This window comes from Oryctolagus cuniculus, chromosome 5 (genome assembly GCF_051225735.1).
Source record: "Oryctolagus cuniculus isolate XC-2025 breed Fujian yellow rabbit chromosome 5, ASM5122573v1, whole genome shotgun sequence".
NCBI lineage: Eukaryota > Metazoa > Chordata > Mammalia > Lagomorpha > Leporidae > Oryctolagus > Oryctolagus cuniculus.
In genome coordinates this window covers 34,669,898-34,958,255 of record NC_142871.1, presented here as the reverse complement: position 1 = coordinate 34,958,255, position 288,358 = coordinate 34,669,898, and the positions used below count along the sequence as shown (strand labels likewise).

Below are 288,358 nucleotides of genomic sequence, written 5' to 3'. Positions count from 1 at the left end.
GTGTGCAGTCTGGGTAGCTTCTGTAATGGTGATGCCATTATAAGAAGAGGGTTGGAAAATGTTTTTGAGTAGGATTTTAAGTTCTGTGTTAGACATTGTGAAAGTGAGACATCAAAAATTAAATATCTTGCAGGCTATTAGTTACATAAGAGTAGGGACTGGGACTTAAGAGATAAGTAGCACAGTACCTGACTGCTGTACCAAATAAACACAAAAATTGCAAGTGACTCAAACACAATAGAAGTTATTTTTGTTATTATTGTACATGAGCCATGCCAAGGTCAGTCTTCAAAACCAGGAAAAGTCTCTCTTCCAATGATAAGTCAAGAATCTAGTACTTGCCATCTTTTGACTTTGTCTTTCTCACGGGATCATTTATGATTATCTGCGTCCATCCAGGAAAGAGAAAGAGAGTAGAGGAAGCACAGTCATGTCTTTAAAATGTTGGCACAGCCACCATTGTGGCATAGTGGGTAAAGTGGGTAAAGTCTGAGATGCTGGCATCCTATATGGGTGCTGGTTTGAGTACTGGCTGATCCACTCCTATCCAGCTCCCTGCTAATCACCTGAAAAGCAGCAGAAGATGGCCCAAGTACATGCCATCTGCCACGCATGTGGGAGACCAGATGAAGCTCCTGGCTCCTGGTTTCAACCTGGCCATTACAGCCATCTAGAGAGCAAACCAGTGGATGAATCAATCTCTCTCTCTCTCTCTCTCTCTCTCTCTCTAATTCTTTCAAATAAATAAATACATATTTTCAACAAATGTTGGCCCAGAAATGATACACATATCACTTCTCATTTTCCATTCATATGATGATACCTAATTACAAGGGAGGCTGGGAACTGTTATCTACCAAGTGTCCAGGAACAAAAGGGCATGGGTTTTGATGAACCACCAGCAGTCTCCACCAACAGAATCAACTAAACCTCTGGTCTTTATGGGAAAATGTCTGTGAGGACAGAGACCATGCTGGGATTCCCACTGCACTCTCACCTCTTTCTATGCTGTCTAGTAGCTGATAAATCCAAGTATGCAACATTTGTCAAACAAAGGTACAACTGAAGCTACAAGTGTGAAATAAAAAGTAATCTCCAGAAGAGCAACAATTTTAAAGAGGTCAGAAAAAATAATATTTCAACAATAAAAATTATTATTTTTATTGTTTTATTGTTTTTGCTACCCATTTGCAGCATACCTGTTACCTAATCTTCACAAACAACCCTGCAAGATTGTAGATATTCTTAACAACATTTTAAATATAAAACAGATGGTGTATCCAAAATTTACATCACTAAAAACATTCAGAGCCAGCATGTTCCAACGCCCTGTTCCAAGATTTTTCTAGAAAATCGACTTCCATTTAGTGTGGGAAGGATGAGGAAACTTGAGCATTATATTGCACCTTAGAAGGAGAGAGATGTTCTCAGGATACACTGAAGTGCCACAAAGGTAAGTCAGGTGGCTTGGCAGCTTTGGCTTTCTTGAGCTACTTTAGGAAATGAGCAGAGCTGCCTGGGAATCGGGAGCCACCCCATATATAACCAGCAGTGAATGTCAAGCTTTGTTGCTTCATTCAATGAGCCTTCCCAAGAGAGCTCCCAGCTGTTGCTCCCGACCTTAGCTTGGCTGCCGTCTTGCCATAATTCTGGCTTTCCTGTTTCCGAATGAAATTTTTACCATATGATGACCCATTACTTGTCTCCCTTCTGCAGCAACTTCCTCGGCTGATGGCACATAAATGTCACCTGTCCCTCTACAATGAGGAACATGGGTGCCTTATCAATCAAGCTTTTGCACATGCTTCTTGGGTTCACTAGGTGAGAATTGTAGGAACTTTCCTGTAGACCTTATCTTCCAAAAGTCTTTTGAACCTCTTTACTTCTCTCTCTGCTCCCCCAATCTTGTCTCTCTCTCTTTCCCCCTGTCCCTTCCTCCTCTACACCCAGTACTATTATAAACTGTTGCCTAGATAATTTTATTAGTTCCTCATCTGACCTGCCCTCATCTACCTTTATTTTCTCCTCTAATATAACCTCCACAACATGGCAAGTGGTTTTTAAAACCCTTTTAATTTTTATTTTTAATTAATTTATTTGAAAGAGAAAGAAAGACAAAGTGAGAGAGACTATCCCAAGGCCAGTAGCAGAGAACCTGATTTGAATCTCCCAAATGGATTGTAAGGACCCAAGTACCTGAGCCATCACCAGCTGCTTACCAAGGTGCACATTTTCAGGAAGCTGGAATCGGTTGCACTGATAGGAATACAAACCAGGCACGCTGATATGGGATGTGGGTTTCCCAAGTGGCATCTTGTTTGATGTGCTTAAAGTCCTAAATGCCCACCCTACGAGTGCGTTTCTTTATTTTTTAAGATTTATTTATTTTTATTTGAAAGTCAGAGTTACACAGAGAGAGGAGAGGCAGAGAGAGGTCTTCCATCAGATGGTTCACTCCCCAGTTGGCCGCAGCTGCCGGAGCTGCACCAATCCGAAGGAGCCAGGAGCTTCTTCCAGGTCTCCCACATGGGTGCAGGGGCCCAAAGACTTGGGCCATCTTCCACTGCTATCCCAGGCCATAGCAGAGAGCTGGATCAGAACAGGAGCAGCCGGGACTAGAACTGGTGCCCATATGGGATGCCAGCGCTTCAGGCCAGGGTGTTAACCTGCTGTGCCACAGTGCCGGCCCCAAGAGTGAATTTCTTTAATGTGCATGTGGTCTTTCCACTTTTGCCTTTAAAATAATTCAAGAACTTACTTTATATTTCATCTAAAAATCAGAATCTTTAGCAAGGCAAAGGATCCAGAAGGATCCAGACCAAGCCACTTTCTTGCAACACTTCCTCCATCACCTTCTGGGCCTTGACCACACTTCCTGCTTTCCCCAGCCCTCACTCAAGCTGTGATTCTTCTCATCTCAGGACCATCCCATAGGCTGTCCTGGCTTGCTCTCAACCCAGTTGCCTCCAATTCATCTTTCATATTGCAGCTTCTTCGTTACTTCTTCATTGTGTTTTTCTCTATCCAGGTTTCTTGTGCTTTTCTCTCATCACATTGATCTACTCTGTGATGATGCAGTCGTACATATGATTATTAGATTAATGTCTATTTCCTCCACTGTCATATGACTAGTGTTAGTACAACGGCAGCAAACACTCAACAAGTGTTTGTTGAGCAAGTAAATGAATGAGTTTAAAATTTCAGAAAATAGAATTTTTTCCTTAGGAGAAAATCCGTACTATGTGAAATTCTTGGAAAAGAATCTTCAATTTTGAGTCACTTCATATGACTTCTTATTGGCTACTCAATGAGCAATTTTATTTTAAATAATACCATTCTTCGGTTGAAAAGTTAGTACAAAACCCAACAGGAACAATAAAAATTAAACTTTCTAGCATTGGTGAAGTTCTCTTCTGAGTATATAAATTTATACTACCTTGTATTTATTCGTAAAAAGATGATCTTTTAATGTGTTTTTCCGCCCGTCTAGATTTACAATATTTAAAAACCTTTGCTCTTCAACTTTTATTTTTATTTTAAGGATTTTCTATCCAAAAGTTTAGTAAATGAAGGATGTATACAGTTCATGAACATATTTTAAGACTTTTGGGAAACACTCAAAACAAAAGCTATTTTGAGGATTAGGAAATAGCTTGTCTGAATATTGCCAAGTGAATTTGGAATAACCTTTTTGTGGGATGCAAGGAAAAAGAAAGACAAGAACTTCAACATTCTCAGTTCAAGGTTACAAGGGGATGTGGACGAAAAGTGTTTCTCATCCTGTTAACACTTGGACACACAGAACATAAAAACAGTGTCTTCTTTCATTTAAAAAAAAAATTTAATACACACAAGGAAACTTTGGCCTTTTTGCCTTTTAGTTTCTCCAGGAGGGTCCTGCATAGATTTTGTTCCCCTCCCTTTTTTTTTTTTTCCTTCTCCACTTTTTACTGTGTATTTAATGAGCCTTGGACACCTGTGAATCCCTCTGTACACACATAAAAGTGTTGGCAATGGGAGAGAAAGAAGGGGCCTGCAGAGGCCACTTGTCTAGTGGGTAACGTCATTGTAATGCCAGGACTTCCCTCTCAGCTACAAGCTAGAGGAGAAAGGAAAATGCTTCCTTTATTACACATTGAATACAAATACCCGTTTGAAAAATGGGCAAAGATGGATGGCTGCTGGCACAGTCAGACCAAACAGTCAGTCAGGGCAGCAACAAATGCTTGGGCAAGGATGGCGACAGCTCTTAAGAATGAGGAACTTAGTCTGAAGCATCTGAAGCTTACATCCAATGTTTTGCTGTCATTAAGAACTCAGAGCTCCAAGTTTTGCTTATATAAAAATGCTAACTAATGCACAGGAGTTAAAATAAGTATATAAAATAGTAATTTAAAATAAAGTTGAAATGTGTTTGAGGAGTGACTGCATACAAGGAAAAAAAATATATACAATCTGAACCCTTGCCCCAAAGGGAAATTCAAGTTACACCAAACACCCAACAGAACTTCAAAAAGTTCATGGGAAGTAGAATTAAAATATGTTTATTTTATTCCCCCCAAAAAAACTTTTGAAATTCATGCATATGAGAAGTCTTCAAAAATTTCATGAAAAATAAAAAGCAGTGCATAGATAGATGCTGGTGCCCCTACTGGGCAAGTGAGGCACTGCACACTCAGCAGAGTAATGATTTGCCAGGACTAGGGCACAACATTCTAGGTATTTCCTAGAATGACAATGCCAGCCTGGTGCAGTGGGACAGGGTGATTGCAAGAAGAACTGAGAGTGAACAAGAAATATGGAAACTTTTGCTACTGGTAAAAAGAAATTACCTTATAAAGGCAAAGACTCTCAGCCCGTGGCAGTCCAGCTGACCAACTACCTGTTCCCCTCTTCTTTGCCCGAAGTTCCCCTTTAAAAGCACTTTAACAAACCTCCTTCACTAAGAATACATCTCAGTTTTTAGAAAATAACCTTAAAGAACAAATAATACAACTCATTTATTATTATCTAGACCCAGACATGGGGAACACACATTTATTAAATAGGTTGCAAAACGTATATCAATAAGCCACTGAATATAAATATATTGAACCCATACACTATTAAATATGCAAGTCAATACATTTTTCCCATGAACTGCTGATTTTGTAAATATAAAACTAATAGACTAAAGCAAGAGGCTAAAGGAAGGTTAAGTAATATTTTTTAGGAAATTTAATGGAGTTCTCTTGTAACTTACAAAGTATAAACATTATGTGTTGCAACAGAGCCAAGCTATGATAGATCAAAGCTAGTTAAAAACCAGTTACATTCTGAAATTGGCCAAGAAACAATGGAGTTGCAGGCTCCTCTCTCTGGCCTGGCTCAGCCCTGGATGTTGTGACCATTGGGGAGTGAACAAGCAGATGATGGAAGTTTTCTCTCTTTCTGTCTGTCTGCCTTTCAAATAAAATGAAAATAAACAAGTGAATAATTTTTAAAGATTTATTTATTTATTTGAAAGAGCCAGAAAGAAAAAGAGAGAGAGATCTTCCATCCACTGGTTCACTCCCCAATTGGCCACAATGCCGGGCTGGGCCAGGCCAAGGACAGGAGCCAGGGGCTTCCTCTGGGTCTCCGATGTGATTTCAGGAGCCCAAGCACTAGACCATTCTCCACTGCATTTCCCAGGCCATCATCAGGGAGCTGGATTGGAATGGAACAGCCAGGATTCAAGCAGTGCCCACATGGGATGCCAGCATTGCAGATGGCAGTTTTACCTACTATGCCACAATGCCAGCCCCAATAAGTAATGTTTTAAAAAGGATCTCAGCTGCCGCTGTGGTGTAGTGAGCTAAGCCTTCATCCATGGTGTGGGTATCCAGTATGGGCACCAGTTCGTGTGCTGGCTGCTCCTCCTCTTCAGATCCAGCTCTCTGCTATGGCCTGGGCAAACAGCAGAACACAGCCAAGTTCTTGGGCCCCTGCATCTGCTTCGGATGAGCTCGCCTCCAGCTGTTTGGGCCATTTGGGAAGTGAACCAGCAAATGGAAGACCTCTCTCTCTCTCTCTCTAACTCTATCTCTCAAATAAATAAATAAATCTTTAAAAAAAAAAAGTGGGATCTCTTCCATAATTTAGCTTCTTTGGAAGTAGTGGTAGTCTAATCTCCTTTACTTGGTGATGAGGAAATCAAAGCTCAGGCTCCTGAGATCACACAGCTACTTGTAGCAAAGTCAGGGATGGAACTCAGATCAATTTTTTTTTCAGGCCTTTTTAAAATGCCAAAAATCCGGCTCGTCTCTATCCTATGTGCCTTCCAATGAGGTTTTTCTAAAATGTTTCTCTTCTTTGAAAGAAGTCATAATATCCACCACTTGTTCGTACCTGTATAGTATTACCTAATATATATCTGTTTGTACTTTAAGTATTTATTAGTATTTTGATGAGTGAATAATTTTTACCATTAAGAAAATAAATTAGTTAAAAACTTCACTCATTGAGAAGTGAACCTGCTATACTAAATCCACTGAAAGTTTTAGTGAGTTAAAAGTAACAGAGGGGCCAGTGCCATGGTGTAGCTGACTAGGCCTCTGCCTGTGGCACCAGCATCCCATGTGGGCACCAGTTTGTGTCCTGGCTCCTCCTCTTCCAATCAAGCAGTGGAAGATGGCCCAAGTGCTTGGGCTCCTGCACCCATGTGGAAAACCGGAAGAAGGTCCTGAATTGGCTCAGCTCTGGCCATTGGGGCCTTCTGGGGAGTGAACCAGCAGATGGAAGACTGCTGTTTCTGTCTCCCTCTTTCTGTCTAACTCTGCCTCTCAAATAAATAATCAAAATCTTTTTTTAAAAAAGGCAATAGAAATGGTCATTTTTCCACTTGATTATTGTTTATAATCCTTGCCCATATTCCTGCTGAACCAGGGTCTTTTACTTTTTACTTGTTGAACTCTTTGCTTTGTTTAGCATTAAGCCCTTGACTGTAATGTAAACTAAAACTAGGTTATCTCAGAAACTGAAAAAGAAAGAAGAAACAGAGTGAGGGAGAGAGAGAGAGGAAGGAGGAAGGGTGGGGGGGGGAGAAGGGAAGGGAATATCACTATATTCTTAGAAGTGTATCTGTGAACTATATTGAATCTGTTCTGTTTGTATTAATGCCACATTAACCTGAAGAAAAAAAGTATCGGGTGGTTTAAGAAAAAAACAAGAGAAATGTATTTTCCACCCTTGTAATAGTACAGTGCTGGTATTCATGCCAGCAGGTCTCTCTCCTCAACCACGTGTGGCTGCCTCTCCCTCCTCCAAGTGCTTCCTGTGAAACTGCGGCATTGGCTTGGCTGTGGTCCTACACTAAAGCCCAGGAGGGACCAGATTCAGGCAGGCAGCTGACAGCCACAGTCACTCTCTCAAGTCCATTACCTAAGGCTAAAGTTTTAATCAATGGGGAAGAGAGGAAAAATCAGCTAGATAACTGATATTTTCTCCCCTGTAAATCTTCAATTTATCCATTATTTATTGAGGATCTAGTCTGTACTGTGCCACAATAATCAATCCCTGACTTTAAGGGACTTATGTAAATTGAAAGTTGCACAAGTAAGATTTTAAAAACCAAGGCCTACTAAAGTTAAACTGAAATTTACTTTCTGTGTCACCCAGGCACAAAATTTCTTCCTATTTTTTTCAATTTTATCAGTCAATAACATGTATTTCTCGCATATATGCTATTCATAGAACACTTTGTTGGGCATTGCTTTGGATATGCTTTTACACAATTAAAATCTTTGCCTCCTCACCTGAACCAGTTTACTCTGTAACTGGAAATCATATAAGGCAGTACCACTTTAAAATCTGCAGTGCTACTACATGCCTAAGCTAAAATCATTTCCTTGTTATATACTGTAACCCTGATCTCTTTCTTTTTGGTGTTATTGCTGTCTTCTGCTTTGATGGTTTTTATTTAGAAAGTTTCCTTTTCCCCAGCATACCATTTCTGCATCAAACATATCAGGTATATTTGATTGGATCTTTCTCTTCTCTATCACCAGTCTTGCTGTAGACAAAGCAAGAAATGCCACAGTCTTAGTCTAATTACAGCTTAGCCAAATGAGTACATACTGAGCAGTGTCAGTGCAGATCAACAGGCCACCCACAAAGAGAGTGAAAAAGAAGACACTCATTCCTCCCACAGAGAACTGGAAGAGCTTTCGATGGAAACAGGAGATAATTATGTTTTGCCATTGGCAAGTGCAAATAGTGCCTAGCACAGCAACACATATGCCACAATGTTTAATAAATATTACTGAAAGCGTGATAGTAAAAAGAAAAATAATGGTTTGACAGATATATGGCACAGTATCATCCCCCGAGGCTCCCTCCCTATATTCCTGAAGGAGTAATTCCAGGAAGAACTTGGTGGGGAAAAATAGGCAGTCACTTCCAGATACACAACTGGGTTTTCAAACTAAGATTCCAAATATGTTAAATAAAAAGGTTGTGAGACTCTATGTGGATTTCAAACTGTGAAAAACATAATGCCTCTTTTCTACTACCTTCTAACTCCCTAGACGAATTTACACTTAGCAAAATCCCAAGCTGCTATTAGTTTAGATGTTCCCAGCAGGAAGCAAATACGAACTTGCGGATGTGCTACAGATAAGTGATTCTCAAATGGGAGTCTGTAGGAGAATGTGAGACTCTCCACAGAGATAGTGGAGCTAGGAATGTGTAGTTTGGAAAAACGCCCCAATGGGATTCTGCAAACCCAACGCCCATCCTCGTTTAGAACTACTGTGTGAGCTGTTACTTCATGAGCTCAGACTGCTGTCATGAATGTGAGGGGCCAAGACACGTGGTCAGAAACCCTGTGAATGGAAATCATGGCCCCCACAATGCTTTTTTTTCCTTTCTGGGGAATGTACAGAGGAACACGGAGGTATCAAAAGAGTAGTCAGTAACAGGAAAAGTGCTTTTCAAGTCAGACAAGTGGGGTGAGAATAACGATTCTTAACTTTATTAGGAGTTGAATGTAGCTGAAATTAACAGAGACCTGGAGAATTGTGATTTAAACACAAGAAAGATTTTGTTCTGCCAAGAAAACTGAAGGTCAGTATTCCAGACTGACACAATGGCTTCAGCAACTTAGGTGTCTTCAAGCTCTTGTTTGTCAATCCTGATTCTAGTAGCTGCTTCCTCTCACTATCTAGCATGGCTGCTGGCACCAAACATGACATTCAAATTCCAGGAATCTAGAAAAAAAATTTTAAAAGGACAAAGCGCATTTTCTCAACCCCATGTCTCTCCTTGTCTATCATTTCCCTGCTCCATTCTACAGGAAGTCACTCCTTGAAACCGTTATCTACGCTTTCTGATTCATTCGTCTACCATTCTTCTTGAACTCATTTCATTCAGACTTTACTCTACATCACTAAACCCCAAGCCCAATTCTCAGTCTTGTTCTCATTGACTTACCAGTTTCACCTGACAGAGGAACCTCCTTGAGATACTTTGTTCATTCAGCTTCCAGGACAAAACACTCTCCTAACCTTTCTCTTAATCTGCATATTGACGCCCAGCTGCTGGAATGCTACAGAGCTCAGTTCCTGAGCCTCATAGGTATCTACTTATCGCTTTGGTCATTCTTTCCAATGGCAGGATGATAACTCTCAATCATGTCCTTAACCTGGATCTCTTCCTTGGACTCTGGTCCTTTAGATCCAACCAGCTACCTAATAGCTCCAGCAAGCATCTCAGATCTCACAGACTTAAACTGAACTCATGATTTCTCCATACCGGTACTCAACCTCATCTTCTAGTAAACATCTCCATCTCAGTTAATGCCAACCATATCTGTATTAGTCAGGCTAAGCTGAATTATGCTCAGTAATAAATATCTGAATATTGGGTTAGCTTCCAATAACAAAGGATTATTTCTCTCTAGACAGAGATATATTATCCTTTCACAGAAAGGACCCCTACATTGAGAGAAACCAAAGGATTCGGTAAACAGTAAAACAGGCTATCACACTCATTCTCCACTTTCTCTAGCCAAAATTCTTTTTTCCTCTCTTATTCTCAAATCCAGTTCGTCAGTAGACCAGACCACTTCTCAATCCTATTGCCCTGATCCAAATCCCATGAATAGGTTCCTAAGTGATTTCCTTGCTATTATTCTTGTTCTCTTAGTCTGTGCTCCAGTCCAAAACCACGACTCAGATCCTGCCCCACTGCTCAAAACTCTGAAACTAGTTTCCCTGTCAGTTAAAGGACAAAATCTTTTTAACATCACTGTACAATCTGTGGCCCTCTCATCCATCACCAGTCTAACTGCATTGCCCTCTACATCTCCGGCTGCCTTCTTACAGGCTCATTAGCTGCCTTGCTGCTTTGAAACCTACCAAGTACATTCCAGCCTTAGGACCTCTGCAACTGTACTTTTTTCTGCCTAGGATTCACTCCTCCAGCCTTAGGACCTCTGCACCTGTACTTTCTTCTGCCTAGGATTCACTCCTCCTGGATAGGCACATGCTCACTCCCTCGTCTTCACCAGATGTTTATGAAAATGTCACCTTTTCCATGAGTCTTGACCTGTTAACCTATTTAAAATTTTAACAGCTGCACCTCATTCTGACACCCTGTCTCCTTCTTGCTTACTTGTTTCCATAACACTCATACCTATGAAATTTGCTAGTGCCTTTTTCTTTACAATCTCTCTCAGTTCACTAGATGAATACTCCTTGGCTGCATGGATTTTTATGCCTATTTTATTCATTATTGTATCCATCACATAAAGAACAATACCTGAATCAATCAACACTCAATAACCATTTATTTAATGAATAAATTAATAAATGACACTTTTGAAAGCTTAAGGAACTCAAACATAGAAAGATGTAACTTAAAGATACAGAGAGAAAACATGGTAAGTAAGCATTAATAAGTATTGTACATTCCCAGAAACTCAAGAAGATCGCTGAGTTATTAGAGGGAACAAAAAGAATCTAATTGGGAAAAGTATATTAGTAATAAAAATCTTATTTATAAAACTTGGATGTTAATAATAAAGGCAAAACTACAAGGTTTTCTATTTGATTTATTATAAATTCCTGAATTTAAATCCAAATTTGAAATGCATACATTTTGATTATTTTTCTCTAATAAAGGAAAAAATTGATAGATCATTTCATAAACAGCTTTATCACTTTTGGTGGAAAATCAAAATTCACTTTATCCCTGACTACAGAGTAAAAGGAAAGCATTTGGGCCAGGCTAATTACCTGTGTCCTAGCCTGATATTGGCAGTTTGTACAGTGCTGTTAAAAAGATTTTGTCCTTTGACTAACAGGCAAACTAGTTTGAGAGTTTTAGGCAGCATGACAGGATTTGACTCGTGTTTCTCAACCTTAGCACCATAACATCTGGGGCTGAGTGATCTTCGTTTTAGGAGGATGCCCTTTGCACTATAGGATGTTGAGTAGCTTCCTGGCCTCATCTCCAGACAAAGCCAAACATCTCTGGGGTGGATGGGTGGGACATGACCCCAAGTTCAGAACATGGCCTTGGACTATGACTGTCTATAAAGTCAGCACTCTCATAGGTCTTCAAGTTGTGACTCATGAAATGCACCATGAGATTATTGTAGGAAAACAATACCAAAACAGGCAAGCAGATCCTATGTGTATGATTTAGAGAAATAATTAAACAGCTTCCTTTGGTTAAGAATGAAGGGGAAAAAAAAACACTTCAAATTTTTTCCCCTAGAATTTCTTTGGTTTTGGCAAGGTAAAAAGGTGTTACCTGGAAAACACAAGTTCTTACTAAGGAATATTGGTTATTAATACCTTACTGACAGTCTGGGAACAGAGGAAAGGTTTTCAACAAGATTTAACATGAAGAACAAAAGAAAACTCCAGAACATGGGCAGAAGCTTTTCGGTGGACTGTCCCATTTATTTAAAGGACAATGTAGGGTCATTGGCCATGATGATAAAGGGAGGTTGAGTCTTAAAAGAAACATCCCAGTTGTCAACAATTTATTTAAGATTAGTTCTGCACAGTAGTCTAAAATGAGAAAAAATAAAACTGAAATGACTGATTAAATACAAGTATAATATGACAGTTTATGACCAATATTAACTATTAATACAGCTTTACTAATATATCAAATTTAAAGGAGTTGACAATTAAATTGTTCAAAATTAATAGAAACTCAGAGGTAAGAATGAATCAATGATCTCAGGGACCTAGGAAAACAATAAATCAAACCAAAACTTAGTAGGTGGAAAGAAATAATTAAAATTAGAGAACTAAATAAAAAATTAAAAAATACAAAAGATCAGTGAAATGAAGAGCTTTTTTGTTTTCAAAAAATAAATAAAATTGATACACCTTTGGCCCAACTAAATAAAAAAAAGAGAATGAAGAATGAACCCACATTAACAAAACCAGTAATGAAAAAGATATGTAACAATGGATACTGTAGAAATAAAAAAAATTCATCAAAGAATTACTACAAACATCTGCATTCCAACAAATTGGAAAATCTAAAAGAAAAGGATAGATTCCTGGAAACATACATTCTACCAAAAGTGATTGATGAAGATATAGAAAACCTAAACAGACCAATAACCAAGTCAGAGATTGAATCAGTAATAAAGATCCTCTTGATAAAGAAAAGACTGAGACCAAATGGCTTAAACTGATGAATTGTATCAGATTTTTAAAGAAGTTCTACTGCAATTCTTCTCAAGCATTTCAAAACGATTGAGAGAATCTTCCCATACTCCTTCTTTTTTAAAAAATATTTATTTTATTTATTTTATTTATTTGAAAGACAGAGTTAGAGAGAAAGGTAGAGACAGAGAGAGAGGTCTTCCATCCACTGGTTCACTCCCCAGATGGCAGCAATGGCCAAGCTGTGCCAATCCGCAGCCAGGAGCAAGGAGTCTCTTCTGGGTCTCCCACATTGGTGCAGAGGCCCAAGGACTTGGGCCGTCTTCTACTGCTTTCCCAGGCCACAGCAGAGGGCTGGATCAGAAGCTGGTACTTTAGGTCAAGGCTTTAATCTGCTACACCACAGTGCCGGCCCCCATATTCCTTCTATGATGCCAGTATCACCTTAATTCAAAAACCAGAAAAAGATATAGCAAAGAAAACTACAGTTCACCACTGATGAACATAGATGCAGAAATTTTGACTAATCAAATCTAACAACACATCAGAAAGATCATTCACTCAGAACAAGTGGGATTTATCCCAGGTGTACAGGGATGGTTCAACATTCGCAAATCAATCAATGTGGTATATCACATTAACAAACTGAAGAATAAAACCATATGATCATCTCAATAGATGCAGAGAAAGCATTTGATAAAATACAGCATCCTTTCATGATTAAAAACGTCAAGCAAATTTGGTGCAGAAGGAACATTCTCAACACAAGCAAGGCAATTCATGACAAACCCACAGTCAGCATCTTATTGAATGGGGAAAAGTTGGAAGCATTTCCACTAAGATCCAGAACCAAACAAAGATGCCCACTCTAACCATTGCTACTCAATATAGATCTGGAAGTTTTAGCCAGAGCCATTAGGCAAGAAAAAGAAATCAAAGGAATACAAATTGGAAAGGAGGAAGTCAGATTATCCCTATTAGCATATGACATTATTCTATTTATAGAGGAGCCAAAAGATCACTAAGAGACCATTGGAACTCATAAAAGAGTTTCATAAAGTGGCAGGATATAAAATCAACACAAAAAAAATCAATAGCCTTTGTTTATGCAGACAGTGCAATGCCCGAGAAAGAACCTCTAAGATCAGTTCCATTCACAAAAGCTACCAAAAAAAAAATAATAAATACCTTGGAATACATTTAACAAAGGAGGTGAAAAAGCTCTATGATGAAAATTACAAAACATTAAAGAAATAAATAGAAAACACAAAGAAAAATAAACTTCCGTGTTCATGGACTGTAAGAATTAATATCATCAAAATGTGCCTGAACTATTAAATACAATTTATAGAATCAATGTGATCTCAATCAAAATATCAAGGCCCTTTTTCTCAGATCTAGGAAAAATAGTTCCAAAACTCACATGGAAACACAAGAGATTCCAAATGACTAAAGCAATCTTAATCAACGAAAAGCTGGAAGCTTAATAATACAAAATTTCAAGACATAGTACATGGCAGTTATAGTCAAAATAGCCTAGTACTGGCACAAAAATAGACCAATGGAGCAGAATAGAAACTCCAGAAATCAATTCATGCATTTACAAGCAACTAATCTTTGACAACAGAGCTAAAATCAATACCTGGAGAAGAGATAGCCTCTTTAACAAATGCTGCTGGGAAAACTGAACTTCCAAGTGCAGAAGTATGAAACAAGACCCCTACCTTATACCTTATATAAAAATCAACTCAAAATGGATCAAAGATATAAATCTATGGCCTGATATCATCAAATTAATAAAGGAAAACATTGAGAAAGTTCATCAAGACACTGGCATGAGCGAAGACTTCTTGGAAAAGATGCCAGAAGCACAGGCAATAAAAGCCAAAATTAACAAATGTTTTAAATCAAACTGAGAAGATTCTTCACTGTAAAGGAAAAACTCAGCAAAGTGAAGAAGTAACCCACAAAATGGGAGAAAATATTTGCAAACTGTACAATGCATAAAGGGTTAACATTCAGAATCTATAAAGAACTCAAAAAACTTAACAACAACAAAACACACAATCCAATTAAGAAATGGGAAGAGGGGCCAGCACCGTGGCTCACTAGGCTAATCCTCCGCCTGCGGCGCCAACACCCCAGGTTCTAGTCCCAGTTGGGGCACAGGGTACTAGTCCCGGTTGCTCCTCTTCCAGTCCAGCTCTCTGCTGTGGCCCGGGAGGGCAGTGGAGGATGGCCCAAGTGCTTGGGCCCCTGTACCCGCATGGGACCCCGGGAGGAGGCACCTGGCTCCTGGCTTCAGATCAACGCAGCGCCAGCCATGGCGGCCATTAGGGGAGTGAACCAAAGGAAGGAAGACCTTTCTCTCTGTCCCTCTCTCACTGTCTGTAACTCTCTCTGTCTCTCTCACTGTCTAACTCTGCCTGTCAAAAAAAATTTTTTAAAAATTAAAAATTTAAAAAAAGAAATGGTCAGAGGACTTGAACAGGCATTTTTCAAGAGAGGAAATTCAAATGGTCAGCAGACACTTGAGGAAATGCTCAGGATCACTAGCCATCAGGGAAATGGAAATCAACAAATAATGAACTCTGGTGAGGATGTAGGGAAAGGTACCATAATACATGATTGGTGAGAATGTAAATTAGTACAGAAATAGACCTAGCATATGACCCAGCCAGAAATGAAATTAGCATATGAAAGAACTATCTGTATCCTCCATGTTTATTGATATTCAATTCACAATAGCTAAGATATGGAATCAACTCAGATGCCCATCAACTGATGACTGGATAAAGAAGATGTGGTACATATACACTATGGAATACTACTCAGCCTTAAAAAAGAATGAAATCCTGTATTTTACAACAAAATGGATGCACCTGGAAACCATTATACTTAGTGAAATAAGTCAGTCCCAAAAACACAAATACCATATGTTTCATCTAATCTGTGATAACTAATAAAGTGTAAAAAATGTAGTGTATATGAGAAAAACTGACATTTTGAAATTTGATTATTTTTACAGCCCTTATCTCTACCAATGAGGAACAGCGTTTTTTCATCTTACTATTTGTTGAATACTTAGTGGAGGGTTAAGCTTATGATTATTAAAAAAAACTGAAAGTATATCATTGTAAAATTTAAAACAGAGAAGAGAGAGGATAGGGTGGGAAGTATTACTATGCTCTTAAATCTGTATATATGAAATTCATGAAATTTTTTCAGCTTCTATAAGTAAAAAAATATTTTTTAAAAAAGGTGATAGATGGAAAACAATGAATTAGTCAATGATGAAGTATCTTCGGGGACCGCTACCATGGCTCACTTGGTAAATCCTCCGCCTGTGGTGCCGGCATCCCGTATGAGTGCCAGGTTCTAGTCCCAGTTGCTCCTCTTCCAGTCCAGCTCTCTGCTGTGGCCTGGGAGGGCAATGGAGGATGGCCCAAGTGCTTGGGTGCCTGCACCTGCCTGGGAGACCAGGAGGAAGCACCTGGCTCCTGGCTTTGGATCGGTGCAGCGCACCAGCCATAGTGGCCAATTGGGGGGTGAACCAACGGAAGGAAGACCTTTCTCTCTGACTCTCTCTCTCTCTCTGCCTAACTCTACCTGTCAAATTTAAAAAAAAAAAAAGTATCTTAGAAATTCTTTAAATGAATTCTTCAAGGTTAAATTTTTTAAAATATCTTCTTAAGCTGTTGATGACTTCAAAAATTCTTTTCTTTTCAGGTAGTTGTTAAATTATCATATTGAATGTTGTAAAAAATAAGTAAGATATGGGATCAGCACTGTGGCATAGTGGGTAAAGCCATCACCTGCAGTGCCAACATCCCATTTGGGTGTTGGTTTGAGTCCTGGATGCTCCACTTCAGATACAGCTCCCTGCTGATAGCCTGGGAAAGCAGAAGATGGCCCATGTGCTCGGGCCCCCACAACCACATGGAGACCTGAAGAAGTCCTGGTTCCTGGCTCCTGATCAGCCCAGCTCCAGCCACTGCAACCATTTGGGGAGTGACCCAGTGGACAGAGACCTCTTTCTCTGTCTCTCCCTCCTCTCTCTGTCAATAGCTCTACCTCTCAAGTAAATAAATAAATCTTAAAAAAAAAAAAAAGTAAGATAGTTGATTATGCCAGAGAGGAATCCTTAAATATGAGCTGAATAACCAGCAATGCTAATTCAACTCTTCTTTCAGAAACACCAAAAAAATCAAGTTTTTAAACAAACATTAAATGCATTTGGTGATATTAAATAAATATAATTTTAATTACTTATAAAGAAAGTATATTATTATATAATTATTCTTATATTCTTTCTCTCCAGTGAAGATATTCTGGCATTGAAATATGTATGGTACAGAAAATCCAAATCCGGCCGCCGCCGCGGCTCACTAGGCTATTCCTCCGCCTAGCGGCGCCGGCACACAGGGTTCTAGTCCCGGTAGGGGTGCCAGATTCTGTCCCGGTTGCCCCTCTTCCAGGCCAGCTCTCTGCTGTGGCCAGGGAGTGCAGTGGAGGATGGCCCAGGTGCTTGGGCCCTGCACCCCATGGGAGACCAGGAAAAGCACCTGGCTCCTGGCTCCTGGCTCCTGCCATTGGATCAGCGCGGTGCGCCGGCCGCAGCGGCCATTGGAGGGTGAACCAACAGCAAAGGAAGACCTTTCTCTCTGTCTCTCTCTCTCACTGTCCACTCTGCCTGTCAAAAAAAGAAAAAAAAAAGAAAATCCAAATCCATTTTTCAGTTATACATAGTAATTGGAGGATCTGGCATAAATAAACTAAATGAGCATATCATTATTCTTTCAGTATTTAAAATAATCAATCTCAACTTCCTCTACCTTTGTACTAGAGCTATATTCATGAAGCAAAATTGATTAATTTGGGTTTCATATTTCTGTCCTCACCCTGAAATAATAAAAACAAATTTCAATGGGACCAAAATTAAGCAGCTAATAAAAATGCATTAAATCCATTGATCTTTGGGCTAGCACTGTAGGCTAAGTCTCCACCTGTGGAGCCGGCATCCCATATGGGCTCACTTTTGAATCCCAGCTGCTCCACTTCTGAACCAGCTCCCTGTCCATGGCCTGGGAAAGCAACAGAAGATGACCCAAGCGCTTGGGACCCTGGACCCACATGGGAGACCTGGAAGAAGCTCCTGGCTCCTGACTTCAGATGGGCCCAGCTCCAGCTGTTGCAACCATTTGTAGAGTGAATCAGTGGATGGAAGATCTTGCTCTCTTCCTCTCTCTTTCTGTAACTCTGCCTTTCAAATAAATAAATAAATCTTAAAAGAAGAAAATCGATTGATCTCTTAGGTCCACAAACTGGATACTGTTCTCTAGAATTAAATACTAGTCACAATTATAAAGTACTTCAAAATACTCTTGGACTGACACCTAAATACAAATTGTCAAACTGAAAGAATTTGCATTTGTCTGTTTTGAGCGCTCCTGAATTATGTGTTTAATGTCTGTCACTTGTGCATGTTTGCATTCTATACTATAAATTAGATTATTGTTTTAAAGCAAAAAAGCAGCTCATCTGTCAGTGAACCAAGGCTTTTTCTGTTTGAGAAGAAAACCATGAAAAACAGCTTCTCAAGTATCCTCTCAACTTGTAGAGCTGATTTTTAAAAATATTTGTATGAATATTAAGAAATAGATCAAAAGCTACCAAACAGCTAACAATGAACATATTTTGAGTGATTTCAAAAGACTCAGTTTTACTTAGTTTTATTTCCAATTGTTTAATCGTTATTCAACTGTACATAACTCTTGGGAAGAAAATGTATCTGAGACTTGAGAGGAGTTTCCTGGTATACTAAAAGAATCATTCCCTTTCTTTTGCTAATTCTCATGCCTAGTTAAGGATCTGATGTTCCTAAGGCCCAAAAGAGTCATCTAGAACTCTGTGCCCAGGGGAATAAGTAGATGTACACATGTAGATGTATATTCTTTTGAATCATAGAAAAAGCTGTTTTTGTTTTAGTTTTGTTGGCACTAATCAATTCCATTGCTTCTCACTAGTGGTTAAAAACTAAAAGCTCTGGAGGAGAGAACACAGACTGGAGAAACCAACACATGCACGACGTAGTACATAAGGATGCTGTGACTAACTGAAAACAATATGAGTTATCCTTAACTGTTTTTTGTTCTTAATACGTATGTAGGCATATGGATAAGAGCACATCAAGAAGTTCATGGAAAATAGAGTTAAAATAGATTTGTTTTGGTGAAAAACGTTTTGAAAATCATGCCTAGTCTTTCATAATATACATTTCCATGAACATTTTTTGAAGATTTCTCCAATGTATGGATTTTCAAACCTGTCTCTAAATTCCTATTCCATGAACTTTTTGAAGTATGCTCATGTGTGTGTATATTTATATATACACACATATATATAAAGTATCTCATATTTTACTCTGAATTACCTAGAATATTTTTCTAGGAAGGATAAATATGCAAATATATAACATATACAAATACATTTTTAAGATAAAAGTAAAAAAAAACTTTGAAATATTCCAGAAGTCCTAGAAATTAAGACTTTAAATGTGAGATTCAAGAACAATAACCCTCCTGGGACCAAAAGAGGTGGGACTTCAGTACGCTAACAATGAAATTCTCTGTTTCAGGAAAAGCTGAATTTTCGTTAGTGCTCTGAATCCTTTTCCATTAGCAATGAAGCCTGTGCATCCCCTTTGCCTTCGCTTCGTGCCCTCAAGTGAGAACTGAGTTATGACTGGAAGAAAATAGCTGCTCCAGGACATAAGCCGGGGCAGGCTGGGGGAGGGCTGCCATTTAGCTTGTAAAGCGCAGCAGCTGTGGCCTGTTTTCACTAATATCTGACATGTTTCCTTGGCCAATGGCCAAATGGAGCTGTACCCAACACTTCTCCCATCCTTCCTGTGCCTCCAGGACCCTTTGTAACTGCTACTTGAGACTCCAGACCACTCCAAATCAATCCCCTCGGTTCCTTCCTCCCCTTAACGTACTGGCATCCCATGCTAATTAATTAACCCAACACCAGCTTAGTCCAGGGCCTTCCCACACTTTGCCCCGTCACACAGCCCCGAAACGTCAGCACATTCCTGACTTCATCACTTGTCAACTCCCTTTCTGTTAAAGACCAGTGTCCCCTTTCTTTGACCTGGCCTCTGATTTGATCTCACTTTAAAGTATCCCACTTCAAGAGACAGTAACAAATGCTGCCTTTTTCCTGTTTGGTTTGTTTACCCATGTTCACCCGCCTATTGTAATTAAAGACCAAAGAACTTAGAAGAGCTGAGGAAGACAGTTTATACATTTGATGTACGGATAAACTCAATACAGGATCTGCAATGAAGCTCACTTTACCTTTTACCCACCGTGTGACCTCTGCTGAGTTTCTGTTGTTCTTGTGAGTCATTCAAATACCTACTGAGCAACCATTACAATGCCACATTCTGTTGTAGATTCTGGTGCTACATTTTCAATAATTAAATAAAAATATCAGTGACACTTCTATCTTAGTGAGGGGAGATGTTATTAATAAGCAGATGGATTTAAAAATACAGACATAGAAGAAAAAACATAAAGCATGAAGAAGGAAGGATAAGAAATGCAAAGATTGGTAGTAGGGGGGAAGGTGTCAACTTGGAATAAAATAATTAGGATTATGCAATGTTTGATCAGACAGGAAGTGGTAGAAAAGTGATTCATAAGGGTGCCTGGGGAGAAGCATTCCTAACAGAGAAAACTAGCAGTGCAAAGGTCCTGAGACATGAGGATCTTCGTTGGAATGTTGGAGACTCAGCAAGCACACAGGCCAAAGAGACAGAGTGGTCAAGCCAGCCTGCCTGCTGAAGTCTCAGTACTGCCATTTGCTAGTAGTGTGACATTAAGCTCATTCTTCAGTCTCCTAAGCCTCAGTGCTCTCACTTTTAAGATAGAATTGATAGTAATCCCTATGTTGCAATGTTGTTATGAACAATAAATCAAGTAATGCATTCAAGATGCTTAGTGTGGTGCCTAGGATGTGGCAATGCCCAGAACAGGCTAACATTGTAACTGCTGGTGAGAACCCAGTAAGATAATGCACACACAGCACTCAGTATGTTGTCAGCAGAGCAAACACATAGGTCATCTGCTATTACTTACTAGGACTACCAGTTACTAACTCGTTGCCTGTTTCGAAATAACTTCGTACATTTAAAATTTTTGTAATATGAGAGTATTTCAAAAAGTTTAAGGAAAATGCACATTATCTTTTAATTCCGTTTCCTGTGAGCATTCGGAATTGCTCCTGTATATCACTTTTTATAATGAATCAGAGTAGCAAAAGTTCACAGAAAATTTCAGATGCCCCAGAAGATTGATTGATGATTAATTTGATGCTACTCTGTTCGAATCTTTCTTTTTTTTTTTTTTTTTTTTTTTTTGACAGGCAGAGTGGACAGTGAGAGAGAGAGAGACAGAGAGAAAGGTCTTCCTTTGCTGTTGGTTCACCCTCCAATGGCCTCTGTTCGAATCTTTCTAATAGGCACTAGAAAGCTGAACAAACTTAGGTGAAAAGGAGAGAGCATATATGCCCTCATTCACACACACACACATGCTTTCTTGTCTTGTATGGATGAACCTTTAAGTCTATATAGATTTTTTTAAAAGAGGAGAGGTTAGTTGAAACAAGTTTCTGTGTGTTGCTGACCCCTGTTGGGTGGAAAAATAAGAATTGTTCTCCTAAGAGAAAAACATGGGAATTATCAGTTCCCTGGTCACAGTCCTGATCTTCAATATACTCTTGGATGCAGGGGCTTCCTGCTTGCTGCTGTAAAAGGACTATTTGGAAGCCTCATACTTTTCACAGCCCTGCTTCATTTTCCAGATGTCATGTGGCTCATACCTCATTTCTTTCCTGTGATTTGGGCCTCCTCAGTTTGAAGTTTAGGATCTCATCGTCCTTTCCCTTGTCCATCATACACACACACACACACACACATACACACACTTCTGAAACAAACACAGGACCCCTGGCATAGGGCTGTTAGGAAGCTCCACACATGTCCTAACCTGATTTTCATATCCCCCTAGCAGGAAGAAAGAGAAAAATTCACATCGAATCCTACAGTAGGACTAGTCCTGATTCTTTCCTCTCCTTAAGGATAAAAGCAGTTAATGTCTTTACTCACATTTTAACGAATAAAAAATCAAGTATTTCCTCTTAAAATCAGGTGGGAAATTATCCTTGTTCTTCTGTCATTTTTTTTAATTCTACTATTCTCAGGCTGGCATTGTGGCACAGTGGATTAAGCTGCTGCTTGCGACACCAGCATCCAATATGGGTGCCTCCTGGAGTCCCAGTTTCTCCAATTCTAATCCAGCTCCCTGCTAATAGACTGGGAAAGCAGCAGAAGATGGAAGATGGTCCAAGTGCTTGGGCCTCTGTCACCCATGTAGGAGACCTGCATGGAGTTCCAGTATCCTGGTGTCAGCCTGGCCCAACCCTAGCCATTGCAGCCATTTAAGGAGTGAACCAGTGGATGGAAGATATTCTGTCTCTCTCTCTCTCTCCCTCTCTCTCTCTCTCTCTCTCTCTGTGTGTGTCTGTCTGTCTGTTTGTCTGTCTCTGTCTCTCCCTCTCTCTCTAAAACTCTGCCTTTCAAATAATATGCTTCAGAACATTGACATGAGCAATTTTTTTTTTAAATCGGATTGAAAAGCACAGAATTCAAAAGCAAGAATAGACAATTAAATTTCTTTTTTTTTTTATTGAGAAGTTTCTGTACTTCAAAAGAAACAGTCAGGAAAGTGAAGAGGCAACCAACAGAATGGGAAAAAATATTTGCAAACTATGCAACAGATAAAGGGTTGATAAGTAGAATCTACAAAGAAATCAAGAAACTCCACAACATCAAAACAAACAACCCACTTAAGAGATGGGCCAAGGACCTCAATAGACATTTTTCAAAAGAGGAAATCCAAATGGCCAACAGACACATGAAAAAATGTTCAAGATCACTAGCAATCAGGGAAATGCAAATCAAAACCACAATGAGGTTTCACCTCACCCCTGTTAGAATGGCTCACATACAGAAATCTACCAACAACAGATGCTGGCGAGGATGTGGGGAAAAAGGGACACTAACCCACTGTTGGTGGGAATGCAAACTGGTCAAGCCACTATGGAAATCAGTCTGGAGATTCCTCAGAAACCTGAATATAACCCTACCGTTCGACCCAGCCATCCCACTCCTTGGAATTTACCAAAAGGAGTTTAAATTGATAAACAAAAAAGCGGTCTGCACCCTAATGTTTATTGCAGCACAATTCACAATAGCCAAGACCTGGAACCAACCTAAATGCCCATCAATGGTAGACTGGATAAAGAAATTATGGGATATGTATTCTTAGCGGTCTGCACCCTAATGTTTATTGCAGCACAATTCACAATAGCCAAGACCTGGAACCAACCTAAATGCCCATCAACGGTAGACTGGATAAAGAAATTATGGGATATGTATTCTTTAGAATACTATACCGCAGTAAGAAACAACGAAATCCAGTCATTTGCAACAAAATGGAGGAATCTGGAACACATCATGCTGAGTGAAGTAAGCCAGTCCCAAAGGGACAAATACCATATGTTCTCCCTGATCGGTGACAACTGACTGAACACCAAAAAGGAAACCTCCTGAAGTGAAATGGACACTATGAGAAATGGTGACTTGATCAGCATAGCCCTGACTGCTAATGGACAACTTAATACATTATCCCTCTTAGTAGTTTTTTTTGTCTGTTCTACTTAATATGACTGGTTTAATTCTGTAATTAATACACAGTTATTCTTAAGTGTTGAAAATTAACTGAAATGTGATCCCTGTTAAACATAAGAGTGGGAATAAGAGAGGGAAGAGATGTATAATTTGGGGCATGCTCGGGCTGACTTGCCCCAATTGGTAGATTTGGAAACATACCAGGGGATTCCAATTCAATCCCATCAAGGTGGCATGTGCCAATGCCATCTCACTATTCCAAGTGATCAATTTCAGTTCACAATTGATCATAATGAAAGGACTAAGAGTCAAATGGAGCACATAAACAAGTCTAGTATCTGCTAACACTAACCGATAGAATAAATAAAGGGGAGAGTGATCCAACATGGGAAGTGAGATACTCAGCAGACTCATAGAATGGCGGATGTCCTAAATAGCACTCTGGCCTCAGAATCAGCCCTAAAGGCACTCGGATCTGGCTGAAAAGCCCATGAGAGTATTTCAGGCATGGAAAGCCAAGACACTCTGGCAAAAAGATCTCAGTGAGTGAGATCCCAGTGGAAAGAACAGGTCTTCAAAGAGGGAGGTGCCTTTCTCTGAAGGGAGGAGAGAACCTCCACTTTGACTATGACCTTGTCTAAACAAGATAAGAGTCGGAGAACTCAAGGGGCTTCCATAGCCTTGGAAACTCATGACTGGTGCATAGGGAGATTACTGATGCCATAAACAGGAGTGTCAATTTGTAAAGTCAACAACAGGAGTCACTGTGCACTTACTCTTCATGTAGGATCTCTGTCCTTAATGTGCTGTACACTGAGGCTTAATGCTATAACGAGTACTCAAACAGTATATTTTCCTTTGTGTTTCTATGGGGGTGCAAACGATTGAAATCTTTACTTAATGTACACTAAACTGATCTTCTGTAAAAAAAAAAAAAAAGAAAAAAAAAAGAAATTATCAATTCCCAACTTGACTCTCACTGGGATTAAACATGACAATAGGTCTGATCTGATTTCATCATCATTTAAAAAAAATCATCTATTATTTTTCACTTTATGTTTCTGTGTGGGAGCAAACTGTTGAAATCCTTACTTAAGGTATACTAAGCTGATCTTCTGTATATTAAGATAACCGAAAATGAATCTTGATGTGAATGGAAGGGGAGAGGGAGTGGGAAAGGGGAGGGTTGTGGGTGGGAGGGACGGTATGGGGGGGGAAGCCATTGTAACCCATGAGTCGTACTTTGGAAATTTATATTCATTAAATAAAAGATAAAAAAAAATCTAAATAAAATTAAAATTGTGCTATTCTGCATAGGGCCAAGTAACACTTTCTGATGACATAAGCATGAAAGAGATCAAAAAAGCCACACATTGTAGCATTGTGGGTTAAGCCACCACCTGTGACACTGGCCCCATCTGGGCAACTGCTTGAGTCCTGGCTGATCCACTTCCCATCAAGCTCCCTATTGATTGCCTGAGAAAAGCAGCAGAAGATGGCCCAAGTGATTGGGCCCCTGAGACCCACATGGAAGACCAAGATGAAGCTCCTGGCTCCTGGCTTCAGCATGGTTCAGCCCCAATCATTGCAGCCATTTGGGGAGTGAACCAGCAGATAGAAGATTTGCCTCTTCCTCTCTGTAACTGACTTTCAAATTAATTAATTAATTTTCTAAAAAGTAAAATACTGTTCATATATAATTTAAATAAAAATAAGGTTAAACTCTAAATAATGTATTATCTTTCAAACAATACAAAAGTTACATGTGCAATGAAATTAAAACAGCTCCTTGTTAGACTTTCTGATTCTCTATTTTTTATTTTCTTCCTTGTTTGCCATTCACTGTGGTGCCCTTCTTAACTGGTACCTGAAAAGCCAGTCTTTATCTGTTGAGGAATTCAGCCCCAATTTTGCCTAACCAAAGCCAGTGTTCTAGAATGTTCCCTGGCTCACTTTTCCTCTGATAGTGATCAATTGTGCTAAAAATAACTCATGCTACACTCTTTGGCTTTATTTTAATTGGAATCATCAAAAAAGGTAGATGAAAGCAGGGAGAAGTGACAGAGATTTTGTGGACAAAGTTATATAATTAGAATAATAAAATGCAAAAGGTCAAAAGATTGAGTGTATCCTTTTTATGCAGTCTTAGGAAGGGCACAATTAGGAATCTTAGTTTCAGGAATACTTTACTCCTAGACCCATTCTATTTTGTGCATGCAGAAGGCTGACTTTGTCTGCAGGTCCTATTGGAAAATAGAAATGAAAACATAGATGGCAAGAACCTCAGCAATCTTTGTCCTCTTAAGATCCCAGCAAGGAATCCATCTGTGCTTTTGCTCCAAACGTTCCTCCATTATGCAAGGTGGTTAGGAATGAGGTGTGCAGAGGAGGGAAAATGCATCATCTTTAAACTGACTTTGACAGCTTCTCCCTGCCTTCTACATGAAGTACTCTCTTTAGAATAAACATCCAGGTGTTTTTGCTTTTGTCTCCTCTGATTAAGAACTAAGTCTATTCCGGGGCTGGCACTGTGGCACAGCAGGTTAAAGCAGTGGTTAAAGCTCTGGCCTGAAGTGCCGGCAACCCACATGGGTGCCAGTTCTGGTCCCAGCTGCCCCTCTTCTGATCCAGCTCTCTGCTATGGCCTGGGATAGCAGTAGAAGATGGCTCAAGTCCTGGGCCCCTGCACCCATGGGATACCTGGAGGAAGCTTCTGGCTCCTGGCTTCAGATCAGTGCAGCTCCGGCCATTGCAGCCATCTGGGGAGTCGACCAGTGAATGGAAGACCTCCTCTCTCTGTCTCTACCTCTCTCTGTAACTCTTTCAAATAAATAAAATAAATCTTTAAAAAAAAAAAAAAGAACTAAGTCTCTTCCAATTTCATATCTCTCCAGGGGTTGCCTTTTCTATGAGGACTCACTACTTGCTCTTTTTTTAAAAAAGCATTTATATGTATTTATTTGAGAAACAGAAGAGACAGATGGAGAGGAAGAGTTCCCGTTCTCTGCCTCACTCCCCAAATGCCCCAGCCGAGAGCAGAGAACTTAGCCTAGATCTCCCATATGGGTGGCAGGGACTCAATTACTTAAGCCTTCATCTGCCACCCAGAGTGCATATTACTAGGAAGCTGGAAACCAGTTACTCCAACACAGGACAAGGGCATCTCAACTGGCTTCTTAACCACTTTTCCACGAAACTCCCACCTCTGCGTGTTCTATTTGGCTTGGGCCTGGAAGGAGCTGTACTGGATCTATACGTTTATGTTATCCTTGACCCCTTTTACCCTGGTACCACTGACTCAACCCCTGAGGAATCTGGGCTGGAAAGAAGGCACGATCCCCACCACTGGGGCTCCCCTGTAGGCTCTACCCATCCTCAGTCCACTGACCCTGGCTGGCCCACAATCCCCACACCACATGGTGCTGATGAGATCCCAGATACACCTTAGAGACTTTCCCCATGAGCTGAACCTGAAAGACCAGCAAAGCACTCTTGTTATCAGCCTCATTGAGGAGATCTCTGACCAGGAATTTCTATACAGAGAGAGACGGCTGGGACATAGATGTGCAGTTCCCTGGCATCCTTTTGGTGCTCCTTCTGTCTGTTCCCCTCCAATGATGAAAAAGGTAGACGTCCCCCCACCTTGTTGCTGCAACCTAACCTTGACAGATCCTTTCTTCTTAGTAGCTTTGGACTGCCCATTTCTTGGATCCACTAAGATAGGCAAGGGGCAAAAAGAAAAGATTAGCTAGCCAATAAGGGAAACATTTATTGAAAAGTATTTCCAAAATATCAAACTTGTTAGTGTTGGAGTTCTATGAACCTACATGATGGCATCCGTGCCAATAGATCTTCCTCTGCACTGGGCAGAGCATATCTTGAAAGCAGGGCTGCTTTTATATTGCCATGAAATTCTCGAAATACACAGCACACAACCCAGGACTTGACACAGTGTCAACTGATGACTGATAAACAATGAGCTACATTAAGATTTGCATGATAATTTACAGCTTTATTTTCTTTATGTTCTTTTTTTTTTTTTTTGAACATGTAGTCTATTTGTCATTAAAATTTTATTGTGGGTTGGAGTTCTTCATACCTAAAATTTCTGGATCACATCTTAGAATCACATTCATCACCCATGCTACTCAAAACATTATATTGAAGGTTAAAATGCTAAGATATTAACCTGTCTTTGGAAAAATAAAATTTATTGGCAAATGACTTGTAGAAATGCCTACAATGCCTAGATATTCTCACAGCAGATTAAATATTAAAAGTCTTAAGAATTGGCCGGCGCCACGGCTCACTAGGCTAATCCTCTGCCTTGCGGCGCCGGCACACGGGGTTCTAGTCCCGGTAAGGGCACCGGATTCTGTCCCGGTTGCCCCTCTTCCAGGCCAGCTCTCTGCTGTGGCCAGGGAGTGCAGTGGAGGATGGCCCAAATGCTTGGGCCCTGCACCCAATGGGAGACCAGGATAAGTACCTGGCTCCTGCCATCGGATCAGCGCGGTGCGCCGGCCGCAGCGCGCCGGCCGCGGCGGCCATTGGAGGGTGAACCAACGGCAAAAGGAAGACCTTTCTCTCTGTCTCTCTCTCTCACTGTCCACTCTGCCTGTCAAAAAAAAAAAAAAAAAAAAAGTACTAAGAATCCCTTCAGGCTGGCGCTGCGGCTCAATAGGCTAATCTTCCGCCTTGCGCCAGCACACCAGGTTCTAGTCCCGGTCAGGGCACCGGATTCTGTCCCAGTTGCCCCTCTTCCAGGCCAGCTCTCTGCTGTAGCCCAGGAGTGCAGTGGAGGTTGGCCCAAGTCCTTGGGCCCTGCACCTGCACTGGAGACCAGGAGAAGCACCTGGCTCCTGGCTTCGGATCAGCATGGTGTGCCGGCCGCAGCGCGCCGGCTGTGGCTGCCATTGGAGGGTGAACCAACAGCAAAGGAAGAGACACTCTCTCTCTCCCTGTCCACTCTGCCTGTAAAAAAAAAAAAAAAAGAATCCCTTCAGTAAAGAATCAATTTACTTCAGATCAACTGAATAGTCTGTAGTTTATTCTTTTTTTCTTTTTTTAAATTTTATTTAAGTTATACAAGTTTCATATATTTCATATACAGATTTAGGAATATAGTTATACTTCCCACCCTACTCTCCCACCTATTTATGCGCCAAACCTTCTTCCTCCTCCCTCTCCCATTCTCACTCTTAATTTTCACAAAGATCTATTTTCAGTTTACTTAATGATAATAAAGTTAACCCTACAGTAAGTAAAGAGTTCAACAAATAGTATGAAGAAGAAAACACTGTTCCTCAACACTAGAGACAAGGACTATAAACAATCATCAAATCTCAAAATGTCATTTTCACTCCAACACATTACATTGTAGGTACTCTATTAGTTACCTCGGATCAGGGAAAACATGATATGTGACTTTTTGATACTGGCTTATTTCATTAAGTATAATGATTTCCAGTTGTGTTCATCTTGTTGCAAAAGATGGTATTTTATTTGCTTTTACAGCTGAGTAGTACTCTGTAGTGTATATATACCATAATTTCTTTATCTAGATAATATCTTTATCTAGATGTCCCAAATTGTACATCTCCTCCCTCTCTTAGTCCCACTCTTACATTTAACAGGGATCGCTTTTCAGTTAAATTTAAACACCTAAGAATAATTTTGTATTAATTAAAGAGTTCAACCAATAGTATTAAGTAGAACAAAAAAAAATACTAAACGGGATAAAGTATTAAATTTTTCCTTGACAGTCAGGACAAGGGCTGATCAAGTCATTGTTTCTCATAGTGTCCATTTCACTTCAACAGGTTTCCTTTTTGGTGCTTGGTTAGTTGTCACAGATCAAGAAGAACATATGATATTTGTCTCTTTGAGACTGGCTTAATTCACTCAGCATGATGTTTTCCAGATTCCTCCATTTTGTTGCAAATGACTGGATTTCATTTTTTTACTGCTGTATAGTATTCTATAGAGTACATATCCCATAATTTCTTTATCCAGTCACCAAGAAACTATTGGAACTCATAAACGAGTTTGGTAAAATGGCAGGAAATAGAACCAACACAGGAAAAATCTTTATGTTCCTTTATTGAAATTTGTATAATGGGACATACTCAATCGGACTTGTCCCAAATGGTAGAGTTAGATATGCGCCAGGGGATTCCAATTCAATTTCATCAAGGTGGCATGTACCAATGCCATCTCACTAGTCAAAGTGATCAGTTTCAGTTCATAACTGATCATAATGATAGGATTAAGAGTCAAAGGGATCACATAAACAAGACTAGTTTCTACTAATACTAACTGATAGAATGAAAAAGGAGAGAACGATCCAACATGGGAAGTGGGATACACAGCAGACTCATAGAATGGCAGATGTCCTATACAGCACTCTGGCCTCAGAATCAGCCCTTAAGGCATTTGGATCTGGCTAAAAAGCCCATGAGAGTATTTTAGGCATGGAAAGCCAAGACGCTGTGGCAAAGAAAAAAAAAAAAAACCTAAATGAAAGATCTCTGTTGGTGAGATCCCAGCAGAAAGAATGGGCCATCAAGGAAGGAGGTACCTTTCTCTGAAGGGGGAGAGAACTTCCACTTTGAATATGACCTTGTCTAAATAAGATCTGAATTGGCGAACTCAAGAGGCTTCCATAGCCTTGGCAACTCATGACACGAGCCTAGGGTGATTACTGACGCCATAACAAGAGTGTCAATTGTTAAATCAACTCTGGCAAAAAAAAAAAAATGGCCTAAATGAAAGATCTCCGCGAGTGAGATCCCAGTGGAAAGAACAGGTCATCAAAGAAGGAGGTGCCTTTCTCTGAAGGGAGGAGAGAACTTCCACTTTGACTACGACCTTGTCTAAATATGATCAGAGTCGGTGTACTCAAAAGGCTTCCATAGCCTTGGCAACTCATGACAAGAGCCTAGGGTGATTACTGATGCCATAAACAAGAGTGTCAATTTGTTAAGTCAACAACAGGAGTCACTGTGCACTTACTCCTCATGTAGGATCCCTGTCCTTAATGTGCTGTACATTGTGATTTAATGCTATAACCAGTACTCAAACAGTATTTTTCACTTTGTATTTCTATGTGGGTGTAAACTGTTGAAATCTTTACTTAATATATGCTAAACTGATCTTCTGTATATGAAGAGAATTGAAAATGAATCTTGATGTGAATGGAAGGGGAGAGGAAGCGGGAAAGGGGAGGGTTGCCGGTGGGAGGGAAGTTTTGGGGGGCGAAGCCATTGTAATCCATAAGCTGTACTTTGGAAATTTATATTCATTAAATAAAAGTTAAAAAAAACATAAAAAAAAGAAATTTGTATAATGGGAAGTACAGCAAACAAATATTTACTACCCAGCGGAAAACCTTGAAACTGTAATCCCACTTATATGCAAATATGAGTAACATTGAGCTGGATGGTACATCTGACTGCTTCATCATTGCCATCAGGAACAAGGTGAAGTATTTTTAAATTTTTGCAGAGAAATCTGTCAAAATAATTAGCACGTCCTGTCATTTTCCCCCTAAAATATCTAAACCCTTTGTCTCATGGTTTTGGAGATTAGAAATCTGAAATTAAGATATTAGCAGGGCTATGCTCTCTCAAAGTTTTGTGTCCTTACCTCTTTAGGCTTTTGGTGATGGCCAACACCTCAGCATTCTTTGACTTGTTGCTTCACATCTTCTCCCAATTTCACATGGCCTTCTTCCTTCTGTGTCTGTGTTCAAATTTCCCTGGTCTTATATAGACACCAACCCTTGCAACAGGCTCCGCCCTAATCCAGTCTGACCTCATTTTAATTCAATCACAACTGCAAAAACTCCATTTTTTAAAAAGGTCACATTCATATTCCCTCCATGGATTTAGGCAAACACTGTTCAATCCAGTATAACAATCACATTGTAGATTATAAGAACCTACTCTCATTGACAGAATGAATACATAAAAATCCTTCAAGGTGTACCAACAAAATTGATCTCATTAACATATATAGAATGTTTGAATTGATAATAACAGCATGCACAATATTTTTAAGTATACCTAAAACATTTACCAAAAATGTCCATAAAAATTACAAGCAATTCCAAAGGATTGAAAAGCTACACAGTATGTTTTCTGATACTGATAGAATAAAAATAGAGAATAATATCAAAAAGAAGAACAATCAGTCTTCCATTCCTAGGGTTTCACAGACATGGGCTCAACCAACTGCTTTCAGGAAAAAAAAATGCATCTGTACCAAACATATATAGGCTTTTTTCCCTGAGAAATATGGTATAACAAATATTTACATAGTACTCACATTGTATTAGGTATTATAAGTAACCTAGCAATGATTTAAAGTGTTTATGGGGGCACAGGGTCTGCCCATCAGCCTCTGTGCCTGTAAATCAGTCTCGGGGTCCTCAGAGCGATTGTGCAGTGGTGCCAGGCTGTATATTGCAAAGAGTGCTGAAATAGCAGGAGTTCGTTCAGAGACCATTTCTGTGCCCCAAGAAATAAAAGCATCACAGCTGTGGAAAGAGATAGAAACTCAACATCCTGGATTGACTGATGTTAGTAATCAGGTGATATTTGCTGTTCATCAAGAATATGTCGAGCTTGGAGATCAGCTCATCTGGCTCCAGCCAGGAGACAAAATTGCTATTATCCACCCCCCCCCCCCATTGGTGGAGGCTAGTGCATTTAAGCCATGTAGGAAAGATACGGATGATGTTGAAGATAAAGCTAAAGATACAATACAATTCACTGCTGAGAAACTTCCAGTGGATGAGGTCTCACAGTTGGTGATTTCTCTACCCTGTGGTGCAGTGTCCCTATTTGTAGGGACTACAAGAAATAACTTTGAAAGGAAGAAAGTCATTAGCTTAGAATATGAAGCTTATCTACCAATGGCGGAAAACGAGGTCAGAAAAATCTGTAGTGAAATCAGGCAGAAATGGCCAGTCACACACATAGCAGTGTTCCATAGACTTGGCTTAGTTCTGGTGTCAGAAGCAAACATAATCGTTGCTGTGTCCTTAGCCCACAGGGCTGCATCCCTTGAAGCTGTGAGCTATGCCATTGATAATTTAAAAGCCAAGGTGCCCATATGGACAAAGGAAATGTATGAAGAGTCATCCTCAACTTGGAAGAGAAACAAAGAATGGTTTTGGGCAAACAATGATTAATCAGTTATATTTTTTAGAGCTCTCACACTTGGGTAAAGTTTCACCATTGATTCCTGTGTGATTTTGCTCCTCCAGAGATTGATAGCTCATTGAAGCACAGTGTTTTATAACTGTGAGGCAAAAGAGAGAAAAAGATAAATAAGTGCGTATTTAGGATGAAGGATTACCTGGGAGCTAGAGCCAAAGCAAGGACTTTAGGGAAGACAAGCAGTAGTGTAAATGAGAGGGAAAGTGTCCGTGGTAGATGTCTTTCCGTGACTAAGACCAGTTGTGACAGCTTACTCTGAGGTCTGGCACATGCTCACCAACCTCGTCTCAGACATAGCCTCCCCTGCAGCCTCCTGTCCTGATATATATTTTTAGAACTTAATATATTTTTTAAAATAAACTAATTAAGCCCAAAATTTTAAAAGTTTACAAATTTTCCCATTTTTAAAAATTTAGTGATAATACCCAAACTATTTCATATTCTAGAGATTTCTAGTAATTTAGAATCTATAATCTTGACTATAATACTTGTTGCATTTTATGGTTACTAATATTGTATCAATGTACAAATCAGCATGAAATTGTTGTAAAACTTCCATCAACATGTTTTATGTTAAAATATTAGTTGATGTCTAAAATTTGACTTCCAGAAATTGTTTTAAGGAGAGTAATATAAGGAATATTATATGATCATTTATTATTTTCAGGTAGTTTAAAAATAAAGTGCATATGGGCATGGGCATAAGTTATATGCAAACATTGAAACTTTTTTATTTTTAGCATAAAGAAAATTGTACATATTTATGGGATACTGTGTGATGTCTCAGTACACTATATGCAATATTCAATTCAGGGTAAATGTAGCCATCTCCTTAAGTATTTATCTTCTATTTTTGGAGAAAACATTCAAAATCCTCTCTTCTAGCATATTTTTGTTATCTATAGTAACCCTTCTGTAATTTATCAACAGAACTTTCCCCTGCCTTACTATAACTTAGTACCTATTGATCAACCTTTTCTCATCCTTCCCTGTCACAAGTGCTCCTAAACCTCTGGGAACCACCATTCTACTCTCAACTTCTGTGAGATCAAATTATTTTAGACTTCACAGGGGAATGAGATGCAAAGAGAGAGTTCCCATCCCCTGGTTTATTCTCCAAATGCCTGCAATAGCTAGATGGCAAGTCAGATCTTCCTACATAGGTGGCAGAAACCCAATCACTTGAGCCCTAATTGTTGTCTCCCTCATCTGCATCAGCAGGAAGCTGGAGGACTCAGGGGAAGGATCCAGGAATCCAACCCACACACTTGATATGGGATGCAGCAACCTGCTGACACCTTAGCCACCAGGCAAAAAACCTGCCACACTTCCATGGTTTTTATAACAGCCATACCAATTAGAGAGAGATGATATCTCTTTGTGGTTTCTATTTGCATTTCTCTAATGTTTAGTGAAGTTTAACATTTCTTCATGTGCCTGTTGGCCACTTGTATGTCTTCCTCTGAAAAATGTCTATTCAGACCTATTGCCATTTTAATTATTTCTGAATATTTTCTCCCATTCTGTAGGCTATCTCTCCAATCTGTTGAGTATTTCCTTTGCTGGACAGAGGCATTAAGTTTGATGAAATCCCATGTCCATGTTTGCTTTTGTTTCCTGAGCTTTTGGATGTTAGCCACAAGTTCTTTGTCTATTACAATCCTTCAAATTGTTTTCTCTAGGTTTTCTTCTTCTAATAGTTTCATAGTTTCAGGTCTTAGATTTAGGTCTGTAATCCTCTCTGAGTTGATTTTTTTTTGTATATAATAAAAGATAGGTGTGTAGTTTCATTATTCTATATACAGATATTCAGTTTTCCCAGTGCTATTTATTGTAATGATCAGCCTTTATCTAATGCATGCTCTTAGCACCTTTGTTGAAGATCAATTAGCTATGGATACATTGGTTTATTTCTAGGCTCCCTATTCAGTGAATTTTCTACCTTCTGATTTTTTTTTTAATTTTAACAAACTCTTAGTTTAAAGAACTCCCTCTAGCATATCTTGCAAGATAGTTCTGGTGGTGAAAACTGTCTCAGTTTTTTTTTTTTTTTTTTTTTTTGGGGGGGGGGGCAGGCCCTGTGGCATAGCAGTTAAAGCCACTGCCTGCAGTGCCAGCATCCAAAATGGGCATCAGTTCAAGTCCTGGCTGCTCCACTTCCAATCCAGTTCTCTGCTATGGTGTGGGAGAGCAGTAAAAGATGGCCTGAGTCCTTGGGCCCCTGCACCCACTTGGGAGACCCAGAAGATGCTCCTGGCTGATCTTCAGATCGGCACAACTCTGGCCTTTGCAGCCAACTGGGGAGTAAACCAGCGGATGGAGACGGCTCTCCCTCTCTCTCTCTGCCTCTTCGTCTCTCTGTGTAACTCTTTCAAATACATAAATAAATCTTTTAAAAATTGTCTCAGTTTTTGTTTGTCTGGGAATATCTTTATTGCTCCTGCATATTTGTAAAGAATAGTTTTGTTAAGGCATGGTATTCTTGGTTGGCACTTTTTTTTTCATCAGTGCTGTGAAAAAAAACGATTCCACTTTCTCCTAGTCTTAAAATTTCTGCAGCTGGCAAACTGGGATAACTTTATGAGAGCTTGATTAGAATATATCTGGGCATAGACTTGGTTGGTTTGACTCTGGTAACTTCTGAACTTTATCTGGATAGTTGCGTCTTTCTCTAGGTTTGGGAAGTTTTTTATGTTTTTGAATATGCTTTCTACTCTTTGACCTTCTCAAGTCTCCCCTTGAACCCAAATAGCTCAGATATTAGCTTGTTTAATGTTGTCCAGAAGTCCCCACAAGCTCTCTTTATTCATTTTCCTTCTTTTTCATCTCTATGTATCTGTAGACCTTCTTCAAGTTCATTCATTCTTGTTTTATCCACTTGGCTGTGGATGACTTCTATTGTGGTTTTTTTTTTTTTTTTAAGATTTACTTATTTATTTGAAAGGCAGAGATAGAAAGAGAGAGAGAGAGAATCTTCCATCTGCTGGTTCACTCCCCAAATGGCCACAATGGCCAGAGCTGAGCCAATCCAAAGCCAGGAGCCAGGAGCTTCTTCTGGGTCTCCCACATGGGTACAGGGGCCCAAGGACTTGGGCCATTGTCCACGGCTTTCCAGGCCATAGCAGAGAGTTGGATCAAAAGTGAAGCAGCTGGGACTGGGACTGGCACCCATATGGAATGCCGGCACCACAGGCGGCAGCTTTATCCACTACACCACAGCGCCAGCCCCATTCTGCTGTGTTTTTAACTTTGCTTAATGTGCTTTTCACCTTAAGGATCTTTGTAAATTATTTCCACCTGTGTTAAATTTGTTAGTGAATCATTTGTTTTTTCTCTGAATCTAGCTGAGTTTTCTTAAAACTGCTGTGTTAAATTCTGCATCCAAAAATATATGTGTGTGTGTGTATATATATATATATATATATCAGTTTCTATCTGATCAGTTTCCGACATCTTATTTTGTTCATTAGGTGAAGTCATGGGTTCCCTGGTAGTTCTTTTTTTTTTTTTTTTTTTTTTTTTGACAGGCAGAGTAGATAGTGAGAGAGAGAGAGACAGAGAGAAAGGTCTTCCTTTGCCGTTGGTTCACCCTCCAATGGCCGCCACGGCTGCCGCGCTGCGGCCGGCGCACCACGCTGATCCGAAGGCAGGATCCAGGTACTTATCCTGGTCTCCCATGGGGTGCAGGGCCAAGCACTTGGGCCATCCTCCACTGCACTCCCGGGCCACAGCAGAGAGCTGGCCTGGAAGAGGGGCAACCGGGTTCCCTGGTAGTTCTTAATGTTTAATGCACATAGTCTGTGCATTAAAGGATTAGGAATTTTTGCCAGTCCTTATCATCTTTCTTTGTGCCTACCTTCCAGAAAGTCTAAACAGTCTGCTTATTTTCTCTGAGCCTGTAGACACTTCTGCTGTTTCATCTCCAGATGGCTCAGTAAGTTGGGTCCACAACAAATTTGCTATTAGCGTGTTGTCATTATTTCAGCACAAGAGGGAACCTCTGTCTCAAGTCTGCCCTAAATTTAAGGCTATTGTATTGTTCAGAATGCACTACTGGTCTTGTCTGCAAACACTGGCCTGGGGCAATAGGCATTTAGTCCTTATTTGGTGCTGGGTCTCACCATGGCCTCAACAGTACTGAGGTCCAAGGCAAAGTCTTGTACTGGCTTTCTCATGCTACTCCCCAAGTGTGATTGTGGTGTTGCTCCAGTGTCTGTTGAAAGCTGGGGAGAGTTGATAGGGGTAGTCCCTTGGCTCTTTGGCCATAGAGAGTCCAAAGGCTCTGTCTACAGGTATTTGTCTGGAGGCAGAGATTGCAGGGTCTTCTCTAGCACTGAGTTTTACCACAGTGGACCTAGTAATGGGCTTCAAGTCTAATATCTGTTTTTAATTCCTTCTCCATCCTCCTAAGAGGAGGCATGGAAAATCGTTGGTTGTAGCTGGGAAGGGATTACACAGCCAGTCTCTGCTTTCTGCCTTCTCCAATGCTTTTTTTTTGTTGTTTGTTTAAGGAATACAACCTCATGCATTAATTTATACAGATTTGGGAGCATGATGATTCTTCCCCCCACCCACCTCCTTTTCACCCATACTTTTCTTCCTCTTCTCTCTTCTTTTCCCATTCTTATTTTTCACAGAGATCAAATTGTCAGTTAATTTTTATGCTCATAAAATTAACCCTACACTAAATAGAGAGTTCACTGATTATTATGAAGAAAAAAAACAAACAAAATTATTGTTATTTGACAGTCAAGGCAAGGGTTGTTCAAAATCATAGCATCTCAAAGCATCTGTTTTGCTGTGGTAACTAATAGAGTATCTCCAATGCTTTTTAATGTTATTACTATGTTAAACAATGCACTATTCTCTTTCTTGGTTTCCTTAGCCCTTGTTAAGGTGTTTTGATGTGTGGACAGCTGTTCAAATTGGCATCTTTATGAAAAGATAGTCATTGGTGTGTCTTACTTGGCCACCATCTTGCTCATCCCCCTACACCATTTTTTTAAAGATTTTATGTATTTGAAACAGCAACAGAGATAAAGGGAGAGATACAGAGAGGTAGAGAGAGAAAGGAGAGAAAGAGAGAAAGAGAAAGAATCTTCCACCACTGGTTCACCTTGCAATCCACAATGTGTTCTGCAACCAATCCTCTGTAAATACCAAGGAATGACTATATATTAAAACCTAAACACTTAGAAATACTGAACACATTCTAACACATTTCTAACTAATTTGTAAGTATACAGTGAAGTTCCAAATGTCTTTACTGTCCAAAGAAGGGATCAGAAGGAAACATTAAAATACTATGAATTGAATGTTACTGAAGGCATAAGGTATTAATATTTGGGTTCTTTTTCTATACTTCCCTAGAAAATTAACACCTCATGAACATTTGAAGCAAAATAATGATAAAGTGATGATATCATCCAGTTGCCATAGATAAGCTAACTTTAGGTTATCGTTAGGTTTTTAAGTATATATCTACTTCTTTGAAATGCTGATTCCTAAAATCAATATGTTCACCTATGAACAATGGAATTAAACAGCCCCTCAGATAAAAGCAACCAAGATTTCTGAGCTTTCAACTACTTATGGAGATTTTAAAGGAAATTTGTAATGAAGTATTTGTATATGACACAGCATGTGTAGGTACGAAAGTTTGTATATTTTTAATTAAATTACATGTATACCCTATAGCATATGTAGGTATATGCATACCTATCTATGTGCATATATCTATACATATATAACTTGTCACAGAGTTTCCTCATCTGTGAACTACAAACCTCTACTGGAGGCATGATGAGCCTTAATACATATTCAGATTTTTTAATGACATGCACATTTCTCTAGAGAGAGATCTATAGCTTTCATTAGATTCTCAGAGGGCTCCAGGAACCCAAAACTCTCAAATGAATTTTAGAGATAAAACTGTACGTCAATGCTATTTTTTACTCTCTATATTCTTCTGTCTCTAGGGACCCATTAGGGTCTGGGTCTTTTACTGATGCTTTGGATACCCAAGCAGTGAACATTGCAAAACATTGGGAATAATCCTTTTAATGCAAAGAATGAGCAGATGTGATAACATAACCCAGCTCTGTTTGAGACCGTTGACTTGTTTAAAATTAAGTAGCATTACATCTCTGTACAGAAATGGCTTAGAGTAAGCATGGAAACAGCTTTTATGCTGTTTCTGAAGCCAAAAAAATAAAAACGCAACTCTGCACATTTTTTATTTGAAAGCATTCACAAATGACACGCAAGGCATAAACGTTGGCCAAAAGCCATAACTAAGTATTGTGTTAAGAAATGCATATTTTAAGCCAAAAACTATTATTTAGGAATCATTTCTTCATTTACTAATTATTAAAGTAGGATCAAAACCAGGGAAAACATGTTTAAGGCCGTCTACCTTAAGTATTCTTAGGTACTGGCTTGTCCATGACCTAAAAATCCAAATGAAATTGATCAACAGTCTATGTGAACAGTCTTGTAGAACTGAAGAGGAATACACTATTTAGATTAACAAGAAAATAGTGCTAGCGACAGCTTGGTGAGTTGATGAGAACTAAAGTTAATGAAACAAATCTGTACTAGGCAAAGTGATTCTACGCATATGTTCTGAGTGCTTCTGCTTAGATTAATGTTTTCCTGCAAATAAAACTGGTTTAGATCAAATAATGCAGTTATAAAGATAAATCAACAACAGTAAGCAAGGTATTTGGTCCCACAGAGCCAAGATATGAGAGTTATTCTAGAAAAATATTAACAGACCAAAAATACTTTGGAATCTCAACCAGAGCAATATAAAAGTTTTAGCTTGTGTGACAATGGAGAGCAGAACTCCCAAACAATTTAAAGTTGTGATGTCTTCAAGATGTGCCTGCGTTATATAGCATGAGAAAACAAGAAACCTACGTGGCATCCCATTTAAGTCATGCATGTCTTTCTTTTGTCTCTGAGTAAAATGTTCTCAATCGCACACCCATCTTGAAATTTAATTACATCTTGGAAAGGATCTCATGAGTTGTACCTGCATAGGTATCTCTAATAAATCTTGACAGCATGCTTTCAGAAGATGATGATCTGAAAAGTACATCACAACTAAAATGTTCTCCAAACTCAAGGCAAGGTTTAGCAATGCATTCTTCATGCTATGGCAATCAACAGGCTTTGCTTCAGGGTTCCATCAGAGGTATAGTTAATGGGTTAAGAACTGAACAAATGAATATATAAGTGGGATATGTATGAGTCCAAGGAAAAAGGCACTTAGAAGTCACCATCCTCTTCTCTTACTGTCTAAACTTGATATCAGGAAAGCCCAATGGACCAGGGCCCTCATCTCTGCTGCTTCTGTATCCTGACTAGCCTTGTGGCAAATAACTGGCAAGGCCACGTTCTTTAGCCATGTTCCTAGCTTAGTCTGACACTAAGGCCCCCAAGCTGTGGTTTAGGACCATTTGTTTTATATGTTTTTCATTCCCTAGTGGTGACTCTCAAATGACAGAGAAGTTCAAGGAGGAAAACTGAAGCCTTTTGAGAAGTGGTGTTCAGCAGCCTAGTCACCTAGCAACGAAGAATCACTGTCTCACAGTTGCTCTGTCTTGGATCAGGACACAGCAGTTGCAAACTCAAAGGTCTGAAGGGGTCAGGTGGTTCATGTTAGCTCAGTGGTGAATTGACCTGTAACCTTGTGGAAAAAAACGCTAAGTATGGCTTTTCAAGATTTTTCACAATATAAATTAGATATCTGACTTTGTCTGACTGTTAAGGGTAGCTGCTAATTCCAAATTTCTTTTTTTATATAAAGAATCTATTTATTTATTTATTTGAGAGGTAGTTACAGAGAGGGAGAGACAGAGAGAGAGAGAGAGAGGTCTTCCATCCACTGGTTCACCCCAAAATGGCTGCAACAGCTGGAGCTGGGCCGATTTGAAGCCAGAAGCCAGGTGCTTCCTCCCAGTCTCCCATGCGGGTACAGGGGGCCCAAGCACTTGGGCCATCTTCTATTGTTTTCCCAGGATATAGCAGAGAACTGGATCAGAAGAGAAGCAGCCAGGACAGCCTCTGGGGTCTTTTAGAGTTCTAATATAATCATCCTTCTTTCATCCAAATACAGCTAACAGATGAGGGCATGGCTTTTTATCTAACTGCTAACAAAGGTTCAATTGACCCTTGATCTAGGAAGATCCAGTGTAATTTGCTTTGTATGTTCAATTCTACCACACATTGTCCTTGTAATTATAAATGCAGTTAATATTCACTACCGGAAAATTAGTACAAACAGACCAACAAAGGGCAATCTTTCTAAGACATTCATATTCCCACCTTGATATGATCCTTTATAATCTTTTTCTATTTACCTGTCATTTTGAAAAAATAACATCATACTCAATAAATCTTTTGTGACGTGCCTTTTTTACTGAATATATTTGTTCAACAAACGCTGATTATTTAAAAGCGTATAAATACAATTCTTATGATATAAGATTAATTTCAACTTCCTTTATTCAACATAACCACAAATATACTGTTGAGGGTCCAAAAAAGATCTAAAACAATCCTTTCCCAAACAGCTTTCTCCAAATCACCCAGTAATTTAATGATAGAATTAAATTAATCTTAATATTCAAAATATTAAGAAATTACCCTATAATGATAAGCCCTTAAAATCTAAAGGAAAAACAGGTCAACATACACTTATGTTATCATCAAGGATATCATTCAGATATAAGTATAAAATATTGAAGAATGTTATTGTTCATAGTATGAATAAAGAATATATAGACAAGGCGGGAAGGGAAGAAGATCATTGTCCTCAACTCTGAAAATTTTAGAATGTATATGTAATTGGGAATAATATATAATTTATATATTAGGGTACTTCAAAAAGTTCATGGAGAAGCCAGCGTTGTGATGTAATGGGTAAAGCCACCATCTGCAAAGCCAGCATCTATATGGGCACTGACCATTGCAGTTACCTGGGGAGTGAACTAACCAATGGAAGATCTCTTTCTCTTTGTCTCTCCTTCTCTGTCTGTAACTCTAACTTTCAAATACATGAATAAATCTTTTTTTCAATGTCAAGGAAAATGGAATCAAAAGATGTTTATTTTGGTGAAAAAAGTTTTCTAATTAATGCATAATTTTTTAAAGATTTTATTTATTTTTTATTTTTAATAAAGATTTCATTTATTTATTTGAAAATCAGAATTACAGAGAGAGAGGGAGAGACAGAAAGAGAGAGATCTTCCAGCCACTGCTTCACTCATGAAATGTGTGTAATGACTAGGGCTGGGCCAAGCTGAGGGCAGGAGCCAATCTGCAGCTTCATCCAGGACTCTCACATGGGGGCATAGGCTGAAGCACTTGGACCATCTTCTGCTGCTTTCCCAGGCACATTAGCAGGGAGCTGGATTGAAAGTGGAGCAACTGGGACTCAAACTGGTACCCACACAGGATGCCGGTACAACAGACAGCAGCTTAACCTGCTACTCCACAGAGCCGGCCCCATAACTTTTACATAACATACATTTTTCCATGAACTTTTTGAACCCAACCCAATTTCATGGATATTAACATTTTTGATCAAAATAAGCTTGCCTTTTAATTCCATTTTCCCACAAATTTTTTCAACTTAATATTTTTGCCATACAATATTTTTAATTTATATTATAATCAAAGATTTAATAGCTCTTCTAAATAAAGAATTCAACAAATGAAACGTAAAAAGGCTGTCATGGGCTGGTGCCGCAGCTCACTAGGCTAATCCTCCGCCTGCAGCGCCGGCACACCGGGTTCTAGTCCCGGTCGGGGTGCCAGATTCTGTCCCAGTTATTCCTCTTCCAGTCCAGCTCTCTGCTGTGGCCCAGGAATGCAGTGGAGGATGGCCCAAGTCATTGGGCCCTGCACCTGCATGGGAGACCAGGAAAAGCATCTGGCTCCTGGCTTCGGATCAGCTCAGTGTGCCGGCCACAGCACGCCGGCCACAGCGGCCATTGCAGGGTGAACCAACAGTAAAGGAAGACATTTCTCTCTGTCTCACTGTCTACTCTGCCTGTCAAAAAAAAAAAAAAAAGGTTAACATGATCTAGCAGGAATACAGGCAAGAGCTATAAACAATAACTGAAGTACCCTTGTATTAAATATATTAATTATATTAAATATATTAATATAATGTATTATTAATATAATGTATGTTAATATAAAACAGTGTACGTTAATAGCAAAAGTAAAATGTCAGTTAATTTGAACCCTCTCATCTACTACAGCTCTTACTATTTAAATCTAACGTTTTTAACTAATTGATTCAGTAGTGGTACAACGTTTTGTTCACATTTTTCTGGAGGACTATCAGTAGTGAAATAAATGACCAGTAGAGTAATCCATAGCTGAGAAGTAAGAAATCAACATTTTTGGAATATGACATCTTTGTTAAGTCTCTCTGCATTCCCTGGCCTTGTCTGGGCTGGAAATTGACTATGTTAGGGAGGCAAACAGCCACAGGTCTGTGGGGAGTAAAGCAAACATGAGGGAGGGAAAAAAGACAGCAAAATGTTCTTCCTAGGAAAAGCTTTCTCCCCATAAGTAGTCCCAAGTATCAACACAGACTTTACTTTCAAACTTTACTTCCAAACTTCTAAGCTTCTTTTTTAAATCTCTTTTAAATAATTTCTAATCACTTTGCAGAAAAAGACATGTATTAGTTGATGTGATCGGTTCAAATGTCTCTCAGTCGGCTCTCACCTTGGGTGAGCCAGTGTTGAGTTCTATTAGTCTAACAGAAAAAGACATTTTAAAAGTCTACTAAAGATGCTGCATCACTGGTCTTACAGTCATATTCAAAAATTATTAGACCCATCCAAAGTTAATATAACTTTCCATATTTTTATTTGCTCCATGTATACAAGCCACTAATAAACATCCCTGCAAGCATCCTGTTCTCCATTTCTGAAATTAAACAAATCAATTATATCAAATCATCTTGCAATACAGATGCTTCCTTTCCCCAACCAAAATATTCTTATAAAAATTTAACAAGAAAAATTTTAAAACATCTCATCAATGTTGTTTTTACAAAGCAACTCTTGGTTATAAACAATCTTTGAGGTCTCAAGGAGATTTAAGATATTTCAAAGGCTTGGTCTAAACCCTTAAATCCACGTTGCTGGCATATATTTTCTAAAACATAGTATGTTAAGTTTAAGGATTTGAAATGGTTATGTGCTTTGTTATGCTCTGGAAAGGCTCTAAGAAACAGGTATTTGGGGAGAATTTTCCTTTTTACTAATTCTTTTCCAATGGCAAAGAAACAAAAGTCTATGTTCATTGTTTTTCTGTAAATGTATTCAAACATATTAAAAAAATAACCTATTAGGTCTTCCCAGGGCAATACATATTAGCAGATTTTGATCTATGTTTAAAAAAAAAGGAATTCCTCACAACCTCGCGTGCAGATGGCCTTCTTATCAGGAAAGAGGCTGATCTGTCTTCTTTTACTATATCCTATGAGTCAGTGGCAAGAAAAAACAAATAAAGACCATTTTGATAATTATTAGGAGTTTGTGCAAATATTAACTCCAAATATCCTCCTGTTCTGAACCGTTAATAAGTGATAAGTTGTTTTCACTCCGATTCACATCATTTATTAAAGAAAAATTTGCACAATAGTGAATGTTTATTTTAAAATAAAAGGTACAGTATATTTTTTCCTGTAAGTTTTAGGTGATGATGTAGGCTGCATTTACCCTGGCAGGTTTGGGTTATTCAGAATAAAAGATACCACAATATCTGAGGATAGGATTTTTTATTTTACAAGAAGAATTCAATTAGAATAATAAATAATAAATAATTTCTCAACTTTCCACTGTTCTTTCCTAGGAAAAACGAAAAATAAGCAACAATAATTTATTATTTCTAGTTTTAGCACATATTTTGAAATTTTTATGACCAAAAGAAACACAGATCATTCTTCAAGGTTTCATTGCCTTTTCTATAAAACACCATATATCTCTTCCCACTGGTTGGACATACAAGGAAGCTTCACAAGACTTACGGGAAAACAGAATTAAAAAACAATGCAAATTTTCTATGAATGTTTTAAGTCCCCTCTTACGGTCTACAATTTCAAAATTGGAGAATATAAAAGGAAATATTTCCCTATTTTGTTACATTTATTGTGATGTCAATTCTATTTATTCATGCAAAATAGCGGAGGCTTTAAGAATTATGCATTTACCTGCCTATTTGGCCAAGGGGATCCTATAATCTTCCCATCATATGTGCAATAAACCAAAGGTGGAGAGTGTTGAAGAGATGACTATCAAAACAAAACAGTCTCACAGAGAAAATTATTTAGAATTAAACACAATTATATTTATTCTTCCCACTTGATCTTAGCCAAAAGGCTGAGAAGCGATACTTATATTTATTCTTTACACTTTGTTGCATTCTCAAATTTTCCAAAAAGGATTGAATGTGCCTATTTATAAAAAGAAGGAAACTAGAGTCATGATTTCTAAAATCCTGAGGGCATGTCCACCGATTTCCTGGTCCAGCTCTTTCAATATATGTAGACACTTAAAACCCAGGAGAATCGAAACCAAAGATGTGAGGTCTCTCTGCCTTCAAGAGACAGAAATATATAGTTGAGAGCTGGTGATGGTTGCTGCTGAAAGAATACTTACAGTGAAAACTCAGTGTATTCTTTAACCTGTTACAAAATTAATAATTTTAACTTATTTTCTCGCTTTTTGATTTCCTACTGACATTCCTAAACATGAGACAACATTATGAGCACTTAGGTGCCTAATTCTGTTAGTTACTAAAGAATGGTAAGTTAAACTTCTTTGTAGTTCCTTTTATTCTCAGTCAGGTGCACAAACCCACACAGGAACAGAGGTGTGTATCTGAGCACCTGCTAATGACTCAATCACTGGACGTTTTCAGCACTGACATTCTACCTGTGACACGTTAGCTCATGGGGTTACAAATGGGATACTTGCTATAGTGCAAGGTGGGGCTCGGAATACTCAAAGCTCAAATCCTTGTGTGGGAACAAGCTTTCATCACAATTGCTTTGCCTTTCTTAACCTATTTTTCAAGAACCAGCACCCCTTCAAGACATTTATATTTCCAAAAAGTACATTCCCAGTGTGATTTTTTCTTATTTTCCAATTTCTCATCTTCCATTCCCATAATATGAGACTTAACAGCCTATATAGAAAAGTAACCCAAACTGTTTAACTGTTCAGAAAATAATAATGGTAACTAACATTTTTATTGTGCAAGGAGACAAAAGAGAAGAGGATAGGTCTCCTTAGAATAAAATGTAAACTACATTACTGGATTCCAAAGTCAGTGAAAAAAGATTTTCCATCCTTCCTATTAAAGATAACAGATGTCTGGGTTTTATGGAGAACTAATTCCATCACTCATTCTCTCATTTATTCACTTATCGTTATGTCTTTTAAGGTTAACTGGAGGGCCGGCGCCGCGGCTCACTAGGCTAATCCTCTGCCTTGCAGCGCCGGCACACGGGGTTCTAGTCCAGGTCGGGGCACCGGATTCTGTCCCGGTTGCCCCTCTTCCAGGCCAGCTCTCTGCTGTGGCCCAGGAGTGCAGTGGAGGATGGCCCAAGTGCTTGGGCCCTGCACCCCATGGGAGACCAGGCGAAGTACCTGGCTCCTGCCATCAGATCAGCGCGGTGCGCCGGCCACGGCGGCCATTGGAGGGTGAACCAATGGCAAAAGGAAGACCTTTCTCTTTGTCTCTCTCTCTCACTGTCCACTCTGCCTGTCCAAAAAAAAAAAAAAAAAAAAAAAAAGTTAACTGGAATCCAAGAGGCAGTTCGTGGGATGGTTTAGACAATGATTTGTATGCTACTGATATCAATACACCTATAGTAAGATTAATTACCATACCTTAATGTGAGGATACTTTATTATGATGCTATTTGTCCTATAATGTGCAAGTGACCTACAGTTGTAAATCTCCATGTAATTAAAAAGATAAACACATACTGCTACAAGAAGGCCTAAATTTATTTGTATCTATGAAAGTCAAGTCTCATTTCTTTTCCTGCAAAGAAAATTATTAGATAATCACTGCAATTATGAGTCTTTTTTACTGACGTCATAAATAAGAGTGTCAATTGTTAAATCAACAACAGGAGTCACTGTGCACTTACTCCCCATGTAGCATCTCTGTCCTTAATGTATAGTGCTATGTGAATTAACAGCATAACTAGTACTCAAACAGTATTTTATACTTTGTGTTTCTGTGTGGGTACAAACTGTTGAAATCTTTACTTAGTATATACTAAATTGATCTTCTGTATATAAAGATAATTGAAAATGAATCTTGATGTGAATGGGATGGGAGATGGAGTAGGAGGTGGGATGGTTGCAGGTGGGAGGGAGGTTATGGGGGGTGGATTCCGCTATAATCCCAAAGTTGTACTTTGGAAATTTATAAAAAAAAAAATAAAAAAAAATAAAAAAAAAAAAAACAGAATCTTTGTCCTATGACATGGACAAATAGTTCTAACATCTTTCATTGCACCCAAGTACCTTCCTACAATATGCAATATAGAAATGTGCTTTGTCTTGTTTAGCAACATACTCAGAATGAAGTTTTCCAAGAGCAGGCAGATGTTTGCAGTGCAGGATCTCTTTTGAAGTGTCAGATCAGCAAAGGAGGCTCCAGAGCTTTGACCAATATAACATCAATGGTGTATCTTCATCTGAACTCCAAGCTCTAGAAACTGTGCTATCATATTTAAAATCCCATTCTCAGACCACTAACTGTTCCCGATTCCAAGTTCACACCCTGCCTATAAATTTTTAAAAAGAAACTTCAATATAAAGAATATAGCTTGTATCTAGATTTAGATCACAGATGAATTTAATCAAAATGACACATGAGAGAAAGGAAACTGAAAATCCCTGAAGTCCTATTGAATCTCATTTCATTAACTCAAAACCTCACATAGCCCAGTAAAGCCCACATTTTCTTTCAAATGAAATGTAATCCTTGATCTGAAGTTATAATAGGTCAATGAACCAAAAAAAAATGCAATGTATATGAGTGAAATTGCCATCTTGAGATTTCATTACTGTCTATAGGCCTTGTCTATATTCCTGAGGAACAATGGTCTTTCTACATGCTACTTGATGAATTCTTTATTTAGTGGAGGATTAAGCTTGGGATTATAAAGTAAATTGAAAGTATGTCATTGCAAAAATTAAAAGAAAATAAGAAAAGTAATCTGGAAAGTCTAAGGAAAATAGCTTTATGTTCTTAAAGGTGTATATACAACATATACAAAATCTGTTCCCTTTATATAAATAAATTAGTTTAAAAAAAGAATAGTCAATGACATTTTTTGGAGGGACTATGATTTTGATCCTGCTGAACCTGAATAACTAGACCATATATCTTTTAAATTCTCCTTTACAAATTGAAAGAGACCTATTTTATTTCCTATGAAACATTATATATTTTGAGATTCTTGCAACAACGTTGCTGATGAAGGTGGGCATTTGACACAGTAATTAAGGTGCCTCTTGGGATGTCTGCACCTCATATCAGAGTGCCTAGGATCAAGTCTCAACTCCACTTTTGATCTACCTCCCTGCTAGTGTGCACTCTGTAAGGCTGCGGATGATGGTTCAAGTTCCTGGATCTCTGCAACTGATGTGGAGGACCTGGATGGAGTGTCAGGGTCCTAGCTCTGGCTTGGCCCAATCCAACAGGAGTGGAAAGTTGGGATGGGTAGAAAGTCCACAGCAACTATAGTTAATTCCCAATACTTGAATATAACATAATTTGGTAAGCTTTATTAGTTTACCTTTCTGCAAACAAAACGACTTCTTTTGTTTTACAATTTCCTTTCTTCTAACCAGTTCAAATGAAAAGACAATTAATTAACTCTTTACTCCTACAGTGCTTCTTAGCAATAAATTACATTCATCTAGCAGGAACAACAATTTACAATGTGGTAAATAGGCAGAATAATTTGGATTTTTCCTTCAAGGTGAGGAATAAATTTCTGTACTAGCAGAGAACATACAGATCAAGCAGTGCATAACAACGCCTTTACATTAAAAGCAGAATAGAGCACAAAAACTTGTGGATGAATGTTCATTTTAGCATTATTAATAATACTAGTAAGTGAAAACAACACAAATGTCCATCAACTGATGAATGGCTAAAGAAAATCTAGTGTGTCTGTATAATGGAATATTTATTATTCAACCATGAAAAAATTAATAGAATGTTGTTAAATGCTACTGTGTGGTCAACTTGAAAAGCATACACTAAGTGAAAAAAACAAATCACAAAAAAAACTTCCAGAGTAAGCAAATTTATAATGACAAAGTAGATCAGAGGCTGCCTAAGGCTAGGTGGTATGGAGGGGGTGGCAGTGACCACCAACTGGTACGAGGTTTGTGGAGTCAAGGGCATTAATATTCTTAAAGCTAGATTATAGGGATAGCAGCACAATCTTTGAACATTCTAAAATGCCTTGAATAATACACTGCAAATGGGTGAACTGTATGATATGAACATTTTGTCTCTATAAAGTTATATTTTAAAGAGCAGGGAGAAGGTTTAAATAATTATCTGGGGTTAAAATTTTTATTGAATGAGCCAATTTTCTACTTAATTTTCTACACAATTCAAATTCACTACAAAATTATTGTCAGCTCTAAAGTTTTCATAATGGAATTCCTGTGTTTCAAAACTTTTAAAGTTAAAAAAAAAAAACTACTCTCCCTTTAAAAAATCTTAGGCAATTACAAACTTCTTAAAAGATTATATCAGGGGGCGGTGCTGTGGTGCATTGGGTTAATGCCCTAGCCTGAAGCACCGGCATCCCATATGGGTGCCGGTTACAGACCTGGCTGCTCCACTTCCCATCTAGCTCTCTGCTATGGCCTGGGAAAGCAGTAGAAGATGGCCCAAGTCCTTGGGCCCCTGCACCTCGTGGGAGACCTGAAGAGGCTCCTGGCTCCTGGCTTCGGATCAGCACAGTTCCAGCCGTTACAGCCATCTGGGGAGTGAACCATCAGATGGAAAACCTCTCTCTCTCCCTCTCCCTCTCTCCCCCCTCCCCCTGTGTAACTCTGACTTTCAAATATATAAATAAATATTAAAAAAAAAAGATGATGTCAGAAGAGGATAATCATGGAAATTGGCATCAAAGCGTTATTTTTGTCTTAATCTTCAATTCCCCTTCATTTGTTGCTATTTTTCTGTTCTAATGTTTCAATAATACGTCTCAACTTCAACAAAATGAAGGTTGGTTTTCTTGCTCCTCAACATTAACCTGTAGTGAATCATTTCCCCTGAATGTTATCAAAAATGATTGATTTTCAGGATAAGTTAGAGATATCTTAAACAACACCATTATGCTCCATCACTCACCAAAATACTCCAGAGGGAGAAAAAAATTCAGTTGAGTTAACTGACCTTGCACAGTTAACTTTGAATAAACTACATAATGAACAACTTAGAACTCTAACTTGGTAATTCTGAAGAGCTCTCTTGTAGGCCTTCTCATACTCTCTAAAAGGTTCAAGAAGCAGCAATTATCACATTGACCTTTATCTGTAATTTGTAAAGTAGTTTTCATTTTATCCCTGATATTCTTAAAATCATCCTAGCTTTCCTAGAACCTAGAAGATGCTGTCTTTTAGTTAAAATTTCTATATGCTGCTATCTTCTGCCATTTATATTTACCTGGAAAATATATTTAAATATATATGTGTGTATATACATACATATATATGTATATATATATATTTGTGAATTTGAAAGGCAGTGACAAGAGAGAGAATTAGCCGGAAAAAAAGGATAGGGAGGGAGGGGGGGAGGGAGGAGAAAGGGAGATTTTCTATTCACTGGTTCACTCCCCAAATGCCTGCAACAGTCAGCACTGGACCAGGCAATGCCAAGAACCAGGAATTCTATCTGGGTCTCTCATGTACCTGGCAGGAACTCAAATACTCAGACCATCACCTGCTGACTCCCGGGTGCATTAGCAAGAAGCTAGATCAGAAGAGCAGCCATAACTGGATCAGACACTCATAAGGGATGTGGGCATCCCAAGCAGCAGCTTAACCCAGGTGCCACAAGGCCCACCTCAAACCAGAAAAGGTATAAATAAGAAAGAGCCCAAGTAACAAAAATTCTGGGTCATTTTTAGTCCCTCCAAGGCTACAGTCACTGAAATGTGACCATTCTGGAAGAATGATCTTACTAACCTCCAAGTATATCCTAAGGTGATGCAATAGTAGAAAGGAAACAGTGAAATCTCATGGATATGACTGAAATTTGCACCCCACACCAGCTGCACTAATCTGAAGCTGTGGTAGGTGACAGAAATGCTGGAGTAGGGGACTAATACATGTAGACCATCACCCTTTTCTATCAACCAAAATAAGTTCTGCATGTATTGAGAACTTAGAACTTGGTTCAGCAACACATATTGCAGTCCCACACTATCTACTTTGAAAGACAATTGTCAAGGGGGCCAGCCCTGTGGCTTACCAAATAAAGCCGCCACCTGCAGTGCTGGCATCCCCTATGGGCGCCGGTTCATGTCCCAGCTGCTCCACCTCTGATCCAGCTCTGTGCTATGGCCTGGAAAAGCAGTAGAAGACGGCCCAAGTCCTTGGGCCCCTGCACCCTCATGGGAGACCGGGAAGAAGCTCCTGGCTCCTGGCTCCTGGCTTCAGATCAGCGCAGCTCCAGCCGTTGCAGCCAACTGGGGAGTGAACCAGCGAATGGAAGACCTCTCTCTCTCTCTCTCTTTCTCTCTCTCTCGCTGCCTCTCCTTCCCTCTGTGTAACTCTTTCAAATAAATAAATAAATCTTAAAAAAAAAAGAGAGAGAGACTATTTTGGGAGAATTTTCAAATAAAGTCACCCCAAATAATCCATTATTTTCCCCTAGACATTCAAATGTTTGGAAATGAAAACACAACATATACTTTCTTTGCCACATTTTATAAAGTTCAAGAGTTTGGCATAATATCACATCCGCACCAAATAATTTCTAAAGAATAAAATTTGAAAAGGATCAGATATTGGGGGGTGAACCAATGGAAAAGGAAGACCTTTCTCTCTGTCTCTCTCTCACTGTCCACTCTGCCTGTCAAAAAAAAAAAAAATAAGAAGAAGATTAAATGAGAAAATATGAAAGTCAAGAACATTTTAATACTGGATGACTGGCTTTTAGTTTTTTTTTTTTAAAAGATTGTAATAATGTTATCTGTCAAAATAAAATCCACTTGCTACTTTTACAAATTTTTAGGAAGGGAGAGTGTGTTTCTCAGATTTATCAGTTCTTTCCAAATTCTGTCTCTTTTTTTCCCAACATCCTGGACATCTACAATCATATAATATGGATATATTCATGAATACCTTAATGGATAGTTCATCTTACACATGAAATATATACGACATCTGGAAATAATTCCATTGCAAAATCAGTGTTGCCTGCTAAATCTTTGTAGTAGTTTATCGCCAAAATAAAATGAGTGCGACTCATTGCTTTCCACCAATTTTTTTAGCTCAATAATGGTTTTAGAGAGCAACGGATACTTCGAAGTCCACTGCAAATCATTCAAGACCCTTGTACAAAATCTGCCCGTGGACCAATCCTGGGCCTCCAGCTAATTTCACAGGCGTTGCGCACCCGGTGGCGCGGTGGAGGGAAGAACCGAGAGCACCATACCACGTGTAAGATAGCAATCATCAGCTCTATTAGAGAGCGTCCAAATCTTGCAGCCCGCACTCCGGATTCACAATAATTCCCGGTGTTAGTGCTCGCTAGGCGACAAGTTGATGGGCTAGAAGACGGGCGGGAAAGTGACCCTGGAAGCAGAGTTTGATTTTACACCCGCTAGGTATCTGTTACATGTGAATTTCCTCTGGCGCCAGCAGGTATTTTGAGCTGGCAACCAGAGGGATCCCAAAGGGGCAGGATGGGGTGGGGAAGATGGGGCTGTAAGTTGGGGATCAAAGGTTTAAAGATCCCGGAGGAAATCGCTGAGATCCGGATTGATTGGCCAAAACGCTTTAAGTGGCAAGTGGCAGATATTTCTAATTTCAGAGCAGCAGGGGAAGGGAACGGAAAGGTAAGGAGTAAACAAGACCCCAGAGGAGAAATCACACCAGACAGCCCCACAAGGAAAATGAGACTGCGAATATCTCGCTTTTTACCCTGGGGACCTTAGAGCACAGCTGCAGCGGCCGTGCGCAGGGGATGGGCCGCGACAGCTCCCAGCGGCCCCACCTAGCCGCGAGGGGAGGCTGCAGCCCCGGGCCGGCCAAGGGGCGCTGAGGATCGCATCCTCTTCCCCGGAGGTCTCGCAAGCAGAGCCATTAAACCCAGCCTGCCCGCTGAAGCGCACAGTAAAAGTGACTGCGATTTATTTGGATTAGTCACTATAAAGGTCTGGGGAGACAGCTATTTATCCGATGCGGGACCTTGACAAATTGACCAGGCAGTGCGAGAGAGGACAGTGCCTCTGACTCCAGGCGGTGTTGGGGCGGAAGGCAGGATCCTCCCACCTGCTCCCTGGCCCCGGGGGTTCACACCCCCAGCCTGAGGCGCGTCCTCACCTGCGGGGGCGCCGCAGCCGGCCAAGGTGCCTTCTCTGGCCTGGGGCGCCTCCTGGTCTCCTAGGGAGATTTCCGCTCACTCTCCAGCGGGACCTTCTCCCTAGGTTCCGAGAAGGTCACCTAATCTGCTGTCCGGCTCGGCTGCCCTGCAGGTGACCCAGTACCCTGGAGGGTCCACCTGGCTAAAAACCATTTAGTCTGGCAGCATCCGGGTCAAATATCCGAGAGGTCGTTTCGAAGTCATTTTTTTAAGCTCCGACAAGTGGTTTGAACCTGAAATCCAATTCCACTTAATATGGAATGCGACTATAATATATACTGGCTCTTAATTGAAGGTGACTTCCCTTGGTGTCGTGGATTCCGTGTAGAAGCCCTACTCTTACTGCTCACACCCCAAACCTGAAAAGCACGCACCACTACAAAATCCGTTCCTTCTCTGTTTCTGATTTTATAGTTTCCTAGCATTTATTTCTGCCTTACCCTAACAAGTGCTGCATTAAAATCCAAAGAAAAGAAAGCAAAGACATTTGTATAAAACATCTCCCAACAAATACAAATAGGTAAATTTTAACTTACAATGCAATCAAAAGGAAGTATTTTTCCAGGGAGTATATTGCTTTTAATTTGACTTATTGTTGCCTAGCCTTCAAGGCCAATGCTGATTTTCCACGTTACCTCAAGTATGTGGACCCAACTCTGAACTGGAACACAGACTCTTGATAACTAAACCAAATCACTTTGCTCTCAGGATCTGGGACAACACTTTTTGGGCCATCTCTAAAAAGCCAAACATCAAGCACTGAGATTAATTTCTATATTTGTTTGCCTTTATTTTGGTTAAAGACCTAAGGCGAGGAGAGTGTTTTGAATAAAATTCTTTGTTATTCGGTGAGTCATCAGATCCCTTCCATTAAAAATACCAAAGTTCGGTGTGGCCAAAAGGTGAGGGTTTTTAGCCCTTTTCTTGGAGACTATGTGAACGCAAAAATTTTGCGTGGCTATCTATCTTGCTAAAAGTCAGAGGGAGATAAAGAGTAATCTGGCTCTGATTTCTGCTGGAAAGAAAACATTGAAATGACTGCTCATTTATCACTGTATCACCCTCCCCCTCCTCCACACTGGTGTAATTGACAACCTAACACCAAGCTATTTCGTGGTCCTTTAACTGTTGGAAATGAAACTAACCCCACTGAAGGGGGGGGAGGTAATTCTAAATTATCAGCTTCATGATGCAAAGAAAAAAATTTTTAGGAATCGTTATAGGAACCACCAGCAAGAACACTGGATAATCATCTAAATTCTGTGATGACTCATCAGACTTGCCTTATCTGTGGCTGGGTGAATCTGCATATGTAGGTTCCTGACTGAATCAGCTATTCAAGAACTTAGTCAACACACGATTTGTGGCACTGTTCCTAAATCAAGTGCACCAAAAAAAATAAAAATCTAGTCATTTTGGAGACTAAACTGATCAATCACATCATTTTTTTCTAGTCCAGATATCTTAGCCAAATAGACACAGAATTAATAATCATAAAAGAAAAATAGCCTATGTGAATATAATAAAATTCCATCTCAATAGTAATCATTTATGTAGTATTAAAAATAATAGGGTCCTTTTCCAGTAGTCTAATTAATCAAAACTTCTTAAAATGCAATACTCAATGTTAACAAGAATCCAATGAAAGAATCACTTTCAAACAACCACTTGAGAATGTGTGAATTAGAACAAGCTAGGAATATCAAAAATTAAGATTAAAATACTTTAAAATGCATGTGCCTTTTAATTTATTCTATTTTAGGAAATTTGTCAGAAAGAATTAAGGATATGCACAAAGATTTAACTTAAGGAATATCACAGTAACAAAAAAAACTGGAAATAAATATACACAACATAAAAATCATTTTGTATTTCACAATTACGTCATAGGAGAAAATTTGTTGATGTCCAATGAGTTCTACGATATTAGATAAGAAAATGGGTTACTATAAAATAGAATGTAATTTTTTGAAGAATGCATACATAGAAAATACCTGGGAAGATATATATTAAATTGGTATATCACAGATAATGGTGTTATACTGTATTGTTCAAAAGTATTATGCATATATGACTACAAACAATTTTAAAATACAAAAAACTTATATAATAGAAATTAAATTTTTCCTTTCATGTCCTTTATCCATGTTGGTATTTAGTTGTTGGCTTTTTTGTATTATTATTGATTTGGAAAATTCTTGATATATTAAGGGAATGAGCCTTCACCTATCATTTATTTTCAAGTAGATTTTCCTACTTGAAATTTGTCTTTTTACTCTGTTTACATTTAAATGCTTATGTAATCACAATTCTCAATCTTTTATTTCATGGCTTTTAGGTTTTCTGTTCACATCAAAATTCCCCTCCCCTGCACACACACATACACAAATTATGTTTCTTAAAGTTTTGCAGTTTTCTTCTGGTAGTTTATATTTCTAATTTTTAAATTTTAAGAACTTTTAAGAAATTATCTGGGGCTCAAGCAATGTAATTAGGGGTTTAGTTTATTTGTCCTAACACCATCTATTAAGTAATATCTTTTTCTATGGACGTAAATATCACCTATCACATAAAATTCTCACTTTTTCTTGGATTTGTAGTCTTTATATCGTTTGACTATGAATCTGTTTACTGAATTGTAAATACACAATTATTTAATATAAAACCTTAACATAATTTATATATGGCACAATTCCTCCCTTATTATTTGATTGCTTATCTTTGAGTGTTTCTGTTATTGTAAGAATGGATTTATTTAATTTTAAAAATCTTGCATGCATCTTTATTGAGACTGCTTGAAATTAGTTAAGTGGAGAGAATTGACTTCTTCAAAATATTGAGTCTTCAGATCCAACAGCAACTGTGTTTTTATGGCAGTGCTTTCCCCCTCAATACAAAAAAAAATTTTTTTGTTCTTCAATGAGGTTTATATTGCTCAGGAGAAATTTTAGCACACTGATTGCAATTATGAGTTCACACACTTATGAGACCTTGAGCAAGTTATATAAAAACTTTGTACCTACATTTTTTTACATGTAAAACAAAAATAAATAACATCTGCCTCAGAAAGTTATAAGAAGAATTAAATAAGACGCTCCATTCAAAGCATTTTAAACCAAGCCTAACAATATTAAGTGGTCAATAAACATTTCCTATTAGTAGATCTATTTTTCTTAAGTAATTTATCCTTTGTTTCATTATTATTGTAAATGAAACCTTACCTTATTTTTTATTTTCTAGCTAATTAGTACTTGGATTAAGAAAATTGTTGGTTTTATGTATTCACTTACAAATTCTCAACTTTATTTCCTCTTACTTTGTAGCTCTTCAATTGATTCGCTGCGATTATCTAGGTGTATAGTTTTATCACCTGAAAGCAGTTAAAGATTGTCCCTCACCTACACGGACTGTTTAGAAACTCAATTTCTTCATTTGAAGAAATTGGCTAAGACTTCCAGAACCATAGACATGACTATGTGGTTTTTTCTATTGATCTGCTAATATAATGAATATATTAATGGACTCCCTAACAATAAAACATAATGTTTGAATACACTTACATATTTCACATAAGTCTATTTGTATGCTGTTTGATTGTATTACTGATATTTTGGTAAGTTTTTCAATAAAAATTTGCATGAAAATAAGCTAGAGTATTGGAGTATGGTGGGTGGCTACGTACATGTATACACAAATTCAAATTCACAAACATTCTTAAAATTTGGGTTTATACTCAGTTTATAAAATAATTGAGAATTTTTTTCTTTATACCCTCTTAAACTGCTTAAGTAATAACAGAGTTACCCATTCCTTTGGGAGTATAAAACTCCATAATAAAATCATCAAAGCTTACTGCTTTTTTGGTGCAGGGGAAGTAGAACGTCTTAACAAATTTTCAGTTCTCCAAGAACTATAGATTTGTTTCTGTCTCTTCTGGCTTGAGTTTTCTATATTGTATTTTTCCACAAAATCATAAATGTTTTCATGCAGTTGAATAAAGTAAGTGATCTCTTTGAATTATTCTGATTCCCTAGTTATCTGTGATCATTTCCTCTTTCTCGCTTTTAACCTAAAACTTATTTTCACAATTAAAAGTATCTACATTTATATTGCTTAGCTCTCATTTGTTGATCCAATTAATGGAAGCTTAGAAAAATATTTTTTAAAAGGTCTTCTTTTTTTTTAAGATTTATTTACTTATTTAAAAGCCAGTGTTGTGGAGTTAGGGGAGGGTTGGGGTACAAAAGAGATCTTCCACCCACGGGTTCACTCCCCAAATGGCTACAATGTCCAGAGCTGGGCTGATCCAAAACCAGGAGCGAAGGGCTTCTTCTAGATCTCCCACATGGGTGCAGGGGCCCAAGCTCTTGGGCCATCTTCCACTGCTTTCGCAGGCACATAATCAGGGAGCTGCATAGGAAGTAGAGCAGCTGGAACTTGAACCAGTGCCCATATGGGATGCTGGCACGGCAGGCAGTGGTTTCACCCACTACACCACAGCACCAACCCCTAATATGTCTTCTTAATTTCATACGTCACTTAAGACTAAAGAATTTAAGTGAAGGAGCTATGAGTTACACAATGCTTATGAACTAAGCTCTTTGTGGCAGATTTGATATGTAATTATCCCTTTTAATCCTCACAGCAGTAACATCTATCCTTATTTTCCAGAAGTAGAATTCAAAGCCCAAAAGGGTCAAGTAAATTTTCCAGTAAGCAACTAGCAAAGCAAGCAGATTTCAAACCCTGGCAGTCTGACTCCAGGAAATCCTGCACTGTTAAATATTATACTACACTTCCTCACTATCCTGCGTAAGAACGTTATCTAGAGAAGTAACAGCAGGGCACAGTAAGTTTTCATAATATTAAGCCATGAGAAAAGGCACTGGAAACACTACTCCTTTCTGCACTCAGTTCTGTCCCCATAAAACCAATGTGGATGTTTTCTAGGGTCTGAAGGTTTGTGTCCCCTTAGAATTCTTATGTGGGGGCCGGCACTGCGGCTCAATAGGCTAATAATCCTCCGCCTGCGGCGCCGGCGCCCCGGGTTCTAGTCCCAGTCTGGGAGCCGGATTCTGTTCTGGTTGCCCCTCTTCTGGACCAGCTCTCTGCTGTGGCCCAGGAGTGCAGTGGAGGATGGCCCAAGTGCTTGGGTGGGAGACCAGGAGAAGCTCCTGGCTTCGGATCAGCATGGTGCACCAGCTGTAGCACACTGGCCGCGGCGGCCATTGGAGGGTGAACCAACAGCAAAGGAAGACCTTTCTCTCTGTCTGTCTCTCACTGTCCACTCTGCCTGTCAAAAAAAAAAAAAAAATTCTTATGTGGGGACTCTAACCTCCAAAGTAGTAGCAGTAAGAGGTGAGCCTTTTGGAGGCAACTAGGTCATGAGGGCTCTACCTTCCTGGATGGACTCAGTATCTTTCTGAAAGAGCCTGAGGGAGCTTGCTTTTGCTCTTCTGTAAGGTAAGCACACGGAGAAGCCCTGATCTATGAGAATGAGGCCCTTTCCAGACGCCAAGTTCACTGATATCTTGAGCTTGGACTCCTTGGCCTCCAGAACTGTGAGCCATATATACCTATTATATATAAATTATCCAATCTATGGTTTTTTATTACGGCAGCCTGAACAGACTAAGACAGTCTTCAACTTCAATGTGGTGAAATGCAAAAGATTTTAAACAGAGGGCTGACTTAATTAGATTCATTTCCCAAGGATCAGCCAGACTGCAACATGAAAACTGAATAGTGGAGTACGAGACAGTCTGTAGAGAGATCACTTTGTTCTAGGCTAGTACCACATAAAAGAGTGAGGGAAGGTGGTAACTTCAGCACTAATGTTGGCTGGGAAGATGGAAGAAGGGAATGGATTCCAAAGATTTTTAATAAATAGAGTCAGCAGAAATTGGTGATGAATTAGCCATGTGAAAGACAAGACAGAAAAAGATGCAGAGAATCAGACGTGGGCTTCTGGATTCTGGTGTTTACAGTTGATGTTGCTTCAGAGGAATGAACCTTGCCTGCTCTGTGACCATGACCAGACCCCTTGGGATAGGAATATCTCAATTTTAAGGCACATGAAAATATGTACATCATTTTAGGTTAGCATATGTATCTGAGCAATTAAAATATTTGAAAGATACCAAACTATGTCCCTAAAATAGTTTCAGCAAATTTTAAAAAAAAGATCCAAGAATCCATCTCTGAGACAACACCAGTTAATCTAACAACAAAAAAAAGACATTAAAAAGTGTCTCCACTGAGAAGTATTTCTACCACAAAGGAGATAATTAGGAAGCAGGTGAGACAGTGGAGAAACATCAGTCAGAACACCATCAACTTCTCCCTGCACTTGTGCAGAAAAACACTCCAGGGCGAGTTCTAGTTCTGTAAAAGGAACAATACTATCCACTCAGAACTATTATTATGAAGAATGTGATGGTGCATATTGAGCACCCAATTCACATAGTATCCAGAAGAATTTTCCCTTCAAACCTGACGATTGTTAAATTCTCATTTGCTTTCAATAAACAAATAAGTCCTGAGCTTCAACAAGCTAGTCCGTTGCACCTTAGTGAAAACTATTTTACTGACTTTTCACTAAAAATAATACTTATACAAATTAATATTGGTGAAATAAGTTAGTGATCTTGGTAAAACCTAAATATCCAGTGCAGAAGGACATGTTAAAAGGGAGTATATAGGGGACGGCACTGTGGCAAAGTAGGTTAATCCTCCACCTGCAGCGCCGGCATCCCATATGGGCGCTGGTTCTAGTCCTGGCTGCTCCTCTTCCAGTCCAGCTCTCTGCTGTGGCATGGGAAAGCAGTGGAAGATACTTGGGCCCCTGCACTCGCGTGGGAGACCCGGAAGAAGCTCCTGGCTCCTGGCTTTGGATCACTGCAGCTCCGACCATAGCAGCCATTTGGGGGGTGAACCAACAGAAGGAAGACCTTTCTCTCTGTCTCTCCCTCTCACTGTCTGTAACTTCCACCTCTCAAATAAAATGAATAAAATCTTTTAAAAATAAATAAATAAATAAATAGGATTATATAAACCTCAAATTCTGTTAAATGACAAAGGCAATGAAGAATAAATAATTCAAAACCCATAATTTTTAAAATGTCAAGTAGTTCAGTAATAACTTAAAATTTATTTAATCAGAATTCTGACCATCATTTCAATGAAATAAGAAATTTAGTGCATTCAATGTATTAAATGCTTCCAACAATTACAAATGGCCACAATAATTATAAAACTTCCTGCTATAATTACATGGATTACAATGTATTTCTATCTTGAATTGAAATCTGCTTCTTCATCATCCCCATGCTTATTCTCATTTCTAAAACAGTTTTCTAGGTCTGGACAGACAATATTCAAAATGTTGTACAATCAGTACCGTTAACCAGGAAGAACCGGATGCCTGTGGTTACAGAAGCAGGTTCCTGAGCTGTGCTCTCCTCTTCCTGTGCCCCACAGTTGTCCCTGGTGTAAACTCTTCACGAGCTAGATCAGGGGAAACCTAAGGACATGCAAGGAACAGCTGAAGAGGCACTGTCGAGGCTGGGGTATTTACCAACCAAAATAGAAAATGTCTGACTTTACATGGACACAGTCATGCATACCAACCCTTCTTACAATATTTCCAAACTGCCTTCCCAAACCATGCAAGTTCAACCTTTTTTTTAAGATCTATTTAAGTACTCGAAAGGCAGAGTTACACAGAGAGAGGGAGACACAGAGAGAAATCTTCCATCACTCTTTCACTCCCCAATGACCATAATAGCTGGAGCTGGACCAGGCCAAAGCCAAGAACAGGAACTCCAACCAGATCTTCCACAAGGATGGCAGGGTTCCAAATACTTGTTTCAACTTCTCTTTCTTTCTCAGGCATATTAGCAGGGAGCTGGAAGTGTAGCAGCGGAGACTGGAACCCGTGCTCTTATGGGATGCTTGCATCACAGACTGTGACTTAACTTGCTGTGCCACAACATGGCCCCAAAACCAGGTGTATCTTGATTATTGGCCAACTGAGCCTTGTTTGGGATATAGCACCAGTTCACATTATCTAAGATGATTTGAGCTCTAAACAAAAATAACCTGATTGGGTTTTTTTGTATAGCTGTATTTGTTTAAAATTTTTATTGATTTGAAAAGTGAGAGGGAGAAAAGAGAGGAAGAGACAGAGAGAGGATCAGAAACAGAAATCTTCCATCCACTGGTTCACTCTCCATATACCCACAACAGCTAGGACTGGGAAGGTCGAAGCCAGGGACTGGGAACTTCATACAGGTCTTCCATATGGATAGAAAGAGCTAAGCACTTCAGCCATCCTCAGCTACCTCCGAGGGTTGGTATTAGCAGGAAGCTGGATCAGAAGCAGGGCCAAAGCTCAAACTTAGGCACTCCAATATGGAATGCAGGAATCCCATCTTAACTACCTGTGCCAAGCACCTGCTCCTGGATGACTGGTTTTTTTGCCCACCATAATCTTCCAACATTACAATGCTTTGACATATTTAACAATTTTTTGTATCTCACAATCTTGGTTCCTATTTTCTATGTTTGATGCTTGGCTTTTAGATTTGGATTTTTTTTCTTTCCAGTTTTTCCTTATCATCATTATATAACCATATTTTCATCCTCTCACAGATTTTGGGCCTGAAATTGTTTGAGTCTCTTAAAAAGACTGGTTCATTGTAATCTCAATTCTTCTTTCTCATCAAGAGCCAAGACTTCCTTCTCATAAACTACCAATTTTGACACAGTGGAATTCATCTGAAAGAGAAAGTAAAATACTTAGTTTTGAGCATAAAGTCTAAGACATATATTGATATGGAAATAACAAGAAGGCATATGAAGATTCATTCCTAATCCTTAGCAATTCAATCCAGAATAAAGACTTAATTGGCCATGCATATAGAAATGCTAAAGACTTGAAAGTGATTGTGATAATTAAATGCAAAGGAAGAAAATGTGATAAGTAGCAACAGAACCTTGGGGATGCCCATATTTATGTAGTTTGTATAAGATGAGGATACAGTGAAAGTAAGATAAGTGATCAAAGATAACGTGAAAATAATATAAAGTGAATAGTGTTACAGATTCTATGCAAAGAGAAACTTTTAAATAGAAGAAGTGACATAGCATTGTTAGAAATAACAAAAAATTAATAATCAAAATACCCATTAATCTGGAAATTATTAAATTATGGTGCAATAATATCATAGAATCTTATGCAACCATTGGAGTATAGTGGATTCCAGGCTTGCTATCTCATGGAAAAATTTGCAAGACATACTATAAAATCAAAGAATAGTGTATATGTTGTCAGGACCCAAATATATAAGAGAAAAATAAAAGCACATTGCATAGTGTATGATGGTATTTCAAAAAGTTCATGGAAAATGTAAGTTCATTTTGGTGCAAAAATTTCTTAAATCATGCATTGTGCTGTCATAATATACTTTTTTTAAAGATTAATTTATTTACTTGAAAATCAGAGTTACACAGAGAAGGAGAGGCAGAGAGAGAGAGAGAGAAAGAGAGAGAGAAGTCTTCCATCTGCTGGTTCACACCCCAGATGGCCACATCGGCCAGAGCTGCGCTGAGCTGAACCTAAGAGCCAGGAGTTCTTCTGGGTCTCCCATGCAGGTGCAGGGGCCCAAGGACTTGGGCCATCTTCTACTGCTTTCCCAGGCCACAGCAGAGAGCTGGATCAGAAGTGGAGCAGCCGGGACTTGAACAAGCAAGCACCCATATGGGATGCCGGCACTGCAGGCACCAGCCCCCGTAATATACATTTTTTATTAACTTTTTGAAGATCCCTTTATATATGTAAGATATATATAGTCATACACACATTCTATGAATATCTATCTGTCGTCCATCTATGTACGTATTTGATGGACTTTAAAGTTAACCGCCATATGGACAAGAGAGAACATTAAGAAAAGTGTGGAATGGGACTTCAAATACTTTCATTAATTTTTATTTTTTTTAAATTTGTGAGACAGAGACAGTGCACGTCTACTGGTTCACTCTCCAAATGCCCAGTAGGGTCTGGGACAAAGGTAAAACTGGATACCAAGAATTCAACCCAGGTATCCCATGTAGGGGCAAAGATCCAGCTACTTGAGCCATCACCTTCAGTCTCCCACGATGTTCATTAACAGGAAGCTGAAATCAGGACTGGAGCTGGGATTCAAACCCTGGCATGCTAATATGGGATACAAATACCCCAAATGGCATCTTAATTGCTAGGCCAAATACCCACTCTGGGATTTCTGTATTTAAATCAAGGTACTTAAGCTTTGGTTGAAGCTTTATCACAAAAATATATATGCTAATTGGGTAAAATGGTAATAAACCATACAAACCTTTTGTAAATATATACATACATATATATATACATATATATACATATATCTCAAAGAAGAAAAAATATAAGAAAAAAGGCCGCTTGTATTTTTCATTAGAAACCTTAGACTAGCCTTAAAAAAGAAAATTCTGAATAATGGAAGGAAAATAATTCTTATTACAAGGGTGAGAAGGGATGAAAGAGGGGGCTACAAATGTGATGCACTCAAGATTTTTGTGTGTGCCTTGAAGAAGAAGAAAAGAGAACAAACATCCCACAGATCTTTCACAGAGAAGCCTGTGCACCAGCCTGAGACTATCAAAGTCCCAGAATTACCACCAGACCTTCTCCTGGAGTTGTAGACGATGAGCATCCCCTTCCTCTTCCTCCAAGGTTATGCACAGCAGGAGGCATATCCAGTCCAGCAGGCAGCAATTCTGAATCCATCTGGAGCCTGACACAGAAGTCAGCCTACCAGAATGCTGACAGAAATGTAGCCTGAATTCCAATAACTAACTGAAGTTCTAAACTATTTGCTGTGCTGAATCTACTATGGCCTTGGACTTTTCACCTGTGTGAGCTGATAAATCCCTCCCTTCTTTCTCAAATTAAGGTAGACTTTCTGTCATTTGATACACAAAACCCATGCAAAAGGCCTATTTTTATTTGGGACTCTAAACAATGCATCTTAACGTGAATTTCACAGATAATTCAAAAAAAATTAGGATAGCCATCAATTTCAGCATCTGTCCCTTAGCTCCAACCAGCCCTGCTTGCTAAACAATACTGAAATAACATTGAACGTTTTGAATTTCACCTCCTTTCCACTCCTTTCCCTCCTCTCTAATGGAGGTGTTTAATGAGTAGTGAAAAGTCCCAAAAGATGAATGGAAAAAATAACTGAACAATCAATCCCAAAGGCAAAAGCAGTGAACCCCAAAGTTATTCAGTCAAGTCAGAAAAAAAAGATGAACTTTGCTGAAATTATTAATTGCAGTAGCTTATTCTTCCTGTCATACTGTTGGAAAATGGATAGTAAATTTTCTATTGAATAATAACATTTGAAACATCCTGTACCATCAAAGAATCGCTATGTTCATTATAAATATAAATCTACAGCATTCTAGAAAACATAGTTAATGACTTCATAAAACTTCAGATGCTTTATTATGTTTGATTAATGGTGTTATTTTTTAACTTTTCACTTCAGAACACTCTCAAATTTACAAAACAAAAATTGTGAAATAATAGAAAAAGTTCACATATACCCCACACTGTTTTCCCTATCAACACCCCATATTGCTACGATATATTTATCACAATTAATGACAATGCTTCTTGTTCTTATGTCATACAAGGGTATAATTATACAATATTTAGTTCACATAAAAGAAATATATGCAATACACTTGTAAGTTATGAAACATAGTAATTAAAAACACCTAGAACTACCATCCAACATACAAGCTACAATACAGCTAATATCATTGAATCTCCAATCACATCCCTCTACTATCCCAGGATAATATGACAATTATGAAGTTTGTGTTCAACAACACCTTATATTTACATTTATATATGAATATACATTTATATATTTACATATATATATCCCAATAAGTAATTACCCATGGATTGGCTTTTCATTCAATATTCTTATGATATAGCACCTTCCTACAATTTGTCCAAGATATTGAGTTCAGCTGAGTTCATGTAATTTTCCCTACTATACAATATTAAGCCTTTGCTTTCTATCTTGTATTGTTACTCGGGGTTTTTTTTTTTTTCTCTTCATATCTAGTATAGCCTGGGGACTGTGAGCAGGAACAATTCATCCAAGCTGGCCTCTGTATCAAAAGATCATGGTAGGGGCCGGCACTGTGGTACAGTGGGTTGACACCCTGGCCTGAAATGCCGGTATCCCATATGGGCGCCAGTTCAAGACCCGGCTGTTCCACTTCCAATTCAGCTCTCAGCTATGGCCTGGGAAAGCAGTAGAAGATGGCCCAAGTCCTTGGGCCGCTGCACCCACATGGGAGACCTGGAAAAAGCTCCTGGCTCCTGGCTTCGGATCGGCGCAGATCCGGCCGTTGTAGCCAACTGGAGACTGAACCATCAGATGGAAGACCTCTCTCACTCCCTCTCTCTTTCTCTGCCTCTCTTCTCTTTGTGTAGCTGACTTTCGAATAAATAAATAAATAAAAGATCATGGTTGTAGCAAAGTTTCTTTTTCAAGAGTTACTGACATAAAAAAAAAAAGCTGATGGCTCTATTACAACCTTCCCAGAATAAATTGCATAAGAAACCTAAGTGGGAACTGAGAGGAACTCGTTATCAGACTCCTTTGTGGTTTCCAAAGTGAAAAGAAAGTACAAATTTTGTTTCTCTCCCTTTCTCTCTATATCTGCCTTTCAAATAAATAAGCTTTTGAAGAAACAGAAATGTGAGAGTACCATGCAGTAATTCAAAGGAACAAGGTATTATATATGCTATAATATAACAAGGTATTAGTACATGCTATAATATGGATAAATCTCAACAACATATGCTAAGTGAAAAAAGATGCAAAATATCACAATTGTGATTTATGTTTTTTTATTTTATATAATATGCCTAGAAAAGATGAAGTTATAGACAGAGAAACCACAATGATCTCCTGGCGCTAACAGCAAGAGTGAAGACTCAGTGCAAATGGCAGGTGGGAACACTTGAGGGTGATGGAAATAGTCTGAAATTGGATTTTATTGGTTGTTGCACAACAGTATAAACTTACTAAAGTCACTGAATTATAAGGCTGAATTTTATGATATGTAAATTATACTTCAATAAAGCTGCTAATAATTCAAATGAAGTTATAATGTCTCTGAAATACTAAACCTGATTCGATTTACAAACTAGTTCTTTTCAAGAAACAGCTTGTCTGCTAAATTTTAACATTTATGTAGACTGTTTATATGTCCATTCTGAAGGAAAACTGGAATGGGGAAAGTACAGTCCCTGGAGAAGCCCTGCTCCCAAAGGTGGAGTCTGAGTGAGAACGAGGGGGATTACTTGCTAAGACACCCTGAATATAGCATTGGAAAGATAACTTCCACTCCACATAGAGGCAGAGAAATGCTAAAACAGCAGCAAATCTCCCAAGGGATCTTATGTCACAATGAGGAAGGATTACAGGAAACTTCTACTAACACTTTATTTTCCTTCCTGGAGCTCTGGGAAAGGTTTCAGTAACTCAGTGGACAGGTCAATAGCTACTTGCACTATAGAGTTACCCACAGACCTCATTAAAATATATGCCTTGCCTACTCTTTCAAAAACTGTCTTTCCTCTTCTTAGAAGCATTTAAGTTTTTGTTTGCAAAGTTTACAATTGTCATTTTGGTTTGTGAAGTGGTAGTTGTTAATTGCGGTAAGACACGGTGTATGTATATAAAGGAAATCAACCATAGAAATCCAGGAATGAAAGGATGATTTGGTCAAATCAATCTCACTCTTTTGGATGTAATTTTCAATGAAACAGAGTATTTTTTAATTTCAATATGTCTCAGTCCTAAAGCAAAAAGAAAAGAAAGCTAGGTCATTTTAAAATATTCTAATACATTTACAATCTTTGTGAGGCAAAGAAGGTAGCCATTTAGATTACGTCGTTTTTTCCCAATAATAGTTTGCCTTTTGTCTTTTTGTATTTTTGGAGAAAGAATTGGCATGAATTATCCGGATGATGAAAATTCCTCTGATAATTCCACATGTATAGAAGCAATGTAAATGAAGTGTGCTAATGTTGAGTTTAAGATTCCAGAAACAAGCAAAATTAAAATGACGGAGTGTGCTGCCATCTTACAAATGACCATCAGCCAAGTGCACTGTATTTTTCTTCGTGTTATAAAAGGAATATAATTTCTTTTAAAAATGACATCAATCACTTGACTTAAAAATTCATGAGTATTCTAGGGTGTGAGAAATGTTTTATCCTTCTATGTCATTTTTTATAGGTGAAAGACACAAAAAATCGACAGAGGTTTTGAGATAATAGTACTCTTTTAACCAGTTTCACATGGTATGTGTCAGTAACACTTCCAGTATCAAAGATGGAAGTCTGGTACACCATGAGTCATTTCTGCATGTCAATGTTTTATTTAAAAAGAGAACACATCAAAAACAAAGCATATCCCTGTTATATTTTCAAGAGGTGTTTTTTGTTTTGTTTTTTTATCTAAAAAGAGTATCTCCTCACCTTTAAGTACATGTGTAGAAGTAAGGGGAGAAAAAGACATTTGTCTGATCAGAAGTTTCTTTCTTCTACAATGAAAAAAATTATCAAAACATCAATAAAAAGGGAAACTGTCTAACCTACATAATTTATGTAAGGTTTCTAAAGCTATGTCTTTATCTGTGAGACCTTTTGATGCCATGGATAAAATCCAGAAGAAATAAGGAAGTGAGACACTTTATTCTAAGGTTATCTGTTGTTAAGATATTGACTTTGGATACTATTTAAACGAAAGCAAGAAAATGGAGGACAAAGTATGCAAAATTATCAGAATCAAATAGAATCATTTGGTAGAGATAGAAAAATTTAAGGTGAAATATGAAGCCTGTCATGCTTTTCTTGATGTAAGTATATGATTGTGATTTTTTTAAGTTTCTTCTTAAAGACAAAATAATAAACAATAAATGGCATAATTGGTTAAGTTCTTATATAATTTTTAAGATTTGATTTTTTCTAAAATTTTAAAGATGTATAGGCCAGCACCGTGGCTCAATAGGCTAACCCTCTGCCTGCGGTGCTGGCACACCGGGTTCTAGTCCCGGTCGGGGTGCCGGATTCTGTCCCGGTTGCCCCTCTTCCAGTCCAGCTCTCTGCTATGGCCCAGGAGTACAATGGAGGATGGCCCAAGTCCCTGGGCCCTGCACCTGCATTGGAGACCAGGAGAAGCACCTGGCTCCTGGCTTCGGATCAGCGCGGTGGGCCTGCCGCAGCGCGCCGGCCGCAGTGGCCATTGGAGGGTGAACCAACAGTAAAGGAAGACCTTTCTCTCTGTCTCTCTCTCTCTCTCTCACTGTCCACTCTGCCTGTCAAAAATAAATAATAAATAAATAAATAAAGATGCATATAAATATGTATAGGAAAAGTAAAATAAAAATAAAAATGCGTGTAACGCTAAAAACAGATTTCATGATTCTATTACCTGACACAATTTGATGTGAAGTTGTATGCAAATTCTATTATTAGAGAGACATGATTGTTTTTTCCTCCTGTTCTTGAATTTCAAAGTCTTTATTCAATAATGTCATTTAAAAAAGCATTTATGTGCCTTGGCTTGATTTGTTATCAGTGTCTCTCCATCCCCAAGAACAAAAGTTGGCTCCATGTTCTATATGGAAAAAGATACAATGTCTTCACGATGTAATCACATGAATGAATATCTTCTCTTATCCATTTTGATTCTCTCACCCCATAGAGCCCCAACTTGAGACCCTTGCCTGGGTTCATTTGTGGTATAAATCACTAAGCAAACTTGGAGACTTGTAATAAGTTGAATAGTATTTCCACTAAAATCATGTCCACTCAGAGTCTCAGAATGCGGTTTTATTTGGAAATAGGTACTTTTAAAAAGTTTATTTATTTTCATCTTACTAGAAAGGCAAAGTGACAGAGAGAGGGTTCCTCCATCTACTGATTCAATTCCCAAATACCAGCAACAGCCAGGACTGGGCCAAGCCAAAGCTGGAATTCAGGAGTTCCATCTGGGTTTCCATGTAGGTGATAGGGACCCAAATACTTGGGCCTACATTTGCTATCTTCCCAGGTGCATTAACAGGAAGCTGGATCAGAAGCAGTAACAGGCCTCAAACCCACACTCAGATCTGAGATGCTGCTGTATCAAGGAGCAGCTTGACCCACTCCTGGAAGTAGTATCTTTGCATATGTAATTAAGGGGAGGATCTCTATGAAATCATAATGGATTAGGATGTACTTTAAATCCAATAAAAAGTATGCTTATAAAGACAGACACTGATAGAGAAAGATTGTTAGGGATTAGTTTATGAAATAGTGTGGAATGAAAAGTCCCATAAGCTGCCATTTGCAAACTAGAGGTCCAGAAAAGCTGGTGGTATAATTCCAGTCCAAACACAAAGCCTAAGAACAAGGGAAGCCAATGTGTACACCCCAATCTGCATACAAAAGCTTGAGATGGCAGGAAATGATGGATAACCCAGCTCATGCATAGAATAAATTCACTCCTCCCTCCTTTCACACACACTTTTTTTTCCGTAAGAACACTGACCAGATTGAATGAAGCCCACTGCTTGTTGAGGATGATCTTCTTTGCTCAGTCTACTGATTAAAATGCTCTTCTCTTCCAGAAACACCCTCAGAGACATACACAGAAATAATATCTTACCAGCCATGTGGGCATCCCTTAGCCCAGTCAAGTTGACACTTAAAAGGAACCAAATTCCATCCAGTTGGAGATGTAGTCAAAGATTATAGTTTTGTTGCCATGGGGCAAAGAACACATGGAGTCACAGAAACTGAAAGAGGCAAGAAGGATACGTCTCTGGAGCCTTCAAAGGGAGCAAAGCCTTGAAAACATCTCGATTTTGGGGTGCTGGCCTTCAGAACCATGAGAGAATAAAATTCTGTTGTTTTAAGCCACCCAGTTTATACAAATTTGTTATGGCAACCATAGGAAACCAATAAAAGTGTTGTACTTTAAAAATCTCTAAATATTTCTCTCTGTCTCTTTCTCTCACTGTCTAACTCTATCTGTCAAATAAAAAATCTCTAAATATGATCATCATTCATAAAAGCAAAGAGCTATTTATGGCACTGGACTTTAAAAAAATGAAATTGGAGACCATATTTCTTGTTTAAAGATATTTATTTTATTTTATCTGAGAGAGAGAGAGAGAGAGAGAGAGAGAGAATCTTCCATCCACTGGTTCACCATATAAATGGCTGCAATAGGAGTCAGGAACTTCATCTGGGTGTCCCCCACTGATGCAAGGGCTCAAGGACTTGGGCCATCTTCCATTGCTTTCCTAGGTGCATTAGCAGGCAGCTGGATCAGAAGTAGAGCAGGTGGGCTAAGAACCAGCACCCATATAAGGTACCAGTCCTGAGAATGGTGTCTTAACCTGCTGTGCCACAGCACAGGCCCCTGGACACCATAATTGTAGGATGTAACATTTGGTCTCTGGGTTGTGCCAAATTATTTTTCAGAGACCTAATTTAAAAAGTTAATAATACAGTTCCAAAGAACTGGCAACATATCATCTTCGTCATGCCTATTTAATTTTCTTTTCTAAGAAACTCGGGTAACTATTTAGAGTTGGTTCTGTGTGCTTAGGAAAAAGGGGAAATCATTTATTAGTAGGATCCCAACACTTTCAAGTCACAAAACTTTAAAAAGTAGTTCTAATCTAGCATCAATTTTAAAGTGAGCATTCCAAATATAAATGTTTGTATCTGTACCTTAATCTTTGATGTTAGCTTTTTCGAAAGAGTAGTTATTTGCATAATAAAGAAAGAACTGATTTTTACATCTAGAGTTAAATAATTGATGATTTCAGTAACTGACCATGAGACTCTTACCTGACATGTTCTATCTCTATTCCACCATGGTCTGAACTTAATGAATTTAAAATAGAGGAAAAAGCAGTAATTGGCAATGAAACAACCATTTAAAGCACTATAAATTTAAGGCAATGGCTAAAGTAGTTACAGCATAACACTGAATAGAATTTTAGTCTTATGATTGAGACCATGAGGTGGTTTTCATCCAGAATAATCTAATTAGTTGTAGAAAAGGAACTTGAGTCCAAACCCTTGGTTCACGGTTCAAATGCCTCAGTTCAAACCCTTGATGTGGTATTCTACTCCGGAGAAATATGTAAAAATGACAAAGCTCGCAATTCTATTAAGAATGTTCGAATTTTATAATTTAACAGGATGTGAGCTTTACATTTTCCACCCAACACTGAGTTCACTCTTCTACTCACCAGAGAAGTCTAGGTCCCTACACTTCCTGGGCAAGTTGAACGTCATAGTCATTTTTGCAATTAGGTTAAAAGAAGAAAGAAAGTACTTATTCATGTGAGAAGATGAAGTTCAGTATCTGCCTAACATTCTAGCTTAAAATAATACTAGCTTTATCTAAAATATGTCAGAGTGACCAGCTGAAAAGACCCCAGTGCAGTCAATCAACTGTTTGTTTTGTCTATGGAGTAATCCCTCAAAAACATTTGGCAAATTTTATTACTGAATTGATCTAACCCATGTCTATTTCTGTGTGGGAGCTGTGTGGCGTACTCAAATGCACTGGATGAAAAATTCCTAAATTCTTCTACTAATGGTTCTTTAAAGTTGATTTAGAGCTTCTAGCCCAAGAAAGTTCCTCCTCTCCCTCTGCAGAGTTTAGGAATGAGAATCAGATGACCCTCTTCACCATAGACCATGAATCTAGACATACAGCTCTTCATTCTAATGATTCTTCACAAAAGAAAACTGAGATGGTCAAAGCTAAACTTTATTGCTGATACTGTTGTTGCTGTTGTTGATATTAAAACCTACAGTAAACCTTCAAGTGACAAACAGGTGTATCTCCTCCTAATCTGGAGTAGATCAAAAGTTGAAAAAATTAATAAATAAGAAAAACCATTTTTCCAGTTAAAAACAGATTCCTCTGTTTTAAAATATTTATTTATTTATGTATTTGAGAGGCAGAGAGATAGACAAAGCAAGAGAGAGAGAGAAATCTCCCATCCACTGGTTTACTCCACAAATGTCCACAATATGCAGCCTAGGTCTGGCCAAAGCTCAGAGCTAGGAACTCAATCCCTGTCTCCCAAGTGGGTGGCAGGGACCCAACCACTTGAGCCACTTGAGCCACTACCTGTTGCCTCCCAGGACACTCATTAGCAGGAAGTTGAAATCAGGTGTAGAGCTGGGATTTGAACCCAGCACTCCAGTATGGAACGTAGGCATCTCAAGAGGTATCTTAACTGCTGTGCCAAATGCCCACCCCTTCAATTATAATTTCTAACAATAAATTGTTCATCCCTAAAATTCATTTGTTGTAATCCTAAACACCATTGTGACTGTACTTAGAGATAGACTTTTTGGAAGTAATTAACTTTGAATGAGGTCATAACAGGGGCATGGATGTCCTAATGCAATAGGGTTGGTGGCCATATTTGAAGAGAAAAAGTCAGTCTTTCTTTCTCTCTCTCTCTCTCTCTCTCTCTCTTCTCACTCCATGTCTATCTCTTGCTCTCTCTTCCCATAGATAGATACATAAATATACAAGAAAGGCCATAGTAAAACACAATGAGAAGTGATCATTTGCAAGTCAGGAAAAGAGTCCTCACCAGGACCAAAGATACTAGCATCCAGACCTTCGACTTCTAACCTCCAGAACCATATGAAAGTGGATTTCTATTTCAAGCCACCTTGTATATGGTATTTTGGTATAGTAGCATGTATTAAGATGATAAATTATTACAAGCTTGAAAATATGTCAACACTTTCAATTAAAAAAGTTCTCCACCTACTCCCAGCCCTTATCAATATACCTGCTGCATGATTAGATCGATAATAAGTAGATAAGCAATATAGAAGGTTTTAGTGAATGCCAAAGGTTGTTAGTAAATTGCTTTAACAACCACACATTTTTATTGATCTCTCTTTGAAAACACCAGTTTATAAAGCTATTTTCTGAAGATAAGTAAATGATTAGTTGAAAGATTCACTTTGGTGTTGTTGTAGCACATCTAATCAGAGATAAGTTGTCAAATGTCTTCCAACAGACTCTGAGCTCCAAATAAGAGTTGAAGTCCGCTAGAGTTTGATTTGGACTAATTATAGACTTCACAGAGAACTTTTTATCTGCAAATAATCAAATAAAGCTAACTTATATGCAAAATAAATTTTCTGCCAGGGTTTTTTTATACATGTAACGTTAATCTTTATGTTGTAAATACATGGGAAGACTGTGAATTGGCTCCCCTTCTTTTTACTAATAGAACTCCCCAACTCCATGTTTGAGCATTGCATGTTTAGAGAATATTTCCAAACTTTCCTTGAAGCTAAAGAGGCCAAAGAATGAGACCAGAAGTGACATGGACAGCTGCCAAATCCCATTATTATAAGGAATCATTCACTTTCTACCTTTCTTTCCTATTTCCTGAGGGCTGGTGAAGATAAACTAGCTTAATTGTCATATATTATCCAAAAAGCATGGCATAATAACAACATAGAAAGAACTTGGATCCCTGGGCATCCCTGTAGAACAGAGAGCCACACACTTGCCTGGATCCACTATAAGAACATGAAGTAAAGATGCCTTGGGTTTCCCACTGCATTTTTTTTTTTTTTTGACAGGCAGAGTGCACAGTGAAACAGAGAGACAGAGAGAAAGGTCTTCCTTTTGCCATTGGTTCACCCCCCCAATGGCCGCTGCAGCTGGTGTGCTGCAACCAGCGCACTGCGCCGATCCGAAGCCAGTAGCCAGGTGATTCCTCCTGGTCTCCCATGCGGGTGCAGGGCCCAAGGGCCTGGGCCATCCTCCACTGCACTCCCAGGCCACAGCAGAGAGCTAGACTAGGAAGAGAAGCAACCAGAACAGAATCCAGTGCCCCGACCGGGACTAGAACCCAGTGTGCCGGTGCCACAGGCAGAGGATTAGCCTTTGAGCCACGGCGCCGGCCCCCCACTGTATTTTGAGGATTTGCTGGTGCCTTGAGTAATGGGCAAACCTTACAGTTTAAGTGTACCTTCCATATGCTGTAAAATAAAACCTACATCCATCTATTCTATAACTCATTCAACAACTACTTGTTAAGTATATATTATAGACCAACCACACAACTCAGTAAGGTATATCAAGTCCCTACACTCATAAGGCTATTCTTATAGTCAAGGGGTATGGGGTGGGGATAGAGAGACAATAACAAAGGAAATCAAACTTTAAAAAAATAATTTCCGAACACATTAAAGTGAAGGCTCAAGAGTCAGACTGTCAGGGAAGGTGTTGTGTTGTGACCACCTGCAAAGCCAGCATCCCATGTGGGGGCTGCTTAGAGTCCTGGCTGCTCCACTTCAGCTCAAGCTCTCTGCTAATGGTCTGGGAAATAGGAATACATGGCCCAAATGTTTGAGCCCCTGCCATGTACATGGCTCCTGGTTTCAACCAGGCCTAGTCCTGATCTTTGCAGCCATCTCGGGAGTGAACCAGTGGATATAAGACCTCTCTCTCTCTCTCTCTCTCTATCTCTCTCTCTCTCTCTTTCTCTTTCTCTCCCTCACCTTTAAAATAAAATAAATAAGCCAGACTGTGCTTAAATTCAGACTCCCATTCATCCACTGCAGTAACTGGATTCCAGTGGTGACCCTGCCCACTGAACCACCCTCCCAGCATTCATGCTGTTGTATAACCCTTCCCTTTGAATCTAGTCAGACCCTGCATCTTACATTTAATCAACAGAATGAGGCAGAAATTATGTTATGTGACTTCTGAGGCTAAGACTCAACTTCAACCTGGGACTTGAGGAATATATACTCTGGAGGAAGACATTGAGACTTCCATGCTAACAAAACCCTATGGTGAAGCTGTACATAACACAAACACTGGGTCAGACACCTGTTCTAGCCATCCCAGCTTAGGCCTGGATGTGTAAATGAATGTATCACCTTTGACATATTCATCCTAGCAAGTCTTCAGATGATTCCAGCTCCAGATGCTTTCTGGCTGCAAACTCCTAGGGAGAGCCACTCAGTGGGTCCAGTCAATCCACAGAACTATGAGAAATAATAATAACTGAAGTTACTAGGTCGGAGCATTGCATAGAAATAGACAACTAGAATACGAACCTAGTAAATTAAACACATTTCTTAATTTTTCTGCTCCTCATTTTACTCATCTGTAAAGTTATTATGTTGTAAAGTTGTTATTAGAACTAAATAAGTTAATTTGGAGAGTGCCTACAGTAGTACCTGATAAGAAGTAAACATTTACTAAATGTTAGATTTTTTAAATTTGTATTTCTTTATTTTCATGTCTTACTGAAAGGCAGAGAGATAGAGACACACAGAGAGATAATCTATACTCAAATTTGCTCTCCAAATGCCCACAACAGCTGGGGTTGGGTAGATCAAAGCCAGGAACCTGGAACTCAATCTGGATCTCCCATATGGGTGGCAGGGACCCAAGTACTTGAACCATGATCTGCTGCCTCCCAGGGTGACCATTAGCAGAAAGATGCACTGGAAGTCCAGGGGGTTCAGTACTCAAATCATGTACTTTAAATAAGATGCAGACATTCCAAGTAGTGACTTTTTTTGTGCTATTAAAAACTATAGGATGATGAAATAAGAGTATTATTAATTGGAATCTCAAAGAAGTTATCATATGAATAGTGACACTTTATCTTAGACATGAAAAATAAGGACTCACCCATGCATAGGGCCCAAATAAAATTAGAAGGACCGCAAAGGGTCCTGAGGTAGGCACTGCTGTGATGTATTCGAGTGACACAGTTTTGGCCAGTGTGGTCAGAGGGTAGTAAGCAAAGTGGAGTCTGTAAGGACATGGTAAGGAATTTGGATTTAACACTAAACACAATGGAAGGTTTGAGGTATTTTAAGCAAGGGAAGGACTGTGATAGAACTCTGTTAGAAATGGATTTTAGGAGGACAAGAATGGAAGCCAAAAGACCTTTACAAAACTGCTGTAATCATTGAGTAAAAGATTCTGGTGATGTGAACCAGAGTTCAGCAGAGGAAATGGAGAGAAGAAGGCAGTCTGAGAAAAATTCAAGGGATAGGTTGTCCTTGATCTCATCAGCTTTCCATGGTAGAGATAAGATTTTTATTTTAATAAGGTCCTTCTGGCATTCACATTATTTAAACCAGTCTGGAAAGGGTCCTAAGCACTTATCTCCAGGTCAGGTCAAGTCTATATCATTTTATGAAATTCACAGTTCAACTGTCCTAGATTCACATTAGTGAGCAATGGACAGGAGAATATAAGCCTCATCACGTATTTCTTATAATAAGCCAAAAGGTAAAACCATGCGAAGTCATGGCCTAGTGGAAGGAGCATCACAAGGCACATCAGGACACAGATTGAAGTGGAAACGCCATCACTGGCACTTCGTACTATCCAAACTCTTAACCACTTGGGCCTTGCTGCTTCTAAGCCCCATCCAGTTGTGATCATCTATTACTTTGTCAACTTAAAAATGCTATATCACCTGGAAATAGTTCATGATCCTGAGGTCAGGAGTCACCCTTAGAACCTTTCTGCTGATTCTAGGATCAAATCCCCATGACCCTTGATTCTTAAAAGCCAAGTTGTTGCCACAAGAAATAATCTAGTTTAAGAATTTTTATATATTTATTCATTTGAAAGGCAGACAGGAGACAGAGGCAGACATACACAGACAAAGATATTCCATCTGCTGGTCCATTCAGCAAATGCTCACAACAGGAAGAGTTGGGCCACACTGAATCCAGTTGCCTACACCTCATTCTGGTTCTCCCACATGCATGGCAGGGATTCAAGTATTTGAGCCATCACCTGCAGCTTCCCAGAGTGCACACTAACAGGAAGCAGAGCCTGGACTCCAACCTTGTCTTGCAAACAAATTAACAATGCCAAACACTTGCTCTGAAAAGAAACAATCCTAAGGAGATAGTCACCTAGGAAAACCTTTGATTCTGTGTCATCCCCTCCCAACCAGACAGGAAGGAGGCTGGCAGCAAATTGACTTGAGTTTTTTGTACACCTGTCAATAAAATATATTGTACATAAAAGTTCTGTACAGGGGCTGGTGCTGTGGCATAGCCGGTAAAGCCACTGCCTGCAGTGCCAGCATCCTGTATGGGCACCAGTTCTAGTCCCGGCTACTCTTCTTCCAATCCAGGTCTCTGCATGGCCTGGAAAGCAGTAGAAGATGGCCCAAGCCCTTGGGCCCCGGCACCCACATGGGAGACCGGGAAGAAGCACCTGGCTCCTGGCTTTGGATCAGCACAGTTCCAGCCGTTGTGGCCATCTGGGGAGTGAACCAATGGAAGGAAGACCTTTCTCTCTGTCTCTCCCTCTCACTGTCTGTAACTCTACCTTTCAAATAAATAAAAAAAAAATCTTTAAAAAAAATTAGGAGACTAAGTGTCACCTCTCACCATCTGCCTGGGTTTCATTCAGCCCACTTGCTCCCTGGGATCCAACCTGTGCTTCAAGTGCATAGGCTTGGTTTCTTTCAAAGCTACATTTCAGAGCATGTGAAAGGCAAGATTAATTTTGGCAACCAAAGAACCATGAAGTGCCTTTCTTTAGACTCAATTGGTATTATTCATTAGCTTTAAATCTTATTGTTGTGGCATCTGAACCACCGTTCATTGAATTCAATGTGAAAAGAGGAGGTTAATTCTGATTACTGATGGGATTTATACTCTAAGCTGATGCCAGGTAAAGGTAATACCACATGGTATACCACTGCTGGCCTTCTGACATAAACACCAACAAGGCTCAGGCTAACAGGCTAGTATCACTATAATTGACAACAAGTAAGGAACTCTCATGCTCAATTTAGTAAATGAAGTTAAAACACAAGAATAATGAAGTCAAACTTCAATGGATTTATGAGCTGGTGGACAGCAATCAATCAACAGCAAGCAACGGGTACAGTGGCAGTCATGCAGAATCAAGAGGCACCAACTTGCTTAGAAGATCTGCAAATTGTTAGAGTGGTGGTGGTTGCCATTAAATGAAGAGAACATATGGAGGTGTTCATTAGAAGAGGGAAATAAAGAGAATTGGCAGCTTTGCCTACTTGCCAACCTGTGTGCCTCCTGGACAAATGATGATGAGCACAAAAAAAGGATTCAAAGTTGAATTTAAAGGCATCTTTTTCCCCTCAGAAAGATAATGCGATGGTATATGAAGTCAGTTCAAAAGAAGCCTGGTATGTTCCATTTCTCATAAAAAAGGAAGCATAGTATTCCTACTCAGTACCACTGAATTGAATTTAAACTTCCTGAAAATCTATCAGTTGATAAACCAGGATTTAAGTTCAAGGATACATTCCATGCCTAATCTTCATTTTACAACTTCTGACGATAAATTTCCCTTAGCACTAAAATCTTTCAAAGACAGCCTTTCTTGCAAAACAAATTGTTAGAAGTGTGCAGCAAATTGGCCAGATGCCTCTGGGACATAAATTGTGACTTAAAAGTAAGGTAAGAATTTCAGAAATTATCTCATACTTTCAAACCACTACTAGTTTTCCGTTTAGTGCTTTGAAACAACAATGTTCAAAGTATTTCTCCTGTTATCAGAAGGGTTAATACATCTTCTCAAAAGTGCTTCTCTCCTCACAGAATATAGTTTATATTTTGGGAGAATTTGGCACAGCTTAAGTTACAGCTTAACTGATTTACTCAGTAGAATCCAACAATAAGTCATTTCCCCCACCCATTTGTCCCTAAGTGTTTATTGGCAGGGATAGACACAAAATTTCAAGAGGGGAAAAATGTATTATTAATACACTTTCATCAAGACTTCACATCAAGATACCTAAATGACAACTTTCTTCACATCTTGCTCCCAAACCAGGAGCCATCCCTTACAGAATTTTAGAAAGACCTCCAAGTTAATTATCAACCCAGTGACACTTCTCAGCCTAAATGCAGCAAAGAACAACAAAAGTACTTACTTCTATTGCTGTAAAGAAAAATCATGGTTAGGCATAAAAATCCACTTGTGATGTGAAGCTACTTCTGCTCCTTCCTAAAAATTGCTATTTTTAAGTTTCTGATATTGAAAAATATACAGACAGCAGAAATATGTTTAATGGTACAAACTACTGTGATTGTTACTATCTCCCACAACAACCTGAGTATCTCTCAGCTAAGGTGTAGCAGACAACCAGACCATGGGAAAACCAGTAACTGCAAGAAGAAAAATCTTCACAGTTAAGTCACCCAGTATGTAGTAAGGCCATAGCTAATGATTACCCCATTCCAGAACCCAAATAAATTATATGTAGTTACTTTGCAGTAGCTACACACACATTTCACAAAGTATTGGCCAATGCCCGTTGTCACATAGCTCTTTAGTCTATAAATAACTGTAACTTTTGTGTCCTACCAAGACTGGGAAAAGGGAAGGCAATGCAAAGAAAAATCATAACGAGAATCAGTGGGGCCATTTTCACCAGGCCTGCTGGGTATTCTCTTAATGCGATCTTAGATCTCAGATTAAATTATTAGACGTTCTGTGCTGTAGCACTGGTGCATTTATGCATGAAGACAAAGGCAACTTCAACTTGATCTTTCTGTCATCCCTGCTGTGGGAAGAGTCCTTTTCCTGGTTTATAACATCAATCACTCTTGCAATAAATCTTGGTAGTGGCTATGGTCATTTAAATCTCCACCTGCACAAACAACAGAAAATAAGAGCTCATAAATCTCTACACTGGTGATTAACAAATTTTGGATCCTCGGCAATGATATTATGCTGGGGAGGGTTCACTAATTCATTAATAAAGACTGATTCGCTGACAATCTGTTTAGTTTACAGCATAGGGGAAAGCAAACAAGACCCTGCTAACAAAACAAAACGTTCGAGGTTAGTGAATTCCCAGCTGAGCCCAGGATTAGAGATAGGATATCTGAATGCAGCAAAGGGGCTGCGCTCTGAGCCAAATGCTCCAGACCCTCATCTTCGACGCCTGAGTCTAAGAAAACCCATGAAGAACTAGCAAGAGAGGTGCATGCATTCTGCTCCTTTCCCTGGTATCATCATATCCATTTCGTTCAATCCCTGGATTCTAGTTCCCTTTGGTTTTCTGCTTAATTCCCCTGGAAGATTTTCCTGTTCTTCAGGGAAGATAGCTCCAGCTGGGAACCAGGATGGAAAAGAACCGTTCCGGAAAGGATACTCCTACTCTGTGTTTCATAATGTCAGCTTCCCAGGAAGGACCAGGTTGTAAAGAGGATGAAATGTTGGAGCACTGGGAGGTGGTCGGAATCCCAGCAAATCCTAGGCAAGGTGATAACTAAGGGCAACTAAGCCTGTTAAGATCATAGTTCAGAAATGGCATTTTCTAAACAGAAACTGGGGAGAAAGTTTTCATTGCACCTAGCAAAGATTATCAATGAACAAAATCTTCTCCACACACACACACTATCCTAACTCATCCCCTACCTACCTCCACAAAACAGCGAATGGTTGTTGGGTGTGCACCGGTCAAGGGTTTCTGTGTACTGAGCGGCAGTTCTTTGGTGCCTGCAGAGTGATGACCTGCAGTGAATTTTTGGTACTTTCTCTGCCATCACCATAAAGATTCGATGAAAGCACTTTCTTTCCTAATTTACCCCAAAGTGAGAAGATGTCTTCCTAACGCTTTGAGGTCATAAGGGGGTATTAGCAAGAGGCAGGTGATCCCGTGTGGACATTAACTAGTGTTACCTTACATAGGGAGGGCATGGGCTTGTAAGGTTTGTTCTTACAAATCTTTCTGGGAAGACCCAGAAAAAAAGCCAGGATGCATCTGGACATTATCCCAAAGTTCTCAGTACCAACCAGCAGGAATCTCTTAAGGAAAGACAGGGGGCAAGAGGCTGGAGTGGAGCTTGCTACTCTTTGGCCTGCGACTGCCCTGTGCGGGGTGCATCGGAGTTGATTTACATTACAAGTTGGAAATCAGGGTCTGTGCGTGAGAGAGTTTCCCTCTGGTCGTGAAAGGGGTCTAAGAGCTTTGCTGGGGCCTGGCAGGCCCCTCCCCTGGGCTGCAAGGATCCGCCTCTCTATTCCCCAGATAAATTCCTAGTGTCCACCAAATTCCTCAGCGCTCTCTCACACTCCTTTACGGCCACGACTCCGGGGGTGGGGAAAGCAAGCAAGCGCCGGTTTCCTTCTCGCAGAAGCTCCTGCGGTTCCTTTTCACGATTCTGTGAAAGGACTGGGTAGGGGACCCCATCAGCCAGACACCAACTCCAACTCCCCACACTGGGTGCCCATTCCATTCCCGGGAGGCCCACTGAAACCTCAGGGTCTCTCTCTCTCTCTCTCTGTCTCTCTGTCTCTCTGTCTCTCACTCTCTCTCTCTCTGCCTTCCCCAGTCCCCGCCCGCCCCAGCATGTCCACTGGCTCCCTCAGCGATGTGGAGGACCTTCAAGAGGTGGAGATGCTGGAATGCGACGGGCTGAAAATGGACTCGAACAAGGAGTTTGCGACTTCCAACGAGAGCACAGAGGAGAGCTCCAACTGTGAGAACGGGTCTCCCCAGAAGGGCCGCGGCGGCCTGGGCAAGAGGAGGAAGGCGCCCACTAAGAAGAGCCCCTTGAGCGGAGTCAGCCAGGAGGGAAAGCAGGTCCAGCGCAACGCGGCCAACGCGCGCGAGCGGGCCCGCATGCGGGTGCTCAGCAAGGCCTTCTCCAGGCTCAAGACCACCCTGCCCTGGGTTCCTCCGGACACCAAGCTCTCCAAGCTGGACACGCTCAGGCTGGCGTCCAGCTACATCGCCCACTTGAGGCAGATCCTGGCTAACGACAAGTATGAGAACGGTTACATTCACCCGGTGAACCTGGTGAGTTGTGCTGCGTTAGGTGCGGGCACGCCCGCAGTGCGCGCGTGCGTGCGCGCAGGGCTGGGAGTGGGGTGCGGGCGCCCGGTGGCTCCCACAGCTTGGCCACTGAGGGCCTCGCGCCTCCTGGGACCGGTTGCGGACGCTTCCCACAGCGCCCTCGCGCTCTGTCCCACCGGCTGCCGGGGCGGGAGCGATTTATGAGAGGGTTTGACGTGGCAGCTCAATTAGGGATTTGCAAATGTACGAAGTTGGCAAAGAGGAGGGATGCCCCGTGCCAGCGCAAGCGCCGGCGTCAGCGCCATCCCCACTGGCGTGAAGACGCTGGCTCCGGACAGGGAACCCTGGCAAGATGCTGTGCACCGACGGGGCGCTGTATTAATCCTTTTATTCTTCTTTTAAAAAGCTGAAAGTAAAGCTTGACTTTCACTTCTTTAAATCTTGTAGATAAAACTCCCAATTCAAGAGTCTTTCATTCTCAGTATTTGGAACCTTTAGATAGGGACTCATTCATAAGTACACCCCCGAGTCCCCACAACTGTCCATGTAAGTCCCCCAGCGACTTAACTATTTTGTTTGTGTCCTGTAAGCGGATTAACACTTTTAAATCCTTAAAGTTTTAGCAAAAATCAGCATAATCGATAAATTCTCAGAAATATGTAAGTCTCATCTGAGAAGAAAATATTACCTTTTTTTATCTTAAAAAACAATGCCCATTGAGTCTAACTTTTTTAAATACACAAAATTGATTGAACCTACTATTTTTCTCAAATACATTTTACTGCTGAAGTCATATATTTTAATTCTTTTGTCATTTGATTTCGTTTTAAAACTTCCAGACTCGGAAGAAAAACAACTTACTAGGACCTCTGTTTATATACGATAAGAAAGACAGGTTTTCCTCTGAAAGTCAGCCTTCCAGAGACTTCAGCTGTCTTCCCACCGAATCAGTCTCGGGGGTTTGGGGGGAGGGGGTGCAAAAACACACTTTGCAAGGAAAAGGTTTTGCCTCCAATTAAAGGGTTTTTTTTTTTTTTTTTTTTTTTGCTTCAATGGGATGATTGAATGGCTCTTTTTTTTTTTTTTTTTTTTTTTAATCGGAACTAAAACGAAAGTACTACCTAGAACACTTGGATAATGCTGCTGGCTTCATCTTAGAATAAGAAGCGCAAATGAACTTTATTGCAGAACAGCCTGGAGAAAGGAAGAGAAAGCGATGTAGAAGACTATTTTAAATAAGATGTCCGTGTTACCTCTTACTAGCTTTTTTTTTCCCTAAGAGATCGTGGTTAGTTTAGAGACTGAGGTTAAAGCCTGGGTTTGTGCTGGTCAGAGGAGAGGCTGGGAATTGATAGGGACAAGGGGCTTTGGGGAGTGAGAGGACTCAGAATCCCGGCTTCAGCCTCGGCAGAGGGGCCCGGAGGGAGGGCGCCCAGCAGGCGCAGGGTTCTCCCGGGCTCTCCGACTCAGGCTGGGCCAAGCACCAGCCGCTCGCGGCTTCGGGAGCGCTTCTCCCTCTCGGGTTTCACTTCGAGCCCAGCGTGAGCCCTTTGCGCTCCTAATCTAAAGGCCCAGCACCACGTAGAGCTTCGAGCTGGCGCCAAGGCAGCCTTTGGTTTTCTGCAGCCACGGGGCGCCCCAGGACGCCGAGTAGGTGGCAGAGATGACTGGCCTGGCAGCTCACCGCCTGCTCCCCCACCCCCAGCGCGCCCCTCCTCTGCTCCCAGACTCTGAGATCACCCCAGCCCCTCCTCCATGGCCACTCACCTCCTCCACCCTCTTCTCTCCTGCAGACGTGGCCCTTTATGGTGGCCGGGAAACCCGAGAGTGACCTCAAAGAAGTGGTGACCGCGAGCCGCTTATGTGGAACCACAGCGTCCTGACCTTGGAGGTGCGAGTCTGGGAAAGGCGCGCTCCCGGGGGGAGCGGGCCCCGGGAAGGCGACCCCTGCCCTCTCCGCTCTGTCTCTGCTTCCCCCTCTCAGCGCTCCTCTCCCTGTCCCAACCCGGCGAGAACACTTTACAGCGACGAGGAGATTCGTTTCCAAGCCAGAGGAGACCGACTGTACTTACAAAGATCCCCACCTATTTAACTTTATGAACTCCTATGGTGAAAGACTCTGCGAGCCTTGCTGGTCCAAGTGCAATATGTAATTATAAATATATAAATAGATAATAAGAGCCTTATCAATGTGTATCTTTTGTACAATATGTTGTAAAGTGTAGATCATAGAATAGCTGACTTTGACAGTCACATTTATAAAGGAAGTCACTTAAAGATTATTTTTTTCAGACAAGTTTTGCTACTTTCGAAAATAAATCTCTCTTTATATTGCTAAAAGCCCTGACCCTGGTGAGTTTTTTTTTTTTTAAATAAACATTTATCTGAAGGGAAAAAAGTAGGAAACTATTGGGGAAGTTTGATAATAAAAAAATGCTTCTTTCTTTTAAGCCTGAATCCAAACTTTTAGAGATAGAAAAATACTGATTCCCTATATGAAGATGCAGGTCATATTTTGTACTGAAACCATAAAAAAGGAACTCATGAAAGCTAATTTTAACACTAATAGAAGTCAGGTAGCTTTAAACAAAGGCTGGATAGGGTTAAGGTTACTCACAGTTGCACAGCTCAAGAGTTAAAACACACCAGAGAAATAAAATCCGATTTTCGTGTATTCCGCAGGATAATTGGTGCCACGAGCAGGAAAGTAAATCCCACGTTTTACGACCTTGCAGGCATTGACAAGGTCCCAAACAGCCCAGGGTTGCGAACTAATGAAGAAATCACGGGAGTCACTAAAGATGCAAATTCCACAACCCCTGGGACGTGTTTTACGATTTTCAAAATGCTGCAACCTACATTATGCATTTGTTATTAATAATTCGCCAATTCATTCTAACAATCAACCGGCATGGCCGCATTTCGGGTGCGGTTGCCCGGTGCGTTCAGCACCCGCCACGACTTCCGGCCGACTGGGCTCTAATTTAAACATCTTCCAGGCTACGGAACAGCTCCTAAGGGAAGATTAAGTTGAGATAAACAGAGAGGCGAGGCTGAGGAGCCTGGGACCGGGCTCGCTCGCTGCCCCAGTGCAGCCCGCGGCGGCCGATGCGCCAGATGCCACCGGGGCTGTTTAATGTTCGGGGTTATGACCGCAGTGTTTACAAGACGTCTTGGCTTATTTATACTGTTATTCCTCGCAGAGGGCCTTGAAACTTCCGCTTCATTTGCTCTTGCTTTTCGATTTTTCCCACTTTTCTCGGCTCAGTTCTGGTACCTGGAATCAGAGCTTTCCTGCCCCCCTCCCGCAGTTCCCTCTCCAATCAACCCCAAAAGGGCCGCTCTCCGGGTGGAGCCCTCGGCCTGGCCGGCGAGGCAGCACCGCGCCTGGGGAGCCGCCCTGAGCAATGCGCTGTCTGCTGGTAAGGATCCCAGGGCTGGAGACTTGGGCGAAGCTTGCTCCAAGTCCCTGTCGCCTGCTCCTTGGAGGACTTTCCAAAGTGCCAGACCACCCCTCCCACGCCCCATCCCACCCCAGCTTCCCGTTCAAGAGCACTGGCCAGCTCTGGCCAGTGCCCAGTTCCCCTGAAGTCGTGTGCTGTGTCACGTTTACCAGAGGCTCAGAGCACTCGCCTCCTCCAATCCAGAGTTCAAGTTCGAGGCGAGTCCCAGAGCGATTCAGCTGTTTGCCATTCATGTTCGACAGATTTCTCTAACTCCTGCTCACATTTTTACAAACCAAATGCTCAAAATTCTGGGCACTACCACCGATGGCCTCAGGCGTTAGTAACTTCTGCTTGCTCATTCTAACAATCTCAAACTATAGATGGACTTAAAAAAAATCCCTAATGCCTCCAACCTATCCTTTGAAATCTTTGCTTTAGGCAGGAGACTAGGCACAGGGAACGCTGGATCCAGCACTGATTCCACATGCATCTAACTCTTCCCTAAGAGGACCTGAATGGTCAGTTTTCTCCTCTCTGCCAACAAAGGGAAAGATGATGATAGTGATTATAATGCTAACTCACCTCCTGAAGTCTTGTGGGGCTTGAATGAGATTATATCTATGCAACCCTAAGAGAAAGGCTTTGTGCAAATGGTGATTACTTTTACTAAGTGGTGGTTGATGATCTACACTTAAACCCAAAACAAAGTGTCTCAGGCAGGAAGTTCAAAAATGTATATGCTTATAATGTACAGGCGACAGAATTTTTATCCCTTGAATGAAAACATCTCTCTTCGATGCAGTGTTGGACAATTCTCACAACCACTATCACTTCCACCTCAGGTCACCATTCTCCAAAGTTGTCCAGAACTTTCTAGCAACATAACACCAAGAACTTTAGAATGCAGAAAAATTCAGAACATAAACTAAGTAGAAGTGTGACACTGATTCCTGGTACTGGGGATGCCAGAGTCCATCAAGGGTCTCCAGCACTGGGGCTAGGCACACGACCAGATGAAGCTAGCAGAGCTGTGGCAGTAGCTGGGCTGTGGCTGTCACTACCCCCCAGAAGCCTGACATCACCACCCCATCATTGTCTCTCTTTCTCCCTGGACGTTTCTCCCATGTCAGAGCGTCCCAGTGTCCGCACCCACCATGCCTGCTTCCAGCACCTCCTGTACCTCTCCCGTGCTTTCCAGCACCCAGCCGAGGTATGCGGTGGGTCTGCATTTCAACAGGGAGTGGGAAACTGGGAAAGAGTAGCCCATATGCTCTGCCTCAAGCTCATATCGCTGCAAGCAAGGGATGGGGAGTATCCTCTAGGTTATGAAAACTGTCTTAACAGGTGCTTTCAAAAAGAACTGGAAAACAACCAAAGAAGCTCATAGATTCTTAAAAGGTGAATGAAATATTTCAAATACGTGTGCCTGCAATTCTCAGAAGGCTCATATAGTTAAACTGTACCCTAGCCAGAGAAATCTTCTCTTTCTCTCTCTCTCCACCCCACCACATCCCCCATGGTTTGTCTGATTTTCTACAATCCCAAACTGAAGAGGTCTTTCAATACAAAGAAGCAGTAACACTGCTCTCTGGTACCCGCTGGCACGTGTCCTTAAGTACTGATGACAAAAGCACAGCAGCAGGAGTACACCAGTGGTTCTTCCCTAGGACTCGGAATCACCTGGACGGTTCCTCTCTCCAGAAATCCTGATTTAGGAGGCCTGGGAGGGATTCCAAAGTGAGCACTGCTAACAGGTTTCCAAGTGATGTTAAAGCTGCAGGTCTGCGGACACTTCATGAATCACGGTTTAGGGACCTGCCTCAGTATGGAAACAAAAGGAGTCAATGCAGAGGGAAAGGAGGTGGTTAAAGAGGAATCTTTGCTTAAGAAGCTGCATATTCCGGGTCCCAGTTTGATGCAATTTTCTATTCACTCTTGGATACCGTGCAGTGGATTCTTACTCCTTAAATGTCCATCTGGATTTCAAATCACTCGTCCTCAGATAACAATAATTGTGCCATCCTCGTATGTGAATTCGCGTGCCCTCATCCTGTATCCTCCGACACTGATTTCAATCATCAGGCGATGAATTAAAGATCTACGTGCATTGGGCCTGGCTCTGTAGCGAATCCTAAGAGGGAGAAAAATCTGGGCGCCCGAACCCACGCCCCCTGCAACAAGATCGCTCGGTCCAAGCCCAAGTCCAGAAAACATTTCCCCATCACTGCCGTGAGAACCCTAGGTCCCGCTAGGGTCCAGCGCTGTGTGCGTGTTGAAGTCGGCCCGGGGTTGGGCAGCCGGGTCGGCAGGACTGGTGGCCAGCGCCGAGTGAGCGGTGGAAGGTAAGGCCTTCGCTGCTTCTCAGCCCGGGAGAATTTATGGAAGAAGGCGGGAGGAGGAAGACGGAAGCTCCGAGGTCTGAGCCCGCGCGCCCACTGCCTTCTCCCAGTCCCTTTCCGCCCCTTTCTGGGCGCGGTTTCTGGAAAGCTGGTGCATACCCTGCCGCGGACCCGCCCGGCGGGCGGTGTCCAGGGCGGGTTCCGAGTTCCAGCCTCGGGACGAGAGGGGAGGAGGCGCGGGCCTGGCCCAGTTGGCACGCGGGACAGCCCTTCTTAGCTTCTCAGCCTTCGCTCCAAGTGCTGGCTGGCTCTGCCCGCGGAAACTCGCTGGGTGCCAGCGGCATTCCCGAGTGTGCCTCTGGCTTCCTCCAGGAGTCGGGGCGCCAGGCGCCTCAGAGCCCACCCTCCTCCCGGTTCACGCAAGGATTCACCGCCCTGAGGACTCTCCTAAGAACCATTCCCGCACCAAAGGGGAACGGGTAGGGCAAGGCGGGGAAAGCGACCGTTTGGAGTTTCAGAGTTGAGACACGACTTCGGCAGAGCAGTGCCACAGCGCAGCACTTGGGTAAACCTGATGCCTCTGCAAGACTGAATCATGAATGAATCAGTAACTGAGGCTACAGCGAAGGAAGGAAATAGAGCACTTTGGGGAGGTGCGGGTCGAAAGAGGGGCTGCTGCTATGGTTGAATTGAACTTGAGCCAGGACCAGATGGGATCCCTTGGGATTGGGATGTTTGTGCTGCCTCCCACAACGCTTAGATGCAGTGTGTTCCTTCCTTTCCCAGTGGAACATGCTAGATTTTAGTTTACATGGCCTTTAGGCTGGAATCATTAGTTTAAAAGGTGATTTAACAATGGAAATAATTTGAGACATGTTCTAAGAATAAAATATGCACATGATCTTATTTGAGAATTAGTCCAAATGGGTGATAATGTGTTGCCTTTTACAGAGGTATGTTAGATCCTAGCATACTGGAGAAAGCTTTGACTGAATTCTTGGACAAGATACCAGACCTTGATCCTTCCATCTGAAAGTGGATGTACTAAGGATTGCTTTGGTAAGACAATGTGTATGTAGACTATTCCTGGTACATGAGAGACACTAATTAATATTGTTTTCTCTCTTCTTCTGCTCTTTTAGTTACAAAAGTGCCTGAAAGAATGATATGCACTTTCCCGACACTGTTATCTAGACAATAGTAAGCAATTACCAAATTTCTGTAATGATCCAATTGCATCTGTCACTGTGAATGATTGGCAAGTTATTCAGGTCTCTTCCTTCTTCAGTGAGGCTTCACCAGCTTGTCTACAGTGGTGTATTTCAGCATTTGTCATCTTACTGATAATAAGTAGCTATTATTCATTTCTTTGTTATTTAGTTTGTGTCTATCTCCACTAGTTCCATGAGAACGGGAAGTATTTTTCCAGCACCTTGCACAGTGCCAGGTACAGGTACAGGTACGGCAGTGTGTAAAGCTTAGTTAATGATAAGCTTCTTAGAGATACCCGAATCTGTTGGGTCAAGTCTAAGGACACAGACTGGCTCAAATACATTGTTTAATTTAAGTTCAGAGTTTTGTGATTTATCACAGCATTGGGGCATGTAATAAAAATTTATATGGTAAAAAAATGCAGAATGAAAAGAATCACCATCACTTCTTTTAAAGATCATTAATCTGAAATATAGGTCCACATCATATCACATGTGGATTCCTTTTTTTTCTTTTCTTTTCATTCTCTCTTTTTTCTTCCTTCCTTCCTTCCTAAGATCCTTCCTTCCTTCCTTCCTTCCTTCCTTCCTTCCTTCCTCTCTCTCTTTCTCCCTTTCTTCCTTTCTCTCTTTCTCTCTTTCCCTCTCTCTTTCTCTCTCTTTCTCCCTTTCTCTCTCCCTTTCTCTCTGTCTTTCTCTCTTTCCCTCTCTTTCTCTCTCTTTCTTTCTCTCTTTCTCTCTTTTTCTCTCTTTTTCCCTTTCTCTCTCCCTTTCTCTCTCTCTTTTTCTTCCTTTCTCTCTTCCTCTCTTTCTTTCTCTCTTTCTCTCTTTCTTTCTCTCTTTTTTTCTTTTTCTCTTTCTTTCTTTCTCTCTTTCTCTCTCTATTTCTCTCTTTCTCCCTTTCCTTCTTTCTTTCCACTAGACCCCAGGCAAGGGTCCACCATTTACACTATGCCTTTCAAAGAAATGTGTGTCAGCCAGTGTCTCCCTCTAGCATCTTGACCATCGCGAAGAAGCAGTCACCTCTCAATTTTTCTACTAAAGGAGCAGACATTTAGCCTAACAGTTAAGATACCCACATCCCACATGGCCGTGCCTGGATTTAATTTTCAGCTCTGGCTCCTGACTACAAATTCCTGCTAATGCAGACCTTCAGAGGCAGCAAGTTATGGTTCAAATGATTGGGTTCTTGCCACTCATGTGGGAGACCTGGATTGAGTTCCAGGCTACCAACTTCCACCAGTTGGGAGCCCTCTTTCTTTGTCTCTAATTAATTAATTAAGATTTCTGGTTGGTTCTCAGGTTCATTTACCAATGTGTCTCATCTAGAATTATTTTCTTGTTTTGTGAATTATGTAACTACTACCACCTTATGCGACCCTCACATCTTACCTACAGGCAGCCGTCTCCCACTCAACAGTTCCTTTCCATAACTCTTTTTTCTTAACATGCCTATTTTCACTCCCTAAAAGAAACATTTTTTTTCTCTATACTCACAACATTTCTCACACCAAATGTGTGAGTGTTTCTCCCACACCTACCAATTCTCCAGCTCTCTATAAACTAACAGCGTGTCCTACTAATCAGTTCTGTTCTGACAGTCTCTATGTGGAGTTAGCATCCATCCCCATAGGTTAAGAGCTTGGTCCCACAAGACTTCCCCTATTTCAGATGCCAAACCTCTGACCAGCTAGCTATAAATTGGATGTTGCTGTAACTCCCTAGTTAGATGCAACAATATGCTATCATGGCTCACAACACTGAGGGAAGTGTTTCCTTGCATTTGTCAATGTGACAAAGGTTATTACAAATGGAAGAGATCAACAGTCAGATGAGGAGTGAAGTGGGCAGAGGTCTGGAAGGTGCTGAGCAGAAGAGCTTCCATCCCTGATGAGCTGGGCTGCACCACCTTCCCAGCAAGCTGTGCTCAGCAGCCCAGAAGCTCTCATCTCTTAGGGGAATTGAGCCCAGTTCTTATTGTCTCAAGACCTACACGAGATGGGTTTTTTCCCTTTGCTCTGAAGATAAACAGATCCCCTGCCTAGAACAGGCTCTTACCAGTTGAGGGGGCCAATGCTGACCTAGAATGACCTAACTCATTAAACCCTCATCTTAGCACATTACCAGCCCTATAACAGGAAATAGTGGAACCCATATATGAAGGGAAAAGAGGCAGTACTAGATTTCAGGAAATCTCCACCTACCTCCTCGAAAGCTGTGACCATCCCTCGCCCTTACTAGAATGCACCTTCCCTTTCATTAAATGACCCATATAATGTTAAATACAGTTCAGAAATAGGGTCACTCCCCCTCAGAGTGGGCCCCACTCTGTGGAGCACATATCTTTTCTTGCTCAATAAGACACTTGCTAATCACTATTCACTATTATACGACTCACTCCTGAATTTCTTCTTGAAGCAATGCAAAAGATGGTACTAGGCAGCCTTTGCTGTCCATCACTACCATTCAATTGTCATGACTGTTTAAGCCACTGACCTCAATATCCAGTCCTTCTCTCTTTCTTGGAGATGGGGTACAGATGGAAGATCCAACATCCTAATCATATGGTTTGTTCTTCTGGCAACTCCCTACCCCAACACACACACACACACACACACACACACACACACACTCCCAGTTTTCTCATTAACATACAGATGCCAAGCATCTTAGAAGCTCTTATACCAGAAATGAAGAACAAAGAGGAAATATGTATTTCTTATTTTATCACAAATTACATTCCCTAATAAGGAATAAAAGAAATCTAAGTCTTTGCCAAACTCAGGAGAATTTTTCAAATGAGCAGGGATCATTTACTTCAGACAAAAATCCACTCAAACTGGCTCGAGTCAAAAGAGCAATGAGGTAAAGTTAGTTCAAGGAATCTGGCTGACATCTCCTATCAGAAAATAAGCCAGTAACCCAGACTTAAGGAAAATCCACTAAGAGACAAAAAGTCAAAGGTGAAACTCTCCTTTCTGGAGATCTCTGAGCTTTGTATTCTCTGCCAGTCTTTCACATTTTCTCTTCTGAAACCTGGTTTTCTGCACTGACTCACTTTCTACTGCTCCCAAATTTTTATTTCATGCAAGTTTGGTTTGTTAAGTTGCTGACTCTGGCCCCAATTTTATAAGAACATTCAGTTGCAGACTCCACTATCAACAGAGCCCACCCACATATGTCTTGAATTACAATTTTCAGGGTAGGAACCATTTATTGAAATGTTCTAGGAAGCTCTGATTAGATTCTCCAGGTCAAGTGTATGCTTCTTGTTCCATCAGTGGTATTTAGCTGAACATGAGTAGTTAGGTTGGTTGTTGGCTGGGAAAGATTTTTTGAGAAGGGGCTCTGGCAGGGACAATCCCAAATCTGCTATAAATGTAATATAATGCAGTCAAGGCTGGGCTGCCTGTATATGGACCATCTGGTTTTATCCTGCTATACCAATAGAAAGCAACATGCTTTGAGGGAAAAGTCCATGTCCTCAGTCTTATTTTATCTATTATAGGAGAAGGGTAGCAACAACAAGAAAAAATACTCATGTAACCTCAATGATCTACTTTATGGAATACAAGAATTTTAATGAGAAAAATCATCACAACTTTTTAGCCAGAAAAATTCTCTAATTGGGAATGTTTAAGAAATACCAACATAGATTCAGCTTTATTAACTTCCTTTGTTTCTTGGCATTTTACAAGCTACATTCACATGCACTATCATATTTCATCTCCAACAAACCCTGACCAGGAGATATCATCATGCTCTGTTTTCATATATGGCAACTGAAACTCAGAGAGAGAGAAACTAAACCATCCAAGGCCATATGTGGCAGAAAGCTCAGTGTAGAAGCAGTTGTTGGAGGCAGCAGTTAAAGCCCAAAGGCCAAAATGAAGTGCCTCAATTCAAGTCCTGAATCCACTTCCAATTCCAACTTCCTGCTAATGCACACCCTGGGACGTAGCAGCTGATGGCTCAGATACTTCCATTGCTTCCTCTTACATGGGAGAGACAGATTACATTACAGATTTCTGGCTTTTGCCTGGTTCAGTCCAGGCTGTTGTGAGCATTTGGAGAATAAATAAGTAAATACTTGAAAGAAAAAAAAAAGCTTAGTATAAGTTATTGTATTTCATTGAAATAGAAATGGACCCTTGGAGCCTTGAGCAAAGCAGCAGCCCCATAAGAAAGATGTAGACTTAAAAAGAAAGGTTTCAAATAAAAATGTGATATGATTCTTCTTCTTTAATTAGAATTTTTATGTTATACTTAGTTAAAAATATCTTTTAAATTTATTTATAAGTATTTTTTCTATATGTCCACTAAGGATACATAAAAGGAAGCTGTAAACAAAATGAATTAGTCAAAATATTCCAAAAACTATTCTATATTCAGCATTTAATTCAGTCTGAATGATTTATTTACTCCCAGTAATTAAAATCTGGTGATTTTCCATTCATTATGCATTCCAAATTCAATGGCTTAAAACAGTAAGCTTTTATTGTTGCTCACATGTCTGTGAGTCAGCTGGAGGTACTGCTGATCTGTTACCTATTGCTTCCAGGGGGCTTGCTCATATTCTCCAAAATATTGGTGGAAAATAGAATTAAAAGGTAGGTTTTTTGTTGCCAAAACAATTAAATCCATGCATATAAAACATCTTCACAAAGTTCATAAGATATGCATATTATGAAAAAACTGCATGGATTTTCAATTTTTTTTTCCTAAAAATTTTCAAATATTTTATTTACAAGATACCATGTGATGTTTTAATACTTGTATACATTCAGCACTCTAAAGTCATGTAAAATATATCTATCTCCTTAAACATTTATCATTTCTTTATGGATAAAATATTCAAATTCTATCTTCTAGCTGTTTTTTATAATAGTGAAATATACAAGACACTATCTATGGTCATCCTACTGTGCAATAGAATTCCACAACTTCTTCCTCCTCTCTATTTATGACTTATTACCCAATAAACCTTTTCCGATCTCTCCTCCTCTCCCTTGCCCACTGTCTAATAACCCCTCTTTTGTTTTTTCCTTTACTGTTTATTTATTTTTTCATCTACTTGAAAACAGCATGACAGAGACAGAAAGAATGAGAGAAACAGAGAGAAATGAAGAGAGAGACAGAGAACTTCCATCCACTGGTCACTCCTCAAATGCCCACTACAAGCAGGGCTGGGCCAGGCCAAAGCCAGAAGCCTAGAATTCCATCTGGGTCACCCACATGAGTGACAGAGGCCAAAATACTTGAACCATTATCCACTGTCTCCCAGGACATATTACCAGGAAGGTGAATCAGAGGCAGAGCCACTAGGACTCTAACCAGCACTCTGATACGTAGTGTAGGCATCCCAAGTGGTGGTTTAACCAAATTTATCACAATGCCTCTTCTTCCCATTCTACTTTAAATTTCCATGAAATCACTTTTTTAAGACTCCATATATAAGTGAAATCATGCAGCACTTGTTATTGCAAATGACAATATTTCATTCATTTTATAGCTGAGTTTTATTCCATTGCTTATATATATATATCACATTTATTTCTTCATTCATCATTGGTTAGATGTTTAGGTTGATTCCATTTCTTGGCAATGGAATGCGAATAGTGCTGCAATAAACACCAAGAACAGATGTCTCTTCAATAGTTTGGTTTTGCTTTCCTTAGATATATATCCATGAGTGGGATTGCTGAATTATAGAGTAGTTCTATTTTAGTTTCTTGAGGCATCTGTATACTATTTTTCACAATGAATGTATTAATTTATATTCCCACCAACAGTATACAAGTGTTTCCTTTTCTGCACATTTTCACAAGCATTTGTTATCTCTTGTCTTTTTTAAAATAAAAAAAACTTTATGAATTTTTATTTATTTTTATTTGAAAAACAAAGGCAGAGAAACACAAATGGAAATACAGAGATCTGACAGAGAGAGATCTCCCATCCTCTGGTTCACTCCTCAAATGCCCACCACAGACAAGACTGGGCCAAGTTGAAGCTAAGAGCCTGACACTTAATCTAGTTCTCCCACACGGGTATCAGGGACTCAACTACTTGAGCCATCACCTGCTGCCTCCTATGGGGCACTTTAGCAAAGAGTTGGAATGAGAAACCCAGCTAGGACTTGGACCCAGGCACTTCAATAAAGAATGTTCATTTCAACTGGCATCTTAACTGCTACACCAAGTATCTTCCCCGATAATAGCCAATCTAACTCATGTGAACTGATATATCATTAGGTTTTGATGTGCCTTTTCCTGATAATTAGTGATTTTTAACTTTTTTTTTCTTTTCTTTTTTTATGAATTACAATGGCTTCCCCCCCCATAACGTCCCTCCCACCCACAACCCTCCCCTTTCCCACTCCCTCTCCCCTTCCTTTCACATCAAGATTCATTTTTGATTATCTTAATATACAGAAGATCAGCTTAGTATACATTAAGTAAGGATTTCAACAGTTTGCTCCACACAGAAACATAAAGTGAAAAATAATAGATGATTTTTTTTAAATGATGATGAAATCAGATCAGACCTATTGTCATGTTTAATCCCAGTGAGAGTCAAGTTGGGAATTGATAATTTCTTTTTTTTTTTTTTTACAGAAGATCAGTTTAGTATGCATTAAGTAAAGATTTCAACAGGATTTTTAACTTTTAAACAATGATTTAGGGGCCAGCACTGTGGCACAGCGGGTTAATGCCCTGGCCTGAAGCACCAGCATCCCATGTGGGCACCAGTTCAAGCCCTGGCTGCTTCACTTCCTATCCAGCTCTCTGCTATGACCTGGGAAAGCAGTAGAAGATGACCCAAGTCCTTGGGCCCCTGCACCCATGTGGGAGACCCAGAGGAAGCTCCTGGCTCCTGGCTTCAGATCAGCGCAGCTCCAGCCATTGAGGCCATCTGGGGAGTGAACCAGTGAACCATCGGATGGAAGACTTCTCTCTCTTTCTCTCTCTGCCTCTCCTCTCTCTGTGTAACTCTAACTTTCAAGTAAAATAAATAAATCGTTTTAGAAAACCGTATGTTCTCCCTGATTGGTGACAACTAACCAAACATCAAATAGGAAAACTGGTGAAGTGAAATGAACAAATGGACACTAGCAGAAACAATGACTTGATCAGCCCTTGTCCTGATTGTTGATGTACAATTTAATACTTTATCCCTTTTAGTATTTTTGTTTGTTTGTATTTAGTATTTTAGTATTTTTGTTTGTTTGTTCTACTTAATACTTTTGGTTGAATACTGTAATCAATACACAGTTATTCTTAGGTGTTTAAAGTTAACTGAAAAAGTGATCTCTGTTAAATATAAGAGTGGAAATAAGAAAGGGAGGGAATGTATAATTTGGGACATTCTCAAGCTGACTTGCCCCAAGTGGTGGAGTTAGAAATGTGCCAGGGGATTCCAATACAATCCCATCAAGGTGGCATGTACTAATGCCACCTCACTAGTCCAAGTGATCAATTTCAGGTCACAATAGACCATAATGATAGGACTAAGAACCAAAGGGATCACATAAACAAGACTAGTGTCTGCAAATACTAGCTGATAGAATAAAAAAGGGAGAGAACGATCCAACATGATAAGCGAGATACACAGCAAACTCATAGAATGGCAGTTGTCCTAAACAGCACTCTGGACTCAGAATCATCCCTTAAGGCATTCAGATCTGGCTGAAGAGCCCATGAGAGTATTTTAGGCATGGAAAGCCAAGACACTCTGGAAAAAAAAAAAAAAGAGGACCTAAATGAAAGATCTCTGTGAGTGAGATCCCAGTGGAAAGAATGGGCCATCAGAGAAGGAAGTACCTTTCTCTGAAGGGAGGAGAGAACTTCCACTTTGACTATGGCCTTGTCAAAATAAGATCAAAGACGGCAAGCTCAGGGGGCTTCCATGGCCTTGGCAACTCATGACTAGAGCCTGGGAAGATTGCTGATACCTTAAACAAGAGTGGCAATTTGTTAAGTCAACAGCAGGAATCACTGTGCACTTACTCCCCATGTAGGATCTCTGTCCTTAATGTGTAGTTCAATGTGAAGTAAAGATATGACTAGTGCTCAAACAGTATTTGGCACTTTGTGTGCTGTGTGGGGGCAAACTGATGAAATCTTTACTTAATATATACTAAATCAATCTTCTCTGTCCTTAATGTGTTTTACTATGAAACTTAAAAACAACACTACTAGTCAAACAATACCCTATACCTTGTGCAGTTATGTGAGAGCAGCCTGTTAAAGTCCTTGCTTGGTATATACTAAGTTGATCTTCTGTATATGAAGGTAATTGAAAATGAAAACTCGATGGGAGGCGGGATGGGAGAGGGGAGGGCCGCGGGAGGGAGGGAGGTTGGGGGGGGAGCCACAACAATACAAAAGTTGCACTTTATAAATTCATATGTATTACATAATAATAAAAAAAGTAAAAAAAGATAATTGAAAATGAATCTTGATGTGAATCTAATGGGAGAGGGAGCGGGAGATGGGAGGGGTGCGGGTGGGAGGGAAGTTATGGGGGGGAAAAAGCCATTGTAATCCACAAACTGTACTTTGGAAATTTACATCTACTAAATAAAAGTTAAAATAAAAAATAAAATGGTTTATTTATGTACTTATTTGAAAGACACAGTGATGGGATGGGGGAGGGGGAGGGTGGAGAAAGTTGTCTTCCTTATACTGGTTCATTACTGCAACAACTGGGGCTGGACCAGGCTAAACCAGGTGTTTACAACCCCATTCAGGTCTCTTATGTTGGTGGCAAGAACTCAAGTACTTGAGCCAACATACATTGTTTTCCCAGATGCATTGGGAAGCTGAATGAAAATGGAATAGCCAGGACTCAAACTGTACTATATGGGCTGGCACTGTGGCATGGTGGGTTGGAGTCCCAGCTGCTCTACTTCTGATCCAGCTCCCAGTTAATGTTCCTGGGAAAAGCAACGGAAGATGACCCATGCTACCCACATGGGAGATCGAGATGAAGTTCCTGGCTTTCAGCTGGCCCACTGGCCCACCTTTGGCCATTGCAGCCATCTGGGGAGTGAACCAGTAAATGGAAGATATTCTCTCTCTCTCTCTCTCTCTCTCTCTCACTCTGCCTTTCAAATAAATAAATAAATCTTTAAAAAAAAAAGTACTGTGACATGGATGCTGGCATCCCAAGCGGTGGCTTAACCTACTATGCCACAATGCCCACCCCAGTAATATTGAACACTGTTTCATATGCCTGCTGGTCACTCATATAACTTTTACTTTGAGAAATATTTATTTAGATCTACTGATCATTTTTAATTTGATTAATTTGAGCTATTGAGTTGTTTGAGTTTCTCATATATTCTTGCTATTAACTATCAGATGAATAACTTGCAAATATTTTCTGTCATTTGGAGTAGGAAACTATTTGCTGAATTGATTGTTTCTTTTTCTGTGCAGAAGCTCTTTGATTTGATGAAATTCAATTTGTCTGCCCTACACAGCACTCTGGACTCAGAATCAGCCCTTAAGGCATTTGGATCTGGCTGAAAAGCCCATGAGAGTTTCTCAGGCATGGAAAGCCAAGACACTGGCAAAAAATGACCTAAATGAAAGATCTCTGTGAGTGAGATCCTAGTGGAAAGAACAGGCCATCAAAGAAGGAGGTACCTTTCTCTGAAGGAAGGAGAGAACTTCCACATTGATTATGGCCTTGTCTAAATAAGATCGGTGTTTTTGAACTCAAGAGGCTTCCATAGCTTTGGCAGCTCATGACAAGAGCCTTAGGTGATCACTGACATCATAAATAAGAGTGTCAATTGTTAAATCCACAACAGGAGTCACTGTGCACTTACTCCCCGTGTAAGATCTCTATCCTTAATGTATTGTACTATGTGAATTAATAGTAAAACTAGTTTTCAAAGAGTACTTTATACTTTGTGTGTCTGTGCAGGTGCAATCTATTGAAATCTTTATTTAGTGTATACTAAGTATATACTAAGTTGATCTTCTGTATATAAAGATAATTAAAAGTGAATCATGATGGGCCGGCGCCGCAGCTCACTAGGCTAATCCTCCGCCTAGCGGCGCCGGCACACCGGGTTCTAGTCCCGGTCGGGGCGCCGGATTCTGTCCCGGTTGCCCCTCTTCCAGGCCAGCCCTCTGCTGTGGCCAGGGAGTGCAGTGGAGGATGGCCCGGGTGCTTGGGCCCTGCACCCCATGGGAGACCAGGAAAAGCACCTGGCTCCTGGCTCCTGCCATCAGATCAGCGCGGTGCGCCGGCCGCAGCGCGCCGGCCGCGGCGGCCATTGGAGGGTGAACCAACGGCAAAGGAAGACCTTTCTCTCTGTCTCTCTCTCTCACTGTCCACTCTGCCTGTAAAAAAAAAAAAAAAAAAAAAAAAGTGAATCATGATGAAGAATGGGATGAGAGAGGGAGTAGAAGATGGGATGGTTTGCGGGTGGGAGGGAGGTTATGGGGGGAAAAACAGCTATAATCCAAAAGTTGTACTTTTGAAATTTATTATTAAATAAAATTTTCTTTAAAAAAAAGAAATTTTTTAACTTTTATTTAATGAATATAAATTTCCAAAGTACAGCTTATGGATTACAATGGCTCCCCCCAATAACTTCCCTCCCACCCGCAACCCTCCCCTTTCCCACTCCCTCTCCCTTTCCATTCACATCAAGATTCATTTTCAATTCTCTTTATATACAGAAGATCAGTTTAGCATATATTAAGTAAAGATTTCAACAGTTTGCACCCACATAGAAACACAAAGTGAAAAATACTGTTTGAGTACTAGTTATAGCATTAAATCTCAATGTACAGCACACTAAGGACAGAGATCCTACATGAGGAGTAAGTGCACAGTGACTCCTGTTGTTGACTTAACAAATTGACACTCTTGTTTATGGCATCAGTAATCACCCTAGGCTCTAGTCATGAATTGCCAAGGCTATGGAAGCCTTTTGAGTTCACCAACTCTGATCATATTTAGATAAGATCATAGTCAAAGTGGAAGTTCTCTCCTCCCTTCAGAGAAAGGCACCTCCTTCTTTGATGACCTGTTCTTTCCACTGGGATCTCACTCACGGAGATCTTTCATTTAGGTGTTTTTTTTTTTTTTCCCAGAGTGTCTTGGCTTTCCATGCCTGAAATACTCTCATGGGCTTTTCAGCCAGATCTGCGTGCCTTAAGGGCTGATTCTGAGTCCAGAGTGCTGTTTAGGACATCTGCCATTCTATGGGTCTGCTGTGTATCTCGCTTATCATGTTGGATCGTTCTCTCCCTTTTTTATTCTATCAGCTAGTATTTGCAGACACTAGTCTTGTTTATGTGCTCCCTTTGGCTCTTAGTACTATCATTATGATCAATTTTGAATAGAAATTGATCACTTGGACTAGTGAGATGGCATTGGTACATGCCACCTTGATGGGATTGTATTGGAATCCCCTGGCACATTTCTAACTCTACCATTTGGGGCAAGTCAGCTTGAGCATGTCCCAAATTATATATCTCTTCCCTCTCTTATTCCTACTCTTATGTTTAACAGGGATCACATTTCAGTTAAATTTCAACACTTAAGAATAACTGTGTATTGATTACAGAATTGAATCAGTCATATTAAGTAGAACAGACAAAAAAACTACTAAGAGGGATAATATATTAAGTTGTTCATTAACAGTCAGGGCTATGCTGATCAAGTCACCGTTTCCCATAGCGTCCCTTTCACTTCAACAAGTTTCCTTTTTGGTGTTCAGTCAGTTGTCACCGATCAGGGAGAACATATGGTATTTGTCCCTTTGGGACTGGCTTATTTCACTCAGCATGATGTGTTCCAGATTCCTCCATTTTGTTGCAAATGACTGGATTTCGTTGTTTCTTACTGCAGTATAGTATTCTAAAGAGTACATATCCCATAATTTCTTTATCCAGTCTACCGTTGATGGGCATTTAGGTCGGTTCCAGGTCTTAGCTATTGTGAATTGTGCTGCAATAAACATTAGGCTGCAGACCGCTTTTTTGTTTGCCAATTTAAATTCCTTTGGGTAAATTCCAAGGAGTGGGATGGCTGGGTCGAACGGTAGGGTTATCTTCAGGTTTCTGAGGAATCTCCAGACTGATTTCCATAGTGGCTTAACCAGTTTGCATTCCCACCAACAGTGGGTTAGTGTCCCTTTTTCCCCACATCCTCGCCAGCATCTGTTGTTGGTAGATTTCTGAATGTGAGCCATTCTAACCGGGGTGAGGTGGAACCTCATTGTGGTTTTGATTTGCATTTCTCTGATTGCTAATGACCTTGAACATTTTTTCATGTGCCTGTTGGCCATTTGGATTTCCTCTTTTGAAAAATGTCTATTGAGGTCCTTGGCCCATCTCTTAATTGGGTTGTTGGTTTTGTTTTTGTGGAGTTTCTTGATCTCTTTGTAGATTCTGGTTATTAACCCTTTATCTGTTGCATAGTTTGCAAATATTTTTTCCCATTCTGACGGTTGTCTCTTCACTCTCCTGACTGTTTCTTTTGCAGTACAGAAACTTCTCAATTTGATGCAATCCCAATAGTTAATTTTGGCTTTGACTGCCTGTGCCTCCCGGGTCTTTTCCAGAAACTCTTTGCCTGTGCCAATATCTTGAAGGGTTTCTCCAATGTTCTCTAGTAACTTGATGGTGTCAGGTCGTAGATTTAGGTCTTTAATCCATGTTGAGTGGATTTTTGTGTAAGGTGTAAGGTAGGGGTCTTGCTTCATGATTCTGCACGTGGAAATCCAATTTTCCCAACACCATTTATTGAATAGACTGTCCTTGCTCAAGGAATTAGTTTTAGATCCTTGATCAAATATAAGTTGGCTGTAGATGTTTGGGTTGATTTCTGGTATTTCAATTCTGTTCCATTGGTCTATCCTTCTGTTTCTGTACCAGTACCATGCTGTTTTGATTACAACTGCCCTGTAGTATGTCCTGAAATCTGGTATTGTGATGCCTCCGGCTTTGTTTTTGTTGTACAAGATTGCTTTAGCTATTCGAGGTCTCTTGTGCCTCCATATAAATTTCAGCACCAATTTTTCCAGATCTGAGAAGAAGGTCTTCGGTATCTTGATTGGTATTGCATTGAATCTATAAATTGCTTTTGGGAGAATGGACATTTTGATGATATTGATTCTTCCAATCCATGAGCATGGAAGATTTTTCCATTTCTTGGTATCCTCTTCTATTTCTTTCTTTAAGGTTTTGTAATTTTCATCGTAGAGATCTTTAACATCCTTGGTTAAGTTTATTCCAAGGTATTTGATTGTTTTTGTAGCTATTGTGAATGGGATTGATCTTAGAATTTCTTCCTCAGCCATGGCATTGTCTGTGTATACAAAGGCTGTTGATTTTTGTGCATTGATTTTATACCCTGCTACTTTGCCAAACTCTTCTATGAGTTCCAATAGTCTCTTGGTAGAGTTCTTTGGGTCCCCTAAATAAAGAATCATGTCATCTGCAAAGAGGGATAGTTTGAGTTCTTCCTTCCCAATTTGTATCCCTTTAATTTCTTTTTCTTGCCTAATAGCTCTGGCTAGAACCTCCAGAACTATATTGAATAGCAGTGGTGAGAGTAGACATCCCTGTCTGGTCCCAGATCTCAGTGGAAATGCTTCCAACTTTTCCCCATTCAATAGGATGTTGGCTGTGGGTTTTTCATAGATTGCTTTGATTGTATTGAGGAATGTTCCTTCCAAACCCAGTTTGCTTAGAGTTTTCATCATGAACGGGTGTTGTATTTTATCAAATGCTTTCTCGGCATCTATTGAGAGAATCATATGGTTTTTCTTCTGCAGTCTGTTAATGTGGTGTATCACATTGATTGTCTTGCGCACATTAAACCATCCCTGCATACCAGGGATAAATCCCACTTGGTCTGGGTGGATGATCTTTCTGATGTGTTGTTGCATTCTATTGGCGAGAATTTTATTGAGGATTTTTGCATCTATGTTCATCAGGGATATTGGTCTGTAATTCTCTTTCAGTGCTGCATCTTTTCCCGGCTTAGGAATTAAGGTGATGCTGGCTTCATAGAAAGAATTTGGGAGGATTCCCTCTTCTTCAATTGTTCTGAATAGTTTGAGAAGAATTGGAGTTAGTTCTTCTTTAAATGTCTGGTAGAATTCAGCAGTGAATCCATCTGGTCCTGGGCTTTTCTTTGTTGGGAGGGCCTTTATTACTGTTTCAATTTCTGTCTCAGTTATGGGTCTGTTTAGGTTTTCGATGTCTTCCTGGTTCAATTTAGGTAGGTTGCATGTGTCCAGGAATCTATCCATTTCTGATAGGTTTCCCTGTTTGCTGGCATACAAGTCCTTGTAGTAATTTCTGATGATTCTTTTTATTTCTGTGGTGTCTGTTGTTACATTTCCTTTTTCATCTCTGATTTTATTGATTTGGGTCTTTTCTCTTCTTTTTTTAGTTAGTTGGGCCAATGGGGTGTCAATTTTGTTTATTTTTTCAAAAAACCAGCTCCTCGTTTGGCTGATTTTTTGTAATGTTTTTCTTGATTCAATCCTGTTGATTTCTTCTCTGATTTTAATTATTTCTCTTCTCCTACTAGATTTGGGTCTGGTTTGCTGTAGGTTTTCTAGATCCTTGAGGTGAATAGAAAGCTCATCTATTTGGTGCCTTTCCAATTTCTTGATGTAGGCACCTATTGATATAAACTTTCCTCTTAACACTGCTTTTGCTGTGTCCCATAAGTTTTGGTATGTTGTGCTGTTATCCTCATTTACTTCCAGAAAGTTTTTGATTTCTCTTTTGATTTCTTCTATGACCCGTTGTTCATTCAGGAGCATGTTGTTCAATCTCCATGTGTTTGCGTATGCTCTAGGGATTCTTGAGTTGTTCATTTCCAACTTCATTCCTTTATGGTCTGAGAAGCTGCATGGTATGATTCTAATTCTTTTGAATTTGCTGAGACTTGCTTTATGGCCTAGTATGTGGTCAATCCTAGAGAAGGTTCCATGTACTGCTGAGAAGAATGTATAATCTTTAGCTGTAGGATTGAAAGTTCTGTATATATCTGTTAGATCCATTTGGGCTATAGTGTCGTTTAAATCTACTGTATCCTTGTTGATCTTCTGTCCTATTGATCTGTCTATTTCTGAGAGTGGAGTATTGAAGTCCCCCAGTACTATTGTATTGGGGTCTAAGTCTCCCTTTAAGTCCGTTAACAAATCTTTTAGATAAACCGGTGCCCTGTAGTTAGGTGCATATACATTGATAATTGTTATATCTTCCTGTTGAATTGATCCCTTAATCATTATGTAGTGTCCCTCTTTGTCTCTCTTAATGGTTTTTGTGGTAAAGTTTATGGTGTCTGATATTAAGATGGCTACGCCTGCTCTTTTTTCATTTCTGTTGGCATGGTATATCTTTTTCCAGCCTTTCACTTTCAGTCTGTATGGATCTTTGTTGGAAAGATGTGTTTCTTGTAAGCAGCAAATAGATGGGTTTTGTTTTTTAACCCAATCAGCCAAACGGTGTCTTTTAACTGGACAGTTCAGGCCATTCACGTTCAATGTGACTAATGATAAGTGGTAACTTTGCCCTGCCATTTGCCAAAGATAAGTTCTAATATATGCTTTGAATTCCCTGTGATCTTTTGCTGTGAGCTTTCCTTCCTTGGTTTCCTTCCTTTACCTTCTTTCATATTGATGACCGTGTTTCTTTGTTTCTGTGTGTAACACATCTTTAAGCATCTTTTGTAGGGCTGGACGAGTGGCAACAAATTCTTTCAATTTCTGTTTGTTATGAAAAGTCTTTATTTCACCTTCATTCACAAATGATAGCTTTGCAGGATATAATATTCTGGGCTGGCAGTTGTTCTCTCTTAGTACCTGGGCTATATCTTGCCATTCCCTCCTAGCTTGTAGAGTTTCTGATGAGAAGTCAGCTGTGAGTCTGATTGGAGATCCTCTGAGAGTAATCTGACGTTTCTCTCTTGCACATTTTAGGATCTTTTCTTTATGTTTCACTGTGGAGAGTTTAATTACAACGTGCCGTGGTGAGGGTCTCTTTTGGTCGTGTTTATTAGGGGTTCTGTGAGCTTCCTGTACTAGGATTTCTCTGTCCTTCTCCAAACCTGGGAAATTTTCTGCTAATATCTCACTAAAAAGGCCTTCTAATCCTTTCTCCCTCTCCATGCCTTCAGGAACTCCTAGAACCCGAATGTTGGGTTTTTTAATAGTATCCTGAAGATTCCCGACAATATGTTTCAGATTTCTAATTTCCTCTTCTTTTCTTTGGTCTGACTGTATCCTTTCCTGTTCTCTGTCTTCTAAGTCCGAAATTCTCTCTTCTGCTTCTCCCATTCTGTTTGTAAGGCTCTCTATTGTGTTTTTCATTTGATCTATTGAATTCTTCACTTCAGTCACTATCCCAGTTTCCTGTTGTACTAGTTGTTTCGTTTCATTTTGATTCCTCCTTAATATTTCATTTTCACGAGAGAGATTTTCTATCTTGTCCATTAAGGATTTCTGTAGTTCAAGAATTTGTTTTTGAGAACTTCTTAATGTTCTTATCAATTTTTTGAGATCTGCTTCTTGCATTTCTTCTATGTCATCATCCTCATAATCTTGAATTGGGGTGTCTTTTTCATTTGAGGGCTTCATGGTGACTTCCTTGTTTTTATTACCTTGGTTTTTGCGTTTGTTATTTGTCATATTGGAGATATTTGGTTTCTTCACTGTGGTGCTTTTTCTTGTTATACTATGACTCTAGATTAAGTGGACTATCTGTTTTTGATGGAGCCTTAGGGCTTGAGATGGGTGTGGCCTGAGAGCTCTGTTTGGTGTGCCAAAGGTGACACTCCCAGGTTAGGCGTGGTAAACCTCTCTCTCTCTCTCTCTCTCTCTCTCTTTTTTTTTTTTGATTCAACAGGGAAGTTATTCTGCACAGCTGAACAAAGTTGGAGGTAGTTAGCAGGCAAATGATATACCCACAGGAGCCAGAGATCAGAAGCTCTTTCCCAAGGACCACACAGGGAATCTGTTCAGCCCTTAGAGTGGGCTCAAATTCTCCTTCAGTCTCCCACTGGGTTGCCAAAGTTACGGAATTGTAGCGTCTCTGGAGAGTGCTCACGTGAATTCCGTGAGTTCTCTCCCCCACCGTCTCTTTTTTCACAGTCTCAGTTCAGTAGCACCATAAATTTACTAAGTCCTAATCTCCTGTTAATTCGCCCCACCCAGAGTCAGGTTTTACTGCTAGGCTCAGGGCCGGTGCAGACCTGAGGTCGCTCTGCTTATGACGTATGTCCAAGATGGCGCCTGCTCTTTGTCTTGCTCGCCCTTGAGAGGTGAGCGGAGAGAGAGAAACCCGTGTCCATACCAGTCACCTTTTTTTTTTCCCTCTCTCTCTCTTCCAGTTAGCTTGGTGAAGTCCCCCCCGCCCCGGGGGTCGTTCCCTCTAGTCTCCTCTCTCCGCTTGCCTGCCGGTGTCTCGGGTTATTGAGGTTCGGCTCACCTCGCGTTCCAGTGCTGGTGTGTTGAGTCTGCCGCTGATGTCCCGAACTGTGGGCTCCCACGCTCTCCACGCAGGTCTGCTCCCCTTCCAGCGCCGATGTGTGGACTCGGAGCCCTGGACTTCCCAAGTCTCCCCGCTGTTGCACTCCCCTTCGCGCAGACCCTGCAGCTTGCGCAGCTCAGTCCCGCGGCTCGGCTTCCGCGGCTCAGTCCCGCGGCTCGGTCCTGAGGTTCGGCTTTCGCGCGCGGTGGGCGACCTTGTTCTCCCAGTAGGTCCTCCGATTCACGCCCACTGGATCCAGAAGAGTTTTGTCTGCAATATTTTCCTGGTTCTTTTTTCTGAGGCTACCGTAACTCCCCTTTTATTAAACTAAATTTTCCCGGACTATCGGTGCGCGCCCTCACTATTCCGCCATCTTGGCTCCGCCTCGAGTCTGGGGATTTCTACAGAAAAGATTGTATCATCTGCAATTTGACTTTTTCTTTCCAACTCGGATGTCCTTTATTTCTCTTTCTTGACTAATTGTTCTTGATATGACAACCAGTACAGTAGTGAATAAAAATGATGAAAATGACATTAGTGTCTAATTCCAGATCTTAGAGAGGACTTCAGCTTTTCCCCATTCAGTAGGATGTTGCCAATTGACTTGTTATGTATGGCCTTTATTATGTTGAGGTACATTCTCTCTACATCTAATTTGTTCAGTTTTTATCATGAAAAGATGTTGAATTTTATCAAATGCCTTTTTTGATCTATTAAGATGATCATGTGTGGGGCTGGCGCTGTGGCACAGCAGGTTAAAGCCCTGGCCTGAAGCACCAGCATCCCATATGGGCGTCGGTTCTAGTCCTGGCTGCTCCTATTCCAGTCCAGCTCTCTGCTGTGGCCTAGGATAGCAGTAGAAGATGGCCCAAGTACTTGGGCCCCTGCACCTACACGGGAGACCCGGAAGAAGCTCCTGGCTCCTGGCTTTGGATTGGCACAGCTCTGGCCATTCAGTGCGGCCATCTGGGGAGTGAACCAGCGGATGGAAGACCTCCCTCTTTGTCTCTGCCTCTCCTGTAATTCTGTCTTTCAAATAAATAAAATAATTTTTTTAAAAAAATAAAAAATATGATCATGTGAATTTTGTCCTTCTGTTGATGTGGTATATCATGTTTATTGATTGTGTATATGTTGAACTATTCTTCCACCTGTAGCAGCCCACTTTATCATGGTGAATAATCTTTTTCATGTGCTGTTGGATTTGGTTTGCTAGTCTTTTATTGAGGATTTTTGCATCTATGCTTATCAGGGATATTGACCTCTAGCTGTCTTGTAGTGTCCTTGTCTGGTTTTGGTTTCAAGGTAATGTTGGTGTTATAGAAGAAGTTCTAAAGAATTCCCTCCTCTTGTACTTTCGGATTAATTTCAGAAGAATTGGTGTTAATTATTCTTTACATGTTTACTAGAATTCAGCAATAAAGCCACCTGATGCTGGGATTTTCTTTGATCCAAGAATTTTCATTGTTGATTCAGTCTCACTACTTGTTATTATTGATCTATTCTGTTGCCTCGGGTATTCTGTTGCCTCGGGATTCAAGCTTGAAATGGTACGTGTCCAGAAAATTGTCCATTTACTTTAAGTCATCAAATTTACTGCTATATGCTTGTTCATGGTAATTATTCCTTTGTCTTTTTGTGATGTCAGTTCTAATGTATACCTATTTATCTCTGATTTTAAGTACTTGAGTCTCCTCTGCTTTTTCTTAGGCTAGCCAAAGATTTGTTAGTTTTGTTTATCTTTTCAGAGAACTAGCTATTTGTTTCACTAACCAAAAAAGAAAAATTCTGTTTCATTTATTTGAATTCTGAGATTTATTATTTCTTCTCTTCTATTGATTTTGGATTTGATTTGTTCTTACTTTTCTAATTTTGAGGGGTGCAATGATAAATTATTTTTTGAGATATTTCAGCTTTTTTGATTAGGTAAGATTGTCATAAATTTGCCTCTTAGTATTGCTTTTGCTGTTCTCGTAGGTTTTCATTTTTGTGTTTCTTCCTTAATCCATTGATTGTTCAAAGAATAAGGTGTTTAGTTATATAGTTCCCAAAGATCTTGTTGCTATTGATTTCTGGTTTTATTACCTTATGATCAGAAAAAATATTCATTATATTTGCATTTTTAACTATATTTGCATTTTTTAAAAATTATTGAGACTTGTTTTTTGACCTACCATATAACTATTCTGGAGAATGATCCATGTGGAGTCTTCCATATATGTATATGAGGTCCACTTGACATAGGGTGTGCTTTCACTCTGTTGTTTCTTTGTTGATTTTTTTGTCTAGATGATCTGTCCATTTCTGAAAGTGGGGTGCTAAAGTCTCCTACTTTTATTGTATTGGAGTCCATCTCTCACTTTAGACCTAATCTACTAATACTTGCTTTCTGTATATGGATGCTCCAACCTAAGGTATTTTTACAAAGATTATTCCTCCTGTTGGATTGAACACTTTATCACTGTATAATGATCTTTCTTGGCTCTTTTTTAACAGCTTTTGATTAAAATCTACTTTAGATGATAGGAGTATAGCTACTCCTTAGTTCTTCAGGTTCTGTTGGCATGGAGTCTCTTATTCTATATTTTGGTTTTCAATCTATATGTATCCTTAGAAGTGAAGTAAGTTTCTTGAAAACAGCATATAGTTGAGTTTTACTCTTTTTCATCCATTCAGTAACTCTATGTATTTTGATTGGAGGATTTAATCAATTTACATTTAAGATAATTATCAAGAGATAACATTTTTCTACTGTCATTTTTTTTAAAGATTTATTTATTTATATGAAAGTCAGAGTTACACAGAGAGAGAATAAGAGGCAGAGAGGTTTTCTATCCACTGGTTCACTCCCCAAATGGCTGCAATGGCTAGAGCTAGGCCAACTTGAAGCCAGAAGCCAAGAGCTTCTTATGGGTCTCCCATGCAGATTCAGGGGCCCAGGGACTTGGGCCATCTTCTACTGGTTTCCTAAGCCATAGCCAAGAGCTGGATCTGAAGATGAGCGGCTGGGACTTGAACCAGCGCCCATATGGGATTCTGGCACTGCAAGTTGCAGCTTTATCCAGTACACCACAGCACCGGCCCTGATGTGAATGGTTTAAACACAATGTTTACAATAGTAAAGCATTCTGAATTCGTCTGTATTTTACTCCTACTCGAGAACTGTCTACCTTCTTTATATTTTCCTCTTATTTATTAGCATCTCTTTATTTCAGTTTGAAGAATTCCCCCATTAACATTTCTTCTAAAACAGCTTTTGTCTGGTTGGAAATGTCTTTATCTCTCCCTTTATCTGAAGGATAGCTTCAGAGTGCAGTATTCTTAACTGGCTTTTTTTTTTTTTCCTTCAATACTGTTAAAGTATATTCTCCCTCATTCATGACCTGTAAGATTCCTGCTGAAAAATCTGCAGTCCAGAAAACCGTGATTACTTAATGTGTTATTGCTTTTCTCTTGCAGCCTTAAGAATCTTCTCTATCTCCGGAGAGTTGAATTATACTATGTCCTGGGGTAGACGTGGTTGAGTTGAATCCACTGGTGAACTTTGACCTTCCCGTACCTAGATACTTGTATCTTTCCCTAGGTTTGGGAAGTTTTCTTACTATTTCTTTGCATGTCCTTTCTACCCTTTGGCATTCTCAAATCCTTCTTAAACCTCAACAACTTAGAGATTTCTTCTTTTCATGCTGTCCTAAAATTCCTATAAAATTTCTTCATTCCTCTTAATTTTTTCCCCTTCCAACCATGTATTTTCAAATATCTCCTCTTCAAGCGGTCCTTTTCTTGCTATATATTCTGCTACTGATGCCGCCTATTTTTTTTTTTTTTTTGACAGACAGAGTGGACAGTGAGAGAGAGAGAGAGAAAGGTCTTCCTTTTTTGCCGTTGGTTCACCCTCCAATGGCCACCATGGCCAGCGCGCTGCGGCCGGCGCATCGCGCTGATCCAAAGCCAGGAGCCAGGTGCTTCTCCTGGTCTCCCATGAGGGTGCAGGGCCCAGGCACTTGGGCCATCCTCCACTGCACTCCCAGGTCATAGCAGAGAGCTGGCCTGGAAGAGGGGCAACCGGGACAGAATCCAGCTCCCCGACTGGTACTAGAACCTGGTGTGCCAGCACCGCAGGTGGAGGATTAGCCAAGTGAGCCATGACGCCGGCCCCTATTGTGTTTTTAATGTTGGTAAACATACTTTTCAGTTGACAGATTTCGTTTAATGTTTTAAAAATTACTTTCATCTCTGCCAAGTATGTTGGTGAGAGTATTAAATTATTTCCGTGTGTTCTTTTGATGTTCATTGAGTTTCCTTATAAAAGCTGGTTTGACATCTTTATCTGAGCATTTGAAAATTTTAGTTCCTAAATTGTTGGTCTCTGGTACCTTATTTTGTTCATTAGGTGAGGCCACAATCCACTGGAAGTTCTAGATACTTGTTGCTATACAACTTCATCTGTACATTGAAGGATCCATTTTAGTAATCTGACTCCACTTGTAACTGTTTTCTCCCAAAATTCCAAGCAGCCTGCTTGCTTATTTTCTCTGAGCCTGTGGACACTTCTGCTATTTCAGTGCTTGATGGAACCATGAGTTAAGGTTTCCTGCGGGTCTTATTATAGTGTGTTTTCACTGTTTCAGTCCTAAAATACACCCCAAGCTCAGATCTGTGCCACATCTGAAGTTAGTGTGCTATTCAAATTGAACCGGGGAAGTGTATAAGAAGGGGTAGTCCTCTTTTGGAGACTGGGGTAGGCCCAGATGACAGTTCTGCTAAATCTCACCTAGAACCCTCAGTCTATCAATACCAGTACTGCCAGGGGGTAAAACTGAAGCTCCACTCTGCAGTGGCTTTGTTCTGTTGGACTGGACTCACAGCCCCAGGCTGCTTTTAACAGTGATGACACTGGTTGGGATGTAAGATTAATCAACTGTGGCCACAAAATTCCACTTAACACTGCAGTAGGTTCAGAAGCTCTGTCTGCAGGCACTGTCATAGGCACAAAGGCCATTAGGATCTGCTCAATGTTGGGTTTTACCAGCTTGTCACTGAGTCCTGCTGCATCCATGTGGTTCCTTACTGTGTGCCCAAGGTTAGCAGAGGGGTGAAAAAGCACTCCCTCAGCTGCCCAGGCAGACACTTGATAGTTCATTCCTAAATCTCACAGTAACCATACCTCCATGCAACTTTGGAGTACATGAAAGGCCTATGTGAGACTGGTGGCAGCGATACAGGCCAAAAGATGTCTGTCTTACCGGATCACAGATCTCTTTCTGATACTGAGGCAAGTCTAGTAGCTTGTCCATAGGCACTTACCTAGGGATGTGAGCCAGTAGAATCTGTCCAGTATCAGGCTTTAGCTGTGTGTTATTATGTTCATATGGAACTTTGCTATCTTCATGAGGGCTGATAAAGGCAACCCCATGGCAGCCCAGACTGGCACCAAGCTGAGTTACATGTGCATCTCATACCCACTGAACCCAATGGAGTCTCAAGGATTTACACCAGGACCACTTGAGTGGTGGTAATATACACTAATACATGTCCATCCCACCGGAGCTCAGATATCCACCTGATGTTGGGAACTCTCAAGGCTCAGTCTGCCAGCACTGGCCTCTTGTTAGAGAGAAGCTGGGTCTCATGGCAGACTTGGCTGTCAGCTCCAAAGCAAGATCCTAATCCTAATCTTTTACTGTATTGGAATCACACTCTACTTTCTGCTAGTGGTTGAGAAGAGATGTCAGGATTGGCACCCTGATTACCTGGCTATAAAGGGTCCAAATTCTTGTCTTCAGGTATGCACTTTGGGGGCAGAAGCCCTGGGGTCCTGTTCAATTTTGAATTTTATTGTGGTGAGCCTGAAGCTGAGATTCAAGTCTAAAGACTGGACTTAACTGCCTCTCCCTGCCCCAAACATGCATTTCTCTCAATGCTGCATTACTTGGAGCTACAGGAAGGGTGACACTGACAACTCTTTCCTTCCTGCCTTGTTCAATGTGACATTTCTTGTTACTATACTAAAACTATGCACTGTGGTCAGCCAGTTGGCTTCCAGTGCTCTTGTGAAGGGAACTTGGTATATGAATAGCTGCTCAGATTGGTGTCTCTATGAGATGGTCACTGGAATGTCTTGCTCAGCTGCTATTTTGCTTGACCTCCAGATTTTTTTTAAAGTGAACCAGACTAAACTTATTTTTAGTTTCAGTTTCCCACGGACATCTTGAGGTACCCTTGTATCTGCGGCCAGCCGGTGATTTGTCTGGGAGATGGCTGATCAAGGATGGCCTCCTGCCTGCTGGTTCTTGACTGGGATATGAGGGTGATTGAGCCATGTCTCTTATTATCTTGTGTGTTTGGTCTTGTTCTTAGGGCAACTGTTGAGGGAATAGAAACTCTCAAAGCCTCTTGGGCCTAACAGCGAAACAAGCATAGTGTCACCTCTACTATATTTAATGGTTAAAGCCAGTCATAAGGGCAACCTAGAGTCTAAAGATGGTGAAATTGATTCCACCCCCAGATGAAAGAAGCTAAAAAGTCACATTATTTAGAGCACAGAGTCAGAGAAGAATGGAAATTTGGGACCATGATTATATTGAATGATTATATTGAATCAACCACATAGAGGTTTTCATAAAATTTTTTCTTAGGACCATTTCTTATAAAGATTTATTTATCTGAAAAGCAGAGATACAGAGAGAGAGGGAGAGACAGAGAAAAATATATTCCATCTGTTGGTTCACTTCTCCAGATGACCACAATGGCCAGCATTGGGCCAGGCCAAAGGCAGGATCCATGAGCTTCATCTGTATCTCCCACATGGGTGGCAGGGGCCCGAACACTTGGCCATCCTCCTTCCCAGGACATCAACAGGGAGCTGGATCAAAAGCAGAGCAGTGGGACACAAACCAGCACCCACATGGGATGTGAGCATTCCAGACAGTGGCTTTATGTATTGCATCACAATGCAGGGCCCTCTTGAAGCCATTTTTACAAATGGCTTATCAGCCATATATACATGTCACTTCATATTTACAAATCACTTCATATTTACATTCCAGCCATTACAAATCATTTTTCCACTTTGAATTATCAGTATCTAGTGATTTGCTACCCAAATTGTTCTCTGGGTTATTAAGATTTCTTAGAGTTGTCTATTATTGCTGTGGGTTTCTTCCAAGCCATCAATATCTGCCTTTAAGTTTCCACGCTGATATTTTCTGATTTTCTCAGGAGGGAGCATAAAGGCTACAACAGGTAAAAATTAGTCACACTGAGGCTGGCATTATGGCATAGCAGGTTAAGCCTCTGCCTGCGAAGCCAGCACCTCATATGGGCACCAGTTTGAGACCTGGCTGCTCCATTTCTGACCTAGCTCCCTGATAATGCACCTGGGAAAGCAGTAAAAGATGGTCCAACTCCTTGATTGATGAAAAACCAGTGTTTTTTAGCGAAATTGCTGATATTTGGCCTGGTAAAACTCCACCCAGTCTCAAATGGATGTTGCTGAAAATCTCAGAAATTGTTGGTACCACAAACCAATAAAAGCGAGGATGTCTTTTAAGACTTTGTCTTAAAATTATTAGAATAACTCATTAGAATTATTTCTTTTTCAATATGTTGCATAATATGGAGAGAAACTCACAAACAAGTGACATGGTCACCATTATGACCCTAGGTCTGAGTCCAACTCCACTAATGGCTGGAATAGTGAAATGGGGTTGAGAAGAGAGACAACAGCCCAAGAGTATGGCACTTTCTCAGAATTTACTAAACCTTCAAAAAGTTTAATGTGTTTCATATTTCCTTTTCTCAGTCCAGTGACTTTTGGATGCTTATATTTCAACTATCTGATTTTTGCACTCTTTCATGGAAGGCCCTGATGTCCATCTTGGACCCTCACATCTTCCAGAAATGCAAAAGATGGGCCAAAGAATGTGACTCATTTGGAACTCTTGACACATAAATCCAAATCGCTCCTCATTTCACATCAGCAATTGTGTAGCTATTGGAAGATGGATTAAATTGGTTACTGATGTTTTGTCTTTCCATGCTGTTTCTAGAATCCATTTTTAAGAATTTTACCTTCCATGCTTCAAACAAAAGATTTATATTCCCAAATCAGAAACTTCCAAAACAGATCATTGTCAAGTTAAAATAGATTCTGTTAGTTAGCTTTTTTCAAATCATAAAAATAATCTATTTTAACATATTTGAAAAGAAAAGGTTATTTCCTGAGACATGAAGATAAATATGACAAAATTGGGCTAAAATTGTGTGTGTGCAGTTTATGTTCTTTTTTTTCACAGGCAGAATGGACAGTGAGAGAGAGAGACAGAGAGAAAGGTCTTCGTTTTGCCGTTGGTTCACCCTCCAATGGCCACTGCGGCCGGCGCACCGCGCTGATCCAATGGCAGGAGCCAGGTGCTTCTCCTGGTCTCCTGACAGAATTGTCAAATCATACAAGTTCTTTCTGAAACATAATTTTAACATTAGGCATTATTCTATGTAATACATCAATAACAAATCATTTCAAAATATTGTTTCCAACCTTTCCCATAAGTAATACTGCATAGAGCATCCTTATACAATCTTATTTTTCATTGCATCTCATATTATTTTTTCCAAAAAATTTTATTTAAGGAATACAAACTTCATGCATTTCATAAATACAACTATAGGAACATGATAATCTTCCCACCCTACCTGCCCTCACACTCATACTCCCACCCCTCTTGCTCCTTCATCTCATATTCCCAGTACTAGTTTTTACTAAGATCTGTTTTCAATTAACTTTATCCACAGAAGATTAACTCTATACAAAGTAAAGTGTCAACAGATTGTACAAAAAAAAAAAAAACTGTTTCTTAACAGTCGAGACAAGGGCTGTTCAAAGTCATTGCATCCCAAAGTTTATTTCAGTTTTTTAAACATTCTTTTTGAATGATACATCTTTTGTGAGCAATTAGACATAACTTATAACTTATGAAACATAAGAATATCCTCCACTTAATACACTAAAACAAGTCTTTCATAAAAAGTTTTACAGTTAACTCTCATAATACAACTCTTTGAAGACAGAGGTCCTGTATGGGAAGTTATTGCACAGTTACTCCTGTTGACAATTTGACAATTAACACTCTTATGTATGACATCAGTGATCTCCTGAGGCTCTGACATGAGCTGCCTAGGCTATGGTAGTAGCCTTTTGAATCCACAAACTCTGTTAGTATTTAGACAAGGCCATAAGCAAAGTGGAAGTTCTCTCCTCCCTTCAGAGAAAAGTATCTCCTTCTTTGATGACCACTTCTTTCCACTGGGGCCTCACCCACCAAGGTCCTTCATGTAGGACATTTTTGCCACAGTGTCTTGGCTTTCCAAGCCTGAAATGCTCTCCTGGGCTTTTCAGCCTAAATGACTTAAGGGTTGATTCTGAGGTCTGAGTGTTACTTAAAGTAATTGTCATTCTATGAGTTGGCTGTATGGACTGCGTCCCATGTTGGAGCATTCACTCCTTTTTATATCTATCTATTATTATTACCTAACACTTAATCCTATTTATATGATCACTTTGACACTATAGCCTAATCTATATGATCATTTTAACACTTAAAATGCTAATTTTACTTACTAGATTAAGGGGATTTGGGGTTCCATGGCAAGTTTTTAAACTATAACCTTAGAAGTGAGTCTGTAGGAGCTGGCACCACTGCTCACTAGGCTAATCCTCCACCTTGTGGCACCGGCACACCGGGTTCTAGTCCCAGTCGGGGCACTGGATTCTGTCCCAGTTGCCCCTCTTCCAGTCCAGCTCTCTGCTGTGGCCCGGGAGTGCAGTGGAGGATGGCCCAAGTGCTTGGGCCCTGCACCCCATGGGAGACCAGGAGAAGCACCTGGCTCCTGGCTTCGGATCAGCGTGGTGTGCCGGCCACAGTGTGCCGGCCGCAGCGGCCATTGGAGGGTGAACCAATGACAAAGGAAGACCTTTCTCTCTATCTCTCTCTCTCACTGTCCACTCTGCCTGTCAAAAAAAAAAAAGTGAGTCTGTAGGAATGTATGTAGAACTATACATAGAACTATAGCTTTAGGGCTATAAGCTTCATACATTTCATAATTATAACTCTAGGAACATGGAGATTCTTCCCACCATACCCACCCTCCCACCTCCTTTCTCCCTCCCTCTCATATTCCCACTCTTTATTTTTTACTAAGATCTATTTTCAATTAACTTTATACACATATGATTAGCTGTTAGGTAAAGAATTCAACAAATAGTATGAAAAAATAACTGTTCCTCAACAGTCAAGACAAGGGCTGTTCAAAGACATTGCTACTCAAAGTGTCAATTTCACTTTAACAGATTGCCTTTATGTGCTCTCTTGGTTATCATAGGTCAGAAAGAACATATGGTATTTGTCCCTTTGAGACTGGTTTATTTTACTAAGTATGATGTTTCCCAGTTTCATCCATTTTGTTGCAAAAGACAGGATTTCATCTTTGGAGTTTTTAACCACTATGTAGTATTCCATGGTATACCACAATTTGTTTATGCAATCTTCAGTTGACAGGAACTTGGGTTGATTCCATGTCTTAGTTATTATTAATTGAGCTACCACAAACATGGGGTGCAGATAACCCTTTCATATGCTGATTTCATTTCCCTTGGGTAAATTCCCAGGAGTGGGATTGCTGGGTAATATGGTAGGTCTAAATTCAGATTTCTCAGATATCTCCATACTGTCTTCCATAGTGACTGCACTAGTTTACATTCCAACCAACAGTGGATTAGGGTACCTTTTCCCCCACATCCTTGCCAGCATTTGTTGTTTGTTGATTTCTGTATGGAAGCCATTCTAACGGGGATGAGGTGAAACCTCATTGTGATTTTGATTTGCATTTCCCTAATGGCTAGTGATCCTGATAATTTTTTCATGTATCTGTTGGCCACTTAGATTTCCTCTTCTGAAAAATGCTTGTTGAAGTCCTTTGCCTTTTTAATAACACTAATTTGCTTTGTTGTTTTTGAGTTTCTTAATCTCTTCATAAATTTTGGTTATTAATACTTTATCAGTTGTAAAGTTTGCAAATTATTTCTCCCAATCTTTCAGTTTCCTCTTCACTTTGCTCAGTGTTTCCTTTGCAGTGCAGAAGCTTCTCAATTTGATGTAATCCTATTTGTTAATTTTGGCTTTGATTGCCTGTGCCTATGGGACATTTTCCAAGAACTCTTTGTCTATGCCAGTGTCTTGCAGGGTTTCCCCAATGTTCTCTAATTTGATGGTATCAGGTCATAGATTTAGGTCTTTAATCCATTTTGAGTGGATTTTTGTATAAGTTGTAAGGTAGGGGTCTTGCTTCATACTTTTGCATTCTCGCCTATCCGGTACCATTTCTGATAAGAAGTCCACTGTGAGTCTAATTGGGAATCCTCTAAAAGTAATCAGGTGTTTCTCTTGTGCACATTTTAGAGTCTTTATGTTTTACTGTGGAGAGTTTGACTGTAATATGTCATGGTGAAGATCTTTTCTGTCATGTCTGTTAGGAGTTCTATGTGCTTCCTCTACCTGGAAGTCCCTTTCTTTCTCCAAATTAGGGAAGTTTTTTTTTGTAATTGTCTCACTAAAATGGCCTTCTAATCCATCTTCTCTTTCCATACCTTCAGGAACTCCTAAGACCAGTATGTGGGGTCATTTGACATGTAGGTCTCCAACATTATTTTTTTTAGTTTTCTAGTTTCTTCTTCTTGTTTTTGGTTTGACTGCAAAATTTCCTGTGATTTGTCTTCTGAGTCAAATATTCTTTCTTCTACTTTGACAATTCTGTTGTTAAGGCTTTCTACTGCATTTTTATTTGTTCTATTGAATTCTTCATTTCCAAGATTTCATTTTGACTTCTCTTTAAGATCTCAATTTCATGGGAGAAACTTTCTTTCATGTCATATACAGATTCCATTAGTTCATGAATTTGTTTCCGATTACTTCTAAGTAATCCTACAATCAATTTTTTGAATTCCATTTCTGGCATTTCTTAAATCTCTTCATTTTCATATTCTAGTACTGAAATGTTGTTATGTTCCTTTGAGGGGTCATGCTGTCTTTCTTATTCTTGTTTCTTGAGTTGTTGCATTTATTATTCTGCATTTGTGGTGATACTCATTGGTTTCTTCTTTGTTTTTCCCTATGGTGGCTTTAATCTCTAGACTATTCCTCTGTGGATTAGTGGAGTGTCTGCTTTTTCAATGAGTACCTAGAGGCATGTGGTGGGTGTGTCCAGGGAGCTCTCTTCATTGCTCCATGGAGAAGTGATTGTCCAAGGTGACACCCAGGTTGGGTGTGCTAAATCTCCTCTTTTTATATTTTTTTTAATCAGAGGGGAGTTTTGTTCAGTTCTGTTGGCATAGTCTCAACTCACCTCCTCCCCTCAATGCAGATCAATGCCTGGGTAATAGCCCCAGTGTGTATAATACTCATCTGCACTGCTTCAAGAACCACACAAAGTCCTCAGTGTAAGCACAGATTCCATAGCAATAGCACCAGTAAATCAGGGAGCTCTGAGCATGTGAAGCTTCCCACAGTGACTGTCCAAAGTCCTAGCCACACCCTCAGCCTTCCCAAGCAACCAAAGTGTTTCCACAGTCCCAGCACACAAGCCTCCCATAGTCATGAGCACCCAGCCCCCTGTCAGTTCTCTCTGCCAGACTCAGGCATCTCTGCTCAGCTGGCTGTGGAGCATGCAGACATGAGCTGGCACCCACTCTCTATCACCTCGTTACAGGACACCAGTTGTAGGGTGGTTGTGGAGAGAAAAACAAGTCCCCCCTTTTTTTCTCCTCTAGTTTGGGAGGAACACTGTCCCCTTCAGGGCTCCAACCCAGATTCCTACCAGGTTCGTCCCACAGCTTAATCACCAGTGGCTTGGGCTGCTGCAGACTGGTCTCACTTCACTCAAGAACTGATGCTGAGTTTTTCAGCTGCTGGGATCCTGAATTAGGCATCTTTGCACCCTCTACATAGATCCACAGTGTCTCTCTAATTTGTGTGGAGTTTCCTTTGCCATTTTTCCCGCAACTCTTCCCTAAGACTGCACTCTCTACACTTCTTAAAAACTTCTCCTGGACTACAGCAGTAAAATCCCTCCCTATTCTGTCATCTTAATCCAATTTTCTCATATTATTTTTCTTAGGATGGATCCCTAGAAGTCACTTTCTGTGATTATTGCAAATTGCTTTACAGAACACCTCAAATCATTCAAACTGTCACCAGAAGTACATAAGAATGCCCATCAAAATGAACCCTTAGGGACATTGAATATTGATCTTCTAAATGTTTACCAAAGATACTTTATTTTTATTTTTTCAAGTTCCTTTCAAGCCACATTTTGGTGACCTTACTTATTCAATTTTACTGAGAAATGCAGAGAGATACGATGTGTCACCTTTGTGGAGAATGGGAATTAGGCACTCCCCATCACCACCCATCACCAGTATGGTCTGGTCACATTTGCTTCTCAGTTAACTTTACTGTTATGACATACTGAGGGATATATAGAACAGTTGCCAGTCATCCCCCTGAGTCTAAATGGAACTCCAAGTTCTGTGATAAATAACTCAAACTCTGCTCGCAATTGTAGTTAAGAGACACACAGAACTGATCATCTGCAGGAGGATGACAACAGCAGTCTCAGGAAGAATGTCACCTTGAATGAAAAGCAGTGCAATGCAATGGGCCAAAATGCATGGCAGCATGTGGATATGGCTGACAGCATTTGCTCCAGGGAGAATGAACCACTGGACCTGGCCTTCCCTTGAGGACTGGAAGAACAGTGTCCATGAGAGCAAGCTGCTGAGCTGTGAATATCTTCTTTTAAAGAGTGAACCAGTGAAGGAAGACTTTTCTCTCTGTCTCTCTCTCTCTCTCTCTCTCTCTCTCTATCTGTCTATAACTCTACCTATCAAATAAAAGAAAAGAGAGAGAGAGAGAGAGAGAGAGAGAGAGACTTACTGGAAATAGGAGACTTCGTACAGTTCATGTGGAGATTGCACCAGGTAAATGATTCAGGAAGATGAACAGAGAATGGTGCAGGAAGAAATGACAGAGGAAAAAGTCATCTGTCTCAGAGGGGTTGACATTGTTTCCAGCAGAAAACTGAATGTGAATTAATGCTGTGACTAGTACTAAAAAAGTAATTTACACTTTGTGTTTCTGTGTGGGTTCAAACTGTTGGAATCTCTACTTAATATATACTAAATTGATCTTCTATATATAAAGATAATTGAAAATGAATCTTGATGTGAATGGAATGGGAGAGGGAGTGGGAGATGGGAGGGTTGCGGGTGGGAGGGAAGTTGTGGGGGGGGGGGAAGCCACTGTAATCCAAAAGCTGTACCTTGGAAATTTATATTCATTAAATAAAAGTTAAAAAAAGAAAATTGACTGCCGTTAACCAAGCAGGAAGGCGAGAGGAGCTGATAGTGACTCAATGGAGCCAGAGACCACCACTCTGATTACCCAAGGGAATAGACTCCAAGCTCTAACCCAGCTCCTGTGCTTGCAAGATTTTTACATTTACTAAGACCTTAGACAGGACCATGTGCCTAGGCCTTCATTAAGCAAAAAAATTGCAGCTTGCTAGTGAAACTAATGGGGATTCAGAGCATTGGAGTGTATCAATGAAACTTATGTTCTCATCAGTTGATGAGACCATTTTCACCTTTACAAGACCATGAGCAGGCTCTTAGCTGGCTGCGACTTACAGTGTGCACATCTTATTGTTTATAAAGGAAATCTTTTTATTTCTCAAATTAAAAGCTTACTGATTATTAAACCACAAGGAGATATTATCTCACCCACATCAGAATGACTAAAACTCAAAATACAGAGAGTAACAAACACTGGTGAGGATGAGAAGAAAATGGAACACTTATACACTGTTGGTAGGAATGTAAATTAGTGCAGCCACTGTGGAAAACAGTGTGGAGATTTCCTAAAAAAAAAAACCTATATATTGTAATATGATCCATAAATACATTGTATCAAAGAGATACCTGCATCACCATGTTTATAGCAGCACTATTCACAATAGTCAAAATTTGAAATCAACCAAGGGTCCATCATCAAATGAATGGATAAAGAAAATGTGGTGTATATACACAATGGGATATTATTCAGCTATAAAAATGAATGAAATTCTACCATTTGCAGCAAAATGGACACAACTGGAGGAAATCATGTTGTGTGAAATAAGCCAGGCTCAGAAAGACAAACACCACATGTTCTCCCTTATATGTGGGAGCTAAAACGTTAAAAAGAAAAAAATGCCTGTGTTTATCAATATTGCTGCAAATATAGTTTTCTGAAACTTTGTTTTATATCTTTGTCAAACCAGTATAAAGAATGTTATACTACTATAGTATTAATGATCTGTGATTACTTTGTAATTTATTGCATATAGGTGAAATGGTCATTTCATTTTTTAAGATTAATTATTTTTCTATTTGAAAGTCAGAGTTACATGGGGCAGGGGGAGGGAGATCTCCCATATGCTGGTTCACTCCCAAAGATGACTACAATGGTTGGGGCTGAGCCAGGCACCAGAAGCTTCTTCTAGGTCTCCCACATGGATGTAGGGGCCTAAACACTTTGACCATCTTCTGCTGCTTTTCCCAGGCCATAAGCAGAGAGCTGGATGGGAAGTGGAGCAACCAGGACTCCAACAGGCACCCATATCGGATGTCAGCACTGCAGGCAGTGGCTTTACCCACTACGCCATAGCACTGGCGAAAAACCCTAACTAAACTGGGTCTTTTGCCTTTTTTTTGTTAAACTTATTATTTGGTGAAATATTAAGCCCTTTTACTGCAATGCAAATTTAAAGAAAAGGATAAGAAAGAGTAGAGGGAGGGAAAAAGGGGGAGGGATGCATGGAGGAAGGGAATCTCATTATGTTCTTAGAATTGTATCTACAAATTGTATTGAATCTGTTAAACTAATTACAAATTTAAAAATAAAAAATAGATAAATATTTTTTTGACAGGCAGAGTGGACAGTGTGTGAGAGAGAGAGAGAGAGAGACAGAGAGAAAGGTCTTCCTTTTTGCTGTTGGTTCACCCTCCAATGGCCGCCGCGGCCGGCGCGCTGCGGCCGGCGCATTGCGCTGATCCGAAGCCAGGAGCCAGGTGCTTCTCCTGGTCTCCCATGCGGGTGCAGGGCCCAAGCACTTGGGCCATCCTCTACTGCACTCCCTGGCCACAGCAGAGAGCTGGCCTAGAAGAGGGGCAACCGTGACAGAATCCGGCACCCCGACCAGGACTAGAACCCGGGGTGCCGGCACCTCAAGGTGGAGGATTAGCCTATTGAGCCACGGCACTGGCCGATAAATTTTTTTTTTTTTTAAAAGAAGAGGACACTTGCTACCTACCTTGCATTCACACTTCCCCAGGTTTTCATTAGTGCCAACAGCAGAATTTTAAAGGATTTGAGTTGGCTGCCTGATTATGACTGAACTAGAATGATCTCAGTTTTAATGAAGCCCTTTCTTCATCCATCAACTTAAAAGCATTCAAAACAAATAAATAGAAGAATTTTTGACCTGTAGAAATTTGGAGAACATCCAGCTAAAAAATACCACAAGGGGCCAATGCTGTGGCACAGCAGGTTAAAGCCCTGGCCTGCAGCGCTGGCATCCCATACGGGCACCGGTTCTGGTCCTGGCTGTTCCACTTCCTATCCAGCTCTCTGCTATGGCCTGGGAAAGCAGTAGAAGATGGCCCAAGTCCTTGGGCCCCTGCACCTAGGTGGGAGACCTGGAAGAAGCTCCTGGCTGTTGTCTTCAGTTCAGTACAGCTCCGGCCATTGCAGCCATCTGGGGAGTGAACCAGTGGATGGAAGACTACTCTCTCTGTCTCTACCTCTCTCTGTAACTCTGTCTTTAAAATAAATAAAATAAATCTTTTTTAAAAAATGAAAATACCACAAAATGTACATATTTCAAATTAATCAGTTTTTCAGAAAAAATTATTGATAACTAGAAATTCCATCTTTGTATACATCAATTTGTAATAATTATTAATGGAATGTAGACCATTCCAGTTTTCTTTGCATAGAGAAAATAAACTACACGTATACTAACAAAAATCTATATATGTATATATACATACATGTGTATATCACATGTTGTTTAGCAGTTTTAAATTCCTAGTGATAAATGCATAAGAGTTTGATTTTTCCATATTAGTGTGATATGTCAAATTTTTTCCTAATAGGGAACAGATCTCTATTAATATCTTGAGCTGATACACCCATATTTCCAACACTTTGTTATTAAAAGACAAATTCAATATTTTCCAGTTTCACATTCAAATCTCCCCGTTACTAGCTGTGATCCACAGTGCCTGGGACCTGCAGTGGCTTTGTTGTTTGACTTCTCCATTAAGTCATGAACTGGGGTTGGAGTGGAGGAGAAGAGCATTCAACTCATCTCTACCTCTCTCTTATTCAAGGTCTTATTTCTATGGTGTTGGAGTTGAAAGGGAGCATGAGAGAGGATCTTTATTACATGCCCAGTGCTGTGAACCTTAATTGGTTGATGTTCCTTCTTATTAGTCCTGTCTGCCCACTGTGGAGAAACAGTCCATATATTAGTATCAATCCCATTCAAATAACTACAAAAAAATTACCTTGGAATAAATTTAACCAAGGGAGTCAAAGATCTCTACAATGAAAATCACAAATAGAAATAGAAGATGCAAAAAATGAAAAAATGTATATGCTCATGGACTGGAAGATAATTCCATTAAAATGTCCATACTACTGAAAGTGATTTACAGTTTGAGTGCAATCCAAATCAAAATACTAATGACATTCTTCTCAGATCTAGGGAAAAAAGTGCTAAAATTCATATGGAAACACAAGAGAGCCCGAATAGATAAACCAATTTTATATAACAAAAACAAAGCCAGAGGCATCACAATGCCTGGTTTCAAGACATGCTACAGGGCAGCTATAATCAAACAGCCTGGTACTAACACAAAAATAGACATGTAGACTAATGGAACAGAATAGGAACTCCAGAAATCAATCCATGCATCTACAACCAACTTATCTTCGACAAAGGAGCTAAAATCAATCCTTGGACAGTCTCTTCAACAAATACTGCTGGGAAAACTGGATCTTCACATGCAGATGTATGAAACAAAAACCTTTACCTTACCTCTTACACAAAAATTCACTCAAAATTTATCAAAGACCTAAACCTATGACCTGATGTTATCAAATTACTAGAGAATAAGGAAATTCTAAAAGACATGGGCATAGGCAAAGACTTCTTGGAAAAGACCCCAGAAGCACAGACAATCACAGCTAAAATTGACAAATAGGATTACATCAAGCTGAGAAGCTTCTGCACTGCAAAGGAAACACTCAGCAAAGTGAAGAGGCAGCCAACAGAATGGGAGAAAATATTTGCAAACTGTGCAACCAATAAAGATTAATATCAGAATATGTAAAAAGCTCAATAAATGCAACAACAAAACAAAGAATCCAGTTAAGAAATGGGCAAAGGACTTGAACAGGCATTTTTCAAGAGAGGAAATTCAAATGGTCAACAAACACATAAAGAAATGCTCAGGATCACTAGCCATCAGGGAAATGTAAATCAAAACCACAATAAGGTATCACCTCACCTCAGTTAGAATGGCTCTCATACAGAAATCAACAAATGATAAATGCTGGTGAGAATGTGGAGGAAAAGATACCCTAATCCACTGTTGGTGGGAATGTAAACCAGCGCAACCATTGTGGAATACAGTATGGAGAAACCTCATAAATCTGAAAATAGATCTACCATATGACCCAGCAATTCCACTCCTGGAGATTTACTCAAACAAAATGGAATTGGCAGATCAAATGGTTATCTCTAACCCCAAATTCAGTGCAGCTCCATTAACAATAGCTAAGATATGGAATCAACCCAAATGTCCATCAACCGATGAGTGGATAAAGAAATCACTGCATACTGGGGCCGGCGCTATGGCTTAGCAGGTATGCCTGCAGTGCTGGCATCCCATATGGGTTCCAGTTTGAGTCCTGGCTGCTCCACTTCTGATGCAGCTCTCTGCTATGGCCTGGGAAAATCAGTAGAAGATGGCCCAAATCCATGGGCCCCTGCACCTACATGGGAGACCTGGAAGAAACTCCTGGCTCCTGGCTTCAGACTAGCCCAACTCCAGCTAATGGGGCCATTTGAGGAGTGAACCAGTATAGGAGTGAACCAGAAAGGAAGACCTTTCTCCCTCTTGCTCTCTCTCTCTGCCTCTCTGTAACTGTGCCTTCCAAATAAAACAAATAAATCTTTTTAAAAATCATGATTATATATATATTATGGAATACTACTCAGTGATTAAAAAAAGAGAAATACTGTCTTTTGCAACAAAATGGATGCAACTGGAAACCATCGTACTTAGTGAAATAAGCCCGTCTCAAAAACTTACAGTTTTTCCATAACCTACAGTAACTAATAGAGTACCTAAAATGTAACGTATTGGAGTAAATATGAATATGCTACAATTATCTCAAAATAGAAGGTGTTTTTGTTTTTGTTTGTTTGTTTGTTTTAAGTAGAAAAGAAGGGTCAGAAGTGCCTGAGGCTGCCTTGGGATTCAAATCTGTAGACTCCAGAGTTGAAGCTTCTTGCCCTACAATGTGCTGCCCCCTACTGGCTGCATTCTCTGGCCTTTAGTGGAGCTGAAACAAGCCTGCGGAGTATTTCCTTGCACATAAGCTCAGCTGGGAACATGCCTTGTGGGTGACTCAAATTTCTCTCTTTGCATGTCCTGAAATGACCACAAAAGCTTACATTTCAAACTTGCTTAGTCAGCTCCCACAATCACATTTAGCCAATTTCTCACAATAAATCACTTAAGACAGTATATATCTTACCAATTTTATTTCTCTGGCTGAATCTTGACTGATATACAAAAGAGAAGTAAGGGGCAGGTGCTGTGGCACAGCGGGTTAACGCCCTGGCCTAAAGTACCGGCATCCCATATGGGCGCCAGTTCTAGTCCCGGCTGCTCCTCTTCCAATCCAGCTCTCTGCTGTGGCCTGGGAAAGCAGTAGAAGATGGCTCAAGTCCTTAGGCCCCTGCACCTAGGTGGGAGACCTGGAAGAAGCTCCTGGCTCCTGGCTTCAGATCAGCACAGCTCCAGCCATTGAGGCCAATTGGGGAGTGAACCAGTGGGTGGAAGACCTCTCTCTCTCTCTCTCTGTCTCTACCTCTCTCTATAACTCTGTCTTTCAAATAAATAAAATAATTCTTTAAAAAAGAGAGAGAGAGAATTAAGGCCACAAGTGGAGTTAAGTTTACCAGCCAGTTGGATTTAAGATGGGGCAATTTTGCTGGATTGTCCAGGGGGACACAGTGCAATCACAGAGTCCTTCAACGTGGGGGAAAGGGGTCAAGGAGGAGGCTGTCAGAGGGAAGCATTGTGAGAAAGATTCCATCAAAAGGAATAGGTCACAGGCCAAAATTCTGGCAGCCTTTAGGAGTTTAAAAAGACAAGGAGGGGCCAGTGGTGCTGTGGCATAGCAGGTGAAGCCACCACCTGCAGTGCCAGCATCCCATGTGGATGCCGGTTTGCGTCCCAGCTGCTCCAGTCCCAATCAAGCTTTCTGCTGTGGCCAGCTTTCTGCTATCCCCTGCACCTGAGCGGGAAACTCAGAAGAAGCTCCTGGATCCTGGCTTCAGATCGGCGCAGCTCCAGCCTCTGTGGACATCTTGGGGAGTAAACCAATGGATGGAAGATCTCTCTATCTCTATCTCTATCTCTATCTCTATCTCTATCTCTATCTCTCTATAACTCTGCCTTTCAATTGAATAAGTAAATCTTTGGAGGAAAAAAAGGGAAAGATAAACAAAAAGAAAAAGAAAAGACATGGAAACAGGTTCTTCCCTAGAGCTGCCAGAAAGAATGTAGCCCTGCTGACACCTGGATTTTTATGCAAGAAAGCAAACCAATGTAAAACTTCTGCCCTCCAGAACTGTAACTTAATGAATGGGTGTTGTGGTCATTTGCTATAGCAGCAACAGGAAACTACTACACTACATCCACAAAAGCTGAATCACGGTTTTCTTAGGATGAAAGAATGAAAAGGGAACCGACAGGTTGGAGCAGAGGGTTAAGCTTGTTCCTGCAATTCCAGCATCCCATAAGAGCAATGGTTCAATTCCTGGTTGCTCCACTTCCCATCCTGATCCATACTAATGTGCCTGAGAAAGAAACATAAGATTGCCCAAGTGCCACTGCCATATATGTGGGAAACACAGATAGAGTTCTGGGCTCCTAGCTTTGGCCTGGCCCAGCCTTGGCTGTTGTTGTCATCATACAGTATGTATGTATTTAAATATATACATATTTATTTTATAAAATTATACAAATTTATATGTATTTGTTATACAAACACTATATCACTGACTTAATATGCACTTTATAAAAGAAACTCAGGAAAATCATTTTCATTGGAATTGATCTTTGTGTAAGAGAATGTTCTCATTGAAATTACTGCTGAACTCTGACCTCAAAATCAGCCCTTAGCTTCCATAGCCTTGGAAACTCATGACTGGAGCATAGGGAGAATACTGATGCCATAGACAGGAGTGTCAATTGGTAAAGTCAACAACAGGAGTCACTGTGCACTTACTCCTCATGTAGGATCTCTGTCCTTAATGTGCTGTGCATTGAGATTTAATGCTATAACGAGTACTCAAACAATATATTTCACTTTGTGTTTCTATGGGGGTGCAAACTGTTGAAATCTTTACTTAATGCATACTAAACTGATCCTCTGTAAAAAAAAAAAAAAAAAAGAAAAGAAAAAAAGAAAAAGAAATTATCAACTCCCAACTTGACTCTCACTGGGATTAAACATGACAATAGGTCTGATCTGATTTCATCATCATTTTAAAAAAATCATCTATTATTTTTCACTTTATGTTTCTGTGTGGGAGCAAACTGTTGAAATCCTTACTTAATGTATACTAAGCTTATCTTCTGTATATTAAGAGAATCGAAAATGAATCTTGATGTGAATGGAAGGGGAGAGGGAGTGGGAAAGGGGAGGGTTGCAGGTGGGAGGGACGGTATGGGGGGGAAGCCATTGTAATCCATAAATCGTACTTTGGAAATAAAAAAAATTTTTTTTTTAAAAATCAGCCCTTAAGGCATTCTGGTCTGGCTGAAAAGCCCATGAGAGCATTTCAGGCATGGAAAGCCAAGACACTGTGGCAAAAAGTGTCCTACATGATGGAACTCAGTGAGTGAGACCCCAGTGGAAAGTGGTCATCAAAGAAGGAAGTACTTTTCTCTGAAGGGAGGAGAGAACTTCCACTCTGCTTATGGCCTTGTCTAAATACTGATGGAGTTTGTGGATTCAAAAGTCTTCTATGGCCTAGGCAGCTCATGTCAAGAGCCTTGGGTGATAACGTCAGTTATTTGTTAATTGTTAAATTAATAACAGGAGTCATTGTGCACTAACTTCCCATGCAGCACCTCTATCCTCAAACAGTTGTATCATAACTATGTCTAAGTGTTCACAAAAGATGCATTATTCTTGGGTGCTTCTTTAAAGTTAATTAGGTTTCTAAGAAAAAAAGATGAAATTAACTTCAAGATGCAATGACTTTGAACAGCCCTTATTTCAACTGTTGAGAAACAGTTGTTTTTCTGTTGTTGTTGTTCGTGAAAATTGTTGAGCTCTTTGCTTAGTATACAGTTGTCTTCTGCATATAAAGTTAGTTGAAAATGGAACTTAGTGGAGAATGGGACTGGGAGTGGGAGAGGGAGGAGAAGAGGTGAGAGTGGGAGTGGGAGTGGGAGGGAAAGTGTGGTGGGAAGAATCACTATATTCCTAAAGTTGTACTTAAGGAATGCACAAGGTTTATATCCCTTAAGTAAAAGTCTTCTTTGGGGAATAAAAAGAAATTTCTGCTTAACGGTTCACTATAATGGATGTCAGATTCAATACAGAGCCCCCTATTAAGAATGTATAAAGAAAATGGTTCAAAAAAATTTTGCTTCATAACCCTGAAACACTTCAATGATATCAAGAATACAAAAGGGTTTTTAAAAACCGGAGAGAAAATACTTTTGTGAGAAGAATAAATTGGGAAGAAGATATTGTGCACAGTATGGGGCTGAGCTGTGAGCCACAGCCCACCTCCATCCCAAAGCAGAGAGGAAGTGCCCCCTTATCTCATGAGGTTGGAGAGACTCCCAAGAGTTATTCTGAGAGCTTCTGATGTTTCTCCTGCAGCTGGGGAAAAGACTGAGGCCACAGAGGCTAACTGCTTTGGTGGCAGAGCCAGGAGAGAGATATAACAATCAGGCAAAGAAAGGATTGCATGGCGGGCTGGAATGATTTTTCCTAATTTCCAGAGGGGAAATTGGGTGATTGCTACATAATGAAAATAAAGAATACACAGGAGATACCTAAGGGCATTTCTTACACAGTCGATTCACATTACCCATGGTAGTTATTTTCTATAAAGTAGCCACAAATACTCAGTAGGCATCTAGAAACCCAGAGCTTGTCACTTGCAAAAAATACAGAAATGATGGGTATGATGTCACCTTGGCCCATTCCAGGTGGTCTATCTGATCTACCTAGAGAGGCAGCTGGACTTGATCAATGAGTTAAAGTCCACAGACAGAATGTCATTCAGCCACCTCAAGTGGAGATACATCTGCCTGAGACAAGGCATGCTGCCTGCAGTAGAAAACATCCATAAGGTCAGAGCATGTGGCGCCAAATCAGAGTGATGCTCTGTTCTCATAAGATCTGCTTTTCCCCTCTTATGAGTTCCAGACCTACCCCCTCTGTTTCACTTTTTGGGTGGGTGCGAATGTAAGAAATTGACACAATTGACAGTCGATGAAGAGGAAAAAAAGAGGAGAGACTCAGATGAAGCCAACAACATGCCCCTTTCCACTTAGGCAGCTCTGTGCTGGGCAGATAAGATTTAATATATGACACAGTTCAGAATTTCTACTGGTGTCCTGGTTTAGACTTTTTATCTGTTATCTTAAGAATGAACACCAGAATTATATCTGCCAAATTTTCATTCAGAGAATCAATAGCTTCCCCTCCTGAACCCTTACAAGGGTACATAAATAAGTTGATAAAGTGTTTTGATTCCATCAGCATTTGAGTGATATTTATTATAGGTGCTTCCCACAGGAATACCACATTCCAGGAAGAAAAACCAACACTAACACTTCCTCCTTTTGATCCTCTATTTCTGTTGCCATACACAAATTGAACACATAGAATTGTAAAGGTCTCATCTCTTACATCCACCTCATCAGGATCTAATGAATTCTTCTTTTACATTCTTCTTACACATCTGTTCCTTCCTTTTTATTTCTCCTACCTTTGTTATAGGTCCAGATTACTTCATATATTCTTTATTTTACTAGTTTTCTCATCAGTGTCTTTGCTTGGGGTCTTAGGATCCTCCCCCACCTCTATCTACTCTACGCTAAAGTCAAATCTTCATATTTTTTTTTTGACAGGCAGAGTGGACAGTGAGAGAGAGAGACAGAGAGAAAGGTCTTCCTTTGCCGTTGGTTCACCCCCACAATGGCCGCTCCGGCAGCGCACTGCGGCCGGCGTACCGTGCTGATCCAAAGCCAGGAGCCAGGTGCTTCTCCTGGTCTCCCATGCGGGTGCAGGGCCCAGGTACTTGGGCCATCCTCCACTGCACTCCCGGGCCACAGCAGAGAGCTGGACTGGAAGAGGAGCAACCGGGACAGAATCTGGCGCCCCGACTGGGACTAGAATCCGGGGTGCCGGCGCCGCAGGCAGAGGATTAGCCTAGTGAGCCGTGGCGCCGGCCTCAAATCTTCATGAAAACATAACTCTCCAAGTTTCTTTGCTTGGCATTCAGTGCCTTCCATGATCTGACTACCTCCTTCCCTGCTCCACTCCTACTTTTCGTTAGCCAACGTGTTTGCTCCAGATAAGTGGTTGTACATCTGCATATTTTCCTGAATAGTCTCATGAGTGAGGCTACATTTTGATTTGGTGGGGTCCCATCCTTCCCAAAAGGTCCTACCCAAATGCCACTTCTTCCTTGAAGCCTTTCCCAGTCACTTACCTGAAAAGTGTAAGTTACAATACGGATGAAGTAGATTCTAGAACAGTTCAAATCAGCCTAAGTAAAACAATTAATAACTGCAAGAAGCATAACAGTTGTAGGCTGTCATAAATGTTGATTTAACCACTCAGTGAAATTTATGCATCTGAGCCAAGGATGCATTGACAATAGGGATGGAATTCACATAAAGAACAAAAATGTTCATTATGTGTTCATAACTTTCCAGGAAGTTGTGAAAGAGGAAATCTGGTCCCAAGAAAGTTACTTTAATGTAGCATAGAGTTGGATTTTTACAAGGATTGAATGAAGTAACCAGCTGTTTAGTCAGTGTCTAATCAGAAGACCAAAATCACACAGTAATTTTAAGATGGAAAGTTTAAGTTAAAGAGTTAACTGCAGCAGAGGATTAACCGTAAAGGATGGACCTGAGTTCTGAGGAAGTATAGCTACTGACAAAGAGAACAAACTTGGAAGAGAGGCTTCCTTCCAAAGACTGGGATTTAGTACTCTCTGGAAAAGTCCACTGAACAGAGGACAAGTTCCTGAGTTGATTCAAGACAGAGCTGGTCGAAGCGAAGACTGCAAAGCTAGAAATTTCAGCTAGGAAGCAAGACACACCCTTGTGGGGTGCAGAGTCCTTCTGAGCAGATCTGGCAAATGAAGAATCACAGGTGGATATTACAAGGACTTCACCCTCTGGGCGTTAAAAGAAGATATCCAAGAGGGATGCCACACCTTGGAAGTCAGAAAGTCACCTGAGGAAATGCCTGATGGAGATCTCTGCAGGGGAGACGCTGTGTCTTGTTGGCCATCACCTTGTTGCCTGCCACACATGCTGCAGGAGCCTAGCTTGCAGAAATTGGCAAAGGAAAAAGCCTGCTTCGAAGATCGCAATAGATTAACTATAAAGAGGAGGACTTTCTCCTGCAGTGTCCCTCTAACGCCCTCTACTGATGAAGTTTGGCATCACGCCAGCAGCAAAGGAGATGCTTATGAAGTCTGGCTCCCAATCAGTGGATTTGTAGCAGAACAGGTACTCAAAGGTAAAATTGGAGTTATCAAATAAAAACATTGGTAACCAAAACACTGCCAGAACCACTCTCTTCCTGTCATGTTTTTCTAGTCACCAGACAAAATGGATTTATAAATCGACGTCTCAGATTCTTAAGTCCCAGTGTTTCTCTAGACAATATCATCAACATCATCATCATCATCATCATCATCATCAAAGAATTCCAAGAGAACAAAAACGTTTATTGAGATTTGTTACATTTATTACATACATTTTCTCTCTAATATAAGATAGCATAACAACTGTTATACTTGGTAAGCAGTATGGAAGTGCTTGCTACTACTCTTTTTCTTATCTTACTTATGAAGAAACTAAGGTCCAAGGATATGTAGCTGGTAAGTGATGGATCTAAAGTTTGTAATAGAACCATGTGCCTACAAAATTGGGGCTATTTTCACTAACTCAGCTGACTTTCCCATCAAGAAACCATCTTTTTGTGTGTATTATATGCTAACATAATCCAGGTTTTAGGCTGAAAATACAGTGTCTTATCTTGGAAAAATTTAGCTGGCATTCAGTTATTACTTTTTGGATGACATGTCTTTTCTTTTAATGCCTAAAATGCAATAGAAGTCAAGTTTTTCTTAAGAAATATTTGATAGCATAATTGAGAGCATGTTTACTGTCAGATAATATCCGCATCTCTACTGCTGGGTAATTCCACTGGCTAACATTTATAGAGCAGGGAGTAGGCTTTAGACAAGACACTGAATGCCTTTTTCTGTGTGATTCTTGCCTAAACAAGAAGATAGATATAAAAGGTCTTCAAAAGTCTAATGGAAAGGTATTCGGATATAGCTGAAATGAGAGCATTTCAGGCATGGAAAGCCAAGACATAGTGGCAAAAAATGTTCTTCATGAAGGGTCTCTGTGAGTGAGACCCCAGCAGGAAGAAGGGGCCATCAAAGAAGGATGTACTTTTCTCTGAAGAGAGGAGAGAACTTCCACTTTGCTTATGGCCCTGTCTAAATACCGACGGAGTTTGTGAACTCAAAAGTCTTCCATAGCCTTGGCAGCTCATCATAAGAGCTATGATCACTGATGACATAAATAAGAGTATCAATTGTCAAATCAACAACAGGAGTCACTATGCACTTACTCGCCATGTAGGACCTCTGTCCTTAATAAGTTGTACTATGAGAATTAATGGTAAAACTTGTCTTCAAACTGTACTTTATATTTTGTGTGTCTGTGTGGGTGCAAACTGTTGAAGTCTTTACTTAGTATAGAGTTGGTCTTATGTATGTAAAGTCAATTAAAAACAACCCTTAATAAAGAATGGGGTAGGAGAGAGAGTAGGAGGTGGGATGGGAGTGGAGGTGTGGGAGGGCAGGAACCACTATATTCCTAAAAGCTGTACATATGAAATTTGTATTCATTAAACAAAAGCCTTCTAAAAAATCATATGGAAAATAATATATACTATGAAAAAACTCTGTGTGGATTTCAGAATTATTTTGCACCGAAGTCTGTCAATTGTAAAATCTTCCTGGAATTTAAGTCAACTTCACACCTAGGTCTAATGCTATGCCAGGAGTTACTGATATAACTTAAAAAGAACTTTACATTCTTAAAAATCTCACTGAATAATGATAGCAATTGCAAAAAGCTGGAAGTTACTGTCACAATTAGTGAAAACAGCTTGCATAATATTCCCCAATTCTCACCCGTTTCAGTTTAAACCCTCCTTTCTGTTCATGTATCACACCACATGATGGCAGTCTTGCTTCTCATTTCCTCTTCTGCATTTTCAAAGCTGTGGTCTTGATTGTTACTAAGTGGGGACTGAGTTTCGGAACAAAGTAAAGCAAAAAACCCCAGACATCAAGTGGTGCAGAAGCACATTCTGGAAACAACTAGTAGGAAAAGAGGTGTAGACTTTTGTTAACTTATAATACTGAATTAGAAGGTTCCCAAAGTCCCTTCTATCTCTGATCTGTGACCCCAAAGCAGACTTGGCACTGAACCTGAACCTACAAGGTTAAGAGAAAACTCAGCAGAGAAGGCAGGATGTTGGACAAAGGTTTCTCGAGCAAGTTCAAAATCACACCTTAGAGAACAGCGAAATAGCAAGGGAGGTGAGAAATGAGGATGATTTCCATATCTTCCCAACAGAAGGCATGAGAACAACAAACTCAGCCAATCTCTGATAGTTCAGGCTCTCTAGGAAGAAAGGAATTACTGTTGTGATAGAAGCTACAAATAAGGTAGGAAACACTGGGTTCCATTCTCCATAGCCTGGGAAATGTGCTAAAATCAATCCTTGTTCTAGAACTTACAACCTCAGAGGAAAATGAAAGAGAATCCACTTCTAACTGAAGTGGCTCTAACAGCTGATTAGAAGAGAAAGTACAAAACCACCCCTATCCAATTAAGGCACAGTTTCAAGAGGATAAAGCCAACACCTGATTGATAACTGTGTATGGCTTTTAAAGAAAAAATAAGTTAACAGAAGGAAGCAGTTTGCATGGTGTCTTGAAAGGGAGGAGATTAAGAAGAATTTTGTCCTCTACAGCAGTGTTCCAGGGTCCTGTTCACTTTGCACAGATATTTGGTTCATTTTGCCTGTGGGTACTTGTAAAATAAGACAGATAATTATCCTAGTTTGGTAACCACGGAAACTATCCAAGTATTTTTCCTTTGAAAAATTTCCTGACCACTGATTATTTTTTGTTATGAAGAAAATATCTTAGTTTCAATATCTGGAGAAAAGACAACAAAATATTTCAGAGCACAAACTTTGGAGTCAGATAAAGCAAGTTCAAGTTACTTGAACAAATTACTCAACCTAATCTCTTTTTTTTAAGATTTATTTTATTTGTTTGAAAGGCAGAGTTACAGAGAAGCAGAGGTGGGGGTAGTGGGAAGAGTCTTCCATCAGCTGCTTCACTCCCTAGATGACCACAACTGCCAGAACTGTGCCAATCTGAAGCCAGGAACTAGGAGCTTCTTCCAGGTCTCCCATGTGGGTGCAGGGGCCCATGCACTTGGGCCATCTTCTACTGCTTTCCCAGGCCACAGCAGAGAGCTGGATCAGAAGTGGAGCAGCCGGGACTCGAACCCATGCACATATGGGATGCTGGCAGTGCAGGCGGTGGATTTACCCACTACGCTACAGTGCCAGCCCCTTAACCTAACCATTTATTTCATCCGTGTAGAAAGATGAACATAGCACATCGCGTTGCTGGGGAGGATTAACTGAGACAACAAATGTGAAGTGTCAAGTGAAGTTTCTGGTACATAATAGAATGTCCAGGAAAGGGGTACATAGTGCTACTAAAAACTAGTCATTTCATTGATGCTTTATTAGTTTTGATGGGTATTTTTACTTGGTTTTATTGAGTTTTCTAGAGAATGTCACCTTGTGCATATAAAAATGTTTTACTCTGCCTTTATTAATTACTGTTTCTTTTTCTTATCTCACTGTGTTGCTTGATCTTCTAGAACAAACAAGAGGAATTAATGGTGATAAGAAGCATTGTTTCTTAGCTTAACCTCAATGAACATGCTGTTAGTATGGCTCAACAAATAACATAAACATGAAAATATCACAAATGTCAAAAATCTGACTTCTTACCTATCCCATCCCCTGCATCCCAGCAAAGGTAAACGCTAACTTGAATTTTGCTTTTGTCTTTGTTTTTACCTCTTTGGGTTAGTGGGTTAAACTGCTGCCTGCAACACCGACATTCCATATCTAAATGAAAGTTCAAGTCTGGGGCCGGCGCTGTGGCACAGCAAGTTAACGCCCTGGCCTGAAGCGCCAGCATCCCATCTGGGCACTAATTCAAGACCCAGCTGCTCCTCTTCCAATCCAGCTCTCTGCTATGGCCTGGGAAAGCAGTAGAAGATGGTCCAAGTCCTTGGGCCCCTGCACCCGCATGGGAGACCCAGAGGAAGCTCCTGGCTCCTGGCTTCCAATTGGCGCAGCTCCGGCAGTTGCGGCCAACTGGATGGAAGACCTCTTTGTTTCTCTCTACCTCTCCTCTCTCTGTGTAACTTTTTCAAATAAATAAATAAATCTTTAAAAAAAAAAGAAAGTTCAAGTCTTTGCTACATTGCTTTTGATCCATCTTGCTGATAATGTGTCTGGGAAATCAGCAGATGATGGCCCAACCTCTGCCACCCTTGTGAGAAACCCAAGTGGTGTTCCTGGATCCTGGCTTTGGACTGGCCCAGCACTGTTCATTGTAGCCACTTGAGGAGTGAACCAATGGATGGAAGATTTCTCTCTCCTTCTCCCTCTCTGTGGCAGTCTGACTTTCAAATAATTAATAAATCTTTGTAAAAAAAATACTCTTTTTTTAAAAAAAATCATTTTATTAGGCTTTTTGCCTTGCTTCAAAAGAGATTTTTTTTTTCATGTCTGGCTTTCCTTGTCTTTGAGCTGGTGTCACAATCTATGTAATCTTTCTTAGTTGTTCATGATACTCAATATTAAATTGCTAGTCTATGTAATTTTTCTAGCTTTATTCATTTTTATCCTTAACAATAGGGCTATTTTTGTGTATTGTATCTGGGTACAAGAGTTGCTCTGATGATTACTAACAAGATGAGATTCAGCATCTCTCCCTACCTTTTATTCATATGTTTATTTATCATGTTACATTTCTTCTGCTGTGTAATGCCCCTTAATGTCTTTCACCCATTTTTCTACTGAGTTTTCTGCCTTTTTTTCTCACTGATTTGAACAATTAGGCACTACACCGACCCTTTGGCATTTGCGTGAGTTATAAATACAGTCTTGCAGTCTGTGGATGGTCTTTTCAACTTTATATAAAGTTTTTTTTTTCCCACTGACATAGGATATTGATTTTTATGTTATAAAATGTAACTATTTCATGATTAGTGCTTTTGGTATCTCATTTAAGAAATAATATCCAATCTTGAGATTGTATTCCTTCACATTTTCTTTTAAAAGTTATAAAATTTTGCTCTTCAGATTTAAATTGTCAGTTAACCTGGAATTGATTTTTATGTATAGTATGAAGTGGGTATTTTATTTTTTACATAGTTAATACATTTTCCTAGCACTATGTAATGAAAAATTCATTCTTTCCCACCTGTAATAGCAATATAACATCTAACATATATCAACCTCTATAACCTCTAACATATAACATATATATAAGTGAGTCTGATTTTTTGGCTGCTAATTCTGTTTGACTAATCAATTTATCCAATGCTACACTAATGGAGCTCCCTTTAATCATATAGCTTTGTAAGAGGCTCCACTCTCTCAACAGGCAAGTGTCACCCTTTCATCCTAACCTTGTTCTCCTTCAGGAAGGTTTCTCAAGTTCTTCTACAAAGCTTGTTGGGATTTAGGTTGGAATTGTATTAAGTCAATGAATCAATGTGGGAGGAAATCACTTCTTTTAGACATTGAATTCCCTATGTATTGAAATGGTAGATTGAATTTATTACGAATCTTCTTTAATGTAATTCAATAACGTAATTTTTACATGAAAGTCATGTATTATTGTATATGTCATGAAGCACTTTGTCTTGCAAATTCTGTCAATATTATATATTTGATATTTCATTATCTTAATTATTTATTGCCAATTGAGCCAGATACAGTTGCTTTACTCTCAATTTGCATTCCTACTCATTTTAAGTGTCACTGTCAATAATTGCCACTGTCACTCCCAACTGGAAAGCTAAAAATGTACATTTTGTAAATCCTCCTAAGGCTAATTTATTTTTTGTGAATTAGTTTTCACCAGTTATATATGAGAGTTGGAAGGCAAAAATGAAGCAGAAGTCATTTTTGTGTTGCTTCACTTGTTTTCAGTGGGTAGGCAAGGTCACAGAGATAGGAAATTTGTGTGCAGCCTTATTCTAGCATCCAATCATGTTTCACAGGTATTGAGTTGAGAGGCAGTTGAAGAAGTGGTTTTCCAAGTGGGGATTACTGAATTGTAGCTTTGGTGACTGTATGCGCCCCCACCAAACTCCTATGGTGAAACTCATAGGATGGCATAAGGGAGTAAATAACATTTGGGAGGCAACTGGGTCACAAGGGCAGAATCCTCACGAACGGGACTAGTGCCTTTCCGCCTCCACTATGTGAGGATGCAGAGCAAAATACGATCCATAAAACAGGAAGCGGCCCTTCACCAGACACAGAATCTGCTTGTACCTTGATCTTGGACTTCCTAGTCCCCAACACTGCGAGACATGAATTTCTGCTGTTTATAAGTTTATAGTGTTTTGCTACTGTAGACTGCATGGACTAAGATAGTGATTCACTTCTGAATGGTAGCAGCAGTTTTCTGAATCCCTAACATACTTATTGGACTTCATTTTGGAGAGGAACATCTGTGTTCTGACATTCATACTGAGAAGCCCAGATCTTCCAATGCTTTCACAAACATCTAATCTGCTCCTTTAAATCTGTTCCTGTTTAAATTACTATGAGTGGCTTTGATTGCCTGGTTGTTTGCCAATAAATAGAAACTCAAATTTTTGAATATTTCCCTATATTCAACAACATTGCTGAACTCAGATTTATCTACAAATTGGTGAATTTTCTTTGTATATCACCATGCCATGTACTAGTACTGACTAGTCTGCCTTTTTAAATGCTAATATATTTGATCTGCTTTTCTTTCTATACTGAACTGGCTAATATTTCAATGGGCTGCTAGTTGAAAATAATGAAAGCTCAGTTGCAAGCCTCCTTGTCTTAATCTCACTCTCTTAAAAGGGAAGTATCTGGTGTTTTACCCTTAGGTATAATTTATGTCATAAAGTTATTGTTTATGAATATTCTTTATCAGTTGTTAAGTTTGATTTTATTCCTGTCCTCATAGAGGTTATGTTTTAAATTATAAATGTATATTGGAATTCATTAAATGCTTTTTAAAAATCTATTGAAATAATCATCTGGCTTTCTTCTTTATCTATTCATTTAATAGATTACAAATATTTACTTTCTCATGTGAAAACAACCTGGGATAAACTCACTGAGTCATGGTATATTATGACCAACTTTTATATATTATCTGATATGTTAAAAGCTTTATTGAGATATTTTTCATACACAAGAATTTTTACATATTTAAAATGTCCATTTTAAAAAGATTTATTTAGGCCGGCGCCGCCATAGCTCAATAGGCTAATCCTCCGCCTGCGGCGCCGGCACACCGGGTTCTAGTCCCAGTTGGGGCGCCGGATTCTGTCCCAGTTGTCCTACTTCCAGGCCAGCTCTCTGCTATGGCCTGGGAGTGCAGTGGAAGATGGCCCAAGTGCTTGGGCCCTGCACCCGCATGGGAGACCAAGAGAAGCACCTGGCTCCTGGCTTCAGATCAGCGTGGTGCAAAGGCAGTAGCACGCCGGCCGCAGCGGCCATTGGAGGGTGAACCAACGGAAAAGGAAGACCTTTCTCTCTGTCTCTCTCTCTCTCTCTCTCACTGTCCACTCTGCCTGTCAAAAAAAATTTTTTTAAATAAAATAAAAAGATTTATTTATTTCGGAGAGAAAGATCTTCTATCTGCTGCTTGACTCCCCAAATGCCCATAATAGCCAAGGCTGGGCCAGGCTGAAGCCAGGCGCTCAGAACTCCATCTGGCTCACCAACATGGGTGTCAGAAACCCAAGTACTTTGGTCATCATCTGCTGATTTCCAGGTGCATTACCAAGAAGCCGAGTCAGAGTGGAGGAGCCAGGACTTGAACTAGGCACTCCATTATGAGATGTGGGCATCCCAAGCAGGGGCTTAATCCACTGTGCCACTATAACTACCCCAAAATGGGCCATTGGAAAATTCTGACAAATGAACACATCCATGAGATCATCACCACAATCAAGATAATGAACATACCTATCACTCCAAAAAGTTTCCTTTCTCCCTTTCACAATCTGTTCCTCCCACCATTTACTTTCATCCTTTAATCCCTAGGGAAAAATTAATCTGCTTCCGATAATTTTGCAATTGCTTTAATTTCCTAAAATGTTGTACAAGTAGAATCATACAGTATGTATTCAGCATTATGTGATTTCTTTCACCCAACTTACTTATAATTATTTTAAGATTCATCAGTGCTGTTACTGGCTATATCAAAAGTTCATGCTTGGGGCTGGCGTGGTGGTGAGGCAGGGAAAGCCACTACCTGCAGTGCTGGCATCCCATATGCCGGTTCAAGTCCCGGCTATACCACTTCTGATGCAGCTTTCGGCTATTGCCTGGGAAAGCAGTATGGGAGACCCCGAAGAAGCTCCTGGCTTCTAGCTTTGGATTGGCACAGTTTGGGCCATTGCAGCCAAGAGGGGAGTGAACCAGCGAATGGAAAACCTCTCTCTATCTGCTTCTCCTTCTCTCAGTGTGTAACTCTTTCAAATAAAATAAATAAATCCTTTTTAAAAATTGTTCATACTTTTCTATTTCTGGGTAGTACTCCTTTTTTATGGCAATGCCTTATTTGTTTATCTATTAACTTGTTGATGAGTATTTGGATTGATTATGGTTTGGAGATGCTGGAAATAAAAAACCGCAGTGAATATTTGTGTCTGTGACTTCGTATATGCACATGCTTCCAATTCTGGGTGTAGAATGACTAGATCCTATGGCAGAGGGATTTGCATTTTTGACATACTGCCAAATGGTTTTCTAAATTTGTTCTATTACTTTTACATTCCCACCAGTAGTGTATAAGAGGTCTAGTTCTTTCATACCCATGTCAACGCTTGGAAAGACCAGTTTTTTAAATTTTAGCCACATGAACAGCTCTGTAGCAATATCCCAGTTCAGTTTTATTTGTATTGCTTTAATGACTAATGGCATTCGTGTGCTCATTTTATATCTGTAATTTTTCTTCTATGCTTTATTGAATTGTTTTCTTATATTTGAGTTTTTAGAGTTCTTTATGACTTACAAACATTTTCCTCAAATCTGTGGCTTATTTTCATCCTCTTCACAATGTCTTTTGAACAGTAAAAATTTTTAGCTTTGATAAAATCCAATGTCTTAGTCTACTCTTTTTTTTTTTTTTTTTTTTTTTTTTTTTTTTTTTGGCAGGCAGAGTTAATGAGAGAGAGAAACAGAGAGAAAGGTCTTCCTTCAATTGGTTCACCCACCAAATGGCCACCACAGCCGGCGCGCTACGCCGATCAGAAGCCAGGAGCCAGGTGCTTCCTCCTGGTCTCCCACGCGGGTGCAGGGCCCAAGCACTTGGGCCACCCTCCACTGCACTCCCAGGCCACAGCAGAGAGCTGGACTGGAAGAGGAGCAACCAAGACAGAATCTGGCGCCCTGACCAGGACTAGAACCCAGGGTGCCAGCGCCACAGGCAGAGGATTAGCCTAGTGAGCCGCAGCGCCGGCCATGTCTTAGTCTATTCTTTAGTGAATATTTTTTGTCGTACATAAGAAATATTTGACTACTCTGAAGGAATAAAGATCTCCCCCTGCTTTCTTATAGAGTTTAATAGTTTGTTGTTGTTGTTGTTGTTGCTGTTGTTGTTTTAGGATTTATCTATTTTGCTTGAAAGGAAGAGTTACGGAGAGGGAGAGGAAAAAAGGGATATCTTCCATATGCTGGTTCACTCCCCAAATGGCCACAAGGCAGGAGCTGGACCAAGCAGAAGTCAGGAGCCAGGAGCTTCTTCAGGTCTCCACATCATGAGTACAGGGGCCCAAGCACTTGGGCCATCTTCCACTGCTTTCCCAGGTGCATTCGCAGGGAGCTGTATTGAAAATGGAGCAGCCAGGACTTGAACCAGTGCCTTTATGGGATGCTGGCTTTGCAGGCAGCTTCTTTACCCACTGTGCCACAGCACCAGTCCCTAGAATTTTAATAGCTTTAAGGCTAATATCCATTTTTAAGTGGTTGAAATTCTTTCTTTTGCTTTATTTATTTCTTTACTTTCTTATTTAATCTGTTTATTTTTACATGTGGTTACCAAATGATTCCAGCACCAGTTGGTGAGAGGTTACAATTTCTCCACTGTTTTGTTCAAGAATTTTACAGAATGATTGAAACCTGAATTAACTTTCATGTCTCACACTCTCTTGGTTGTAATTTGGTTAACAAGGCATTCTAGTTTCATAAAATGAACCTGGGAGTATTTCTCATTTTTCTATTCATTAGGACACTTTATGTAAGGTTAGAATTACTTTTCTTCCTTGAATGTTTGATAATACTACCTTGCAATTTAAATTCCTAAGTATGGAAACATATGCTCTAGATATTTGTCTTAATCCTCTGTATTTTCAAGTTCAATAGTATATGTGAATATTCATAATCTCATTTTTTTTGGTGATTACAACTTCTGTAATGATCTCCCTTTGTATCTCAATTAAACTAATTTTACTAATTAAACTAATTTTATTAGTCACTTAAGGGCATCTACTTTGGAACCTGTTAATTTATTCTATTTATGAGAGTTGATATTTCTATTTAAATTATATGGCTTTACTTCTTTTAATTTCTTACTGACAATTTCAGGATTTCTTCTTTGCGGATACATATGCATATAAGACTTTAAATTTCCTTTTAAGCACTACTTCAGATGAGTCAAAACTGAGTGCCATGAAAGTGATATTAGTTAATATCATTTAGTTTTAAATATTTTCTAACTTCTATTAGGATTTCCTCATTGGATAATGAATTATTCTGAAGGAGATTTCTTAATTTCCAAATATGTGAGAATTTTTCATGTTTCATTTGTGTTAGTGATTTCTAACTTAATTGCACTGTGTTCAGAAAATATATTTTCTTGGTTTAAGTCCATTTATATTTCTTGAGGTTTTCTCATGGCTTGATGTTTTATTAATTTTTATATATGTTCTATGTGTGCTGAAAAAACACTGAACTGGTTGTTCCCAAATCTGTATGTGTGTGTGTGTGTATGTGTGTTCCTTTTAGTTATGTTAACCTTCCATCTGAATAAGTCATTTTAGATGCTTGTTTAATCAAGTTCTAAAAGAGGTTAGTAAACATCTATTCATGTTATGCATTTGTATCTTTCTCCTTGCAGTTGTCTCATCTTGCCTTGCAGTAGTCCCCTCTTATCCGCAAGAAATATGTTCCAAGACCCCCAGCAGATGTCTGAAACCACAGATGATACTGAACCCTACACGTGAGTATATCAAGTTGTTTCCTATACATACACATCTATGATAAAATTTAATTTGCGTATGGGCATAGGAAACAATTAACAACAACTTGTAATAAAATAGAATAATTATAACAACATACTGTAATAAAAGTTTCATGAAAGTAGTCTCTGTCTTTCAAAATATGATATTTTCCATTTCATATTTTGAACTTCAGTTTAGTATGGGTAGCTGAAACCATGGAAAGTGAAACCACAGATAAGAGGGGACTACGGCATATATTTTGAGGCTGTATTGATAGGTACATACAAATTTAAAATGGCTAACTCTACCTGACAAACTGATCTTTCACCATTATGAAGAGACCTTCATTATCTTTGATAATGTTTTTGTTTAAAATAAAAAATCTTATCTTGCAACCTAAGTTTTATTTTTGTTACTATTTGCATGCCATGCTGCTTCATACTTTTGCTTTCCATCTTTCTATATATTTATGTCTTAGATGTGTGTCTTGTAAACTGCATATAGTTGGATTTTGTTTTCTTTCTGTTTAATCAGGCTTGATATTTAGTCCACATACAGTTAATATGAATTTCTACAGTTTTCGCTTTAATTCACGTATTATCGTGTGCTCTTTGTTTTGCCTACTCAGAATATACTTCTCTATCCTTTCTTGTTTCTTTTCGATGGATTATTTCTATCACATTTTTCCCTTTTACTATTGGGAAGTCACACAAGTCTTTGTCTTATTTTAGTAATTATCCTAGACATAACAACATGCTTCTTTTATCTTCCTTGACCATACAAGTAGCTTAACTATTCGATTCCTCTTACCTCTCACCAATACGTATGCCATTTCTAATTGTATTTAATTTGCTTTTAGTTGCAACATTATTGTTTGTTCTTTTATACAGTCAGTGTGCATTAGATTTACTCACTTATTCACCACTTTCTTTGCTTTCTGACTTATTTGTACAGTTTCCATCTGCCTCAAGTACGTCTTTAGAACTTTCTTTGGTGTGATTCTTCCAGGAGCAAAATCTCGAGTCTTCCTGAGCACCAGGGTGAAGGGATAAACCACAAGAGGGCGTGTTAACTCCAGGAATAGTCTTGTCCTCAGGGTACAGCCTTTTTATGGCCCACCTTGGCGTCAGGACTTCCTGTTCAATTTCCCTCTTTGTGCCATCCCTGGCTACTGCTGTACGCTTCACTTAGTGAGGGCATCAAAATAAAAGATCAAATTCACAGAATTAGCAAATTCCCACAGAGCACAAGCACCTTCTAGTGCTCATTTATTTTTCTTGGCTCTTCTTTGTTCTTAATTTTGGTCTCATAGTCTCTTATTTCTTTTTGAAAAGTGGTTGCTTTAAAGAAAGGTTTCCAGATTTTTTTTTCTCCAAGCATTTTTAGTGGTTTTCATTAGGCGAGTTGGAAATTACCAAAATTCAAAGGCCCATTCCTTTCATCCAGATTCACTTTTGCTAACATGTTTTTAAGAATTTGCACATTTCTTCAAAATGTTCAAATTTATTGGCACAAAATTGTTAATAATGTTTCTTAAATGTTTTTCATTTTTTTCTATATCTGAAGTTAGGACTTTCATTCCTAATTGTTTTTATTTGGGCTTTATCTTTTGTTTTTCTTGGTCAGACTCACACAGGGTTTTCTATTTTGTACCAAAAAAAAAAAAGTCAATGGAATCTTGTCTGCTTTTGGTTTTTATACTTAATTTTTATCTGTATTTTCATCATATTTTTTCCTAGTTTCTCAGAGCTTCTTCTGTTTTTCTTTCTCCAGTTTCAAAGAGTTTCTTCTTTAAAACGAATAGTAGGTTTGTTCATCATGTTAGTCAAATTGTCTGTGACTCTACTATCTGCCTTTTTTAGAAAGGCTTTATCAGAATATCCATTCTGATATACATTTGCATTTTATCATATGTCTATTAATTTTGGATTTTTTTAAAGATATATTTTATTTTTTTATTTGAAAAACAGTTACAGAGAGAGGTAGAGACAGAAAGAGAGATCTTCCATCTGCCGGTTCTCTCCCAAATGCCACCAAAGGCTGCAACTGAGCTCATCTGATCTGAAGCCAGGAACCAGGAGCTTCTTCTGGGTCTTCCATGTGGGTGCAGAGGCCCAAGCGCTTGGGCCATCTTCTACTGCTTTCCCAGGCGCATTAGCAGGGAGTGGGATGGGAAGCAGAGCAGCTGGGACTCAAACCAGTGCCCATATGGGATCCGGCACTGTAGGTCAGGGCTTTTACCTGCTGCGCCACAGTGCCAGCCCCTTAATTTTTGTTTTTATTTTGTCTAATATTAGTATGGTACTAGTTTTAAACTATTTTCTTGGAATCTTTTTTCATTTTTAACTTTTCATCTTTCCATTCTTTTATATATATATATATATATATATATATGGAAAGAACAGAGTGTCTTTTTGATGATTTTTATAACCCACAGAACAATCTCTGTCTTTTATTTTTTTAAGATTTATTTGAAAGGCAGAGTTAACAGAGAAAGATAGAGAAAGATCCTATATCTGCTGGTTGACTCCCCAAATGGCAGCAATGGCCAGTGCTGGGCTAGGCCAAAGCTAGGAGCCAGGAACTTTATCTGGTCTACATGAAGGCAGGAGCCAAAGTACTTGAACCACCTTCTGCTGCTTTCCCAGACCATTAGCAGTGAACTGGATCATAAGTGGAGCAGGCAAGACTCAAACCCGCCCCCATATAGGATACCAGTGCTGCAAGTGGTGGTTTAACCCACTGTGCCACTGCACAGGCCCCAATCTCTGTGTTTTATCTAAGGAGCCTATTATATTTGTACATAGAGCACAGTTGAAATACTTTAAATAATTATTATATTTTCTGTCTTTTGAAGGGTAAATTTGATACATTTCCATGTATTATGATTCTTGGAAACTTACCATTTGTTTCCACTCTCTTACTTTGTGCTTTCTATCTGTTCTACTTTTTCTGTTTCTTTTTCCTCCTCTCTTGAATTTATTTATATTTACTTAATCACTTTTTTTCTTATTTCACATTTATCTTCTGGTAAATGAGAATGTACACATTCAATTTTTTATTATCCTGTGACAGTAGCAGTCTTAGTACTATTATTTAACAATGAGGTGTAAAACTAATCCGACCTTAATTCCTCTTTCAGGCAGTTCAAGTCTTAAGGACACTCTTCTTGCATCAATCTCCACCTCCTTCCCTGAACTTCGCCAAGCAGCTGAGTGTACATGGTAAAGTTTGTAGAGTAGAAATAAACTATAATGTTCCCACCACTGGAGGCTGAAATGCATTTTTTACTTTGTATATTTCAAAATTATGTTAATATTGATCTTACTTTCATCTTAGTTGTATATTAAATTATTTTTAATCCACCAACTGAACTTTTGTTTCAAGAAGGGGACCTAGGCCGGCGCCGCAGCTCACTAGGTTAATCCTCCACCTTGCAGCGCCAGCACACCAGGTTCTAGTCCCTGTCGGGGCGCCGGATTCTGTCCCGGTTGCCCCTCTTCCAGGCCAGCTCTCTGCTGTGGCCCAGAAGTGCAGTGGAGGATGGGCCAGGTCCTTGGGCCCTGCACCCCATGGGAGACCAGGAGAAGTACCTGGCTCCTGCCCTCGGATCAGCGCAGTGCGCAAGCAGCAGCATGCCTGCCTTGGCGGCCACTGGAGGGTGAACCAACGGCAAAGGAAGACCTTTCTCTCTGTCTCTCTCTCTCACTGTCCACTCTGCCTGTCAAAAATTAAAAAAAAAAAAAAAAGAAGAAGAAGGGGACCTAAAAATCTATCTTTACCTCTGTACCCTTCCAAAATTCCAAGAAATATAAACATAGAAATTAATAGCAGCACAAAATACCAGCCTGGGGGTCCACTGGAAGACCAGAACAGTGGAAAATTTCTGTATCATATGAAGTGGATGTCACATAAAGTGAGAGGGGACTGTGGTGGTAGGAGGAAGGAGACTAAAAGATTCTCTTTTCTGTCTTTTGTCTCTGCTCTCTCTACATATGTCAGCTTTGTTATCTGCTAGTGAGGCTCACCCTCTTCCTCACCCATGAGGCCACGTCAGCCTGTTGCTCTCAGTTCACATCCTCCCACTTTCTCCACCAGAAAAGGAAGTGGCTGTTTCCCCAGATGCATGTCAGTCAATCCTGGGGTAAGACACTCGTTGGCCTGGCTCAATCACAACAAATCACAGTGGCTAGGAGGCTGGGGTAATGAGTCATGTTAAAAGGGACAAATCCCACAGCAATTTAGGCAGACACAATGGTATAAAGAATTGTAAACAATACCAGGAAATTGGAGTATTGGTGGATTGACTAGTAGCAAATAATGAAAACATCAAAGAATGTGGGAATAGCACATGTAAGTCGCTACCCTTTGGGTTGGGATGGAGCAGTTAAGACAGCGTCACCCCACATCTCGCCCCAACCAACCGTAACTGAGCTCCCAACTTTATTGAAGAGAGCATTGCCTTGGCTCACGAATGACACAGAACCTTTGATGTTTCACAGACAGAATCTGCTCTCTGGGCGCTGGGTAAAGAGCTCACAGGGAGGTGTCACGGAAGGCACCACGTTACTTGGGCACTGGAGGAACTGCATGTGTTGCAGGAGTAAGATGCTGGGGAAGCTGCTCATCTGCAGAAGCCACAGCACTTCGGTACCTGCATGACCACTGGCTTCCATACGTACCTTTCTATGACAAAATAAGGCTATATTTCTAGATAATAAGATACAGCTGTCCTTAAAAGTGAAGTTCACCCTTCCCCAAAATGAGGGCACATTGAGTCCTAGGAATTATTGTGTTCCTCGACAGCTTTATTAATTAATCCACAAACTCAGCCAGATTTCCACTGAATATTCTATACTCTCAACATGAATTATAAGACTAACTTCTTTGAAAAGTTGTATTATGACTCCAAAAAGATGCCACAGTAGCTGTGACTTGGACCTTATTTGGAATTGCAGATGTAATTACATTCTGAGATGTGATCATCCTGAATTTAGTATGGGCCCTGAATCTAATGATTGGTATCCTTTTGAAAGAAAAAGAATTAAAAAGTAAAAATTACAAGACACCACTATATGCTGCCTACAAGAAACTCATTTCACAGATAAACATACACATATACTGAAAGTAAGGCCTAGAAAAAGATACACCACACAAATGAAAAACCAAAAGGGAGCAAGAGTAGTTATATTCATATCAGATAAAACAAAATTTAACTCAAAAACTGTAAGAAGAGAGGGTGGGGCTGTGGCGCAGCAGGTCAAACCACAGTCTGCAGCACCAACATCCCATATGGGCTCTCGTTCGAGTCCCAGCCGCCCCGCTTCTGCTCCAGCTCCCTGCTAATGCACCTGGGAAATCAGCAAAAGGTGGCCCAAGTCCTTGGGCCTCTGCACCCATGTGGGGCACCCAGATGGAGCTCCTAACTCCTGGCTTCTGCCTGGTCCAGCCCTGGCTGTTGTGGCCATCTGGGGAGTGAACCAGATCTCTCTCTCTCTCTGTCTCTCCTTCGCCCTCTCTCTGTAATGCTGCCTTTCAAATAAATGCATATTGTTTTAAAACAAAACTGTCAAAAGAGACACAGAAGGACATTATATATTGATAAAAGGATCAAATCATCAAGAAGATATAATAATCATAAATATATGTGTACCCAATACAAGACAGCCCAGATACATACTGCAAATACTATTAGACCAAAAGAGAGGGATAACACCAGCACAATTACGGTGGGTGACTTCAACACCCCACTGTCATCAATGGATAGATCATCCAGACAGGAAATGAATAAGAATAGGTTGGAGTTGAACCATACTATTGAGCAAAGGGACCTAAGTGATATTTATAGGACATTTCAACTCAACAGCTATGGAATATACACTCTTCCCATCAGCACATGGAACACCTTCTAGATTATACCATATATTAGGCCACAAAGCCAATCTCAGTAATTTTAAAAAGACTGAAATCATACCATATAACTTCTCAGAACACAAAGGAATAAAAGTAGAAATCAAGAACAGAACAACAGAATATTTACAAATACATGGAAATTAAACAAGATGCCGCTGAATGACCAGTGGGTCATTGAAGAAATTGAAAAGGAAATAAAAAAATTTCAGGAAATGTATAAAAATGAAAGAACAACATACCAAAACATACCAAAGAAAAACAGCAAAAGCAGTATTAAGGATTTTATAGCATTAAGTGCTTACATTAAAAAAGAACTGTCTCAAATAATCTAATGATGCATCTCAAAGACTTAGAAAAACAAGAACAAACCAAACTCCAAATTAGCAGGAGGCAAAAAATAATAGGGATCAGGAAGAAATAAATGCAATTGAAACCAAAACTACAATACAAAATATCAACAAAACAAAAGCTAGTGTTTTTGAGAAGATAAATAAAATAGACAAATCTGTAGCCATACTGACGAAGAAAAAAAGAGAAAACTCAAATCAATAAAATTAGAAATGAAAAATGAGATTATAATTGACCCAACTGAAAGATCATAGGAAATTACCATGAAACTCTATTACTAACAAACTGGAAAACCACAAAGACCTGGATAAATTCCTGGATACATATAACCTAAGAAGGTTAAATTAATAAGATACAAAAAATCTAAATAGACCTATAACAAGCAACAAGATTGAAATAGTAATTAAAAGTCTTCCACCTGGCTGGCGCCTTGGCTCACTTGGCTAATCCTCTACCTGCGGAGCCAGCATCCCGGGTTCTAGTCCCACTTGGGGTGCCAGATTCTGTCCCGGTTGCTCCTCTTCCAGTCCAGCTCTCTGCTGTGGCCCAGGAAGGCAGTGGAGGATGGCCCAAGTGCTTGGGCTCTGCACCTGCAGAGGATACCAGGGGGAAGCACCTGGTTCCTGGCTCCGGATTGGCGCAGCACACCGGGCGCAGTGTGCCGTCTGTGGGGCCATTTTGGGAGTGAACCAATGGAAAAGGAAGACCTTTCTCTCTCTCTCTCTCTCTCTCACTGTCTAACTCTGCCTGTCAAAAAAAAAAAAAAAAAGTCTTCCACCAGGCACAGTGGATTAAAGCCCTAGCCTGCAGTGCCAGCATCCCACATGGGTGCCAGTTTGAGTCCTGGTTGCTTCCCTTCTGATCCAGCTCTCTGCTTCAGCCTAGAAAAGCAGTAGAAGATGGCCCAAATCCTTGGGCCCCTATACCCCTGTGGGAGACCCAGAAGAAGCTCCTGGCTCCTGGCTTCAGATCAGCTCATCTCTGGCCGTTGTGGTCATTTGGGGATTGATCCAGCAGAATGGAAGACCTCTCTCTCTCTCTGACTCTCTACCTCTCTCTATAACTGTCTTTCAAATAAATAAAATAATTCTAAAAAAAGTCTTCCATCAAGGAAAAGTCCAGCACCTGATGGCTTTACTACTAAATTCTAGAAAACATTTAAAGATGAACTAACTCCAATACTTTTCAAAGTATTCCAAAGTATTAAACAAGAATGAACTCTGCCAAATTCTTTTATGAGGTCAGCATCAGTCTGATACCAAAACAACAAAGACATAACATGAAAACTACAGACCTATATCCTTGAGGAGCATAAATGCAAAAATTCTCAACAAAGCACTAGCAAACCAAATCCAAAACCACATCAAACAGATCATACGCCATGATCAAGCAGGATTTATCCCAGAGATGCAAGCATGGTTCAACATTCTCAAGTCAATAACTGTCATAAATCACATCAATAGAATGAAGAACAAAAACCATATGGTCATCTTAATAGATACAGAGAAAGCATTGGATAAAATTCAACATTCCTTCATGATAAAAAAAAATCTCCACAAATTAAGTATAGAAGGAGTGTACCTCAAAATTTTAAAGGCTATATATGACAAACCAACAGCCAATATCATAATGAATAGGGAAAAGCTGAAAGGATTTCCTCTTAGATCTGGAGTAAGATAAGGATGTCCACTTTCACCATTCTTATTCAATATGTTATTGGAAATATTAGCCAAAGCAATTAAGAAGGAGAAAGAAAGAAATAAAATCAAAACTGGAAAAAAGAAAGTCAAAATATCAATATTCATAGATGACATGATGTTGTACATGAAAAAACCTAAATACTCCAACAAAAAGCTGTTAGAATTTATAAGCCAATTTAGTCAAGTTGCAGGTTATAACATAAACATACAAAAAAAGGCAGCTTTTTAAAAAGGCAGTAATGATGAACTCATCACAAGAGAAATCAAGAAAGATATCCCATTCATAATAGCCACAAATTAATGAAATATTTAGGAATAAACCAAAGAAGTGAAAGATCTCTACAATGAAAATTATGAAACAGTGATGAGAGAAACCATTAAGGATACAAAAAATGGAAAAATATTCCTTGCTTGTGGGTTGGAAGAATTAATGTCAAAAGCAATCTACAGATTCAATGCAACTCCTATCAAAATATCAATAACATTCTTTACAGAATTAGAAAAAAAAATCCAAAAACTCTTATGTAATCACAAAAGGCCCAGAATAGCCAAAGCAATTCTGCAAAAAAGGATAATCTCTTCAATAAATGGTGCTGGCAAAACTGGATGTATATATATAGAAGAATGAAATTAGATCCCACCTCTCACCATATACAAAAACCAACTCAAGATGGATCAAAGTCCTGAATTTAAGGTCTGATGCTATGAAGTTCCTGGTAGAAAACATTAGAAAAACAGTTCAAGATGTTGGTGTAGGTGGTGACTTCTTTGGTAAGATCCCTAAAGCACAGGCAACAAAATCGAAATTAGACAAATTTTTATTAATATAGTGTTTGCTTACATTCCTGCTAAACTATGATCTTTTTGTTTTTTATTGTTGAACTCTTTATTTAGCAGAGCATTATGCCTTTGACTATAATGCAAATTTAAAATGTTATCTCAAAAATTAAGAAAGGAGAGAGGGAAAGAGAAAGAGGAGGACCATCCTATTCTTAGAATTGTATATGTAGCCTGCGGCGCCGGCACCCGGGGTTCTAGTCCCGGTTTGGGCGCCAGATTCTGTCCTGGTTGCTCCTCTTCCAGTCCAGTTCTCTGCTGTGGCCTGGGAGTGCAGTGGAGGATGGCCCAAGTGCTTGGGCTCTGCACCCGCATAGGAGACCAGGAGAAGCACTTGGCTCCTGGCTTCAGATCAGTGTGGCGCACCATCCGTGGGGCCATTTGGGGGGTGAACCAACGGAAGGAAGACCTTTCTCTCTGTCTCTCTGTCCCTCTCTCACTGTCTAACTCTGCCTGTCAAAAAAAAAAAATTGTATCTGTGAACTACATTGAATTTTTTCTCTTTGTATTAATATCACATTAATATGAAAACTGATGAGAACTGTAGTAATTATCATGCATTTGCTGTGATCAAGAATCTAATGTTATTAAATTTCTTCTTAAGTTTATTTATTTATTGGAAAGGCAGAGTTCCAGTGAGTGAATGAGAGAGAGAGAATCTTCCTTCTGCTGGTTCACTCCCCAGACAGCCACAACTACTGAGGCTGGGCCAGGTGGAAGCCAGGAGCCAGGAGCTTCTTCCAGGTCTCCCACGTACATGCAGGGACCCAAGCACTTGAACCATCTTCCACTGCTTTCCCAGGTGCATTAGCAGGGAGCTGGATCAAAGTGGAGGAGCTGTGACTCCAACCAGCAGCCACAGGGGATGCTGGCGCCACAGGTGACAGCGTAACTCACTACACCACAGCCCCAGCCCCAATAAATTTAATAAAAATAAATAAATAAATTCAGTGAAATGAAGTTCAGCTACCCTAATCCTTGGGAACAAGAAAAACATGTATTTTTTTTAAAGACTCATTTATTTGGAGAGCCCCCATCTTATGGAGGTGTAACCAGTGCCAGAGGACACCGAGGTCTCAGTAGCCACTGTAGCTTCTACTTGTCCACACATGGGGAATATCTTTGCAAACCTCTTCAAGGACCTTTTTGGCAAAAAGGAAATATGCATCCTCGTAGTGGGCCTGGATGCTGCTAGGGAGACAATTCTGAATAAGCTGAAGCTTTGTGAAATTGTGATCACCACTGGTTTCAGTATGGAGACTTTTAAACACAAGAACACCACCTTCACCATGGGAGACATGGTGGTCAGGACACGATTCGGCCGCTGTGGCACCCCTACTTCCAGAGACACCCAAGGTTTGGTCTTTGCGGTGGACAGCAATGACAGAGAGCTTGTGAAGAAGGCATGGTGGAGCTCCTGAGGATGCTGGCTGAGGATGAGCTGTGAGACACAGTCCTGCTGGTGTCTGCCAACAAGCAGGACCTCCCAAATGCCAGGAACGTTCTAAAATTACCTATGCCACACGAGCTGGTACATTCTGGCCGCCTGTGCCATCAGCAGGGTTGGTGGGTTCTATGAACGACTGGACTAGCTGTCCAATAAGCTTCAGAAGTGGAAGTGAATGAAAAACCCTTCCACTTCCTCCTCTCAGCCCCTCACGTGGCAAATAAGGGACTCTGTGGTCCTGGGTGCCAGAAGCTGTCTCCATGGGTGGGTCACAGTGTGCATCTAATCATGCTGTCCCTGTGTAGACAGCCTGCAGCCAGGTTTTTATTTAATGTAAATAGCTCATTTCCACTGAGCCAGTTTCTGACATAGCTTTTATTATTATTTTTTATTATCGTAAAAAGAAAATGAATGCACTGTTTAGTTGTGAGAAGGGACTTAGGCGCACTGACACCTGGCCTCCCAGGGTCTGTCACTGTGTTAATTTAAGAGCTGGATGCGCCTCTGGGCATTAGATCTAGTAAGATCCATTTGGTGGTTGGTTTTCAAAACAAACTCAGTGCATTTTTGAAAACTAGTTAAATGAGGAGAACGCTTGAACACACAGCAGGGAAAACGCCCAGTGTTGGCTTTGCAGCAACAGCCTGAGCGCTGGTCCAAGAGATCCATTGCTCCTCTTTGGGAACATGAAAGCCAGTGACAAAATTCAGTGTGATCCATTCTGCATGGTCACAGTAGAGATCCCTGTGGCTCACTTGTCCTTGGATCACCTGGCATTCCAAAGCTATGTGCTCACCCATGGTCACCTGGTGGGGTGAGCAGGTGGACTGGGATGCCACAGCGGCCAACTCTCCCCTCAGGCACACTTGTTAAGCATGTTGGAGTGGGAGCCTTTCATTCCACCACAGACTTGTTCACGCACTTGGTCAGACACATTGGTGGGATGTCTGCAGTCTCATTATTAGGAACCCATGCAAGGTGGGACACTTGGTTCATTCTACAACCACAGCCCCCCTCCCCCCGGAAGCAGCCCCACCTCCCTGTGTGAAGGAGCTTTGTTTTCCTCAGCTGGTAAGGAGCCATTGAAAAAGATGGCCTCTACTTTTTTCTCTTATAATTTGGAAAACACTGAAGAAGTTGAAGCTGTTCAATTTGTCTTGGGGGAAATGTCAGAACTGTTTTATTTGGTGTTGTAGAACCTCTTCCTGCTTTCAATACACGATTAGTAATCTACTGTTTTGTAAACTTGCTTTCAGCTTTCATTTCGAGAAGCACTATAATTATAGCTATTAGAATAAAATCTCAACTATTTAAAAAAAAAAAAACAAACAGAAAAGTGATGGGGATTTGAGACAGATACACAGGAGAAAATTATGTGAAGACAGAGATGGAGACTGCAGTGATATCTCACAGGCCAAGCGATGCCAAGGATTGCCAGACACCAGGGCCAAGAAGGGAGGCACTGAATACATTCTTCCCCAGAGCTTCCCAAAGGAACCAACCCTGCCAACACCTTGACTGCAGACTTCTGGCTTCCAGAACTGTAAGAATACATTTCTGTTTTAAGCCACCAAGTTTGTAGTCCTTTGTCATTGCAGTTGTAAGAAGCTAAAACAACTGCCAACAATTTGAATATAAAGAGAAATGAGTGAAAAGAAGAAAGTGGTTGGTAAACACCAGTGCAAGCACACGCATAACGAACCAATAGGAAACATGTGAAGACACTGCAATTGCTTCTACAATTGTTCACAAGGCCATAATTGATTTCTGCCGCTTCCGTTTTCCGTCACTCACCCTGTATTTCCCCTGCCCTCAGCCGGAGCCTCAGCTGCTTGGGATCCTTGACTTGCTGGAGAGAGCGAACTTTCCTGCTAACAGGGTCTGAGTCCTCAAATATCCTATCTTTTGTTTTTAGTTGCTGTCATTTATCATCAAACTTAATATTGGACACGGAAGTACTAAGAGGACGCCAGAGAATCCCTTAGGTTCCAGACTGTGCCCCTTGCCTCCTCATAGGAAAAAGAAGCAAGCCAATCCCTTTGGGTAATCAGGATCAATCACTCCAGCCGGGGTGATTTCATTGGTATGAGGGACCCAAAATGGCCAGGTGGTACTTTCATTGCCCAGTGTAGCGGGACCATTGTTGAATCTCCGGATGGAAGCACTCTTCCCTTTTGGGACTAAGGTCTCTAAATAAGCAGCAAAATTTCCAGGTAAGGAAGGAAAAATTCTGAGGTTACTAAGTGATGTCGTAAGAAGAGTCACTCTCACTGCCACACTTGAATTCAAATTATGTTGGCTACGGGAAAGACAACACCATATAATTGTCTCTGTTTCAAAGCCTATCATTTAGGAAAGAATCCCATTTTCCAAGGAATTGTCTCCCAGCTGGGACCATAACTGAGTCTTCAGTAAGTCATTTCACCATTCAGTTAAGCCAGCTGCTTCCAAGTGGTGGTGTACGTGGTAAGCCCAGTTAATTTTACAGGCATAAACTCACTGCTGCATTTCCTTTGCTGTGAAATGAGTTCCCTGATCAGATGCAAGGTTGAGCAGAATGTACTGATAATAGATAAAGCAGTTTATTAGTTCACATATAGTGTTGCTGGCAGAAGTATTATGAGCAGAAAAGGCAAATCCATTTCCAGAATATGTGATTATTCCAATGAGGACAAATCTTTGTTCCCTCCATAATGGAAGAGGTCCAATGTAATCAACCTGCCACCAGATGGCTGGCTCATCGCCCCTGGGAATGGTGCCATATTAGGAACTCAGTGTTATTCTCTACTCTTGGCATACTAAGCAGCTGGTGGTAATGCTGGCAAGGTGAGCCTTGGTAAGGGGAAGTCCAAGTTGTCGAGCACATGTATGGCCTCCATTCCTACCTCCAGGGCCACTTCGTTCATGAGCCCATTGAGTAAGCACTGGGGTGGCTGTGCAAAGCTGCTGACTGATACCCTCACAGAGCCATTTTGTCTGCCCGAATACTAAGGGTGTCCTCTGCAATGCACACGTTTATTGTGCATTCAGATAGTGCACAGATAGCTTCAAAGTTTTTGTCTGTTAGAAGGAAATTTTCTCAGATCAATTACATTTAATAGACTTTTTCGGCAAATAAAAGCAAAACAAAAACAATTCATGAATCAGACAGCTCTCAAAACCAGAAGAGTGTCTAAGAACTCCCACCAACAACACGATAAGGCACATTTATTAGAAATGGCAGTGAAAGATAGAGATAACTTACTTAGTTACAGCTTAGCTGGTTAATTGGTTACAGAGCCTCCTGACATTAATCAAAGCTCCAGGATTCTGGTTAAATTCTATATTGGTTTGGCCAGTTAGGCCCACTGCAGGAACCAGTTCAAGTCAATAGCCTCCTATAAGTAAGTACATCTATATACATCTTTCCCATACTACTTTGTCACCAATTTTCCAATCTCATTTCTTCCAAGTTCCTAATCATTTAGAACAACCATTAGTGATTGTGCATTCTGGTCCTCCCTCACTCTAGACATACTGGACAGATGTTTTATTTGAATTGTACTCACTTGTGGGAGTTTCCTTAAACAGTGTCCTGAAGACCCCTGAATAGGACTAGAAAAGCCACCTGTGCTGCAGAAAGTAGATTCTAGAGAGGAGGAGCCTGTTGGGGAGCATGCAAGAACCAGAAGGCAAACCTGTGCCTATTTCAGTGTCTCTCTCGGCATTTTCTACCAACAGAACTTAACATTATGAGAGCTAGCAACAGAAGACTATTTAGAGGGTCTATTTCCATCTCTACCATGCAGGCATATAGAATAAATCTGGAACTAAGAAGCAAGAAATCAATTCCAGCACAGGTACTACACAGCTTGGTCCAAAAATGATCTGTCAATCACTGAGGCTATTGCAGCTCCCATTTGCAACCTTATCAGGATGGGGTTGGGCAGAAGGGAGAAGTGATTCTGCAAAATAACGAGAAAGAGCACTTTTTTTCCAAAGAAGAGAGGAGTTCTGGGCTAACAAAACAGAACTGTTTCCTATTACATCAGCTTTTGACTGCTCAGAGTATCATGCATGATCACACACATAGAAACACACATACACACACACAGACATACACACCCCAAGACAGAGTCTTTCCCATATCTATGCTCTTCTTAAAGTAAATGAACTATTCCATACGCACCTGAAAATTGCCCACTCTTTCCTCCCGTGGGAGGAAAAGAACTCAGTCATATCCACCTACTGAATTCAATCCCAAATTCAGGATCTGTGAGTGTTGTCAATCTTAATTAGGTCCAGATATGGCTAAATGGTGACCAGTGAATTCACCCTAAATTTACAAATATATGAGAAAGGAAGGGAGAATGGAATAACAAAAGCTAACATCCAAAGGCAAAAAACGAAAAGCAATGCACAATGGTTGTGAGCCTATAGCACATCTTGTTGAACTAAAGTAACAGGAGTAAGGACTTCACCTTTCCATCACAATCTTTGGTTAGTCAATCAAAGTGCTAAGATTGCCCTTGTCTCAAAGATCCTGCCTTAGATGTATAGTGAGAAGGAATCTCCTAAAACTGTCCTAGAAACTTAATTCATCATTTTATCAGGCCTGAAGCTTCGGTCACTGCTTTTGAGATAGCATGACAAGTAGCTACCTTCCACTGAGCTGAAGACATTCTGGCAAAATATTAAACCTTTACTTGGCTGTCAGTCAATGTCATTTGGGGAAATCCATTCACTTGTTATCAGAAACCTCACTGAGACATGAGCTTTGAATATGGACCCTGCCCTTCCTCTTTCTATCTCTTGGAAACTTGCCTGGCAACTCTGTGATTCTCCCTAGACCTTAGTTCAATGGCTTTGGTCACACTCTGTCTGAGGGGGTGCAGAGAACAGGCTGGGGTTATGAAGCCAGGATATAGGGTCAGATTCTATCCCCTAAGTTATGCACCGCTCAACTGGCATACTAAACGGAATTATCTATTGGGTGAGGGGACATGGTAGGAGATATTTGAGATGAGTCCTGAGCAATGAGGCATCCCTGACTAGATTGTTCTCCTGTGTCTCCACATTTGTAGTGCATGTTGTGCGAGGTGAAAACTTCAGTATTTCAAATGGCAGAGTAGGTATTATCTGATCCTTACCCAGCACAAGAGAACTACTTCACTGACAGAAAGGGCTCCTCTTTAACAACGCTGTGTAACCCCACTCCTGCCAGTCGCAGTTAGAAAGGCCACACTGAACTTCAGTTTGCCTCTCTTACGGCACTAAAGGAGAAGAGAAGTAGTCAACACATTTCAATAGCTTCGTGTGTTATTATTATTTTTTTGGCCAGGTCTTCTAATGATGGAGCCCTATTAGGCATAATAATTAATCTATCAGTGTCTCTGAAAACCCCTGTGGTAAAGGATCCATTTTTGTGTTGATGTTTTTAGTTACCCACACAAAGCAGACAAATGCTTTCTGAGTACAAAACTGCATGAGTAGATGTCACTCTGATGTCAAATTACTAAAAGTTTCTAGATGTTCCTTTCAGGTTCCATACTTATTTCATGGCTGACCAGCACGACTCACAGACTGGCTTTGGTCTGTATATCATTTTCTCAGTAGCGCTGATCTAACTAACAAAGCTTACTATTTTTCCAGCCCAGGATGGATGGCCTCCTTATTGTTCACGCCCCACCTTGACTAAGTCAGGTGGGGTCAGACAATTACAATTTCCCATAAATCAAGAGCCTCAATACAGAACACAGACTGCATATTTAACTTACAATGCATTGTCTCCCGCTTAGCACCTGAATAATGGGGCACATTGTAAGAGCCGTGAAGCCCATGGACTTTATCTCATTGTTTCATTTCTTCCACCCTGAAGTGAATTCCTGGGTCGGGAGGAATGGTGTATGGGATAATATGTTAGCATGTGAACATACAGTATGTCCATGCAATATTCACACAGAATGATGTTTGCAATTCCATTGTGTAGAACTAGCATAGAGAGGCAAACTGTTGACTGATCCATGACAGAAGGGAGACCAAAGGAATTGACCAGGCTGGTTCCAGGCACCTTGCTGGTCCCCTTGAAAGAGAGCTGCTGTAAAATTACACTGTTGCTGTAACATTGACTTTTCAGCAGTGGCAGCTGAAATGCCCTGGACAAGGGCATTCCCTGTGTCATTTCCTTGGTCAATCTGACTGTATTATTCTTCAGTTTGTCTCACTTTCCCCAGAACTTTGAAGAAAATCTAAACCTCTATGGTGTATAAGGCACTGAAGATTCAGCGTCTTCATTTCCCTCCAACTTCACCTTGCCTCTTTGCCTTGCTGTGCTCCAGGAAGCCCCAGAACACCCCAGTTCACCATGCGCTCTGCACGTCCTGTTCCTTCAGACCAGAACACACTGTGTAGCTCTCTCCCGCTCCCAGCCCCATTAGAAATCAGCTGAAATGTTACCTCCCAAAAGCCCTCTCGTCACTAATTCAGACATGTCTAACTCACGTCTTGTTTCCTGCACTACACCTGTCACATGTTATGTTTGTAATTAGTATTAAGCTAGTACAGAAACTAAAATGAATTTCGTCAGCCCACATCCTAGGACCAAATGCTCAAACATGTTTCTGAACTCTCCAGAGGCAAGCAAAAGATCAAGAGGCATCTTTGGAGACGGCACATAGTGAAACGCTCAAATGGCTGTAGGCTCCCCATCCTCTGGAATCCAGCCTGTCCCTTGTCTCTCAAATGAACAGTGGCATTTTCATTTTTCACCCTCGAATCAGACACCAGATATCTACGAACTCGCTCCGTGCGTGGCCTTCTAATTATAAAACCTTCCCTTGGCCTCCACCGGGGCGAGATGCCTGGATCGCAGGTGAGCTCCGGAGCACCAGCTCGCGCCGGCCGGAGCCCGAAGTCCGGAGGGCGCGGCGGGCTGCGCGCGGCGCTGCTGAGGCCGTTAAGCGAGCGACTCCGATTCCCGCGGGCCGTGCCGCTCAAGCCACCACCCCCGAGGGGCCCCGAGGGCACACACTCCGGCGCGGCGGTTCCAACTGGCGAGTGTGTGCCTTCGGGGCCCCCGGCCACCTCGGGCGCAGAGTCTCGGAGGGGGTCTCAGGCCCCGGACGCCCGGCTTCCATGTGAGCGCCCTCCCGCTCGGGTGGGCCTGCGCTGCCGCTTCTGCCCGGCGCCCGGGTCCTGGCTGCGGCCGCCCGCTCCACCTCCGCCGGGTCCCTGGATCCGGCTGCCGGGCGCAGGAGCCTCCGTAAGCACTCCCGGCCCCCGCCGAGGGAGAGTCCTGACGGCCAACCCAGGCTGAGTAAGGGATAAGGCAGGGACGGGCGACCGAAGCGACGCGAGTCCCTGCCCTTTGCGTTCGTCTGCCCCTCTGCCCTCCTCTGGCTCCGAGAGGCAGGAGTCCAGCTCCTCTCCAGGAGACCCATGGCCACATCGTAAATGAGCGCGTCTACTTTGGGGAGCGAAGCAGGTTTTTTTTTTTTTCCCCCCCCCGACAGAAAATGTCTCGTTTAGCCGTTAAGGAATATCGTTACCAGTTACAGGAGGACCTTTTGTATAAATTGGATGGGTTAATGAGAAAGTTCTAAGGTCTAGTTCTTAAAAACTCCATTTATAGCATCCCGTACACCAGACATTACGTATACATGTTTATAAAAATATACAAGGGATACGTAGTTTTTTTTTTTTTTTTTTTCCACAACCTTCTCAAGTATTTCTCGAAAAAAAGTCTAGCCCAATGCCCTTTGACCCGCCCGTCTCTCGCTCGCCTCGCCATACCAGCGGGCGGGAAGGGCCCGCCTGCGGCGGACCAGGAAAGAGGAAGGAAGAGTAAGGGCAAGGGAGGGGGAAAGTGACGGGAGCAGCGAGAGCCGGAAATGAGCGGCTAGCGAGGAACCCAGGAGCGCCCTGTCTGGCGGCGCTTTAGCCGACGCGCGCCATCTCGATGCTCTCCCGCGTCTGGTCTATTTATTGTCGCCGGGAAGCAGCGGCCGCGCCGTACCCGGAACAACAAAGCACGAAAGACGGAGCCTGAGCCTCGGGGGCTCCTAGCAACAGACCGGGGCGGGAGTTCCATGGAGACTGGGGAGCGTGCCCGCCTCATCATCATCCTTGTCCTCCAGCTTCTCCTCCGCGTCCGACGCAACCGGCAGCAGCGCTGCCGCCGCGTCCTCTACGGCCGTCCCGTCTTCCCACGGTAACCCCGGAGGCGACCCTGGGCGGGGGGAAACGCGGGCAGCGGAGCGGCCAGAGTGCGGGGTGCGCCGCGTCGGGGCGCCGGCAGGCGTGTGCGGCGCTGGGGCAGGGCTGCGGTGGGGTGTGCGGGGGCGGGCGACCGGCGGACCGGGGCTGAGGTGGGCGAGACGGGTCCATTTCCGCGGAGGACGCGGGGAGGGGGGTTCTGGGCATCTCGTTAGGGTAACGGGGTGGGGGTGGGGCGTCCCTGCTGGGGAGCCTTGTGCAGCCGGGTGTGTAGGAGCGGAACGCAGGGGTTTGTTTTTCTTGCGAGCCACCGCAGGGAACGGCGGGGAAGGCAGCTTCCCCGTCTGTGTGTGTGTGGAGCCCTCCCCGAGGGGAAGGAGGACCCTGCAAAGATGTTAGGGGTCCCTTGCTTCCCAGGAAACTTCCCGCGGCCTCTCTGCAGCGGCGGGAAAGCTCCCAAATAGCGGCTTCGTCGGTTCCTGGGTCCGGCGATGCCAGCCAGCTGCGCTTTATTTTATTAGCGTTATTTTTAACCAGAATTAGGGTTGATGAAAAGGGATCTGGAGCCGAGGAGGCGAACGTGAATTGTGGGTAGAGATGAGAGTAGGGCTAAGTGCTTAGTAATAGCCGGTAAGAGCCCTAAAAGTGCGAGTCGAATAGGGAATGGCGGTTTTTAAATCTCTCGTGCCGAGATGTGCATCTGCAGGCTGTGTCAGTGAGCTGGTGGCTGTGAGGCTGGAGCTGCAGCCAGTCCACATCTGTGAGCTCTCCGGCTGCATCTGTCACCTGCAGTTCCAGAGCGACACTGGCAGTAGCTGGCGTGAGCTTGTATGGATTGAGGGGTTAGAACAGTGCCTCACAGATGTGACTCAAGAACAGAGAACAAGTTTGGGGTGATTTTGTGGGTGTGAAGAAGCAATGACACCCCTGGGGAAAATTGAAAGAAATAGAAGGAGAAGGTTCAGCCATCCTCTGTGAAAGTTTGCTAGCACTCTCTCATTGAATCACTGTTTGGTATGTCCAGCTAAGGAGGCATCGTTTTTTCATGAAGCGTTCTATCACAAGCCATTAATGGTTTTGTTCTGTCCAAAACCATCTTAAATCAGTAAGAGATTTTCTGGTGGCTTCCCGAAAAAGTAAGATAGACAACTACCAGAATACCATCTTTGTGGCATATGGGAACAAAACTCTTTTATTTTTAAGTTGAAGACTAAAGGTGAAAATAACTTAGTTGTGCCCCCCACCTTGTTTGCTAAGTCTGACTTCTCTTAAGGAAAAAGGTACCATCCTTGTCCTGTTCTCCGTTTTCAATGGATGTTAGAAACTGAACTAATGACTTTAAGAGATCGAGATCGTCGGGCTGATTCTTGAGTCCATCAAGCCAGAATACAGAATTTTTAACTTAACACATTTTCATTTCAAACTGACACTCTGGAATTGAGGTCCACTGTCTCTTGTTAAGGAGTTTCATATGTATGCAAAGCAAGAGTTTGTACATTGGTAAACTTACATTGCCTTGTAAAGACTCGAAGAAGAAAAGGGCAATGTTGCCATCTTTAATCGATCTAGGGCTGTTTCTTAATCTTTTCACTTAGCTGTTCTTCTGAGAAGGGCTTCTTGGGATGACTCCAGGTGAGGCCGTGGTGCTTGGATCCCTGGGTTTTCATGATGTGCACATGAGACTTCGTGAACTCCTTTACCCCCTGGCCACGTCACACTGACTTCTCCTGACCTTGATTGCTATTGGTTCTGTACCTTCCCAGTTTGGGTAGGACTCTGACTTCACTAACAGTTCAGTTTGTGCTTTCCATGCTCTGGGCCCCAGCACTCCAACCTTTGCTTTTGTCTTAGTTCTCCTTACTTGTGTGGCCAATCAAAAATGATTTTTTTATGCTGTATCATTTCTATTTCTTAGGGAGTTTTCAATGTATGTTCTTGGCCTATGTGTACCTTTCATTAACGTTACTTTGTCTGTTGGATTTTCCTTTCATATCCCTTCCTTGGTATTTGGAGAATTGGTGCGGTCATGTCAGGTACATTCTGAGTAACTGTTGTGAATACAATAGGTTAACAGCCTTATGTCAAGATTTAAGATTGTATTAAAATAAGGCATGTGAAAATATTTGAACTTTTCCAAATGGTTTTTTAGAAGTATGCTGGTAATGCTGTAATTGTAGACACACTTTTTGAAAAGTAAATGTATCGTAGAGCCTGCTGTGTGTTTTTAATTGAACCTTAGGTTTTCATAATTCTTGTTCTAAAACAGTGATTCTTAACATCAACCTTTTCTGATCATTTTTAATTTGCATATTTGACTGAAATTACATTTTGCCAGATTTGAGGAAACTAAAGTGAATTCCGCAAGTTTTTCTTCACATGGAAAATTGTCACATGTAGACGAACACAAATATGTAGAATTTGCTATAAAGTATAACAAATGCCTATGAAATATACAGCTGAATACTTTTGAAGAAAGTTATTTCTTATGGATGTGGCACGTTATTTAAAATCAGCAGGTACTGTATAATCTGGTGCTGAGTTCTGTTTTGCAATAAAGGATAAGCTGGTGATGGGTTTCTTTTTATTGCATCATAGGTCATGTGATGAAATTATTGCCATGAAAAACAAAATTTAAATCAGTTTTAGAAAAATGTGTAGTTATATAGTTAAATCTTGCCATGAATCAAAACCTATAGTGCTTTGAAAATTTAGCTGCATTGTGACATTAAACTAATTAACGATTTCTTGGAATTTATACTATCTTGCTATACCTTTCATATGCCTGATTCCGCATCAGATATGCAAAGTTGGATGAAAGAGGTATTTCCCTTCAGGTGCTTTTTTAGAAAAATGTTCTAAAAGTGTGTGTATGCTTTGTTTTTATTTTTCACGTGTTTGAAAGGTGGAGAGAGAAGAGAAAGCTCAAGAGAGAGAGAACGAACGGAAGTCTCCCATCTCATGGTTCACTCCCCAGATGCTGGCAACAGCCAGGGCTGGGCCAGGCTGAAGCCAAAAGCCCAGAACTATATGGGTCTCCTGCATGGAGAGCAGGGGCCCAAGCACTTGAGCCATCATCCTGCTGCATCCTCAATTAGCAGGATTTATTAACAGGGAGCTGGATTGGAAGTGGGGAATAGCTGGGACTCAAACCAGTACTCTGATAGGGGATGTTGGCTTCGAAAGCATTAGCTTAACCCCCTCCCATTTAGGTGCTTTTTATGAACTTGTAAATAGAAGAGAAATTCCATACATGGGGAAGAAAGCATGAGACACAAATTTGAATTTTGATCCTTTATTACGTACTGCCTGGTACTTGTTATTGGGGTGTGGATTTCATCATGCCTGTAAATTAGAAATGCCTTGAGGATCTGGACTCTGAGTCAGCATTGTGCTGTATGTGTATGTTTGAAAATGTGTTACTAGAAGGACATATGTTTATTTCACTGAAGATGCTTACCTAATATGAAAGAACCTTTTTGAAATCTTTAACTCTTGATGCTTAAAATTTCAATTTTTTATCCTGTCTGTAAGGATGAAAGATGAAAGTAGCAAAAATTTCTCACAGATGGTTAGTGCTTTGTTTCAGTTGATGCAAACAATAAAAGTAAAAGCTGACTGCCCTGGTAGGTACAGGATTTGCTCTTATCACATGACTGTCACTTTGGGATATTTCAGAAGGTAAGAGACTATATGCATATCTGAGGGATTTTAAGGCCACCTAGACAAATTTGATTTTTGTATTAGGACAGCCTTTTGTAAGGAGGAGAGATGGAGTATGTGTAGTTTGCACAGTTAGGAAAAAGCAGGATTCCGTAAGTATGTCATTAGTGGAAAGGAATCAGGTAACCTCAGAAATTCTACTCATTTGGTCTTAGGAAAGGGCAATAAAATTGAGAATGTGGTATTGTCCTGGGAAGTATGCTGCTAGGGATCCCATTAAATGTTTAAAAAAAAAAAAAAGTGATTTCTGGGGCAGTTCAGATCTGCCCTCACAGGGAAGTCCAGAATGAAAATGTTAATTTTTTTTTTTTTTTTGGACAGGCAGAGTGGACAGTGAGAGAGAGAAAGAAAGGTCTTCCTTTTCCGTTGGTTCACCCCCAATGGCCGCTGCAGCCAGTGCGGTTCGGCCGGTGCGCCGCGCTGATCTGAAGCCAGGAGCCAGGTGCTTCTCCTGGTCTCCCATGTGGGTGCAGGGCCCAAGCACTTGGGCCATCCTCCACTGCCTTCCCGGACCACAGCAGAGAGCTGGACTGGAAGAGGAGCAACTGGGACAGAATCCGGTGTCCCAGCCGGGACTAGAACCCGGGGTGCCGGCGCCACAGGTGGAGGATTAGCCTGTTGAGCTGCAGTGCTGGACGAAAATGTTAAATTTTCACCAAAAAGGAATGGGGGTTTAACCTAGCAGTTGAGGTGCCTGCATCCAGTATTGGAATGTCCTGCTTCCGCTGTTAAAGGCCAGCTTCCTGCTAATGGAGAGGAGGTTATTAGTCTTGATAACTGGTGAGAGACCGGGATTGAGTTCTCAGCTCTCAGCTTTGGCCTGACCCAATCCTGGCCTTTGTGGGCATTTGGGGACTGAGCCAGCAAATGGAAACAATTTCGTTCTCTCTTTTTCTCCCACACCCCCCATCTCTCTACCTCTCAAATTATTTATTTATTTCACAAAAAAAGTAGCACTGGGGCTGACATTGTGGCATGACAGGTAAAGCCGCTGGCTGCTTCACTTCTGATCCAGCTCCCTGCTAATAGCCTGGGAAAGCAGCAGAAGGTGCCCAAGGTGGTTGGACTCCTGAACCCATGTGGGAGACCCAGAAGAGGCTCCTGGCTTTGGTCTGGCCCAGCTCTGGCCATTGTGGCCATTTGGAGAGTGAACCAGCGGATGGAAGCTTTCTTTCTCTCCCTGCCTCTTTCTCTCTGTAACTCCGCCTTTCAAATAAATCTTTAAAAAAAAAAAAAAGTAGCACTCAAGTTTGGCTGCTGGTTACTTTTACCAAGAAGTATTCATCTTTTTAAAAAGGATGTTGAAAATCAGATGGTGTGTTAGGGACAGAGTTTTCTCCAGACATGTGGGTGATTTTGTTAGTAAATTGTGCTTTAATGGTGACTGTAGACGTTGATCCATGCTGTGTGTTTAACTCATTAGGTGGTGACTACTGATATCTTAAGAAAATGTTTCTATTAACTAAATGGTTCAAAAGAATTATTACTCCTCCTGATAAATTATAAACATTTGCATTGTGAGAATAGTTTTGATCAGAACCAGTTGCATTTTCTTGGGATTATGGCTGATATAACATTTCTGAATTTTGTGGCTAGGCATGTGGCACAAAAGGGTAAGCCACTTCTTAGGTACCTGCATCCCACATGGCAGTACTGGTTTGAGTCCTAGCTGCTCCGCTTCCAGTCCAGCTTCCTGCTAATGTACCTGTGGAGGCAGCAGTTGATGACTCAAGTGCTTGGGCCCCTGCCATCCATGAGGGAAACCTGGAATTCCAAGCTCCTGGCTTCAGCCTGGCCCAACCCTGACTGTTAGGGACATAGTGAACCAGTGGATGTAAATCTCTATTTCTGTTGCTGCCTTTCATGTAGATGAAAATAAATAAGCAAGCATAGTATAGACTCTAGATACAGGCTGTGTTCTGCATTGTGGCTTTGAGTATGACTTTGAGCAGTTTCTTTCACTAGCCTAAGCCCCAGTTTCTTTGTCTGCACTATTTGGGTAATAGTAGTACACTACTCTTAGGGTTGCTGTGAGAATTAAGTGTAAAGTGCTTAGAATTTTAAGAGCAAAAAAAAAAAAAAAAAAGGCAGGTGCTGATTACTAGGTGGTGGTACTAGATCATAAACGAAGGGTGAACCATTAGACCCCTTGAATGCTTTGCCTTTTTTTTTTTTTTTTTTTTTCTTCCACTGGGAGGCTTTTTACCAAAGTATTGAAAGCCCTTCTTTGTGATGACTGACTGTTGGGCATACCTCCACTGTTCGGTTTGGGGAGGGAGAAGAACTTTTTAAATTTTGAATTGTCTCACAGGCATCTGATTATCACTTAGGGCAGATGGAGAAAGTAAAGAGAGACATCTCTGTTTCTTAGAAAAGGAAGGCCTACAAAGCCCGGGCTGGCACTGTGTAGCAGCTATTGAAATGCTGTTTCCCTGTGGACTTGACTGCTTGTTTAGTTGTATGGTACTTCTGAATAAAATAGACCCCAATGGTTTCATTTAGCAGAATTAATCCTTTAAAGGACACTATTTTTTACTTGTATGACCTTAACTGATGGTAAACTTGAAACTTGTTATTGTCCATGTCAAGCCATTTAACTTGAGTTTTCTGTGTCACGATACATACTCTGAATAGTAGGCTTCTTGTAATTTTAGAAGTAGCTGAAATTGCTGCTCTGCTCCAATAATAGCTCAAGAATGACTTAGTGGATTGCAAAATTACGTTTATGATAATGCTAAAAACTAATATTGAGGTTACCTAATCAAAGAAATAATTTGATAATTATAGCTTTGTTTAGGCTGCTATTGAAATAATTAACTTTTCAAAGTTAAGTCTGAATGTTTTAGCTTAGTTGTATGGACATTTGAAGCTAGAGAATAACAGATGTTCTGCTTAAACAAAATATATTGCAGACTATTAAATCCTGTTTTGGTGGCTACTACCTAGGCCTAGATTTTTAGGTGGAAATACATTTTTATAAAATATATGTTTATAAAAATTAAAGTATGTTTTGCTTTAAAGGTACAGGGATAAAAAAGGTTTTTAATTTCTTCCATGTTGTACTTATTTTGCTTCTTTGTTTTAATTGGTTTTTATTAACCTCTACACACTGAGATCAGCAAATATGCTTGTATTTAGAAGTGTGCCTTTTGTTTTCCTGTTTAAAGAAATGAAACCACATTGCTACTATTTATTCAGTTGAACAACTAGTTTTAGTATTGATATAATGCAGATAACATTATTTTTGCTATCAGGGATTGTGGATCTAAAAAATATTGAGATAAGAAAGGAAATGTTAATGGCTATTTCATGAAAGCAAAAATATATAGGGATATATCTCTTAATTTTAGATACTTTGAATACTATGTTGGAAAAATCTTAAGAAAGCAGCTCTCCAAGGTGTTGGTACTATTTTCTGCAGTAAAATATGCCTGTTTTGAGACAAAGATCTAACACATTGTTAATGCTTCCCTAGTGTTCTTTCCACCACAGTCTTTTTCAGGGACAGATGCTGCTGTCCTTCAGATATGAAGATAATAAAACCAATATGTAATCCAAAAGTACTAATATAAAGATGAGTATTTGATTTATGACTATGGTCAGTAAATTTAGGACTTCATTCTTTTGACCCTCAGTTAAAACTGATGGTGAACCTGAAACTTTAGTGAAATAAGAATCATCCCATCTTTTTTTTTTTTTTTTTTTTTTAAACACAAAGAGAGATTGATTAATCTTCCACACACTAATTCATTCCCCCAAATGCCCGTAATAACATTGGCTGGGCCAGGCTTCTTAGAAGCCAAGAACTTTATCTGGTCTTTCACCTGAGTGGTAGGAACCCACGTACTTTGGCCATAATCTGCTACTTGCAGGAAGCTGGATCAGAAGCTGAGGCTGGCTGGAATACATTGTGGGATGCAGGGGTTCCAGGCTGTGGCTTAACTCACTGACACAACACCCGCTTTCATTGTGTCTTTATAAATTTGTCAGATAGTTTTGTTGAGCCACAAAGCCTTTTTTCTTTCACTTACTTATAGTTGCAGTGAGTTTCCAGGACAACTCCAGGTACTTTTTATGTGTGTGCCCAATCCTTTAATTGTGAGTTGGCTTCATGCCAAGATACTTTGCTAGTTGCCAGATTAGGGTGGTCACAGCCATGTTGAACGCATAGTCACCAATTCATGAGATACTCTTGGCACAGACTTGGTGTGCTAATCTCAAAGGTGTTCTGTTCTCTACTCTTCTTTTGGTAGTGGTAAAGTAGAGGACTGAAGTAAGGGATCTGACATTACTCAATACATTAAAATACTACATGAGTAATAATTCCTTTATCTTTTCAGCAGTGTGTTGCTAATGTAAGTCTTTAGGTTAGTGTAGCAGGAAAAAAAACTTTAGCTGCCAGTAATCTTGAACCTTTTACTTCAGGGCATACTGCAAAACTACTTGGATAATTAGTTAATTTGTATGTACATTATGAATGCATGCCTGTTACTCTTCCTGGGCTTTTGTTTTTGGCCTGTAAAAATTGTTGCAGTTTCAAATGTCTGAAACTGTGTTTTTGTCTTGTATTTTCACTCTCATTTAGTAATAAAAAGAATAATGTTTTTATCATCCATGCCTGTTTAAAGGGTTTATGTCATGAAAATGACTGACAGGATATCCATTCTTTGACGTCCAGCTTTCATGGTATTATGAGTTAGAACCCTTAGAGGTGAAATAAAGGAGAAAGCAACTTTTACAGGAAGAGAACAGTTTTTGAAAATCTGTATATTTGTTTTGATTAAAATAATTCCTTTCTTACATCAGAAATGTATTGTGTTTTTTTGTATTTGTAAAAGCTCCTGGATTATAGTTGCCCTTCAGGATTTTGGGGTCTAAGCTAACACCAATACTAACTTGTTAGCTGCAAGAGTACTAGGCAGAACATACCAGAAGGTGAAATAAGGGAATCATAGAAAACTCCTAGAGAACTTGGCTGTTTGAGGCTATTAGGATTCTTACTGCTGGAATGAAAATGTGTCTGCTGTTTCCACTTATCCCTGACTCCACACGTCTTTCAGTTGTTCCTATTCATTTAGCTTGGTAGTTATTTCTTCAGTTTAGCACCAAGTGTCAGTTACTGAGCTGTGTTCTGAAGACATACTTTTAGATTAAGCAGTTTTGTGGTAGGCATTTGGCACAGAGATTCAGCTGCCAATTGGGACACCTGCATTCCATTTTGAAATGCCTGGGTTCCAGTCCCAGCTCTGCCCACAGCTTTAACTTCCTGCTAATGAAAACCCAGAGAGGCAGCAGGTGATGGATGGCTTGAGTAGTTGGGTCCCTGCCGCTCATTTGGGAGACCTAGATTGAATTCCTGCTCCGGGCTTTGCCAGCATTTGAAAGTAAACCAGTGGATGGGAGTTCTGTTTCTTTGCCTCTGAAAAAAATAAATAAGCAGCTTTCTTCAAGGAGCTGGTGCCTGCGTCCAGTAAATGGTTGTAATATAGTTAGTACCTTTCATTTTATGCACTCTCTGCTGGGGTGTTGTTTTCCCAAGTGTTTTGTATGACTGGCTCCTTCTGATCTGCAAACTGATTTTAAGAATAATTTTTAGGGGCTGGCATTGTGGCAGAGCTGGTTAGGCTGATGCTCATGTTGCTGGCATCCCACAGTGGAGTGCTGGTTCAAGTCCCAGCTGTTGGGCTTCCAATCCGACTTCCTGTTAATGTGCCTGAGGGGTAAGCCAATGATGACTCAGGTGCTTCAGTCCTTGCCTCCCATTTTGGAGACTTGGATGGAGTTCCTGACTTCTGTCTTCAGCCTGGCCCAAACCTGGTTTTGGGGGCATTTGGGAGTAGACTCAGATGGAAGATAACACTCGCTCTCTGTCACTCACTCACTCTGTTTTTTGAATAAATAAATCTTTTCAAAAAATAATTTTTCCAGCTCTAGGAAAGTTGAAAGACCTTCCGTAGAACATCCCTCCTAAATTTTCTCTTCTGACTTCTTGTTTACTTCCTTTACGACACAGATCACTTTCACTGATTATCTCTGTTATTGGCCTGCTTATGTGCTCTTTCTCCCACTGGAGCATAACTGCCACAAATATTCCTTGTCATACTGTTTTGTTGTAACCTAGATTCCCAGTGTTTACCCACAAGGCATGTTTCCTATCAGTTGCATAGCAAATGTGTAGTTATGAGTCAGTTTGTTAGTTAAAGGATGGGGAAAGGGCATTGTGGATGCATAGTAAAATCTTGAAAGGTTCTGTTGCAAGAGGAATGGTGTATAAGATTGACAATGTTAAAGGGTGTTGGAAGTGGAAGATTAGGTTATAAAAAGATGATTGAAGGTGGGAAGTGCACTGTATTGCAAGCCAAGCAAGATTCTATTTTGTCCATCTAAGAGAGCCAAGATATGTTTCTTTAAGTAGGGATGTGGCATTATTAGGAGGATAATTCTGATTAGGAAGATAATTACCTTTTTGGTAGATGGACTAGATCATGGCTACTGGAAGAAAGCAAGAATTCCAATTAAGAACTATAGCTGGTGACAGGGGCCAGAGCCTAAAGTAAAACACTGTTGGTTTGGTGCTGGAAAAAAAGCTGGATTAGAAGCTAGCTGGCATAGAAGAAGAAAAATAAGAGATGAAGTGTGATCTGAAATTTCTGATTTAGATGAGTTTGTTTAATGGTGCTCCATTTGCTAAAATAAAAGAGCAAATGTTTGTGATGGAATTAAGGACTTTTGTTTTGATGTGTTGGTTTAATTTATAGGCCTAATAGTTATTTTATTAGGCCTAATTGTTGGGAAGATAGATTCTGATCACTGATAGGTCAGGGTTAATGTAAGCCAGCAGTAAGCCTTAGAAGCAATTGAAACCTGGAAAACTTTAAGAGGAAATGAATTTTAGGCAGTGGTTTATAACCTGCAAGGATTTTTAACTCATTTGAGAATGTGGGGGGAAAAAATGACCTACTCAGGAACACATACAGATTCATGGGTATATAACTTCAAGGGGTTTGCCCCCCCCCCCCCCGCCCTGGGAACTTTTTATTTAATGAGTACAAATTTCTTAAGTACAACTTTAGGAATGTAGTGATTCTTCCCACCATACCTGCCCTCCCACACCCACTTTCACCCTAGCTACACTTCCTCCTCCCATTCTGTTAAAACGCATTTTCAATTAACTTTATGCACAGAAGACCAACTCTATAGTAAGTAAAGAGTTCAACAGTTTGCACACAGAAACTGAGAATAAGTTTTACAGTTATTTCTCATAATTCAACTCATTGAGCAAGGAAGGTTTTGTTTTTTTTTTTTTTTAAAGATTTATTTATTTGAAAGTCAGTGTTACAGAGAGAGGTCTTCCATCCACTGGTTCACTTCCTAGATGGCCACAATGGCCGGAGCTGCACCAGTCCAGAGCCAGGAGCTTCCTCCAGGTCTCCCACATGGGTGCAGGGGCCCAAGGACTTGGGCCATCTTCCACTGCTATCCCAGGCCTTAGTAGAGAGCTGGATTGGAAGTGGAGCAGCCGGGACTAGAACGGGCATCCATATCGGATGCCAGCGCTTCAGGCCAGGGCATTAACCCACTGCACCAAGGGGCTTCTTAACATCTAGAATCTTACGAAGCTTTTCAGGACTGTTTTTGGACTCCATTCAAGAACTTTCGATTTAAGAAGCAGAGAGAGAAGTAGTTGAGATGGGAGGAAAAGGTGACAAGAGAGAATTTTGAGTATCAGAGGTGCTCAGTACTTTATGCTCTGGAGAGGTCTAGTAGAGAGAGAGTTTTAACTGCAGTTCAGCAGTGAGCAGTATAGAGGCAGAAGGCAGATTGTGGCAGTTTAGAGCATGAATCAGACTTTAGAATAAGGTCTGATAAACCAAGTGGAAATCTTGATATTCTCTTTGATAAACAGAACTGATGGAAAATATAGCCCATTTTAAGGACTTAGAAAAAAGGAGATTCCATCCTTTCAATTGACTTGTGATGTTTCTGCCCAGTGGTTTCTACTGACTGCCCACTAGAAACATCTTGGAAATGTTTTAATAATTAGGGTGGTTCCAAAGTCAGTTAAATTAGTATCTCTGGGAGGTAAGTTGCTTTTTGATTTCTCTTTTGTTTCTTTTGTTGTGTCTTTTAATAGTTAAGAACCTATGTTCCTATCAAAAAACTTTCTTATCACTCTTGTGTGTTCTTTTTTAAAAAAACCCTTTCATTTACTTTTATGTTATCATCAAATTACTCACCTGATTTGTACTAGTTTTTAAACTGTGTTTTAGTCTTTCTCACAGTCTTCAATCTCAAGTTAAAAAAAAAAAAAGCTGTCTTCTGATCACTAGCCAAGTTTTCCATGTTTATCTTTTCAGAGTGACACATTTTATTAGTCACCTTTTTATTACCTGTGGGGAGCAACTCGGACTAGACTAAGTTACTGGAATTAAGACTTATTCTATGCATCTGCTCTCCCACAATATGGCGCTGGGAGAGGAGTAAACAGCTTCTACGCAGCTGCCTCTCGCCAACTTGAGTGATGACCTGCAGGAGCTGATCCTGCTCCTGATTGGAGGAGAGCAGCATACTCGGCGTGTGGGTAGCAGAGTTGGGATTGGTGGAAGAGGACTATAAAGGAGGAGAGAGACGGCATGCACCAGGAACACCTGAGGAACATCTGAGCAGCCCCCGAGAGAGCCGGCCGGCCGGCGGTGTGCCGCTCCCCCGCGGAAGTGGGGAAAGTGGCAGGGGGAACCGCCCTTCCACTGAGGTGGAAGGGTCGGTAGCCAACCCGGGAAGAACCGAGCAGCAAACCCGGGGAGGGCCGAGCAGACAAAAGAACAGCGCAGGGTCCTGTGTCATTCCTCCACGAAGAGGGGGAGCGACATAATGGTGCCGTGACTCAGATAGGAAACCTAGGAGGGAAGAAGTGGGAAAATACCGGAGAGAGAGACTAGGGAAGAGCCTAGGGAAAAGCCGATGGAAAAAGTGCCGGAAGAAGTTAGGATTGAAAGCGAAAGTGAAAGCTTGAGGACACATAGACTCGGATGCGGACTATGGCGGGGAAGCTAGGAGATTAAAAGCGAAAGTGAAAGCTAGAACAAACAGACTTGGATACGGACTGTGGGGAGAAGCCAGGAGAAATGAGAGGGGAATATTGTTGGAAGAAAAGTTAGGAAACATACCAGGTAGAGAAAAATGTTAGGGAGGATGAAGCCACGGGGGCAGGCCGAAGTGGAGACGGAAGCTAGGTTTCGTCAAGTCAGCCCGGGGAGCAAAAGGCGAAAAGCTAAAACCAGAGGCGGAGACGCGTAAGCTAGGTTGGAATCCGTCAGATTAGCCCGGGGAGCAAAAGACGGGAAGCCAACCCGGGAAGAACCAGCAGCAAACCCGGGGAGGGCCGAGCAGACAAAAGAACAGCGCAGGGTCCTGTGTCGTTCCTCCACGAAGAGGGGGAGCAACAATTACCTTTACTAAAGTACCTGAAGAAGAAGGCTAATTTGGCTTACCGTTTTGGAGGTTCACAGTCTAAGATTGGGTGGCTCTGTCAGTCTGTTAAATGACAGAGGCTAGCAGTGGTGGAATGTGTACAGAGGAATGATCACATGGGGAATCAGGAAGCAGCACTACACAAGAAGCATGCTCAGTTACATAACAAACCCTCTTGCAAGAACTGTCTTCCCAAGGCCAGCCCCACAATGACCTAAAGACCTCCCATCAGCCCATCTCTCTATGATGCAGTAATTAGATCAGCTGTTAACATAAGACTTTGAGGTTCAAACATTTGCATGAGTTTGGAGAGCCAGATTTGTTCAATTCATAACAGTAGCTTAGTCAGTTACACAGATCTGACCAGTTCTGAGTAATATAAAAAATTCTTAGTGGTGCTTACATGTAGAAAAAGTATTAATTCTAGAATTGTTTTAAGTATGTTAACTTTTATTTTTTATTTTACTTATTTTTGCTGTTTTTCAATAAGACAAGTTTGAGCTGTGTGTTACACTTTTACCTTTCTTAAAATGGCATTCATATGTGATGTCAACCTTAAACAGGCTGTCTGTTCTAGTATAGACATTTTATGTGAAAGATACCCCTGCCAAAGCAGGTGAAAGGACACTATCCCAGTGGGAAAGTTCACATATTGTGTTTTCAGCTTGAAGTACTTTCTCTGGATTTAATCCTTGATGAGCTGTCGTGGGTTCCATTTGGAAACCTGCATTCAGGGCCAGATGTTTGGCCTAGCACTCAGTGATGTCCACATCTCCTGTCAGTGTCTAGGTTAAGCCCCAGCTTGCTTTCTGATTCCAGTTCCCTGCTTCTACATGCCCCAGGAAGAAGCCCAAAGTGGTTCAAATATGTGTGTTCCTGCCACCTTCAAAGGAGACCCAGATGGAGTTGCAGGCCCCTGTCTTCAGCCTGGCCCAGCCCTGGCTGTTGGAGACGTTGGAAAGTCAATCATCAGATGGAAGACCTCTGTTTTGTCCCTTTGCCTTTCAAATAAATCAATTATATAAATATATAATATATATATTATATATATATATCTAAAAACCTGCATTCACATTCTTCTAATAAAAAACAGAATACAGAGAAGTTTGGTCTTACTGTATGCCAACCCTGACACCAACCAGAAGATAAAATGCATTTGTTGAATAAATTAATAATTATACTTGCAAATAAAAATTTTTTTGAAAAACATGCTGTTTTAATAGCATTAGTTTAATAGCCAAATTAATTTCACATACTGTGGTTACTTACTATGGACATATATCAAGATTCAGTGTAAAGAGATAAAACTTGCTAGTTGTTTCATTGCCACTTCAAAATAAGAAAAATGGGTATACATGTAAGACCTGCTCAGGAAAACTGATACCTTACAGCTTAAATGAAATAAACATCATAAACTTTGGTTGTGATTTAGTTCCAAGTCTGTTGTACTTCTAGTTTTCCTGCCTTTGTGGATGCCTAGCTAAGTAAAGGTTAGTAAAATGTTTATTTTGTGTATTAGAACAGTCAGGTTCTTTCCTTGTGTTTCCTGTTTTCCTTACCACCTTTCCTATCTCTTTCCCCTCAAAAACTGCACAGTCAACAACTACTATTTCTTTTGGTTTAAAAATGATTTTGTTACTGTTGGCCGGCACCACGGCTCACTAGGCTAATCCTCTGCCTGCGGTGCCGGCACCCCGGGTTCTAGTCCCGGTTGGGGCGCTGGATTCTGTCCCAGTTGCTCCTCTTCCAGTCCAGCTTTCTGCTGTGGCCTGGGAAGGCAGTGGAGGATGGCCCAAGTGCTTGGACCCTGTACCCGCATGGGAGACCAGGAGGAAGCACCTGGCTCTTGGCTTCAGATTGGTGCAGCACACCGGCCATAGCGGCCATTTTGGGGGTGAACCAACGGAAAAGGAAGACCTTTCTCTCTCTGTCTCTCTCTCTCTCTCACTGTCTAACTCTGCCTGTCAAAAAAAATTATTTTGTTACTGTTAAGAGGATTGTTTTTTAATTCACCATTAGGTAGGCTTTTTTTCAATACTAACTTCACTTACCAGATACATCAAAATTGTGTTCTCTGTTTTTACCCTTTGCTTTTCAACGTGAAGGAACATGATCTTGTTTTGTGTTCCAAAGCTTGAGGACTGCAATGCGTAACTACAAATCCTTTGCATTTTTGAACATTTCTCTGCCCATGGAAGGTGAAGAAAGGAGATAATAATAGTAACAGTGAGAATAGTTAGATTCTTTGAAAAAATTATTTATTTGGGAGGGAGAGAGGGAGTATGAGCATGTTTCCATCTTCTGGTTTACTCCCCAGATTCCCTGAATGTCTGACACTTGGCCGGGGCCAAATCTGGGAACCAGAGCATTATCCACACATGGGTGGCAAGAACCTAATTACTTGAGCCATCCCTGCTACATCCCAAGGGCTGCATTAGCAGGAACCTGGAGTCAGGAGCCAGAGCTGGGAATTGAACCCATTTACTCCAATGGGGACATGAGTGTCTTAATCACTTGGCTAAGCATCTACTCCAGAATGTTTAAATGTGATTGCTTGTCATGTGCAGATAACTGTCATAAGTGCTTTGCGTGAAATTTCACTGAACTTATAGAACACTGATATGTTCTATTATGAGTCTTATTTTACAGGTGAGGATATTGAGACACAAAGTACAAGTAACTCACATTTAGCATATTGGCTGATAAACTGTAGTCTAGATTTAACCAAACAATCTGCCAAGCTCTTGAACATTAGTGTGTGTGTTTGCACATTGCTTTTTAATAATCTTAAGACTGTTAAGTCCCATGGACATTTTGTTGAATGTGTATAGTGCCTTGGGAACTGTGCCAAGGTTGGGGTACAGAAATAAGTAAGATTTGATCGTGCTGAGGAGCTTATTGTCTACCAAGGAGATATGGATATGCAATATTTCACTACAGTGTGTAAAACTGCCATGTACAATATGTACAGGTATTGTACATGGTATGTACAATAACATGTATTAGAACTCAGAATAGGAACACTTTCTTGGGCTTTGGGTTCAGATTTATTCCTTTGATGTTTTTATTTCACCCATTACGATGTTAAGTACTCTGTATACTAGGGTATCCAAATTTTAATTTCCAACCTAGATTTAAATCTGTCCTGAACTGTGGCCTCTTACCTGATCAGCCCCTCTGTATCTCATCTCAGATATCTCCCAAGTTTCTTCACTTCAGTGTCTAAAACAGAATGGTTACCTGTCCTTCCCTGGACCTCCCTGCAAATCCACTCTTACTCTAGTGTTTCCTGTGTCAGTAAGTAGTGTCTCGGGCTACAAACCTGGAGTCAGTCTCCATCTCCATTTTCTGCATTCCCTTATCAATCACAGAGTTTTGCTTACTCTGTCTTCTAACAGTGTTTCTCCTATCTACTACTTTCCATCCTCAACCAAGACTATGACTGTGGTCCAGACTGTCTCTCAACTGGACAACTTCCATTGGCAGACTGGATTTCCTTACTCATTCTTGTCTTTCAGCCCATTCTTTCATTGCAGGCATGATAGTGATAAATTTTTAAAATACAGATACACATGTCATTTCTTGCTTCTCTTTAGCTCACCATTGCTTTAGGAAGAAATAAATTTATAACAAGGCCCAGAAGGCATGATTTGATACCTCCATGCACTGCCAGCCTACATCTGCACCTTTTTTCCCTTTCGTCTTCCCACTCTAGTGATGATGGCTCTCCTTCAGGTCTGAATAATTCCTACTTTCAGTGCCTCAGAGCTGAAAACACCTGCTATTTTCTCTACTAGGTCTTGTTCACAGCTGTCTCTACCATGGGGTTCAGTGCTTAGATTTCTAGTTGATTTTTTTTTGGATTTGATTGAATGTGATGCTGAGCTGTAGAACAAGTAAGGCGTAAGCCACATTGTCAGCAGAAGGTATAGATTAAGCAGCAAAACCTTAATATTCTTTACACATGAGCTTTTTTAAATCAGTACGAAATTTCAGAAAAGAACAAGATATGACACAGTTAACCTGAAAGAAATATAAGTGGCTAGTAATGTTTGAAAAATTTGCCCTCATTAGTATTCAAGGAAAGTCAACCCAGTGTTGCTGTTTTTTTCTATCAGGTTGTCAACACTTTTATAAAAACCTTTCATTGACTGATAAGACAGCATAGGATCTCATTCTTTCTGTGTATGGATAAGTGTACGAATGTAGCAAACTAAAAACAAATGCCTATGTGAGCACAGAAAATAAATTTTAACAGTAATTATTATTGTGGTAGGATAATGGATGATGTTTTTCTTTGAATATTATATAATCAGAAAATAGCATGTGTCCCTAAAAATTGTGTGTTAAAGCTATTTGAAATGTTAAGAAATCTCTTCAACATAAATTTTGTTTTTACATACTAAGGAATCAGGGTGCCAAATTTCTCATATTTCAAGTTGGATCTCTAAAGTAGATTGGAAGCAGAATAGCTGGGACTGGAACTGGCACTCCTGTGAGATATGGGTGTCCCAAGTGGAAGTTTAACCTACCATATCATAACACTGGCCCCTAAACTTATCTTTCTTAACACATTCACTTATAAAATTAGTATCATTTAAGTCTTCACCCTACCACCTTTTAGGCAGCTTTATCAAATATCAAATAGTTTTCATTGACTGAAGCATAGAATTCATTCCTGTTTACTGTTGTGTGTTCTTTAAAGGTGACTGATGGCAATCCTCAGAGTTACTGTTCATTAATTTCCTTTAAAAACAGTATCTCCGTGACTCTTGGTAATAGATTTAAAATCCTAATGATTCATTTTGATTCAGGTTATTTGCATCATGTGATGCAAGTTATTTGCATGAACACTACCTGTTAACCAGTATTTGGTCTTGGTATTTTAGATTGAGTCTCTAGTAGGTAGCAACTCACAAGGAATCTTCAAAAAGTTCATGGAAAATGCATATTATGAAAAATATATATGTGGATTTCTGTATTGTTACTGTTTTTGAACCAAAACAAACTTGTATTAGCTTGTTACAGCAAGTCTAAATGGGATCTAGTCTGAGACACCAAATCAGATATCAGTACGAAGAGAGCCTATCTCACAGCAACAAGAATTCTGTTAATATTAAAGCAAGAACATCAAATTTATACTGAAGGTTATGTGGCAGAATGCTGAAATCATTGATGCCTTACAAAAAATTTATGGGGGGCCGGTGCCATGGTTCAATAGGCTAATCCTCCGCCTGCGGTGCCGGCACACCGAGTTCTAGTCCCGGTCGGGGCACCGGATTCTGTCCCAGTTGCCCCTCTTCCAGGCCAGCCCTCTGCTGTGTCCTGGGTGTGCAGTGGAGGATGGCCCAAGTACCTGGGCCCTGCACCCCATGGGAGACCAGGAGAAGTACCTGGCTCCTGGCTTCAGATCAGTGCGATGCGCCGGCCGCAGTGCGCCAGCCGCGTTGGCCATCAGAGAGTGAACCAATGGCAAAAGGAAGACCTTTTTCTCTGTCTCTCTCTCTCTCTCTCACTGTCCACTCTTCCTGTCAAAAAATAAAAATAAAAATAAAAAATTTATGGGGATATTGCCCCAAAGAGAGCAGCAGTTTACAGGTAGATAACTTGTTTTGGGGGAGGATACAGTATGGAAGTTGATGCTAAAGTGAATTTTTGAGGAAAAATTAATCTTATTTGTGCTGTAATTGAAGAGAACTGATGACTAAAAGCATAAATAATAGTCAACACCACAGACATCCCAACTCATTCAGCTTACAAAATTCTGACTGAAAAATTCAAATGTTGCAAACTTTCTGCTTAATGAGTGCTAAAGCTGTTGTGCCCAGATCAGTTGCAGACAAGAGCAGCTTTCCACTAGACAGAGAAAGAGAGCTCCCATCCACCAGTTTATTCCCCAGACGTCCACAATGCCTGCGACTGGGCCAGGCTGGAGGTGGGATCCAGGAATTCACTCCAGGTCTCCCATTGGAGTAGCAGGTACACAATTACTTGAGCTATCACTGCTGCCTCCCAGAGTGTGCATTAGCGGGAAGCTACAGCTAGGAGTTGTATGGAACTGGGCAGGTACTCCAGTGTGGCACTCGGGCATCTTAACTGCTAGGCCAGAACATGTGGAAATATGAAATAAGATTTTTAACATGGCATTACAAGTATGTAGACAGAGCAGTAGCTACCAAGAGGTGGAAGTGATGTAGTCAAAGCCAAAATGGTCCGACTCGGAGGTCATGGCAACAGTTATTTGGTACGCTTATGGTATTTTTCTTTTTGACTCTGCCCTGAGGGCCCAAGAACAATAACAACTGCTTAGGAGACTAAAAGAAAACCAAAGCTGGAGCCAGCATTGTGGTGTAGCCAGTTAATCCTCTTCCCGCAATGCTGGCAGTCCCAACTGCTCTACTTCTGATCCAACTCCCTGATAATGCCATTTTCTGCACCTGGGAAAGTAGCAGAAAATGGTCCAAGTGCTTGTGCCCCTGCACCCCTGTGGGAAACCCAAATGGAGTTCCAGTTTCCTGATTGCAGCTATTTGGGGAATGAACCAATGGATGGAAGATCTCTGCGTCTAACTCTGCCTTTCAAATAAAATGAATAAATCCAATAAAAAGAAAACAAGTTTTGCCAAAAAAAAAAAAAAAGCCTGGGAAGGCTTCCTCAGAGAGGCCTTCTGTACCACAGCAAGGCTTCTGTTCATTCTGCTCATCAAACCAGGATGATTATGCTGGGTTTTCAGGAGCCATCATAAGGCATTCACATTCTGACTTGGCCCCTTCTGATTTCTTTTTGTTTCCTAGTCTTAAAACTCTTTAAAGGGCAGCCGATTTTCTTCAGTTAACAGACTGCATTTACATAATAGAATTCCCAGGAGCCTCAGTTCTTTTTTTTTTTTTTTTTCCTTAACAATTTAGTTATTGAAGTGGGGGCAGAGGGGAGAGTGAGTTCTTCCATTTGCTCGTTTACTCCCAAATAGCTGCAACAGCCAGAGCTGAGCCAGACAGAAGCCAGGATTCCAGAACTCCATCCAGGTCTCCCAGTTGGACCATCATCCACTGCTTTCCCAGGAAAATTAGCAGGGAGTGGGATCAAAAGCGGAGTAGCTGGGATCTGAAATGGCTGTCCAATGTGGGATGCCAGCATTGCAGGCAACCCCTTAGCTCACTGTGGCACAGCACTGGCCCCACCCCCTCAGTTTTGTAAGAATGGACTAAGTGGCTGTTATCCTCACAAGAGTATATGAAGTTGATGGAGCATATGTTGAGAAAATAGTTAATATTTTTTTATCCTTTAATTCCATTTTTTCAGATGAACATTTTAAAGTCCCATTGTATGTAGTGAAGGTAGTTCAACTAGAGAGTTGAATTAAGTTTAACTTAATATTATTGATGGTGTTGTACATCAAATACTTTTGCTTTTACTTAAGCATTTCGTAAATGTTTTTCATAATATATGGGTGTTATAATGTATAACCTTTTCCTTTAGAACATGTAAGGTTTTTTGTTGCCAGACATACTGTTAACAAAATTTTTTTTCATGTCATTAGACTACAAAACTGGCAACTCTGAGGACTAGTTTCTAAAGTATAAACTTGTGTGCCATGCACAAAATGCCCTCATGATAGGGAAGTCACCTGCGAACTAAGTTAGAAGCTATTGCTGTAGTTCATTGTTGCACCTAGCTTTCACACAGATGCGCGATGATGAGAAAGGGTTCCTTTCAGAATTGGAGTAATAATTTGCCTAAACATGATAGTTCTAGAATTAAAATGGAAATACAGTATATAATTCTTAAATTTGTCTGTAGCGTGTCTCCATCCAACATTAGACACTTGGGATTTTCAGTTAAGTAGGATCTTGGAAACCATCAGTCTGTTCTTAACTAAAAGAAGAGTCTTAACATTGCTAGTTCATTTTATGACATTCCTACCTCCCTTTTTTCGTGACGCTTGTCTTCTGTGGAGCCTACTACTTTGCATTGTAGGCATTTATTCATGTGTTTACTTAATTTTGGTTTAGCTTCGTGAAATCTTACACCATGTGACTTTATTTGACTGTCAGATTTCCCTTTCTTTTGGTATTTGAGAACTGCTTTCTTTTGCCAAATGTTCTGAAACTTTTCTAACATTCCTATCTATTTTTATATCTCCTACTTGCCTCCAAGTGGCTTGGATATTTTAAATGTGCCAGTAGCCAAGAAGCTATTACTTCCTTGAATGAGGACATACCTACTAAACCTAGTTTTGTTAGTTTCTTAGACAGTTATATTGTCTTAGTATGACCTCTTATGAAGCCTTTTTTTTTTTTAAGAATTGTTTTATTTATTTGAAAGAGTTACAGAGAGAGGTAGAGAGAGAGAGAGAGTCTTCCATCCGCTGGCCCACTCCCCAGATGACCGCAACAGCCAGGGCTGCACCGATCCAAAGCCAGGGGCCAGGAGCTTCCCCCGAGTCTCCCACGTGGGTTCAGGGGCCCAAGGACCTGGGCTATCCTCCACTGCTTTCCCAGGCCACAGCAGAGAGCTGGATCGGAAGTAGAGCAGCCAGAACCAGAACCGGCGGCACTTAAGGCCAGGGCTTTAACTCGCTGCACCACAGCGCAGCCCCTGAAGCTTTTTTCTTAGGAAGCTTTAAGAAATTACTATGGGGGAAGAAGGGCAGGTGCTGTGGCATAGCAGGTAAAGCCACTGCCTGTGGTTCTGCCATCCTGTATGGGCACTATTTCGAGTCCTGGCAGCTCCAATTCTGATCCAGCTCGCTGCAGGTGCACCTGGGGGGGCTGCGGAGGATGGCCCAGTTACTTGGGGCCCTGCACCCATGTGGGAGATCTGGGTCAAAGTCCTGGCTCCTGGCTTTGAATTGACCAAGCTCTCAACGTTGTGTCCATTTGGAGAGTGAACTAGCTGATCCTCTCTCCTCCCCCTGCCTTTCAAATAAATAAACCTTTTAAAAAAATTGCTATGGAAATTTATTGACAGAAATGTAAGAACATTGGTGTAAAGAATACCTCTCCATCAGTCACTGAAACAGAAACATGATATTTTGTCTTAAAATCCGATAACTACTGTCTTTGTCTATGCAGCATTTCAGAATACGTTATCCACAATTGCAGACATTTGAGAGAATCATCTGAAACAATCCAGATCTGTGTTACTGAGTTCAGATGGGCAAATATGCCTGTGCTTTAAAATACATTCCCCCTTGAATATTTTAGTGTACATGTCTGAAAAGTAGGCACGTTTGCATAACCACTCTCCTCACCTAACAAAAGCACTTAATACCATCTGTCACTCAGATCCAGTCAGATCCAAACAGATCATTCAAATTTCCTTCATTTAACTTTTACTGGTTTATTGGAACCAGTATCCAATCAAGAACCAATAATTATATGTGACATACTTTGCCCATTTTAAAAAAAAGACATGTGTTTTAGATTTATCAGTGTTTTATTTTATTGGTAGTACTTTTTTGGACTAGCCCAGGAATCAGCAAACTTTTTCTTAAAGGGTCACATAATAAACAGTAAAAGGCTTGTGGAGGCATTGTTACAAATACTCAACCATGACATATAGTTTTTATGAAAACACATGAATGTGACCATGTTCCAATAAAACTCATAGAACAAGTACTGTAATGTGCTGACCCCTTCCTAATGTCTTATGATCTTGGGCCCCTGCACCCACTTGGGAGACTTGGGGGAAGCTCCTGGCCCCTGGCTTTGGATCGGCGCAGCCCCGGCTGTTGCGGTCATCTTTGTTTTATTTTATTTTTCTTCTCATCTGTCACTGTTGCTGTTATCAAGTTTTACATCAATTTATTTAATACTGTTTAGGTACAGTATTAAATTCTCTGTGAATCTTCCCAACAACAATAACAGTTACCATTAAATGAACACATACTGTGTGCTAGGTACTTGACATAATCATATTTAATCCTTAAAAGCACCCTGGGAGGTACAGGAGTACACTAATTGCAGAAAAGAAAATGAAGATTTAGCAGGAGATTGTGTAGTTGATCCTGTGTGTCACCTAGCTGAATGTAAAACTCTAGGTCCCACAGATCCCTGTTTTCGTAAGGTTTGTGCTGTACTATCAGGCGGATGTGAAAGAGAAAATGTTAACTTTACTCCATCTGGATCAGTAATGTGTTGGAATCAGAATACAAAATGTCTGTTCCTTAATCTGCTATTTGGGAGCTTTGTAAAGAACAGGAGATTAGCGCGGGTGTGTTTGCAAATTGCTCTATTACCTGGTGCTGCCATTTCTCAGATCATGGATATGGTAATTGGTGTGGTTAAGCCTGTGAGACTCCTCCTTCAGTGTCCTCAGCTGCAACTTGCATATACTTTATGTAGCTAGTTTCCATTTTTCTGTATTCTGAGTTTTATTTAGCTTTAAATAGTTTGCTCTTACTGAGGCTTTAGGGCTATTCTGCTTTGTTTTTATGACAGTGTTTATTGTGGCCTTTCAGTTAAAATATTTTTCCTGGTTTGAAAAATTGAAGTTTAGTAGTCTTTGATGCAATTTGTCTTAAAAACCAGGAGGTGGCAGTGTTTTTCAGGTGATGATTTAAGGATGCAGTAGGTTGTAGTTGCTGGACACGTTTTTGATTACCACTAGAAAGTCAGCGGACCTAAAATATGGACTGTATGTTCCTGTCCATAAAATCATTGAGAGCCAAAGAAACTGTTTTCATAGCAAGAAAATGACATTTTCCTGGAAGTAGGACAGCTGCATATACTTTTTATTAGAAGTAACTCTTGACAAATCAAACCTTTACTAGGTATTTACTTGAAAAACAGTATAAAGCATCTTTAAATCATATTTCTAATAATTGGGCCATGGACAGTGGAAAATTATTAATATATCAATATACTAATTATATTAATATATTAATAATTAAAATAAAATGAGAAATTAATTTTCTTATGGTAAATGTACTATGTACTTTTTTTTTTAAGCAGGCTTTACCAAAAAAAAAAAAGTCAAAGGTGGGAGCATGCATTCGGCCTCATGGTTACCACACCAGTTAGGGTGCATACCCCATATCAGAGTGCCCCAGTTGCATCCCTCTCTGCTGCTCCTATTTCCAGCTTCTTGCTGGCAGTCCCTGGGACACAGCAGTGATGGCTCAAGTACTTGGTTTTTTTGCCACCATGTGGTTGACCTGGATTGAGTTCTGGGCTTCTAGCTTCAACCTCTGGCTGTTGAGGGCATTTAGGGAGTAAATGAGGGGATGGGAGCTATTTCAGTCTCTCTCTCTCAAATAAAAAATTTTTAATTGAAAAAAGTAAGAAGTCGCTCTGATGTGCCAGTCCACTGAATGGCATGAATGTGAACATTTTGGCAGATATAAGTATTTAATGCGTATATAGACACATAAACCAAAATTAACTCATCAAGCATGTAATACATTTTTACTGTAATGCACATTATGGTCTTCTGTCTATATCCATGTAGCTTTATAATTTATAAAAATTTATTTGGCCGGCGCCGCAGCTCACTAGGCTAATCCTCCGCCTTGCGGCGCCAGCACACCGGGTTCTAGTCCCGGTCGGGGCGTCGGATTCTGTCCCAGCTGCCCCTCTTCCAGGCCAGCTCTCTGCTGTGGCCAGGGAAGGCAGTGGAGGATGGCCCACTGCACCCCATGGGACGCCAGGATAAGTACCTGGCTCCTGCCATCGGATCAGCGCGGTGCGCCGGCCGCAGCGCACCAGCTGTGGCAGCCATTGGAGGGTGAACCAACGGCAAAGGAAGACCTTTCTCTCTGTCTCTCTCTCTCTCACTGTCCACTCTGCCTGTCAAAAATTAAAAAAAAAAAATTTATTTAATAGTCTGTTATAAAACTATGCTGTACTTGATGTAACCAGTCTCTTTTTGGTGGACATGTAGGTTGTCCTTGTTAACAAAATTGTAGTGAGTAATTTTGTTTATATTTTGCTCAATTCAATTATGTCTCAAAATGCATTCGTACCAGTTAACTACAGTTCTACATATGTGAATGCACATTTGTGACTATTTGAATACACATTGCCAGATTATCTCCTGTAGGAAATTTTTGTACCAAATTATAAGAGCATGTTGATTTAATTAAACCTTTATCAGCACTGTTTAATATTTGCCAATATGTGTAAGTGGATCTCATTCTTATTAGCATTTCCTCAAATAATAAAATAATAAAAACATGCATCTATACATATGTACATACACACACACACACACAAGGGAAAAGAACTTCTATATAAATAACTAGCCCAAGAAAAGTAATAATGGACATTTAAATGTTGCTAGAGTGAAGGAATAAATACATATTAGGAAGATATTATATATATACAACTTAAGTCATACCTTAAACATGCTAGATTATAATAGTCTTAAATATTCATATAAGAAAAAAGTTTTTAACTTTTTTTAACTAAAATATTAGACATTCCACTTAAGTACTTTCCAATATAAGAAATTAGAAACAGGGTAGAATAAACCTATGGAAAGAATAAAATTATGAACATAGACAAAAATTTAATAAAGATGATCAGCTGCTAATAGTTCTTGGAAGAAACTTAATGAAGTAGAAAAATCTTTTCAGCGGTATTGAGGTGGGGGTACAGAAATAAGTGGCGCTAGAAAAGCAGAAGGATGCTACAGCAGAGATGCACTATTAAGAAATCATGAATAATTTGCCTAATAAACTTAAAAATTTAGAAGAAGTGGAAAATTGCCTAGGAAAGTTTCATTTAGCAGAAGTGACACAAGCAGAAATGGAACACATTGGTTGTCTTAGAACTCTTAAAGATATCAGTTGTTTTAAAACTTACCAAGAATTAGAAAGGGTAAAAAATTATGCTAATTCTAATGTCTCTAGTATAACCTTGATACTTAAACCAGGTAAGACATTATAAGAGTAGTGTGGCTAATTCTTTTAATGAATATAGATGTATGAATCCTAAGTGAATTATTAGTAAATCAAATCCATCAATGCATTTTTTAAATGGCACCTTAATTGGCATTAGGAATTATATATGTAAAAAGTTTAAGAGAAATATATGAGTAATGAAATACCAATTGAGAGTAGAGATTTTCTCTGAAGGGGAGGAATAAGTATGATTTGGAAGAAGTGCATTGTAGGATTTTGTTTTTTTAAGCTGAATGGCAGACATTTAAATGTTTATTGTAGTGTCCTGTCGTTTTGTGTGTCTTCATATTTCATCTTGTAGTACTTAGTAGGCTTAACAGCTTTGTGAATTTAAATCTAACTTTCAAATGTTGTATTTTTTGTGAAGTTTCTTAAACACATTCCTCTTGAGGCCGGCGCCATGGCGCACTAGGTTAATCCTCCGCCTGTGGCGCTGGCATCCCATATGGACCCCTGGTTCTAGTCCTGGTTGCTCCTCTTCTATCCAGCTCTCTGCTGTGGCCTGGGATAGCAGTGAAGGATGGCCTAATTGCTTAGGCCCCTGCACCCGCATGGGAGACCAGAAAGAGACTCCCGGCTCCTGGCTTTGGATCAGCATAGCTCCAGGCATTGCGGCCATTTGGAGAGTGAACCGATGGAAGGAAGACCTTTCTCTCTGTCTCTCTCACTGTCTATAAACTACGTGTCAAATAAATAAAAATAAATAAATAAATAATACCTTCTTCTTGATATGCTATACAAACTAATAGAAAAAAATTATAAATCACCTTTAAACAAAATATGCCACATACACATATTCATGGATATTGTGTTTTATGAATTTGTAGGGAAGAAAAAGACTGTTAGCTGTTTTACATTCCTACTAAAAGAAGTAGCTTTCAAAGTAAAGTTTCAGCCCAGGTAACAAGTGTTTTACAATTAAAAGAAAGAGTTGGGACTGGTGTTGCAGTGTAGCGAGGAAAGCTGCCAGCTGTGCCACCTGCATCCCACATGGGCACCAGTTTGTGTTCTGGCTGCTCCGCTTCCAATCCAGCTTCCTGCTAATGGCCTGGGAAAAGCAGTGGAAGATGGCCCAAGTGCTTGGGCTCCTGCCATCCACATGAGAGATGCAAATGAAGCTCTTGGCTCCTGACTTTGACTTTGACTCTGACTCCGACTCTGACTTTGAAATAAATATTTATTTCTTCATATAATGTTTATTCTTCAATAATTGATTTTTGTAGTTTATCCCTAAAGGATGTATGACAGTTTAGATTTGCCTGCATATGACCAAAATCCAACAGAAGGGGAATTGATTTTTCTGTTACACATGGAAGGTCTACAGTTAAAAGGCCAATAAAGATATTAACAGAGTCAGAGACCCAGACTACTTCTGTTTGGTCATCCTTATGTCATTGTCTCTTGGTCCCAAATGGCTACTTGAGCTCCAGCTCTCATTTAAACTCCAAGTAGCAACAGTGAGGAAGAACAGAAAGACAAAGGAATTCTTGCTGGCTTAGTTGGTCCTTTAAGCAGACTTCCCAGAGAAGAACAATTTAGTTTTATATTTCCTTGTCCAGAACATAGTCATGTGGCCACTTGGCTGTACCAGTTGCCAGGGAACCTGAAAACTGCAGTGTATTATTTCTGCCGCAGTGTACCTGGCTAGGCATCTGAGTTTTTCTGTAAAGGAATGGTAGAGTACACATTGGAGGAAGCAACCAGGAGGCAGTACCTTACAGTTATTCCAGTTTTTCTTAACAGGAAAATAGCAGAAAACCTGGTGGTATCTAGGTAGTACACTAACTGGGCTATATTATACTCATGGGAAGTGATGCCGAGAAATCTGATCTGCTTGTTGATTTAAACTTCGTTGATAACCACTGTCATTGGCTGAGTTCTTACTTACCAGATATATGTGCTAAGTATATTTCAACATTATTTTATGTAATTCCTACAACACCACTCTGGTGAGTGTGTTTCATGTTTAGGTGAGAACACTGATATAATTTGGCTGAGTTCTTACAGCTAGTTAGTGATGTGTAAGGCATTGTGTCTGCCTCATATGACCAGTGGTAATTGCCTCTGCCTCTGTCCATTAATCCCAACTGCTGCCCCTGCCCCACAGGGGTACATAAAAGTGATTTATGGAAATCAGACAAGGAACGGAATATAATACATAGTTAAAGGGAATGTGGGGATAGAAGATGAGAAAATATAATAAAATTGGCATCCATTTGGTATACAGAATTGAATGTTATTTGGTCCTATAGAAGTTTTAGAAGTCTTCCCCTGCTTTGTCTTGCTTTGTATAAGAAACTAAAAAGTAGAAAGAAGGAATTTTCTTCATTTTGGATTCTTTTTTTTTTTTTTTTTAAGATTATTTATTTGAAAGGCAGAATTACACACAGAGAGAAGGAAAGGCAGAGAGAGAGAGGTCTTCCGTCCGCTGGTTCACTCCCCAATGCTGCATGGCCAGAGCTATGCCGATCCAAAGCCAGGAGCCAGGAGCTTCCTCCGAGTCTCCCACGTGGGTGCAGGGGCCCAAGCACTTGGGCCATCCTCTACTGCTTTCCCAGGCCACAGCAGAGAACTGGATCGGAAGTGGAGCAGCCAGGTCTCAAACCAGCTTCCATATGGGATGCCCCATTACAGGCTGTGGCCTTATCTGCTACACCACAGCGCCAGCCCCCATTTTGGATTCTTGGTATCTTCATTTTCTTAGTCATATGTTAATTTGAAAATCCTTATAATAGAATACTGGTTTTCATAATGTGGCTCCAGAGGATCTTTAAGATGACTAGAGTATATTGTTAACTATTGGCTGATTTGCAAGGAGAGAAGACAGTTAAATAAGCTAAATAATGGTCATATACTTAGTAAAAACTAGAGCTTGCTTATTTGTCTATATAAATGTTCCTGTCATGATAATCTTGAAAAACACATATGAGAGGATTCTGATTTTGATAACATCGTTTTGTGCTGTTTGATAGAGCTTCCTCCTTACACGTTTGTGAGCTCCTTGAGGACAGAAGACTTTCCCTTAATCATTTCTTTCCTCCGGTAACTGTAGCATTTAGAAGGTGTTTAGTGAGTAATGAATGAAAGGCTAGTAAATAAAAAAGTCTGTTAATAAATATTGTAGATATTATTTCTGTTTCTTTAAACATAATGGGTCAGTTACTTTACCTGAAATAGAGAAAAGTGGGTCAACATTTGCATAGCCCCAGCACACTGTGTGAGATAGGTTGCAGTGGTTGGATACTGGGAACTGCACAGTCCATCCCTGAAACATGGCGAGTTGAGGAATCACCTTAACTGTGGTTTGACCTGGAACCTGGTGGTTACAAAGGCAAGTAGCCAGAGATAAGTCTGGCAGAGTCCTGGCATGTAAAAGTTACTTAAAAATTTAAAGAATAAAAATTAGGTTCAGATTTTAAATGGTATTCTATGGCACGTTATCTTCTAAAACGTCATTTTTAGTGGGGAAAAAGAGCGAAATGATTTGATTATAGTAACATTAAAAATACATAAATTCATTTCTTAATTTTACTCTCAGGATTATTTCTGAAAAATAAACAGAGCATTGGAGTTCAATGACTTTATTTTGTTGTATTTCTCAGGATGTGATCTGCGTGGTGGGAAGCTGAGTTTTTAAACTACCCCAATGGATGCAGACAGTGACGTTGCATTGGACATTTTAATTACAAATGTAGTCTGTGTTTTTAGAACAAGATGCCATTTGAACTTAAGGAAGATTGCTTTGGAAGGAGCAAATGTAATTTATAAGCGTGATGTTGGAGTAAGTATCTGTAGTTTAATAGGGGTACTACATGTCTCCTTTTATGCTGCTGTGAATGTTATTAGAAAGTATTCATTCTTCAAATAGTATGTGAGTACCTAACTATGTTCTAGTTGTACTTGATACAGTTGTAAACCCTGTAAAGGAGACCCCTCCTCTCATGAAGGTGGGAGATAACCTTTTCCATTCTTAGTGAAAAACTCATTGGTTACAGAGACATTTTATTGTTTTCTCAGTTTCTTTAAACCTTCGTATTTTCATGTATACTCATAAACGTTGTAATTTCTGTAAAGTGTTGTAGTGTGTCATAGTCCTCTTTTTTTAGATGAATATCTTTTATTTATTCTTTTATTTATCTTTAAGGTTTATTTACTGCAAATGCAGAAAGGAGAGAAAATCATCCATTCACTGGTTCACTCTCCATAGGACCACCACAGTCAGGGCTGATCCAGGGCAGAGCCAGGGTCTCCCAAGTGGGTGGGTGAGGCCTATGCACTTGGGTCATCTTCCACTGATTTCCAAGGTGTACTAGCAGAGAGCTGGGTTGAAGTAGAGCAGCAAGGACTTCAATCAGCACCCCCAGATGGGAAGCCAGTGTTGCAAGTGGCAACTTAACCCTCTGTACCACCACCACACTGGCCTCAGTTGGCTTTGTTTTTCAATTAAATTGCTGAAAATAATATGGTTCTTATCTTAATCTAGACAATCTGAATTTTAGCTTTTGTTAAACCTGTAGTATTTAAAATTTTTAGTATTAATAAGTATTAATTGAGATTAACAATGTAAATCACAATGAGTGTTTAAAATTTTGTAAACACCTTATAAGCCAAATATTGATGTGATCTATATTTTATACATTTATTATGAACATTAAGGATAAACGAAGGCTGTATTTAAGCTCTAAAAATTAATACCAGCATACCTAGCGATCATTAGTTATTAGTATTAGAAACTAAGTAAAAATGAATTAAACATGATTACAGTTTTCAGAGACACGAAATTAAAGATTTTGAAGTTTATCAGTAATATAATTTTTCCTTTAAAAAAGAGAATGAATATATCTGCTAAAATATTTTGAAATGAAAATGCCTAACACTGCTTTTGTACTTGAGAATAACATACAGAACAGAAGTTTTTCTGGGAATGGTAGCTGAAAATTTTGAGTCACTGGACAAGTTAGTGGTAAAAAAAAAAAAAAAAAAAAAGTTAAATGCCCACAGATTCAGATCAGTGTTTCTCAGTCACTTGTGTTTGAAATTTTGTTTTAGTTCAAATTTCATCTTCATCTTTGGTAAACTTTGAACTTTCTAATTTGAAAATATGATACCCAGGGCCGGCGCTGTGGTGCGTCAGGCCATGGCCGGCAGCGGTGGCATTCAAGTCCTGGCTGCTCCATTTCTGATCCAGCTCCTTTCTGATGCTCCTGGGAAAGCAGCAAAGGCTGGCCCAAGTCCTTGGGCCGCTGGGTCCATGTGAGAGACCCAGAAGAAGCTCCTGGCTCTTGGCTTCAGCCTGGCGAAGCCCATTTGTTGTGGCCATCTGGGGAGTGAACCAGTAGGTGGAAGATCTCTTTCTCTGTCTCTCCTCTCTGTGTAACTCTGCCTTTCAAATAAATAAATCTTTAAAGAAGAAAAGAGGCCAGCTCGTGGCTCAATAGGCTAATCCTTCCCCTGCGGCGCCGGCACACCAGGTTCTAGTCCTGGTCGGGGCACCAGATTCTGTCCCGGTTGCTCCTCTTCCAGTCCAGCTCTCTGCTGTGGCCTGGGAGTGCAGTGGAGGATGGCCCAAGTACTTGGGCCCTGCACCCCATGGGAGACCAGGATAAGTACCTGGCTCCTGGCTTTGGATCAGTGCAGTGCGCCGGCTGCAGCGCGCTGGCCGCAGCGGCCATTGGGGGTTGAACCAATGGAGAGAGGAAGACCTTTCTCTCTGTCTCTCTCTCTCTCACTGTCCACTCTGCCTGTCAAAAAAAAAAAAAAGAAAAAAAAAGAAAAGAAAAGAAAATATAGCCGGCGCCGTGGCTCAATAGGCTAATCCTCCACCTTGCGGCGCCGGCACACCGGGTTCGAGTCCCGGTTGGGGCGCCGGATTCTGTCCCGGTTGCCCCTCTTCCAGGCCAGCTCTCTGCTATGGCCAGGGAGTGCAGTGGAGGATGGCCCAGGTGCTTGGGCCCTGCACCCCATGGGAGACCAGGAAAAGCACCTGGCTCCTGGCTCCTGCCAGGATCAGCGCGGTGCGCCGGCTGCAGCGGCGGCCATTGGAGGGTGAACCATCGGCAAAAGGAAGATCTTTCTCTCTCTGTCTCTCTCTCTCACTGTCCACTCTGCCTGTCAAAAAAAAAAAAAAAAAAAAAAAAGAAAAGAAAATATGACACATGGCAGAGGAACTCAAAAAGTTTTAAGCAGAAGTGTCTGATTCATTCATGTGTTATATATTATCTAGTAAATTTTTCTTTCTTGTGTGTGTAGTAAACATTTTATAGATCAAAGTTGCAGTGAAAATTTAAATTCATATACTATCTTGGAGCTTAGTTCTTAATCTGTTTATATTCTGTAGGTAATAATAGTTTTAAAAGACTTTCATATCTAAGGAATCTGAAACTGTGTTTCCAGTTTCCACATTTTCTTGCACTCAGAATTGCCATGTTGAACTGGAAGATACAGGGTAAAGGTTTGATGGGAATGAAGCAGAATAAAGCAAGCCTAGAAGCAGAGAGTGGTGAAAGGGTGGGGGTTTCAGACTAGGCAGGGGAAGGCCCTCCTACCGTGTGACACCTGGTGAGAGCTGAATGAAGTGAGAATGTTGAGAGGAGAGTATTTCAAATCAAATTAACAGCTGTTGCATAGTTCTTGAGATGTGAACAAGGTTGGCACCTGTGAGAATACATGTAGATTCCAGTTATGTGACTAGAATGGGATAAGAGTTGAAATGTTGGTATACTTGTATTATGTTGCTTTCAGGAATTTAGTGAGATTACTATAGTCCTCGTATTTTGGAGTAAAATGTTCCTCGTATTCAAAATTGATTTTTGAATGGGTGATTTGGAGAACAGTTATTTCAATCTTAGATAAACTTGGAATAATATTTGTAATTAACTTGACCACGTAGAGCAGAACCATCTATGAGAATTAATGCTTACTAGTAATCAGATTTTTTTTTTCCAGAAAGTATTAATGAAGCTTAGAAAACCTAGAATTACAGCCACAATTTGGTCCTCAGGAAAAATTATTTGCACTGGAGCAACAAGGTAAATGTCACTTGGGTTTTTAATTTTAATTTTTTAATTTACCCCTCATGGAAAGGACGTTTTCCTAGACTTAAAAACAAAATCATGTGAAAATCTGTTATTTTCCTCAGTGTAAAATTTATTTTCCAACTAATGTATGCTTTTTTTTCCCCCTTAAAACCGTAGTGAAGAAGAAGCTAAATTTGGTGCCAGACGTTTAGCCCGCAGTCTGCAGAAACTAGGTTTTCAGGTAACACTTTCAAAAAATACCCAAAGATGGAAAGGGTGGAGAGAATGCTTAATGGGTACAGGAGTGCCACTGGACAAGAGGAATAAGTTCTAATATTTACAGTACAATCAGAAAAGTATGGTGGACAAGAATTAATTGAATATGTCCCAAAAGCTTATAGAGAAGATTTTGAGTATTCCTAGTACAAAAAAATGATATGTATCTGAGTTTATTGATATGCCAGCTTACCCTGGTCTGATCATTGTATATTCTGTTCAAATTTTGAAATATTGCACTATATCCCCTAAATATGAGTGATAATATGTGTGATTTTAAAATAAATGTTTAAAAATCCAAGCTGCAAGCATTCAAGGGTATATTTTTGTAAAATTAAAATGTTTAATTTATTTAAATTAAGGAAATGACTGCAGAATTGTTCATATGATTGAACGTTTCCTAGGTTTTTTTTTAATGGCATTCTTTAGTGTGAAAATGTGGTAGCAAAACTTGGCCATATAGATGTTTATAAAACATCCTGAATTTTACCCAGATTCCTTTCCCATGAAGAGACTTGTTTCCTTACAAATTGGTTTTTTAACTCTTTTTTTCACCTCTCACATACACACAAATTTTTTAAATCATTTCAAGAATGGTAGGTCAGGATAATGAGAATTGCAGGGCCTATTGACAAGGGCACACTGGGTGGTAGGCTCTCATACATGCAAAGTGACTCTTATTGGCATGTCACCCTTATCAAATGTAATTTTGAAGAGATATAATGTTGAATAAAACTATTGCACATTATGGTCTTGCAGGATCATCTGCAAATGATGAGTAAGTGAAAGGTAAAGTTGAGAAATGGTCTCTGAAGAAGAGAGCCAGGCTTGTTGGGGATTTGAAGACGTTTGTAAAAACTGTGATGGAAAGTTGAATTTCTGATGACTTTAGTTAGTCCCTGTGAAGTGAGTGGGCTGCTGGTGGGCCCTAGCGATGTTAGAGTTTGAGTGGCACTAGAGCGAGCCTTGCAGGGTAACAGTGGTTTGATGGTGGGCTGCTTTGCGGTTTTGTGCCTTTCTGCAACTGCTTTATGCGAGTAATGAGTTGAATAGTTAGATCCTCCAGAAGTGTAGTTTTAGGAAGAATGTTGGAAAAGATAATGAGGTGAAGCAATTGAAGATTGGTAACAGGATGGGCTGAAGTTGTTCCTGCTAAGAGAACATTATTTTCGACCTTGGAGTTACATTTCTTACCATAACATTGTAAATCTTGAGAGCAATCCCAGTTAGTTAAAAACACTGTGTATTTGTTTCTTTACTGGAGAGGGAGAATGTGCCCATGTACTGATTGACTCCCAGTTGTCTTCCATGGCCTCTGACTGAGACCAAAGCAGGGAGTTGGGAACACCTGCGTGGGTGGCACAAACCCCATTTGTTGTCTTCATCACTGCTTCCCAGGGTCTGTATCGCTAGGAAGCTGGAGTCAGGAATGAAGCTACACTGTGTCTTCAGAGACAAAGTAAACATCTAACTTAAACTCAAGGAACTGCTCTCATTGCATGTAAGAAAAATGTCTGACCTTTGGAGCTCAGTGCATACTCTATTTATTGACCTTTTAAAGTGACAGTGTTGAAATTTTTGACTCTAGAACAGGGATGTGCAGAATCATTTGGTATGGCCCTGCCAAGGCAACCACAGGTGGAATTCAGAATTCAGTATGTCTGTCTATATAGCAGGCTGATTTTTTAAGTTGATAATTTTGTATGGACCATGATTGATGTTAGAAATACCAAATGACTCCTCGCCAAATAAAAGTTCCTCACCTCTGTTTTAGAAAGAGGATCCTGCTTTATTTTTTTTCCCCTTCACTATTCTCTTTCTATTCCCAGTAGTGTTAATTAAATGTTCTATTTGAATTCTTAAGAAATTAAACAGAGGCTAGCACTATGATATAGTGGGCTAAGCCTCTGCCTGTGGCATCAGCATCCCATATGGGCACTGGTTCATGTCCTGGCTGTTCCTCTTCTGATCCAGCTCTCTGCTATGGCCTGGGAAAGCAGTAGAAGATGGCCCAAGTGCTTGGGCCCCTGCACCCACATGAGAAACCTAGAAGTTCCTGGCTCCTGGCTTCGGATTGGTCCAGCTCCAGCTGTTGCGGCCATTTGGGGAGTGAACCAGCATATGGAAAACCTTTCTCGCTGTCTCCCCCTCTGTAGCTCTACCTCTCAACTAAGTAAATCTTAAAGAAAAAGAAATTGAAGATTCAAAAGGCCCCACATGTTCTATTTTAATAATACAAGTATCTCAGATTTTACTATTTAGTGAAGTTTTTGAGCTTTTTTTTTAAGGATGGAAACTTAACTATTAAAGATTATGTGATGAACAGATTTTTTAATTCAAAATAATTCATTGAGTTTTACTTCTCTCTTTAGGTAATATTTACAGATTTTAAGGTTGTTAACGTTCTGGCAGTGTGTAACATGCCATTTGAAATCCGTTTGCCAGAATTCACAAAGAACAATAGACCTCATGCCAGGTAGGTCTTTGAAGAATCAAGATAGCTTGAAATTACTAGTCAGGCTATTAGTATTTATATTAATTATGGCTTTTTTTAAAATACAGTTATGAACCTGAACTTCATCCTGCTGTGTGCTATCGGATAAAGTCTCTAAGAGCTACATTACAGATTTTTTCTACAGGAAGTATCACAGTAACAGGTATTTTGTGATGTTGAAACTTAGACTTGTCAATTTTGGACTGAATGATATAAAAGATGCACCTGACAAGATAGAAATAATGTCTAATTTGTCCCCTACAGGGAAATCCAGTCTCCCAACTTTTAACATTACAGATTGGTGTTACCTGCTTTTGTACTATTTGTAAACCTTAGATACACTATGCTAGTTTGTGCATTTCTTCATCATTATCATGATGAGATTCATCCATATCGTTCTATATAGTTGTATGTGGATCTTTCATTCTCGTTATTGTCTAGTAGCCAGTGCATGAATATACTGTCCATGAGCTTTTGAGTACTTGCCAGCTTGGGGCTATTAGTAATATTCTAATGTACACCCCTGAAGTATGGTTTTTAATTTTGTGTTTTGGATTTTCTTTAATTGTCCAGAAAAAAAATTGTATTCTCTTAGTTCTTACGACTCTGTGTATGATTATGGAAGTGTAGATATTTTAAACTAATTTAAAACTCTGAACTACTTGATGATTGGTAATTCTGGGAAGTCACTTGTCCCCTTTTTTAACTCTTCTCACCCTTTCCTCCATTGTGTTTGTTACAGGACCCAATGTAAAGGCTGTTGCTACTGCTGTGGAACAGATTTACCCATTTGTGTTTGAAAGCAGGAAAGAAATTTTATAATTCATCACTTAATGAATCTCTAACTGAGCACCTTTTAAAACCTGCTGCACATTGGACTCAAAGCAAAAGGAAAACTGGACCAACAGTAATTGAGGAAATAGACTCTTTTATTCATTCATGGCTACAGTGTAAGCTCCAGTCCCTTTGGATGTTATTTCAGACCTTGCTGTAATATAAAAAGGAAGTTTACAAGACATGACATTGCTGCTTTTACAAAAGGACATTCTATTTATTTTCGCAGTAATTTTCATGTCCCCATAAGCAGAGCTGTCACAGTGTGCACTACCTTAAAATTGTTTTATTGTTATTTTTTTTTCCAGTTTGAGCTAATGTGTTTTATTTGTGAATAGTCTTTTACATTTTTGTATGCTGAATATGGGCACCAAAGAACCTGTAAAAGTTATCTTTTTCAATTGAATGTGCACAAATAAAAGTTTGGAAAAGATCTCTCTTCATATCCATTCTATAACTTTTATTCCCCATTTTCTAAACAAAAATTGTATTCATGATTTTTTTTTAATCTATGCAAGCTTAGACTGGCTAAAGTGTGTTGGCTTCTTTTTGAAGTGTATTTTGTGTACGTATGTATATGCCACATGTGTATAGTATCTTTTAATGCTCTGTTACCAAATATCAAGTAGAATTTTTTTCTTGCAGATTAGAAATAAAAACATGTATATAAACTCTAGGGAATGGGAGTAGAACTTTATAGACAAAAGATAATGTTTTATGTTGTTAATTTAAAGTGGTAGAAAATGTTACATAACTCTTAAGAGATTGTAGTTTTAAAATGAAAAACCTCTTCCCTACTAGATGGCTATGAGAAAGAAGCTGTGACGGGTTGTACACCATTTGTACCTTTGTTACTCTGGAAAGACTCAACTGTAGTTGTATGAAAGTGATTGAGGTTCTTGTCTCATAAACCTTAGGTTGGTGCTCCAGGCTAATCTTAGAGCCTTGTCAGACGTTGGTAACATTGTGCTCTTTTAACAAGTGCCCACAAGCTGCCTCTGTGCCACAGGATAATTATAATATGGTTCACCTTTGAACTTGAAAGCCATTTTGCCAGATATTTTCCATTGTTGTGTCTTAATGCAGCTGAAAATGGCTGTTCAGTATATGGGATTGCTACTCTTAAAAGTTAAAGTAAATACATTTATGAAGCAGTGTCTTCCAGGCTTGCCTGTGAGCCCTTGGACAGTAATACAGGGTCAAGCTGCCGTTGGATTTCACTGCCTCCATCTAGGAGTTTACTGTAACCAGCAGGGATTTTACCTAGAAATAAAGCTCAGTAGAGTCAGATTCACTGCTCAGTAGAAACTGAACAATATCCCAATAACAATCTTCCACTAGAACCTAAATTACCAGAATATTTTGAAACCTTCATGAAAAATTGCAACATTTTAACCTCCATATATAGTAAGTTTTCCTTATCACATAAAATCTTGAAAACTTAGGTTAAGTACTGCATTGAATAATACACATTATTTTATGCTTATTTTTATCTTCCTTTTAAATGCCTGCCTCTATACTGCTCACTTCTTCAAAAGTAGGGGTAAAGGCTAACTATAATATTTTATTTCTTATGAAAGATTTAATTGTGATTTTTTTTTAGAATTTTATTCTTTATTTTTACATTTTGTTTATTTACTTTATTTTATGATCCAGTTGGGTAATTGAACTCACAGATACAGAAAATTAAAGTGTTATAGGCAGACTTAAAAATTTAGGATTTTCACTTAGTCTTAACAATAGTAAGTGACCTCCTATTTTGCAGTGTTCACAGAAAAAGAAATATAGAATGGGGAAATGGGGAGGGGCATGATTATAGAGCCAAGATATGAATCCAGATGATGTAGTATTTTCAGTATTCAAACAACTTGAAACCTAAGCAGATCACTAGCTCGTTGAAGTGCTTTATCTGAAATGGGAGGGAGGCCAGGCTGACCAGATCTGGTCTCGAGAGCACCACCTGGCAGAGTGTTCTTGTGCTCTACTACACAAGGCTGATGTCCTCTGTTGGCTTTCCACAAGTACTGTCAATTTTTTAATATATAAATAAAAACTGTGAATATATATATGAAAATTATAAGTATTCCCCCCTTTTTATTTTTGAAAACCAAAAAGCTTGATTTGGTGTTGGGATGGGTGTCGGATGAAAATTAGTTTGAAGACTAAATTGTTTAGTTACAGACTGGGGATAATAAGAGAAAAACAGTGATTAAGATACTGAGGTTGAAGTCACTACTAAGAAACCAACTAGGCTTATAATAATTTCATGTCCATTTTCAAAAAATGGCTAAACCAAGAAATAGCTAAGGTATGTACCTATAGTGTTTGAAATTCAGAGTGAACACATGGAACTCTTTTGTTAAATATAGTTTGTGATGCTTAGCAAAGAAAGAAAATTTGATACTGATCTCTTGTCTTGATTTTAAAAAAAAACATTTCTGATAAAAATTACTTTAAGCTTCCTAAATTGATCCTCTGCAGAACACACTTTCCCTTTTCTTTCCAAAACAAAATCTTACAAACTGTAACTTGTATACAGAATGTACTACGATAGAATTCAGATCTCAGATCTCCTTTCCGTGTGTGTGTGTGTGTGTGTGCGCGCGCGCGCGCATGCGCGCCTGCCCCTGTTAATTTAATCATTATTTTAGGGCCAGGGCTTTTATTGTCAGTCTCCTGAGTCTCTGATATTAGTTTAACTATTGCTTACACAGATTTACGATCTTTCCACTGTTATAAGGAACATAGTAGCCATGTATTCTTGTAGTCAAATTGGGACAATTTGTCAGGAGCCAGTAGGAAAATTACAGCTAAATAAAAGGGTTTTGCCTCTTTCTTGGGATTCTTTTTTCTTCACGCTAATTGAATTTTTTAAAACTCTTTCAAGTTAGGTTTTCTTTTTTTCAAGTTTTTGGTGTGTCTTTCATACCTTGTAATAAATTAGTAATTTAATGGGTGATCAAGTAGTCAAAATGTTCAAAATTTTTTATTATGTATTTTCTGTCATATCCAAATAATTTTGGTAAAATGTCTCAATTCAGCTGGAGGAATGCAGATGAGAGCCGTCCATCATACAGGTGAAAACCAAAATTGCTGGTACAGTCAGCCATCTCTCTCTTTCATCACATAAAATAATATGAAGATATGTCCTCAGTCATCTGAAAGCATTAACTATAGCCTGTGTGCCATAACCTGAGGTAGAGGTTATTCCTGAAGACTGAAGAATTCCAGGAAACTAGAAATTGCTATAAGTTAACATGACAATCTTACAAAGAGAAGTTTTATTGGCTTGATTTAATAACTTAAACCTAATTGCTTAGACATTTGGATAAATAGTCTGACTCCATTTTATTAACAGCTATTTCTAAATAAATATGGTCCCAGGATTTTTAAATTGTCCTTTCTGTTCATAAAAAATGGAAAGATGCTGATTTTTAGCTTGCAGAATTCTTTCATCTAATATTTTACAATATTTACATGAAATTGATAAAAGTAGATTATTTTGCATACTTCATGACTCATAAGCTATATAATCTGTACTCACTGAACTGTAACTATATTATCGCTAGGACCCTCACTAGTACCCTGTCCTAATCTAGAGTATATGTGCAATTAAATTTTCCACATTGTGTGTCCTGGTTTTTTGTCACACAAGACCCAGTGCAAGGAGTGTCTTATAGTAGGCAAAAACTAAGCTCGTGTCCACACATACTGTGTCTGAATAATAATAAATAGGCAACTGGCTTCCATACATACATAGCTTAAGGCAAAGGTTGATCATATCTCCAGGACCTCATCTCACCAAGGCTGCTCTGTGAAAAAGAAAGTATTGAACCAGCCAATATATGTGTATATATTTTACCTGATTTCGTGCTCAGAATAAGAGAGATCACTTAGAATCTTGTACTTCATCCACCTTTTGGTGAAGAGGGGATTTAAGGTTGTGTTTCTAATTTCAGGAAGACCCTAAAGCTAGCTCCATGCCACAGAAGAGGAAACATGAGTGGCACATAGGTTCCAGTATCAAGACCTCCTGCTGCATGTTCTTGAGCTGTGTCAGCACTCCAAGGCTCCCAGGACTGGGGAAGGCTGCCGTGGATGTCCAGCCATACAGCTTTTTACACTCCTAAGAGCTGCTCTTGGAGTTTTCCTTTTTGAAGCTGTGTTGGCACTAATTCTTCTTGGTGATGATTCATAAAACAAATGTTGTTTTTCACATAGTTCCTAAAAGAGAAAGAGGCACTAATGAAAATGTCATTCTTAGTTTACATTATTTGAATGAAAATGTGCAGGCAGTTATTTGCAAAATCACCTTGGGTTTTAATGTTTTAGCCATCCAAAAGACATTTTTATTGCAAAGTCTTGATGTGTCACAAAGTTCAGTAAACCACAGAACTTTGGTCAATGTCACAAAGGTTCTGGCAGTTGACTTCTTAGAACACAACCACAGCTCTCTAGGGAAGAATTCCAAGTAGGATTCCTATTTCAACATTTCCATTTCTCACACTCTACTGATAGGCCTGTGTTTCATCTATATACCCTGCTCTGCATTATTCCTTCATGCCTGTATTGACAAATTATTTTCCACAACATTACACTAATCAGCATGCATAGTGCTATAGTATTTTACCTTTAATTTTTTTTTTTTTTTTTTAAGATTTTGAGAGGTAGAGTATGGACAGACAGAAATGTTTTCCATCTGCTTATTCACTCCCCAAATGGCCACAATGGCCGGAGTTGGGCCAATCTGAAGCCAAGAACCTGGAGCTTTTTCTGGATCTCCCACATGGATACGGGAGCCCAAGCACTTGGGACAGGCAGAGGATTAGCCTACCATGCCACAGCGCCAGCCCTTGTCTTTATTTTTTGAAAAGAGAAATGCCATCTTTCAACTTTCTTTCCATTTCAGATCTCCCTCACTGTGGTTTACTCAAATGAGTGACTGCAATGTTCCATGCTCTGGTAAGCGATGTGGACAGCATGAAGAGAGATTTTGCTCTCAAGGAGCTTACATTTTTACTAGGGGAGACAACAAATAAAATATGTGTTTAAATAAAGGAGGAGAAATGTTAATGCAGAAAGCCAGGAAAGGGAAAAGGAGTGACTTGAGGTTGCATATCTCCAGAGGTGACCTTTGATCAGAAACTAGAATGAAGTGAGGGAGGAAACCATGTTAAGAATTCTGGGGGCCAGCACTGCAATGTAGCGGGTAGAGACACTACCTGTAGTGCTGGCATCCCATATGGGCGCCAGTTCAAGTCCAGCTGCTCCACTTCCTATCCAGCTCTGCTATGGCCTGGTAAAGCAGTAGAAGATGGCCCGTCTTTGGGCCCCTGCACCCACGTGGGAGACCTGGAGGAAGCTCCTGGCTTCAGATCGGCACAGCTTCAGCCGTTGGCAGCCAACTGGAGAGTGAACCAGAGGATGGAAGACCTCTCTCTGCCTCTCCTCTCTGACTTTAAAATAAATTTTAAAAAGTTCTGAAGAACTGAAGAGTGGGAGCAGGGAAGGTACCTGGAGGGAATTTGAAGTCCAGTAAAGCGGTTGGTTTTGTTTGTGATGGGAAATGCTGTTGCTGCGTGTGCGACTGTAATCCCATAGAAGGGGGTGCTGTTGGTGCCCTGGAGGATGAGGTGTGCGGTCATGGGAGATGGTATAGATGTGAAGCAATCGCTTGGAAAAGCCGGCAGGACGGCTCACCAGGGAAGCGAGGGAGATTACAGGGTATTTCTAGACATCTGCCTGAGATTTGCATTCTTCAGTTTTAAACAAGCCTGGTCAACATAGTTGTGTGTATCTCAGCTCGTTTAGCTAGCTCCTCAGAGGGAGGGATAAAATTAGAGTTTTAATCAGAGTTTAAGTTTGCCTAAATGCTACAGAGAGAGAAAAGGAGAAGCAAGTATGCTAAGGCTAACCTTGGAGTTGGACATGGAATTAAGCAGGGAAGGAAAGGAAGCGACAACTGGGCACTGGAGGAGCCTAAAGCTGACATCTTCATGTCATGCTCCAGCCTCTCAATCATCTGTGTGCTGTCCACTGAGAAGTGGCGGCCAGGCCTGTGGTCACTTCCTCCTCTGTAGCTGGCCACGCCAGCCCCACCATCTGGGAACACTTTCTGGCCTTCAGTGATCCCTGTTCTGACTCTTCTCTGGCTTCACTGTTGGCTCCTTTTCAGGCGCTCTTGGTATTCTCTCTCTGCTGGACTTGAAATGTTGGCATAATCTAGGGTTGTGCCTCATCCCTTTCTCTGTCTGCTCTAAGTGATCTCATAATACCCGTGTGGGTTTAAATAGGGTGACAGGGAAAGTATGAAGGCAGTGGAACAGACTGGTGGGTATGCAGGGACATATACTTCTAGATGGAGAAGACAGGTGGAAAGACCCTTACTCTTCAGCATATCTGCTATGTTTGTAAAACCGGGAAGTAATAGGAAGTGTATGGCTTAAGGCTATCACAATGTTTTTACTCTGGATGGAGAGCCACCAGATGATTAGAGCAAAGGAATGGCGAGGTCACATTTACAGGACTACTCTGGCTGCTGCATAGAGTATACACTGGAGGAGTAGAAGGGAGGAAACGGGCACCAGAGAGGTGGTTGGTACCAGTGATACAGGAGAAATCATTCATGGCAGTGAAGCAGTGCCATGAAGTGTAGTAGCGAAGGTGGTCAGGCTCAGATAGGTATTTTGAACTAAGAACCCACACAACTTCCAGATAGCTCAAATATGGGGTGTCAGAGAGGATCAGGGAAGACTCAAAGGCAAGGTTTATGGCCACAGCAAGTAAAAGGACAATATTGACACCAACTGTGACAGGTGAAACTGAGTAGAATGGGTGTGGGAACATCACTGTTCAATTTAGGACATGCCAACCCTGAAATATCTGTTCAACATTGAAACATGTAAGCAATTAAATGTAGGAAAGCCTCAAATTGAGGAGAGAGATCTAAGCTAGAGATGTAAGTTTCAGAGTCACTGGCATGTAGGTACCAAAAGCCATGACATTGCTCCAGGAGCCAGTGAGGGTGACAGAGAAGTGATCAGAGGCACATCAGTTTCAAAATAATAGAGTAGGTTAAAAGAGATAAGATGAAATTAGCTGGTGGGACTAGCTTAAGAGGAGAGTCTGGTAAGAAAGGAGACAGCCAGGAAGTGAGACTCCTAAAGGCAGTGAAGCAAGTACTTTAGGAATGCTGGGTTCAGTGTAGTGAGGAATGAATTGGCCATTGGGCTTACCAATGTGGAGGTGACCCAGATGTTAGCAATTTCAGAGGTGGTGGCCCGAGGTTCATGAGAGAAGAGGGACAGTGAAACTGATGACAGAGAGTAGAGACAATTCTTCCAGAAGGACTTGGCTGTCAACTCCAGAAGAGCAACAGGGCAAGAGGTGGAGTGAAAAATGGCACCAAAAGAGCTTAAAAAGGGGTGGGGGGCAGAGCTGTGGCATAGCAGGTAAAGCCGCCGCCTGCAGTGCTGGCATCTCATATGGGTGCTGGTGTGGGTCCCGGCTGCTCTACTTCTGATCCAGCTCTGCTGTGGCCTGGGAAAGCAGTGGAGGATGACCCAAGTCCTTGGGCCCCTGCACCCACTTGGGAGACCCGGAAGAAGCTCCTGGCTCCTGGCTTCGGATCAGCACAGCTCCAGCCGTTGCAGCCATTTGGGGAGTGAACCAGCAGATCGAGGACCTCTCTCTCTGCCTCTCCTTCTCTGTGTAACTCTGCCTTTCAAATAAATAAATAAATCTTTAAAAAATAAAGTTAAGCAAACAGAATCTTTAAAAAAAAGAGAGAGATGGGGAAAGAATCATTGCAGGTGTTTGTGCTGATAAATAGAGGCAAAAATACAGGTAATGCAAGAGGGAGAAGGGAAGATGTTGGAGCGCGCGCTGGAGAGGGGAGAGGACCCGAAGGCGCTGGAATGGCTGAGGCGATACGTAGAACCTGGGGGAGGTTAGTGAATTTGGATGCAGACTCTGCTGTGTGGGTTGATACAGAAGGTGATGGAAGGTCACTGCTCTTTGTGTCTACTTTCTTAGTGAAGTCAAAGACCATCAACAGGGAGTGAGGAGGTGATCCTTCCGGAGAGAGGGGGGTCTTGAGCTGTGTTAAGAGAGGGGCAGAGTTAGTGGGCCAGGGTCTTGATGATTGCCAGGCAGCATTGAGGGTCACGAGGTCAGTGACCACGATGGAAAATGAGACTAAGTGACTGCAGGCCTACTAGGACATTCCGTAAAATATAGGTCACATCATTACCATAGCCCTACTTAAGTACTTGAGTAGCTTCCAGTTGCACTGAGAATGAAACCCAAACTCCTCAGGCTGCAAAGCCCTACCGTCTAGTCTCCACCTGCTTTCCAACTTACTCCCAAAGACTACCCCTTCCGGAATTTTCTGTTCCTGGAACAGTTAAGTGTGCTTCCAAGTTAGTCTTGCACTCACTGTTCTGTCTGTATTCCTCCTATCTTCTCAGATTTTATCTTAAATATTGTCTCTAAATAACCTCAGGTCTCCCAATCCATAGTAGCACCCCAGCAGGCATTTAGCCTAGTGCCCAAGATGCTGATGTTCCATGTCGGAGTGCTTGGGTTCAGCCCCAGCTCTGTCACCTGACTCACGCTTCCTGCTAATGCAGACCCTGGAAGGCAGCAGGGGATGGCTCAACTAAATCGGTGCCTGCCATCCATGTCGAAGACCTAGATTGAGTTCCTGCCTCCCTGTTTCAGCCTTGCCTGGCGCAATTGTCTGTTTCTTTCCCTCTCTCAAATAAATATTAGTCCCCCAGTCAATATATAACAAGAATATCTTAATTTTCATGATGATTTTTCTCAATGATACTGTTATAACATCTAGCTCAGTGCCTGGTACATCATGAATGTTCAATAATTTATAATAAAATAAACTTGAATGAAGGAAGGAATGGCCACATCAAATTAACTGCTAAAAGTGGGGAAACCCCAGAGCTGAAATATTTACAAGAAAAATTGACTTGTTTGTATTCTCTGTTTCCACTTCAACTGGGGGAAAGAGCAAATAAAATCACAGCTGAAATAGCAAATATAGTGAGCATCTCATTTCAAGTTTGTAGCTGGCAGGGCAGAAGTTCAAAGTCAAGTCTTTTCAAGTTACATTACTGCCGAAATCTTTTCTGACCTCTCAGCTGAATCACTGTTTATTTTATAAGAAACCTAACATTCTTGGAAGAATGTTTTCTCAGCTTTGTAGAAATGGGGGGGGGGGGGGCGGGGGGAGAATTCAACTCCAAATAAGAGAAAGGCAAATGCTAAGCAATGTATAGTAGCAAACTTGAAGTTAACCTGATACTATAAAGTTTCCTTGCTTAGGCCTTGGAAAAAACTTGTTGGGATTTATGCATCAGTACTGTTTCCGTGGTAGCACAATTTGATTCATGGTTATATTCACTTCTAAATTCCTAAAGATGCCTTAACTCAGCAGTGCCCTTCCTCAGTCTTCAAGTTCACTTCTGCTTCTATGCACCAGCAATTTCCATGGAGTTTCCATTACCTCACATTTCCTTAGCTAATTTGATAACTTGTCAGTATCACATTTGTTTTATTTGTTTATTTTTTGGTCTGTGATACTTCTCTCCAGGGAGCCTTATTTAACATATATGCTTTATATATATATTTGGTCAATTTACATAATGAGTCTGCTTACATTTGCATTTTAAAAGTCCTTGCCAACCTGCTTCTTCAAGCCAGGAAAAGCCACAGGTTCTCCAGCATTGCATAAATGGGAGTTCACCGAGATTGTAAAATTCTGCCCTCTGCACTGATCGCCACAATGCACGCCTAGGTACTGCTGCTGCTATAAATGAGCTTAAATGCAGAGTTGGTTTTCCTGCTTGTTTTTCATCGTTCTCTGCACCAGTGCCATAATCTACACAATTTTTTTTCTTCACCATCAACTTTGCAGGACTCACGTAGCCTGTTTAGGGGTGGACAGTACATTTGAGTTTTCGGTCCGCTCCTAATTTGTAGTTTGTAACTTTCTTGGAGAGTGTCTGGATTTAAGTTTGAGTAATTGCATGACTCAAAACTAACAGAAATGTGATTCTTTCAAAAACATTTCATCAGTCACAAATTTACTAATTTAGGCAGATTCTTTTCCTGCCCAAATTCTAATTAATAAGGTTTGTTGAGTTTTAGCTTTCCAAATCATGTTCTTAAGGAATGGCTTATTCTGGAACCCTGCTGGATAGAAAGATTCTATTTCCTTAAGTTCTGCCTTCAGATTTTCATTTGGTTTGCAATCGACAATGTTCTAACAACCCCATATAAAAAGTAAATGTGAAAGGTTTAAAATTTTAACTCCTACAAAACATTCTGCTTGCAAGTTGGGCTTTTTTAGACCACAACAGTGACTGATAGTTAAATAGGTCCTTTGCTTGGTTCATCAAGCAACTGTAGTAATTCATTCAGATAGGAACGCCATACTACTGTCTCCTTTCCTCAGTTGTTGAGCTGGCGTTGTTCACAGGAATTTAAACAAAGATTTATTTTAAAGTACCTGGTTGCAGGGCCAGCAACGTGCCTTAGTAGGCTAAGCCTCCTCCTGCGGCACCAGCATCCCCTGTGGGCACTGGTTTGTGTGCTGGCTGCTCCATTTCCAATCCAGCTCTCTGCTGGTGACCTTGGAAAGCAGTGGAAGATAGTCTAAGTGCTTGGGACCCTGCATCCATGTGGGAGACCCAAAAGAACCTCCTGGCTCCTGGCTTTGGGTCAGCCCAGCTCTGGCCACTGTGGTCATTTGGGGAGTGAACCAGCAGATCGAAGACCTTTCTCTGTGTCTCTGCCTTTCTCTGTCTGTTAACTCTAACTCTCAAATAAATAAATGAATCTCTCTTAAAAAAAAAAAAAAAGTACTTGGTTCTTGGTTCCTAGTCCTGGCTACTCCACACTTCTAATTCAGCTTCCTACTGATGTGCCTGGGAAGGCAACAAATGGCCAAATGTTTGGGTTTCTGCCATACACCCAGGAGACCTAAATGGAGTTTCTGGCTCCTGGTTACTGCCTGGCCCTGCCTTGGCCATTATGGACATTGAAGAGTGAACCAGCAAATGGAAGATCTCTCTTTGTCTTTGCTCCTCTCTCTGTCACTCTGCCTTCCAAATAAACCTTTAAAATAAAATAGTTAAAAGTGCATATACAGGAAGATGAGTTTACCATGAAACCAGTGAAAAGTTACACAGCAGAGACCCTCACCTGCATAGCTCCTCCGTGTGTTTCCACACAGTCATGCCCAATTTTACATTTATAGTTTGCATTATTTTTCTGAGATGGGGCCCTCAAAAGCTTAGACCCCACAAGACATGAATCTGCCCCTGCTTCCATCCCACATACCCACATGTTGAACACCAAATCTCCAGCTCCCACACAGAACCACCTTCTAAGTTCCAGATCCCAGTGAATGCTTGCCCTCTGTCTCTTCCATTTACAGGTTCCTTAGGTATCTCAAACGTGATTGGTCCAAACCAAACCCATCAGCATCCTTCCTGCCCCACGAGATTCCACTGCCAAACCTGCTCCTCTCCCCCATGTCTGTATTTGGTGAATGTCACCATTGTATACTGGGTTGGTTCTCTCCAGTGTTTTTTCCAGTGTGGCTCCAAATGTGGTGAGCTTTATCCCAGCAGCACAGCCAGACTCACGGTTTCCAGTTTGATTCCTCCCATGGCCTCCACGCAAGTCTGTTATTTAGCATCTCCTTTCCTTCCTCCTGTTTCACCAGGGCATTTCTTCTGGACTCTGCTCGCTCTATTCCCTGCTCTATTACTTGAAACATGCTCCCTGCCTTCAATACAAAATCTGAATTTCCTGTCAAGGAAATTTCCTGACTGCCTTTTGCTCTAGGCTTATCTCTCAATCCCCAGACAAAACCATGTAATTCCATACCATACCACTGAAAGTCCTGGCCTGTGTGTGTGACAACCCCCTCCCTAACCCCTACATACCTTTCTTACCCAGATAACTCCTGCACAATTCAGCTCTGACATTATCTCTTTCAGGAAGAGGTCACAGAACAAACTCTTCCAAAACAGGCAAGCTGCCTTTGTGTTATCCAACAGTGTATTGTAGTGGTTTGACTTGCTCTACTTCCTAAAGTTAAGGAAGGTAGGAGTTTTATGTCTCCTATGCCTTCAGTTCTTTCTTAGTCCAGTACCTAGCACATAGCAGATGTCAACAAAGGGTTGAATAAATAAACTCAAAGTAGTGGACAAAAGAGTGAAATAGCATAGCCTGTGTGCTTCTCTTCACACACTTCCTCCGATTGCACAGATTGTGTTAAACCATAGATTAAACCACAGCCAATGACCTATGGTTCCAAGCCTGTGGATTTTATCCTGTTATCTATCATGTGGGACATGAGGTTTATACCCTCAGATCCAATCCCTGCACACAATGAATTCTGTGTCGGCTCTGTCCACAAGTTACCCCATCAAATGGCAGATACTTTAAGTCATGTACAGGGATCAATATGAAGCTAGGTACTGTAGAGTTTACATAAGGAAGAGAATGGCAGAGAGCCCTCCTAGAAACAAAGCTTTCTCAGTCAAGGAGGTGAAACCACATGAGTTGGTAAGGAATTATAGGAGAAAGTGACACTAGTGAATATTAAAAATCCAAGAGAGAGAGGAATACTTTCTAGGATTAGACTTGCTTAGGGATCCAAGGATGAGGACTTGACATGACTCTTAAGGTATTTTGATGGAGGGCTAAGTTTCCAAAGACAGTTAAAATACAGTAATATGAGGGTATCTCAAAAAGTTCATGAGAAGCTATTTATTTTCTTGTCAAAAACATGAAATCCATCCATATGAGGGATTCTCAAAAAGTTCATGGAAAATGTGTGTTATCAAAAAGCTAAGCATAGATTTCAAAAATGTTTTACACCAAAATAATTTTATCTTCTAAAGCCATTTTCCCATGAATTTTCTAAGTTTTTTTTAAAGATTTATTTTATTTATCTGAAAGTGACACACACACACAGATGTTTCACCCACTGGTTTACTCTCCAAATGGCCACAAAGTGAAGCCAGGCCAAGCCAAAGCCAGGAGACTGGAAATCCATCAGGGCCTCCCATGTGGGTGGCAGGAACACAAGCACTTGGGCCAACTTCTGCTGCTTTCCCTGGCGCATTAGCAGGGAGGTGGATCCAAAATGGAACAGCCTGGACTCAAACCAGTGATGTCAGCATCACAGGTGGCAGCTTAAGTCGCTGCACAATGCCGACACCTCCATGATCTTTCTGATACTCCGACAGAGGGAGAGGCAAGAATCAATGAGGACGGAGGGGAAACAGGGGTGATTATACATAGGAACTAAAAGAATTTCTAGAAATAGTAGGTTGTTTAAATGCAGATTCTTTGCCTCTCACTCCACCAAGATACTGTCTGTTTCTATGATCCTTGGATCCGAGCTGGCCATGGACCTTGGGCTGGCAATAGAAAGCAGTGGAAGTGATGTGTGAATTCCAGAAGAATGAGAAGCCACATGGAGGAGGATCAGAAGCCCCACTGACCACCCGCACCTGCCACCACTTGTGTGGTCAGGTCCTATGTGGCCATAGGCCTTTCAGTCCAACTGCCCATCCAGCCACCTGAGTGAGTCTAAGTGAACAGAGCAGAGGTACCAATCAGCCATGATACTGAACTGTGGAAATGGTTAATGGTTGGTATTCAAGCCCTCCATCGGGGCTGGTTTGTTATGCAGCAATAGATAACTGACAGGAGGCAGATGCAGGCAGGGATGAGAAATGAAGGCAGACCAAGAGAGTTGGAAGTCAACCATGTGCTGGCCTTTTGGCTCTGGAAAAGGCCTAAATCTCAGGAATGTTTCCAGCTTCCTGATGGATGCATTGAGCTATCAAGGTCTAATACCATTCATCATTCAAATCAAGTATTTGTAATTAAGAGCCTGGTTCTTGGCCAAGAAAGCTTAGCCAAGAAATCCAGTCACGTGGCTTCCACTTGCATAAGGACAGGCAATGCACCTGTCAGGCCAACAGCATATGCAGTCTTCCTGACAATTCGATTTCTCGTTGTAAATGGGTCATTTTCATGTTTTTTAAAACAAATGAAGGTTCATTTATCCCTACAATTTGATATTGAATTTATGATTTAAATTAAGAGAAACCTTTTCTGATTACTAAAGCAAAATATGTCAAAACTTTCAACTATTTAAAAGTGCAAAGGCGGGCCGGCGCCGCGGCTCACTAGGCTAATCCTCTGCCTAGCGGTGCCGGCACACAGGGTTCTAGTCCCGGTTGGGGCGCCGGATTCTGTCCTGGTTGCCCCTCTTCCAGGCCAGCTCTCTGCTGTGGCCAGGGAGTGCAGTGGAGGATGGCCCAGGTGCTTGGGCCCTGCACCCCATGGGAGACCAGGAAAAGCACCTGGCTCCTGGCTCCTGCCATCGGATCAGCACGGTGCACCGGCTGCAGTGTGCCAGCCACGGCGGCCAATGGAGGGTGAACCAACGGCAAAAAAGGAAGACCTTTCTCTCTGTCTCTCTCTCTCACTGTCCACTCTGCCTGTCAAAAAAAAAATAATAATAAAAATAAATAAATAAATAAAATAAAATAAAAGTGCAAAGGCACAAAGTGAAACTTTTCCACACTCCTACTTTCTATACCCCCACTAAAGCAGGATCAATAGCTTGGACTGTATAAATACATAGACACAAACATATATCTACCCTCAATTCATTTTTCACATTTATTCTTCCTTCAGATAAAAGCTGGACAATTACACTGCCCACAACTTCTGTAACCATTTATTTTGAAAGTAGTTTTACTTTTAAATTATTTATTTGAAAGGCAAATGAGAGAGTAAAAGGGGAGCAGGGGGAGAGAGAGAGAGAGATGAGATATCTTCCATCCATTGGTTCACTCTCCAAATGCCCACAACAGTTGGGGCTGGCCTGGACCAAAGCCAAGAGCCAGGAGCTCCATGTAGGTCTCCTACAGGGGTGGTACGAACCCAAATAACTGGGCCATGATCCACTGCCTTTCCAGATGCACTGGCAGAAAGCTAGATTGGAAGCAGGATAGCTGGGACTTGAACCAGGCACTTCAATGGGAGATGCAGGCATCTCAAATGGTGGCCTAACCCACTGCACCACAATGCCCACTAAAGTACATTTAAAATAAGAAAATTGCAAACTGTAAAAATGTACATTCCTCCTATTATTATACTAAGACACAAGAATAAGCATCCCTACACTTCACAAGTGCAATGATTTAATCCTAGGAAGAGTAACAGGTTCTTCTTTCCTAATGCTTCTTCCTCCCCTGCCCCCCGGCCATCTTTTGTGGTAGTTAGCACCATGAGGTTTGCTACTAACAGGGCCTCCTCTAAGTTAAATTGTTTCAACAGTCTCACCATGTGAAATTTATATAATCAGCTTTCTAAATGCCTATTCATATAAGAAACTCTTTATCTTTCTTAAAATTGCCTTGAATGTGATATTTAAAGTAATAGTAGATGTTTAGTCTCAAGGGTTTTTCTGTTTATCAGAACCCAAACAAGTGTTTGGAGCTCAAAGACCCATAAGTCTCATAAAGATGGAAGGGCTGAAGCCCATGGTGAGCAAACATTCCAGGACCTGCACAAAACCCCATAGAAAGGAAAGTTCTTAGAGAGAAGGTTCTGTGACTGTCACCAAAAAGAATTCCACAAGGTTCACTAATTGGAAGGCATTGGTACTTGGCTCCCTTAACTGAATCACCCAAATTAAAGAGAAGGCAAGGAAACTGCAATTATGTATTGGGACATGGTCTTACAGCAAAAGGAGTATCCTAAAAGAATTGCAGGTCTTAGTGCTTAGGAGTAGAGAAAAACTGACCCACAACAATTACTCAGAGACCAATGCACATAATACTTACGCTTTTGCTAGCTCCATTGATATTTGTTCCAAAGAGCGTCCCTTCGTCTGAGGGATAAACACAACAACAAAAGCCAGGGATGCCAGACTCATGATTGTGTATATAAAGCACACCCACGGCAGGCCAATGAGATCTATAAAGGATAAAAGAAATTGATTAGAAACGTGTTTTCTGTTTCTTTGATGCCATTCCTAAACAGCCGCTCCTAACAACCAGGAAGCGTTTTCAAACATGCTGGGAAAATAGGAAGCATGAATTAAAAATTTAGCCAGCTCTTGGGGCAAGTGTTTATTGTAGCAGTTAAGGTACCACTTGGGACGCCTGAATCCCTTATCAGAGTGCTTGGGTTCAAACTCCGACTCTGTTCCCAATTCCAGCAAGTGATGGCTCGAGTAGATGGCTTCCTGTCACTCACTAGAGAATCCTGGATTAAGTTCCCAGCTCCTAATTTTGACTCCTGGCCCAGGCCATTACAGGGCGTGGGAGGAGTGAACCAACAGATGGGAACTGTCTGTCTATCCAGCTGTCAAATAAATAAAAATAAGTAAATAAAATCTTCTTAAAACTTGGCCCATGCTGAAAGTTTCATGCTTACAAATGGCCCCACATTTCTCTAGTAAAATAAATTGGAGCTTTGCAACCGTCGCAATTTAAGCCCAGTTCCAGGGCAGGCATTGTGACACAGCAAGTTAAGTTGCCTTTTGGCATGCCCACTTCCTATATCAGAGTGCCTGGTTGCTCTGCAATTCTGATCCAGCTTCCTGCTAATACACCTGGGAGGCAGCCGATGATGGCCCAAGTACGTGGGTCCCTGTACCCACATGGGAGACCAGGATGGAGCTCCTGGCTCGTGACTTCAACCTGGCCTTCTCCTTGCTTGTAGTGGCCATTTGGAGAGTAAACTAGTGGATGGAAGATCTCTCTGTCTCTCCCTCTCCCTCTGTCACTCTGCCTTTCACATAGATAAATACATCTTTCAAAATAAATAAACCCAATGCTATCATCTTGATGGGTGTGTCTTTATTTTTCAAAATGGTAATGTATCTTTATTAATATAAAGAAGCACCTGCTCATTGTAAAAAAGGACTCTCCAACAACTGGAAATCACAATGAAGAAGGTAAAATATTTCTTCTCAGCCTTCTCATTGCCCCTCTTGGGAATCATCGCTGGAACAATTTGATTTCTATTCCGTAACAAAAACTTTTAATGGCATCTTTCTACAGATCGACTTTTCTTGGCATGACCTCACCCTCCTTTGCTCTTATTTGACTGAATCATTTTATGCTGGCACTATTTCATCCTTTTTTCATAGCTGACAGTGTATTTGTAATGTTTCCTGCTGGGTCCAGAGAAAACCAGTGTTAATGGATCTGAGAAAAGGCACCAACTTGCTAAGATTCATCTGCAAAAAGGAGGATCCTCTAGATCTAGCTGTGTCTCTTGCCACTTCTAGACAGAGATACTCATACAGTTCCATTGTAGTCACTGGTCAAGGTCAAGGTACGTTAATTGGTAAAAAGTGGCCCCGTGCCCTTGAGTCAGCAATATGCATTGTGCTGGCCCTTGGCTCAGCACCAGGAAGTTCAATGTGGCAGTGGTATTGAGAAAGAAGCTGGCTCTTTTTGAATATAGGCTCTACCCAACTGCAGACAAGATTTGCAAGTAGCCCTAACAGAAGAGCCACAAATCATAGTTGGTCAAGCAGGAGAACTGCCTGAGTTTTCGTCAGGGCTGTGTGGAAGGACAGAAGCAGGGTAACAACTTGTCGGTGAGCTGTGGTGCGGTGAGAAGCCGGGAGAGGGGACAGGCTGCAGAGCTTCGGGCAATTTCAATTCAGCTCCCCTCTCCCTGTGCCTGTGTCTTGCCCCCAGCTGATTGCTTAATGAAGTGTTCATAGGATTGGTCCTTCTTCCCGCTCTGGAGCATAAGATCAGAACCGAAGAAACGAAGAAACCCCAAAGCTGTCTCAGCAACCTTGTCCTCGTGCCGTATGGTCATTTTCAGTAATGGAGACCGCAGCCTGTCCTTGAGCGTCTCACTGCCAACAGAGGCAGCTTGTTCTGTTCAAAAGCGATTTCTTCCGGCGAACCCAAGCCTGCCTTTCAGAAGCCTTGCTTCGTTCCCTGGCAGGACACACTTTGAATCGACTCTCCCCACCCCTTCGCGACAGCCATTCAAATATTTGAATGTACCTCCACCCCTTCTCTGAGAATCCTCTGGTCCAAGTCAAACATCCTGAACTCTCCCGGCCTGGGTGACACGTCCTCGTCCTCCAGGTCACCCTCCTTGGACGGATGCACTATGGTTTTCAAAGAGCCTGCTCAGAAAGCTTTGCTTTGAGCGGAATGCGGCACAGCAGCTGGCTGTGACCACTGGAAGGGCTCACTGGCCCATCAGGAGCCGTCTGCTTGGATGGCTACAACTGCAATAGCATCAGAATGTTCGTTTCCAAGAGCTTGTTGCCAAGTAGAACCCTGCCTCTTTGAGGCCTCTCTCTCTCTTGTGTGCAGAAAATTGATTCTTGAAAGTGAGTAGAGAATGTCAAGCATTCCAATGAAATGTCACATAAAGGCTTTCGATCATCCTGGACTTTATCGGCTCTGTTTTGCTGACATTTAACAGAGAGCCCTTGCAAGCAGCTCCTCATTCTTCCTTAGCTCAGCCAGTATATTTGTGAGGCTTCCTGGAGATTCGTGCCGTCTTGTTTCTTTGCCGTCTTCATTCTTCCTTTCGTATTTTTCTTAGAAGTGGTGTGTGTGTGTGTGCGTGTGTGTGAGGTGAAGGGTGCACATCTATATGTGTGATCTGAGCAGGAGAGGTGTGATTAATGCTAATTACCAGTTTCTTTGTCTCCTTCAATCTTGTGCTATTTCTAGAAATCTAGGGCATAAATATCTGAAAATTGTATATAAAAATCCTAACCATACTTAATTAACAACTCCAAAAGTTGATTTACAAAAGTGACCACACTAAATACATCTGCATGTATATATAAACATATGTATATATATATAGAGAGAGACATTTCTTAAGTAAACATCTGCTTTTGAAAATCAACTACACATATCATATATATATATATATATATCCATGTCTATAGCTATAGAAATGATAGAAATGCAGAAACTGGGTCATTTCTTTCATAGAGATTTTCAGTCTGGATTTTATTGACTGTAGTCATGTCCCATGCACCACCTCTATGAAGGTACTTCAAGAAGTTCATGACAATGGAATTAAGAGCCTGCATTGGCCGGCGCCGCGGCTCACTAGGCTAATCCTCCGCCTAGCGGCGCCGGCACACCGGGTTCTAGTCCCGGTCGGGGCGCCGGATTCTGTCCCGGTTGCCCCTCTTCCAGGCCAGCCCTCTGCTGTGGCCCGGGAGTGCAGTGGAGGATGGCCCAGGTGCTTGGGCCCTGCACCCCATGGGAGACCAGGAAAAGCACCTGGCTCCTGGCTCCTGCCATCGGATCAGCGCGGTGTGCCGGCCACATCGCGCTGGCCGCGGCGGCCATTGGAGGGTGAACCAACGGCAAAGGAAGACCTTTCTCTCTGTCTCTCTCTCTCTCACTGTCCACTCTGCCTGTCAAAAAAAAAAAAAAAAAATTAAAAAAAAAAAGAGCCTGCATTGAAGCACAGCAGGTTAAGCCACCACCTGTGATGCCAGCATTCTGTAACAGAGTGTCTGTTCAAGTCCACCTGCTCCAGTTCCAATCCAACTCCCTGCTTATGTGTTTGGGAAAGCAGAAGATGGCTCATGTACTTGGGCCCCTGACACCCACATAGGAGACCCAGATAAGATGGAATTCCAGGCTGTTGGCTTCAGCCTAGGCCAGCCTAGGCCAGTGAAACTCTCTGGGGACTGAGCCAATGGCTGGAAGGCTCTCTCTCTCTCTCTCTCTCTCTCTTTTTCTCTCTTTTTCTGTAACTGCCTTTCAAATAAAGAAATAGATCTTTTTTTAAAAAAAATAAATAGAAAGGAATTAAAAGATAAGTTTACTTTAGTGAAAACATTTTTGAACTTCATGAACTTTTTAAATAATTCAGATTTGCCTTGAAATTTTAATGAAAAAATTTTGCATAGATTTAAAAAATTTGGGACACCAATATAAACTTATTTTTAATTCTATTTTTCTGTGTAACTTTGAAATACCCTCATATATACATGAATAAAAGAAAAGCCAATTCATTGACCAGTTTTGGAAGATGATGGGGGACTACCACACTATTTTGAAAACCAGCAAATAGAAAGTTTCCTGCACTTTACTTGCCTTTTTTATATAATCCACACAGAAGGGTATCTAAACAGCTAGTGAGAAAATATTTCTCTTTAGGGAAATACCCTATATAAAAATATAGAAGGAATGAGAGAAAAAAACATGATGGGTCTGGAAATTGAGCATCCAAGGAGGCCAGCTCCACAACATGGAGACCATCGGGCCTGAGGTGCTTCCCACGGTGGACACACAGGCGTTGTCACTGGCAAGGAGCTCTCAAGCTTCTCCCTGGATCTAAACAGCAACTTAGAGGAAACACAAATGACAGAGAGATGTAAGGCCTGATTCTGGAAAATTCTATGGAACCAATGACCCAGTTTCTCCAGTAAAAATGCAGGGGCAGGACGTGAGAGCCACACATCAGGAGACACATCCATCAACTGTAAATTATGTTTTTGAATCATGATTCAAACAAAGTATACCACATAATTATGAGACAAGTGGAGGACTGAAGGCAGAGTGGGTATTTGATCCTGAGGGGTGGTTATTACTCTTTCCAGATGTGATCTTCATATTGTGGTCAAGTTTCTCTAAATGTCTTATCTTGTAGAGGTCCAGGCTGAAATCTTATAGACACAATGACATTGCAAGTGGGATATGACTTAAAATAATTTGATAGGCAGAGTGTGCAGGTGAGTTTATGAATGGGTGAAGATTGGGAACTTCTTGAATTGGGTGGTGGAGGTATCAAGTTCACTGCCATTATCTGGACTTCCGAGTGGGTGAAAATGCTCACAGTACAGTGCTTCCCAGGGGCTTGTGCTTCCCTGACACTTGTCCTAAGAAGACTTTGGCAGGAAACAAAGGGTTCTTACCAGTTACTGTCAAAAATGTCAGAGAGATGAGGAGGTTGATGCCCCAGTTCATGCTAGAAGTTAACGCCATGGCTCGTCCTCTAATCCCACCGGGGAAGATCTCGCTGAGCACCAACCAGGGCACTAGAAGAAAGGGGAGAAGGCAGCAAAATCAGTGAAAACCCAGGGAACTGAGACCAGAGCACTGCACTCCCTCTGGGCTTGTGCTGGGGACCAGGGCCATTTCCTAACCGCAGCAGGACAGGACAGAAAAGGGACATGGTCTCTCCTCACCTCTGGCCAAGGGAGAAAGGAGTCAGGAGAAACATGAGGAGAGTTTGACAGTGGTCCCTGTGAGGAGTAGAGACAGGGGCAGGAAGTGCTGGTGTCTGATACAGGCCTGCAAATAGTGGTGGAGTCAGAGACCCTGCCTGGCAGCAGCACAGACCCAGCTTTGAAAATCTGCCAGGCCCTTCTGGCACCAGAGGGCCAGAGCCCAGCTGTGCCTGCTACAGGACCACGCCCTTTGCTGGAAACTCCTTTCTCCTGGACTTTGCAGAAATCTGGCACCAAAGCTAATGAGTGGGCAGGACATGGAGCTAGGAGGGCAGGAGGGAGCTGGCTCCTCCATCTCCTCCCACCTGGGCTTCCTGGCATGGGGCACACTGGAGAGAGAGAAGTTCTGAATTCAGTAGAGCTCCCAGGCTGGTTTATTCTGCCACATTGGACACTTGCACTTCTTCTGGCCATCAAACTTGATCAGAGGACTTGTTATTATTGGAGAGTGACAGGGAACATTATGAGGCCTGTCTGATGCGATTAGAGAGGGCAGGAGAAGAGCAAATTAACTTGTCTTTTGCTCACGGCCAATCCAAGCCAGTTTGCCTAATAAAAGAGCCACAAGGTCTTTCTGTGGGCTGACTTTACAAACATTTTTGCAACATTATCTCAGTTGACCTTACCAACCCCTACAGAGGAGGAACTAATGCTAGCCCTCCTCTGCAGCAGAGGAAACCAAGGTTTAGAAGAATTTATAACTTGCCAAGGTCACTGGGCTTGCAACGGACAGGGGTGCCATTGAACTATGGAATTCATGCTTTTTGATCGCTGTGCTCTCCTGGTATTGGCTCAATAAACATTTGTTAATTCATAAACAAGCATACACAATGTGCAAGGAACTAAGTCCTCCCTGCCACAGAATTGAATGTGTTTGGTGATTTATGTGTATCAGGGGACTTCAAAAAGGTAATGGGACATGTGTGTCATTAAAACACTGTGCACGGACTTGGAGGTACTTCACACCAAAATAAACGTATCTTCTAATTCCATTTTCTATGAACTTTTTCTTTTCTTTTCTTTCTTTTTTTTTTTTTTTTTTTTTTTTACAGGCAGAGTGGACAGTGAGAGAGAGAGAGACAGAGAGAAAGGTCTTCCTTTGCCGTTGGTTCACCCTCCAATGGCCGCCGCAGCCGGCACGCTGCGGCCGACACACCGCGCTGATCCGAAGCCAGGAGCCAGGTGCTTCTCCTGGTCTCCCATGGGGTGCAGGGCCCAAGCACTTGGGCCATCCTCCACTGCACTCCCGGGCCATAGCAGAGAGCTGGCCTGGCAGAGGGGCAACCGGGACAGAATCTGGCGCCCCGACCGGGACTAGAACCCGGTGTGCCGGCGCTGCAAGGCAGAGGATTAGCCTATTGAGCCGCGGTGCCGGCCCTTCTATGAACTTTTTGAAGCATTCTCTCCTTTTTGGTTTTAAAGGTTGATTTTATTTATTTGTAAGGCAGAGTGACAGAGAGAGGAAGAAACAGAGAAGGAAAGAAATTTTCCATCCACTGGTTCACTCCTCAGTGCTACAATGGTTGGGCTGGGACAGGCGGAAGCCAGCAGCCAGGAACCCCGTCTGGGTCTCCTACGTGGGTGGCAGGGGCTCAAGCGCCTGGGCCATCTTCGGCTGCTTTCCTGGGTGCATTGGCAAGGAGCTGGATCAGAAGCAGAGCAGCCAAGGCTTGAACCATCACTCCGTTATGGGATGCCAGCATCACAGGTGGCACTGTGCCACGGTCAGCCCCCAAAATACTGTTGCCTATATCCAGTTATTATATTGTAACACATAAATATGTGCAATTATTCTGTGTCAATTTTACATAAAATAATAACAGATACAGGGAGGACTCAGGAGCTGACCCAGCCTGGTTCCCTGCTGGCTGTGTGTTGAAAGGCTGGCATTGCTCTACCAACCACAAAATCCTAGCCCAGAGGAGCAGACTGGAAGAAGGAGCTAGAAGCCAGGCACGGCCCCACTGGCCAGCAGCCACAGGGGCTGCCTATGTTGAATTTGAGCAGTTGGCTGTGCCTTTAACCGAACATCTCCCTCTCATCATGCTCTTAATATCTGCTTGTAGAAATCTGCTGCTTTAAAGCACGAAAAAAAATAAATTGAATTGCAGAAGAAGATTAGAAAAATGTGGTTTCCCTTGAATATCCTCTCCAAGTGAATCTATACAGGATTACCTTAGGCATGGGAGATGATTGCCCCCAAAACAGTACAAAGATCCCATGTCCCCCATGCTCTCATCTCACCTCCCTTTCTCTAATCCCTCCACCCCAGAAGACCTTCACTAAGGTCTTACAGATTATACTCTTGGTGGAATCACTTTTCATTTCATGAGATCAGTTTAGTGCTCATAGAACCCTCTCTTGAGTTGGCAAGAATCAGAAATCCAGCTCTGGGGTAGAAGAACAGCTACATAATTCTAGTTAAGTCTTTGTAATGAAGGCTTGTCCTTGGACAAATACAGATAAATTATATAACTCAAAAATGTTATGCTTAATAATCTATGCCACAGACCATGTCCCTGCCTGCCATGGGTCAAGTGCTGCTGAGGTCCCTTATAGCCTTTTTTTTTTTAAGAGATTTATTTATTTATGTGAAAGTCAGAGTTACACAGAGAGAGAAGGAGAGGTAGAGAGAGAGGTCTTCCATCTGCTGGTTCACTCCTCATTTGGCTTCAACAGCCGGAGCTGTGCCGATCCAAAGCCAGGATCTTCATCTGGGTCTCCTACACATTTTGCAGGGGCCCAAGGGCCATCTTCTGCTGCTTTCCCAGGCCATAGCAGAGAGCTGGATCAAAAGTGGAGCAGCCAGGACTCAAACCAGCACCCAAATGGAATGCTGGCACTGCAGGCAGTGGCTTTACCCGCTACACCACAGCACTGGCTCCCCCCATAGCCTTTTGTTTTCATAGCCATGTGGAGGATGTGAGGGGAGGGGCACTCTCATTTTCTTTCTTTCTTTTTTTAAGATTTATTTTAATTTTATTTGAAAGGCAAACTGACAGGGAGAAAGAGAGAGAGTGAGAGAGAGAGAGAGAGAGAGAAAGAGAGAGAGAGAGATCTATTGTTTCTCTCCCCAAGTAGCCTCAAAAAATGGTCAGGGGTCAAGGATGAGCCAGAGTGAAGCCAGGAGCTCCATCCAGTCTCACACGTGGAAGGCAGTGGCCCAAGTACTTGAGCCATCTTTCACTGCTTTCTCAGGCGCATTAGCAAGGAGCTGGATTGGAAGCAGCACAGCTGCTTAACCCACTGCACCACAGTGCCATCCCCGCGGTTTGTTTCAGTAGAGGAGTTAGCTCATGTTTTGTTGCTCTGGTTTCCATCCCCATCCCCAACAGTTTTCCAACCTCTCTTCCCCTCCCCATCTTTCATCTGGATAGCCTCTTGGAATTATTTAGCGGAGTTTGGGGAGAATCATTGCTGGGCTTATCACAGCCACATCAGGCTCTAATGGGAATGAGCTGATCCTGCTGCTACAGGAAGTAGAGGATCTTGCTAACAAGAAGACAGGAGATGTTTGCATGCTCACACTGAGCTGCCAGGAGCTTGCCTGAAAAACCCAGGATGCGCACTGAATGTTTGCTTCAGGCATATGTTCAATGCAGCGTCTTAGCCAAGTCCTCACACAGTGCCACCAGTCAGAGAGCAACGAACTGAAGGTGGAAAAAGGGACTTCCCTCAGCCCCTGTTCTGATGGGAACTTGTGGCCAGGCGAGCCCTGCATCCGATGTTTCCAGAAATAGATGTAGCATTGCTGAAACCATCCATGTCTTTTTGATCTAGTGGGGGAGAATTTGAGAATTGATGTCTGCTTTATCCTATATCAACTGGATGCTGCAGCAACTGGCAAATTTTTAGACAAGGGTGTTTCAGCCTCCAAAGGCGGAGCCTGCTGAGTTGAAAATGAGGCTAGTATTTCAACAACGATTTCAGAACTGGAAAATCATAGGTTTTCAGACCCAGGAAGTAAAAATCTGCCGGTGGCCTGTGTGGCAAGAAGGAATTTACTGGAAGGGTCAGGCTCTTTTCAGGACAGACTTAAGCGCAAGACTGCAAGAATCTTGCAGGCCGCAAGTTCTCTACAGAGAGGCTGGGACTATCCCAAGCAGGAGGAAGAGAGAAGCTCAGTTTCACGACAGAGGCAAAGGTCACAGAGGTTTAAATCAGCACGTGGGGGTTTCATACCATGATCTTTATAATCACAGGTGGAAGTTGTTGTAAATCACTTGTTTTCCAACGTCAGGGCCCAATTCCCTCCCCCCTCCCCCAAGACAAATCTAGTTGTTTCCCTCCCTCCGGGCATCTTTCTTATTCCCTGTCCAATGATAGGCCAACAGGGGAGGCATTGTCCTATTTGCTGGTGTGGAATCCACGGAGAGCTCATAGCAGAGATACAGGGAACTCTTCCACAGGGAGCAGAGCACTGCCGTTCAGTGGGTCCTGAAACACCTCTCCCTGCTGCTACCGCTCTGCCTTCAACCTCAGCAAAGCCCAGCCAAGTGTAGCCTATATGTGTCCATTTGCGAAGGCCTTTCCCGTCTGCTCTAAGCTGCGGTAACTGAGGACACTTTGGACTTGGCGAGGGGGTGAGGGAGATGGCAATGGTTCTTAGATACGCAGCTCGTATTTCATAGCATATGAACTCATTGGAGCCGCCCCTCAAGGCTACCTGATCAGATGAAATTTACAGAGTGTAGGAATAGAGCCTGAAGGACAACTATGTTGAAGACTCTCTGTGTTGGTTGAGTACATGGAAGGACATGGATAGACACTCAGTGACAATGGCAGCCGCACCACTGGTGAGTAACCCTGCCTATTTCCTCCCTTCTACTTATCTCTGGCTGCTTGCCCAGATCTTCCCACAGAGACTGTCACGTAATCCGCTGCACTTTCAGACTGTAACCCTGTAGCTCTCCAGGCACTCTTTGGCCTGAGTTCTTCCGGAACCACCTGGCAAGCTAGCCAAGAGTTTGAAAGACACAGAGGTCTTGAGTTCTTGCCAGGCAACTCCTAGCAACTTAGGCGAAACTTCCATACTAGGGATGCAGGATTTTCAATAACTTGATTCCCCAAAGAGCTATATGCTATGTGTTATAGGTGTGAAGTCAAATGCTATGATTTTAATATTTTTATTTTTAAAAATTATTTGAAAAAGAGAGAATAAGAGGAATGAAGAGCAGCTGCGGCTGTGGCATGGTGGGTAAAGCCACTGCCTGCAGTGCCAATATCCCATGTGGGCACTGATTTGAGACCTTGCTGCCTCACTTCCAATCTAGCTCTATGCTATGATGCTATGGCCTGGGAAAGCAGTGCAAGATGGTCTAAGTGCTCGGGCCCCTGCACCCATGAGGGAGACCTGGAGGAAGCTCCTGGCTCCTGGCTTTGGATTGGCGCAGCTCCGGCCATTATGGCTATTTGGGGAGTGACCCAGCAAATGGAAGACTTCTCTCTCTTTCTGCCTTTACTTCTGCCTCTCTGTAACTCTTCTTTTCAAATAAATAAATAATTTTTTTTAAAAAAAGAAAAAGAATGAGGAGAAGATGAGGAAGAGAAGGAGGAGGAGGAGGAGAAAGAGGAGAGGAGGAAGAGGCCAGCATTATGACATAGTGGGTTAAGCCACTGCCTGCAATACAGGTATTCCATAGGGGCTCCAGTTCGAGTCCCAGATGCTTTACTTCTGAACCAGCTATCTGTTAATGGCTGGAACACAGTGGAAGATGACCCAAGTACTTGGGCCTCTGTATCCTTGTGGGAGACCCAGAAGTTCCTCGCTTCTGGCTTCAGCCCGGCTCACCTCCGGCTGTTGCAGCCATTCGTGTAGTGAACCAAGGGACGGAGGGTTTTTCCTCTCTCTCTTTCTTTCTCTCTCTTTCTCTGTTACTCTGTCTTTCAAATAAAATAAGTTTTAAAAAATAAAGAAAAAGAGGGAGGTGGAGGAGGATGAGGAAGAGGAGGAGGAGGAGGAGGAGGTAGAGGAGAAGGAGAAGAAGAAAAATGATGCAGAGACAGAGGTCTTCTATGTACTTTTTCACTCCCCAAATGCCCCAACAGCCAGAGCTGTGAAAGGCTGAAACCAGGAATCTTGAACCCAGTCCAAGTCTTGCATGTGATTGGCAGAGACACCACCACTTGAGTCCTCACCTGTTGCCTCACAGGATGCACATTAACAGAAAGCTGAGCTCAGGAGTGTAGTCGGGACTTGGACCTAGACAGTTTGATATGGGACACTCCCAAGCAGCTCCTTAACTGCTCCACCAAACACCCATACCCTGTGGTGTTATCACCTTGGCAAGCAGCATGCAGCACCTCTAGCTCTCTGTCTGCAAAAGGGTACTTCAAAATGTGAATCTAGAGGGAACATGCCCACTGTTTCCAACCAGATTTTGAATTCTGGCCCCATAAATTCTCTAAATGGAAAAATCACGTCCTTTAAAAAAGCAACTCCACCACAGGCAAGCATCTCTATCAACAGCAATGATGCGGTGGTTCTAGTTTCCCTTCCTTGCACTTCTCTCAGTACCTTTGCATTGTGCCCACTCAGGGTATTTTGTAAAAGAAATACCTTCTTCAATAATATTACTTTGTATTTCTTAAATGACACACAATGAAAAGTAATGAAATAAAACCTCATTGTCCCCTAATTTTCCTGTCCTGAAGATTTCCAGTCAAAGCCAATTGAAGTTATTCTTTTTAAAAGATTTATTTATTTATTTGGAAGTCAGTGTTATACACAGAGAGGAGAGGCGAGAGAGAGAGAGAGAGAGATCTTCCATCTGCTGGTTCACTCCTCAATTGGCTGCAATGGCTGGAGCTGCGTTGAAACGAAGCTAGGGGCCGGTACCATGGCTCAATAGGCTAATCCTCCGCCTTGCGGCGCCGGCACACCGGATTCTAGTCCCGGTCAGGGTGCCAGATTCTGTCCCGGTTGCCCCTCTTCCAGGCCAGCTCTCTGCTATGGCCAGGGAGTGCAGTGGAGGATGGCCCAAGTGCTTGGGCCCTGCACCCACATGGGAGACCAGGAGAAGCACCTGGCTCCTGGCTTCGGATCAGCGTGGTGTGCCGGCCGCAGCGCCAGCCGCGGTGGCCATTGGAGGGTGAACCAATGGCAAAAGGAAGACCTTTCTCTCTGTCTCTCTCTCTGTCTCTCTCTCTCTCACTGTCCACTCTGCCAAAAAAAAAAAAAAAAAAAAAATTAAAAAAAAAAAAGAAGCTAGGAGTCAGGAGCTAGGAGCTTCCCCTGGGTCTCCCACAAGGGTGCAGGGACCCAAGAGCTGGATCAGAAGTGGAGAAGCAGGGCCTTGAACTGGCGCCCATAAAGGACACAGGCACTGCAGGTGGCAGCTTCACCCGCTATGCCACAGTGGCCCCTGAAGTTATTTCTTAGAAAAATGTTTTAAGGGGCTGGCGCTGTGGCATAGCAGGTAAAGTGTTTCCTATAGTGCCAGCATCCCATATGGGTGCCAGTTCAAGTTTTGTTTGCTCCAATTCCAGTCCAGCTCTCTGCTATGGCCTGGGAAAGCAGTGGAAGATGTCCCAAGTTCTTGGGCCCCTGCACCCATGTGGGAACCCAGAAGAGGCTCTGGCTCCTGGCTTCGGATTGGTGCAGCTCCGGCCATTGCGGATGGAAGACCTCTCCCCCCCCCCCCCCCCGTAGGTCTGATTTTAAAGGAAACAAATAAAATCCTTAAAAAGAAAAAAGAAAAAGAAAAGAAAAATATTTTAAGGGAAAATGAACTAAAGGGAATAATCCTAAAAAAAAAAAAAAAAGAATGTAAGTCAAAATGGAATCCTTCTGTGACCAGGTACCAGTGGGGAATAAGAAAGAACCTGACCAGGTACCAGTGCAGAATAAGAAAGAACCTGACCAGCCACCAGTGTGAAATAAGAAAGAACCTGACCAGGTACCAGTGCAGAATAAGAAAGAACCTGACCAGGTACCAGTGCGGAATAAGAAAGAACTTGACCAGGTTCCAGTGCGGAATAAGAAAGAACCATGGCAGTTGCCTTCAAATTTTCTTGCTTGTGCAGACTTTCAGGTAATTTGAAAAGCTAAGTGTTCTCATTCATTTGCAGTAGTCCTTCTTATCTGCCTCTCTTATCTGTGGGAGACACTTCCCAGAGCAGTGGATGCCTGAAACCATGGATAATACTAAACCCTATGTGTGCTAAGTTTTTTCTATACATATGTATCCATGATGAGCTTTAATTTATAAATAAGACACAGATATTAACAATAATAACTAATAGAATAAACAATCATAACAATATGTCATAAAGAACATTGTATGAATGTCGTCTCCTCTCTCTCTCTCAAACTCTCTCTCAAAACCTCTTATTTTTAAACCCCAAACTCAAAACCTCAAAACCCCAACTTTACTCCTTGGCACATCTGAATTGCCAGCATCACTACTCTTGTACTTTGGAGCCGTTATTAAGTAAAATAAGCCTTACTTGAACACAGGCACTGTGATATGGCAATAACTAATTGATAACTGAGATGACCACTGAGTGACTAATGGGCAGATAGCTTATGCAAGATGGATACACTGGACAATGGGGTGATTCATCTCTTGAACAGGATGGAGCAGGTAGCCTGAGATTTTACCATACTACTTAAAATGCCATGCAATTTAAAGCTGATTGTTTATTTCTGGAATTTTCTATTTAATATTTTGGAGCCACAGTTGGCTGAAACCAAGGAAAGAAAAACTGTGGATAAAAGAAAACTTCAGTATAAGACAATATCTAAGATTTATTCACCATAAATTTAAATATTAGTAAAAGGTGGACTTTTTATGATATGTAAACTGGTATTTAAAATAAAATAACTATATAAGATCACTTATTTCTAGAATAACATGATGCATTTCTACTTTTTAAAGATATGAAATTTATTGTTCTTACGAATAAGTAAAATTGGTGGGGAGTTAAGGAAATTTTGAAATAGCAATACCACCCAATGCTTTGAATTAACAACGGAAGTTGTTTGTGATGATATACAGTTGGTAACTTGCTAAGGTCATCATTCATTTTGTTGTTGTTGGAAACATCTTGGTTTATGAAAAGCCATTATCAAATCATTAGAGTTATTTTTCAAAACCTACACTGATATTTCCAATTGTCTTTTTGATTAGTGTTCTTAAGTTTTTATCACTTAGGACATGTGCCATAATAAGATTTCTGATGAGTAATAAGTATGCTTTCTTTTAAGTGGGAGAACAGTTGTAACTTGGGAGATGGGAAAGGAGAAATTTTAAGAAGCATGTCTTTCTGAACTTGAAACTGTGGAAATCGATTTCCGCTGAGGCATCATTGAGCGAATACTCTGGGAAAAGTGAACCTCCTCGGGTCTGTGTGCTTCAATTTGCAGTCCACTGAACCAGAGATCAGAATGTCAAACACAGAAGGAGCGAGCTACAAGAAAATAGTCTTTTCTACGATGAATAGAACTTGAATGCCATGGCTACAGATGCGATAGTGCATGTCATACGTCTTTTCATTATTGAAGCTTCAGATAGGAAAGTATTACAACTTTTAATGCTGCAAATGTTCCTTGGAAAAATTCTTAACATTGTCTTCTGGAAAACAATAAAATCACAAATGGAGCCTTATGTTTATCACAATAATGTTAAAACCTTAAGCTGTCTCTGTCATGACTTGGTTGTCCAATATTTACACTTTTCAAGGACACAGAACTATGATTGAAGAACCAGATTAAGAAAAAAGTTAGGGGCCATCGCTGTGGCTTAGTGGGTAAAGCCACCGCCTGCAGTGCTGGAATCCCATATGGGTACTGGTTCGAGTCTGGGCTATCCCACTTCCGATACAGCTCTCTGCTATGGCCTGGGAAAGCAGAAGAAGTTCTTGGGCCCCTGCATCTGCGTGGGAGACCCGGAAGAAGCTTCTGGCTCCTGGCTTCAGATGGGCCCAGCTCCGGCCATTGTGGCCATTGGGGAATGAACCAGTGAATGGAAGACCTCTCTCTCTCTCTCTCTCTCCCTGCCTCTGCCTCTTTGTAACATTGCCTTTCAAATAAATACATAAATCTGAAGGAAGGAAGGAGGGAAGGGAAGGGAAAGAGAGAAAGAGAGAGAGAGAAAGGAAGGAAGGAAGGAAGGAAGGAAGGAAGGAAGGAAGGAGGGAGGGAGGGAGGGAGGGAGGGAGGAAGGAAGGAAGGAAGGAAGGAAGGAAGAAAGGAAGGAAGAGAGGGAGGTAAGCATTATCTGGGCATCGTAAGTAATGCAGGGCCAGGGACCTGGGAATCTGCAACAACTTGAGCACAGAGCTTGCTGAGGTCAGTGTTGTCACTATCAGAAGTATGCACCTGGTGCCTAGACCACAGCTGGACACTCACTACCACTAATAACCACACGCACTGAGTCCTGCTGCACACAGGCTCTCATGGAAGGACCTTTCATAGCCTGCTTCATTTTAATCCATGATTATGCTGTGAGGTAGATACTGCTGTCCCATTTTCTAGATAAGGAAACTGGCTTTCCCAAAGTCTTGTCCTGTGAAGCAGGGAATCAAGGCCAGGAAGTCTGATGCCAAAGACTGGTCCAATTTTTTTTTTAAAAGATTTATTCATTTATCTGAAAGTCAAAGTTAGAGAGAGAGAGATGAAGGAGAGAGAGAGAGGTCTTCCATTTGCTGTTTCATTCCCCAAGTAGCCACAATGGCTGGGGCTGAGCCAGGCTGAAGCCAGGAGCCTGGAATTCCATCCAGGTCTCCCATATGGGTGCAGGGTCCCAAACACTTGGGCCACTTTCCACTACCTTTCCCAGGCCATTAGCAGGGAGCTGGATCAGAAGTGGAGGAGCCAGGACATGAAATGGTGCCCATAAGGGATGCTGGCATCGCAGGTGGCGGCTTTATCCTCTAGGCCATAATACCAGTCTCCTGGTGCTAGGCCACATGTCAGCACTATGTTGTACAGCCTCAGCAGGATGTTTGCTGTCCTCCTAACGCTTCAAGTTAATATCCCCCTCAGGGCCATTTGACTTGCTATATCCCTGATCAAAATTCCCTCTTCCAGCTCTTCACACTGCTTTCTTCACCCAGTCCTTAGCCCAGAGCTTGGCCTCCCATAAATGCCCTCTGTGACCATCCTACCTCAAATAACCCACCTCCAGGCATTTTCTTCTGTGTTTTCTTTTTCACTCTTACTTCCACCTCAATTTTAACACTTCTCTCTCCTGAACTTATGTAACAGATGTACATGTGTGACTCTACTTCTGATGGGGTTATTTCCTGGTGAACATACTGTGATTGAAAATATCAGAAATCAAAAAGCTGCTTAATACATACAACCTACCTCACATCCTAACTCAGTAACATGGCACACTGTCAAGGATGTTTGTCCACTCTTGCGATCTTGGAACTGAACGGGGGCTGTGGGTCACCGCTGCTGCCCAGCATCACGTGAGAGAGAGTGCCTACTACATACCACTGGCCAGGAAAGATCCAAATTCAAAGTATGAGCATTTGGCCTAGTGGTTAAGATCTTTGTTAGCATGCCTGCTTCCCATACTGGAATGTCTGGGTTCAATTCCTGGCTCTGCTCCCGATTCCGATTTCCTGCTAATGCAGACCCTGGGAGGCAGTGGTAATGGCTCACTGTTGAGTCCCTGCTACCATGTGTAAGACCTGGATTGAGTTCCTGGCTTGGGAGTCTCTCTCTCAAATAAATAATTTTTTAAAAAATTCAAATTACAGTTTCTATTGAATATATACCAAATTTGTACCATAGTAAACTTGAAAAATTCATGTCAAACCAGCCTTAGTTGGGGACCATCTGAATTCATTTTCTTGCTTATTTCATGTTCCATCACTAGCTCCAGGAGGGCAAGGTGCAGGTCTTTCTTGTCCCTTCCTGAACCTCTAGCACCTGGCACCAGGCCTTGCATGTAGTGGGTGAATGAGAGAATCAATGAATCCCCACCATCCTCTTCCTCTGTCTTTTCTTTTGGAACCCTCCAAGATAATCCCTTGTTGGAACTCCCACACTATTTTAGTCTTCAGAGTTGGTAGAAATTGAAGGAGGTTTTTTGATGTCACTTGTCATTCAGTCTTCAGTGCACAACATTGCACTAGAATACAAACACAAAACTAGTCATATCTTCATTGCCTAACTTATGGAAAAGATATTAATCATGAGATGAAGAGGTTAATTAACTAATTTATGGACACATGGATTTTTGGATTAAAAAAGCTCTGGCAATTATTTTTAAAAGAACAGCTGCACTTACTTGCTCTACATTACAGTTGCCATTGTAAGGAGGGCTGGATTTCTGCACAAGTTCACTTCAAATGAACTCATGATATGACAATGCTATGTCTCGGGGATTAGCGCATCATTATCTAACTGTGTAGCATAAGTAGAAGAGAACTCTTTATATGGCTGGCTCTATATCTTCACAAAGTCAAGAATCTCCCATACAAGAGAAATTTTCAGTTATTAAAAAGAGCTTTGGTTGAACAATTGCTAAGATGTCTGTGTCCCATATCCAGGTGCAAATGGGAACTCTCTTTGTGTCTCTCTCCCTCTCTTTCTCTGGCTTTCAAATTAATAAATAAAAAGTTTAAAAAATAATTAAACAGAAGCTAAAATGATGGTCATGATTTGGAGAGTCAGGGTAAGAATTTGATCTTATTTGGAGCTAAAAGATGAAGTATGGAGAACAGAATATTTAATGATATTTAATGAAAGCCTTTAATAAAGTGTACCATGTATCTTGATTTCATTTGATGGAACAGTTTCAACATTAGTTACAGAGAAATGGATGACAGGGGCTCTTAACTTTTTTTGAGTCCTTTAGTAGGCTTCTTAAAATAATACTTTATATTAATAAAGTACATGGAGGGGCCAGCGCCATGGCTCACTTGGCTAGTCCTCTGCCTGCAGCACCAGCATCCAATATGGGTGCTGGATTCTAGTCCTGGTTGCTCCTCTTCCAATCCAGCTCTTTGCTGTGGCCCGGGAAGGCAGTGGAGGATGCCCATCGCCCAAGTGCTTGGGCCCTGCACCCGCATGGGAGACCAGGAGGAAGCACCTGGCTCCTGGCTTCGGACCGGTGCAGCGCCAGCCATAGCGGCCATTTAGGGGGTGAACCAGCAGATGGAAGACCTTTCTCTCTGTCTCTCTCTCTACTGCCTATAACTCTGTCAAAAAAAATTAAGAGTAAAGAACATGGAACTGGCATTGTGGTGTATTGGGTAATGCTGCTGCCTGTAACACTGGCACCCCATCTGGGCACTGGTTCAAGTCCTGGCTGCTACACTTTTGAACCAACTCCCTGCTAATGTGCCTGGGAAAGCAGCAGAAGATGCTCCAGTGCTTGGGCTCCTTCACCCACTTGGGCGATCTGAAAGCTCCTGGCTCCTGGCTTCAGTCTGGCCCAGGCTCGGCCATTGCAGACATTTGGGGGAGTGAACCAGCAAAAGCCTCTTGAATTCACAAACTCCGATCTTATTTAGACAAGGCCATATTCAAAGTGAAAGTTCTCTCTTCCCTTCATAGAAAGGTACCTCCTTCTTTGATGACCCATTCTTTCTACTGGGATCTCACTCACAGAGATCTTTCATTTAGGTCGTTTTTTTGTTTTGTTTTGTTTTGTTTTTTTTTTCCCCCACAGTGTCTTGGCTTTCCATGCCTGCAAAACTCTCATGGGCTTTTTAGCCAAATCCGAATACCTTAAGGGCTGATTCTGAAGCCAGAGTGCTATTTAGGACATCTGCCATTCTATGAGTCTGCTGTGTATCCTGCTTCCCATGTAGGCTCATGCTCTCCTTTTTAATTCTATCAATTATTTGCAGACACTGGTCTTATTTATGTAATCCATTTGACACTTACTCCTATCTTTTTGTTCAATTATGAACTTAAACTGATCACTTTAACAAGTAAGATGGCATTGGTACATGCCACCTTGATGGGCAATCCCATTATTTTATAGCTAGGGAAATAGAGGAACAGAAAGTAACATGATGTAGTGCATACATTTTAACCTCAGAATAAAAAAAAAAAATTCCTGGCAGAAGAAAACCATGCTGTGATCTAATATAATTACATAATGTTGTTCTAAGCCAGCCCCTATTTAAGAAGGTTTAATAAGGATGGTTTAATGTTGCTTTTGACTTCACTTTAGAACAGCAAGTACTTTTCCTTTTATAACTCTATTTACACCAATGATATGTTTGTCATACAAGCAATAAACTGTAAATGAAATACCTGAGTGATAATCGCATCGGGTTAATAAGTTTTATAAAGCTTTCAAGACCTGGTATGAAAAGCTTGCTCCTAATAAAAATCTTCTTTAAATTCCAGCTGGTTCCTATAGTTTATACCAGTGCCTTAGAATACAGTTTTGAGGATTGAAAATGTGATTTGCAAGGCATGTTTTTATAGAAAAGAAAAAGAAAGTACAACACAAATATGCGTGTAAAGGACCGATTGGTGACAAGAAAAAGAAAAAGGACAACTATGCAGGTTCCTTCTGCAAGCTCTAGGAGAATGCGTAGCCCCAGGCTGTGGCTGTGGAATGACAGGGCTCTCTACTGAGAACGAGATAGTTCTGTCTGAGGACACACTTCCCTGCTCTGCCACCCTTGATTCCCCAGGGCAGTCCTTGGAACTGTGATTACAACCCTGAGATGGAAGCATTAACTCCCTCTCAAATACCCAAACTTTCTTCAACCCTGCCAGTCTCCATCTTCCTAGCATTGATTTTGGTCTAAGAAGTTCTCAAGCAAACCCTTCTCTCCAAATTGTACCAAAGAGCAAAGGTGGCCCAAAAAATCGAGGCCTACTTTCAAGTACTCTGTGTCCAAATTGCCCAAATAACTCCTGATGGCTTAACAAAGAAAAGCTCTAAGTGTCTCCCAGGAGTTGTTTTTGAGAACTACTAAAATTCCCTGCATGTACAGACAATAACAGAGGGAGATTTTTTAAAACCAGGCCTACGGGGTGGACAGTTCTGCACTAAACCTCTGCCAGGGACTCTGGCAGGCAAGTGTTTCGGGCCCACAAAGTCCTTAGCCTACCGACCAGACAGCTTGACACAGATGGTAAAGCACACTGTGAGAGCTTTCCTGTATCTGCAACACAGTTTTGAAGTTCTTTACCCCCCTCTCCTTAAAAACTCAAATGCAACCCAACATGATTTTTAAACAGACTGATGTGGCTCTGAAATAAAGAAACAGAAAGAACATGCTAAGATGTCATTTTTTTCCCATTGCACACCTGACAATCTAATAACTATTATCGTGACTAAACCAAAAGAGGAACTTACAGAAGCTACCCACTATATCAATAGGACTAAATTGTGTTATTACACTGTGCCTTACATTGATATTCTACTCTACAGTATCCAAAGTGCTGTCCTATGCATTACCTTATCTAACCCACACCTACTACACTCTCAGAGACTAGACAGATATTATGACGCCTATTTCATAGATTAGAAAGAGTTTAGAGAACAGCAGTGACTTAAAGATCACACAATCTATAAATGGAAGAGCTCAGATTAAACCCTAGATTTTCTGATGTTAAATTTAGGCTCTTTGCAGCCCAGAATGGAATTCTTCCATACTAGAAATACAACAGTAGTTCATACAAATTAAAACTTCTGTGAAAAGGAGTGATTCATAGAGGAGACAAGATTTTCATTGAACTTCAAACTATGAAGGATGTGACAGATTAGAGGGAAGAGGAAGAGGCTGCAACAAGGATTTTTTTCTGTAGAATGGTGTTATAGGGATAGGGAGATAAAGGCAGGGATAGGCGGGCTCTAGGGAGAGGGCCAACTCCCCCCCCTTTTTTTTGGTGCACTTTCCCATTCAGGAGCCCACCAAGGCCTGACCAATCATACCCCCTTTCACGCTCCAGGAGCACTGGCCAACAGCTAGACCCCTCCAGCCCCAACTCCTTCTGGGCTTGTGGGTAGACCCCAGCCCAATCAGCAATGGCTCCACACCCTGAGTCAGGCTGCCACACCAGGTGATGTAGATAAAAAGGAAGTTAGATTACCTAGTAAACACCAGGGATGCACTTCCTCAAGGGACGTCCAGCTCTGGGGTCCCCTCTTTGTGTCTACTACTGGGGAGCTCTGCTGTTGCATTCTCCTGTTTTGCTTTGTTCTCTTGGTCCCCTAATAAGGCACTCTCACTTTGCAATTTGGATTCTTTCCTTATTTCCATACTGAAAGAAGTCAAGCATCAGGTAGGGGTGCCCTGCCGTTATGGTAGAGGGAGAAGCAGAGCATGGCCTCATTGCACAATGCCAAGTGGCATCATTGACTATGAACGCTAAGTAGAGTCTAGGCCACTTCTAAGGAATGGTGGCCTGGGAGCACAACTTCACAGTCTACAATGTTAATAATGCCCCTAGTATCACACAGACACCCCAGGGAGAGTTGGGAAAGATGACAGGAGTCTTGAAAACCAGAGTTTTAGCTGTCAAAGATGGTGAGATAATAATAAAAAGAGGAGAGGATTAGCCTGCAGGTGCCTGGGGTTCTAGTCTTATATCTTCTCGACCTCAATCTCTTGGATTTTCTTATTTCTTTAAGAGGAAAATGCTGCAGTAGGTAATTTCTAGGTTCCTTTTCATCTTGAAAGCCATTTGACCTTTCAGGTGTAGAAAGTAGGAAGGCATAGAAGTTTTGTGAGCACTGGTGACATGAGGCAAATGGCACTGAAAGAACTCTGGGATAAAGCATGGAGGATAAGCAAAGGGCCTGGAATGGAAGAGGACTCTTGGTAGGGAGTCCCAGTAACCCAGGAATGAGACCACAGGGTGAAACTACAACGGTGGAAATGGTACACAGGGAACTACCTGTGGGGAAAATCCAAGCGTGTTCAGTTATTGACTTGACTGGACCCCAAACATTCGTGCTGAGTACTGTAGGAGTGAGTGCTCCATGGAGAAGGAAGGGAAGAGGAGGGGACCCTGGTGTTCGGCTGCGGATGAAGCATCAGAGTGGAAAAGTCTAGCAGCCTTGGGAAAGAGGAACTGGAAGTCGTATGAGACGATACAACTGGCGATATGGGAGTGCAGCAGCTCAGGGAGCTAATTAACGTTCCTGAGAAGACACGCTCGCGCGCCTGCCTAGTGCATTAGCCAAAGAGCGTTTTCAGTTTTATAGCTAAAGAAACAAGGGCCAAGAGGCATTACTGAAATGACCTCATCTCTCTCTCTTTCTGTAGCTGGAATGAAAACTAAGCATATGCCTTAATAACTAACATTTTAATTTTTTAAGTGCCTAGAACAACCACTAGAGACTGAATTCAGGGCCATTTACATCCTTTCTCTATCTTATTTTAAAAAAAATATTTATTTACTTGAGAGGCAGGCTTACAGACAGACATAGAGAGAGAGAGAGGTCTTCCATCTGCTGGTTCACTCCCCAAATGGCTGCAACAGCGAAGGTTGGGCCAGACCAAAGCCAGGAGCCAGGAGCTTCTTCTGGGTCTCCCACGTGCGTTCAGGGGCCCAAACACATGGGCCATCTTCTACTGCTTTCCTAAGTCATGAGCAAGGAGCTGGATCAGAAGTGATCTAGCTGGGACTTGAAGCACTGCCCATATGGGATGTTGGCACCCCAGGAAGGTGCTTAACCTACTACACCACAGTGCCGGCCCATGTCCATTCTTAGTCGAGAGTTTATTAATGTGGTGATTTTATACAGTCATGTTATCTAAGATGGAACTACATTTCCTAGAATTCCTGTCCCTGTGTAGTTCTAAATTAGGGTTGGCAGGAAGGGAAATTTGCATGAGATTTGGAAGGCCAAAGTGGCACATCAGCTTGTGTGTGTTTGTGTGTGTGTGTGTGTGTGAGTGTGAGTGGGGGAAAGCAGAGAGACAGACAGAGAAGGGAGAGGCACATAAAGAGAGTTCTCACTCACTGGTTCATTCCTCAAGTGGCACAGTGGTTGGGGCTGAGACAGGGTGAAAGCCAGAAGCCTGGAATGCAATCTAGATCTCCCTTGTGATTACTCAGTTACTTCAGCTATCACCTCTGTATCCCAGGGTTTGCAATGATAGGGAGCTGGAGTCAGGAGCTGTATCCAGGAATCGAACCAGGCACATGGGCAGCTTAATGTCTAAGCTAAACACCATTCCCCACCCCTATACTTGAGGGGTTGGTGCAGGGCCCTAGGATGTTCTCCTTGTCACTGATCACTCAGTGATGTGTGGGAACAAGAAGTTGGTCAAATCTCCTTCAACGGTTTCTCCAAGTCTTAGGCCAGTACATTGTCAAGAGCTCTCAGAGATAGGAAGCCTTTTTCCTACAGGTGACCTGTGTCATTGCAATTGAACTCCAGTTTGTCCTTGCAGTTTCAGCTGCCTTGCTTCCCTCCACTTTGAACCTGGCTCTTCCTCCTGCCCACTCTGCTATTCTGAAGGCTTTAGGCCACAGATGCAAGGGCAGTAGCCTCCCCAAACATCTTCACCAGCTTCCTTTCCTGGCCCTGATTAGCAAGTTTTTTCTTTTTCCCTAGTTGTGCCCATCCAAACTTTTGCTTTCTTAGCTTCTCCTCTGATTGTGTGTCCCCTAATAATCCTGCCAAGATATTCCTTACTCATATCACTGACAGTGATTCTGAAACGAGGTTATTGCCCTATTAATTCAGTCTCCTCAACACCTCTGAAACTCCAAAGCCCCCTGCTGTGTTTCCTTACTCCTTCCACCCAAACATCCTCACTTTATTTTTAACAGTAGGTTCCAATCATAAAAGTCAGGTTGATAAATCACAGCTTCTCAAGTTGTTTTCACAACCTTTACCAACAAGCTGGGCTACATCAGTCTCAATAGGGGGAGGATGACCAGGTAAACCATGCATGCACATAAAGGAGGATAACGACCTGCAGGTGACACCTGGAACCACAAGTTGGGGGATGAACAGATACAGAAAAGCCAGACTGTTAGGCAGCAAGCAGTCAATAGACCACAACGTTGGCTCACTGGGCTCTTCCTCGTACCGATCCATACATGATGTTGCCAGGGGACCTGCCACTCAAAATTTACTCTGCCCATGTGTCCACATTGTGACTGCTCTGTCCTGATCTCATAAAACTTTCCCCAGACCCCTGATGAAGGAGACAGATTTGGGTTTTACACAATCTCCATGTTGGTAAGCCACACAGATATAGAGGTTTTCTTTTCCCTAAAGATCAGCGCCGCAGATTGGGTTTTTGTGCACAGCGGGCTGTGAACCTACATCATCTGATAGTGCTTCTGTTTCAACTGCAATTGCTCACACTGTCTACAGATTAACTAGGACTTTCTATACCTGGCCTCTCTTTAACTGACTGTAATTTGTGCATTTTACTAATTTTCAAGAGCCATTCACTATTAGTAAAGGATGATAAAAATGCACATACATCTTAACCTTTTTAAATAATCGTCATGGTAGACTAGAAACCAATCAATACTTGTGTAAAAGTGCTAGCTAGAGATAGTCACTTAGCCTAAAGGTTAAGACACCCACATCCCATATCAGAGTACCTTGGTTCAAGTCCCGACTCGGCTCTTCATTCCCTCCTGGTTCCTGCTAATGTGGACCCTGGGAAGCCGCAAGTGTTGGCTCTAGCAGTTGGGTCCCTGCCTCCCATATGGAGACCCGGCTTTGGCCCTGGCTAATATTGCATTTGGGAAGTGAAGCAACAGATGGAAGTCTTCTCTCTCTCTCTCTCAAAAACATTTTTTTGATTAAAGTACTAGCTAAAACTCGGGAGCCTGACCCCATTCACCTCCATAGCATCTAGTCAGCCCGGCTCTTACATGAGAGCGACTTGTTTCAGTCCAACTTGTTTAAGTCATTGTTACTTTGGTCTTTGTTACAGCAAATACAATCAACAAGTCAAATTATTCAAGAAAATGCACATCAAAAACTCTCTCTTATCATTATCCTCTTTCTTATCCTATAGTTCAGCCTTATAAAAAGAACGTGCTCACTTACCCAGCAGGGCTTCAGAGAAAGAGAATAATGTCTCTAACTTGCAAAAAACACAGTGGCCAATTTAACAGCATCTACTTTCAAGACCAAGACAGGATTTTCTTCTTGTCTGAGACTAGGGATCAGCATTGAATATAAGAAGAAAAGTATTATTTTCATTTATTTCAACGAGTCATTTAACCTCTCTGAGGTTCATGCTCTTCCTTTGTACATACTCCAAAGTATGTACAAACTGCCTACCATGGCATTTGACAAAATAAATATACAAATGTTAGTTATTAGCTAATAAATATTAGTTGAATCTAACCTTAAATTATGTTTTAAAACAATTAGTGTAGAATGTTAAGAAATTCTAAAAGGTAAATGACAAATAGCCACCAATAATTTTTTCCAAAATCAAATTTTCTTAAAATAGAAACTTGATGTGATATAATAAGCTATCAAATGATATATGATTGAAAGCTCTCCTGCTTTTTCCAAAACTGTCCCCAAATTAAGAGAAAGGTGATATGGGTAGAAGGGCTCTTCCCATAAATAGGTAGTTCTGGAAGTTTAAGATGAATGTTTCTCATATTATAATATGTGTCATTATATCAATCATTTCAATCCGAGAGGTCTACTGAATTACAACAAAGAAGGTATCCTTTCTTTCTACTGACAGATTCTTAATTGATTTTTGATATTTCAAAAGACTGGATCAAGAAAATTGACATGAAAAGGAAATATTTTTAGCTTTACAATGAATATATGGGGGGGAAGATGCTTGGAAAGGAAATCAGTGAATCAATAACTACCATCGAAGTTTATCCTAATGAAGAAGACTTAGAGAATTTGTTAATATGGAACTTTGTTTCATAAACAAGGTTAAGGTATTCCTTGGTACAAGATAGTACCTATATCTTGCTCTTCTGTTAGACTTTGAAAAGTTTATTAAAGTAAAAATATAAATGAGATGCTTGATCAAATTTCATGAGAGTGTCAGAGGATTCACTCAAGTGATAATTGAATCCTGATAGTGATAGAAACTTGCTTACAGGAAACTGCTTGTTAATGATATTTATCATTGTTAAGTCTTAATAAGCAAGGTCAAGGTTCAGGAACAAGTAAGAGATCAGAGGCTGATGGCATGGCAACGTTCTCTATCTGCCCATGCACAGTCTTTCTATGGGCACATTCTCACGTGTCTACTCATGTGCCTGAGGAAGGGCCAGCTTTTGTTCATCTATGCATGGGCAATAGGACCCAATCTTGCCACAGCTGACTAGGTATGAACTGCCTCCTCAGATATGGCAAAGAGCAGGGTTCATCAGCTCCTCCTCCCTCCTATGGAATTTGAGCAAGTCAATATCTAGAAATTGATATTTCACAAGTGGGTGTAGAAGCAGCAAAATGAGGAGATGGAGTCAAGGTAGGAGACTCGAGGTATCAGCCACGTACAAGTCTAGCTATTAATTAACTAAGATTAGGAAGGCTACCCATGCAGGTTGTTGACCAGAAAGAAGCAGATGCAGAGTGTAGCTCAGTCTACTCAGGTGCCATCTCCTTGAAGGCAGGGACAGTGTCTGTTTTGTCCACTCCTGTTTCTGCAGCATTTATCAGAGTTTTTATAAAACGAATCACTCAATACATATTGGGTAGATGCATCATTAATGAGTTAGCAGTGGATGATTAGAGCAAGCTGTTAGGTGGCTTTCTTTCCAGAGACACTATCTTGCCCCTGGCATCAGAGATTTACATTCCTCCACGAAATTTCTTCCCTTCAACTTGGACTATGTCTTTTTATTGGTCTTGAATCTTCAACACTTTCTTTTACTTAGGCCAATTTGATTACCTCCTTGGTCCTCATAAGCAAATTTCAAAACCAACTCTGTAACAGAGAGGGAGAGACTGAGAAAGGAGAAGAGAAAGAGAGGCATGAGAGAATGACAGAGGGAGAGGGGAGTGGGAGCATCAGAGAGAGACTATCCTTGATTTTTAAACACTTTCCTTTCCAGTGGGGTGAACAAAAGGCACCCTGGAAGGCAGCAGATGGTGGTTCAAGTACTTGAGTCCCTACCATTCACATGAGAGGCCTGGATGGAGTTCCAGTCTCCTGGCTTCAACCTGCCTGGCTTACCCCAGTGGTTGTGTGCATTTGGAGAGTGGAACCAGTAGTCAGAAGATCTCTATCTATCTCTTACATAAATAAAAAATAAACACTTTTTAAAAGATTAGAACAAATAGCCTATTCTAGCAAGTCCATCTCTAATAAGTTTGCCCATAGAAGAGCTAAAGAATTGTTATTGGAATCTACTGTTTAAATAAAACAACCTTGTGGCTATCTCCCTGTGAATTGTTTGTGTTGTATTGAAAAGGGGTGAGTAGACTCCTATAGCTCTGTTTAATAGTTGAGAGTAAAGTGCCCTGGGAGGTTATTCCTGTGAATAAAATGTATTCAAAGAAATAATACATCCTTCTTCCTAACCCTCCTTACCTCTATTTTTCATAAGTATTACTGGAATGCATCCATTATTGTGGCTTTAAGAAAAGCTAAATGCTTGATTTTTTTTTCTTCCACCTATGAAGAAACTCAGAGATGATGTGGAGGAAAATGTTACCCCAGCAAAGTTTGCATTCATAAAACCATATGATTCCCCTGGGCAATAACTACTCTTCCAGGGATGACTCATCCCCAATCACCTGGAGAAAGCGTAGCCTCAAATGACTGATAATAGGTAACTTACCCTTCAGCTGAATACTCGCCCTGCATTTTTCAGAAGCAGATATAATCCATGCGTGCTTTCCACATTTGCAGAAGCATCAAATGGCTAATATGATTCTTACCTTGCCTCTAGTACTCATGAATACAAGGTACTAGAGCAGTAGGATGCTGTGATTGGTCAAAAGCAATACATTAATATTCATGAGGGGATAGAGGGAAGGAAGAAAAATAAAGTACTTACTTGGTCCCAGGCCAATTGAAAAAGCAGCAACATAGACAAGCAAGCTGGCTAAGGACAGCCATTTCAAAAAAGCTGGGACGTCTGCAGGGTCTGTGACTGTCTGGGATTCAGTCTGGCTTAGTCCAGCATTTAATAAGGATGCAGAGGTCATCTTCCCTGTTTTATCCATGTCATTTTTCATGGGCATGAGTGAGTTCCTGCTGTGGGAAGTAATCCCTTTAAGGTACTCCCTGAGAGTGTTGTTGCTAGCTGATAGGTTTCCTTGGCCATAAAACACAGGATCATCCAAGGACTGATTGATTGGGCTGTGGCTTCTGCAGATGTTGGTGAAGTTCATGTGGATATTGAGATTCACGATGCCCATGGTCAGCAATGAAGCTGCCATCACAGAGGAGCCGACGCACAGGAAGGTTTTGCTGCCAACATGGTCTACAAGAAGGGTGGCCGGGATGGTGCTCACAACCTTGACCACCCCAACCCCAGTGGAGGCTAGGCTGGCTGCCTCATTGCTTTGAAAGCCAACGGACTTCAAAACAGTTGATGCGTAGAATAATATGTTTGGCTGGCCAGTGACTTGTACAAAAAAAACCAGTGTTAAGCCTATCATTATTCTGGTTCTCATGTTGTCTTTGGAACGAAACAGGTCCCAAAAACTATACTGATATTCATCTTTCAGGGAGGATTTTATCATAGTGAGTTCCTCTGTTGTATCGGAGACGGATCTTAACCTTTCAAGAACCTTGCTAGCAGCTTCCTCTTTTCCTTTCATCACCAGAAACCGGGGGCTGGGAGGAAGAAAGTACATTGCAATCGCTTGCAAAACTCCCAAGGGAATAACAAGACCAAACATATACTTCCAACCGTGGGTAACATTGGCAAATGCATAATTTGAAATATAGGCAAACAGAATGCCGATGACTATCATCAGTTCATTCAGTGACACAAGAAGACCTCTTCTGTGCTGAGGTGCAATCTCAGCGATGTAAACACAAGTGGCAATGGAAGAGAGGGAAATGGAAACCCCTATAGCGATGCGTCCCATGATAAGAACCACGTAGGATAAACTGAGTATCAAGACTAAACTTCCAAGTCCAAGTAGGCAGGATGACAAGATGATCGCAGTCCTTCTTCCATACCTGTCTATCAGGACGCCTCCAGTGAGGGAGGCCAGGAAGGCCCCAATGAGGAGGGAGCTCACCACCATTTCCTGCTCGTGGCAGGTCAGGGCCAGTAAGGTTTTGATCTGAAGAAGGGCCCCAGAGATGAGGCCAAGTTCATAACCCACCAGGAGTCCACTGACAGCAGCGGTGACTGATGACAGGAAGGTGAACAGGCTGCAACCTACAGGCAGAAAGCACAGACACAGAGGTCAGTTCAGAACTGTTATTTTAGACATTTTACACCCCAATGGAGAAGACACCTAACGTACAACTTTCATAACACTGAATTTAAACATACAACTATAGTCAAATAATACACTAACAAAAAATGATTAGCTATAGAAGAAAAATAATTTTTCTTTCTTGTTTAGGGTGAAATGTATGGAGACATTTAAAAGTCCAGTTGCCTATCTTTGATCTTGTTGGTGTTTTTAGTTTTAGAGCAGAAACCATAACAAATAAGCAGGCAACAGATGATGAAGACAGAATGAACAAGAATACCACCTGGTTCATGCATTGGCATTGGATTAGAAATTCAAATAGCTTGGTTCCTCTGGCCCTGCACAGATACAGAGGGGACACTCCAGGTAGGGCCTTGCAGGTCATAGTGACAACTCTTTGTTCTATCCTAGGTATAATGGTATTGACACTCACTGAATGGTATGGAGGGCATTGATATTATGAGTTTCTTATCTTTGAAGACTACTACTGCTGTGGTGTGGAAAATAGTTCTTCAAGGCGGAAGATTGGTAGCAAGAAGGAATTGTTGCCTTAGTTTTGACAAGATGATAGTAGCTTAGATTGAGTGTTCACAGTTCAACTGGAGATTAGTATATACCTTTTTCAAAACTACTTTTGGAGATAAAAATTATTGTATTTGCTCATGAATTGGAGGTAGATGATAAGGAGATGGGTCAGAAGACAAAATAGCTCTTGGCTTGAGCAGCTGATTGGATAATTTTATGGCTTTATATTAACTGAATACAGTACTATATATTATGTAACATAATATACCAACACATGAAAGCTTTATAGAATTGGTTTTAGGGGACAATGAGAGGAGGAGGAAAAAAACCGAAGTTCCATTTTGGATGTGATCCTTGCCTCCAAGATACTTATCATCCTGGTGATATCTCTGTTATGTATTATTTATAAGGTGCTGCTTTACTTGCTCACACATAAAATCACTGTAGAGTACCCTCTTGTAGCTTCATTCATGTCCTCAGTTTCCACATATTCTTCTTCTCATATGATCTTAAAATCCTAAGCAACAATTTCCTCTTCCACAAGAAAAATTAAGTCAAATCCTCATATTTGTATGAGAATGGAATTATTCTTATTTCTGCTTGCCATTGTTCACTTATGTTTTGATGTGTTTCCAGAAAGTATTTGCTCATTTTTTGAAAGGCAGAGTGACAGCGAGCAAGAGAGATCTTCCCTTAACTAGTTCGCATCCCAAATGCCAGCAATAGTCAGAGATGGGCCAGGCCAAAGTCAGGAACCTGGAAATCCATCCAGGTCTCTCATGTGGATGGCAGGGACTCAAGTACTTAGACCATCATCCACTGGCTACTTAGGCACATTAATAGGGAGCTGGATTGGAAGCCAAGTAGCCAAGACTTGAATCAGCTTTCCAATATGGGATGCAGGAATTCCAAGCAGCAGCATAACCCACTGCTCCACACTGCCTGCCTCTGGATGTGACTAGGATGTGTGTTTTAACAATTGGTATTTAGTCTCTGATGTCCTTTTTCTTTATTTTTCAATTTGCTTCTTTTAGAAAAATTATTTAGAGAGCACCCCCTGGTTCATTCTGCTAATACCCAGGAGCTGGAAACTTAATCCTGGTATCCCACATGAGTGGCAGGGATCCAATTCATTGAGCCACCACCTGCTGCTTCCCAGGGTGTGCATCAGCGTGTTGCTGGCATTGGGATGGAGTCAGGACTCAAACCCAGGCACTCTAGTAGGGGATGTGGATGTCCCGATCACTAGGCTAAACACCCACCTCTATGGAGTTCTTATTTGAGAAATAAATGATTTTGGAGAATGACATTCCATGGAGGCAGATTGACTGAAGGACCCAGAATGGTATTTGGAGTGACAAGGGCAGCCAGGGACACTGAGTTAAGGATTTAAGAAAATTGAAGCTGGAGCTGTCCTTGCCACTTGTCTTTCTCCTTCACCTTCCTTGTTTTCCTGTTTCATTGGATGGAAAATGGTATTTCCCTTCACTTGAGATTCAGGAGCCAACAATGTTATCTTTCTGTCTAGTCTCTCCACTTATCTATAGGCAATTTGCCTCCAAAAGATTAGTAACTTGCACTAAGACATTCTGTGATCCAAGTGCCACATGAAGAGTTTGTCAACAAGGGTTTGTTTGTCACAGAATTAAGGTGAAGTCCTAGTTGTCTCAATTTTATTTATCTTCCCAATTAAATGCTTTAAGGGCTACTGCCCCCAAACCAACCTCCCCACTCACCTTACTTCTGATACTTTGGACCCCTGGGGTTCCACTTGGGCTGTTCATTTGGGACTTTACATTCTAACATGGAGTATAGGACCATCCCTAATGCTTCCAAGATTGCGTCCCTATCCTTGTGATACCTCAAGACTTCGTCAGAGGAAATTTTCCTGGTATTACTTTCTCATGTAAAAACAATGAAGAGAGTCATAAAGAGTGGGCTGTTTATTTTAATGCTGTTTAACAGTGATGAAAGAGCAAGATGTCATTCTATGGATGCCAGAGAGTAGAGATAACTTTTCCAAGAAATCTGCAATGAGCAGAAAGAAAGAGATAGGATGTGGTCTGAAGGAATTGGAGAAAAGTGAGTTTGCTTTTGTCTAAACATAGCTGTAAGAGTTTGGGGTGGCTGGGTGAACTGAGGAGATGCAGGGAGTGCTACAGGAAAGCATTAGATGAGGGTCCATAATTAGTGCTTTTTCCAAAGATATTCAGTCCTGAAGTTAGACAGTCTGCCCTTGACCATCATGCTCATGTTAGCACCCCTGGCCATTTTGCTCCTGCCCCTGCTTCCTGGGGGCCATTCTGTTACAAATCATTTCTCCCCCAGCATGCCGTAGGGATGACTTTTGCAGCTATCTGTAGACATCATTGGGTCCCCACAAACTGTTGAGTTATGCTTCTACTGTGTCTTCTTGCTGCTTAGCTTGAAGACTAGCAGATGCAATAGGAAGATTCCAGCTTGTCTTTTGATGCTACGACAATTCTTTATTATGGTAATGAAATAGAACTGTTCCTAACTGTTCCTATTGAATATGTGATCGAAATCCTGAAGCTTGATGCAAAAGACACTCAGCACAAGGGCGCCAAGGGCAGGTGGCACTGCCCAGACTGCTCCAGGCTGGGCTACCACAACAATAGCCCCATTGTCTCTGCTCCCTGCGAGTCAGATGAAAGCACAACTATAACTAGCACTGAATACAGCGCTCCATTTTTCATATTTGAGTTTCTGCCTGATTTCTTCTTTGCTTTCTTCCCCATTTGCCTATTATGGCCACACAATAAACCCTTGCCAGCTCACTAAATCTTACAGCAGGCTGCAAAACATTCAGACACAGGTTCTTTTGGCAGGCAGCCAGGTAATCACACAGCTTGACCAATTGCAAATGTTTCACAAATTTAGAAGATTTACTACTTAATTTTTATTATTAAAAAGATTTATTTATGTATTTGAAAAGTTGTCTCTCTCTCTCAATCACACACACACACACACACACACACACACACACAGATCTGTCCACTGGTTCACTCTCCAAATGCCAGGAGTAACCAGGGCTGGGTCATGCCGAAGCCTGAGCCAGAACTCCATTCAAGTTTCTCAAATGAATGGCAAGAACCCAAGCACTTGGGCCAGCAGCTGCTGCCACCCAGGCACATTAGCAAGAAGCAGGGTTGGAAAAGCAGAGCAGCTGGGACTCAAATCAGTACTCCAATATGGCATGTGAGTCCCAAGCTGCAGTGTAACTCGCTTAGTCACAATACAGGCTTCCCAACTTCACATCTTGGGCAGGAAAAACTCATGGTTGTCTCCCAAATGCTCTTGCCACTGCAGTCTGCCCTGTTATGGGTGCTTCTCTCAGAAAGACTTTAATCCCAACTCCACAATCATCTCCAGCACCACCCACCCTTCAGATGCTTCCTGATCCTGCTCTGCTGGATTCTGTTGCCCTGTCCCAGCCCCTCTGTGTCGCCACCCTGCCCAGAAGGTGCATGTTCAGAATCCTGGTCCACTTTAAGGCATTTATTAACCTGCTTGTCTTTGCTATTGTACCAAAAGTTCTCTCAAGGCAATAATGTTGTTTTACTCATATCTGTCATCTCTAGTCATTTGGCACAAAGTAAGGAATCCAGGTTTGTTGTGTCAATGAATGATGGGAAGAAGCACTCCCCAGTGTTGACCCTTGCTCCTCTCTTTCCCAAGGAGGTATCTTCCGGCTGGGGTTAGCACTTAGTATTATGAAATGCTTGGCCTACAGGACCCTCAAGTTACATAACTCTTAGCATTGGAATAGCATGCTGTCAGCATTTCTACACAGCTTTCAACACTATTCTTAGTCAATACAGCATCATTGCTGGGGGTGAGGGGGTGACACAGTGTACCGTATTTCATTGTCCTGTGGATATCTTCACTTTACTGTCCTTCAGCCTCGTGTGTGGAGCTGTTCTCTACTCCTTCAGAGTCAGTGTTTCCCAACCCCTTTCAGTAAGCTAGGTTTTCAGGCTCCACAGCAGTCTCCAGGTACTCGCTTTGTGGGCCATCAGCACCACTTGATGTTTCCAGAGACTTCCATACCTTCCTGTTCTCTAGATTTGTGCTTCTCTTCATGCTGCTCCCCCTCACCTCAGTGTCCTTTTCCTTCCTCACAGCCTCGGGAACCCTGACTCATCTTTGATGATCTAGCTCACATGTTCAAACCTTTCCCCACCAAATCTTTCCAGACTGCACTTCTTGGGTTACCACTAATCTCTCTTCTCTTGCTTGCCTGTGCACTCATGGCCCTAGGCACCTGGATTACAACATTTAGTCATGTCTGTCTCCTGCCTTGGATTGGGGGCCCCTTGGGAACAGGAGTGTGTGTGTCATAGGCTGTACTCAGTGGAGCCCACAGAATGACCCAGGAAGCAGGTGCCCTGGGTCAGCCATGCAGAGTGGTTGGTGTGGTGCTTCCAGCCTGCCAAAGGTCCCAAGTGCTGCCTGTCTGTGTTGAACCATGTATGGTGACGTTGCAGTGGTAAATATTGGAACCGAGCCTTTATCTATCAGGGGTGGAGAACCTTTTTTCTGTCAAGGGCCATTCGAATATTTATAACATTATTCATCATTATTCATGGGTCATGCAAAATACCAACTTAAAAAAATAGGCACTATAGACTTATTGAATTTTGAGTCCCACCTGTGGTTGCCTTGGGAGAGCCAGATCAAATGATTACATGGATCTTATATGGTCTGCAAGCCAGACATCCCTGCCTTACCCCCTCTCACTGAAACCTTTTATTTAAGGTATACAGACTTCATGTGTTTCATAAATACAACTTTAGGAGCATAGTAATTCTTCCCACTGTACCCGCCCTTCCACCCACACTCGCACCCTTCTTCCTCTTCCCTCTCTTACTCCCATTTTTATTTTTTACTTAGATCTATTTTCAATTAACTGTATACACATAAGATTAACTCAATACTATGTAAAGATTTCAATAAATAGTATGAAAAAAAAAAAAACTGTTCCTCAACAGTGGAGGCAAGGGCTGTTCAAAGTCATTGCATCTCAAAGTGTCAATTTCACTTCTATAGATTACTTCTTAGGTGCTCTATTAGTTATCACAGATCAGGGAGGACATACGGTATTTGTCCTTTCGTGACTGGTTTATTTCACTAAGTATGATGTTTTCCAGTTTTATAACTACCATCCTGCCCCTCTCAACCCTCACCAGAGCACACAATGAAAGGTTGGTCAACAGAAACATCCTCCCTCCATCCCTACCATGTTTGACCTCTCTGAGAAAAGAGAAAAAAAAAAAGAGGAACTTTGCTCTCTTTTTTAATTTTCCAAACCCAGGTTTGATACAATAGCAGTGCTGTCATAGACAGTTTCCTGAAGCTAGTAGTCTCCCGGTTCTATGGGCTGGAGAGGTTGCTCCTGATCCCTTTCTGCCTGTTTCACATATGACCTGCATTCTTTCTTTCTTTTCTTCTCTTTCATCCTTCCTTCAACTCCAAACTTTCCCCAGGATAGATCTGGGTGCTTGCTTCTTCTGCATTTTCTGCTACTTGTTGAGTTCTTCTGCTAAAAAACAAAACAAAACAAAACAAAATTCTTCCAAGATTTTTGGTAATTTTTGTCCTATTTATTTAATCATAATTACATCTGTGTTATTTATATATATATATATTCATTTCCTTTTTCACCTCTATCTTCTTTTCTTTTTTTGTCAGCACCCTTGAATAGCTTGTCACATTGACCCCTCCAACACAGACTTCTGACAATTCTGCAATGCAGTTTTATTCTCCCCACTCTGTATGTCTTATTAAGGTCTATTTGCATCTCACTTCTCAGCTGGTTTTATCTTCACCTCAGTTTGGTGTTACCGCCAGATGTCCTAGATCTTTTCTCATACTCTGTTTTTCAAAGATTATATTGAGAGCCTAAGTCAGGTGCTTTTGAACATATATTTATGTTTTCTCTAAGAAGAAATCCTAAACTGCACCCTTTTCCTTTGCTTGTGAATGCACTTGCCAGTAAGAACATTTGCTGCATCCCCTTTATTCAGCCCCCAAATCACTTACGATATTTTTGACTGTAGAACCCAACAACCTGGAAAACAGATTTAGCACATAATGGTTTTTATTGTTTAATTAACAAGAAGCTCTCACTGGGCTTGGTGACTCCAAGAATTCACACTCCACCCATACTGGTATCCTTTCCTCCTCCGAGCGTTGTCCTTTATACACTGGCTTTCACCGTATGTGCAAGGTGAATGCCACCACTCCCGGAAAAATGTTCTCACACAATCAGATCCAAAGGCAGGAGAAGCTAGGAGAAAGCTCAAGGCAAAGAGCTTAACCTCTTGTGCTTCTCCCTTTTTGTCAGGGAGAGAACTTTCCAAAAGCACTCTGGAAGACTTACCCTACTGTCTCATTGACCACAACCAGTGGATCGCTGGCCAAATCCGGCTGCCAGACACACTGGGAAGTAAGTACTGTATCTTTCAGTTACCCAGATAGGAAGGACAGAAAATCAAAAGAGAGTTGAAATGATTTGCGTGTTCCACATCTGACACACCTGCTCCAGTCATCTGGTTGCAATAAGAAGCTTAGTCTTGAACTAGAGGCACAATTGATGTGCACAACTGCTAGCCAAACTTCCAATGTCTGGAAGTTATTTGTATGATGCAGTTGCATTGGACTGTTTCTACTTTTTGATTCCCTGACTGTGAATGAGATCTATCTTTTCTGAATTATTTAAAGAAGTCTGTAGTTCTTTGCTTGTCAAAAACACTATCTGGGATGGGCATTTGGCCCAGTGGTTAAATCAACTCTTGGGACACTAGCATCCTATATTGTAGGACTGGGGTTCTTGTACTAGATCCTCTCCTGATTCCAGCTTCCAGCTACCACAGATCCTGGTAATCAGCAGGTTGTGGTTCAAGTAGTTATGTTCCTGCCACCCATATTGGGGACCTGGATTGAGTTCTTGACTTCCGGTGTCAGCCTGGTCCAGCCCTGGCTGTTGTGGACATTTAGGGGGTGAATCAGCAGATGGGAGTGCTCCCTCTGTCTCTCAAACAAATTGAATTGAAAAATAATTTTTAAAAACATTTTGTTTTAAAAACATATTAATATTAATATTAATTAATTGATTAAAATCAGCAATGCCAAACTACAACGTGTGGAATGTACCAGCCTAGTGGCTCTTCTAGGCTTGGTCTCTTCATAACGATGGCTGTGTTTTCTAAAATGCAGTGAGCTACCTTCTTTCCTATTCAACCCAGAGTTGTTGCAATCCTGGAAATTATAGTCCCTGAACAGGTATAGAAAGACAAGGAAAAATGACAAAATGGTGGAAAGAGTTAGGCTATAGGGCAAAAACTTCTGGCCTCACCCCCCCCCCCCCAACAACCTAGACAGAGATTCTAAGGCTGTGTGTAGTTATCTTCCCTTTCCCTGGATGGTGAAAGTTCTGGGTCTCCAAAGTAAGGTTGCACAGAGTGAGTGGGTAGAAATCTAACATTTGACTATCTGATCTTATAGGATAAGTTCACATCTGCATTTTATTTATTATTATGTTCTATTGACAAATATTCTGGCTTTCCTTGCTATTGTGATGTTGCATGTTTTTCCAAGTTTTCATGGAGATACTCAACAAACGGTTAAGAGGGTGAATCTGGAGAACAAGCCAGCAGTCTCTGATGGAGAACACTCTGATGTTCCTGGAGTACAGATTCTCAATGCATGAAATGGTAAGCTATGGATTTCTGAGAATCCAAAACCTTCACAAAGATTCTTAGCTCATGGGGGATTATTTAATGTCAGAAAAAAATGGCAATATTTACTTGTTCTGCAAAATTTCAAGAATTAAAAATTCTTTTAATGTCACATGCTACTGCAAACATGGTAACTTTCTATCATTCTATTTTCTAATCAATAAGTATAAAACTGCAAAGTACAGATGGAGTGTGCATACTCAAACATAGCTCAGAATCACTCCTACAGATTTTAAAATTCTCTAATGAGGGGCATGAAGTGGGAAAAATATAAATAATATTGGAAAGCCTGTGGGTGGAGATTCTTTTGGAAGATTATTTTATTTACTAAAATTAAGACCCAGTGCAGTGGCGCAGTGGGCTAAGACCCTGGGATGCAGCGCTGGCATCCCATATGGGCAACAGATCTAGGCCAGTTGCTCTGCTTCTGATCCAGCTCCCTGCTAATGTGCCTGGGAAAACAGCGGAGGATGACCCAAGTGCTTGGTCCCCTGCACTCAACGTGGGAGACCTGGAGGAAGCTCTGGTTCCTGGCTTCGGGTTCCCAGCCCGGATCATTGCAACCATTTGGGGAGTGAACCAACAGATGGAAGACCTCTCTCTGTGTGTCTCTCCCTCTCTCTGTAACTCTGCCTTTCAAATAAATTAAATAAATATTTTAAAAAAAGAAAAAGACCCCTATGGCCACTGGCTGTTAAAGGAGATGCTCACAGGTGTGTGGATAATGGAGAGGTGGACTTGAGTTGGGGGGAGGGGGTTGAGATACTTCATCATTCAAAGGGAGAATTCTGATGAAGGAAAAAGAGAGGACACTTAACAACAATAAAACCAGCAAAGAGTGCTGAAAGATAGAAGTGGAGAAAAAGGTCAGGATGAGTTGTCAGGTTGTAGGTTGGGCATAGAGAGAAGCCAAGGAAGCCATGTTAAGAAACTTGGTTTCCAAAGCATTCTCTATGGTGGATTTGACAGAAGTTTTAAGAAACTTAAAATCTGAAATGCAGACAGACAGAGCAACAGAGAGACAGAGAATTTTGCTTTGCACTCGGTGCTCCCATCACAATGGGATCTTTAGACTTCTATGAACATGCCCTCTGTCTTCTCCAAACTTGTACACAAGCTATTTCCTCTGCTTAGAACGCTCTGTAAGCACATTGGCCTCCCTTTTACTCTCCTGACCCATCTTAGTCAAACAGTCTTCCAGAAGGTTGCAAAAACTAGCTGAGCATCCCTCTGTGCACAATAGTTTTATCAGTCGGGACACGACCTCTACTGAAGTAGTCCTAATCCCCTTGTCTCCTGCCCAGTCAGCAATAAGCTTCTGCAATGCACTGATGCCTCTTGTTTACCTTGAAACTCCAGGGCCTAGCATTTTATCTGATTCATAATAGGCACTGAACTTTGCTGAAAGATTGCCTTATAATCATTAAGATTCTCATCTTTCTGATGAATTGGGGAAAACTGCAAGCAGGGATAATGTCTTGCTCATCTTTCTTACTATGAGGCATCCAGTACTGTGTCTTTCCCACAGTAGGCAGCCAGTAAGTATGCACTGAATTAAAATGCGCTCTAGTTCAGCTCACCAAACAGTTCTTCATTCAGGTTCTCCTTTAAGTGTTAGGCACGCACTAAGCACCAGCACTGTTGTGGGCACAGAGGCTGCTGGACAAGGCTTATCTGGATGGTCAACATAATCGGCCTCGGTGGCCACAGTGAGCACTGTGGTAAGAGGCTTCCTAGGTTTCTTTTGGATTTGAGGGCATAAGAGGGTGGTACTTGTGCTGCATGTATGTGACCCCTGATGTGTATAAACTGCAAATATGAAGGGTCTTGGAAAGTTCATGGAAAATGTGTCTTATGAGAAAATACACAGGTTTCAAAAATGTCTTGTACCAAAATAAACTTATTTTTAATTCCATTTTCCACAAACCTTTTGAAGTACCCATGTACCATTCCTACCTATTATGAATTGCACAGAACTTTCTAGATACCATCAGTCAGCTTGGAGCTCTGCTAAGAATATGCTTATGTGTTTTATCAAAGAGACTTATAATCTTATAGAAAAAAGACATTACATGGAAAATTAGGGAACTAAAATAGAATGCAATCAAGTTTTGAATGAGTGTAACTTATACCCAGATTTCCAAATCAGATTGATCAGGAAGTAGAAACATCAGTGCTGGCTGGTCTTATTAGTCAAGAGGCAAAAGGCTGGGCTGGATTGTGGATTCAGAGTTTCAGATCCCTGTGCTACCACCTGGAATCAGTGCTACCTGTGCCAGGTGGCCTTAATTCCCTCCAGGAGGAAGCTGGTGGAGGTCTGATCTCGAATCTATCAGCTAGACTTTACCACCTGCAGCGAGACTTTAACCTTGCTGTTCGTGGGAGTCCTCATTCATGAGATTAAAGATAATAATATTATTACTTCATAAAGCTGTGAGGAGAAATGAGATAGAAGAGCACCCGGGGCATGATAGCAGGCACTTGGCAGACGTTGACTGTTCTTGACCTCAGTTTCCCTCTGTGAACGGGGTGGGGTGGGGGAGGGAAGGGAATATCACCTTCTTGGTTGTAAAGAAAAGAAAGGACAACAGTAACAGAAGCACTTAGACCACAGCAATCATTAAACAAAAATTTGTTTAATCTGCATCTATAAGTTAAAATCGCATAATATGATAGAAAAACATCGAAACAGTCTTTCTTATGGATAGCAAAGGAAATAAAATGATACCTTGTTTCTAGCATAACAGTCATGCCTTTTTACAAATTCTTGAATTCCTTTGTTTTTAAAATTGCCACTGCCTCATAATCCGGCTTGCATTATAAAAAAATTCTTCCTGTGATTTCTATCTTGTGGTTTCTACAATTTAGTTTCCCCAATGGAAATGAAACACTTTATTAGCGTGGGGATGCTCTCTCACTACACAAATTGACCCTAATAATTTCCCTCTGTGCTTAAAAGGTCTTGCATGTCTGAAGCTGACATGTCATTTGGGGAAGGTTTCTGAATGAGCTTGGTACATAGCCCCAGCTCCAACTTCCATAAAGTGTGGAAACATTTGCTAGAAAATAACATGGGCATTGCTAACAGCCCCAGAACGCAGGGATGCCAGGCAGAGCTGAGTCATGAGTTGTCAGAGAAGGGATTACTTGCCAGGGAATCATAATGAATAGTGTATAGATCATTTACACCTGGTTTACTTAAGGAAAAAACTAATCCTATAAGTCAAACAAAGGACTGCATTTTTCTCTCTGATATTTGGCAGAATTTTATAAAGTGAAATCATTGTTCAAAAATAATGACAGCCCCTAAAATTAAAATGATGTGATTTCTTTAGTCTTCTTACTTTTACTTAAATTGAATAGAATTAGTATAATATTGAGAGACAGCTGAAACCAGCAGAAAAGGTAGAAACTAAGGGTGGGGCCTGGTGCTATGGTGTAGCAGGTTATAGCCCCAGCCTCCAGCTCTGGCATCCTATATGGGCACCATTTCAAGTTCCGGCTGCTTCACTTCCCACCCAGCTCCTTGTTAATGGCCTGGGAGAGCAGCAGAGGGTGGTCCAAGTGCTTGGGTCCCTGCACCCATGTGGGAGACTCGGAGGAAGCTCCTGGCTCCTGGCTTTGGCCCAGCCTAGTCCTGGCTGTTGTGGCCATTTGGGGAGTGAGCTAGGAGAGGGAAGATCTCTCTCTCTCTCTCTCTCTCTCTCTCTCTCTGTCTCCTTCTTTCTGTCTATAACTCTGCTTTTCAAACAAATAACTGAATCTTAAAAAAAAAAAAAAAAGAAAATGAGGGTGAAACGATGTAGAAAGGAATATTACACCAGTGGGCAACAACGCAAACAAAATAGAGCAGAAAATAACTCATACAATATATAATTTACTCTGAATACATTTGCTCAGTTTCACCTGGGAAGTGTTTTTTTTTTGGGGGGGGGGGATGTCAGTTTCTGTGACTTTGACTGAGATCAGATACTTTTCGAGGAAAGAAAGGATGAGAAATGGCCTTCATTTGCACTTGCGTTTGCTCAAGTAGCCCCTTGGGAAGGAGCCCATTCCAACTTTCCCTTTCTCACCACCGTAACTTGGTTGTCTTTTAAGTGGATTTCCTGATGCTATTTTGTTCAGTAATTCACCCATCTGGGAAATTCATGATGACAAAAAAAAATATGAACTAGGGAACTCCGACTCTGCTTAACGTGGTAATCTTATAAAACCAGTTCTTGCTCACACAGTCTAGGTAAACAGCTGCTGTATTTCCTAGGAGCTAAAGCCAATCGCTCATGAATGGAGGGCCGTTCGGAGCTCTCAGAACCTTTTTAATCCTGAAGCTAACTAGTAATTGGGCTCCTCTCATTAAAAAAAAAATGCTGCCTATGAAACCATAGTTTAAAAACTACCCATCTTTTCAAAAATGTATTGATGTGAAAGGCAGAGAGAATTCGCTTCTCTTCTGCTGGTTCACTTTCCCAGTGCTGATTACAGCCTGGATTGGGATGGGGCCAAAGTCTTCCCAACTCAATCCAGGCCTCTCACCTGGGTGACAGGGACACAATTACTTGCAACGTCCCAGGGTGTGCCTTAGCAGGATGCTTGGAAACAGAGGCTGGAGCTGGGAATCAAACCTGGGTATTCTGATATGGGACACGGGCATCTTAATGGGCACCTTAACTGCTAGGCCAAAAGCTAACCCCAGAACGAACTATTCTTGAATGAAAATAAAATCTCACACATCTACGGCAATTAAAATGAGCATTTTAAAATTGGCTGATTCATCTTTAATCCACACACACGCCTTTGAGGTTCCTTAGGCTGCCTTAGAGTGTATTCATTTCATTGTGAGCTCTCTCTCTCTCCCCCAGCCAGTGTAAGATCTAGTCACTAAAAAGTACTCCTTTGAGAGTTACTCACAAGGAAGAACCATCAATCAGCTGCCACCAGGCCTGCTCCTGGGACCCCACCGGCCTCAGGAGCTGCCGGCAATCTGGCAGACACTGGGGTGAAGCTGAAAAGATTTAACAACCGCGACACGGGGACACTGGCTGCAAAAACCAGTTCAGGCATGCTGGTGTGAGCCGGTTAGTCCCAGCCCGCCCAGGTCTCTGGAGCACTTGGCTGCGTGCTGTGGGGCCAGCCTCCTCCCTGCCGCGGCCTGTGCTTCTGCTGCCGCTGCGGCGGCTGCCGAGAGGGGGTCCGTGGCAAGTGACAACTCGGGCCCTCTCTGGGTGTGGTGCCGTCTGCTTGTGGAGCCTGCTCTCGCAGTTCGCCCTGAAACCGCCATGTTCCTCCTTCCGCGGGGAGCCCCAGAGGCGCCATTGGCCTGCACCTCACACCCATGCAGAGCCTCAGACATAAACTTTTGCTGTGATTTCCAAGTGAGGTTAAACGTACAATCACACAGCGAGGCCGACTAGACTGAAAAGGGAGATGCTTATCTTTACATGTGGTCTCTTTACCAAACAAAAGAGAGGGCAGCCTTTCTTAAATCCACCAGTCTCTGAATCCTGTCATTGCCCTGAGCATATCAGAAGATGTACGCAAATTTTGTTGTTGCTGTTACTGTTAATTCATTAAATACACGTGTCTTTTAAAGCACACTATTTTTTTGGTCACAGTTCTTAAACATTTGAATTTTTAATATACAGGAAGCCTGGAAAAATGGCAGAGGCCCGGCTTTCCACAAATTCCGGGGGAGTGTCCTGGAGTGAGGATCCCCTCTCTCTTCAGGTCAGGCTGATTGGCCTTTGTCTTCCCAGAAGGCTCCTCTGTCAGGCTTCCCAGCAGACTGCTGGCCCTGGGGTTGCTAAGGAAGCCCAAGCTGGGCCTGACTGAATGCAGAGGAGCTCCATTTGGGCTAAACCTGGGAGGACGTCCTGCTTGTTTTGGGTAACATCCGACCTGCTGAGCACCTGCTCAACTTCCAGGTGTAAAAAGGAGCTCAGAGCTTGGCGAAGAAGCGCCTCAGGGTCTTCCCTGAGGGACGTAGGTAATTCTTAAACTGCCCCCGGGCATCCTCAGGCAAGACCATGGCTCTGTCAGCTGCATCTGTGAGTCCAGTTGTCCGTGCCCTCTCCCAGTGCATTCTCTGCAGTCCTGGGCACCTGCACTTGTACAAGAACGATAGCTCTTCGTTTCTCACCTTCTGGGCAGATGGGACAGGAGAAGGCAGAGCTGGTGAGGGTAAAAGGAGACTTAGGGGAACTCTCCTAAGGGGAAGCCTGGGACCCAGGCTGGAGGAGAGAACATTGGGCCTCCTACAGTCAGTTCTGCACTAGCCTCCGCATGTACTTGAGCCAACCTCACATCTTCTGCCCAGAAGTTTTCCTTGTCTGAGACACTCCAGCTGTCTAATTTCTCACATCATTTGTATCTTCTGTGTCTGGGCATCAGGATTTCAAATTGAGCTCAACCCTGCCTGGTAAGGTGGATTAGAACATATTTATGGACACAGGACAATTTAGTAAAAATGTGTCCGCTCTGAGTCACGGCTTCTCAAAAATGAATTAAGTTCATTAGCTTCTAGTCATTGAAATAAAGCATTGTTGTCAGTGGCAGAGTTTGGTCAAGGAAGACCTGGCAAGATTTTTCATTGTGTATTACAGCATTCAGGGGGTCCAATTACAGAGTTAGGGTTTTATTTGGTTTGATTTCATTTTTCAGTATCTCACATGACTTAATTACCTTGTCTTCGATTACATAACTCATTCCTCTTTGTGCTTTGATTTTTTTTTCATATAGAAATGAAGGAAACCTTGCTACATTCACATGCAGAAATAAAATTATTGAGCATATTTTAAATACTCTGAATTTCCTGGACCAAAGTATAGAAGTTTAAAATATAAATAAGCCAAAAGGAGTATTTGATAAATATTTTGTCATTAGCTCTCAACCTCTTCAGAAAACACAACCCTAATGTTAATGAATGGAGTGTGAAGTGACTTGCCCAAATCTTGCAACAATGCTGCACGTTGTATTTGTACATATATGTGTATAGTGTATAATTGCTTTTGAGTGCCAAGAGAGGTTTCAGATAAGGTAGGAAAATTTGCAAAAGTGATAAGGAAAGGCTTGCCTTGATCTGAATGTAAGCTACATAGAGCACAACTCAAAGCTGTGTTTAGCTGAGATTTTAGGGAAACATGTAGACTTCCTCTTCTACATAATAAGTGTCCACCTAAATTTGAAATTAACGTATGTTATTTATTCATTTACCACATCATCACCACAGCATACAAGCAATTGAACTTTAAGTTGAATTTTGGGTATGTACCCGACTTTTACGAGCATAAGGATAATTATGAATATGATAATTATGAACTTGTACAATATCAGCTCTTAAGAGCCTTCAAAGCCATATCAAAACTAAGTAATGATTTTTAATGGTCACTACAAAGGTTCCCCCTGAACAGTTGCTTTTCATCTTCTTTGTGACTTTATCAGCGACTCCACTTGTTTGGGTGACGTCACCGCTGCTGCCTGCTCTGCACCTGCACTGCACGGTGGCTCAGTTTCTCAGGAATTTGGAGAAGAGAACTTTGTACCTGTTCCCTTTTACCCTTTAAACCCTCCACCCCCCAAAAGTCTCCCTGGCTTGCTCTTAGGGAACTGGTGAGCCAGCAACAAGCAATCTGTTAGGGGCAGGGGCAGCTCACCTCGGGGAGGACTGGGCCTTAGGAAAGGGAACCTCCGCTACTCATTCTTGACTAGAAGTGGGAAAGCAAGAGGAGAAGAACAGGGGAGACTGAGGCAGCTCCATCCCAGAGCTGGGGCTGCCCACCTATGGGAGGGGTTGTGGCTCTGCTCCCAAACTCAGACAAACTTACAATGCAAACACCAATTCCTGTGTTTTCAAAGAGTTCGTGGAAAATGCTTCTGTGCAAAAACTCAGCACAGATGTCAAAAGTTTTTTTGCACCAAATAAATATCTTTATGCTCTATTTTTCCATGAGTTTTTTTTTTTTTTTTTAAGATTTTCCATGAGTTTTTTAAGTCTCCTTGTATAGATCCATTCCAAGGTGGAAGGCTAATGCCTTTTCTTAAAAAAATCATGTAGTGCTTGAGATTAGTCATAGAATTCCAATATGTAGCTTGGGGATGTCATTTATGATCAAGGGCAGAGCTGAGTAAAACAGGAGATGTGTGTTTGTGTTTGATTTCATTTTGCATTATAATTAGTTTCTGTTGCTTTCTGAACAAACTCAATGAGGAGGAAGAGGCAGATAAAGGGTTCAGTGTGTCTGTGAGAAGTGTAAACGTGGACGTGAAGGCAAGCATTTGGGTCAGCAGAGATAACTGAAATGAATGAATTTCCAAATTCCACCCCCAGAAGGAAAAAGTAAGAAAGAAGCCTCAATTCCAAAGCCTGTTCCAAGAAAGCAGGAACAAGGGAAGCAGGCGTGCAGGCCCAAGTAATGCTCACATTCACTACAAACATGCTGGGAATTAAAACAAAAGTTATGTTTATTGATTATATAACTAATAACTTGATGAAGCCTACTCAAAATGCTGAATTTAGAAACGGTGGTTGCAATGTCCACTTGTGACAGCAACTGTGTGTGTGTCCCTATGCGTGTGCTTACAAATGAAACTGTCTTGCTGGTCAATTTCTGCAAAATGAAAAAGATTTATACATTGATGTTAACACAACCGAGGGGACCCATCCTGCCACGCGTGGGTATTTTCTTAGTATGCAAAGTCCCAGTAAGTCTTGGCTCTTCACTGCCTTCCATCTCTGGGTCCCTCGGCAGCCCACCAGACCTTGTTCCCTTCTCTCCACGCAGGCAGCGCGCTCACATGCGCACGCGCGTGTACACACACACACACACACACACACACACTCCACATACGCGCGCGCGCGCGCACAGCCCAGGGAGACACAAGCACGGCTCGTTCCTCACTTTACCTCCAGTGCAAGGAGGATGCCGGCGGCCGCGGGCCCGGGCGCTGGCGTCCGTCTCCGCCGCTCCGCCCTTCTGTTTCAGCAGATTGGGGCCCTCGTTGTTTTCAACAGGTACCATGGTCACGTAGCAGTCACAGGCTCCCCCTTGCCGGCCAACCTCTCCGACTTCTGCGTCTGACAGGACTGGTCACTTTCTCCATAGCAGCATGCTAAAGAAGAGCCAAGGGGAAAAAAAAAAAAAAAACTTCGGGCAAAGCCAATGTGATTTGTGACCAACTTTGTTTCTATTTCCGAAGGCTTTGCCCTGTTCGGTGACACAGGCTGTTGCTATTCCAAGCAGCCAATCCCAGGCGGGGGGCGGGCCGTGTCGCTGCGAGGACGGCTTGTGCCTCTCCAGACAGAGTTGCGAGCGAGTGGTTAGAAGACTCGGGATTTGCGGGCTCAGCTGGAGTTCGGCCCTTAGCTGGGGGTAGCTCTTGTAGTTTTTCCTGCACCTTCGGAAAGAGACAGAAGAGAGCGTGCAGATGGTATCTGCTCGGCTAGCAGAAGAGGAGTAATTTATGCCAGGACTCGCTGGAAAGAAAAATGTTGTCAATTTTCCGAGATCATGACACCAACCAGCTTACACAAAGCATAAAACATCTTTATTGTCTCAACCTGGTTTCCTCTAGGTAAATAAATAAATGCCTTTGATCCCTCTCTGCGGCTGGTCAGACGCATCAAGGCCTGGGACCAGGAATATACGCACTCAGAATGCGTGCATTCTTTAGACTTTTCATGTCCCAAGATCATAGCAAAGAAGTTCAGTTTTTAATGCATAATTGTCTTTCCTAGAGGACTTAATCCTTAGTTTTCTGTCATGCTGCATGTCTGCCTGGGGAGGAGGCCAGACTAAATGACCCATGGTGTAGGTAGGTGTGATGGCCCGCTAATCTGAAATAAAAATCAGGGTATTAGGGGCAACATTTTTGTTTATCTGATTTTTGAAAGTAGTAATATAAAAAGTCTTAGGGAGTTGTGGTACTGTACCTTTAGTTCTGTACTTAGCAAATGCTATTTATTGAGAAACTTTATAGAAAGAAGTAACTATCATCTTAGAAAATCATTCTGAGTAAAAACTAAAATTTATGCAGAACTTACTATGTGCCAAGAATTGCGTAAGGGGCATTAACTCAAATGATTCTTTTGGAAAAGCTTGTGAGCAGGCCCCCGCGGTGACTTCTCAGAAGTGGGCTGAGATTATGAAGCCAGGAGGCTTAGTGTCCTCCACCCTCCTGGACTCTGACTTCCCGCCCTCATCTTCTCTGATTTTTCTTGGCTTCCTCCACTTTCAGCCCTTTGCAACCTTAAGGAGATGCCATGAAATACAGCTTTCTGTCTTAACCATTCCTCTGGTTAGGCAAGAGAATTTCCACTTCTATCAATTGAAGCTGAAACTTACTAATTTTTGGCAGTTTTCATTCACTCATAACAAAGATCTAAATTAACTTATTTGTCCATTTCCTTTGCTTGTCATCAGCTATTTCTATGTGTCTTATCCTACAGGGAATCAGGTAGACACAAATCAGTAATAATGCAACTAGTATCAGTTACACACCTGCTGTATGTTGCTAACAGTACTGGAAAACGAAGCCTGCTCCAAGCATAGCTCAGTGCCTTCCTGATCAAGAGGGTCACAAGCTCAGGATCCCATGGAGGAGTTTGTCTCCACTAAAGAACGTGCAATGCAGTGATGGCTTGGGCAACTGCTAAGATTTGTTCCCAGGGTGTGTTATGATTGTAGGAACAGCAGTTCTTATCTGTGAGACACTCGTTTTTCTCATCAGTTCTCCATCTCTTGACTTCTGTCTTCTTTCTGCTCAGATCAATGACCTTAGTGGAGAAGGACGTTCTTGCAATGGGTTCTTTGTGTAATTGCTTTGTTTAGTGATTCCAAAGTGGTGGAAAAGTGTTTGCTGAGTGTTTGAGTAGGCAAGATAAACCCAACTCCAGAAGATTCTAGTAAGAGCAACTTAACAATTCTCACTCTGCTTTCTGCAGCTGAACTATACAGGACTCCGCAGGCATAAACCAATCAGCAGGAATCAGAAAACAATGGACTGAACACAAGGCCTCCTGCTGCACCTAATTCTGTTCTTGTTCCAGTGTTGACCTGGCATGAGCCACTGACTATTCAAGACCTCTCCCATGTTCCCTTCATTATCTTAACACAGAGGAAAGTTTCGGAATGGGAGAGGGAGGTGGGTGTGGAAGAAGGGCATACTCTATCAAAGTTCTCCTAAGAAATCAGAACTCTTCTCCCCTAGTGCAAGCCTAAAACATAGACAGATCATTTGTGCCTTCTGCCTTCTGCCTTAATGACTCTCATTCCAGAGGGCTCCAGCCCTGTTCCCAGGAGAGAAGAAGGCTACACAGAGAGACCAAGAAGAATCTCAGCACACAGGCCTGGCTATCTATTCACCCCATCTGTCTATTATCATTAGATCAGACCCTCTTGTCCAATCACATTTCTAAACAGCTGTACTTTTTTCATTAAATATGAGCATTGAAATAGAAGTACTCCCTGGTTTGGGGGTCTTAATTACTGAGAGTTCCTACATACCATAAAACTTTGGTTAAATGAATGGTTGTTTTTCTCATTAGTTGATCTTTTGTTACAGGACTTGGTCAGAACCCTGATGATGGATGAGGGATGGATGAGACCTTCTGCCATTGCAACTAACAAACTGATCCCGCCAAACAATAAACTTTTTAGAATGTAAGCTTCTGAGAGACAGGCACCTAAATTTGAATAATCATCCAACTCTTAGCCCCGGTTTCTAACAAAATGACAGGGATCCCGTAGAGACCCAATACTTACGTGTTCAATAAATGAGGATTAACAAACAGAAATTTTAAGTGAGATAAACAACTGTTTAATTTTTTAGTATCAAAACTCATATGATGGGGCTGGCGCTGTGGCGTGGTGGGTAAAGCTGCCACATGCAGTGCCGGCATCCCACAGGGGCACTGGTTCGAGACCTGGCTGCTCCACTTTTGATCTGGCTCTCTGCTATGGCCTGGGAAAGCAGTAGAAGATGGCCCAAGTCCTTGGGACCCTGCACTCTCATGAGAAGACCCAGAGGAAGCTCCTGGCTGACTTCGGATTGGCGCAACTCCAGCCGTTGCGGCCAATTGGGGAGTGAACCAGCGAATGGAAGACCTCTCTCTCCCTCTCCCTCTCCTTCTCTCTCTGTGTAACTCTGACTTTCAAAAAAATAAATAAATCTTTTTTAAAAACCCTGTATAATGATGGTCTATAACACTTTGTCCTTCCTCTCTCCTTGCCAATCCCTTTTGAAGAAGTGTTACCATAGGCTGTCTGTCCTTCCACCCTGTAATCCGAGATACAACTGTTATTGAAAGTTGCTCCTCCACTCAAGGGCTGCAGCGGACTGTAGACAGTTCATTCTCAATAGCCCCAGTCATTGCGCTGTGTTTCATTTTAAACCCCTGCGCCTGGGCGATGTTACCCAATCCAAACATACATGTCATGGCTTAGAAACTGAGAAACTGGGAAGAGGGATAGGAGAGAGGTGAGCAGTATCCCAAGGCATGTGAACGCCTACTGTATAAAAGGCCTCTTTTCATGGCAATATTTTTTTAAACTTCACAACTTCATGCAGTAAATGCTATGACTGCCATTTGGCAGATATTGAAACTGAGACGTTTTAAACATGTTCAAGGTCAAAAAACACCAATATTTTATCATGAAAATTCTGAATCATACAGGAAAACAGATTCTATGGTCAATATTTTCCTCTAAGCCAATCCCTCTATCCATAGGTTGTTATACATCAGGTTTTATGCATTTCAAAGCAGGTTAAAATACTTTGCTGTGTGCATCTTCAAACAGAGCTCAATATTTGTTTAGGTTTTTTTTTTTCCTTTGAGGCAAGTTTCACATTCAAGACAGTGTACAAATTATAAGGGTACCATTAGAGGGCTTCAAAGAACACTTACATATGTATAGCACTACTAAGTTAGAGTACAACCATCATCCTGGAAGGTTCCTTCATATTGCTTCTGAGTATGGTTACACATCACTTAATGACAGGGATGAGCTCTGAGAAATGTGTTGTTAGGTGACGTCATCACTGCACAAACATGATAGAATGCGTGTACACAAACATAGATGGTATAGCCCACTGCACACCTAGGCTAGCTGGTAGACCCTGTTGATCCTAGGCTACAAAACTATACAGCATGTTACTTTGCAGAATACTGTAGGTAGCTGTAATGCAATGCTAAGAATTTGAGAATCTAAACAAAAAGTACAGTAAACATGGTAGGCAAAAGAAGGGCACTTGTGATACACAGAGCCTGCAAGAAATTCAACTGGGTGAGTCAGGAGGTGGTAGTGAAGGCCTAGGACATTATTATACATGACTACTGACTTCTTTTTTTTTTTAAATATTTTATTTATTTATTTGACAGGCAGAGTCACAGTGTGAGAGAGAGACAGAGAGAAAGGTCTTCCTTCCGTTGGTTCATTCCCCAACTGGCCTCAATGGCCGGAGGTGCGCTGATCTGAAGCCAGGAGCCAGGTGCTTCCTCCCAGTCTCCCATCGGGTGCAGGGGCCCAAGCACTTGGGTCGTCCTCCACTGCCCTTCAGAGCCACAGCAGAGAGCTGGACTGGAAGAGAAGCAACTGGGACTAGAACCAGTACCCATATGGGATGCTGGCGCCGCAGGCAGAGAATTAACCAAGTGCACCACGGCGCCAGCCCCTGACTAATGACTTTAAAAACACTGTGCAATTAGGCTGCCTTAAATTTATAAAAAAAAATTTTTATTCAATAAAACCTGACTGTCACTCTTTATAACTTTTTGCCTTTAAGAATTTTTGAATTTTTAACCTTCTTATTCTTTGAAAGAACACAGCTTAAAACACAAACCTATTGGGCAACTGTGCAAAAGCATTTTTTCTTTATATCCTAATTCTATAAGCTTTTTCAGTTGTAGCATTTTCGAGTTTTGTTTCTCTACTTTTTTGTTAAAGGCTAAAACACAAACGCACTAGCCTAGGCCCACACAGTCAAGGTCAACAACACTTGGTCTTGCATCTGCATGTCTTGTTGCACAGGAAGGACCTCAGGGGCAGTAACACGCATGGAGCTGTTGTTTCCTACCATAACAAGTTCCGGACCCCTCCTGAGGCTGCTGCCTGAGGCTCTTCTTGGGAAGGTGCCACTCTTCTCAGCAATACATCCGTGAGGAGCCGAGGAGCCAGCCGTTGGTTTCTCCTGTTTGGGTTTTTCATCAGAGATTTGCTGTTAAGTAGACAACGCACCACGAACAATCTTCTCTGTTAATGAAAACCGTTCAGCGTTGGTGTCCATGGTTTCAAATGTTTTAAGAAGCGGATTGGGGTCTGTAAAATCCTCTGCTAAACCCTTCACTGTGAATTTTCAAGAGGTTTTCTGCAGTTTCCGCTGTTTTAGCCTCTTCTTCACTTATGTATTCACTCGTAATAGGAATTTTCAGCCTTATTATAACCTTATGGGACCACGATTATGTAAGTGGCTCATCATTGATAAAAATGCACATGAATGTAGATTCTCTCCTCAGCCTTTAGAATCAACCAAAGTTCTGGTTTTTTTCCACAGGGATTACCATTGCCTGTTTACAAATCTCTACATGCTGAAACCATGGACTATTACTCCTGTGTAGGGCTTCTCCCACCGAGTGTAATTTTGAAATCTACCTGTATTTTTGAGTATATTAATAGTTCATTCTTTTTATTGCTAAATAAGGATTTCATGGGTGAATATACTGGAGTTTATTTATCCATTTTCCTGGTGATGTACTGGAACATAGTCTGTTCCTACTTTGAGCTGTTATAAATAAAGTTGCTGTGAGCCTTGTTGTAAAGTCCTTTTGCAGAACACAAGATTTTAAAGCACAGCAGTTTCAGGCCATTTGATTCCAAAACTCACATGCTTTCCCTGCACCCCGTTGCTTCTCTGCAGTACACCCCATCGCACTGCATTTCTGTGGAATGTGCCTCTGGAGGTTTTATCCTATGATGGTTCATTACAATACAAACACAAATGAGAAAGCACAAGCAAAAACATTCCACATACAAATTAAGTATTTTATTGGCCATATTCCAGGAAAATATTCACCCTGGTATGATTGTTTGGAAGGATATTTATTATTTCACATGATTATTATCATTATTAAATAACTCTGCTCTCTAAACATTTCCAAAGTAAGTTATTTTCTTATGTGTGAAATAGTATCAATTGCATCGTGTTGATTAAAGTTCTTCAAATTACAAATAAATTGTAGTTAAATTCACTATGATATGTTCAGTTGATATCTCACACATGTAATCATTAAAAGACAGACAATGTAGCAATGCAAGTGAATTTTATTTCCACAAGTTTAAATAAGAAAATCACAATAGAAATTGTATATGCATTGCAATAACAAAAATTGCTTAAATATATGTGCATATCAGTTACGACTGAAAGGAACTTGGACACACTGAAAGTAACTGATATGTTGGGGTAGTAAATCAAATATATAAAGCACTTCGCTATTTTTTTTTAAGATTGGTTTGTTTATTTATTTGAAAGATGGAGCATCAGAGAGATAGGGAGAGACAGACAGAGACAGAGAGAGTGAAAAAGAAAGATCTTCCCTCTGCTGGTTCACTCCCCAAATGACTGCAACAGCCAGGTCTGGGCAGGACAACACAGGAGACAGGAACTCCATCCTGGTCTCCTACATGGGTGGCAAGGGCCAAATACTTGAGTCGTCATCTGCTTCCTTTCCAAAAGTTTCAGCAGGAAGCTGAATTGAAAGTGGAACAGCCAAGACTTGCAAAGGCCCTCTGCTATGGGATACCAGTGTCCCAAATGGTGCTTCTCCTGGTCTCCCATGGGGTGCAGGGCCCAAGTACTTGAGCCATCCTCCACTGCACTCCCGGGCCACAGCAGAGAGCTGGCCCGGAAGAGGGGCAATGGGGACAGAATCCGGCTCCCCGACCAGGACTAGAACCTGGTGTGCCAGCACTACGGCTCATTAGGCTAATCCTCAGCCTGCGGCCCAGCTTAATGGTGTTCTAATAGTGTATATATAATAGTAGAAGCTGAAGGAAAGTTCCTCATATATGAAGCTACCATGCACTGTTGTGCAATTGTACATGGTCCAGCTGTAAGTGAGCTATCCCTATTTGCAGAAAGCAGAGGTTTGCTTAATTATAAAACAAATTTTCCAGATTACGACAATAAAAATGTGTTCAGGAAGGGATACCTTCCCATAATTTGCAAAATTTGAGCAACTAATCAGACTGTTCAAATTATAATCTCCCTTTCAATTACACCAATGTCTTAGCTAGTGGCTTGATCTAGATCTGATTTTGTGCTGCTTGGCAACATAAAATGGTCACCTTTTTCCCTTTGATGAAATATTTTCCTAAATAAATTACTTCTAATCTTAAAATCTCCCTCAGTACTAGTCCCATGATCTTTGGATAGAGAGCAGGCAAAAAAACAAGTTCTTCAACGAGGTTAACCTTCCTTTTATACTTGAATGTCAGAAAATGTTGCTTAATCATACATGACAACAGGCAACATTTCTAGGCTTGGGGGCTCTGGTCCGCTTTTTACATGTCTCCATTGGTTGTCTAGCCAGTAAGGAGGGCACTGATAGAAAATGACTGTTTTCCAAACTTAACCTGAAAAACTTCAAGACATTTAGGAACAGAAAGCTTAGCGACATGAGAAATAGGCTCAGCTTCTTCAAGTGAACTCATTGAATTTCAGATTGTGGACTTTGAGCTTGTTATGGACTTTCAACCATTCCATTCTATAGGCCTGCTCAGGTTCCTTTCTGGTGAGGATGGTAGCAGTGATTCTGGCCAAAAAAAAACCCCTCAGTGTTTGGGGTTACCAGATACATACTGTGAGTTCTATGCCCAGGGATGGCTGAACCAGCTCAGAGCAGAACTTTAGGAGTTCTCCTTCCTCCTCCTCCTCTTCCTCCTCCTTTTCCTCTTTCTTCTTCTCCTATTTGAAAGGCAGAGAGACAGAGACAGAGAGAAACAGACAGGCAAACAGAGAAGTCTCCCATCTGCAGGTTCACTCCTCCAGTGTTCACAATAGGCAGGGCAGAACCAGGCCAAAGCCAAGATCCGGGAACCCAATCCAGATCTCCCATGTAAATGGCAGGGAATCAACTACTTGAGCCATCAACTGCTGCCTACAGTGTTCACATTAGCAGGAAGCTGGAATCAAAAGCAGAACCCAGACTCAAGCCTAGGCACTGTGATATTGGTTGCAAGCATCCCAAGTGGACTCTTAACCACCGTGCCCATTACTCGCCCTGGGAGTTATTCTTCATTGCCAAGTCTCCAAGTTGGAGGTGGATTCTGTTGCTTTAATTTGGAATCCATGAGTGACACTGACCTCAACCAGCTAAGTCCTTGTTTATGTGTGCTGAGGTAGAGTAATCATTAAGCTAATGAAGTTCAACTTCATGCACATTGACATTTCTAAGGCTCTGGTAGGCACCAGAAATGCATTTATATAATCTTGTTTTTGAAAAATTTGCAAAAGTAAGATATTTAACTGCAATAAGTCAAGACCAATAATTCTTTGCATGTTGAAAATGATGTCTCCTTTGTTACATTTCTTTTGTGTCATGTGACATAGGAGTGGGCATGAATATTTGGGATATGACTTAAGGTCAGTTAAGTTGGAAAAATGTTTGGTTCTGTTTTCTTGTAGATCGTTCACGGGCACTTTAGAGTATAGTTAAGCGCTTGTTAGCTCTGCGTGTATATGAAGGACTTCCAGGAATTTTGCTACTCACATTGCCAACTCAGGTTGCACATATTCTGATCATCAATCATGAGGCACACAAATGAAGCAACACAGGTCTAGGAGTTGTCTTTCAATGTGAGCTGCTTCTATGGTTCCCAGGTCTGGAGGAGGGCCACATGAGAGGACAAACTAGTTCTCTTACTTTCTATAGAAAGCAATGTGTAAGAAACATTCCATTACAAAAATGCATGCAACCAAAAAATGGGCAGAAAAAATGTTATAGAGATATATCAGGCAATTCCTGGATTATGCTATATTAGTAACATTTGGCAGCTTTTAATATTTATAATTTAAATAATATCCATTTCATACTTAATTTTGTATTCTTAGCTTTTTAAATATTTATTTATTTATTTATTTGAGAGGCAAAGAGACAGAGAAAGAGAGACATAGGCAGAGAGAGCTACCATCTACTGATTCACCTCCCCAAAGGCCTACAGCAGCCAGGGCTGGGCCAGGGGGAAGCCAGAAGCCAGGAACTGAATCCAGGTATCTCATATGGGTAGCAAGGACTCAACTACTTTAGCCGTCACTTGTTGCCTTCCAGGATGCACAATAGCAGGATGCCAGAATCAGGAGTGGAGCCAAGACTCAAATCCAGGCACTGTGACATGGGATACACTGACCCTATCTAGTATCTTTACTGCTACACCTAATGCCTATACCTGTATTCTTATTTTTGAAACAGAGTCCCCAATTTTTTTTCAAAGATTTTATTTATTTATTTGAGAGGTAGAGTCACAGACAGTGAGAGGGAAAGACAGAGAGAAAGGTCTTCCTTCTGTTGGTTCATTCCCCAGATGGCCACAATGACCAGAGCTGTGCCGATCCGAAGCCAGGAGCCAGGAGCTTCTTCCTGGTCTCCCACGTGGGTGCAGGGGCCCAAGGACTTGGGTCATCTTCTACTGCTTTCTCAGGCCACAACAGAGAGCTGGATTGGAAAAGGGGCAGCCAGGACTAGAACTGGAGCCCATATGGGACGGTGGCGTCACAAGCAGAGGATCAACCCACTGCACCACGGTACCCGCCCAGAGTCCCCAAATTTTATAAACTTTAGGACTTCTAAAACGTGATCCATCCCTATGAATCTGTTTTGGGAATATAGTTCTTCTTTCCAGATGACCATGCTTACTAAAATCATCTCAAGTCCATTCACTTCTCTCCCTCTCCACTGCCACTCTCTAAATCTGACCACCCGACCACTTCCCACATAGACAGCAGCCAGGGCCTCTAACAGGGCTCCCTGCCTACATTCTTGTTACCCAAAGTCCATTTTCCTAGATCCATTTTCTAGATCCTCAAATGGCTTCCAGTTAATTTCAAATCTTTCTCTGGCTTCCAGTTGTTTTTAGGGTTGCTCTAAATTCTTTTCATGAAGTTTACAATGTCCTGTGCAATCTGGCGTGAGCTGACTCCTCCAAACTCATTTTCTGCTAACTTGAGTGTAACATAGGGAATTGAGGGCTTATAATATCATTGGAAGGCCTGAAAGATCAGAGTCCAAATATTTGGGAATGACTCCCAGAATAATACACAGCTGATTCTTCTAGTGAGTACCTACATCTAAGCTGCTCAAGGTTCAAGAATGCAGCACTTAAGTCCAGTGACCAGAGTCCTTCTGCCCCTATAACTCATCTTCCAGGAGGCTATAGATGCCAGAATGCTGACTTAGGTAATACTCATATCTGCCTGGGCCTGGAGGTCAGCAGACACTCCTCAAAGGGACAAAGGCAATAGCTTTCCATCACAGCCACCTACATGCAGGTGCATTTAACTGATACCTACAGCCATATTGTGAGGAAGTCTGAGAAATGTAGTTTTCTAATCTCTCCAAGTGAGAGGGAAGGTGGAGTAAATGTTGAGAGGGTCGCTGTACTCTATCTACCATAATGGAATGGGACCTGGGACCAGGGCCATGGCAGGCCAAAGCCTATGAAAGTCAGAGTTATAATAGTGGGAGCAAAAGAGGAATGCAAAATAAGAAAAAGGTGAATATATATAGAAAGAGAGCAGGAGAATTGGAACAGAGCAGTCTTACCCTCTGTCTCTGTGATATGTATGTGTGTGCTTGTGTGTGTGTGTGTGTTTCATCCATAGTTCCTACCTCATAACTCCTTCTACAAAGCACACCATAGAAACTAGAATTTCTCTTTTCTAAGATGAGTTATGGAAACTCTCTTCTTCCCTCATATTTCTATCTTGGAGTTGTCCATAAAGAAATTATCTGACTTGCCTTGTTGGATAGTAGATCATATCCCCATTTTAGATAGAAACTTGCCCCATACTCACAAGGAAGGATTCCTGAAGAATAGGAACATATTGTGCTAGATTTTACCCAATTAGCAGTAGATTGCATCCTTGTTGTACAATCACACTTCAACACACTTGTCCATGCTTCAGCGATTTATATGCAATGAAGTTGCCATGAAGACCCCAAGACAGGTTTTGCGGAGCATCTGGATAGCTGAACATGTGGAGGATTGCAGGAAGGGGAACAAGAACTCATCCACCTGCTGGGAGGGAGGCACACATCAATTCCCCAGGGACAGAGGCTCCTGTGCTTAGCAGCTTTTCAGATCTCACCCTACGTGTCTCTTGGTTGATATCCTTAAAAGTACACTGTATAGGGCTGGATCTTGCAGTTCTATGGGTTAAGCTGTCTCTTTGGACACCCACTCTGTCTTCCAATGGAGGCCTTGCTACTTTGCTTCTGATCCAGCTTCTTGCGGATGCATATATACTGGGAGGCAATGGATGATGGCTCAAGTACTTGGGTACCTGCCACCCACATGGGAAACCTAGATGGAGTTCTAGGCACCTGCCATGACTATCAGATGTTCTTTTCTTGGAATTTGAGTCTTGAGGGTTGGCACAACACTGGATAGAACAGTAGTTTCCAATGGCAGAACTCAGAAAAGATAAATTGCTTGTTCCCAATATGTGTTTCTCATGAAATATCCTAGTTCTTTCAAAGACTTTGTTTTTCCTATTTTTCCTTTTAGTAACTATACACTACTCTAAAACCAAAGAAAGAATTCATTTTAGGCTGCTGTTACCCAGAGTCCAAAGATTCCCTAACATAAACTCTCTCAAAGGGTTTTAGCTGAGAGAAAATCAGATACAGTATTGGAAAACATATGGAGCAGGCATTTAGACTAGCAGTTAAAGACATCACGTCCCACCCGGGACGGCCTGGGTTTGATTCCCAGCTCCAGCTCCCACCTCCAGTGTTCTTCCTATGCAGAGCCTAGGAGGCAGCACTGACAGCTCTGACAACGCAAGAGATTGGGATTCTGCCCTCAGAACATCTGGATGGAGGTCTAAGCTCCTGGCTTCACACTGGTCCAGCCTTTGCTGTTGTCAACATGTGGGGAGTGAACCAGTGGATGGGAGCTCTCTCTGCCTCTCAAAATAAATTGGAAAAGTTTTAAAACATGCTGATTGCCGTGTGGATATATAGAGATACCCCTTTAAGAAAACATCTTAAAAACTAAGGTATTATGTAAATATAATCTATTCACCAAGGCAACAACAACTACAGAAGAGAACTGAGTTAATGCTTAGTCTCTGTTTATCCATTCAAACCATAGTCTGTCTTTCTAAATAAGGATGGAAACAGCATATGACTGTAGACAGCCAACCGATACAGTGGTGATAAACCAGAAAGGTCCATGGATCTCCAGCCTCTACAATAGCATGACCTGACTCAACATTTCATAGAGCCACACACTCAACTGGAGGCCCCTGGTGAGATCTTTAACTCAGGCAAAAATCTGGGGGCTGACCCTACCACCCAGGACTGGTGAGATAGCTACCCAGGAATAGCAGTGGTAAATGTAAAGGTTTGGAATGTATCTCTATTTCCCAAGCTCCATCTTCAGACAGCCTGCTCAAGAAGATGGCACTGATCAAAGCTGCAGTCCTTCTCTCACTGATGGTAAATTGAGCTGATACTTTAAAGCTGAGATAATCAATGTCTGCATAAGGATAGGAATGGATTTGCTAGGACAGTATTTCTGAACTTATCTTCAGTAGAGCTTGCATGGCTCTCTGGATGTTAATATGTATTCTGAGGAATTAAAAAAATGAAGGGGCTTCCTTTCATCATTCAAAAAGTTTGAGAAATTCTTCATATTATATGTTGTTTTTAGAATACCAAAAAAGCATTTTATATAAGAAATGTTGCAGGACAGATGTGTAGACAGTTTTAATGTAGAGTTATCCACACTTTTAAATTTTGGATCCTTAATCCACTCCCTCCCCCAGACACAAAAGTAATTAACTTTTAGTTAGGAGGGTAGAGTTTAGGAAATCTGCATCAAGACATCCAGGAGGTTGGGGTGGCTTGGCTCACAGCAGGCCATGAATTTGAATTTTTCTCTTCTCTGCTGCCCCCTTTGGATAGATAAAAGGAGAGCAGGTTTCTAGTTGCAATGGATAATGGAGGAGTCTTAAGTTGGCTGCCAGGTCTACTGTGATGGCAAAAGAAAGCCACTTGAATCCTGGGAGTTGCTCTTGCCAACTGCTCTGTGTGGTGGTTCTGGCCCCCGTTAGCTGCTTGCACAGGGTGTATCTATGTTTTCACACATATCTTTGAGTCCTAGCATAAAGGGAATGCATATATTCATCCTGAAACACTTCTATCCACATGTTTATTGTGTGCTTGCTGTGTGCCTGGTGCAATGCAAGACAGCAGGGATAGAATGATGAGGGAGGTGTTTTTGGATGAAGAACCAGAGACCCTTCAGGTTATCTGACTCCATTCCCTGCACCTATGCCTGACTTTCCTTTCTAAAAGTGAATCTCAAAGACTGAAGTCTTCAATCTAGACTTGTTCTTATTACACTAAATTCAACAACCACTTTTTCACAGCTTTTTAAAAAAATTTATTTATTTATTTGAGAGGTAGGGTTACACAGAGAAGGAGAGGCAGAGAGAGAGGTGTTCCATCTTCTGGTTCACACCCCAATTGGCTGCAACGGCCGGAGCTATGCCAATCTGAAGCCAGGAGCCAGGAGCTTCTTCCAGGTCTCCCACATGGGTGCAGGGGCCCAAGGATGTGGGCCATCTTCTACTGCTTTTCCAGGCCATAGCAGAGAGCTGGATCAGAAGTGGAACAGCCGGGACACGAACTGGCGCCCATATGGGATGCTGGCACTGCAGGTGGTAGCTTTACCTGCTATGCCACAGCACCAGCCCCTAACAGCTTTTCAGATCCCAAATACTATGTAGTGAGGACACTTGGCTTTTTCATTATAAATGACCTCCCTCCTTAAGTTCATAAAATTTTTGCCGTCTCTGGAATTCTTAACCTCATTCTGAGTTTTGAGTCAAAAATCTGGGCCACAGAATTTATCATTTGAAACTGGGATGGAAGGGTATTCATTATGGGGAGAAATTTTAATGAAATTCTTAAGATCTTAAGGTGTCATCATCCTGTGCTGCTCACAAGAACTGGAGAATTTTATAATTTGTATGTGGAAAAAAGGAACATTCACAAGGCAAATTTCTAGCCCCTCTTTCCCTTCCTTGGCTGCCTCTAAATTCACAGCAGCTCCTGAGCAGAAGTAAAGAACTTCTGACAAATGACATAGTCCTGTCCCACTGCAGAGTACCACAGGGTATCCCAGACAGGCTAAGACACTTTGTCACCTCAATCATTATTGCATGGTATTTATGATGAGTAGATGTGAAATAGTGGAAAGAAAAGTAAACTGTCTTCTATTATCCCAGACACAAGGAAATGAATGTGTTCTCCCAATTTGCTTGCAAAGCAACATGTTTCTTCACCATTGGAGTCCATACAAATGATTCATTGTTTAAACCCAAGCAGTTTTTTTTCATTGCTCTCTGAACTCCCACCAGGCAGGTGTAGGCAGCACTTCATATACGTATTGTGAAAAAACTACAAAGCTTGAATCCGTCTATTATGATGAGCAGATCATCAGGGATAGTGCCCTCCCCCATACTCTGTCCCCAGCTCTCTACCACCAAAGTCACCGGCAGCTGGAGTGTGGTCTTTCTCCAAAACTTCACCTTCGTCACGATTTGTCATTTCTTTCTGCAGTCCTTATAATCTACTCTACTATCATTAATGCATGATGAATCCATTTCATGGGAACTGCACTTTCCTCTTCTCAAAATGATCTTTCTGCGCCATTAATCAATCATTTGAGAAAGAAGGGAAAACTCAGGTTCAAAGATTAGTACGTATAAGAAACAGAATAAAACAGAATTAGCAAATGTGTTAATTGGAACACTGAGCACCCTTCAGAGGAAGAACATCTGGATGCCTTTATTGAGTAGTTTCTAGATGACTACATCAGGGGAGAAGAGATTTGTGTTCTGTAAGGTATTCCACCAAGAGAGGGGAGGGAGGGAGCAGGGTATTGGTGAGGAGAGGTAGAAGGGAAATGTGGTTATCCTCTTGGAAATTTTACTTATGGACTATGAAATCTGTTCTATTTAAATTAATCAAAGCATACCAAAAATACAAAAATAAATGAATGAGTGAATAATGTCTTCCATCCACAGTGTAACTCTTCTAGGGCTCAGAAGAGGTCTTTTTTTTTAAGATTTATTTTATTTATGTGAAAGAGTTACAGAGAGAGGTAGAGACAGAGAGAGAGGTCTTCTATCCACTGTTTCACTCCCCAGATGGCTGCAATGGCCGGAGCTGTGCCGATCTGAAGCCAGGAGCCAGGAGACTCTTCTGGATCTCCAACGTGGGTGTAGGGGCCAAAGGACTTGTGCCATCTTCCACTGCCATCCTAGGCCATAGCAGAGAGCTGGATAGGAAGAGGAGCAGCCGAGACTCGAACCACTGCCCATATGGGATGCTGGCGCTTCAGGCCAGAGCTTCAACCTGCTGCACCACAGCACCAGCCCCAGGAGAGGTCTTTTTGCTGATGCATAATCATGATTGGGTATACTTACAGATCCCTGATCATTTTTTCTCGTCAGCTTTATAAGGACATCACTAAGACTCACAACCTGTTAAGGACTGTGGATAACCTCAGAGACTACTTCAATGTTCCCCTTTGACAGATTATGTAATTTACTTAGTTTATAAAGGAAATCATTAATGGGTAGTAGAATTATTAACTTCATGCTACCTCTTATTTTTAAAATGATCAAAAACGTTAGTCAAATCCAAATCACTTGTATGGCTAAACCTGATAAATCACTGCTGTACACCCAGCCCTGTGGGTACAAACCTCATTTTTGCCTCTCTTCAACAAAGGACTGACAGGAAAGCAACTTCACCAGGACGAGGAACTAGTGAGAACGGGACAAAGATAAACATCAAACACTAGTGAACACCGTTTTTTCTTTCCTTATTCTCACAGGTACTTCCTTTACTGTCTGCTCTTTGTGACAAAGCATTCAAATAACATGGTGGGCAATAAAAAGCACACAGCAGGTCCGTGTTCACAATGGTCAGGGAGTTAGACGATAAAGCAATTTTTGGAGGTAATTCTAAGAAAGTTTGTTTTTTTTCATTTACTAAATTTCTTTTTTTTTTTTTTTTTGACAGGCAGAGTGGACAGTGAGAGAGAGAGACAGAGAGAAAGGTCTTCCTTTGGCATTGGTTCACCCTCCAATGGCCGCCGCGACCAGCGCACCATGCTGATCCAAAGGCAGGAGCCAGGTGCTTCTCCTGGTCTCCCATGTGGGTGCAGGGCCCAAGGACTTGGGCCATCCTCCACTGCACTCCCGGGCCACAGAGAGAACTGGCCTGGAAGAGGGGCAACTGGGACAGAATCCGGTGCCCGACCGGGACTAGAACCCCGTGTGCCGGCACCACAAAGTGGAGGATTAGCCTAGTGAGCCACGTCACCGGCCGTAAATTTCTTTTTTTTCAACTTTTATTTAATAAATATAAATTTCCAAAGTACAACTTTTGAATTATAGCAGCTTTCCCCCCCATAACCTCCCTCCCACCCACAACCATCCCATCTCCCACTCCCTCTCTCATCCCATTCTTCATCATGATTCATTTTCAATTATCTTTATATACAGAAGATCAACTTAGTATATACTACATAAAGATTTCAACAGACTGCACCCACACACACACACAAAGTATAGAGTACTGTTTGAGTAGTAGTTTTACCATTAATTCTCATAGTATAACGCATTAAGGACAGAGGTCCTACATGGGGAGCAGGTGCACAGTGACTCCCATCGTTGATTTAACAATTGACACTCTTGTTTATGACGTCAGTAATCACCCGAGGCTCTTGTCATGAGCTGCCAAGGCTATGGAAGCTTCTTGAGTTCACCAACTCTGATCTTATTTAGGCAAGGCCATATTCAAAGTGAAAGTTCTCTCCTCCCTTCAGAGAAAGGTACTGCCTTCTTTGATGGCCTGTTCTTTCCACTGGGATCTTACAGAGATCTTTCATTTAGATTGTTTTTTTTTTCCCCACAGTGTCTTGGTTTTCCATGCCTGGGAAACTCTCATGGGCTTTTTAGCCAGATCCAAATGCCTTAAGGGCTGATTCTGAGGCCAGAATGCTGTTTAGTACATCTGCCATTCTTTGAGTCTGTTGTTTCCTGCTTCCCATGTAGGATCATTCTCTCCTTTTTAATTCTATCAATTATTATTTGCAGACACTAGTCTTATTTATGTAATCCTGTTGACACTTAATCCTATCTTTTTGATCAATTATGAACTTAAACTGATCACTTTAACAAGTAAGATGGCATTGGTACATGCCACCTTGATGGGATTGAATTGGAATCCCCTGGCACGTTTCTAGCTCTATCATTAGGGGTAAGTCTGAATGAGCATGTGCCGAACTATACATCTCCTCCTTCTTTTATCCCCACTCTTATATTTAACAGGGATCACTTTCTGTTAAATTTAAATGACTAGGCCGGCACTGCGGCTCACTAGGCTAATCCTCTGCCTTGCGGCACCAGCACACAGAGTTCTAGTCCCGGTTGGGGTGCCAGATTCTGTCCTGGTTGTCCCTCTTCCAGGCCAGCTCTCTGCTGTGGCCAGGGAGTGCAGTGGAGGATGACCCAAGTGCTTGGGCCCTGCACCCCTACGGGAACCAGGAGAAGCACCTGGCTCCTGGCTTCGGATCAGCGCGGTGCGCCGGCCGCAGCGCGCCAGCTGCGGCGGCCATTGGAGGGTGAACCAACGGCAAAAGGAAGACCTTTCTCTCTGCTCTCTCTCTCACTGTCTACTCTGCCTGTCAAAAAAAATTTAAATGACTAAGAATAATTGTGTGTTAATTAAAGAGTTCAATCAATGGTATATAAGAGAGTTTTTTTTAAAAAATTGTCTTCCTAATACATATTGTACACTTCCTGGTCTTAGTTAACACATGACAGGAAGGGAGAGGAATATTTCTTGATTACCCTGGGCAATGAATGTGTTATTTTGTCGACCAATGATGTCCTGAAGAGTAACTAATGTGGAGCTGTGAAGTCAACTTAGCTTTTTCACTTAATTGCTTCTAGATGGCAGAACTCAAATGCTTTTAGTTATGTACACTGTAAAAAAAAATAAAAAAACTTTGTACCTCTTCACACATTTAAAGAAACTTATGATTTAAGAGGCAGAGAGACAGAGCAGGAGGGTGGAAAGAGAAAGCAAGAGCGAGAGAGAGAGAGAAAATGAGACCCAGAAAGAGAGAGAGAATGAACACCCATCTACTAGTTCACTCCTCAAATATATGAAGCATCTAGAGCTGGGCTGGGTCAAATCTAGGATCTGGGAATGCAATCCAGCTCTCTACCCAACCACTTGGGCCATCTCTGTCACCTCCCAGGGTTTGCATTAGCTGGAGTCAGTAATTGAACCCGGGCACTCTGATAGGGGACTTGGGCATCTTAATAGGAGTCTTAAGCAGTAGGACAAAAGCCCATTCTTCTTTACACATTTTGAAGTCAATACTTAAATGTTTTAGTGTGCTTTTAAATAGTTTCAAAGTCTGTATTTTTCAGACTACTGTGTACTGTATTTTCATTGAAACAGTAGTTACAGATTCAATCTTGGTATATCATCTGCCTCATAATCTAACAGGTCTCAGTGTCAAACCAAACAGTTAATACTGTTCACTAATGTTTAAGCTCATTTTAAAAATGCAGATAAAAAGATTAATGTGTATCTTCAGTGACAGGCTTCTCATTTCTGAATTATTGATCTTGAATGGTTCAGTGACAGATGGAAGGAAGAGAACTTACCATGGACTGGAACTTGAGACCTGAAGTTTACAGCAGGAGACGAGCCCAGTCCCTATCTCACAATGGAAAATTGTGAAAAACCAACTGGAGTTATCATTCCATGAAAAGACATGGAGGAAACTTAAATGTGTGCTGCTAAGTGAAAGAAGCCAATCTGAAAAGGCTATGTACCGTATGATTCCAACTATATCATGTTCTGGAAAAGTCTAAAGTAAAGGATCAGTGGTGGCCAGCAGTAGGGGGAAGTGAGGGATGAATAGGCATCACACAGAGGATTGTGGGGACGCTGAAACTATTATGATAACACTATGACGGATCTTTATACTTTCCCCCAACCCATAGAATGTCCACCACCAAGAGTGAACCTTAACAGAAACAAAAACTTAGGGAGATAATGATGTGTCCATGTAACAAATTACCATGCTGGTAGGGGAGACGGATGGTGAGATGGGCATGGGAGGTAGAGGAAAGTATATGGGAAATCTTTGCACTTTAAGTTCATTTTTGCTATGAACTTAAAAAATAAAATCGATAATAAAAAAGAAAAATAAGAAACTGGTTTAAATTTGACCTGGCTCAATCTGCTCAAGTCTGTCAGTGTGTCCCAGATGCTGTCATACCAGATGAAATCACCCCGGCTGGGGGACTGCGCATGCTGCTCTAGTGTGTGTGGGTCCCACTGTCTTGCTAGCCCCAAGGAAGGAGCTAACCCTCTCTGGACGGCTGCTGCATCTTCACGAAGCAGATGAGAATTCTTGCAATCACCCCGAGGAGGGGCAGAGCTGGAAAGCAAAACTGAGAGAGAGCATTGAGTTCAGGCGTGAGACCAGGTGGAAAGAAAGCAAATGCGTCTTTCTGTTGGACTTTGGGGAAGAAGGATTCTGGATCAGAGGGAACTGATACAGGAGGCTCAGCTCTGTGAGGAGCTGACTCCTGGACCCTGAAGCAGGCTGGGTGGATAGCAGTAGAGTTAACATGAAGCCAGCCCTGGGTCCACTAGCTGAAAGCTGCTGTAAGTTAGTCTTTGTGTCTCCACTGCCTGCGGATTTGGCAGAAGCTAGATTGAGGGGATGGGGTGGTGAAGGTGAAGGTGAAGGTCTGAGCTCAGGACCTGCTCGGAATAAAGGCCAGCAGAAGAGCAGTGGCCTGCTAGCTTCCAGCAGTCTCTTTCCCTCCCTGCACTTCCGGGGAGGCCAGACAGATTGCAGCTATCCATCCCTCTCTTTTCCTGCACCCCAAGTTCTCTACATCAAAACCCTCCACTTGGAACCCAGCAAGGAACTTAAGATGACGAAAGGAAAAAAGATATCAAGAAAGTGCCTATAGAAATAAAAGTTGGGCCAGCACTGTGGCATAATGAGTTAAACAGCCACCTGCGGAGCCAGCATCCCATATAGGTACCAGTTCGAGTCCTGGCTATTCCATTTCCTATCCTCTCCCTGCTAATGGCCTGGGAAAACAGTGGAAGATGGCCCAAATTTGGCCCCTACACCCACGTGGGACACTCAGAAGACGATCCTGGCTCCTGGCTTCTGGCTTCAGATCTGTGCAACTCTAGCCATTGCAGCCATTTGGGGAGTGAACCAGCAGATGGAAGATCTCTCTGTCTCTCCCTCTGTCTGTAACTATGCCTCTCAAGTCAATAAATAAATCTTTAAAAAAAAAAAAAAAAGAAGTGAAGGTTGTGGCAGAGAGGGTTGAGCTGCCACTTGGGACACCTGGCTCCCATTTCAGAGTGCCAGAGATTGAACCTCACCTCCTCTGCTTCCAATCTGGCTTCTGCCAAATGCGCACCCTCCGAGCAAGCACATGATGACTTAAGCACTTGTGTACCCAGCAGGGAAACCCACATGGAGCTCCTGGCTTCCGGCTCGCCAGCCTCAACTGTTTCAGTCATTTGGGGCGTGAACCAGCAGATGGAAGATCTCTCCTCCCCCACTTCTCCCTCTCTCTTTCAAATAAATAAAATAAACAAACCTTAAATTTATCTTTTACTTTGTAATTCTGTTTTTCCACAATCTTTTTTTTAAAATATTTATTTATTTGAAAGAGTTACAGAGAGAGGTCTTCCATATGCTGGTTCACTCCCCAGTTGGCCACAACGGCCAGAGCTGTGTCGATCCAAAGCCTGGAGCAAGGAGTCTCTTCTGGGTCTCCCATGTGTGTTCAGGGGCCCAAGGACTTGGGCCATCTTCCACTGCTTTCCCAGGCCATAGCAGAGAGCTGGATCGGAAGAGGAGCAGCCAGGACTAAAACCAGCGCCCATATGGGGTGCTGGTGCTTTAGGCCAGGGCTTTAACACACTGCGCCCCAGCGCCAGCCCCCACCATTTTTCTGAAGGGCCCTGGTATCATTAAAGACTGAAGGAGTAACCGATGACTCTGCCTCTCTCCTAGTGCATAGAACGCACAGACCCACGACAGCTCTTGTCAGTGGCTGGAACAAGTTTGCTGGTGCTAATTTATGAGTTCAAGCCCTTCGTCAGTAGCTGAATTATCAGATACACGGAGCTCAGCTATATCTGCAGAAAAAAACTGGAATCTAAAGACCCACTCAAAAGCATCTTTTTCCCATAAACTTTACACATAGTGTATGAGGGATATGCTTTTAGCCTAGCACTAGGACACCAGTTATCTGCACCCAAGGCTGGCCTTGCTTGGTGGGGGAGGGGCAGGCATTGTGGTGGAGTGAGATAAGGGGCTGCTTAGGATGCCCCATCCCAAATCAGCGTGCCTGGTTCAAGTCCCAACAACTTCCAATCCAGCTCCTGCTAATGCTCCTGAGGGGCAGCAGGTAGAGGCCCAATTACTTGGGGTAATTGGATGGGGTAACTGAATGGCGGTCCTGGCTCCTGGCTCCATCCTGGCCCTTGCTGTTGCAGACACTTGAGGAGTAAAACAGTGAATGCAAGCTCTCTCTCTCTCTCTCTCTCTCTCTGTCCCTGTCTCTCTCCCTCCCTCCCTCCCTCTTTCTGTGCCACTCTGCCTTTCAAATAAATAAATAAGTAAATAAATACTCTTTTTTATTTTTTAAAGACCTTGCTTGGGATGCCTGATTCAAGTCTTGACTCTGATTCTGATTCCAGCTTTCTGCTAACTCACACCCAAGAGGCAGCAGATGGTGACTCAAGTACTTGGGTCCCTGCCACCCATGTGGGTGAACTGTTCTGAGTTCTGAGTTCTGGGTTCTGGCTTCAGCGTAGTCCAGACCTGGTTGTTGAGGTTGTTTGGGGAGTGAACCAGTAGCAGGAAGATATTTCTGTGTCTCTGTCTTCTGCCTTTCAAATGGATAAAAAAAATGTAAAAGATATCTGTGTCCTACATCAGAGTACTGCACCTGACTCCAGCTTCCCATAAGGCAGTGTTGATGGCTCAAGGAACTGGGTTTTGGCCACATATGTGGGAGAACTGGATTGAACTCCTGGCTCCCAGCTTTAGAATGAGCACATCTGGGATAGTTCATCAGTGATCATTTCTAGCTTGAATATCTGTCACTGTGAAACCATACAGTTAATAGTGCCACTTTTGGGGCTGGTGCTATGGCATAGCAGGTAAAGCTGTCATCTTCAGTGCCAGCATCCTATATGGGCACTGGTTTTAGTCCCGGCTGCTCCACTTCCAATCCAGCTCTCTGCTGTGGCCTGGGAAAGCAATAGAAAATGTCCCAAGTCCTTGGGCCCCTGCACCTGCATGGGAGACCTGGAAGAAGCTCCTGGCTCCTGGCTTCAGATCGGCGCAGCTCCGGCCATTGCAGCCAGCTGGGGGGTGAACCAGAGGATGGAAGACCTCTCTCTCTCTCTCTCTTTCTGCATCTCCTTCTCTCTGTGTAACTCTGACTTTCAAATGAACAAATGAATCTTAAAAATCAATAAATCAATAAATAGATAGATAAGTAAGTAAGTAAAACAGTGCCACTTCTCTCAGCCCAGGACCCACAGTGGATTATTTGCTGATTGATTTCCACCATCAGCTTCTCCTACTACACATCCCAAGAGCTCAGCCTGTAACTCAGGCAACATGGCTAGGATAGAGGACACTGGAGCTGCCCTTTACTCCAGGGAAAAGGTTATTTTTTTTTTTTTTTGACAGGCAGAGTAGACAGTGAGAGAGAGAGACAGAGAGAAAGGTCTTCCTTTGCCGTTGGTTCACCCTCCAATGGCCGCCGCGACCGGCGCGCTGCGGCTGGCGCACCGCGCTGATCCGATGGCAGGAGCCAGGAGCCAGGTGCTTTTCCTGGTCTCCCATGGGGTGCAGGGCCCAAGCACCTGGGCCATCCTCCACTGCACTCCCTGGCCATAGCAGAGAGCTGGCCTGGAAGAGGGGCAACCGGGACAGAATCCGGCGCCCCAACCGGGACTAGAACCCGGTGTGCCGGCGCCGCTAGGCGGAGGATTAGCCCAGTGAGCCGCGGCGCCGGCCGAAAAGGTTATTTTTTTAAGAGAAATTCAGACTCCAAGATAATGACCTTGATGTGATCAATTGCTTCTTCTTCCAAGATCTTACCCTGGGATGGATAGCAAAATCATTTTAATAAACTCAAACAATGTTTTCTTTGTGATGTTGACGCTTTTCTAACATTTTTGTTATTATCTCACTTAGCACTTGTTCAGAAGTTTGGAAGCATCTTATAGACTTCTTTTTTTTAAGATTTATTTATTTACTTGAAAGTCAGAGTTACAAAAAGAGAGAAGGAAAGGCAGAGAGAGAGAGAGAGAGAGAAGTCTTTCATCTGCTGGTTCACCCCCCAACTGACCGCAATGACTGGAGCTGAGCCAATCCAAAGCCAGGAGCCAGGAACTTCCTCAGGGTCTCCCTCGTGGGTGCAGGGGCTGAAGGACTTGTGCCATCTTGCACTGCTTTCCCAGGCCATAACAGAGAGCTGGATTGGAAGTGGAACAGCTGGGACTCGAACCGGTGCCCATATGGGATGCCAGCACTGCAGGCAGCAGCTTTACCCACTATGCCACAGTGCCAGCCCCCATAGTTTTTTAAAAATATTTTTTCAAAATCTACTGGTTTGCCCCAAATCAGTAGTGACTTACAAAGAACTCAAAAAAAAAAAAAAAAAGTTTAGGCCTTGTCATCCAATTTTATGGGTTCTAATTAGTCATGGATTGCACAAGAACTCGAGAAAAACTAGGGGACGTTCATCTTATGTAGCTATTATGAATTTTGTTCACATCATGGGTAAGAAGTGTCACATTCATTGCATTTCTATCAGTTATTTAAGTCCAAGTTGACAAAAATTCATTCTGTCATCTGGGAGCTCTGTCTCTCCCAGGTTTGGTGAACCATGTGGGGCTTTCAGCGGGGTCGCAATGCTGAGAGGCGCCCTTCGTCCCTGGTTAAGCTGGTCCTTGTGGAGCCCTCCCCTTCGCAAACGCTGGATGTGGTTTTGCTGCATCACTGCCAGGATTGGGCCCTGGGATCTTCGCCGAGCGACAGTCACAGTCACGGTACTTTGTGCTCAAGCCCTACTGTGATACATGGGCATTTATTACTGCAATAAGAAGCCCTGACTGCCCTTCTACAGGTTTGGGGAGCTCGATATGAACACCTTTCCACAGGCCTGGAAACTGAAGCTGGGTACCCTCTGGTCTGGTCCTGCATCGACAGACAGGACTTTTTTGGTCCTTGGAAGAGTGGCCTGGAGCCAGAGTGATGGGATTGGCCGAGGGGGCTCCAGAGGTCCCAGTGGAGCCCAGGAGCTCTGCTTGGCCCCAGAGTGGGGAGTTTCTGTGTAAGCTTGTGAGGGTCCAGGGAAGAACAATGGCTTCATTTTTGCCCCTCAAATGGCAGATTGCATTCATGAATGAGCATACAGCCCAGTAAGCACACACAGCCCAACAGAGGACGCCAGGTGAGTTTCTGGTGATCTTGGAATATCAAGGATGGAATAGGGAGTGGAGACTCAAACAATAACAAATCAGGATGGGGGGGGCACTGTGGCATAGTAGGTAAAGCTGCCACCTGCAGTGCTGGCATCCCACAGGAGTGCCAGTTCAAGTCCTGGCTGCTCCACTTCTGATCTAGCTCTTTGCTATAGACTGCATAGGCAGTGGAGGATGGTCCAAGTGCTTGGGTCCCTGTGCTCATGTGAGAGACCCAGAGGAAGCTCCTGGCTCCTGGCCTTGGATTCACTCATGGTTTGGACCAGCTCAGCTCCGGCCGTTGCAGCCATCTGGGAAGTGAACCAGTAGTTGGAAGACCTCTCTCTCTCTCTCTCTCTGTGTGTGTGTGTGTGTGTGTGTAACTCTTTCAAATAATAATAATAAAAAAAAGTCAGACCCAACTGCCTCCTTTGGTTTTCTCTTTTACTCCAAGGTACAGAGGTCCTAAAAGTGGGAGGGGGAATAGTAAGGAGGAAGAGGGTGTGTTTCCCAGTGAGGGGACCAGATGTATTTTTGTCAAAAATTGACCCTTGGTGGGTACACTGTGGCATAGCAGGTTAAGTTGCAGTCTGAGAGACTGGCATCCCATATGAGTGCGGGTTTGAGCCCTGGCTGCTCCACTTCCATTCCAGTTCCCTGCTAGTGCACTTAGAAAGGCAGTGGAAGATGGCTCAAGTCCCTGTAAAGTAAGCAGGCATACAGGTTAAAATTTATTAGGTTTGTGAGCTGGAAGACCACGCCTTCGCCACACCCCTGTGTGACCTCATGCCCCTACTGGCCACCCCTGGGTGCCCACCAGCCAATCAGGTTAATTAACCACACCCCTTTGGAAGTAGGTTAAAAGCCTGGGACACAGTGTGTCCAACCTTCTCTTCTTTTCCCTGGCCTCTTGCCAGGAGGAGGCTTGCTGTAGCCCTGTGCCTCCAGGGTACGTGGCCTTCAGGCCACTCGCCCTAGGCTTCCTGGCCTAGATGCTCCTTCACGTGGCTGGTTCCTGGTGCTCGGTATGAACCCATATTTATCTCTCTCTCTCTTAAATAAAGCTCTCACTCTCCAATGCATCTTTTGCACTAAATAAAAGCCTACAATGTACCATGCTGCCTCATTTATTGACACCGGTGAAATCAGACATTATCCCCTAAAATTTATACCAAAATGTGGCCCTTTAGAGTTCCCCAGAAGTGCTGTCTTGGGTGCCACATATGCTACCGGAATTTGGGGTGCCATACGATATCACCCTACATTTATTAATAAATCCCCAATATTAACAAGCCCGAGAAGGTTCTTGCCTAATATAGAGAAGAATTCTAAATACTGGCACAGATAAACAAGGCAGCATGGTACGTTTTAGGCTTTTATTTAGTGAGAAAAGTGCATAGGAAAGTGAGAGCTTTATTTAAGAGAGAGAGGTAAATCTGGG

At 41.3% G+C, this 288,358-nt stretch overlaps 4 protein-coding genes and 2 pseudogenes across 4 annotated transcripts; 5 read left to right on the top strand and 1 right to left on the bottom strand.

Moving 5' to 3' along the window:
- Positions 1–32,018: 32,018 nt before the first annotated feature.
- LOC100358884 (molybdopterin synthase catalytic subunit-like) lies at positions 32,019–32,623 on the top strand (annotated as a pseudogene).
- Positions 32,624–81,514: 48,891 nt separating this feature from the next.
- On the top strand, positions 81,515–84,593 carry TCF21 (transcription factor 21). Its single transcript, XM_008263538.5, has 3 exons — positions 81,515–81,633; positions 81,790–82,256; positions 84,047–84,593. The coding sequence occupies exons 2-3, from the start codon at positions 81,807–81,809 to the stop codon at positions 84,134–84,136; spliced, it is 540 nt and encodes a 179-aa protein (XP_008261760.1). The 5' UTR covers positions 81,515–81,633; positions 81,790–81,806; the 3' UTR covers positions 84,137–84,593.
- Positions 84,594–88,055: 3,462 nt separating this feature from the next.
- On the top strand, positions 88,056–97,581 carry LOC149126467 (uncharacterized). Its single transcript, XM_089332654.1, has 3 exons — positions 88,056–88,517; positions 88,990–89,097; positions 95,864–97,581. Exons 1-2 carry the CDS (start codon positions 88,078–88,080, stop codon positions 89,069–89,071), a joined length of 522 nt encoding a protein of 173 aa, XP_089188780.1. The 5' UTR covers positions 88,056–88,077; the 3' UTR covers positions 89,072–89,097; positions 95,864–97,581.
- Positions 97,582–153,966: 56,385 nt separating this feature from the next.
- Positions 153,967–154,278, top strand: LOC149126466 (ADP-ribosylation factor 1 pseudogene; annotated as a pseudogene).
- Positions 154,279–162,290: 8,012 nt separating this feature from the next.
- Positions 162,291–199,645, top strand: TBPL1 (TATA-box binding protein like 1). Its single transcript, XM_017345381.4, has 7 exons — positions 162,291–162,492; positions 192,195–192,373; positions 195,538–195,620; positions 195,786–195,849; positions 198,257–198,360; positions 198,447–198,541; positions 199,121–199,645. Exons 2-7 carry the CDS (start codon positions 192,239–192,241, stop codon positions 199,198–199,200), a joined length of 561 nt encoding a protein of 186 aa, XP_017200870.1. The 5' UTR covers positions 162,291–162,492; positions 192,195–192,238; the 3' UTR covers positions 199,201–199,645.
- A 2,534-nt stretch (positions 199,646–202,179) lies between these two features.
- SLC2A12 (solute carrier family 2 member 12) lies at positions 202,180–262,323 on the bottom strand. Its single transcript, XM_002714749.6, has 5 exons — positions 261,979–262,323; positions 243,414–244,754; positions 220,202–220,324; positions 215,112–215,244; positions 202,180–203,436 (listed from the first exon to the last, which is right to left on the bottom strand). Exons 1-5 carry the CDS (start codon positions 262,091–262,093, stop codon positions 203,331–203,333), a joined length of 1,818 nt encoding a protein of 605 aa, XP_002714795.4. The 5' UTR covers positions 262,094–262,323; the 3' UTR covers positions 202,180–203,330.
- Between the last annotated feature and the right edge of the window lie 26,035 nt (positions 262,324–288,358).

Coding starts and splice junctions, on each gene's coding strand:
- TCF21 (XM_008263538.5), top strand. CDS start 81,807: ATGTCCACTGGCTCCCTCAGCGATGTGGAGGACCTTCAAGAGGTGGAG. Junction 82,257..84,046: donor ACATTCACCCGGTGAACCTG/GTGAGTTGTGCT, acceptor TCTCTCCTGCAG/ACGTGGCCCTTTATGGTGGC.
- LOC149126467 (XM_089332654.1), top strand. CDS start 88,078: ATGGAAGAAGGCGGGAGGAGGAAGACGGAAGCTCCGAGGTCTGAGCCC. Junction 88,518..88,989: donor CCCGCACCAAAGGGGAACGG/GTAGGGCAAGGC, acceptor TGCCTTTTACAG/AGGTATGTTAGATCCTAGCA.
- TBPL1 (XM_017345381.4), top strand. CDS start 192,239: ATGGATGCAGACAGTGACGTTGCATTGGACATTTTAATTACAAATGTA. Junction 192,374..195,537: donor TTTATAAGCGTGATGTTGGA/GTAAGTATCTGT, acceptor TTTTTTTTCCAG/AAAGTATTAATGAAGCTTAG. Junction 195,621..195,785: donor ATTTGCACTGGAGCAACAAG/GTAAATGTCACT, acceptor TTAAAACCGTAG/TGAAGAAGAAGCTAAATTTG.
- SLC2A12 (XM_002714749.6), bottom strand. CDS start 262,093: ATGGTACCTGTTGAAAACAACGAGGGCCCCAATCTGCTGAAACAGAAG. Junction 244,755..261,978: donor GCATCCTCCTTGCACTGGAG/GTAAAGTGAGGA, acceptor TTCTGCCTGTAG/GTTGCAGCCTGTTCACCTTC. Junction 220,325..243,413: donor TTCAATTGGCCTGGGACCAA/GTAAGTACTTTA, acceptor CCTTTCTTCTAG/TGCCCTGGTTGGTGCTCAGC.